This window comes from Myotis myotis, unplaced genomic scaffold, assembly GCF_014108235.1.
Source record: "Myotis myotis isolate mMyoMyo1 unplaced genomic scaffold, mMyoMyo1.p scaffold_m19_p_17, whole genome shotgun sequence".
NCBI lineage: Eukaryota > Metazoa > Chordata > Mammalia > Chiroptera > Vespertilionidae > Myotis > Myotis myotis.
This window is the reverse complement of record NW_023416321.1, coordinates 93587-327500: the sequence shown is the minus strand read 5'-3', so window position 1 is coordinate 327500 and position 233914 is coordinate 93587. Positions and strand designations below refer to the sequence as shown.

Sequence of the window (233914 nt, the reverse complement as noted above, 5' to 3'; positions counted from 1 at the left end):
TCCACAAGGAGGACCTGCAGGACGGCCTGCCCGTGCTCATCCCCAAGGAGGACAGCCTGCTGTACGCGGGCAGCGTGCGGAGCCTGCAGCCGCCCGACATGTGAGGCCGGGGTGTGGGCAGGGGGGACCCTGTGGCCCTGATGGTGGCCGTGACCCGCAGGCCTGCCTAACGCCCCCGTCTCCCTCAGCTACAGCATCGTCATCGAGGGCGAGAGAGGCAACCGGCAGAGGATCTACTCGCTGGAGCAGCTGCTGCAGGAGGCGGTGAGGGGACACCCGCCGGGAGGGGGCCTGCTGCTCCCCGCACCTCCCGGGTGCCCCGAAGCCACCCACCACTCACACGCCGGCCCCGGCTGTACTCCCAGGTTCTTGATGTCCGGCCGCAGTCCAGCCGGTTCCTCCCGCCCGGCACAAGGGTTTGCGCCTACTGGAGCCAGAAGTCCCGCTGCTTGTACCCGGGCAACGTGGTCCGAGGTGAGCCCAGCCAAGGCCCCGCCAGGCTGCCAGCCCCTCCCCTTGGGCAGAGCTGCAGGCAGGAGGCCCCTGGAGTGCCAGGGAGGGGACCCTGCTTCCCAGGCCCGCGTGGGGCCCAAAGAGCAGGCAGTGGGACCAGGCGAGGGGGTTCTGGGGAGTAAAGAGGGACTCCAGCTGCCCCAACGCCTGCAGAGGATGGGAGTGAGTCCTGGTCCCAGAGGTCGTGACCTGGCCACATGGGCAGCTCCCCTGGGGTGAATCCTGACTCCCCGGGTAGGGGACGCGGAGCCCTAGGGCCTGATAGGTGGACGGCAGGTGGGCAGGCGCAGCAGGCCTGGACCAGACGTGAATTTGCACTCGTGTGTGGAGAGGTGCCCACATGGGGGTGATGGATGGAGGCAATATTGCCACTCAGGCTGTGCGCGGGAGGCTGAGGGCTGCCGGCTGTCCTGGCCGCTCCGAGGTCGAATGCGTTCAGGGAGCAGAATGGTCCCAGTGTCGATGGTCAGGTGCCCGGGAGCCCATCCCCTGCTCCTCCCGCCCCCAGGCAACTCCAGCGCCGAAGAGGAGGACCTGGACTCCGTGGTGGTGGAATTTGACGACGGGGACACAGGCCACATCGCCGTCTCCAACATCAGGCTGCTGCCTCCGGACTTCAAGATTCAGTGTGAGCCGGGTGGGCCCTGCCGCGTGGCCAGTCCCAGGGCTGGACAGGCTCCATAGGTGGGGGGTGGGGGGGTGGGGGTGGGACGGTCACCCCGGTGGCCCGGCCCGGTGCTGAGGCCACGCGTCCACTCTGCAGGCACGGAGCCCTCGCCGGCCCTGCTGGTGTCCAGCGGCTGTCGCCGGACCAAGAAAGCGTCCTGTGAGGCCCCCCCGCCCAGTGAGCCCGCCGCCCCCAGCCTGTCCCCCAAGGTGCACGAAGGCCCCGAAGCCTCGAAGGCCCCCGGGAAGAAATCCGTCAGCAAAGACAGAGCTGGTATTTGGGGGGCTGCCCAGAACCCGGGTGGGGAAGCTCGTGGGAGTGTGGGGACCCGACGGTACCCCTGACTCTCCCTGCCCCCCCCGCAGGCAAAACGGAGCTCCTCACCTCGGGTGGCAAGCCCCCCCCCGGGGCCTCGGACCACTTCCTGGGCCGCCGGGCCAGCCCGCTGCTGAGCTGGTCAGCGGTGGCGCAGACCAAGCGGAAGGCGGCGGCCGCAACGGGGGGCAAGGGCCCAGGGCTGCTGCAGAATCTCTTCCAGATCAGCGGCAGCGCCAAGCGGCTGCGGGCGCGTGAGGCGCTGTTCCCGGTGCACAGCGTGGCCGCGCCCGTGTTCGGCAACGGCTTCCGCGCTGACTCCTTCAGCAGCCTGGCCAGCTCCTACGCGCCCTTCGTCGGCGGGGCCGGGCCGGGCCTGCCCGGGGGCGCCCACAGGCTGCTGCGGGCCAAGAGGGCCGAGCGGGTGGAGGCCGAGAAGGGCGGGCGGCGGAGGGCGGGCGGCGAGTTCCTGGTCAAGCTGGACCACGAGGGCGTGACCTCCCCCAAGAACAAGAACTGCAAAGCGTTGCTCATGGGCAACAAGGACCTGGGCCCCAAGCTGGGGCGGCCCCTGCCCAGCGCCAGCTACGCGCACCCAGCCCTCGCGGGCAAGGACAGGAAGGGCCGGGCGCCCGTGCACCCGCTGCCCATGGGGCTGGCGCTGCGCAAGTTCGCGGGCCAGGCCGAGTACCCGCTGCCCTGCGACAGCGACTGCCACAGCTCCTACTCGGACGAGGACGAGGACGGGCCCGGGCTGGCGCCCAGTGTGCCCTCCCGCTTCCTGGCCCGCCTGTCCGTGTCCTCGTCCTCCTCCGGCTCGTCCACCTCCTCCTCCTCCGGCTCCCTGTCCACCTCCAGCCTCTGCTCCTCCGATGACGAGGGCTCCTCCTTCAGCTCGGACGACGAGGACCCGGCCCTGCTGCTGCAGACCTGCCTCACCCACCCCGTGCCCGCCCTCCTGGCCCAGCCTGAGGCCCTGCGCTCCAAGGGGGGCGGTCCCCACGCCCACGCCCAGCGCTGCTTCCTGTCCAGGGCCGCCGTGGCGGGCGGGGGCGCGGGGCCCAGCGGCGGCAAATCCAAGCTCAAGCGCAAGGAGCCCCTGAGCTTCTCCAAAGCCAAAGAGGGATCGCGGAGGCAGCGGCTGCCGTCCGTGGAAAACCGGCCAAAGATCTCCGCCTTCCTGCCCGCCCGGCAGCTCTGGAAGTGGTCGGGGAGCCCCACGCAGGTAGCTGGGCCCCTGGGCGCGTCGCACCCCCTCGCCCTCTCCTTTCTCGTTGTTCAATTTCAACTAAAAACTGGGAAACTCGAGGGAAGAACCAAACACCCCCCATGATCCCCGTGGCCACCCGCCCGGCCCTCGCCTTTGCCAACATAACCGTGGACGCAGGCCCCCGAGATTCTGCCGTGGGGCTGGGAAAGCACCTGCGCCCACGCTTCCTCCCGAGCTGCAGGCGGACGCCTCGCCCCGTCCCGACCTTGTGTGTGTCTCACGGGTCCGGCCTCCCGGCGCTCAGACCAGGGTTCCTTGAGCGCACGGCCCTGACATCCTAACCGCGACCCCCCGTGGACCCGCCGGGGTCTGGGCTCTGGCTGCTGGGTGCCCGTCTTGTCCGGGAAGGTGCCCACACCCACACACCTGCACACAAGACAGCCCTGTCCCCCAACTCTCTGACTGTCTGTCTGTCTCGGGCCCGCAGCGCCGTGGCATGAAGGGCAAGGCCCGGAAGCTGTTCTACAAGGCGATCGTGCGGGGCAAGGAGACGCTGCGGGTGGGGGACTGCGCCGTGTTCCTGTCGGCCGGCCGCCCCAACCTGCCCTACATCGGCCGCATCGAGAGCCTGTGGGAGTCGTGGGGCAGCAACATGGTGGTGAAGGTCAAGTGGTTCTACCACCCGGAGGAGACCACGCTGGGCAAACGGCACAGCGACGGGAAGGTGGGCGGGGGCTGGGCCTGGGGGGCCCTGCGTGGGGGGTGCGCTGTGGGGGCCCTGCCGGGTGGGGGGGATCCTGCCAGGTGGGGGCCCTGCCGGGTGGGGGGCCAGGCCGCCCTGACACAGTGCTCCCCCAGAACGCGCTGTACCAGTCGTGCCACGAGGACGAGAACGACGTGCAGACCATCTCCCACAAGTGCCAGGTCGTGGGGCGCGAGCAGTACGAGCAGATGACGCGGAGCCGCAAGTGCCAGGACCGGCGGGACCTCTACTACCTGGCGGGCACCTACGACCCCGCCACCGGGCGCCTGGTGACGGCCGACGGTGTGCCCATCCTGTGCTGAGCCTGCAGCCACCCGGGGGTGCCCGCGTTCGGAGCTGGGGGGACTCGGACAGACGACGCCGGCCGCCCCTGCCGAGCGGGAGGCGGGCAAGTGAACAAATATGCAAACCAGCGAGGCAGGGTCCAGGCTCTATTTCCCAGGAGAGACGGGGGCTCGGCGCCCAGTCCCACCCGCCCCGCGGGCGCCGTGCCTGCCGGGACCGTGCCCGCCGGACCGCCCGGTCTCTGCTTCCCCCGCCCCCTCCCCGGCTCACGAGAGAGTAGAATCCAAGCCATATCTTCCCGAGTACCTCCGACTGTCCCACCAGGGAGAGCAGAATCAGGTGTCTGTCTATTTATTTCTCTGTAAATAGTGTGTTTCTGCGGGAAGTTTTATGAAAAAAGCACGTGGGAGAGGGTCTCTTCCCCGCGTGCGTGACGAGGATGTGTGTGTGCGCGTGCGTGTGTGCGGGTTTCGTGCTGGGGTTTTCTTTGAAAATGCACTGTTTCCTCAGCCTGGCTGAGGCCCACTGGGCGTCTGTGACCACAGAGGCGGCTGGGGGCCGGGCCGAGCTCTCGGGGGGGGGGGGGGGGGGGGGCTGGTCAGATGGAGGTCACACGTGAGTTTATTTCATGTGAATCCATCTCCTGGGCAGAACGTGTTGGGGTAGGCCCCTCGAGAGGGGGTTGCTGGAGCAGTACAGCCGAGCCCCCCACCCCCCCCAGTGTGGCCGCAGACACATGTATCTTACCTCTGTTTCAACGAAACAAAAATGAACAAATGTTTTAAAGTGTTGGTATGAGGCAGTGATGTTTTGATTTCAGTTCCTGAATATTCCAAGTCATTTCTGATTCCCGCTGGCCCGGCCTCTGCCCAGAGGAGGGAGACCAGCCCGCAGCCCTTGAGGGGGTTCCGGGCCTTTCCTGGAGCCGCTGGGCAGGGCCGATGGGGGGGAGGGGGGGGGGCTGGGCACTTGCTCCAGGCCGCACGGGGGGGGGGGGGGGAGGCACCCCAGGCCTCAGCAACAGGCCCCGTGGACTGGACACTTTGTCCCTGCTCCTGAGGCCGACAGGGCCGGGCATACCTGGCCCAGGGCCTTACCCCTGAGGTGCTCTGAGGGCCACGTGTCCCCACCAAGAGCTCCAGGGAAGCCCCCCAAGTTCACCCTGGCTCCTCAGGAGGCGCTCTCATGTGACCCACAGACACGGCCTAGGTTCCCGGGAAACGGGTATTGGCGGGTGCCTGCACCCCAGCCCCAGCCCCTCTGTCTTTCTGACCAGGAAACCCTCCTCCCCCTCCTGGCGGCTCCATGGGAAGCGCAGGGACCAGGAGGGGGTCCCCGCTCCCCCTCGCCTCCCACGAGTGCAATATTTCATTCCTGGTGGCCGCCTGGGTGGGTAGACGGCAGCCCAGAACCCGAGCCCGCAGCGCGGGGCCAGGCACCCTGTCCTTGCTGACCGCCCCTGCGGACACCCGCCCCTCGCACTCCCCCCTGCACCCCCGCCCCCGTCTGCGTGCGTGTGACGCCCGCCCGGCAGAAGCCCGGCTACTGTAAATGTGTAAACTAAGGGGTGGGTTTTTCAATGTAAACACTAAAAACAAACAAAAACAGAGGTTTTATGAGCAGCAGACTCTATGTAAATGCATTTTAGTATTAAATTTTTTATCGATAACTTGCTTAAGAATAAATATATGAACTATTGTTCCGGAATGGTCCGGAACCCTAACTGTGCCTCAGTGTCCCTGTGTGTCCCGCCGGGCCAGGCCGGCCCCGGGTGAGCCGCTGGCCGGCAGGAAGCCACTCGGGACGTGTGACCAGAACGGGCTTGCGGCGGCCTTGGCCTTCAAGACCGCCAGGACGAGGTCCCTCGCCTTGTCGGTCTCACCTGAGTGAGACAGGTGTGCGGCCTGGCCTGTCATGTGGGTGGCAGGCGCCCTGGAGTCGGGGGTTGGGGGGGCCAGTCCCCGGGGCACAGACACGGGAAGGGAGCCCCTCGCACGCTGTGGCTCAGGAGCAGGCAGAGGGGGCTCTGAAGGGAGAGTCCGGACAGGATGGTGGCACAGGACGGTGACACCCCTCGGGGGCAGCGGGGAGCTGCTTCTGCTGCCAGGTCTGGGGTCGTCCCCATTCAGCCAGCACAGCCGCCACAGCCTCCGACCCCGCAGCGCTCTGAGAGCGAGGGGGAGGGCGAGAACGGCCCCACAGCCGAGACCTGGAGGCTCTGGCACGGGCTCCCTGCTGTGGGCAGACTAACAGGGACATCCAAGGGGCCCACGTACAACTGCCCCAGGGGGTCGAGGTGGGCTCCCCAGAGGAGGTGGTGCCTGGCTGTCCTGGAGGAAATGGTGCAGGGCAGGCGGAGGGGCGGCGAGGAACACCAGGCAGCCAGGGAGTGCGGGGCCGACGCGGCAGCAGCGTGTGGCCGAGGCCCCGTCAGAACCCATGGAGGGTGGGGTCGTGGGGCCGGCCCGGCCTGTGGGACTGGGGCACGGAGGCTGGGGCAGGGGGTCGGCAGTCAGACTGAGGCCCTCACTCTGCAGCCCCGAGGCCCCTGGGGCACCCAGAGAAAGGTCTTAAGCACAAGGGTGGAGGCAGGGGCACAGGGCTGGGGGGGGGGGGAGGGAGCGGCTAACAGGCCCAGGAAGGTGGGCAGGTAGGGGAACCAGGGGGCAGGTGAGGCTCAGGACAGCAGGTGGAGCTAGCGCAGGGTTAGGTGAGTCCCCAGGGTCATTCCCACCAGCCCTGCCTCCTCCCTGCCCCTCCCTCCATCCAGTCACCTCCCTGCCCCCTCCCCAGCTCTCATCTTAACCCATCATGACCCTCGCCCTCCTCCGACTAGGGCCTGGATGGGGCGGGGCAGGGACGGAGGCTGCGAATCCACGGGTGAGACGTCCACACTTTGATCAAGACGAACGAGCCCTTCTGGGAAACGCTGAAGCAGGACAAGCGACGGCCCGGGAGCGAGATCGATAAAAGTGATGTTTCATCAGGTAGAGATGACAACCCGGCCGATCGCAATTCGCTTTTAATACCACAAACCAATTGGGGCCGAGGGCTTCATGGCCCAGGCCCCTGGCTGGGCGAGGAGGCTGGGCGGGATGGGGAGCAGACTCAGGCCCAGGGAAAGGGGGAGCTCTCTGGTCCAGCCGGCGAGAGGTCATCTGGGCACTCAGTGGCCGAAGCCAGTGGCCTGTCTGGCCCCTGGAGGCCGCCTGAGCCTGGGCGGCACTAGGCGACCTGGAAGGAGGGACCGCCTCTGAGGCCCGGGTGCCAACTGGGGAAGTGGGAGCCGCGGACGGGACACTGGGAGCTCCCTCCCCTCCTGCCAGGAACCTGGGTCTCAGCCTCCCCCCTGCCACCCGCTCCCCTCAAGCTGCTCTTCCTCTAAAAGTCAGGCTGCCCGGCTGGCAGGGCTCGGTGGTTGAGCGTCTAGGAACCAGGAGGTCAGGGTTCAATTCCCGGTCAGGGCACAGGCCCGGGTTGCGGGCTCCATCCCCAGGGTGGGGCTGCAGGAGCAGCTGGTCCAGGATTCTCTCATGGATGTTTCCCTCTCCCTTCCTCTCTGACACCAATAAGCATGTTTTTTTAAAAATCATGACAAAAAGCAGCCTGCGGCTGGCCTGTCCACCGCACCCCTCAGTGTGGCCCCAGGGTGGCAGGCGCTGTGGCTGAGAAGGGTGAACCGGGCTCCACTGAGGAAAAGCCTCCAAGTGCCGGGGTTGGGGGGCAGGGGGGACACCCAGAGCCCCCCTCCTGGGATACCTGCTGGAGGCAGCCAGACTCATGGACAGAGACGGGGGGGGGGGGGGGGCCACACACTATGGTCGCCGGACCCTGGCAGGGCCAAGCAGGCTGCCTGTGCCTTCTTCCTCACGGTGACGGGCTTTGGGGCGTGAGCACAGCCCCCCTAGTAGCCAGGTGAGGCTCCAGCACCCACGCCTGGCCACATGGCGCCTCCTGCAGCGGCACCTGGGCCCCAAGGACCGACCCGCCTCCTGGAGGAGCAGGGGGGTCACGGGGCGGTGGATCCGCTGTGTCAGTGTGGCCTGTGGTCCCACCATCGGGGTACCTCCCACCACACGTTCCCCGTTCCCCTGAAATGCACATTGAAGCCCACATCCTGTTTACTTGGGGGCAAGGGGTTGGTCTTGAAACCCAACTGTCCAACCGAACCGGGCTCCTCGCCCACCCGCCCGCCCGCCCGTGAGCAGTGCCAGCAGCTTATGTCCCTCACGCGGCAGAAGGCAGCACCAGAGAGGCCCGGCAGCCCCGGCACACGGCACACCCCGGACCTGCCAACGAGGGAGAAGCAGCGGGTTACAGACGGCTCTGTGCTGGCCCCGCTCCCCGGGGACCGGGGCAGCTACAGACAGAAGCCTGGGGGTCCGGGCCCTAGGTCCACAGCATCCTGGGCAGGGCCCGGCCATCTGGCCAGACACGAGGGACTTGGAAGGAGCCAGTGACAGATGCGCCGGGCGGGGCTGGAGGAGGCAGAGAGCGGACCTACGGCGTGGACTGTGCCCAGAGCTGAGCCTCTGCCGGCCGGGCAATGCCAGGAGAGCTCCCCACCCAAGAGCTCTTAGCCGCCCAGGGCCCGGGACCCCCGCGGGCGCCCGCCATCCCCCGCCCGCAGGCCTCGGGCTCAGGCACAGAGCAGCGGGCAGGCAGAAGGCCCAGGACCGCGCTGAGGAACACTCCGCTGTCAGCAGCAACCACGGGTCTCCTGTAGGTGGTGACCCCGTGCCGGGGCCCTCCCGCCCTGGTCCTGGCGGGGCAGCCTTTGCCCTCGCCTGGAGCAGACGCCCTTGCATTTGGATGCGCCGTGGGCCCAGGGAAGACCTGACGGCTCCGGGAACCCCACCGGCCCTGCAGCTCAGGGACGCCAGTCTGAGCACAGGGACGGCAGGAGCCATGTGGCGCCTTCCCGCACCCGCAGGCCAGGGGCCACACAGCCTGGGCAGCGGGGGGAGGGGCAGGCACAGGCCCCTCAGGGCTGCTCTCCCTCCACCCCAGGCCCGGAGCCAGCAGCCTCTCAGTGCCACCGGGGACCTGGGCTCTGCCTTCTGTGCTGCCCCAGGGTGGCTCCCAGGAGCGGGTACTGCTCCCCGAGGCCGGGACTGTGGCCACACCACCGAGTAAACAGGAACAAGAGGGTGTGGGGCGGCCGGCCTGGCTGGGGGACGTGAGTGGGACTGGGGACGTCAGGAGTGTCCCCCTGTGGCCAGCGGACATGTTCATGGGGACCTTTGCCGCCCCCGGAGAGCAGCTGGACTTGGGCATGAAGCTCGATCTGCCGCCAGGGAGAGAACTGCCCGTCAGAGGCGGCTCAATGGCAGCACAGTCAGCAGGGAGGGGCCGGGGCACTGGTTGGGGCTGTGAACTGTTGGGGGAGGGAGATGGCTCGCCAGGCCCAGCCATGCCCTCACTACCTCCTCCCACTTGCATTTATTGTGGATTCCCTTGTGCGCTTCCCACACACCCCTGCCCTCCCCACAGCCCCTCCTCTGCTCCCACAGCCCGTCCCCTCTCCTCCCGCTGTCCTGCCCCCCACCCGACCCCCAGCGCCCAGAGTCCCTCCCAGCCCCTCTGCTGCCGTCCCCACTCTGCAGCTCCGGCCCCAGGCCCTCCCAGCTCTCCACACCTGCCACCCACCTGCCACCGCTCAGCTGAGCTCTGGCTTCAGTCCCAGGGAAGAGCGGGGACTGGAACCCCGCGGCTGCCCTGCGCCGGCTGGCCCAGCGGCTTTGGTCCTGGGATGCTCCCTTTCCGCCGTGAGAATGGTGACCACACCCCCACACGGGAGCATTCTACCCACAGGCTCAGGGGTGGCGCAGGGTCCCCAGCCCCCAACGGCTGACGAGGAAGGCACAGGCCGCCCGGAGCTGGCACCACGCTGCGGGGAGGGTGGCGGGCACGTCTGCGGGGGTCCCGTCAACCGAAGCTCAGGTTCTGCCCCTTGTGCGCACGAGCACGCTCGGGGCCGCCCAGGCCTGGGGAACCTGCGGGTGCCCCACGTGCTCCTGAGCGAGAGGCGGGCGAACAGTCCGTGTGCACCCAGCCCTCAGCACGGCTCGCGGACACGAGCAGACTGCCGCCCACACCGCGGGCCGCAGAGCTTATGTTTTTGTTTTGGGGGGGGCAGTTTCTTGTTTGTTTTTTAAATAATTTTTTTTTTCTGGAGAGGAAAAGAGAGAGGGTCAGAGAGTGAAACATTCATGAAGAGAGAGAGTCATGGACCGGCTGCCTCCTGCACACCCCACACTGGGGATGGAGCCCACAACCTGGGCCTGTGCTCTGACCGGGAATCGAACCATGACCTCAGCCCAAGCCACATCTGCCCCCAGGACAGGCACCGCCACTGGCTCCCCTGGCCTTGGGTGGTGGCTATGCAGCAGGGCCGAGGGCACCTGCCGACACACCCCACGCCCTCTCCCCTCCTAAACCTACCCCCTCCACCTCCCCCCTGGGAAACGGGTCCGGTGGGGGTGCTTTGGGTTCACAGAGGCCAGGTCTGGAGCTGGCACTTCTGATTCCAGGCCACCAGGTCCCAGCTCCTGAGCTGGCCGAGTCGGGGTGCACACAGGGGCGCTCGTGTGCCAGCTGCAGCGGAGGAGGCCACCCCGCAGGGTGCGGAGGACAGAGGCCACCGCTGGGCCCTGCAGGGAAGAGTGGCTGGTGGTTAGTGACAACTGCCCATGTGATGGCGGAGGCAGGGCAGCCTTGCTGTCCCCGAGAGCCCCCTCACTCTGCCCCCTCCCCCACCAGGCTCCTCGAACCCCGCCAACCCCCCCACTACCTCCCTGACCATGATGAATGTGACACCACAGCTCACGTGTATGCACTGAGCCTGGGATTACCCGGGGCGAGACCGGACCAGCACGTCACTCACGATCTTTCACCCGCCCGGCGTGACAGGAAGGGTGGGGTGCCCAGCCTCTGACCACCCAGGGCCGCATCCTCGCACCCCACACTTCCACCTCAGGGCTCTTGCCTTTCTTCGCTGTTCCCGCTGCTCCAACTCCTACTGCCCCCAAAGCCACCAGGTCACCTCCTTCCCTGTCCCTGTCTGCAAGGAGCCGCTCCCTCCTGGACCCTCCAGCGCCCGCGGCTCAGGCTGCCTCACCCAGCTGTGCTGCTGAACTGTGAACTTCACCCTCGGAGCACAGCCCTTCCTCCTTAGGGCTCCCTGGGGCTGAGCCCCGGCGGGGAGAAAGCCCAACACGGCCCCGAGGGGAGATGCCTCTCCCAGGCCCAGCACACGGTCCACTCGTCCTCCAGGGATGCCTGCCCTGGCACTGCCCTGGGCCAAGGCTGATGAAAAGGGAGCATTCAGGAGGGCCTCCTGGAGGCGGCGGCGCCTGAACTTCGTCGGCCAGGTGCACTGACAGGCAGGCGGTTGGCGCCCTGCTCTGCCTCGTGCTGAGCCTTCACCTGCAGGACATCTCGTGGCTCCGAGAGGCTCTGAATGGCTCTGCAGAGTGAGGCCCCAGCCAAGCGCTGCCCCCACCCCCCCACAGGAGGCCTCTGCAAGGGATGCAATGGCTTCACTACCATCGTATGTCACTGCCTGCAAACAGCAAGGTCTCTAAGATGCTTTACTCACACGCAGGACAGGTGCTACTGCCCAGCCGCCCTGCCCCTGCCGAGGCCGACCTGTAAGCACAGGATCAAGGGGACCCCTTTGCCCTCAGCCAACGAGGAGCCCGCAGATGACTTGAGCAGGCGCGGAAGGCGAGGTCACGGCTCAGTCACAGGCCCCTTCCTGCCAGGTCGCTGTGTCCCGATCCCCAAGGTCACAGCTCCTGCTCACTGGGCCTCTCCTGCGGCTGCCACTGCCCTCCAGGCCTGGATGGCCACAGCCCCCCTTTGCTGCTGGCCCTGGGACCTGTCCCCTCCCTCCTTCTTTCATTCACCTTCCACTTACCCAACTCCCCTGACACCCTGACTGAGGCGCCACAACCCTGTAAGGCCATGTCCAAGGACATTCGTGTATGTCCCACTTGGAGGGGCGGTGAGATGACTCCTGGAGCGACTCCTGGGAACGAGGCCAGGCTGAGCCCCAGGCCCCCCCTGTTTGGACCCCCAGGACACAGTAGGAGAAAATGTCAATGCTCCAATCACAACGAATGACTGATCTCGCAGGAGAGCCTTCCTGGCCCCCTGGGCCCAGCCCCCGAGGGATGCGAAGAGGGTGGTGGCGGCGCCCTGCACCCAACCCCCCGGGGAGGAGACCCGGCCCCCAGCGGCCTCCACCGGAACAGGCCGGGCTGTGAGGCTGCACTTCACCTCCGCGTGCGCCCTGGAGGCAGCCACGACTCGGGCCCCAACACACACAGACCGAGGGGCGCAGCAAAGACCTTCCTGCGCAAAGGGACCCTCAGGGCCGGCGGGTCCCCGGGGTGGGGGTCCCGGGAGCCGCGAGGGAGCGCGCGTGGCCCTCTGGTCTCGGGGCGCCCGGGATGTAGGGGCCCCACCCGCCGCCGCCAGCGAACCGCCCCACGTGGGCTCGTGGCCCTGGTGCCCGATTGGCCGCAGCACAGCCAATCAGAGGGCGCCGTGGGCAGCGGCAGCGCCGATTGGCCGCAGCCGGGCCTCGGGAGGGGGCGGGGCTCCCTTTTGTTCTTTGCTCCTGGGCGCTGCGGGCGCCCCCACCCGGAGCCCGGAGTCGGGTCTGGGCCGCCAGGAGCCGGTGGGTGGCCGCTCGGACGGCCTTCTCGCACCTCCCCTCCGCGCTCCGCTCGCTCTCGGAGGAAGGCCGACCAGCCGTTCTGCTCCTGCCCTTGCCCCGGACCCTTGTTCCCTCCCGCCTCCGAGGACTGGGGGGGGCGGGGGGGGGAGAGAACCATGGAAGCGCCGGCTCCACACCAGCCAATGGGTGGCGGGAAGGCCCATCCCCCGAGGGGGGCGGGGGGGGGGCGCCGGGAGGGGCTGGGTCCGGATTCTGCTGACCTGAGTCAGATGCAGGTGGGGGCTGTGTCCCTGATGGGGGGGCGCAGAGCCTCAGCCGGGGCCACGCTCAACTCCCTCCCTCCTCAGCCCTCTTCTCGGTGGCCCCGCTGGGTGGAGAGTGGTGGCCACAGGAACCAGGCCCCTCAGAAGGACAGAGGGCTCAGGGCTGGCCTCCCTCCCAGCCCCCCAGCTTTCCCCTCTCCCCCCTCCCCTCCTGGAAGCATTGCCCAGTGAGCTCTGGCCGCACACACCCTCCCAGTGCTGCCCGACGGCGACACTAGGCTGGGGCCTGAGGTCCCTTCCCTGCTGGTCCCCAGGCTCAGCTCCTTCCCTGCCACCAGGTGGCCACCAAGGAGACACCCAAACAAAGCCACCCAGACCAGGGTGTCAGACCCCAGGGAACCCTCGGGGCCCCTCCCAGACCCCAGGGACCTAGAACCCCCAGCCAGCGCTGATGGAGAGGGTGCGGGTGGGGAGGGTGCCGGTGGGGAGGGTGCAGAGGGGGAAGGCGAGCCTGGACACTGGCTGGAGGACAGCAGCTGGACCAAGTCATCTCCAAGGTCACAGCCCGGCCTGGGGTCTGTAAAGACCAGTTCCCTGAGCGAGAGTCTAGTCTGATCGGCATTCCGCGTCTTCCACGTGGAGTCCGTGGAGCGGCCCCTCAGCCATGGGTGGCGCCCCGGCTCCCACACGCAGCCTGGCCCGCCCGCCCGGGGTCAGAGGCTCCCTGCAGTGGCCCTGGAAGGGCTCCCAGCCGCAGGTCCTTGGCAGGTGTCTGCCGGCTCCCTGGGGGTGGGGAGATGAAGGCGGACATCTGCGGAGTGTTTTTACTGTTGGACAAATTGAATCAATTAAACAGGCCCCATCGGGGTGGCTGGGAGCCCAGTGAACAGGAAGGAGGAGGGGAGCAGAGCCAAGGGGGTGTCTCCCCAGGAGGGTTCAGGGTGAAGAGGCACAGGACACACCCCTCTCCCTGCTGTTGGGGGCAGGGACCCCCTGTGCTGACCGCCCTGAGGGAGGAAGGGGAGCCGGGCCAGCTCCTGGGGTTGCCGTGGGGACACTGTGGGGCTGGTCCTGCGCCCCTTTGGCCACCGAAACCCTTTTCCTCCAAGATGCAGGCACCCAGGCTCCGGGACCGGGGCTCCCTGACACCAGCCTCCTTTCAAAGGCATTTTGTCGCTCCCACAGGAGCCAACGGAAGCCCGGAGGCTCCACCCAGGAGACGAGGCTGCCCAGGCAGCGGGGGAGGAAAGAGGTGAGAGCCAGGGCACTGGTCACCACCTGGGGCGGAAGCCTCCCCAGGCCAACCAGGGATGCAGGGGCCGGCTCTCTGGGACCCCGCAGACCCGGGGCGGCCACCTCTGAGGGGCCCAGCAGCCGCAGGACCGGGGGCTGCTGCAGGGTTTCGGGGAGTCCGGCCCGGCTCCCAGCCCAGCCACCACCCTGGCCAGGCACTCGCTAAAGTGCCCTGGCTCTTCCCGGCCACGCAGTGACCTTGGTGTCGCCCTGGACAGCCAGACCACGTCTGTCCCTGGGTGTCAGCTGACTGCCACCAGGCCCCCAAGGCAGAGGTCTCCTCAGCAAAGGCCCGTGGAGGACACAGTGGTCAGAGGGAGGCCTCCACCTGCCAGCACTTGGATCGCAGGACAGAGGCTGGGAAAGGCACCGGCCACACCTGGAGCTGGGATGGCGGAGGGTCCCGCCTCCAGACATTAGCCTGGGCGGCCACGGGAGGCCCGCTGGGGGTGGGGGGTGGAGAGAGAGCCACATGCTCTCCCCTTGTTCTTGCCGCCTGCCCTTGAGGCCCCGGATGCGTGAGGTCTTGGGTCCCCTCGTGCTGTGTCTTAAGGGACTGCGTGTTCAGGCCGGTGGCGGTCAGCGGTCAGCACTCGGGAGGCGGGGTCAGTCTAGGTGCGCTGAGCACCAAGCAGGTAGCAGGCGACCCAGGGCCCTGGAAGGAAGGGCGGCTACTCCGCCCGCTGAGCTCCTGATGCATGTTCGCCCGACGTCCTGAGCGGCGGTGCACGCAGCCTTGGGCGGGAAGTCGCCGCCCCTTGGCTCGGGGAACCAGATCTAAAGCCGCCTCTGCAACCTGGAGCACCCACCTGGGTCCCCCAGGACGCGTGAACCCCGAGATCAACCTTTGGCGCCACCACTGGCCCTCAGCGTGGAGCCGGCCGGCGGCAGAGGCGATGCAGGGGCGCCCTCCAGCGACCGCGGCTGGGAAGGCGGCCGACTTGCAGGACCCAGAAACGCAGGCCACGCCCCTCCCCGGCCCCATGGCCCTGATTGGATGGCAGGTAACTTGGGAACCACAAAGGGAGCCGCCCAGTGAGAGTAAAAAGCAAGATGCCGCCCTGGCTGGTGTGGCTCAGGGGATAGAGCGTCGGCCTGCGGACTGAAGGGTCCCAGGTTCGATTCTGTCAAGGGCACAGGCCCGGGTTGTGGGCTCGATCCCCGGTGGAGGGCGTGCAGGAGGCAGCCAGCCAATGATTCTCTCTCATCATTGATGTTTCCATCTCTCTCCCTCTCCCTTCCTCTCTGAAATCAATAAAAAAATTAATAAAAATATTTTTTAAAAAAGCTAAATGCCTTTTAGAGTGACTGCTGGGCTCCTGCCAGCCCCGAGGGGGCGGAGCTGGGGAGGAGTAGAGGGAGGGGCCTGGGATCAGGAGCTGTGTCTGCTTTTATCCCCCTGCAGGTCCAGGTCTCTCCTGGGCACAGCCTCCGGGCAGGACGCCTCCCAGCTCGCCGGGTGGGATGGAGGAGGCGGCGCCCTCAGGAGTAACCCACTGCCCAGAGCACCTTGGTGGGCGGCGCCCACACGGCCAGGGGTGAGCCTTGGGGCGGTGAAGGATGGAGAAAACAGACAAGAGAAGAAAGCTGGGGTTGGTGGGACGCTGCCCTCTGATAGCGCCACGGCCTGCAAGCCGAGTCTCTATTTTATAGCCAGATTCCAGGAGGCAAAGCAAGGGCGAGGTCAAGACGGTTACAACGTTCCCCGGGTTTCGAATCCACTCAATGACAGGCACCTGGTCAAGCTCTGTTTCCTTGCTGCACCTCCTGCTGCCCACATCACTCAGCCACGTGGGCCCACAGGTTCGGACCATAAGGTCAAGCTCACAGCCACGGCCTCTGGCTGTCATTGTGCAGGGACTTGCACGTGGCTTTGCCACGAGAGGACCGGGCCCTCTCATTAGTCCGAGGCTTGAACCTGTCCAAACGCTGTAGCCGCTCCCCACACCTTGGGAGCAGAGAGGACAGGCAGGTGCCATTTCCAACCTTTTGGCTTTAAATGCTTTAACAGCTTTTAAAACATACTTCACATACCATACAGGTACCCCATGTAAAGTGTACAATTCCATGGCAAAATATATACAACAAACTTTGCCAATTTTTCCTAATCCTCACGCGAGGACATTTTCATGAGAGAGAGAGAGAGAGAGAGCGAGAGAGAGAGCGAGAGAAACACCCAGGTGAGAAACACTGCAGGTTTGGTGTGTGCCCTCACCCGGAATCGAACCTGCAACCTTTTGGTGGACGGATGACGCTCCTACCAACTGAGGCCCACTGACCGGGGCAAAACCTGCCATTTTAAAACCATTTTCTATGCAGAGGTCAGTGGCACTGCGAACATTCACAATGTTCTGCCATCATCACCATCCACTTCCAGAACTTTTCACCCCAAACAGAAACCTTGTATCAAGCAACAATGCTGCATTCCTCTACCCCCCAGCTTAGCAATCTCTGGTCTACGTCTCTATCTATATATAGAAAGAGCCAGCGACCCGAACTCCATAACGAGCAGAAGAACCAGAAAGCAGGACACCAGGCCCCTCGGCCAGGCTGGCCCGCCCCCAGGGAGCGGGTAGGGGCGCCCCGAGGCGACACTATAGGGGGTGCGAGTTTCATGAGGGAAGTCGAAGAAACAGGGGGGAAGGCCTTAAGGGTCTGCGGGGTTGGGGTGCGCGGCCCAGAGTCGGTGTGGAGTGAGCTGGGGAAGGAAGAGGAAGATCCGATTGGAAACGGCCCAGCACAGTACCTTTCTCCTTGCGAACCAGGACGTGGACTGAGCGGGCGGCTGTTTCACGAATGCCCTTGGGCCCGACGTGTTCACGGCAGCGGCAGGACTCCCGAAACGTCACTGATTCCAAATAGCAAACAGCTATCAACGCCCAAGAACAGAAAAATCCCCCTACTAGCGGCCCTGGACGTTGCATCGCGACTGAAGGAAACATCACTTGTGGAGCTAGAAGAACCCGAAGTCTGCGCCCAGAGGACTGTGGGATTGAGGAGGCCACCTAGGCGCCCAGAGGACTGTGGGATTGAGGAGCCTGGGCGCCCAGAGGACTGTGGGATTGAGGAGCCTGGGCGCCCAGAGGACTGTGGGATTGAGGAGGCCACCTAGGCGCCGACCGCTAGCCCGTGAGCGTTACTGCGCATGTGCAGAGTCAGCCCATACGCCTCAGTCTCGCAGTATTTGGACGTGACCTCTGGCGGGAAATTATTTCTTTTTTTTTTTTATATATTTTATTGAGTTTTTACAGAGAGGAAAGGAGAGAGATAGAGAGTTAGAAACATTGATGAGAGAGAAACATCGACCAGCTGCCTCCTGCACACTCCCCACTGGGGATGTGCCCGCAACCCAGGTACATGCCCTTGACCGGAATCGAACCTGGGACCCTTCAGTCCGCAGGCCGACGCTCTATCCACTGAGCCAAACCGGTTTCGGCGGGAAATTATTTCCATTGAGGTTTGCCGTTCTCTTGCCGGGAGGAAGATCACAATGAAAGGTTTCGTTTGTCGCCTTGGTTGGAAGCGGAGGCAGATGGGACAGTGACGAGTAAGACACTTTGGTGGCAGTGAAGGGCAGTCTGTCCCGACAGTTGGGCGCTCAGAAGGAGAGTGTGATTGGGGTGGAAATCCTGGGAAGGGGCCTGAGGCCTGAAACCAGACTCTGCTCTTAGGGTCCCAGGCCCCGGGTTTGGAGGCTACCGGTAACACATCCGAGTGGAAGTGTTTGCACAGAAGCCCGTCAGTGCTGAGTATCTGCTGTGTTTACCAGCCTTAGCTCTCTGCAAGGAATACGGAATAACGTTAAATGCCTCATGTTCTCAAGAAGCTTGGCTTTTAAAATAAAAAATAAAGAAGAAATATAAATATTAAAAATTTTAAAAAAAGCTTTAGTTTTAGGGGTGAAATCAGGCAGGCAGGTGAGCGGTTAGGAGCCAGCGGTCCAGGTTGCGGGAGGGATGTCCACGGCCAGGTTAGGCCCGATCCCCTGGTCAGACACCCCCGAAAGGCCCTGGGGTTGCGGGAGGGTGCAGGCTGGACTAAGCCCCCCCCCCCATCATGAATTTCGGGCACACAGCCTCTTGTTTCCCGTAAGTGGGTCGTGGACTATGGGTCCTTCCGTGTCCATCTGTCACTCGGCATCCTGTCCTCTGGCCCCTGCGCCGCAGCAGGTGTCCACCTCCACCCTTTTCATGGCGAATGTCCCAGGTGTGGACAGGCCCGTGTGTTTACCGTCCTCTGGTGGACACGGGGTTCCCTGTGGACAAGGCTGCAGTGGACACTGGCTGTGGAGGCCCTGCCGATCGCCTCGGGTGTGCCCCTCGGAGGGGAGCCATTCCCTTTCGCTTTTGGAGCCGCGGGGGCCACCTTTCTGTGGGTGAAAGGGGCCACATGCTGACCTGACAGCTCAGGGGAGGCCTGCATGGCGGTCTTGCAGACTCAGACCTAAAGTCACCACAAAGGATGGTCTGAAATTAAACCTTAACTAAAGCAGTGATGGCGGGCAGTTACCTCCTGGGCCAGTATCTTCACTGACGAGGTCAACCTTTACCTTAACTGAGCCTCTGTCTTTTTGCATCTATGATAACATACCCTTGAAATGTCTGGGTAACTTGTGATTTCCCTGTACCTGGAGCCCCTGGGGCACAACCAGGTGTGCTGAGCCCAGGACAGAGACCACAGATTCCTTCACTATCATGTTTTTTTGTTTGTTTGTTTTTTAACTATCATGTTAATTGAATTTCATGTAACTCACCTATGTTCCTCCTTTGATTGAAATGTATAAATACAAATGTAACCCGCCATTCTCCGGAGCATTATCTCAATTTGTTGAGGTTCTGCTTCCCGGGATATGCCGACAGTTTGGCTCAAATAAACTCACAAAATTCTTTACAGGTTTCAATGGTTTTTACGTTAACATATCCATGATGGCGGCTCGCGCTGCATGAGGCGTCCATGTCTCTACACCCTCCCAGCTCCTGTCACTTCCATCACGATTATTATGTAACAACATTCATTTAAAAAGTCATATTTTCGTTGCAAACTACATGTTCGTTGAAAAGAACGTACAAACTACAGAGAAACGCCGCCACCTGCAGGGAGCCGACCCTCACTCGTTGGGTGAAGTTGGTTTTCACCGATGGGGGTGGGTTCGCGTCCCGAGGCCTTGTATTGGGAGGTGGGCGGGGGGGGGGGGCAGCCACGTGGGGTGCGGGTCCCCACAAAGGGCGGGCACCGCGTAGGGGGACTGCGGGTCGTGCACCGGGGCGACCAGGCTCGCCAGGAGCCGCGCACCCATTGGCCAGGAGCGCGGCCGCCCGGGCCAATCACGGAGGGCGGAGGCCCAGCGACCAATGGGAGCGAGGCAGGCGCGCGCGTGCGCACTGAGCCGCCCCCAGGGCAGCTGCGGGGGTCCCCCGGGTCCCCGCCTGCTGCGGGGGTGACCGGCGCTGCGAGTGAGGTGCGGCCGCGGCCCCCTCCCGGGGCCCCTTCAACCTCCCGGGAGGGACGCGGGGCCGAGCCGGGGACTCAGGCCGAGCGGGGACCGTCCTTGTGGGAGAGCAAACGCGCAGGACGAAGCGAGACGCGGGTTACGAGGCGGCCCCGGGCCCGGCGGCGGCGTCCGGCGGGCGGGTCCCTTCACCCGAGACAAAGGCGGCCGGGCCCGGGGCCGCAGCGGCGGGGTCCGGGGTCCCTGTCGGCCCTGCGGCGGCGCGGGGCGGGGCGCTCTGGACCGCGGGTCGCTTCTCCCCTCCCGCCCCCGCCCGCAGCCCCGCCGCGAGGTTGAGAGAAAAGGCTTCAGCCCCGCCCGTGTGGCGCAGTGGGTGGAGCGTCGGCCTGCGGACTGGAGGGTCCCGGTCGGGGCAGGTGCCTCGGTTGCGGCTCATCCCAGCGTGGGGCGCGGGAGGCGGCCGGTGGGTGGTTCCCTCTCTCCCTCTCCCTCCCCCGAAACCAGTAAAAATATTACGAAGAGGAAAGGCTCCGGGAGGGCGCTCCGCCCGCTCCGCCGCTCGGCTCGGAGGCGGCTGATGAACCGGCGCCTGCGCGGAGGTCGCACGGGGGTCACTAGGTCCGGGCGGGATCCTGCCTCTTCCCGGGAGGCCGGCCTCTCGCCAGTCAGGCCTCGCACAAAGGCCGCAGGGCCCGCGGCTCCTCCCCGGCTCCTCTCCGCGCCACTGGGCACCCAGCCTCGGGGGCCTGCGGCCGGAGCACAGGGAGCCTCCCGCCCAGCTGCCCTCCCCCAACCCCCCTCCCCCGCTCCCGGTGTCGGGGAAGCCCTCGCTCCCCAGGCCGCCTGGGTGTGGGTCAGACATGGGGGGGTCAGATCCGGGCCGGGCGCTGCCTCGCACCTGAGGTCGCGGGGCTCCCCGCCCAGTGCTGTCTGCCCATCGCCCACTCCTGGGGGAAGCAAAGTCCTCCGGCCCCGCAGGCTCGGCCACCTCCTGGCTCCAGACACGCTGGCCCCCGCGTGCTGTCACCCCAGGGCCTTTGTCCTGCCCGGCCCTCCGGGGACTGCTCCCCCACCTCCTCCTTAAAGCCCCTGCTCTGGTCCCCTCGCCTCCCACCCACCCCAGCGCCCCAGCTTTGTTTATTTCCTTGTTTTTCCGTGTTTCCCTCAACCAGGATGTGGGCTCGCTCTGCCCCCCGCTGCGTCCTGCTGGCACCCAGGAGGCCCCTCTCAGTGTCTGTTGACCATGAAGTCGCGACCATAACTCTGTGGGCGCCCCTTTAGAGCAGGGCCGACCTTCTAGTCCCGCACCAGAGCCCGGCGAGTGCTGCGGGCACGGAGCAGCACGGAGCTCCTGCGTCTCGTACACAAGGAAATGGTGCATTTGCCCCGATCGGCGAGGAGAACAGCCCTTGAGTGGGAAAGAAGAAGACAGCGATCGGACGCCCCGGGATGGGCCCAGCCCCCAGGTTTCCACACGTGCAGGTGTTGGCGGGAGGCAGGCCCCCCAGGCCCTGGCAGCTTCATGAGGAGTGGGAGGGTGGGGCCCTCGGCTGCAGCGCCTCAGCCACCCCAGAGAGCCCCACACTAGGGTGCAGGGGCGCCTCCCCACCAGGACGGACCCTCCTGCGCCCTTGCCCCTTCGTGGTCTCTCCCCGTGCAGTTTGCATCTGATGCTTCGGAAACAGCAGCGGGCCTGGCTGGCGGGTGCCCGGTTGGGGTGGCTCCACTCGGGCCCTCAGTGGCGGGCAGGGCCCAGGGGCACCCGGCAGTGGGAGGGAGGCAGCAGACACAGCCCTGAAATGCTTACCCAGGAGCCAGTGAATCACAGCTCCCCCTCCCCCACCCTCCGCACTGCCTGATGCCTTAATTTCTCTTTAAAAATGGGCAGGACCATGTGTGTGATCTCCACGGAGCCCGTGGAGCAGAGTGCGGAGGAAGTGCTCCCACGGAGGGTGATGCCCCCACCCCCGCCGCAGGCCCTGCCCAGGCCATGCCTGTGCGATGACGACAGATTGGAGGCTGTCCCTGGCGGCTGGCTTGTTGGCCCAGAGCCAGGGACACCCAGCAGTCCAGGCCCCAGCAGGTGACAGCCCTGGCCCCGGGCCCTTTGTCCATGCCTCCCAGGGACAGAGGGCTGGGCCAGGGCAGGGGTGGCGCTGAACTCCCCGTGGGGCAAGGCAGTGGGGACCATGAGGGTGATTCCTTTGCCTGAATTGCCTGTAAAGGCAAGTTCTGTGAGCCTCATGCAGAGACTTCTGTGCAGAAAAGGAGTCTTTTCAGCAAAATCAATGGGAGCCCTGGCCGGTTTGGCTCAGTGGATGGAACGTCGGCCTGTGGACTGAAGGGTCCAGGGTTCGATTCTGGTCAAGGGTATGGACCTCGGTTGCAGGCTCCTCCCAGCCTGAGCCCTGGTCGGGGCTCGTGCAGGAGGCAACCCATCGATGTGTCTCTCACATCAGTGTTTCTCTCTGTCTTTCCCTAAAATCGGGTGTTTATTTTATCAACAATAAAAAGGGACAGGAGAAGCAGCCGTGGGGATTGTGCCTGTGCTGGGTCTCGGAAGGAGAAACCCCAAGGCCGAAGTGGTGAGGGAGGGACTATGAATGTACGAGGTCATCTGGGGACCATACTGGCGCCAGCCCCCAGGGCGAGAGAATCAGAGGCGGCTTTTCCTGGCGGAGAATTCTCCCTGCAGGTCCGGATCCTGGGAAGGGCCGGAGCAGAGAGAAGGTCACAGCGGGTGGAATGCGGTCAACGCGGAAGAAAATGTCCTTGTGAAGGGGAGGGGCTCAGGCCCTGGAGTGTCCAGGAGCCCCAGCAAAACAGCCACGCCCCCAGGTGTGGCCGCACCTGCTCCGGGTGGACCGAGGTCCCAGGAACACACTGGTCACCAGCCTCTAAATGGACACAGCTGGGCAGTCGCACCACCGATGCTGTGGGCACCTCCGAGGCAGCCAGCGCCACCCCGTCCCGTGCTGGGACGCCTACGGGCAGTGGGGCCAATGCCATCGGGCAGAGCCATGGCACTTCGGAGATTAGGTTGTAAGAGCTGCGGCTCTCACTTCCTCACCCGCCTGGGAACCGAGGCCTCCTGAGCCGGCCCACCCAGGCTGGTCGTGCCCACAAGCAGCGCCCGGAGAGGAAGCAGCAGGCAGAGCAGGGCCCCTCCAGGAGACGGGCGTCATTGCCGATGTCACTGCCCAAGGCCGCACACCAGGCCCGCCAGTCAGCAGGGGAGGGGGTGCCGTTCCCTCTGCCCTTCGGGTTCCGGGCGGAGACGCCGAAATGAAGGACAGAGCAGCAGGAGCAAAAACAGCCTGGCAGGTTGCTCAGTGGCTAGAGCGTTGGCCCATGGACCCAAGGGTCCTGGGTTCCATTCCCTGTCAAGGGCACGTACCTCGGTTGCAGGCTTGATCCCCAGGCCTGGGTCAGGGCACATGTGGGAGGCAACCCATCGATGTGTATCTCTCACATCAATGTTTCTCTCTCCCTCCCCACTCCATGTTCTCTAAAAAAATCGTTAAGAATTAATGGAGCCCTAGCCGGCTTGGCTCAGTGGATAAAGCGTCAGCCTGCGGACCGGAAGGGTCCCGGGTTCGATTCTGGCCAAGGGCACTTGCCTGGGTTGCGGGCTCGATCCTCAGTGTGGGGCAAGCAGGAGGCAGCCGATCAATGATTCTCTCTCATCATTGATGTTTCTATCTCTCTCTCCCTTTCTCTCTGAAATCAATAAAGAAATATATATATATATATATATATATATATATATATATATATATATATATATATATAAAGAATTAATGGAGCCCTAGTTGGTTTGGCTCAGTGAACAGAACGTCAGCCTGAGGACTGAAGGGTCCTGGGTTCGATTCCCCGTCAGGGCACATGCCCGGGTTGGGGGCTCGATTCCCAATAGGGGGCGTGCTGGAGGCAGCCGGTCAATGATTCTCTCTCATCATTGATGCTTCTCTCTCTCTCTCTCTCTTCCTCTCCCTTCCTCTCTGAAATCAGTAACAAAATATTTTTAAAAAACCAATTGAAACATACCCTCAGATGAGGATTTTTTTAAAAAAAGCAAAAGCTAAGTAACAGGTACTCCTGCGGAGCTGGGAATAGCTGGAGGGACCCAGCCAACAGAAACTCGCCCAAATGGCTGAAGCCACCCCCTACACGCCAGCTTCCGCTGCAGAAGAGGGAGGTGCTGGGCCTGGGGAGGCCGCTATGGGGGCGGGCGGGCGGGGAGCGGAGGGGGAGACCCTGGAGAAGCACATCGATGGGCCAGGTCATCCTGCAGATTTCAGCCTTCCTTCCGCAGGAGAAGAGCTCGCAGGGTGAGGTCAGCCCTCTTCCTGCCCGGGCGGGGCCCCCGGCAGATGGCGCAGTGGTTGGCAAACCCATTAGTCAGCAGAGCCAAATACCAACAGGACGACGATTGAAATTCCTTTTGAGAGCCAAATTTTTTAAACTTAAACTATATAGGTAGGTACATTGTTATTAATTAGAGTGCTCCTAAGCTGGCCTTCGCTAAAAACGTCCTCATTTTATAATAAGCCACCAACACAAAATAATTACAATTCTTAAATTGATGACAAAAATACCTATAGGATTTGCAGCTGGTTGGAAAAATACAGGTAGCTTTATGCTTCCAGTAGGTATTTTTGTCACCCGCGCGCGATTTGCTGACGCGACTAGCACTAACCACTGCACATGAGACTGCTGACTGGCTGGCTCACTCAACTCGTGCATGAATCGCCCGCGCCTCCCCCGCGCTGCGTACCCCGCGGCCCGCCGGCCGACCGACACCCCCACTCCTTCTAACGCCACTTCTTCAAAACAGACTCGCCCAGGCCGAAAACCGGCTTCTGCGGTGGGCCACGCAGTTTCAGTCGCACTGTGTGCGCGCCCGCGCGTGGTATTTTGTGGAAGAGCCACACTCAAGGGGCCAAAGAGCCGCATGTGGCTCTTGAGCCGCGCTTGGCCGACCCGCAGCTTGCCGACCCCTGACCTACAGCCGTCCTTGTGCCAGAGATGCGTCTGGGTGTGTTTCCCCTTCGGTTCTGGGCCCCAACCTGGGCAGCCTGCGCTGTGCGGAGCCGGGAGATGGGAGGGTCCGCGTGAGGCATTTCTCACCGTCACACGTGACTACGGCTCACGTGGCGGTGATGTCACCAGGCGAGAAGCTTGCTTCAGCTTCATTACCATCTATGGACCCCCCACGTGTGTATGCGATTTGTCATTGACCCAAATATTATTCTGTGGCCCGTGATTGACTGTATTCACGTGGAAATATGTCACTAACATGTTGATTAAAAAAAACCTCAGATCAATCATATCCTTTACGTGTAAACGTGTGTCAACACAGGACAGAGGGACATCCGCTTCTGGCGATAAAGAGATGGAGTGGCCCGCCAGCCATAGCAACGGGAAACAGGAAGGAAAACACCAAGCCACTTGCTTAGACTGCGGACCACAGGCCGCCCGGCCCCCGCGGCCGGAGGGAAAGCCTCGGCCCTGAGCCCTGCGGGCACCCTGCTTCCTGTGGGGGGGCCCTTCCCCGACGGGGCACAGCACAGGGGCCTGAGCGGAGCCTAGCGGGTGGGGAGGCCGAGGCCCTGGGGGAGGCAGCCATGCAGAGGACAAGCCCAACCAGCCACAGAGAGGCCCCTGCAGGCTTTTGGTGAAATTTATTTAATATTTTTTAATCCTCACCCGAGGATATTTTTCCATTGATCTGTTTTTAGACAGAGTGGAAGAGAGAGGGAAAGACAGAGAGAAACATTAATGTGAGAGGAACACATCGATGGGTTGCCTCCTGCACTCGTCCCGACCAGGGCCCAGGCTGGGGAGGAGCCTGCAACCGAGGTGCGTGCCCTCGACCGGAATCAAACCCGGGACCCTTCGGTCCGCAAGCCGACGCTCCATCCACTGAGCCACCCTCTCCCTCCCTCTCTATCTAAAAATCAATAAAAACATATTTAGTAAAAATCAATTTAAAGAAAAGAAGAAACAGAAAAACACACATGATCTTCTCAATGATGCCGACAAAAATGTGACAAAATGTGACACCCATTTATGATTTTTTAAAAAACTCTCAGCAAAATAGAAACAGGACACTCTCTGACCCTGAGAAGGAGTCTGGAACCGCCACACCCGCCGCATCGCACGCCAGGCTGCAGGCCCGTCCAGCCGCGCCGAGACGCCGGTACCAGGCCAACCCGAGGCCGACGTTAAAGGCAAAGATACAGGAGAGAAAGCAACGCGTTTCCGATTCACAGGTGTGATCCTGCCTGTAGGACACCTGCTTCTAGAAACACCCCTGGGCCAGGTGACCGAGGGCACTTCACCAGGAGGCAGGCTAAGAGCATGACCCTTGACCTGACCGGTGAGCGGGGCACTTTGCCTTCCTGGTTTTCCTCCCCCAAACCCAGGAGGCCAGATAAGGAGAGAAACAAAGGCCACACAGACCCAGCAGAGGGCCAGTCTGCACACTCCCCGCCCAGCCCTCAGCACCGTCAAGGTCACCCCGGACCAGGGCAGGGAGAGGCGGCCACAGCCTAGGGGCCTGCGGAGACGGAGGCCACAGTCCTGGGAGACTCTGGAGCAGAAAAGGAACAAAGGTTAAAACTGCGGAAAGGAAGTGCGGGCGCGGCGGTCACAGGCGTCCACGTCGGCCCGGGAGCTGCAGCCGCGGCACCTGCTCTGGGGGTGGCGGGGAGGCCTGGGAGCCCCGCTTTATGGGACTCTGTGCACGCTCTTTGCAACTTTTCCAGAAACCTAGCGGTTCTGAAATAAGATTGAGAAGAGAAAGGAAGGCAGGGAGGGGGGAGGGAGGAAGAAGAAAGCTGTGTGAACTCCGGGGCACAGAGCGCAGGGAAAAGGAAGCGGTTACCTGACCTGGGTGGACACGATCCTCCTTCCTCCGTCTGCCTGTCTTCTCCGCGGCCCTTTGCCGCAGACGTGATGCGCTGTTTTTTTAGTTTTATGTTTTTAAATATTTTTACCGATTTCAGAGAGGAAGAGAGAGAGAGAAACATCGATGATGAGAGAGAACCATGGATGGACTGCCTCCTGCACACCTCCCACTGGGGCCCTGTGCCCTGCCCGGGAATCGACCCCTGACCTCCTGGCTCCTAGGTCACCAGCGGCCGGGTGGGGTTTCCCTCTTGCTCAGACCACATCTGCCCAGCCTGCACCGATGGCCCCTTGGGCCGCACCTGCCCAGCACCGATGGCCCCTCGGGCCGCACCTGCCCAGCCTGCACCGATGGCCCCTCGGGCCGCACCTGCCCAGCACCGATGGCCCCTCGGGCCGCACCTGCCCAGCACCGATGGCCCCTCGGGCCGCACCTGCCCAGCCTGCACCGATGGCCCCTTGGGCCGCACCTGCCCAGCCTGCACCGATGGCCCCTCGGGCCGCACCTGCCCAGCACCGATGGCCCCTCGGGCCGCACCTGCCCAGCACCGATGGCCCCTCGGGCCGCACCTGCCCAGCACCGATGGCCCCTCGGGCCGCACCTGCCCAGCACCGATGGCCCCTCGGGCCGCACCTGCCCAGCCTGCACCGATGGCCCCTCGGGCCGCACCTGCCCAGCACCGATGGCCCCTCGGGCCGCACCTGCCCAGCACCGATGGCCCCTTGGGCCGCACCTGCCCAGCCTGCACCGATGGCCCCTCGGGCCGCACCCGCCCAGCACCGATGGCCCCTCGGGCCGCACCTGCCCAGCACCGATGGCCCCTCGGGCCGCCGGCCGGAGGGCTGAGCCCGTCTTCAACAGTGTGGTCCCCTCCTACTTCATGGCCTAAACCCCGTCCCAGGGCCAACCCCCGTGCCCCATGGTGGTCTCCCTGGAGGGCCCCCGGGAGGGTCCCAGCAGGAGCTGAAAGGGAGAGAAGACCCCGGGAAAGGTGGGGGGACTCACTGAACACTGCCCCCCTCGCCTGGGGGCTCCAACTGCCTGTTGGTGGGCTGTTGGCCGAGCGTCCCTCACTCACCCCCACCATGGGGATGGCTGGTGGCCGTGGCGGAGGTAGAGACCCCAGGACCCAGGACCCGCACAGCTCAGCAGAGGCACGGCTTCCGGAAGCTTCCGTGGGCTAAGCTCAGGGGTATGTGTGACGCTGGCAGCCTCTGAGGTCTGGTCTGCGTTTGCTGTCGGTCTGCTTTCCTGTCACTTGGCCAGTTTCCCGTTTCTTGACCTTTGGTTCTTAGTCTGGGGCCCAAACCGCGTTTCCCGCGTGGCTGTGGGGGCTGCGCCCAGCAGAGCGGCCACAGGAGCCAGGTCGTGAGCAAGTTCAGTTTCCAAGTCACGGTGGCTCCGGCTGGTCTTTTTTTTCTTTTTTTTAAATGTTTTTGTTGATTTCAGAGAGGATGGGGGAGGGAGATAGAAACCTCCACGATGAGAATCGTGGATCAGCTGCCTCCTGCAAGCCCCACATTGGGGATCAGCCCGTAACCCAGCATGTGCCCTGACCCTGACGGAATTGAACTCTGACCTCCTGGTTCAGGGGTCACTACCCAACCCCCAAGCCACGCCCCATCTCCTGGTCCAGGCTCAGCTCTGAGACAGGGCTGAGCTGCTGGGATGGGTGAGGTTTCCTGCAGGGCTGGGCTCCAGGGGTCACTGCGGGGCCTTGTCCTGGCAGCAGAGCCTTTGGCGGCCACAAGCCCAGGGCCAGGTGAGGCCTGGAGCAGCGCCTGGCACGCCTGGCACCGCGCCCACGCAGGCGTCCGCCACGAGTGCCACAGTGATTGGCTGTGACATCTGCTGACTGTCCCAGGAGCCACAGGAAGGGCCAGTGTCTTCCTGCTACCACAGAAGTGGGGGGAGGGCTGTGTGACCCCTACATGTGCGGGCAGCAGGCGGCCTCACTGACTCAGAGTCCAAGGTCCCTGTGGATACACCCACCAGCCCCAACGCTGGGAAGGGTGGAGGAGGCCCTGCACACACCCTGGTTCAGTCCAGGGCAGAGGGAAGCCTGAGCCAGGCAGGGTCCGCTTTCTGCGCCAAGGACTCTCCACACTCCCCCCCCACCAGGGCAGGGGGGCGACTGGAAACCAGGCCAGCTGGGCAGTTCCCCACCCAGCCACCTTCACTAGAAATCTCCCAGTTCTCAGGCTTTCCCACCTCCCTGACCCAACACTGAGCCCAGCCTGCCAGCCACACCCACCCGCAGGCTGAGTCTATGGACTCAACCCCCTGGGCCTGAAGGCAGAACCTGCACCACCCCACCCCCGTGCAGACAGCACCCAGGACACAGGAAGCACCCAGCACTGGACAGACTGAGGCAGGGGGCACTTCTTACTGCAGCACTTTTATTTTCCTCACAATGACGTGTTGCTGGGGCCTAATGTTCTCACATGACAGTAGAAAACCAAAATTTGTCATTTCTGAAAGAATCGCGTACAAAAACCTTACATAAATTAAAAGGACGAAGATTTACAGGTGGAAATGCAGACCGTTTTCCAACTCAAGGCAAGTAACCGCCCAGGGGTTCTGGCAGGAACATCAACTAAGAAAGGAAAGTGGGCCCCACGCTCAGACCCCCCCACCCCACCCCACCCCGTGGACGGCAGGGCAGTGGTAACGAGCAGGGCGCGTGCCACACTCAGAGCTCCTGGAAAGGGCAGCTCCCACAGGCCAGTGCCCCGCACACACGAGGCCCCGCGGGCTCCCGGGGCCCCTGGGTTTTTCCTGCAGAAGAAACATGTTCTCATCTCGGCCATCAAGCGACCGAGGCGTGTACAGGGGTTTAAATGAAAGGTATGTACAGGGCGTTAAACATGTACCAAGGGAACAGGGAACTTGAATACAGGTCAACATCAGCAACCAGGCCTACAATCCAGTGCTGAGCTCAGGTACAGGCTTCAAGGACAAGTTCTTCTGGAAGGCGTGTTCCAGTTTCGGGGCCAGCACGAGGTGCCTTTGCCAGGGCAAACGGAGGCTCATCCACTCGTGCAGCAAATGCTACGCATCTGCCCGCAGTCCGCTTAGAAGCACTTGCGGTGGACGATGGAGGGGCCCGACTCGTCGTACTCCTGTTTGCTGATCCACATCTGCTGGAAGGTGGACAGCGAGGCCAGGATGGAGCCGCCGATCCACACCGAGTACTTGCGCTCCGGCGGCGCGATGATCTGCAAGAGGACGAGTGGCCTTAGCTCCTGCCACCATCTTCCCAGCAAAGCCTGCCCCGGCCCGGCCCAGGCCCAGCCCCGCGGGACTCACCTTGATCTTCATCGTGCTGGGCGCCAGGGCGGTGATCTCCTTCTGCATCCTGTCGGCGATGCCCGGGTACATGGTGGTGCCGCCAGACAGCACCGTGTTGGCGTAGAGGTCCTTCCGGATGTCCACGTCACACTTCATGATGGAGTTGAAGGTGGTCTCGTGGATGCCGCAGGACTCCATGCCTAAGGGACAAAGCTCGGTCAGCCCGGGCCTCCGGCTGGAGGTCAAGGGCCCCGCCTTCACCGGGCGGCAGCCACCTACCCAGGAAGGAGGGCTGGAAGAGGGCCTCCGGACACCGGAACCGCTCGTTGCCGATGGTGATCACCTGCCCGTCGGGCAGCTCGTAGCTCTTCTCCAGGGAGGAGGAGGAGGCGGCCGTGGCCATCTCCTGCTCGAAGTCCAGGGCGACGTAGCACAGCTTCTCCTTGATGTCGCGCACGATCTCCCGCTCGGCCGTGGTGGTGAAGCTGTAGCCCCGCTCGGTGAGGATCTTCATGAGGTAGTCGGTCAGGTCCCGGCCCGCCAGGTCCAGACGCAGGATGGCGTGGGGGAGGGCGTAGCCCTCGTAGATGGGCACCGTGTGCGTGACCCCGTCCCCAGAGTCCATGACGATGCCCGTGGTGCGGCCAGAGGCGTACAGGGACAGCACGGCCTGGATGGCCACGTACATGGCGGGAGTGTTGAAGGTCTCGAACATGATCTGGACGAGAGGCAAGGGCTCCCCTCAGAGGTGGGCTGGGGACCCCGGGCCCCCCCATGCTCACACCCGCATGCCAGCATGCCACAAATGTGATGTGTGGAGAAAGAAAAGAAAGCAGGCAAAAACACAACGAGAAACCTTGAGACTTCAGGGAGGAAATGCCAGGAGAGGAACAGAACCCTGGAAACATCGAAAGAAATACTTGAATTTCAGAAAACAAAGCTGAACAGAAAATGACTTGGGCGACGGCGGGAAGGGCGGAGGCCGGCACTCACCTGGGTCATCTTCTCACGGTTGGCCTTGGGGTTCAGGGGCGCCTCCGTCAGCAGCACCGGGTGCTCCTCGGGGGCCACGCGCAGCTCGTTGTAGAAGGTGTGATGCCAGATCTTCTCCATGTCGTCCCAGTTGGTGACGATGCCGTGCTCGATGGGGTACTTGAGGGTCAGGATGCCGCGCTTGCTCTGGGCCTCGTCGCCCACGTAGCTGTCCTTCTGCCCCATGCCCACCATGACGCCCTGGTGCCGGGGGCGCCCGACGATGGACGGGAACACGGCCCGGGGGGCGTCGTCCCCCGCGAAGCCGGCCTTGCACATGCCGGAGCCATTGTCGATGACCAGGGCGGCGATCTCTTCTTCCATGGCGACCTGCGTGCAGAGGCGACCGGCTCAGGCGGGCCCCGGAGCCCAGACAGGCCTCAGCGCCCAGTCCCGCCTGCCCCGGCGCCACCGGAGCAACCGCCTGGAACCCCGCCGGGCTCTGCAGTAACGACCCCCAGGGTCCCCCGCGGCAGCGCGGCCCGGGCTCCCCGCACTGCGGCCGGCCCCGCCCTGCTCCCCTCCCCCCACCTCGGCGCCGGCCCGGCCGCCCGACCGCCCTTTGTTCCGGGGACGCCGCGCCGGGGCTTCCCGAGCCGGGAGCGCCTCGGCCCGCAGGGAGGGCGCGGGGACGCGGAGCGGGGCCGGGGCGCGCAGAGTCCACCGTTTACCTGGGAGGGCGGCGGGGCGCAGAGAGCGAGAGCGAGAGCGAGAGCGAGAGCGAGCGGAGCGGAGAGGAGCGGGGAGCTGGCGGCTGCAGCGACTGAGGCCGAGCGCGGCCTCCCCCGCCGCTATTTAAGCGGAGCGGGGCGCGCGCGTGGGGCGGCGGCGCGCGCGGCCCCAGAACATGTCCATATATGGCGATCTTTCCGAACGCCGGGCGCCCATTGGCCGGCTCGGCCGGGGCACGTGGGGTCCCCGGCCGGGCCCCGCCCCCCGCCCGCACCGCCCCCAACGGCCCCGCCCGCGCCCGCTCGGCTCCGGGGACCCCGCGCCTGAAACCCCCTCGCCTCCCGCTCGGGTGGGGCTGGCGGGAGCCCCCGGGGCTGCCAGGGGTTTGGGGGGAGGGTCCCGAGAAGCCCACCGGCCGGCCCCGCCCCGGGACTGCCGCGCGTCGTGGAGGAGGGCCCGGCTGCACCCCGAAACTGCCTGGCCCGGGGCGGGGTCGCGCCCCAAGTCGTGGTGTGTCACCCTAGCCTGGCCCCGCGCCCCTGCGACCTCCCACGGAGGCTGGGCCGCGATGGCGGTTCCGGAGCCGGGGTCGGGCTGGGGAGGGGGGTCCCCAAAGGCCGCCCGCGGCCCGGGCACTTCGGGGAGCCGTGAGCTCGCCGCTGTCACCGTCCCATCGGCAGCTGGGGCCGCGCAGGTCCCTCCGCCCGAGGAGGGGCGCCCTGCAGGGCCCTGGGGTGCACGGCGCAGGCCGAGCCCGCGCTTCCCACACGACACATCCTCCCAAACCGCAGCCCTGATTGTCCCCAATCGCGGCTCCGCTCCGGATCTGCCCCCCGCGCCCGCTAGGGGGTGCGGGCTTTGTCTCCGCTCGGCCACCCGCGGGCATTACCGGGACACGCGCAGGGACGGGTGACCTCCCCGCTGGACCGAGGGGCACCTGTGCGCTGGGAGAGGCCCGGCCTGGGGGTCTGAGCGCCCCGCCCCGGGAGCCGGCGCCGGGAGGCCTGTGGGCCGGGCCGCACCTGCTGGTGCCCCGGCTCCGGGGGAGCGGCCCCGGCCTCCTCCCGGCTGATGTGTGGCTCCTGGAGCCGCCCGTGTGAGACCAGGCGTGAGGGCGCCCCTGGGAGGGAGGCAGGGCCGTGGTCCCCACACTCAGCCGGACGGGGGCAGGGGCCTGAGAGGGGGGCGCCCCAGGAGCCTGTTAGGGCAGCTGGTGACACAGCTGCGCTCGCCTGCGACTGCGGACCCCAGTGCTGAGGCCTGCCCCCACCCCAGGGCCTCGCTAGGTCACCCCCCAGGCTTCCCAGGTGCAGGAAGGCTGCTGTCCGTCAGGCACCTGCCCCCCGCGGGGTAACGGGGCGCCTGCATCCTCACTCACCCCGCGGGGAGCGGGTGGAGGCGGAGCAGGTGGACATTTCTAAGGCCCCTCACCCAGGCCCCCTGACTTGGGGGCCGCCTGCCACCCGCCCCTCCAGCCCTCCTTTGTCTGGCGTTGCGGGAGGGGGTGCACCCGGCTGCCCGGTGCGTTGGGGACGGACGGAGGGAGCCGGGGCGCCGGCCCGTCTGCGCCTCCCGCCTCCCTCCTCCACCTGGGCCGCCAGGTGCGCGGCCAGAGTCGCGGGGAGGTGGGGGGGCCGGGATTCCGGGGTCCCCCCTCGGTGGGTCGCGGATCCCCCACCCGCAGGGCTGGGATGCGGGGGGCAGGGGGCGGGTTCCTGCCCGAGGCTGTGCCCCCGGCGGCGGCGGGGCGGGGGTCCAGGTGCGGCCGCAGGTGGGCGGCGGGCGGGGCACCTGCGGGCGCGCGGCTCGGCCTTATTTGGCGATTTCGGCGCCGCCCGGGAAACCGCGTCCCGGCCGCCCCGTCCCCGCCCGCCGCCGCCGGCCTGAGTCACTGGCCGGGAGGGGACGGAAGTAACGGACGGGGCGCCGGGCGCGCTCCTCGCCTTATTTAGTCACGGAGGCCGCCCATTGGCCTGCGGACCGAGGGGCGGTGGGGGCGGGGCCGGGGAGCCCGCAGCTCCGGGGCCGGAGGGGGTGTCTGACCCCTGGGGTCCGGGGGCCACGGGTGGGGAGGTGCGGAGCCGGGGGGAGGGGACGCGGCGGGCCGGCCGGCGGAGCGAGGCCCTGGGAGCCGCGGGAGCACCGCCTTCGGCACCGAGATTGTTCGTTTCGCAGCCGCGAGGCCTCGCCCAAGACCGCGGAGCTTCGGGCCGGACGCGCAGGGCGCCCCCTCCTGGAGCTGGGGGGTGGGACGGCGGGGGGGGTCGCGGCTGCCCCAGGCGGCGTGGCCTTCGCGTCCGGAGGGCGGGTGCCTGGGCTCGAGCCCGCGGTGCCCCGGCTCGGGGCCGCCTCTGGCGGGTGTGATCTCGGGAGCCTCCTTCCGCCTCCATCCGTTCAAAGGCGGAGGAGCTGCGACCCAGGGAGGGGGCGCCCCTGGCGGGGCGGGGCGCCGAGGCCTGTCTGGGTCCTGGGGTCCTGGGCACCGCCGGCTACCCAGTCAGGGTCCTGCCCTTCTTCCTCCCTCGGACACCCCGCCCTCACCCCGCTCAGCCTCAGGGGTGCTCCCCGATCGGGGTCACCACCTCCGCACGCCCCTCCCTCCGGGAGGCCCCGCCTGGCCTGTAGTCCTTTCGTCCCCCTGGGTGGGTCCTGGGACAGAAGACAGGCCGAGAGTGGACGAGCAGGCCAAGGCTGGAGGTCGGTCCCCAGTGACCACCGCCCCCCGGATGGGGCTGCTGGGGGGTGTGGACGAAAGGGGCCACATGCTGACCTGACAGCTCAGGGGAGGCCTGCGTGGCCGTCCTGCAGACTCGGAGACCTAAAGTCACCACAAAGGATGGTCTGAATTTAAACCTTAACTAAAGCAGTGATGGCGGGCAGTTACGTCCTGGCCCAGTATCTTCACTGACAAGGTCAGCCTTTACCTTAACTGAGCCTCTGTCTTTTTGCATCTATGATAACAGACCCTTGAAATGTCTGGGTAACTTGTGACTTCCCTGTATCTGGAGCCCCTGGGGCACGGCCAGGTGTGCTTGGCGCCGGGACAGAGACCACAGATTCCTTCATCATCATGTTAATTGATCCTGCACCCACCTAAGCATGTGTCCATCATTTTACTTTTTATCCAATCTCAGGGGTTTCCCTGCTTTGCTTTATCCCTCCTGCCTTCTGCCCAGTTCACGGGGGGCTCAGGCCATTGGAGGTCAGGCCCTGTGGGAGTTTGTGAGGTTCCCATGTCCCAACTGTGGGGCAGCAGGCCCCAGGCCCCAGCCATCCGCCCCCACCCCCCCCCAGCTCAGTGAGGGCCTCGGCCCAGCAGAGGCTCCGAGGCTGGTGGCCCCGCACTGGACCCGAGGCCATGGGCTGGCCCAGCGACCCTTTCCTCCCGGCCTCACCCTGAGGGTTCCAGGCCTCTGGCCTCGCTCACCCAGCCCAGCTCTCGGGTCAGCTTCCTGGGAGGACTCCCAGGCCACACCCCCTGGCAGCATGACAGCCACTGCCTGGGGTTGGCCTTTCGTTCCCTCCCCTCAGTGGTTCTCATCCACAGTCCTGTGCCTCCACGCGTGGCCAAAGCCAGAGCCAGGGTGCCCACCAGGCCTCAGCCTGCCCGCACACCCCTGGCCTGCTGTGGGGTCCCCTCCTCGTCCACCCACCTCCTGTTTCCCCACAATTGCTCCTAGTATCACCCACGGCCTCGGCCTCGAATGGAGCCTGGGCCCCTTGCCTGGGGCTGTGGGTCTCTGGCCGGACCCTCCACCTCTGCAGCCTGTGGCCCTGCCTCCGGCCGCGGGCCAGCACCTGGCGGCCGTCTGCCTGGAAAGCTGCCTCCTCCGGGAAGGGTTCCAGAGCACCCTCTTCCCACCTGAGTACTGTCAGGCTCCCCAGCGTGATGGGGAAGCCCGGGTCCCCGGGGCAGCACCTGGGACCAACACCCCCAGAAAGCCCGAAGGGAGGTGGGGGGCGGAGAGGGGGGAGCGGCGCTGGGAGGCAGAAGGGGGACAGGGGAAAGGCTGTCCGCTGTCACCCATCCCTGACCCCAGCGTGCCCAGGGGGACAGGCCCTAGGGCCAGAGGAAAGGAGCCCCACTGCCCAGCGACCCTCTCCCCACCCAGCTCCGGGCGGGACAGGTAGGCCACCCCACCTGCGCCTCCCACTCTGGCCCAGACTGTGGGGCGGGCACGCAGCCAGCCGCGTTCCTGGGCTAGAGGAGGCCTGGGGCCTGTACCGCCACCGCGTCCAGTCCCACGCAGAGGGCAGGAGGCCAGAGAGGGGTACGGCCGGAGGCTGCTTCTCTGGCCTCTCTGTCCCCGGCCCCCTCGCCCTCCCTCGCCCCGTGGGGTCCTGACCTGCCATCCTGGCCTCATCCACCCCCCTATCCCCCGCGCAGACTCCGCGGGAAGGTGCCCCTCGGGGCGCGTCTGCACTCGGCTCCCCCCCTCCCTGCGGTTGGGCACGGAGTGAACCCCGCGGGGCACCCCTCCCAGGCCTGGCCCAGGGCCCCATTGAGTCCGTACACCCCGCGGCGCCCCCGCCCGCGGGAACCCGTCCCAGCGCCGGCTCGGCCTCCGGGAGGGATGGGGTCCCGGGAGACGGGGTGGGCCCCGGCTGGAAACCAGCTGGCGGCCCCCAAGCAGCACACCCTGGGGCCGGAGCCCGGGTCGCCCTGCCCCCCGCGGCCATTCTGCGCCCCTAATGTCAGCGGGTTTCAGACCCGGGGCCAGCGCCCCTGCGCCCACCGCACCCCCATCTCCTCTGCCCCGCCGGGCACGGCCAGGAGCCCGGGCAGCGACCTTGGAGGCCTGGCCGGGAGGTGGCGCCCTGCGCCCGGAGAGGCCGGTGCCGTGCCCAGGTGGGCCGCCAGGGGGTCGCGCTGCCACTGGGCCCAGCCGGGAGTCCGGCCGCACCTGCCTGCCCCCCACCCCCACCCCGACCTCGGGGGGGCCCCCCTGGGTCTGGGGAGGTGCCGGCCGCCGCCTCCGGTGAGTCACCGCCCCCCGAGGTGACGCAGAGCGGCCTGGGCGTGGCCGGTGACCTCGGCGGCGCTGACGCGGGGAGGGAAGGCGGGACCGTCCAGCCCGCACTCAGGGCCACGGGCGGGAGAGCCAGCCCACCCCACTGTGTGGAACCCCTTCTGTGCAGGGCGGACTGCACCCCAGGCTGGGGCTGCTCCGGGACTGGTGTGTGTCTGGCCAGGACCCGGCAGCGCCCAGTAATTCAGGGAAGGAAAGGGGGCTCAGCGAGGTCGGGGCGGGTCCCAGGTCGCAGAGCGGGAAGGTGCAGCAGAGGTGGGGGTGGGACTATGAGTGCCCCCCTCCCCCCCACCCCGGCTGTGCAGCCCCTCAGGCTGTGCGATGCAGGGTCGGGGACAGAGGGGCGTGGGCACGGTCAGGGTAGCCTCAGGGGTCTGCAGTCTTGCAGGGTCCTGGGGGCCTTGGGAGGCCCTGGGCGGCCGGGGAGAGGAGCAGAGGGCAGGAGGCAGGAGGCAGGAGGGAGCCAAGTGGGGCTGGGTCCTGCTGAGGAAGGACAGGAGACGCCCGTGGGCAGGTGGCCAGGCCGCACCTCCACTTGCCTGGGTGACAGGTGAGTCAACTCCACCCATGTGTCCACCAGGGACTGTGGGCGTGAATCAGCACAGGGAGGACCCCAGGAGCAGCCCCACCCACACCCGCCCGGCCCCTCAGCACCGCCCCCGGCCGGCTGGCGGGGGGCGGGGGGGGGGTGGGCATCCAGCCAGGAGGACAGGCTGGGCTGTCAGCAGGATTTTTAAATATATTTTTATTATTGATTTCTGGGAGGAAGGGAGAGAGAGAGAGAAACATCCATGATGAGAGAGAATCATGGATCGGCTGCCTCCTGCACGACCCCCACTGGGGATGGAGCCCACAACCTGGCCTGTGCCCTGAGGCATTCCCGTGTCCTGGGTATGTGCAAAGGTCCTGGGGTTTGGGTGTGAACGATCTTGGATTGCTCAGAGGCCTCAGGCTGGCCTCGTGTCTTTAGCGGAGCCTCTGGCCTCACTGTCACCTACAAGGTGCCCCTCCCCCACCAGACATCGCCCCCTGACGGTTTTACAGGAGACAAAGCCGGAGCCTGCCCAGCTTTCCACCCTGACGCCCCGGCCGCTTCCCGCCCGGCACAGCTCTGTCTGTGTTTAGGCAGGAGGATCCACAAAAGCCAGTATTTCAAGGGACCGCCCTGCCAAGTCCAGGGAAGGGGGTGGGACATAGGGTCCTAGGGGTGGGGGTGGGGGTGGACGGGCAAAGGGGGCAGAGGGTGGGGGAGGGGAGGGTCTTGGAGGTGGGGGTTGGGGTGGGTTTTCACGTGGAGCAGGCAGGAGGTGCAGGCTGGGCCGCCCCAGGGTTTGTGCCCACTGAGGCGTGGGGCCCCTCCCCACACAGCTCATCTCAGCACTGCCCCCCGCCCGCAGAGGGGAGCTGTTACCCTAAACCGCCTGCAGGCCTCCCGTAAACCAACCCCCCAGGCTGGAGTAAGAGAAGGCGCCCCGCCCGCGTGTAAGTGGAACTGGGTGGCGAGCTCACCATGAAAAAATCATGAGGTAACCCAGCAGGCCGCAGGAACATGCAGGAGGCGGGGCCTGGGCGCCCGCCAGGGGGGACCCCGGGAGCAGGCCATCGGCACAGGGGCCCGGCCTCGGGTTCAGAGGCACAGAGGTGCTGGCCTGGAGGCCTGAGCCTGGGGGGCAGAGTGCCGGGCAGGGCAGCACCCAAGTGCCCCGGAGCAGCAGGGGCCAGGGCCGGGGCCGGGTTCGAGGGGCTCTGGGAAGTGGGTGGGCGTTGGGCTTGTGCTGCTGGGGGCACCCAGAGCGGGGCCACGACCCGGGTCAGGGACGCTGTGACCGTGGAGGCCCCTCAGCCTGTGGCTGCCGGGGCTCTGCCCTGGGCCACTTCCCAGTTTCCAGGGCCCCGGGCCAGCCGAGGCGGGAACCCCCCCGCCCGCCCCCACCCACACACCCAGGCCTGTGCCAGCTCACACCACCGGCATCAGCGTTGCCCGGGCACCCAGCCTAGCACGTGCCGGTCGCCATGGCAGCAAGCAGCATGCTGGCAGGAGCCCAGGCTGGCGCTGGCGTCCAGGGCGGGTGGTCTAGACCGCCCAAGGCAGGGGTCCTTTCTCTAGTGGCCAGAGGGGCCTGCCTGGGGGGAGCGGGAGGGGGACCTTTTGGGGGGCCAGGCCTGCACATCCCCCAGCTTTCCGGGAAAGCAGTTGTCTCCCCAGCACGGCCCTGTCTGCTCCCGGCCCCACTGGCTGCTCCTAAGAGGGGCCAGCGCCGAGGGCCAGCCCGGCCTTGTCTGCTGGGGGCTCCCAACAGCTGAGAGAACCCCATGAGGGTCCCCCGGCCGTGTCCATCCACCGTGGTCACTCCCTGGGGCAGGGGCCAGGGTGCTGCTCACTAGATGGCCGCTCGGGGCCTCAGGGCCTGAGGTCTGGCCCAGCAGCTGAGGGGGGCAGCCCGGGCAGTGGGCACACGCCGGTTGCACGTCAGGCCCCGGGAGGGGGCTGTCAGTTCAGAGGTCAGCGGGGCTGGGTGGACGGACTCCCGGAGGGGCAGGTGGACAGGACGCAGCGGCATGTTTGTGTGCCCGAGGGAGCGGCTATGTGGGCTCCTGGGTCAGAGCCAGGGGTCCCAGAGGTCCCACGAGGGCACTGCACGTGGCCTCGGAGATATGAGGGGAGGGTGCGGCCCGGCCTGGGAAGCAGGTGCATCGGGGGCCCTGCAGCAGCCCCCCTAGTGCGGTGCACGGCCTGTGCGTGTGTACTCACACGGGCATGTACACACACGCACATGTACACACGGGTTCGCACACACGCACGCGCAGACGGCCATCCGTGGGGACCTGGGGGGCCCAGCCCATCATACAAGAGCCTCCACATCAAACATTCACAGGGACTTAGTAAGCACCTACCATGTGCCAGAACGTTGGAGGTCCCAGTAAGGGGTCCCAGGCAGCTGGGCAAGGGCCTCGGGTCCCGAGGGAGAGGCCCACCTCCCAGAGTCCCCAGGACCCGAACGGCCACCCCAGGAGCCGCCCGCCTCCGCCTGGGACGGGGGCCCAGGATGGAGAGGCCACAGCCACTTGGCTCTGCCGCCGAGAGGCTACCCGGAGCCAGGCCCGCTTAGCGCCTGGCGGCCGCTCCCTCCCAAGCACCTGCTGCCTCGGCACCTGCCAGCGCCAGTCACGCTAATGAGCCTCCGGCTCTCGGGTGCCCCTCCCGCGCCTGGCGGGGGTCAGGGTGCGAGGAGGGGCCGTGGGCACCGCTACCCCGCGGGCCCCGCGCACAGACTGGGGTCCGGACAGCACCACGGTCCAGGGGCCTCGCTCTGCACGAGGCCTGGCTGGGTCCCTGGTCTGCTCCTCAGTCTGCATGTGCCAGGCTTGATGGCTGCCCAGAGCTGGGAGATGGAGGGAGGACTCCTGACCGTGGTCCATTCCTGACGGTGCCCCCCTGTGCCACCTGCCCACCCCCCTGGGCTCACACATGCTCAGCCCAAGTCCATTTCAATCCACTGGACCCCTGCCAGGGGGCCCGTCATGGCCTGGGGAGGGGTGCAGGCCTCAGGCCCGAGATGGAGCGAGACTCCGGAGCCGTGGCTGGAAGTGCCCCTGGTCCGGGTTGGTCCTGGGGAGCCTGAGGGTCACACGCTGGGAAGGGGAAGAGGACGCGCTGGCCCAGGCCCAGGCCGGGCAGCTCTGGTTTCCCTTCTTGGCGCTCAGCCCCCGAGGCAGGTGCAGGAGACAGACAGGCGCAGCGGCCGGGCGTGCAGGCTCTGCAGGCCCCCCAGGACGCCCCGGGGCTCCACAGGGAGGGGTGCAGGGGACGCCCCCACCACTGGGACTGGGAGGTGCCGGGTGTGGGGTGCCCTCTTGTGGCTCATCCCGATATGGCCCCCTGCACCGGGCCCAGGAAGACCCCACAGTCAGGCCAGCTTCTCTGGCTGCAAGGATGGCTGCTCTGGGCCCCCAAGGCCGCCCCAGCAAGGCTGGCCTGAGCAGAGCTCCCCACGGAGGCGGGACGAGGGGGAGCCCGGGGCCCCTGGAGCGCTCGGGGCGCAGAGTCAGCTGGGTCCCCGCTGCCGCCTCCCGTGTCCTCTCCCCTGTGCAGCCTCTAGCAGGTGTCGCTGCCTCCATCACAGCTGCCATCGCCCGTGGCCCCTGGGACAGTGAGCAGCTGCCTGGGGTCTGGGTGCCTCCCGTGCCAGGACGGGTGCCCGGGCCGCTCACGGGCACCGACACCCCCGCCTGCCACTCTCCAGCCTGCCCCCCTTGGGAAGCACCAGGCCCAGGCCGCAGGCTGCAGGCCCCACTGAGGGGCGGCCCCGGGGCACCTGACCGACGCAGGCTGCCGAGCGGGGGCCTTGGGCTCCTGGTGGTGGGAATCAGAGAAGCGGTAACTGGATCTGCGGGCGCTGGCGGCGGCGAGGGTGGCGGCTCTGATCGGGTTGCCACTGCGCCGTTTTCCACCCGCGGCCTTTTCTACGCAGGGAACGGGCTGTGCTGGGCAGTGAGGCCGTGCTGGGGGTCTGGGGCCCGGGGTGGGGCCGGGAGGGGAGAGGCCACGAGGCGGGACACAGGGCCCGAGCCTGGGCCCCAGCAGCCCCGGGAAGAGGGGGGGCACGAAGGTGGTCAGGGCTTTGGCGGGGGCACCCCCAGCCCCGGGGCCCCGCTCCAGCCCGTGCAGCCCGGGAGTGGCTGAAATCCAAGCTGGGGTAGCGACAGGCAGCCGCTGTCCCTAAGCCGGCCCAGCTCTGATCCGCCTCCCACCCGCCCTCTGCTGCCCGCTGGCCATGTAAGAGCTGCCCGGGCCCACGGCCACTGGTCAGAGGCAGCACCCGGGTCCATGACGCTGGCAGGGCCTGAGGGCCGCGGGCCAGCCCAGCCGTGCCAGGCACCTGGGGGCCATCGGGGTTCGTGAACGCAGAGCGCGCCGCCCAGGCTCCTGGCCGGCTGTCCCCGTCCGAGATGCCCACCAACGGCCTCCACCAGGTGCTGAAGATCCAGTTTGGCCTCGTCAACGACACCGACCGCTACCTGACAGCCGAGAGCTTCGGCTTCAAGGTCAACGCCTCGGCGCCCAGCCTCAAGCGGAAGCAGATATGGGTGCTGGAGCCGGACCCCGGCCAGGGCCCCGCCGTGCTGTTCCGCAGCAGCCACCTGGGCCGCTACCTGTCGGCCGAGGAGGATGGGCGTGTGGCCTGCGAGGCGGAGCGGCCGGGCCGCGACTGCCGCTTCCTGGTCCTGCCACAGCCCGACGGGCGCTGGGCGCTGCAGTCGGAGCCACACGGCCGCTTCTTCGGCGGCACCGAGGACCGGCTGTCCTGCTTCGCCACCGCCGTCTCCCCGGCCGAGCTGTGGACCGTGCACCTGGCCATCCACCCCCAGGCCCACCTGCTGAGCGTGAGCCGGCGGCGCTACGTGCACCTGTGCCCGCAGGAGGACGAGATGGCGGCCGACAGCAACACGCCGTGGGGCGTGGACGCGCTCGTCACCCTCGTCTTCCAGAACCGGCGGTACTGCCTCCGGGCCTGTGACAGCCGCTACCTGCGCAGCGACGGCCGCCTGGTCTGGGAGCCCGAGGCCCGCGCCCGCTACACGCTGGAGTTCAAGGCGGGCAAGCTGGCCTTCAAGGACTGCGACGGCCGCTACCTGGCGCCCGTGGGGCCCACGGGCATGCTCAGGGCCGGGCGAAACACGCGGCCGGGCAAGGACGAGCTGTTCGACCTGGAGGAGAGTCACCCGCAGGTGGTGCTGGTGGCTGCCAACCGCCGCTACGTGTCGGTGCGGCAAGGTGAGGCGCCTCCGCGAGAGGGTCACACGGGGGGGGGGGGGGGGGGGCTCGTGTCTGGTGGTGAACACGTGTGTGGTGGTGCACGGGCTGTGGGCCACGTGTGGGGCCCCGTGGAGGGCTGCTGGCTTTGGGGTCAGAAGGAAGGGTCTCTGGCCGGGCCGGCGGGGCTCAGGGGCTGAGCGTCCACCTATGAACCAGGAGGTCAGGGTTCGATTCCCGGTCGGGGCACAGGCCCGGGTTGTGGGCTCCATCCCCAGTGGGGGGCGTGCAGGAGGCAGCCGGTCCATGATTCTCTCTCATCACGGATGTTTCTCTCTCTCCCTCTCCCTTCCTCTCTGAATCAATAAAAATATAGAAAATATATATTTAAAAAACAAGCAAGGGGCTCTGTCTCAAGACAGCTGGGCAGCTGCTGAGAGCCACATGGCAGTGCCCAGCGGGGTGTGGGCAAGGCCCCCTGCCCACTCACCACCCCACTTTCTGAACTTTAAAGGAGGCTGGGGCGGGGCCGCGGCCAGGGCAGGGAGCCAGCAGGACCCGAGTGAGGCAGAGCAGCAGTTCCCATGCCCCCGTGCAGCTGACCTGGGGTCCTTGTCCAGCCCCAGGAGTGGGGAGGAGAGGGAGCCTGGGGTCCTTCCCGTCTGGGGGACGCAGGGAGCAGATGGCCCCTCCCGGCCTGTGCTGGGGGAAGGCACTGTCTGCCTGGTTGGTGCGGCCGGGCCCCAGGCCAGCGGTCTCAGTTGCCCCCCTGGGTTGGGCTCCTGGCTCTGTACACCCAGGAGTGGCTGACACACCCTGACCTGGCACAGTGCCACCCTGTCCAGAGGGCAGAGGCCCAGCATGAGCGCCGGGGAGGGTGCCCACTCTGGCTTTAGGGGCCCTGCCTGTAGTCAGGGCCCTCAGCCCATCCAGTGTGGGGGGCGGGGATCCCGCAAACACCCTAGCACTGGTCCTGGCTCCAGCGGAGGGTGCACAGCCCTGTCCCGCCCACCACAGGCCTGTAGTCCAGCTACCCCGGCATCCGGCCCGGGCCAGGCCCAGGTGCTTGGTTTGTCAGCGAAATGCAGGTTAGAATGCGAAAAAGCTGCTTCTGGGTCAAAGGAGATGGTGGGCACAGCACCTGCGCGTGTCCAGCTGTGAGCAGCCTCGTGGGGCGTGGGAGACGAGGTGGCTGTGCTGGTGGTGAGGGGGCCGAAGTGACAGAGATGGTGCTGGGGGTCCTACCAGCAATTCTGGTGGTGTTGGTGTTAATAGTGATGGTGGCGTTGGTGGTGGGGGGTTGGTAGTGATGGTGGCGTTGGTGGTGGTGGTGATGTTGGTGTTGATGAGGTTGGCAGTGGTGTTGGTTTGGAGATGGTGAGGATGATGGTGGTGAGGAGTGGGCTGTATGGACCATTTTCATTCACTCGCCACCCTTGATCTGAACCCCAGGCAGTGCTGTGGGTAGCCTTGCCCTCCCCTGGGACTCCTGGGAGACCCCACATGTGAGTGGGAGGCTGGGGAGGTGACACAGGTTCAGCCCCTGCCCAGTGGACCCCAGGCCTTGGCTGTGGCACTGGGAAGGGCAGGGACCTCACGGGCCCACATAGCAGCTTAGGGCCGAGATGTAAATAGAGGCCGAGGGGGATGCAGATTACCTGCTGATTAGCCAGGGCCTGGCTCCTGGGCTGTGGTCGGAGGTGTGTGGGCTCCACTTCCCATGTGGCCCTGGGGCAGAGCTCCCAGACCCTGGAGAGGTGCCTTCTAAACCCTCTCAGGTTCTTGATGAGCCGCTCTGGCTTCGGGGTTGCCCCAGGAGCACGCTTCCCCACGTCTGCTCCCCACCCGCCCAGGGAGAGGCGTGAGGGGCTTCCCATCTCCTCCCTGCAGGGGTCAACGTCTCAGCCAACCAAGACGAAGAGCTGGACCACGAGACCTTCCTGATGCAAACTGACCGGGAGACAAAGAAGTGCACCTTCTATTCCAGCACCGGAGGCTACTGGACCCTGGTCACCCACGGGGGCATCCAGGCCACAGCCACGCAAGTGTGAGGGCACCATCCCCACGTCCACCACCACCTTCACTTCCACCTCCTCCACCTCCATCACCACCTCCCCCACTTCTTCCTCCACCTCCATCACCACCACCTCCATCACCACCTCCCCCATCACCACCTCCCCCACTTCCTCCTCCACCTCCATCACCACCTCCCCCATCACCACCTCCCCCACTTCCTCCTCCACCTCCATCACCACCACCTCCATCACCACCTCCTCCATCACTAGGATATTGTAGCAGCCCAGCCAGGGAGAAATGCCTATTGGGGTGGGGGACAGCTCTTAATGGAATGGGGTGGGCATATCAGTGGAAGGCAAGTGCCTGTCCCTCCCCCTGGGACGCGGTACTGGACTTGAGGGGGCTGGGAGCCCTGGCCCTGAGCCCCGCGTCCTGCCCCTCAGTTCGGCCAGCACCATGTTCGAGGTGGAGTGGCGGGGCCGGCGGGTGGCCCTCAAGGCCAGCAATGGGCGCTACGTGTGCATGAAGAAGAACGGACAGCTGGCGGCCATCAGCGACTTCGTGGGTGAGCGCTCCCCCCTGCTGGGATGCCGGGCTGGGCCCTCTGCCCGGGACAACGCCTGCCCAGGGGCCCTGTGTCCACCATGAGCCCGCCTCCCCTCCCCGAGGGCGGGCGCTGTCCCTGGCACCTGCCACCCCTGCTGGCCCACATCATGGCACCTGTGGGAAGCCCAGGGCGCAGGCCCCTCGCCAGGGCACGTGGGACAGCAGGTCTGGGCCCACGAATCGGAGCGGAGTCTGCTGGGGGAGCCCTTCCACCCGAGCGGCCAGGCCAGGACGGGACGGCTCCCCGCAGGCCAGGACGAGGAGTTCGTCCTCAAGCTCATCAACCGGCCCATCCTGGTGCTGCGCGGCCTGGACGGCTTCGTGTGCCACCGGCGCGGCTCCAACCAGCTGGACACCAACCGCTCCGTCTACGACGTCTTCCACCTGAGCTTCAGCGACGGCGCCTACCAGATCCGAGGTGTGGGCCCGGGCGGGCGGGGCGGGGGCGCGAGGCGGGGCCGAGAGCGCGCGAGGCTGGATTCGGGGAGCCCGAAGGGCGTGGGGGCGCGCGGCCCTGGAGCGCCCCGCCCACGCGCGCTCGCCCGCAGGCCGCGGCGGGTTCTGGCGCACCGGCAGCCACGGCAGCGTGTGCAGCGACGGCGAGCGGCCCGAGGACTTCCTCTTCGAGCTCCGCGAGCGCGGCCGCCTGGCCATCCGCGCCCGGAGCGGCAAGTACCTGCGCGGCGGCGCCTCGGGGCTGCTGCGCGCGGACGCGGACGCGCCTGCGGGGTTCGCACTCTGGGAGTACTGAGCCCTGGGAGTGCTGAGCACGCCCGTGTCCCCATTAAACCGTCTGTCCAGAGGCTGGTGGCTCGAGGCAGCGGCGCGGATGGGCGGGAGGGTCTGCCCTGGGCCCCGCCCTCCTGGTTGCCGTGCGCCGGGCCCTCTCCACCCCTCTCCGGAGCGCAGGGTCTGGGCCTCCTCCGTCCAGGATAAGGGTCCAGCCGGCACCCACCCCATCCTGCACAACCACAGCTCGGGGTCTCCTCTTGTCCCCAAACCCCGGGAAGAAGACGCCCTCGGGTCTGAGGCCACTGGGTGGCCAAGACAGGCAGGCCAGTGAGGGGTCGGGGGTGAGTGTGTCCCCAGCATCACTGCACCCAGGCTGCGCAGGGTCTTGGGGATCCTGGAAACATCTGATGGACAAGTGACACCCACCCTCGCTCAGTTCCGGAAGCTCCCTCATTGCCACCCAGTCACCCCCAACCCAGGAAAGGGGCTCTGGGGCCAAGCCCATCCCACCTGTGCAGAAACCCCCACCTGCCTCGCCCCGCACCTGGCTGCCCTGTGGCCCAGGGGTGTGACCACGCCCACCTGTGTGCCCCCCACAGCAACTGCTGCCCAGAGCCCCCAGCTCACAAGGACACCCCCCCCCCCCCTCAGCCTTTGCCTGGGTGACCTGGGACTTCCGAGGTGGGTGCAGGTGGGAGGCTTGCCCCTGGGGTTGGTCAGGACCTTAAGGATGGGCGATGGGGGGTTGGGGGGGCAGCCTGAGCCAAGGCCCAGAGCCCAGAGGGAGGACGAGACCCCAGACAGGTGTCTTCACCTGGCAGATGCTCTCGCTGCCCTTCCCCTGGGGCACGGGGTGCAGAGTGGGTGCCGGGAAGTCAGACACATGGCCAGGGAGAAGGGAAGGACAGGGCGGGCTGGGAGGAGTCCTGGGACAGAGGACCTGCTATGTCACCCCCAGGCCCTACCCAAGGACCCCCTGGCCCACTTCCCATTAGGCCCGTTAACTGAGGGAGGGACAGACTGTGCCCAGCTGCAGCCTGTGCTGCCCCCTGGTGGTGCTGGGAGGAGGCTGGGAAGGTGGTGCTAGGCCCGGGATCCCTGTGCCACCCGCCTCGGCCGTGGACACCATAGAGGGGGCCGACGGCCTGGCTCCCCTGGGAGGAGGCTGGGGCAGGGCCTCACAGCCACTCGAGTGGAGGCCACAGTGGCCCAGGCCGGGGAGGGCTCGGTGCAGGTGGCTCCGGAGCAGCGTCACGCTGTACTTCCTGGCTGTGCGGCCGCACCCACCCTGCACCTGCGCCTGCCCGGGTGGTCCTGAGCGCAGGTCGTGTTCACGAGCTCACACGTCACAGCCGGGCTGAGCCCGCCCTGTGGCTTGTGCCCATTTGTCCCGAGTGTCCTGCCTCTTCTCAGACGTGTTTTCTCCCCTTTATCCCACGTGTAGCTTGATCTCAACCCCAGGGCACAAAGAGGCCAGGGCCGGGCTCACCGGGTGCGGGACGAGGGGTGCCAGGACCCGGGTCAGAGCCCCACCCAACGTGGGGGGGGGGGGGTAACAAAGGGGCGGAGTCGAGGGCTCACAGGAAGGCGTGTTGTGGCAGCAGCGGGGCCCTTGGCCCCACAGAGAAGCACCAAGTGACATCCGGAGTCACCTCCCCACGGAGCATGCCCGCACCCGCCGGGCACCCCCACAGCCTGGGAGTCACCTCCCCACGGAGCATGCCCGCACCCGCCGGGCCCCCCCACAGCCCGGGAGTACAGAGCAGGGCACTGGGCGGCCCCAGCCACAGGCGCCGGGTGACGGGTGTCCAGGCGACTGGCCACCTAGGAGCACCCCCAGTCTTTGTGCTTTGGTCACAGGGAGCCCCCCGGGGACTCCAGCGGTGCCGGAGCAGGGCCAAGGCTCCCGGGTGGGCGACGAGGCAGGTGGACGGGCAGTGCCCCCAGGAACAGCGACAGCCAGGCGGTCCCGCCCAGCCTGGTCCCGAGCCGGCTCCGTGGCTTCCGATAGCCGCCCAGGCAACGCCGCTCCTGCGCTGGGCCGGCCCTCGTCCTGTGCTGGACGTGAGTGGAGGGGACGGCGCTGACCCAGCCCCCGCGTCTGGGGAGGCTGCCAGCAGAGAAGGCTGAGGGCGAGCCCACGGCAGCTGTGGAGGGAGAGGATGGATGGGCCGAGGCCCTGAACCCAGGACAGGACAGGACAGGCTTGGGGGGGGGGGGGGGGGGCGGCCAGCAGAGGCAGGGCAAGCGTCCAGCTCGGCTACCCTGAGAAGGCGCTCTCTGACCCCTTCTCCGAGCACGTCCAGAGGCCAGGTGGCCATCGGGCAGGTGTCTGCGCCCTGCTGTCGGCAGCCAAGCCCGCCCTGGCCTTCCACAGCCACACGCAGCCGGCACCTGCGCCAGCTCAGGAGCGGGAAGCAGCCTTGGGGGGGGGGGCGGGGCGAGGGGCGGGGCCCACCTCTCACAGCAGGAGGAGGCGGGGGCTGCGGAGCTGCTGGTACACCTGCAGGAGACGCTCGGCGGTGGCCTGGGAGCTGGCCTCGTCCTCTGTGCACAGCCGGTCCCGCAGGGCCTGCACCTCCCGCAGCAGCGTCTGCAATGGGGGGGGGGCGGTGAGTGACAACAGCTAGGCCCCCACGCTCCTGCCTGCCTGCCCCCCGGTCACCCACAAACCCCACTGGAGACGTGGGGGGCAGCCCAGGAAAACTCCTCTGTGGCCTCTAAGTGTGGGACAAGCTGCCTCAGGACAGGAGGGCACAGCTGGGCTGGAGGGGGACCAGCCCCCAGGTGACAGGTCGGAGCCGGGCAGGGCAGGAGGCCCGAGCCCACTCTGCCTCTGCGGGTCCTGAGGGCTGGGAGGCCCTGCAGGTCACACACTCGCCTGCCCAGAGTCCTCTGGGGCTGGACTGGGGCTCACCTCGTGGTTGGCCTGGATCTGGTGGAGATACTGCACGCGGAGGTCGGGGGGGCTGGAGCCCCGGGCGGCCTGCTCCACCACCATCCTCTGGGGGACACGGGCAGTAAAGAAACCAGCTGCCTCACAGGTGGCAAGAGGGGCGTCTTCCCTTAACTTCCTGGCCAGGCGGGTCCTGGGTGCCCACCAGGGGCCGCCGGAGGGTCAGCAGCAGGCTCCCCACACCCCCCAACCCCCGGCTCACCTGCAAGACACGTGCGCTTGGAGGCAGAGAGGAGGTGGGGACTGGCCTGCCACCCCATCAGGGCGCCCCAGACCCCGGGCGCGTCCCCCAGAGCGGACGCACCTGCATGCGCCCGATGACAGCGTGGTGGGCCCTGCACATGTTGGCCAGCGACGAGCTCTCCACCTGGATCTCCACGGCCTGGACGGGCCCCGCCGGGCACAGGTCGGCCACCGCCACCTGCAGCACAGGAGAGGCCTCGTGCCAGCTCTGGGCCGGTGGGCCCCCACCCTCCTGGGCAAAGCTGGTCTCTGCCCACTGGCAACTCCCCTCAAGAACCGGCCAGCGACCAACAGCGTCTGCTCCCCGCTGGGGAAGAACCTGCTCCTGGGGCACTCGCTCTAGAACGAGGTGACGGCCGTGGCCTTGCCTGACACCCGCACGGCCCACACGGGACAACCCAGGCCACCAGGGCACCCAGCGAGGCGGCTTCCCCGGAGACAGGAGGGCCGGCTCTGCTTGCCTCGTGGACGATGAGGCGGATCTCGGTGCCGTCCGGGGCCACGGCCTGGACAGAGGTCAGGGCTCGGGCCCGCACAGCGTCCACGGCGGCGTTCTGGGCCAGCAGCCACTGCAGGGTGGCACAGCACAGGGACACGCCTGAGGGACAGAGGTGCCGGCCGTGAGTGTGGACGTGCCCTGGGGCAGTGAGGAGCCCACGTCCACAGCCTGTGTCCACGGGGCCCCGAGGCCAGAGCCAAGTCCCCAGCGCCACCAACCTGAGTAGCTGTCCCCCAGGGCCGCTCTGAGCAGCTCTGCCGACGCCCGGATGGCGGCCACGGACGGCGGCAGGTACTTGGCGCGCAGGGACTCGGGTCGCACTGGCTCGCTGCCCGGCCGCCAGCAGGTTTCCAGGAAGGTGCCCACGGGGTCGCCGGGAGGGTGGCAGGGTGCGGGGGCCTGCACGGGGGGCGCAGCCAGGCCCGGGAAGCGCAGGCCCTGCAGCATGTCCACTGTGTGCTCGCTCAGGGGCAGGCAGATACCCCCCTGCTCCGGCAGGACATCGGGGGGGCACCCGTCCAAGGAGGGGTCCTTGAAAGGGTCCGTGGGGGCCAGGGCCCCGCCCACGACCTCCCTGAGGCTGAGGAAGAGCGCACAGGACACGGTCACGGGCAGGTCTAGCGCGCCGTCCGCCCCGGGGCCCAGGAGCAGCGTCACCTCCCGCCGATCGCCGGGGCCCAGCTGGTCCACGGGGACGGTGTAGGTCACGGCCGAGCCCGAGTCCGAGCCGTGGGAGCCGGGCAGCACCTGGACGCACAAGGCCCAGCCGCGGTCCAGGCGGAAGCCGCTGCTGTTTTCCAACAGGCAGGTGGCGGTCAGCACGTCCTGCAGCTCCCGGCGGCTCCAGGCCGTGGTCGTGGTGCATGAGACGGGCCGGGCGCCCTCCCGGCTGGCCAGCAGGGCACAGCTCACGTTCATGGCCTCGTTCAGGCACGTCAGGGCCCTGTTGCGCTGGTCCACGGCCTTCTTCAGGGAGGACACTCTGGGGAGGGCCGATGGGCACCAGGGAGGAGCGGGGAGCGGGGTGCAGGGTCAGAAGGGACCAGGACTCTGTTCCGACAACCAATCGCCGAGCCCCCGCCTCCTCAGGAAGCAACTTGCTTGTCCCACCCACGCTGTCCCGTCGTCTGGGCCTTGCCCACCAGGCCAGGGAGCCTGCCACCCCCCTAGGGAGGCCCAGCACTATGGACGGGCCCTGGTCCACAAGGGTCCGCAGCCTAGGGACGCGCTGGGGGGCACAGGAGGGCAGGTGAGGGCTCAGCCAGAGGAAGGCTGCTGGTGGCCTCACTGAGCACGGAGTGGAGGGGTCTCCCACATCCCCTCCAGGGAAGAGGGGGGCAGTCTGAGAACACGGTGGGGGAGGAAGCCCCCTTTTCAGGTAGCTCTACATCTGGGGCTCTCGCTGGGACCACTGGCCACACGAGGCCGCCTCCCACGGATACAAGCCTCTGCTCACCTCTCAGAGACGGTGCTGATCCCACAGAGCAGGTCCTTGATCTTCCGGCCCGTGTCCGCCGCGGTCACCCGGGTGGGCTGAGCGGGCTCACGGCTCAGGTCCAAGCAGCAGGTCATCAGGCGGCCTTTGGCCGACAGGGCCAGGAGCTCGGTGCCCCCTGCAGATGGACACGGGCCGGGCTCAGTCAGCAGGAGAGGGCGGCTGCTGGGGCAGCTCCCCCAGACCCCAGACAAGCGCCGGCAGGAAGCCAGCACCAAATGAGGACCCAGGACGACTGGAGAGCCGGGCACGCGCCAGGGCCTGACAGAGCTGCCCGTGTTCACGTGCACACATTGCACAGGGCCCGCCCCAGGAGGGAGGTTGGCACCACGGAGGTGGCAGCGCGGGGGCACAGGGCATGTGGACCGGACTACACGGGGCCAAACCAGGACCCTCCTGGTCACCATGTCTGTCGGGCTCCCCTGTGGCCCGCTTTCCCTGCGTGGACAGTGGCCTTTCCCTGTCAAAGCGTCTCTTTCACGTTAGAACGCTGCGTGCCAGGCCTCAGGCCCACACGTGGGCCACCAAACAGGAACACGCCAGGGCAGACCGCTGTCCCCCAACACGGGACAGAACCCGTGCAGAGCGGGCTCACCGGCGGCCACTCGGTGAGCGGAGGGGAAACGTCAAGGCCAACTCGCCCCTGACTGCCCGCAAGGCTGGACCTGGTCACCAGGCAGAGCGGCACCTCCCACTCCTAACCCCCGGACGCACGGGCAGCCGCTGACGCCGAGAAAGGACCGTTCCCACGAGGCTGCCTGGCAGGAGGAGCCGCCTGCAGGGTCCCAGCAGCCGGGGGCGGGCAGGGAGGGAAGGGCCGGCTCCCGGGGAGAAGCCTGCCACGGGGGGCCCATCCCCCAGGCTCCGGTGTTCGGGTCCCCACAGTGCTCATACCTGCAGGCGACCTAGATGACACGGAGAGGGTGACGACGCTGCAGACACCCAGGCTGGTGGGACACAGCAGAGGGGGCAGGCCTCCCGGGCCGTCGGACTGCACGGGGTCCTCGGGGGGGCCCCCTCGAGCCAGGTCCACCACGCAGAGGCCGGAGGGGGTGCTGTGGTAGACGTGGCTGTCCCCGCTGCAGGCTGCACAGAGCACGGGCCCCGGCAGGCAGTACTCACGCAGCTCTGGCACCAGACTCCCTGCCTCGTCCCAGCTGGCCTTGATGGCCAGGGTCCGGCCGTGGTGACCGAGCGCCACCAGGCAGTCCAAGTCCGCGTCCTCTGGGCCCTCAGCCGAGGGCTCCGTCCTCAAGGCCCCGATGAAGGCGACGGGCTCTTCCAGGTGATGGAGGATCCTGACAAGGGCCTTGGGGTCCCCAGGGGCCGACCGGGAGGTGACCAGGGTCTTCAGGACCACAGAGCAGAGCTGGCCGTCGGGGAGACCACAGAGGATCACGGGCGATTCCAGGACGGCGGCGTCGGCTCCAAAGAGGAGCCCGAAGAGGGGCCCCTCCAGTGTGAAGGCCCTGGGGCCCTGTGGGGGGCTGTGCCGAGCCCTGGAGCTGGGTAGGGACACACAGCACAGCACCGGGCGGAAGTGGGGGGCTTGGGATTTCCCCGGGCTCCCCGCTGGGGGCGTGTGGGTAGACAGCTCCACCTCCCCGATCTGGCCTCTGGGCCCGGGGTCCGCCCCCGGACTCGGACACTCAAACAGCTGCACCTTCCACTGGGCGGGGCCCTGCGCCAGGGCGATGAGCAGGTCGCCCAGCACCGTGAACGCGCACAGCGTGGCGTCGGGGAGCACACAGGTGTCTGGGTCCACGGGGGTCACGGGGGAGGCGGCCTCGCTGTCCTCGTCCCCATCACTCTGGCTCACAGACCTTGGGGAACACAGGGAAGCGTCACCGCCGAGATGCACGTGTTGTCTCCATGGCAACCTGCCACAGCGACCCCTCCTTACCTGCGGGCCTGGTCCAGAGACAAGCAATAGATGCCCCTCCGCGCGCACAGGACGAGGAGCGCCCGGCGAAGGGCCAGCGCCTCCAGGTGCCACACCTGCCCCGGGAACCTGTACACCGCCTGGCCGGCGGGGCGGGAGGGCGGAGGCTCCAGCTCCGAACCAGCTCCTCGGGCGCGCCCCCCGCCCCCGCCCCCGCCGACCCGGGACCCCGCCCCCGCGGCTCACGGTCAGCTGCCGCGCCTCCCGGTCGTAGACGTAGACCAGCTCCCTCCCGGCGGCCAGGAAGACCTCCGCGCCGAGGTGCAGCACGCGGGGCCCGCCCGCCGTCAGGCCCCCGGCCGGGCAGCTGAAGCCCGCCAGGTAGTGCACGCGCGGCGCCAGGCCGGCCATAGTGCGGGCCCGCCGCCCGGGAGGCGCGGGAGCGCGGGGGAGGCCGGCGGAGGCGGCGGCGGGGGCGCTGTACGGCCGCCCACGTTGCGGCGCGGCCTCCGCCGTAAAACGGCGCGGCGGGGGCGTGGCCAAGCGGGGCGGGGGCGTGGCCAATACAGGGGCGGGTCCGGGTCCAGGGGACACCGAGCAGCTTGGCAAACGCGGGAAACCTCGCGGCCTGTCCTCGCCCGCCCCGCCGGTCCTCTGCGCAGCCGGAGGCGCTTCTTGGGGTGCCCTGCGGGCCCGCCGCACTCCCCTCGCCCGCGCAGGGCCACGCGGTCTGGCACCAAGCCCGCCCCCCTCGCGCGCCCTGGAGCCAGGCCAGCGCCCTCCCGGGCTCCACTCCTCCAGCCATTTGCTGGGGTTTGGGAGCGCCTGGATGCTGCGGAGCGGGAGCGGGCGGGCCGTGCCGCTCCTGCTGCTTCCACAGCCAGAGGCCCTGGGCCTAGGGGTGGGTCCCATCCCTCTGACCTGCTGAGCCAGACGTGGACAGACGTGCCCCCTCCGTGCCTGGACACGAACCGGGTGTGGGTGTGTTGGTTTGCATGGACAGTGGGGTAAGCCAGAGGAATTCTGGGCTGGGGGCAGGGCCGTAGAGAAAATGAGGGGGGTCACCAGCCATCATGCCGGGGGTGAGTGGAGGGAGGGCAGGCAGCTCTGCCCCCACAGGGCTGCCCTCATCCTCCAGGGCTGGGGAGAAGTGGAGACCGGAGCACCCCTGAAGGTGCCTGCAGGCTACACCCCTCTCCTCTAAGCCAGTGGGCCCAGCCAGCCTGGCTCAGTGGTTGAGTGTTGACCTATGAACCAGGAGGTCACAGTTTGATCCCCGCTCAGGGCACAGGCCCAGGTTGCGGGCTCGATCCCCAGTGTGGGGCGTGCAAGAGGCAGCCGACCCATGATTCTCTCATGATTGATGTTTCTATCCCTCTCCCCCTTTCTCTCTAAAATAAAACTATATATTTTTTAAAAAGCCAATGGGACAGTCTCCAAGGCCACCCCTGAGGGGCATGCGGGGCCATGGCAGGCATGGCATGCTGAAGGGGCCAGCTGCCAGGTGTTCTCTGGCTTGGCGTTAAGCTGGCACCAGGGAGGCTGGTGATCCTGCCAAGACAGAACCAGCAGCAGCAAACGTTCTCACTGCCCTTGAGGTGGAGGCGGGCACTCAACCCCGGGCAGCAGCCAGCCACTGTCCTCCTCTCTGGTGCTGGGTGGACAGTGGGAGCGTGGCATTGGCAGTGCTTGCCCCCTTGTATGCTGGATGCTGGGAGGCGGCCACCAGGCACAAGGAAGACCTTCCCATTGTGCCATGCTCCTTTCTAGCCACGTCCCATTCTAAAGCCTCCCCCCCCCACCCCCCCCCCCCCACGTGTTCTGAGCTGCCCTGCTCAGCAAACTTGCAAGTTTTCCCACAGTTAAGTGGGCGGCCCCGGCCCACTACCTTCTGCTCGGCTAGCTGGCTCCTGGCCCCGGCCCGGGCTGGCTGCACCTGTGACCGAGGACTGATGAGCATCACCTGCCCGTCCAAACGCCGAGGGGGCCTGGAGTGCTGATCGTGGAGGCCGGGCACGAGCAAAGGGCTATGGTCGGCTCAGACCCGAGGAGGGCAGAGGGGCCTCCCTGATCCCGGCCGGAAGCCTGGCAGCCAGTGGTCTGTGCCAAATCTGGAGGCAGGGTCACCTTCCTAAGGACAGATCACGGCCCCAGACGCGGGGGGGCTTCAGGCTGTGCCAGGCGCTGCTCAGAGGCAGCACAGCCGTGATGGGGTGCACGTGCAGGGTAGGAGAGCGGCCCTGAGATTGTTGCCAAGTAGTGCACTCCACCTGCTGGATCACTTGGGAGAGGTCCGAGAACCTTCCTCCTTCCAGAACCAAGCTCAGCGGCCACACCTGGGCGTGGGAGCTGGTGCGAGCCATGCTGGTGATAGCCTGCCTCAGGGAGGGGGTCTGGTGTCTATGTGCCTGTTCCAGGAGCAGTCACCGAGTGTGCGGTGCACGAAGGCTGCCACCAAACCCAGAGGGCAGGTCGCTCAGGCCAGCAGCGTGTCCCTCTGGCCTTGTTCCCTGCAGCTGAGGGGCTCCTGGGCTGCCCCCTTCACCTGCTGCCTGGCCACACGCACCTGTCCCAGCACGCAGGCCCAGGAGTGACACCTGGGTGACGGTCAGGAAGGGCACCCAGGGAGGCCAGGCTCCCCTCTCCCTCCCCCACCTCCCACCTGCTGGGAGCAGAGCCCTGGAGCCTGGCAGGGCAGAGGTCCCTACCCTCCAGTGGTGCCCACCTGACACGGCTAGTGAGCTGGCCCTGCGGACAGGGAAAGCGCGTGGCAGGGCTGTGGGAGCACCGAGGGGGAGGCGGGCCGGCAGCCGGCGGAGTTCACTCCGTCACCCTCCGCTGTGGGGCCTGGTAGCAGAGAGGGTTGTGCTCACACGAGGGCAGGTGGACGCTGGGGGCTGGGCCCTCCCTGTGCAGGAGGAGGTGGCTGAGCTGCCTGAGCTCTGACTCTTTGGACAATAAAAGAAAGTGCATTCCTGAACAAAGAGCGACTCAAAACCAGGAGAGAATCACAACGCTTTTTCTTTCGCTAAAAGACACAGAACAGGTGGATTCCGGATGCCAGGCTGAGTGAGAATGCTGGTGAGACGCTAGCTGGGCAGGCGGAGGCCCTGGGGCGGCGAGGTCTGAGCGCGGGCGGGCGTGGGCCCACCTGCAGCCTCCATCTGGCCACAGGGACCACAGGCCAGGGCTGCTGGGAGGGCGACCGACGGTCTGTGCAGGTGGCTGTGCTCTGGGCGGCTACTCTGCCCCTCCTGCCCCCGGACCAGCCCTCTGCCCCGGCCGGACCCCTGATCAGCCCCCGCCAGACGAGCAGATGAGTCTGTGCGGTGCACCTGGAGGTGCCAGACAGGGCTGTTCCCACCGCAGCCAACATCGAGCGCCTTCCTTGCACTGGGAGGTGGGGAGGGCCCCCAGGCTGGCCCCCCAGGGCAGATGTGGGGTTCCTAAGCAGCTGTGCCTGGGCTGGCCTCCCCAGTGGGTGCAGAGCAGCTCAGTCAGCAGCTCTTATTAAGGCAAAGAGGCATCAGTGCCCGCAGGATCCTGGGCAGGGCCCGGCCACAGCCCAGCCAGAGGATGTGCGGGGACCCCACAGCACACGTGGGATGGCCAGACCTCGCACCATCGGCAGCCTTCCAGTGCCCTTGGCAGACCCACGTGGTTTCACAACAGGCCAGGCCCCTCCCTCCCCCAGGCCTGTCTCAATGGCCAGAGCCGGGCGAGGGCCCAGGAAGGAACTGTATGTGGGCAAAGGGGACCAGAGCTTCCAGTCCTGGGCAACCTAGTCAGCTGTCTCACTGATGCCCGGCTGTGCCCCTGCTCAGAGGGCCGGGTCTCCGCTGCCGCAGCCGGGCACCCACCAGAAGTCTCAGGCACTAAGGTTTACTTCCAAGAACTGACTGTGGGTCCCCGTCCGCACTCACCACCCTGCACACTCCCACAGGGACTCCCTGGAGGGAAGGAAGTGGAAACTAGTCTCTCTCACTCCCCTTTTATGCAGTTTTTATCTTTAAAAAAATAAATAAAAGTCTTCTGGGCAGGAATTGCTGATAACTGTTATTACGACCAATGCCAACTTTCAATCCCACCTGGAGGTTGGGTGAGAGCGGGAGAAGGGGTGGGCAGCAAAGTGACCTGCGGACCAAGCAGAAGGGAGGCCGCGAGCCCGTGGCCACTTGCGTTTCCACCAGACAATGGCTCCCGGGCGGGGGAGAAGTGGCCCCCACACCAGGGTCTGCCCAGAGAACAGGCTACAGAGGCCAGCAAGAGCCCAGCCACGACCGGGGGAAGGGGGGGCAAGAGCAAACAGCGTCCAGAGAGGACGGGGGAGGCTGGCAGCAAGCACGCCCTCCCCTGCAGGCGGCGCTGTCGGGGCGCCGGTCTTCCCGCGGAGAGGCGTCCGAGGCACCTGCCCCTCTGCTGGGAGGGGCTCCATCTTCCAGGAAAGCTGGTGCCGAGGCTTCGTGGGGGAGACCCCGGGGCAGTCCCCCGCCCTCCATGAAGAGTGGCCGTCTCCACGTCCAGCTTCAGAGCGGGCGGGGGCCCAGTCCTGCCAGCAGGGCCGAAGCCCTAGGTCCTGGGGAGGCTGCACATCTCGCAGTGGCCGGTGCCCGGCTGGTTCATGAAGGTGCAGTGCTCACAGGCCCACATGGCGGCTGCGGCAGCATGCGAGGAGCCGCCGACGGCTCCGTACTCCTGGAGGCCCGGAAGCTGCACCCCAACAGTGCCTGCAGAGGGGAGAAGCGGCTTGTCATTCTCACAGGGAGGACGTCCCACCGGCTAAGCTCGACCTCACTGCCCATCGGAGTCCATGTGGACCCCGAGCAGCTGCTCCAGAGTCTGGAAAGCTGAGCAGCTCACCACGCGCACTCACAGCCCGAGAGCCGTGCGCCCAGCAGAGGCCCCTGCGCCCGGTGGCCGCCACACAGTCAGCACGTGTCTGCGGCCAGGCTGCGGGGGCCTCAGGAGCTGGGAGCGCTGGTCCCGGGAGCCTGAGGGGTGTCCTGGGATGAAGAGAGGGAGCACTTACTGCAGAGCTGCTCAATGGTGGCCCACTGCTCCGACTTCTTCCAGGTCTGGGCGAGCTCCTCGTTCCGGGTCCGCACGGCCTCCAGCAGCAAGCTGATGCTGTCCTGCAAAGCCAACAGGAGGGTCCATGCGCGGCCTGCGGTGGACGGCTCCTACCTGTCGGCTTCTCCCCCAGCATCACACGCTTGGGAAGGGATGCGGAACCCTCACAGGCCGTCACTTTGAAACACACTGCCACACACTCCCGTGTAGGCACAAGTGCCAAACTGAGCCAGCACTTACATTCCTCCCATGCGCCGTGCTGCCACTGAGCCATCTGTCAGCACCCAGATGACAGGCTCCTGGGCTGAGGTGGACAGGCAGGAGTCAAGGTCCTGCGTCCACCCCCCTCCTCAGGTCCCTTACCTTCTCAATCCCGCCTTCCAATACACACCACAGCCCAGGCCCCCAGGGCCAAAGGGCAGAGAATTAAACTGCTTTATAGGAGAGAGCGGGGCGCGGTCCCTGCAGAAAGTGATGCCTGGCAGTGACGCAGACGGTCCCTGCTGCCCCGCAGGAGCCCTGACGGGGAGGGCCCGGCCCGGCCCTGCACCACCCCTCCCACCGGATGGCGGCAGCTGATCCTGGGCCCGGAGCTGCACCTCTCTGGGTGTCTCGGTGCCTGGTGTGAAATGGCAGACAAAGCCAGTAAAATACAAGAGCAGCCACAGGCCAGCCGACAGAAAAGCCTGGGCTTCTTGGGGGGCCCCTCTGCTGCATCCGTTTCCTGGGGGAACACGCTGAGTCAGCATCAGAGGCTGGAGAAACCGCCCCTTCTCTCGTGCTTCCTGGGGCCTTGGGCAGAAAGGCCACCCACACCCGGTGCCGCGGGGGCTCCTGGCGGGACGCTGCCCGCACCCAGGCCCGCCCGGCTGAGTGCCTGCGCGGGGCACTCGCCCTCTCCTCGCCATCCATGTCCCACAGGTGCCAAATGCAGCTGTGTGGGGCCTGGGTGCCCGCCCAACGCCCGCTGACGGCCAGAGCAGCTGGCTCGGGAGGGAAGACGGGGAAGGAGGGCTGTGGCTCTGGAGCTGCCAGGACAGGGCTCACCCGGGGACCGAGCTAACCGCCCTCCGTCCCTCGTGGCTCGCTCACACCAAGCGGACAGCCCCACCTGGACGCCTCTGTAGGCAGACACCGAGGGCGAGTCACCTCTCCATCAACAAGCACAGGGCGCAGGGGTCTGGCCCGCCTGCTCCAGCGGTAGAGGAAGAGGAAGAGGAAGAGGGTGCCCTGTGCCCAGCCCCCAGCTCACGGCACACTCGCTCCCCACCTGCAGAGGCATGACTTCATTGGTGACCAGGAAGAGCAGGAGGTGGAAATCCGAGATGGTGTCCAAGAACATGGCGGAGGTATTCTGCGACAGGTAGGTGGCCAAACTGTGGAAGTCCTGGACCGGAGGGCGGAGGGGAGACAGGAACATGCATCGTTCCGGCCCGGAAGCCCTCCCTCCTGAGGCCTCCTGAGGGCTTCCAGGCTGACAGACGTCCCTCTCCCCCTGCCTGTCCACTGCCGGACCAGGACGCTGGCCCTACACAAACGGGCAGCAGGTACTTCAAATTCGGTTTCTAAAGTCAAGAGCTTACCTGTGTTTCCCCTAACACGTCCCGGTTTTCAATAGGAAATGGATTTTGTGAAATAGAAAAAGTATAAACTGGATCCTTGGGGAAAGTTGTCGTGATCTAAGGAACAGAAAGACAAACCCGCGTCAGTGAACTGTGTGAACGGTGTGGGCGCCCCTCTGGACAAAGCAGCCCGAGCCTCAAGCACTCACAGAGCCAGAGGCCTCCCTGCCCACGAGGACGGGCACCACTGGGCCACCCTGAGCGGAACTCCGAACCTGACCCTGGGAAGCGCGCTGAGAACCGTTTCCAGGAGCTTCCAAGACGGCCCCGCCCCCAGGCAGCTGCTGTCTGCCGCCTTGGATACAACGCAGCCCCCCTGGGTCAGCCGGGGGCGGCTTCCATCCGATGAGCCTCCCGCCCCCCGATGCTCTCCGTGGCCCTGGACGACCTCAAGGGTGAACCACGGGCACAGCCCGGAGGCCGAGGAGGCACCTCAGGAGCAGACTCTGTTCCATCTCTGGGTCTGAGGGCCTGCAGAGCAGCCTGAGGGTCGGAGAGCCGCGCGAGCCCTGAAGTCCATGGGCTGCTCCAGAGTCAGGGCGGGAAGGGAATCGGGGCCTGAGATGGGGCACAGCTCCCTGTTGTCCCCCCAGAACAGCTGGAGTCAAGAGCCTGTGTCCAAAGGGAGCCACGCCCTCGTTCGGCTCAGACGTGCTCTGGTGATGACGAGGGCACGTGAAACCCAGCGGTGGTGCCCACGGGAGCCGCGTGGCCATGCCTGCCTGTCCCTTCCGGTGGCCACAGCATTCCCTCCACAGTTCAGCACCAGCGGCAGCAGCCTGTGGGCCAGACTCAGGGCAGCTCTTCTGGGTCCTCGGGCTGTTTCTAAAAGGTCAGGGGGGGGGGGGGGGGCAGCAATGGGCTGTGCTGTGCCTCGCTGACCAGACGGGCGGGTCACGGCGGAGGGCGTGGACCCGAGCCACTGGTCCGTCCCAGCGGTGTGGCTTGTGGGCCACACAACCTCAGCCTCTCTGCTCATCTGTCAAATGAGGCTGACCCGGCGCCTGCACCTAAGATTGCTCAGAGGATTAAATGCTCAGACACGTCAAGCCCTCAGGATGGCCACACACATACACGGGACTCAGTTTTAGCCGCTGTCACGGTTCGAAAGACGATGGCAGGGCAGCCCATGCTGCTGAGACAAAGCCCGTGGACAGCTCGGTCCCTCCCTTTGGGAAGCAGAGCACCTGCTAGTGAGTGAGAGTGGAGCGAAGGGAAGTGCTTGTTTGACGTGCACTTGCCCTGGAGAGCCCAGGACTAATCAGGGTGCCCAGGGGGCGGGCACAGGCCCCAGGTACCGGGTCCTCTGCTTCAACCCTCTCCCTCCCGGCCCTTCTCGGGGCCGACTGCCCGATGCGTGGGCCCCTCCGACAACCTCCACAGGAGCCTGGAACATCGGCCCAGTCACAAGGTTTCAGACACCAGATGGCCCTCGTCAGGCCTGGACCTGGGGGGCGAGGAGCTAGTACTTGTCTGGCACCTGCTGCCTGGGAACTTCTTCCACAGGAACTGGGGTGTCACAGGGACCGTGCTCCCTCCTCTACCAAACACAACCGGAACCATGCACGAGGCAAGAACTCAGGGCAGGCGGGCAGGTGGGCGGCCTCTGGGGGAGACCTTAGGAAGCTGCTTCACAGCGCCGACTCCGCCTGAGAGTGTATCCGCGATCTGTCTGCCTCTGCGTCACACCCAGGTGGTCTGAACCCAGATGCCTGTGGCCTGAGTAATCGCTATGTTCTTGGGAGCTGTCGACTGGATGCAGCACTGACGGGTGAGCTCCTGGGCCCGCCCTCCAACGCCAGGCCTGCCTCACATGCCATCCCAAGCCCAGCACAGCCCCACAGGTCCCAGCAGTCAGAGCACTGCCTGCTGCTGTCGGGCTATCGTCAGGTCAGTCACCGCCTTGGTCTGTGGCCTCATCTGTGACCTGAGCCTGAGGCCAGAGCAGAGCTGAGACCCTGGGCAGATGCACGGGAGCAGGTGCCCTCTCGGCTCCTGGAGTTCCACCCAGGAAACCCCACTGCCCCCCACTGGAGGCCATGACGGCTGGTCCCTGAGGACCGGCCGTGGGAGCAGCTGTGACCAGGGCAGCACCTGCACCCGCATGCGCGGACCGGTTGGTGGTCCTTTGTTGCACTTCAGTTTGGGAGAAGTTAACACCTAGTTGTTTTTAAGGGGAAAAAACTAAAAGAAAAAGCCCTTAAAATTGAGGGCTCCTCAGGGAAGCCAGGAGCCCTCCCGGGCCTTGGCCTGCGCCAGCCGCCTTCCCCCCGCAGCCCTGGCTCCAGCGCGCTCCTGGGGCCGGGGGCACACACTTACATCTATGATCAGATACTCCACGGGCAGCGGGCGGGCCAGCTGGGTGATCTCGTTGCCAAACTTGTCTATGTCCTGAAAGGGAAACAACGGTGAGTGGAGGTTTGCTGACCAGCGACCTTTCTCCCCTCGCGAGCTGTCTCCCCTGGTCCATGGTGACAGTTCTTGCTGAGGTGTGTGAAAAGCAGGAAGGAAAGTGAGCCTTTTCCTGCAGGGCCCCGCCTTCCATCCCTAGGAGCTCTTTGTGCCGCCTCCACGGGAACTCGCTGGGCAGAAGGACCCCCGGGGCCACCCCCACGCTCTCACAGCTCAGAAACCCCACTTGATGGAACTGAATACTTACGTGTCTCTAAGAAAATGCGCACATGAGCCACATGCACACAAGGACACAGACACGGAAACCCACCGCCAATCTGTCAGACTCCACACAGTTTTGCTTTGTCAGATGCGGAACATAAAGTTTAATTATGGGGGAAACAGCTAGCATATGGTCATTAATCATAAAATGACAAGTAAACCTGATTTATGTCAAACATGCTGTGTTCAAATGGCTTTGGAAATGAACTCCTGAGACCGAGGCTTCTCACGAGAGGTTGAGGGGCACCACTTGCATGGTGTAGTCACTCACGGAGTCGGAGCAGTTAGACACCGTGCTTCCCACGACGGGGCTTACGGAAAAGTCTCTCTGTCTTAACGCTCTTGGACCCACCTGGGTGCGGGCACGGCCACCCTCCCAGGACGCAGAGCCCTCGGTCAGACCAAGCCCGCTGCCCCCTCCGGCCTCGCTCCTTTTGTTTAGAAACTGAAATTCCTGCTGCAGCTCATCTCGCCTGTATCCACACCTTCCTCATCTTCTCTGTTCACAACCGACAGAGCTGCCAACAAGCACTTGTCCCCCTGAGCTCCACCTAACCAGCTACCTCCACGGAGTATCAGCCCCCGTCAGAGGACACCTTCCTAGAGACCACACACAGCTGTCTGTCTGTGCAGCCCGTGAAGCCGAATGACTCCCCCTCGGCCTGGAGGGGAGGAGGGAGTGCCCTGCGTTGGTTTCCTCGGCGGCCAAGCTGGCCCAGCTCACCGGCTTCCACCGGCAGCCAGAGGAGGGAGCCTGCTGAGGCCCGGGCGCCCCAGAAGCGGCAATTTCTCGATGGAGGAGACCAGGAGGCAGGAGTCAAATCCAATCCAACCAAACCACCGCTTCCAACAATGCACGCTCGCCCTACAAGCCCTAACCTGCAGCGACTCACACGTAACGCGCCCATCGGAACTCATCTTCATATTGAATGAAGCTCCGACCGCAGAAGCAGTCGCAGCACCTGCTCGCTGTGACCCCTCCCGGGGCTCTTGTTAAAGCTGCTCTGTCTAGCTGTTCTCTCTCAAATTCCACTACCCAACCACACCTCTCTGCTCCCCCAGAAGATAGAGGTGCTGCAGGCCCCTCTTCCCTGGGGGAAGAGCAGGCAACGTCCCCCCCGCCCCACCATCTCACAGGCAATCACTTCCACAAGCGTCAGCAATGCCAGTGCAGGAGCTGGAGGAGACGCCTTCGTTCTACGTTAGGCAGCTGCCAAAGTGTCAGCAGTTTTAGCTCCTCCTGAGCAAGACACTAAGTCAAAGATCGTGGTTCCTCCTGCCTCCCTCCCTACCACGGCCACATCTGGACCCAGCGCACCAGCACGGAGAAGCCCAGGGCTCCTGCCTGCATGAGCGTTTAGGACGCCGGGCCTGGTGCTGGGACAGCGGCAAACCCCGCCCATCGGGCACCACCTGCTCTGGAAAAGGCAGGTGAAACCCTGAATGCACTGTTTTTCCCTAAGAACAGCCAAGAGGCAGCACACGGCGTGAGCAGCCTCACCTGCGACCTCACAGGCTGCAGTGGGAAGAAGTTCTCACCAGGGCTCCTCAGACCAACGCTGCAGCACGGCTGCTCACAAGCATGCGTTAAACCTGACCCAGCGCCCAGGACAGTGGCTTCCACGCCCGCCTTCAGTCTCCACCCTCCGGGGCTACAAACACGCAGCTAACAACCCACGGAAACAGCGTGAGACCAAGGCAGGAGCACAGGCCTGCGGGCACATGCCAGCAGCACACAGCGCGACCGGGAAAGCACACTGCCCACCTGGCAGAGTTAAACCACCCACAGCCACCTCAGGGTAATGACGAAATCCCGAAAGCACGTTCTGGACGGTGAAACAGGACAAGGGCGTGGGCTCTGGTGCTGCCCGGAAGCCTGGCCGCACGAGGACGGGCGGGGGTGGGGGGTACGGGGTGCGGTCCTGGAAACCCCACAGGACCCTCGTGTGAATTAAGGGGCAGAAACAGCAAAGGTGCTCGATACAGAAGTGTACCAGCTTCCAACAGCAGCGGTTTGGAAACTTGCTCTTAGAAGGTGTTCTTTAGAACATGTGGGAGTTACAATACGTACATGTAGAAGCCCACAAGACAGGGCTGTGCAGGTGTAACGAAGGTTACTACCCAGCTGACCTGAATATCGGGAGATGACCTGGGTCACCTGGACGCCCAGTGGAACGACAGGAGCCCCTCAAGGCCGTGCTGGCCTGAGACAGATGCTCCTGTGGGCCAGGCTGGGAGCCGCCCGGGGGGGACCGGGAGCCAGTGCTCCCACCTCAGGTGAAACAGGCCAGACCCGCACCACTGTGGCCGGGATGGCCTGGAGCAGGTGCACGAAGCGGTCAGGGGAGTCACATGTGGTGTGTCACAACCACCCAGCTGCAGCCGTGTTAGGGCAGCAACAGAAATTAACACAAGGGCCCAAAACGACACCATCCACCCACAGACCCAGCAGCTCAACAAACCCGACAGGACACACGTGCCAGGGCCCGGGCACATCCCGATGAGACGGCAAAAACCCTGACACGGGAGGACGGCTCAGCAGCGGGAAGAGCCGCGCTATGGACAGAGGGACCCGCGAGGGTGACAGCGACCTCCTGGGGAAACCTGTGGGTCAGGTGACTGTGGCGCAAACCTTCAGCCCTGTCTACCCAGTGAAACGGCCTTGAAAAATGAAGACAAAGTACTTTCAGACATAAAGGCGGCCCCGCGCTCCGAGAAAGACAAAGTCCTGCGGCCGCAGGCGGTGCCAGGTGAGCCCTAGGCGGCCCGGAGTGGGGGCAGGCAGGGGCCTCAGTCACGACCAGGGACAAGTCCGAGCTGAGCATGAGATGGGGTCTCTGGTCCCACCAGGAAGCACAGGACTCGTCATGGTCGACGCGGACAGCGCTTCTCAATGAGAACAGTTTTTACAGCTTCCACGAGAAACCAAGACTTAGAAGGGACAGTCACTTGTCTGAAGCGTCAGCGGAAACCTCGGCAGCTTCCGCAGAGCCCGTCACTGACCTCAGCTCCGTCTTTACTCCTGGGGAGGCCCTGACACGCACGTCTCCTTGTTTTTAGAGAGCGAGTGATTTGGTGTCTAAACGCCAGATCCAGCGAAGCCACGCCCACTTCCGGTTACAGGCCCTACCGAGCCCCGGAACGCCTTCATCCACAGCTGAGACTGAACCACTGCAGCGGACCACTGGCCCAGGTGGCCAGAAAGCACCAGAACCAGGCGGGCCCGGCAGGCCAGGGTCCACACGGCCTCCGTCCACTGGAAGCCCACCGTGTGTTTACCTTATAAAACACATCAGGCACGTACTGCTCACTGCTGGACTCCTTGACGTAGCCGAGCTCGGGCGCGTCCTTGCAGGGCAGCAGGCAGTCGTCCCGCACCAGCGCCATGCACTGGTTGGACACCTGGTACCCTTCAAAGTGGACCTGGTTGTCCGGACCGCCTGCAAGAGAGACCTTCCGTGAGCATCCATAGGACATGCAGACAAGCCCGCATCTGCTCCTCTTTAGACCAACAGAGCAGACAAGCCGACAGGAGCCTGTTGTAGCTAAGATTTCAAAAACATCCAACAGCATCTTTCCAAGTGGCTTGAGCACCAGGCCTTGAACACAGGCATGGAGCCGCCACAGCCGCACCTCAAGCAGCCCCACCCAGGGCACCCTCTCTCGGAATCCGGGAAACAAGATGGTAAACATTCTCCAATATCCGCACAAACTCAGCTCAGAGTCAAGTCCTGGGCTACTGGTTTGGAGCCTGCCTGCCAGCAAGCTTTCGTTCCAGTGAGGGGGATGCATCTGGAGGCAGGAGGTGGGAGTGGGCGAGAGGAGCAGGACAGAGCCATGGCAGCGAGAGCAACGACAGCACCGGCGTCACCCCACGCAGCCTCTGCCTTGGAGAAACCTGCTGGGCCAGCGGCGCTGCAGCGTGGCCGCCCAGGGCGCCGCTCTCCCTGCACCTGCATGGCCCCCACACGTCACTTTATGTCCCTCAATCCCCACCCGGAAACCTCCAGTGACAGTTACAGTGACAGCTGAGGCCGAGTGTCAGAGCTGCTGAGTGGGGTGTGGGGCCAGGGAGACCAAGAGGAGCCCGTCATCCTGAAGACATGCCTTTGGCCACCGAGTCACTCCCTACAGAAACAGTAATTAAAGGGGCAGGTTGCCCCGAGCCTGTGAGAGCCGAGAACAGCAGATGGGGGGAGGGGTCTTAAAATCCGGAAGGTGCTGGTTGCTCAGCAGTGGGGAAGGGTTAGCGGCTGTAGCCGAATGTCCTCAAAGACAGCAGACATTGCTGAGCTCAGGCAAGTCCCACACAACCAACAGCTATTCACAGCCCAATGGCCTGGAATGGACCCGCACACCCAGGTAGATAAAAGCCATTTTGTTGTTAACCCTCACCCAAGGATGTTTTTCCATTGATTTTTAGAGAAAGTTGAAGGGAGGGGAAAGAGGGAGAGAGGGAGGGGGAGAGGGAGAGGGAGAGAGAGGCATCGATGTGAGAGAGACACATCAATTAGTTGCCTCCCCGACGGGCCCTGATCAGGACCCAGGGATTGATCCTGCAACTGAGGTACGTGCCCTTGACAGAATCGAACCCGAGACCCTTCAGTCCGCGGGCCGACGTTCTATCCACTGAGCCACACCAGCCAGGTGACACCCCCATTTTGATGACGGGATTCAGGTCGAGAGGGTCTCTGTGTAGCTGCAAAAGCAAGCATGCAGCCTCCATCCCGGACAAGGTCCCAGGAGGACGACGTGTGACCTGAGGGAGCGTCTCAGCTCAGAGCTTCAGTCACTTCGCGTCTCAGGAAACTAAGTGAAGGACGACAAGTGAACAAGCGACGTTCACAACGAAACGGTCTTGACGATACCTGTGGCCACGGCAGTAACGAACTTGGACCCGAAGTGCCCGTCCGGGGAGAGCCGGCACATGTTGGGGTGCTTATTCTGGAAGTCCCCCGCGGTGATGCACTCCTCTGCGCTCAGGAAGTAGGTGTCCTGAGGAGAGAGCACGTCATGGTAGCCTCCACGCCCCAGGAGACACTGCGGCCCGAACTGCAGCTCGTCGGGAAGTGGGGCGAAACCAACGCCCACAGCCTCCTATGAACCAGCCGCCCAGCCGAGAGCCCCTCACCTTGTTCCGACTGTATCGGACGGTGCCCTTGCGCGTGTCTTCAGAGACGAGGTCTGTGAATATCCAGCCGACCTGCGGACCACGGGCAGAGCCTGAGCCTCCCCCAGCAGCCAGGCCACACCTGGGCCCCAACCTGCTCAGCTCAAGGCGGCCACCCTCCTGGTGCAAACAAGCCAAACGCACTGACCCGCCAGCCAAGTTCACGCCCAGCCCTGTGCCAGGTGCAGGGACCCCACGGTCAACAAAAGGAACAGACTGTCCATGGGAACGGCACCTGCGCCGCCGAGAGGAAGCACATGGCCGTGTCCAGGTGCTGTAAGAGCCCCGGCCTGGAGGGGGCAGCACGGACAGCACCTTGGGGACTGCGGGGAAGGGAGCGCCTGAGGTGCGGGGCGAGAACCTCCGGCGCCAAGGCACCCCAGCCCGTCCTCGAGTCCCCACAGGGGTGGCCTCCGAGGTGCGTCCTGCTGCCGTGACGGTCTGCGCGCTCCGTGCCGCTGGCCCTCCCCTGCCCGCGAGCCTCCAGCCTTCCTGAAGCCGATGGGCTGGGAGGCCACGGGCTGGATCGAGGCTCACACCCACTCCCGTGCCCTGGGGGAGCGAGCTGGTGCCCAGCTGCTCGCCTGCACAACCCTGACACAGAACTCTTCAAATCCGGCTGCTGCACACACGACCAGGCAAATTCGGAGACAGTCATTTTCCTCTAAAATGCCCAGATGGCCCTGGCCGGCTTGGCTCAGTGGATAGAGCATCGGCCTGTGGACTGAAGGGTCCCAGGTTCGATTCTGGCCAAGGGCACATGCCCGGGTTGCGGGCTCAATCCCCAGTGGGGGTGTGTAGGAGGCAGCCGATCAATGATTCTCTCTCATCATTGATGTTTCTATCTCTCTTTCCGTCTCCCTTCCTCTCTGAAACCAATAAAGAAATATATTTTTTAAAAAATAAAAATAAATAAATAAATAAATAAAATGCCCAGATGAATGAAGAAAATGAGACTTAGAGGACAGGTGTGAGTAAGCAGTGGCGAGGACACAGCCACAACCAGCCTGAGCTGCATAGGCTGGGGAGACTGTCGGGAGAAAGGCACTTAGGTAACTTCAAATCCTCCGTGGTAGTCACGGTTACCAGGAACTACACGCGTGTAACAAATACAGGTCAGAAAATTATATCGAGGAAAACGTCCAGGACTAAAACAGAAACATGACCCTGAACGGAGATGCTGACCCGTCAGAAACGAAGGGACATCCTGCTTACGACAGCGAAGTGCCTTCGCCGACACTCCCGCCTGGAAAGCACGTTTCCCGTTGTTCCGTTGCCGCCAGAGGGAATGTGCTCACTGTCTACACGGGTCTGGCAGGAAAGGGACTGACAGCGAGCTGCTAAGCTGTGCTCCGACCCACAGGTAGCTATGGACCCACCTTCAAGGTCCCAGCAACCTCAGAAGGATGTGATGAGACAAACTAGGTCCACAGGCTCAGCAGGCAGCTCCCGCCTCCCAAGTGCTTCCCGCCCACACTGACCAGGGAGCTCAGTGCCCACGGAAGAGGACACACCTGCACCAGCCCCATGTGGAACATGAGCACGTGGCGGGCCGTGCCAAAGGCAGCCACAGTGCAGGGGGGAAGAACTCCCGCCTGAGGTGTACGCAGCAGGGCAGGAGGACACAGCCTGGCAGGAGGACGGGGTCCCCCCCATGAAGCCGTCCCCAAGAAGTGTGGCTGGCGGATTTCAGTGTCACAGCCCTGCGCTGGGGTCGTACATTCTATGCTCAGGGACATGTTTGCATTGAGCGCTGAATCAGAGAAACCCAGTCAACACCGCGAGGCTGCAGACAGGCTGCCTGCACCGACGGCGTACTGCTGGCGTGAGCAGCTGAGGGCTCCGTCCGGCCTGGGCCTGGCCACGCTCCCTCCCGATGACCCCACCGAGCCCGGCTCCACGGTACCTTCCTCAGGCCGAGTTTGGCAGCGATTTCATCCACCACCTCGGCTTTTGGGTCTTCAAGAAGCTCCAAGCTGTTCTGTGTCCCGATCTGTCGGCATTGAAGGGAGAGGGGTCAGAGGAGGCTCAGAAGAGCGCGGGCCCCCACCTCCACCCTGGCTTCACTGTCACAAAGGAGCGCTGGGTGCCCCGGCCTAGAGGGGGTGACAGCAGCGGAGAGGACGCCAGGCCGCCAGAGAACGCACACAGCCCAAGCCGCTTCCACGCGTCCCTCGGCTGCATGTGCTTCCGAACACGGAGACCTGATGCCGCAGCTGAGCCGCCAGGAGGGCTGTCGGGGCTCAGGAGGGCGCTCCACGGGGTAAGGTCCTCTGCGGGGAAGAGGCTGGTTTCAAAGCGCTCCTGATAAACAGGTTCACTCTGGCTGCCTCCTGCCCAGCCTGCTGGCCCAGCCCCAGCTGCCTGCAGGAGGCGATGCTCGGGGGCCTTGAACCTGCCCTGGAAGGCAGCTGTGGGTCAGCAGGAGGAAGCGTTGTGCTGAGCAGAGGCACAGGCCGCAGAGCCAGGACAGCGCGCAAGCCCGGCCCGAGCTCCCTGCCGGCACCTGCCCACCAGCCACACCTGGAGAGCCACAGAGCTGCCTGCTGCTGGCACCCCCGTCTGGGACCATTAATCCTTCGGAGCAGAGACCAAGTCACACGCAGGACAAACCTGAGGACCCTGCTCGCACCATGTGCAGCATGAGCTTCAACGCCTAACGAGCTGGAGGTGCAGGGTCCGCGGGGCACCCCCAGGACCCAGGGGCTGAGGATGCTGGAGCCGTCTGGGCGCCAGAGGGTTCTGTCCTGATCTCCTGCTTGGTCTCACTCTAAAGGAACGTGGGGATCCTCCGCAATCAGACTCCCTCACACCGAGCCGGGCCCAGTGCCGGGGGGGGGGGGGGGGGCACCAGGCTCTTCTAGAGGGGTCTCTGCTGCCACCTCGTCAGGGAACCACACAAAGGCGTGGCCACGCACCTCATGGCAGCTCTCAGTAAACGGGAGGGAGGGAGACTGCACTCAAACCTACTCACAGGCACAGCCACGGAGGCACTGGCACTGTGGGCAGCCCAGGCCTGCACACCAGCCACGGCCACGCGCCTGCGTCAGACCCTGGTTCATGCAGAAAGGAGGCGGTCCTGGTGCACTCTCCAGGGCAGGTGTGCCCAGTGCGAGCAGACCCACAGGACCGAAGGCTGGGGACAGTGAGTGCCGTGTGTGTCTGCTTACATTAAAACAGTCAGACTTCGGCAACCTAGACTAGAAACTGTTACAGGTGGCACTACCTGCAGGGGAGGGAGGGCACAGAAGAAGGAAATGCCTGTTTGCAGGTCTGACGTTAGAAATGTGCAATTCCCCCCCCCCCCCAAATATATAGCAAAGTCACCAGAATGTTACACAGCGCACCGTGTACCAGCACCCCGCTCAGCTGCCAATGTCTGCTGTGCTCCACCATCCCGCGCCCTAGCCACCCCCAGTCCATCTTATTTCTGTTACAGCTCATGATCCAGTGCAGACACGAGTACACTGCCTCCGCGTCAGGGGGCACTGCTCCCTGGAACTCATGTCCACTTATATGGAAAAGCAACCCTTCGCTACTCAAACTAGAACACAGCCAATGAGCATGAGCCATAACTGACTGGTAGCATTGTTGTACGGAAGGATCTTCCCAGTAACTTTACTTTTCTTTTTTAACTTCAATTATTACTTATTTTTTAAACCTTCACCCGAAGACATGCTTACTGACTTTAGAGCGGGGAAGGGAGAGAAACATCCACGTGAGAGAGAAAGACCGATCAGTTTCCTTCCCACACGCACCTTGACCAGGGATCAAACCACAACCTAGGTACGTGGCCTGACCGGGAATCAAACCTCTCGGTGTATGGGACGACACTCCAACGAACTCAGCCACACGGCCAGGGCCCAAGTAACTTTAAGGCAGAGTGACAGCCCCGGCCGGGGTGGCTCAGTTAGCTGGGCATCATCCCTGCACTAATAGATTGCTCGTTCGATTCCCGGTCAGGGCACATGCCTGGAGTGGGGCTCCATCCCCAACAGGGCGTGCAGGAGGCACCAACTGAGGTTTCTCTCTCACATCAATACTTTCGCTCTCCAAAAATCAAAACCTTAAAAAACTCACACACGTAGTAACAGGGGTTCCCTGGGGACCCTCCTCTCCCACCAAAAAAGCCTGATCCTGTTTCCAGGCCACACCAGCGGCCATGCCGGGGCCGTGTTCTGAGCCGTGGGGGGGCAGGGTGAAGACCGCATGACTGTTTCCGCTGTGCCCGGAAGAGCTGAGCCAGGGGAGGACACACGGGGTAAGAGGAGAGGGAAGGACTGCGGACACTCTGGGCGCAGCTGATGGCAATGGACTGCAGCTGGCAGGTGAGACACGAATACAGTGTCGACGTCCAATGTACTTATGTTGACAAACGTACTTGTCACGGAAGAGAATGTCCTGATACTCTCTATGTCCATCGGGGAAACACACACTGAAGTATTTAGGAGCCACGATCTTCCTCTCCAGTAATTCAGAGAGTAAGTATCGTGTGTGTGTGTACGTGTGTACGTGTGTGCGTGTGCGTGTGCGTGTGTGTGCGCGCGCAGAAACAGACACAGGGCAAAGGAGCTGCCATCTGAGAGCCCACACAGCCTCACGAGGAAACGCAGACCCACCTGAGGAGGCTCGTAAATGGCGGCCACCTCGGCCCGGATGCCCAGGGGAATGTCCTTGTGCTCCGTGTACCGCCCGTACAAGTACCCGAAGTGCTGGTTCCCCGTCTTCCTCCAGAAGTCCAGGAAGCGGTCAGCAACCGTGTGATTCTCAAACATGATATTGTCCACATGTCTGTATTTCTGTAGAGTTAACAACATGCGGCTAAGTAAAGACATCCCTAAGAAATAAGTAGCCTTTTTAATTGTTTTTTAATATATTTTATTGATTATTTACAGAGAGGAAGGGAGAGGGATAGAGAGTTAGAAACATCCGTGAGAGAGAAACATGGATCAGCTGCCTCCTGCACATCCCCCACTAGGGATGTGCCCGCAACCGCGGTACATGCCCTTGACCAGAATCGAACCCGGGACCCCTGAGTCCACAGGCCAATGCTCTATCCACTGAGCCAAACCAGTCAGGGCAAGTAGCCTTTTTAAAATTAAATTCATTGGGGTGACAATGGTTAATAAAATTACATAGGTAAAAATAAATAGCTTTTACCTGGCTCTACACACAAACACACACACACACACACACGTGCGCGCACGCTTTAGAACAGCGGCTGCCAACCTTTCGGACCTCGTGGACCTCTGGCTGGCGACCACTGCTTTAGAATGTGCTCTGCCCTTAGGACCACTTCAGATTGCAGTGCAGTGGTTCTCAACCTTCTGGCCCTTTAAATACAGTTCCTCATGTTGTGACCCAACCATAAAATTATGTTCGTTGCTACTTCATAGCTGTCATGTTGCTACTGTGATGAATCGTCATGTAAATACCTGATACGCAGGATGGTCTTAGGCGACCCCTGTGAAAGGGCCGTTCGACCGCCAAAGGGGTTGCGACCCACAGGTTGAGAACCGCTGTTCTAGTGGGTACGTGGGGGAGAGGGGTTCCTAGCTAAGTTAACTCAAATGAACCTTGCTGGGATTTCACCTAAAAGGGAGGTGTTCAAAGTCTCTAGAGCAGCGGTTCTCAACCTGTGGGTCGCGACCATCGGAAAACACATACAGCACATCAGATATTTACATGACGATTCATAACAGTAGCAACATTACAGTTATGAAGTAGCAACGAAAATAATGTTATGGCCGAAACCGGTTTGGCTCAATGGCTAAAGCGCCGGCCTGCGGACTGAAAGGTCCCAGGTTCGATTCCGGTCAAGGGCATGTACCTGGGTTGCGGGCATATCCCCGGTAGGAGATGTGCAGGAGGCAGCTGATCAATGTTTCTCTCTCATCGATGTTTCTAACTCTCTATCTCTCTCCCTTCCTCTCTGTAAAAAATCAATAAAATATATTTAAAAAAAAAAAAAAAGAAAATAATGTTATGGTTGGGGGTCACCACCACATGAGGAGCTGTATTAAAGGTTTGCGGTGTGAGGAAGGTTGAGAACCACTGGGATAGAGGAAAGAGTCGTTCTCAAAAAGAAAGAGAACGAGAAGACAGCGGGAAGGACAGGAGGAGGAGGAGGAACGGTTTCCAGACGGACGGGGGTTCCCTGAGGAGCAAGCGCGGCCGCAGCGGCAGGGAACACGGTGGGCTGTTCTCGGGGCAGGCAGGGCCCCAGTGGCAAAGGCCAGAAGAACCCCAGTTGTCCTGGTTGTTTCCCTCCTGCTTCAGCCCCGGGCAGGCGCCCCGAGAGGGTCCAGGACCCGCTTCCCGAGGCCCCAGAGACGCGAGGGCCACGAGGCCGAGCCACAAGCACGGAGTGTCGGGACGGCCACGGGGAAGTTTCGCCTCCACACAAGCTGACAAACAGGAAACCGACGCCACCCCTGCTGGCACGAGCTTCAGGGTGCGATTCCACCAGGGGCCCCTCCTCGGCCAGCTCCCCTCCAGGGCAGTGTCCACTCTCAGCCCCGGAGCCCGCCCCGCGCTGTCACTCACCTGTCTGTTGAGCGTGATGGCGCTGGGCTGGCACTTGGTGCAGATCCCGTTGGGCCACGGGAGGTGGCCCTCACACCCCGATTTAATCTTGCAGCTGATGTTCTCCAGGGCAACAAACTTCCCCCTGAACAAGAGCCAACGTCATCAGCCGTGACAACAGGAAACGCTCGCGGAGACTGGCAACAACACTCAAATACCATCTACTCTGAACAGTTCCGCGGGGCGGGGCGAGCCATAGAGGAGCAGCAGGGAGTGGCGGCTGGCTCCTGTGCACTGGACTCCAGGCCCGCCTCGCCGTTCCCACTAAACCCTTTGATTGTCCCCGTCCCGCTCTAATTCCCACGATGGCTGTCAAGAACACTGGTGAGCCCTGGCCGGCGCAGCTCAGCTGGCGGAGCCTCATCGCCTGCACAGGAAGTTCAGGCTCGATCCCAGTGCGGGGCGTGCAGGAGGCAGCCGGTCAGTGGCTCTCTCATCACTGATGTTTCTATTTCTCTTTCCCTCTCCCTTCCTCTCTGAAATCAATAAAAAAAAATTTTTTTAATAAAAAATATTTTTTAAAAAAGAATACTGTTGAATATCCTTTGATCTAACCTGTATCCCTGAAGGGAAATGCAGTGCTTTTTAAGTTTCATTAATTTATCAGCGACATTCACTGTGAGACACATACCTAGAGGTTTGTAAAAATTGCTTTTTCTCAGGAAAGACTGATTAGGATACACAACAAAGACATCTTCACTCTGCTTTTGGCCAAAACAAAAACTGTGGCTACAAGCCTGCCAGCGAGGAAGCACGGGCCCTGCTCAGAACATTGGGGCGAACCCTCTGCCCGTGTCCTGCCCACAGAACGGCCCCAGCACTCGGCCTCGTCTCACAGCCCCGGCCTCTGCTCAGAGGGCGAGTGGAGCGCTTGGCGCTCGCAGGTTGGTGACAGGAACAAACGTGCCCCCGGATCCCAAGGTCCTGGACCCAGACGAAGAAAGGCTGGCAAATTCACGCCCCTGGTCCATAAACTTCCACAGCTTATCCCACTGACAGGCAAGAATGGGTGTCTGGTGGGAGTTTTTTCTCCTGGCCAAACATTTTTAAAAGTCATTTTAGGATGTCAGCGGCTGTCAGAGCAAAACGACAATCAGGCCCCACGATCTGCTGACTCGGGCGGGAGTGAGAAATCACAGCAGGATGTGGTCGACAGAAGGTTCACACAGGCAAGGACTTGACATGGTTGAAAAGACATCAAAATGGTCTGTCTCCAGCCACCATCACGGCCTGCACTCACGGGAAGAGCCGCCCGTGCCCGCCTGGCTGACCCTGCAGACATGGCCAGCCCGTGCCAGCGCCACCGCTCCAGACCCACAGGGCTGCTACACACCAGGCTCCGGGCGGGGGGGCTGACGGAGGCGGTCCGACGTGACCACGGGTGGTTTTGTTTTTCCAGAAAGCAGAGCAAAACTCAGACGCCAGCCACGACTGGCCACCATCACGCCTCATCTCATCCACCTTCAGCACCAAGTGGCCAGGGCACTGTCTACCCAGGAAAGTTTGGGAAGTCCCTGGGGCCTCCACAGTGGCATCACCAGCCTGGCATCTGCCCCACACGCCAGGCTCTGGGCATCAGTTTCCACCCACCTGTTTCTTTTCTACAATCAGGCAAACCCATGAGTCCAAGTGCGTTGGGCCCAGATGCCATCTTTGCTTTTCTTATTTATCTGCCCGGTGGCTTCAGCCACCACCTACCAACACACAGCAAACTGTGCCGCCGCCCGCAGGTCACTTACTTGTCGGCGCCCCCGGTCAGCTTCCGGATGTAGGCGTGGAAGGACATGTGCTTCACGGGCGGCTCCAGGTGGTTCAGGTAGTCCTCGTCGAATGGCTGCCGAGACAGAGCGGTCACACACCCGCGGTCCCACCTGCTGGGGCTGCAGGCTGGCGCGGGCGGATCAGTGTGGCAGAAAGGGCCAGGCCCACGGGCAAGGGCGGGCTGGGCTGGCTCTCTCTGCCACTCTAGGTCAGAACCCACCTTTTCTTTGGGTGCCTATCTTTTCAAGATGGAAATGGAAATGGGTCTCCATTAAATATAAAATGCCCTAAGGCAAGTAAGATTGGGACAATATTTCCCCAGAAAGTCACAAGATGAAACAAGAAAGAGAAGCCTCGTGGCGACGGGGCTGCCTCTGCCGTAACTCAGCCTAGCCGGGTGCCGTCAGCACTATCACGGTGACTCTCACTCTCACCAGACAGATCAGCGGGCGTGGGACTCAGGGCGAAGCAAATCTAAAAGACGACGAGCACAGAAGTGCCTGGCGCAGCTGTGTGTCAGGGTGAAAGGATGGCCCAGGAGCCCCGGTAAGCACGGCCCTTCATCACAGCAACACAAATGCTGAGCCATCCACAATGCACCCCGAAGGCCGCCGCCATAAATAAGGGCTCGCCTCTGTGCCTCTGTGCGGCGGGCCCTGGCGGGATAACGAGGCCCAGGGCAGTAAAGAGGCAGGTCCTCTAGCCCCGAGGCAGTGCAGGGCTCCGGGAGAGCAGGAACCGCTGCAGACTCACCTCCAGAGGAACACAGTGCACGCACTTGCCCAGCGGCCCATGGCGGCACCTGCGAAGAGCGCAGGGCAAAGAAACACAGTGGTTAGCACGCCTGTTGCCTCCTGCCGCCTCCCGGTGCTTCTGACACTAACAAAATCACAGGGAATGGGTATAAAGTCATTTAAATAAGTAAAAATCTTAAGCAAATACTAGAAACGGGTCCATGGATACGGCAGACCCCGACAGAGGTAGGTAAACAACTCTAGTTTGGAAAAAGCCCGTAGAGGATGCCTGGCTCGGGTGCAGTCACTTCGGGCAGAGAAACCTGGGAGCTGTGCCCAAGCCACAGTGGATGTGCACCCGGGCACGAGGAGGACGGGCTGGGTGAAAGCCCAGTGGTCCCTCCCGGCTCAAATAATCCTTTTTTTTTTGTAAATCCTTACCTGAGGGTATTTTCCATTGCCTTTTCAGAGACAATGGAAGGGAGGGAGAGGGGAAGGGAGAAACGATGTGAGAGACACATCGATTGCTTGGGCCTGTACGCCCCAGGCAGGGTGCCCTGAAAGCTAAACACGAGGTTTCCACTTCCAAGAGACAGAACCCTCTTCTCCAGTCTCTCCCGCTCCAGCTGAGAGGTCAGCAGCAGGGTTTCTGCAATGGCGCTTTCCTTCCCACTGACTGGTGCCGGCTGGCGCTCTGAGCGCTGAGCCACGGGGCCAGGCTCAGTCAGAGCCCTTTTCAAATGGGGTCATGCTCTTGGGTGCCGTGAGCTCGACATTTCTGAGCAGAGGGCTGGTCTCTAACAGGCAGGCTCTATGGCTAGACGAGAGGTCAGCTTGCACATGCACACGCGGCTCATGAAGCCTCAAGGCACCGACGGGGGAGCGGGCAGCGGCCGCCAGGAGGAAAGGACGTGGGAGAGGCTCTGTGCCGACAGCAGCAGAGCACCACTCGGGCTCTTGGATCCGAGACCGACAAGCTGCAAAGGCAGCGTCTGGAGCCCCCGAGTCTGGGTGTTGGCACCTCCACGCCCAGGGAGGATGAAGTTAACAAGACTCCGCTGTGGGCAGGCACCTTCCCTCAGGCAGCTCTGCGCCCCAAGCGCAGACACAGGTGTTTCTAACTGCTTTCCTTAAAAGGAATTGAAAAATCTAAAGGAAAGCACACGTCACAGGCATTTATATGGTCCCAGGAGAAAAGCGAACGTTCGGAGGGGCACTGTCTTCCGCAAACAAGGTGTTCACTGAAGAACAGAAGCCAGTCCGGGCGTGTGATGCTGGAACGGCTCCACCTTCACTACACGGGGTGGCAGGGCGAGCCCCCTGCAGGTGCGCGCCCAGGTGTCACCCCTCCCCCCTCCGCACGGAGCACTCAGGTCTCTCTGGGCACATGAGGGTCAACCTGGGTTCCTCCTGGACCCTCGCGACCAGCAGACGCGTTACAAACAGTCCCGGCCGCACTCACAGCTGCGGGTCGCGGCCCCGGTAGATCTTCCCGTCCTGCCGGCTCAGGTACTGGTCGATCTCGTCTTCCACCACGTTGGGAGCCCCAAGAGCCTTCAGCGCCACCGTGGCGGACGTCTCCATTTCCGACGAGGGTCCGGCCAGGCTCGAGGGGAACAGGAACAACAAATCGCCGTGCCTGTTCAACGACAAACAGTCCAGGCCCATCTGCCTTCGGGCCCCTGAGCTGCACAGACACCACCTGGATGTGAGGGTCTGACCTCTGCCAAAGCCCAGGCCGACCAGGCTGAAAGCTCAACACGAGGCGGCCACTCTCAACAGAGACCAGACGGCTCTTCTCCCGTCTCCCCTCTGCTTCCAGCTTAGAAAGATCAGCAGCAGGGTCTCTGCAACGGTGCTTTCCTGCCAACTGCATGTGAGCACTGATGACACACGGCCACATGCCTCTCTAGCTTCACACAGAGGGACACCCTGCTGACCCGGGAACGCGGCGTTAGGGCCACCCCCATATACGACGGCTCTGACCCTCGGTTTCCAGCTGCGGACTGAAAATACTGTGTTTACTGGGAAACATCTGCGTAGGAGTGGACCTGCGCAGCTCAGACCCTCATGGGTCAAGGGCCAGCTGGAGTCACCACACAGCCTGGGGGGCAGGCAGCTTCTCCCCCCATCTCATTCTCTGCTTGGCCCCCACGTCCCTTCATTCGCTCCTTAGCCCCCTATCCAGCCCCCCATCCTATCTGCTTTGGACACATCCTTCCATTTCTTTCTCCTTGTTCCTGCCCATGCGCGGGCACGCACACACGGCACTGCTGAAGACGAGTCTCAGAGACATGCTGTCTGCATTTGCTTTTTTAAAAATCCTCACGCACGGATATTTTTCCATTGCTTTTTAGAGAGAAGGGAAGAAAGTGGGGAAAACGGAGAGAAATATCTGTGAGAGAAACACATCGATTGGTTTCCTCCTGCATGAGCCCCCACCAGGGCCCAGGAGGGGGAGGAGCCTGCAACCAAGGTATGTGCCCGACTGGACTCAAACCCGGGACCCTTTGGTTGCAAGTCAACACTCTATCCCCTGAGCCAAACGGGACAGGCATGCTTTTTTTTTTGTCAGGAATTTCTGTCTAGGCCCCAGGTTATTTTTCTTTTTTTAAATATATTTTCATTGATTTCAGAGAGAGGAAGGGAAAGGGAGAGAGACATCAATGAGAAAGAATCATCGATCAGCTGTCTCCTGCACACCCCTGACCAAGAATCAAACCCTGACGTCCTGGTCCATAGGTCGATGCTCAACCACTGAGCCACACGGCTGGGCTGCACTTGCTGTTCTCATGTGACCACACTTCGCCAAATCCACCCAAACACAGTCTTGTCTCACCAGACGCTCCCAGTGAAGCGCCTCAGGACGCATCTGCGGCGCCCACGCTGTCGGCGTGCCGCTGTGGCCCCCGCCACCCGGACGCCAGAGGAAAATGCTCGACAAGCAGCCCCCAGGGCCTCCCCCGCGTCTCCTCACAGTGGTACCCACTTGATCTTCAGCAGGTTGAGGGACTTGTTGGATGATGCTGTTATCTCTCCGGTCTTGTTTCTATTGATGTAAACTGAGAAGCCATTATTCTGGAAGCCAAACTCCTTTGCGACCTGAAAGAGCCAACAACAGATTTCATGAAACAGCTGTGTCAGTGCTGACTGCGCGCACGCCAGGCGAGACGGGACCCTCACTCAATTCAGAAGCTGCTCCTTGGTAACCGAATCTCTCGCTACTTTCGCTCTCGTGAGGAAATCAGTTCTGCTTACACAGATGTCCAGCAAAATGAGAAAAGTGGCCAAAAAGAAGCACAGCTCCACGTAACACTCAGACTGAGGGCACATTTCAGAGCCATGACTGTGTCTGGGGGCAACTTCTGTTGAAGTCAAGTGTAAAAACCCAATTCCAATGCTGACCCTAAGAGAAGGACGAAGCAGCGAAAGACGCCTGCGCATCAGCGCTGAACGCCCGCTGGGCCGGGTGTGGGCCACGCACGAGGGCACCCAGCACGCGGCAAGCAGTCCTCGTGCTGGCTCCGCTCCGGTACCCAGAACAGTGAGTGCAACAGGCCAGGCTCCTGCCATCGAGGGTCTGAACACCAACAAGGGAGACAAAGTCACCAAGGACGGAGACCACAGGCAGGAAGGGAAGAGTGAGGCGCGAGGACAGGGCGGCCTCTCTGAGGAGCCTGGGCAGAGGCCTGAGCAGAGCCACAGAGCAGACTGGGGAAGGGCAGGAGGACCTCGTCCACATGGATGTGCAGCAGCTGACATGGAAATTCACTGGATGCTTCCGCAGAAGGGAGACGACAGAAGGAGCCGATTAACATAGAAATAGGCTAATAGAAACTACAGGAGAGAGATGAACAGGCCGAGGAGCCCGGGGACGACGTCAGATGATCCTCCCGAAAGAGTAAGAGCAGAGCTGAGAAACCCCTTAAAGAAAACGGCTGAAGCTCCACTTGGATGAAACCACAGAATAACAGCCCGGGAGCCCAGCAAGCCTCAAGGAGGAATAAGAAGGAAGCCGTCCCGGGACATGGGCCCACGCCGACGGGCGTCCCGGGGGCGCGGGGTCAGGTCTGTCAGCCCTGCGCCTGCAGCTGCAAACACCCTCCCACACGGGTCGGAGGAGACCGTTCCCATCAGCCACAGGCAGGGGCTGTGCCACAGGCTCACGGAGGAAGAGCTCGTGGGCGCGCTGCAGGCTGCAGAGCCACGGACCCGGCAGAACCCAGACCTGAGGAGCCTGAGTGACACACGGGAAACTCACACCACTGCCCCGCGAGCCCGAGGGAGACGAGGCAGGTCCCCAGGAGACCCGCACGCGCGCTCTTCTCCCTGGTTCTTTTACCTACGAGTGACGTCTCCGCTCACGTGGAGTTACTGATAGAGCTCGCATGGATTTACTATCAGGAAAGAGTTGACTTAATGATTAACTTTATGTACTAACCTATTTTCCACTGATTTTTAAAAAAGGATTAAAACTAACTCCAAATCACCTTGTCATTCTGAAATTCTAAAAGTGATCAAAATGATCTTTAAGACAAAGTTACGATTTTATATCGATACACTGAAGTAAGCATTTGATACCACGTAGTTTTCCCCAAGCTAAAAGTGGCATTATAAAATTAAGCATCAGGAAATTAAGACTGAAATTTTGTGTCCCCAAGTACAAAAAAATTAGGACTCAAGACTAAAAATAATAGCTTTGACTCTTCTCTGAAACGGCTTCAATATAAACTGAAATTAACTGTGGTATTTCACCAATTCTGCAAAAACCATGCTTCCTGCAGACGAAGCACTGCAGCTGCCCCCAGGAATGAGCCCTCCTCCGCAGGATGTTGGCTGCAGGGACGGTAAATACTCCCAGACGTAACACTCGCAGGGGAGCTGCGAGACCAGCCCTCGGAGCGAAGGTGGCTGCAGACGGACGAGCACACCACGGGCGTCCTGGTCCTGTCAGCACGGACGGCGATGCCCAAGCGGACAGCGGAGGCCGCCCCGCCCATGAGCTGGCCCGGGGGCGGGCGGAGTCCCGGTGTGGTCACAGGGCTCCCATGGAGCCACTGCCCCAGGAGAGTCTGAGCTCTGCACCTGAAGATGCCGGCCGACACCTAACGTGAGGCTGGCCTTTGGGCACAAGCTCCGCAGAGCCTCACAGCGCCTCCCGCCTCCTCCACCCCAGCCCTCGGGGCAGGAGAGGGTGCCGGGGTGGAGGAGGCGGAGGGCTGCCCCGTGGCTGCCGGAACGCTGGCAACACCGCCACTGTGACCTGGGCCTTTGCTTCATCGTTTTTCAAGCCTCTCTCAGTACATATCTTACTTCACGGTTTTAAAAAAAGTTTCCAAGTGTTAAAAGAAGGGACTGTGTCACATGCCGCTGAAAGGCCAATTATGACCAGACTAGGAGCTGCCCCGAGAAAGAACAGGTCGGACCTGGGGTGACTCAACAGGGGCCACAATGGCAGACAGGACGTGGGCCTGGCGAGTGTGGCCTGAGGAACTGCCCTGGGGTTCGGCTGAGACGCAGAGAGGGGCCTGAGAGGGAGCTGAGGGAGGAGCAGGAGCCAAGGCCTGAGATTCTGTGAGGCACTTGCAACGCACATGATGTCAGCGCACCTGCCAACCTCCATTCCAGCGGTTCTCCACCTTCTGGCCCTTTAAACACAGCTCCTCATGCTGTGACCCAACCACAACATTATTTCCGTGGCTACTTCATCACTGTCATGTTGCTACTGTGATGAATCGTCATGTAAATATCTGATCTGCAGGATGGCCTTAGGCGACCCCTGTGAAAGGGTCGTTCGACCGCCACAGGGGTCGGACCCACAGGTTGAGAACTGCTTTCCATTCCCTTACAGGCATACGCCACATGTCAACAAGGACCAAGGCCACCAATTGTGGGGACAGCAAGATGGAGCCAGCAGTGCCACAGTGGACGACACACACTCTACAGGCAAGTTTGTGAGGGCAGAAGGCCATTTCAATGCCCCCTATAGGACACCTGTGTACAGCCCAATTATTCCCTGTGCCTGGCCAGTGTGCTCAGTGGTTGGAGCACTGGCCTGTGTACCAAATGGTCTCGGGTTCGATTTCTGGTCAAGGGCAAATACCTGGGCTGCAGGTTCAATCCAGGCCCTGGTTGGGACATGTTTCTGGGGGCAACCAACCAATGTGTCTCTCTCACATCAATGTCTCTCCCTCTCTCTCTCTCTCTCTGTCTCTCTAAATCCCTTGGGACTTTGGTCCTACAACTGTCCGCTGTGCCCGCTGTGCCCCAATCTGATCCTGTATCGATCCAACCAGTCACAACAGGAAAAGCAGAGCAGGAGACTGACCCGGGAGTGGGAGGGACCAGGAGTGAGGAGGAGAGAAGGCAGTCACAGTGGAGGACCAAGCACCTGAGGCCGACAGCAAAGCACAGGTACCTTTTTCAGAAACGCGGCCGCTGTCTCCCTCTTCGTCGCTGTGATCCGCTTCACCCCGTCCGGGGACTGAACGCGGATTATCTGTTGTAAATGAAACGAGACGGTCACTACCCGCTAGGAACAGGCTTTATGCCCAGGGACGTGTGCAGTCTCTCGGCGCCCCCTCCCCCTGGCAGTGCCCACCAATGTGCCCAGGTGAAGCACAGGGCGAAGTCCGCCGATTCTCAGCTTACTGTTTCACTCAGAAACACACCGCTTCAATTCTTGGCCGTCACTCATAAAGGGTGTATCTGAAACACTGACATTTTTATCCTCAGATTCCAAAAAAGGGAAGGAAAAAAGCCCACCATGAATCATGAATGACTGGGTTCCTCAAAAAGACCAAGCTCTGTTTCAGGATCTACACACACACACACTGGACTGATTTAAAAGCACCAGCCCTGGCTGGTGTGGCTCAGTGGATAGAGCGTTGGCCTGTGGACTGAAGGGTCCCTGGTTCGATTCCCGGTCAGGGCACCTGCCTGGGCTGCGGGCTTGATCCCCAGCGGGGGGGTGTGCAGGAGGCAGCCAATCAATAATTCTCTCTCACCACTGATGTTTCTCTCTCCCTCTCCCCTCTGCTCTGAAATCAATAAAAACATGTATTTTTAAAAAAGCACCACAGGAAATCTAGCTTGTCATTTACCTTCCCCGCCTCCTTGGAGTGCTGGGGCAGGGCTGTCATTTACTTGTAGTAAAGATGAAAAGAAATGTGTGTAATACGGTGATCACACTTAGCAGGATTTTAAGAAAATGTAAAACGGCATCATTTCCAGGACTTGATTTCATGCTGATCAAAGCCTTCGGAAGGTGAGTGGCTACCTGGCAACTGCGGGGGCAGAAGACAGCAACGCCTGCCGCCAGACAGGTGACGCTCCAACCACCTGGGGGGGGGGTTGTCCTCGTATTCTATCCGCTTCCACCGCCTGAAGGGGCTCTGCCCCATGTTCCCCTCCATTTTTAGGGCTGTTTTCTATGCTCCCTGTGACACCCGTTGTCGGGAGCATGAATATCGTCTTCCTTCTTGCTGCCTGGCTGTCTGTGTAGCTTCCTCCCTCATCCGTGGGCAGCAAACAGAGGCTTTGGCTTTGGCTTCCAGCTGCCCGCACACCTGGGAGCCCCTCTGCTGGGGCAGCGCCTCCCTGTGACCCTCCCGGGTGAGGAGCCCAAGGCCGGGCTCAGGGGCGTGGGGACAGCGCGGAGCCTAAGAGTCACTCCACTGCAGGGCGACCGGCTACCGCAGGGCGAGCGCCTGGCCCCAGAGGAGCCCTGGCCCCGCCTCTACCGCGGCCACAGAGACAGCCCACACCCAGGGCGGCCCTGCAAGGGGACACAGCCCGCCCGGGGCCGGGCTTCCCTGCTTCTGAGCAAATGGCTGGGAGCTCCTCGGGGAAGTCTCAGAGCTGCCGAGAGGACCAGGGGCGATGCCCACACAAGTTCCGAGAAGGCCGCTCTCAGCTTTAACCACCTCCACCTGCCCGGCCGCGGGGCTCCGGGCTGAGCGTCCACCTAGGAACCGGGAGGTCCGGTTCCATTCCGGCCAGGGCACAGGCGGGGGGCTGCGGGCTCCATCCCAGGGCGGGGCGTGCGGGAGGCGGCGGGTCCATGACTCTCTCTCTCTCATCATGGATGTTCCTCTCTCTCTCTCTTCCTCTCTGAGATCAATAAAAATATTAAAAAACAAAAAAGCCTTGGCATCGGTTTCAGAAGAAGGAAGAGGACCCCTGTCGTCCCCCACAACCGGGGGAGCTGGCCCACACGCGGGCAGGAGCACGGGCCGCCCCTGCGGGAAGGGCAGAGCTGCGGGAGGCCGCGGGGGGCAGGTCGGGAGCCCCGGGAGCCTGCTTCCCAGGAGTCGGGTGCGCGGGCCTCCGGGCTGGGCCCCGCTGGGCCCGGGAAGGGAAGGAGGCGGCGCAGGGGCCCGGGGCCCGCAGACCAGGCCGCTCCCCCCGCCCCGCGCGGCCCGGCCGCGGGGACCCCCACGTCCCTGAAGGCCCGGGTCCCTCGGTCCACCTGCCATGTTGACTTTGGGGGGAAACTTTCCCCGAGTGAACGCGGGGCGGTTTCTGATTGTCAGTGGCTTTCTTGGTCCTTTAAGGGGTAGAACCAGAGGGTGCGGAGCCCCAACTTCAGGAAACCGGCTCCCACACGGCCCTGCGCCGACGGGCTCCCGGGAAGGGTCGGCCAGGCCCCGCGGGGAGGCAGCGCCTGCCTCGGTGAGTCGTGACACGGCCCCGGCTGGGCGGGTGCGGGGCGGGACGGGGCGACGAGAGGTGAGCGAAGGGCAGCGCCCCGCCTGGCCCGCCCGGCAGCCCCGCCGCGGGGAGACCCCGGCCTTCCCAGGCCCGCGGGTGAGGGCGAGAGTCGGGGGCCCGGAGGGGCCGAGGGGGAGGCCGGGCCCGCCCCGCAGCCAGCCCGGCGCGGAGGGCGGGCGGGCCGCGGGGGCCTCCGGCAGGCCGCGCCGGCAAATCTGCTGCCTCATCCCGGCGCCCGCTCCCGCCCGGCGCCCGACTCACGATGCTCTCGGCCATGGCGGCCGCTCCCGCCTCCGGGCTCGACGCCCGGGCCGCCGCCGCCTGCCGCCCCGCGGGCCTCGCAGCCCCAGCCCCGGCCTCAGCCCCGGCCCCGGCCTCCCGCCGCCGCCGCCACCGCCGCTCCAGCTTCGCCGCCGCCGGGCAGCCACCGCCGCGACGTCCGGTGCCTCGCGGAACGCGCTCCCCGGACCGCGCAGCCCCGAAGCCGGGTTCCGGGTGCACCAACGGCCGCGCATGCGCACGGCGGCCCTGCGCAGCCCCGCCCCTCGCGGCGCCCCACCCCCTGGTCCCGCCCCTCGCGGCGCCCCACCCCTGGTCCCGCCCCTCGCGGCGCCCCGCCCCGCCCCCTGGCCCGGCCCCGGCCCTGGCCGCGGGGAAAGCGCTCGCTCGGAGAGGCGGGTTCTATACACCGGGAGCTGACGTCAAGTCCTGTTGCATGTGCGCCGCAACTGAACAAAAATTTATATATTTTTTCTTAATTTCAGGGAGGAAGGGAGAGGAAGAGGGAAACATGATGATGAGAGTCGCTGCTGGGCTTCGCCCCCACTGGGGAGGGAGCCCACCACCCAGGCGTGGGCCCTGACCCCCGGGGTGGAAGCCGGGAGCCTTCGTCTGCGGCCGGCGCTCCAGCCTCCGAGCCTCACCGGCCAGGGCTTGGCTGCGTTTTAGAGCAATGTCCCTCCTGCAGGCCTGTCCGGCCGCGTCCCCACTCCGGCCACAGAGGCCCCCGCTCAGCGCCCCGTCTTGAAATTTAGTAATTTTGCACACGGAGCTCCGCGTTTTCAGGTTGCGCAGGTCCCTGCAGGTTTTGTAGCTGACCTTACCCTTGATTGCAAAACAGTTACTGAACATCCAAGCGGCGAAAAGCTGTGCTTTTAACCCTGTGGTTCACTGTCAGATGGTATTCATGTCACTGCTGTGCTGGAGACAGTCGGGACCTGTTCCTCTCGGCCCTGCCCTCTCCACCTGGTTTTGTTGTGACTGTTACAGTGTCAGTGTTTGGGACACATGCTGTTCCACTGACTTATTTCATCACCAATCCTTTTATTTTTAAGGATTGGTTCCATCTCTCACATGTTTGTATTGATTTCAGAGAGAAAGGGAGAGGGAGAAGGAGAGAGAGAGAGAAGCATTGATGTGAGGGAAACATTGATCAGCTGCCTCCGTAAGCGCCCCAACCAGGGATCAAACCCACAACCTGGACATGTGTCCTGACCGGGAATTGAACCCATGAACCTTCAGTTTATGGGACAACAATCCAACCAACTGAGCCACGCCGCCCAGGGCTACACTGATTTTCCTTAGGGCGTATTAGGCACTAGGCCCAATGGTCACCATGACAAAGTCCTACCCCTTTGTGGTTTTTTGATTTTTTAAAGAGAGGAAGGGAGAGAGACAGAGAGTTAGAAACATCGATCAGCTGCCTCCTGCACATCTCCCACTGGGGATGTGCCCGCAACCCAGGTACATGCCCTTGACCGGAATCGAACCCGGGACCTTGCAGTCCGCAGGCCGACGCTCTATCCACTGAGCCACACCGTGTTTTGTTTTTTTGTTTGTTTGTTTGTTTTGTTTTGTTTTGTTTTTTAGTATGTACTAGGTGTACCGGTTAATAATGCGGATGTTTTTCGCTAGATGGAGTTACACACATGTTGATATGTATGCGATTGGATATGTATGCTGTTGTATTGCTCCCTCAGATGACCATTTGTTCTGATCGACGGCACATGACTTTCTGAGCAGCACTTCAAAACGTATGAAGAAGTGGAAATTTGGGTCTCTGAATGGCTTGCCTCAAAACAAGAAAAGTTCTATTGGGACGGTCTCCACAGATTACCTGAAAGATGGAGAAAATGTGTAGCTAGTGATGCACATTATTTTGAATAAAGCACTTTTGATGTTTCTCTTGAAATTATTGTATTTTCTTTGAATTACAAAATCTGCGCTATTAACCGGTTAATAGTCAATCCACATTATTGATTAATAGTTAATCTGCACTACTAACCGGTTAATTATTAACCTGCATTTTTAACCAGTTACTAGTTAATCTGTATTATTAACCAGTTACTAGTTAATCCACATTATTAATGGTTACTAGTTAATATGCATTATTAACCGGTTAATAGTCAACCCCCATTAACTGGTTAGTAGTTAATCTGCATTATTAACTGGTTAATAGTTAATCCGCACTATTAACCGGATAATAATTAATCCACAGTATAACTGGTTAATAGTTAATCCACATTATTGACCAGTTAATAATGCAGATTTTATAATCAAAGAAAACAATAATTTCAAAAGAAACATCAGAAGTGCTTTATTCAAAGTAATGTCCATCGCTAGCTACACATTTCCCCCATCTTTCAGGTAATTTGTGGATACCGTCCCAATAGAACTTTTCTTGTTTTGAGGCAGACCATTCAGAGACTCAATTTTCTACTTCATACGTTTTGAAGTGCTGCTCAGAAAGTGCATCTGCCGTCGATCAGAACAAGTGGTCATCTGAAGGAGCAATACAACAGCATACATATCCAATCGCATACATATCAACATGTGTGTAACTTCAGCTATCGAAAAAATCCGCATTATTAACCGGTATACCTAGTATTTCTTTATTTTCTTTATTGATTTCAGAGAGGAAGAGAGAGAGAGAGAGAAACATCAATGATGAGAGAGAATCATTGGATTCTCTCCTGCACGCCCTCCACTGGGGATCGAGCCCACAACCTAGGCATGTGCCCTTGGCCAGAATCGAACCTGGGACCCTTCAGTCCACAGGCTGACTCTCTGTCCCCTGAGCCACACCGTCCCGGGCAGTCCTACCCCTTGGAAGCTCAGATCCCATGTACCTCGTAGCCAGGAAGGACGTGGCCTGGCTCATTTTTACAGGGAATGAATGGGGATGAACTGGCATTTAGCCGTGGGCGAGTGGCCCGAGACGGTCACTGTGCCAGGTCACAGGGCTCCATGTCCCTGGGGGAGCAGCCGTGGACACTGCCAGGCTGAGGCCCACACTGGGGCCCCACAGTGATGGCCATGGGGCAACCCACCCCTTGGTGCCCACAGAGCAAGGCCGAGAACTGGCTCAGGAAGAAAGGCGTCTGGACAAGCAGGGGCGGTCCTGAGCCCTAAAATGTGATTCCTCACATGATCCCATCGTGACGCACATCCCGGGGGGGCTCCCGGCTCACCCGGCCCTGAGCTCCCGGCTCCCAGAGTGGTGGGCACAGGACAGCACCGGCCCCAGTGTCTGTGTCCCCGCCAGAGAGGCCGCGGAGACCAGCGCACCTGTCCTGGGGGGAGGGGCGAATGGAGGAGGGCGAGAAGAGCCCCCTGCTGTCCCAGGTGAGTCAGTGCCCTGGCGGCCTCCCCTGGTTGGAGATGTCCCCAGGCCCAGGGCCCGTAGGAGCTGCTAGGATTGGGGTGGGCTGTTCACCTCACCCTGCACCCTGTTTGGACTCTGGGGTGTGGCCCAGCCTTGCCCTTGCATTTGACCCAGCACGGGGTGCATCCATGCCCCCAGGAAAGCACAGGCCCAGGAGATGGTGCCCATGGGGGCCTTGGGCCTCCCTTACGTCCTCTCCACCCCCTCCAACACCCGACTCCTCAGCCCCCTCACCTCCCCGGCGCCCTTTCCCCATGCCCATGTCCCTGGCTGTCTAGGGTCTCCGAACTGCCCCCTCCACTGACCGCTCCCTCGCCCTGCAGGCTCTGACCCCTGGCCCTCCTCCCTCTGCAGGATGCTGGGGGCCAGGAGCCACCCCTCCCTGCCAGCTGCCTGGGCCCAGAGCTCCAGGAGGGACGGGCCTGGAGGGCAGGCCTGGGGCGAGGGCAGGCCTGGGGCGAGGCCGGGCCCCCTCCCTGCCCTCCCTCCCACTGAGAAGCAGCTGCCTGCAGTGCCTGATCTTTCTGTCCAACTTCCTCTTCTCTCTGCTCGGCCTGCTGGCCCTGGCCATCGGGCTCTGGGGCCTGGCCGTCAAGGGCTCTCTGGGGAGCAGCTGGGGGGGCCCCCTGCCTGCAGACCCCATGCTGGGGCTGGTGCTGGGGGGGCTGGCGGTCAGCGCCGTGAGCCTGGCGGGCTGCCTGGGTGCCCTCTGTGAGAACGCCTGCCTGCTGCGCTGCTTCTCCGGGGGCCTCTTGGCCTTCCTGGTGCTGGAAGCCCTGGCAGGGGCCCTGGTGGTGGCCCTCTGGGGCCCCCTGCAGGACGGCCTGGAGCGCGCCCTGCACGTGGCCATCACCCACTACCAGGATGACCCTGACCTGTGCTTCCTCATGGACCAAGTCCAGCTCGGGCTGCAGTGCTGTGGGGCGGCCTCCTACCAGGACTGGCAGCAGAACCTGTGAGTCCTCATGCCCAGAGGGGGCACACCCACCCACGTGGACTCACTCCCACACACGCCCACGTGGACACACTCCCGCACACGCCCACGTGGACACACTCCCACACATGCCCACGTGGACACACTCCCACAGACGCCCACGTGGACACACTCCCGCACACGCCCACGTGGACACACTCCTGCACACGCCCACGTGGACACACTCCTGCACACGCCCACGTGGACTCACTCCTACACATGCCCAAGTGCATAGTCAGGTGGCCATGCAGAAGCTCAGCCAGCACCTAGGAAGTCACTTTTGGGAGTTTTTTAATAAGGACGGCACATGAACCATCTCAGTGTCAAATGAAAATAGCTTTTAGGTTAATTCAGGATGCTCTCCTGCCACGGTGTGTGCGTGTCTGTGTCTGTGTGCACAATTGTGTGTGTGTGTGGACTCACGCCTGTGTGCCTCATGCGTGTGCATTCAGGCCTGTGTGTGGCCCTGGAAAGGTGTGGAGGTGGGAGGAGGTGTCCCGTGCAGCGTGTGGTCCCCGAACCCTGGGCCCCGCCCTGCACACTGACGCGCCCCCCTCCCCCCGCAGGTACTTTAATTGCAGCGCCCCGGGCGTCCAGGCCTGCAGCCTGCCGGCCTCCTGCTGCCTTGACCCCCGCGAGGACGGAGCCTCCGTCAACGAACAGTGCGGCTTCGGGGCGCTGGGCCTGGAGGAGGACGCGGCCCGGCGGCTGGTGCACGTGCAGGGCTGCGGCGCGCCGCTCCGCCGGTGGCTGCGCGGGACGGTGCGGGCGGCGGGCGGCCTGGCGATCGCGGCGGCGCTGGTGCAGGGCGCGGAGCTGCTGGTGGCCGCGCACCTGCTGCGGGCCCTGGCCGGCCGCAAGGGGGCGGCGGGGCGCTGCGGACCCCGCGCCGGGGCCCTGTCCGCGCCAGTGTCCGGCTGACCCGGGCTGTGGACGCGCCTCGGACACCCGCCGCGCCCCGCCCCGCCCCCCGCTCCCGAGGTGCCCACCGCCGCCTGCCGGTCCTGCTCGTCCCCGAAGCCCGGCCGCCGCCGGATTCCTTTCTTAGAGGCTTTTGCCCGTGGGACCACCCACTGGCAGTGCCCCCGCCCTGTAACCTGCTCTGGTCGGAGTACAGCCTGGCCACCACGGAAGGTGCCCACGAGGCCACCCAGCCCCAGGGGTAGGGTGCCCAGCCCCCAACACCGCCAGCTGTGACCCCTGAGCGCCCCCCCCCCCAGGCCTCTCCCTCTAGCTCAGTGGTTCTCAGCCTTCCTAATGCCTTTAATACAGTTCCTCATGTTGTGGTGACCCCCAATTTCATTGTTACAAATTGAACATAATTAAAGCACAGTGATTCATCACAAAAACAGTATGTAATTATAGATGTGTTTTCCGATGGTCTTAGGCGACCCCTGTGAAAGGGTCGTTCGACCCCCAAAGGGGTCGGGACCCACAGGTTGAGAACCGCTGCTCTAGAGCTTGTTTGGGGAGGGAGTACATTCTCAATAGGCGTCATTCACACAGTAAATTGCACTGATCTCAATGGGCAGTGAGTTCTTACCATCTAGACTCCTGCGGACCCGCCTTCAGGCCCAGCCCCAGCCCCAGCGGCTCCCTGGACTCCCCCCACCTCCCTACCCCCGCCATCCCTGTGTGGGCTCCTCCCCTTTCTTTGGGGTGGTCTTTTCTGGCTCTTACATCTGGCCACTGCACCTGGCCACGTGGACATGCACTTGCCGTTGGCACAGGTCCCCGTGGGGCGCCTGCTTCTCCTGGGGGTGGCGTCAGGAGCGGAATTGCCGGGTCCCAGGGGCCAGCCTGTCCAGCTCTAGGGGACACGGAGGCCGGGCGGGCTGGGCCACTGGTGGGTCGCCCACCGTCTCTGCACCTGCTTCCCGCCCTGGGAGGTGGGGATAGGAGTTCCCTCCTGCAAGCTGCTGCTGGGCCGCGTCCAGGCCACCTCCTGCTCTGGCCGCCGGGAGCGCGTTCGGCCACCCGCCCTGCCCTGGCCACACGTGCCCAGCCACCACAGGCCTAGGCTCAGCGCCCAGTGGGTTTTCTTCCTTCTCAGCCTGGGCAGGCCGCTGCTGCCCCACCGCCCTTGCCTTCCTCCATACCCTCCTGCAGAGGCGACCCACACCCTCCCAACGCCCCAGACGAGCGAGCGACGGAGGCATGATCGTTTTATTTTGAAACAGGGACAGTGCGCATGGCCGCCCGCCACGCTGACCCAGAACCAGCCACGAGTGGCTATGGGCGGAGCTCCTCCTGCCCTGGTTTTCCAGCTGCAGGAGGGGATGTGGGCCAGCCTCCCGGGAGGTCAGGCAGGGCCTGGCCGGCCTGCTAGGGCATCCTGAGGGGAGGCGGGGGCTCCTGATGTTGCTGCCCTTTGAGGTCTCCAGACACGACCTCGCAATCCTGACGCCCTGGCTGGGGTGGGGGGGCCGCAGGGGGTCGGACGGCAGGTGCGGCTAGATGATGCCATACTGGGCCAGCTCGTGCAGCTCCAGGTGGTTGAAGGCCTCCCACGGGCAGATGACCGTGATGTCTGCGGAGAAGGGGGCCGCTGTCCACACCTCCAGTGGGGAAGACCCGCCTCCCAGGACACACCAGCTTTGGGGGTGTCGAGTGGACACCCCGCCCAGGGAGATGGTGGGTGCAGCAGGCCCCAGGGAGGGGCAGCAAGGGCTCCTCCTCCTCTCCCAGCCCCTCCAAGCACCCGGTGAAGCCACTTGTGGGAACGACCCCACTTCAGGGGGACCTCACCTTTGATGCTGGGGAGAAAATGAAGGACAGGCTGGGGGCGTCCCTAAGTGAGCCTTGGCCGGGGGAAGCCAGAGGCGGCTGGGACCCTGCCTGCTGTGGCAGGTGAGTGGGGAGAACTGGGCGGGACCCGGCATTGTCATACCTGTCCCCAGGCCTTCCATTCCAGGGATGTCGTCCCCAAACCTGCAAGCACAGCGGTCAGGACGGTGGCCATGAAGAGAGTGGAATGGGGTGGGGGTGTCTGCCCTTGAATGCAGGTGTCTGAGTGTGGAGTGTACGGTGTGCAGGTGCCTGAGTGTAGAGTGTAGGGCAGGGGTCCTCAAACTTTTTAAACAGGGCGCCAGTTCACTGTCCCTCAGACCATTGGAGGGCCGGACTATAGTTTTAAAAAAAACTATGGCCAAAACCGGTTTGGCTCAGTGGATAGAGCGTCAGCCTGCGGACTGAAAGGTCCCAGGTTCGATTCCGGTCAAGGGCATGTACCTGGGTTGCGGGCACATCCCCAGTAGGAGATGTGCAGGAGGCGGCTGATCGATGTTTCTCTCTCATCGATGTTTCTAACTCTCTATCTCTCTCCCTTCCTCTCTGTAAAAAATCAATAAAATATATTTAAAAAAATAAAATAAATAAAAAAAATAAAATAAACTATGAACAAATTCCTATGCACACTGCACATATCTTATTTTGAAGTAAGAAAACAAAACGGGAACAAATACAATATTTTATTTGCATGTAGCCCGCGGGCCATAGTTTGAGGACCCCCTGGTGTAGGGTGTGCCTTGGGTGTGCACCTGTGGGCTGTGCGTGTGTGCAGGGACCATGCTGGTGGCTGTGATGGAGTCAAGATGACAGTGAGCTCGCTTTCCGAGCCTGTTTGGCAATGACTGGAGACAGTGACAGGAGCCCCCCATCCCCCGCTCCTCTCCCCTCCTGGCGGGCCTGGGGGGGGGGGGCCCTGAGACAGGCCCTGCTCGGGCTCCCCAGACCCCGTTAGAGGACAATGGGACCACCTCCACCAGCAAAGGATGGCTGAGCCCCCCCCCCCCCCGGCCTCCCTGCTGGGCCCCTCCAGCCCCTTGAGAGGCGCCCCTTCCCCAGCTCTGCTTACCCTTGGACACCTTTCTTGGGGGGCTTGCTCTTGAACTGCCTGGTTTGCCGCTGCTTAAATTTGGGGGGCCCTTTCCTGGGAGTGACGGGGCCCCCCGTCACCCTGGTGGCCGAGCGGATCTCGGCCTTGGGCGGCTCCAGGTTCATGGTCAGGCTGGCAGAGACCCTGTGGCGACCTTGGGCTTCTGGACTCCCTCACGCTGGGCGCTGGGGGCAGACCAGGTGGGGATCCCAGTCAGCCTCCTGCTTCCAACCCATCAGAGGGAACCCCAAAGTGTGAGACCTAGGGGCTCTCAGCATGGCCGACGGCAGCCCCTGCCACCCGCACGCAGGGCTGCACTGGGGCCACACGGGAATGCAGTGCCGGAGGCCCCGAGTGCACTCCTCCACCCTGAGGCTGGGACATGCTTAGTCACCCGGCAGCGCCAATGAGGGGGGACCCGGGAGAAGGCGGGATGCTGGCAGGGAAGGGGCCGGTCTCACAGGAGACGCTGCGCTGAGCTGTGGTAGTGTCTTCCCAGCCGCTCAGTGCTTGGAGCTCCTTTGGGCGCCAGTGTCACCTGTTGGTGTCCGTGCAACACCGACCAGATGACCTCCTCTCCTCTCCCCGGAGCCACTCCCGATGCCCTCAGCCCAGTGACCTTGGCCCAGAACAAGGGCAGCTCAGCTTCCTCTAAGCCTATTAGCAGCAGAGGGAGGCTAATCCCTCGGCCACTGGGGCCCAGACGGTTCAGGGCCTAAGCAGGTGACAGACAGGAGTGCTATGCCCACAGCGCAGGCCCAGGCGCCGTCCCTTGGTCCCTTTTTTGCCCCCAGTCTGATGGGCTGCAAGGCTGGGGTCCAGCCTTGGGCTGCCAACAGCCGCCTGCTGGCTGAGACCAAGTGAGAGGCAAGGACAGGTCGTCCCGCTGGGAAGGAAGGCTCAGTGGTGGGTGCTGGGTGCCTGGGATTGGGGTGGCCCTGCCATGGACCTTCCCTCCCTAAGATTCAGCCTCTGTGCTGAGACCAGAACCAGCCCAGGAGGGTCCCAGGAGGACAGCAGCAGGCCTGGCCGGGTCCTTTCCTCAGTCCTGGGCCCCGGGCCTGGCGTGGACAGCTCTGTGCCCTGAGGGAGCTCCAGGAGCAGATGCTGTTCCCATGGAAACTGCTGCCTGAGCTGCCCCTCAAGTTGGCTGGGCACGTGAGACCCAGAGCGTCACTGGCCTAGGGACGGCCTGCACCTCGCTTGACTTGGGGGAGCAGAGGAGGTGACTGGCTGCGCATCCTCTGACCCAGGCTCAGCGTGGTGGTGAAACGCCCGCCCGCTCCCCACCCTCTGCGCAGCCGCCCACGAACACCCTTGGGTGAGGGGCTGCCAGGAAAGGCAACGGGAGGTCACGACTCACCAGGCACCAGGCAGATCTCAGGGGGCCATCGGTGTGAGGGCGGCCTCCCTCACCAGGGTCAGTGGGCATTTATCCTGCTGCCGGGTAAGCCGATTAGCACTGTCCCTGATGCCACACTAAGGAGCTTGCCGGGGCCGCTGGGGCGGGCACCAGGGGACGGGAAGGGGCTCAGGTGCGGTCAGGGGCCTGAAGGGAGGGCGAGCTAGGGAGCTAGGGACGGGCCAGGACAGGGGGGAAGTGTGATCAGGACAGTGAGCAGGGCAGGACTCTCTCCTGAAGCAGCTCTTCTTTGAGACAAAGACGAAGCACAGCACTGCTGCTGTCCTGGCCTCCCCACCTCAGCCCAGTCCGACTTCCAGAAAAACGCCTTCATGCCCCGGCGTGCTGCCGCCTGCAGGTGGCCCACACAGCAGAGTCAGACCTGGGGACGCTACGGGCTCTGCGCTGGGAGGTGGACCCGCGTTCCCTGCTGGTGCCCACACAGCACCTTACAAGACCCCATCGGATCCCAGGAGGAATTAGCATTCCCCTTCTTTGGTTTCACATCAAAGAGGCCTGTTTGTCAGCTCAAATCCCTTGTGAAGTCGTGTTACCATCTGAGCTTTTCCCTTCAAGGAGGCAATAAACCGGCATAAATTCTTTTAATCCTTGCCCTGCCCAGGCCACTAGCATCGGAGCTTGCGATTGCTGAGGTGGGGGATGAGGTGGGAAATTTCCATGGACGCGGATGAGGAAAGATAGGGATGGGCAGCGAGGGCCCTAAGATAAAGTCCCACTTGGGCCGATGGTCCCAGGGCCAGGTCTGCAGCCAAGGACCAGGCCGGTGTCAGGATGCTGGTTCTCGGGTTAATGCCTGAGGCCTCCTAGTCCTTCCCTGGCCACCTGCCCGGGAGGCTGGGCCTAAGTGAGCTGGAAGGACCGGTGGTTCCATGCTCAGGCCCCTGCAGGCTGACTGGCAGCCGGCTACTTGGCTGGCAGACGGGTGTCTCCTCAAGGACAAACGGGGAACGTTCTGGGCTGCCAAGGGCACCTTCCTGGGAGCAGACAGTCCTCCCTCTGACCACAGCTGACCTTCCGGCAGGACTCCTGGGAGGCGGGACACGGAAAGGGGCTCTGGGGTCAGTGTCATCTGAATATTCAAGGAGGAGTCTTATTTCACCCACAGGCTGGTGCGGCTGCAGGTGCTCGGGGACCATCTGAGGGCACCTGCTCTCTGCCGAGGCCACAACAGCCTCTCAGACCACAAAGCCTCTCGTCTCAGTGGCAGGGAGCTTATTTATTTCCAGGCGAAGTCGATTCCCACCCGACGCAAGCCCCACGAAGCCGCCCCGGACAGAGGGGCCGCGTGCTGCTGGGCAGGGGCTCGGGCTCCCGTGGGTGAGCTGTCGGCGGGCCGCTCAGCCTCTGCTTCTCATGCGGAGCTGGATCTCCGTCCTGAGGAAGGCCTTGAGGTTCTCGTCGGCCACGTGCTCCTGCAGGGCGGCCAGGGCCCGCTCCCCGCCGTCCTGGTAGTGCTGCAGCAGCGCATCTGCGTAGTCCACCCACACGCAGTTGGGGCAGCCGCTCATGCAGCAGTTTGTGGGGGGCTGCAGCTCAGGTGGCGGGGGGTACGGGGCCTCCGAGGTGCTCCCGCCGGGCAGGGAGGACTTAGGATGCCTGGTGCCCTCGGCACCTGCTTGGGAGCCCTCCTCCCCATGGTCCTTCCCGAACTCTCTACGGCCTTCGCAGACCAGGATCCAGGCACGGTACCTGTGCAGAGTGCTGCCGCCTCCAGGAAGCCCGCGGCACCGCTCCCAGCTGGCGAGTCGGCCTGGCCCCTAAGAACGCAAATAAGCCTATGAGTGTCCAGAGAGCTGGTCAGGCCTGGCCCGCCCCCAGCTCCAGAGGAATCTCGGCCTCTGGGCCGTGGCCGAAGGATCCGCAGTCTTCTCCGCTTCCTCCCTTCCCATGTGACCTTAGACAAGTCTAGACTCGGTTTCCACCTGTAACCGGATGTGATGGTTGGCATGACGACATGATGCGACTGAAGAGAAGTGCTGGTTTCAGGGCCTGTCACCGGAATGCGTTCCAGCAGATGGAGGGTGGGGGGAAGCTCGGCACCTCCAGCCAAGCCACCTCTCCCTCCACCCAGCACAGAGGGCCCGTGCCCTCTGACCTTCTCACTCACCGCATCACCCCTTCGTCCTGTTTCTCCTCACAGGAGAAGCCCTGGCGGCCCGGGTCACCGCATAGCCCGTGGGCAGCCTCCCTGCCTCCTCCAGCCCCGGGGCCCCCTCCCCGCTCCACGTGTCTCCAGGGCACGGAGAACCGACAGACTCAGCTCGAACTATGTCTCCAGCTCCTGCGAGGACCATGAGCTCCCTGTTCACGGCGGCCTCCCCAAAGGCGCGCATGCAGCAGGCGCTCCTAGATATGGCCGAGCGGGTGGACGAGCCAGAACCCGCTGGCCCAATCCCGGGGCTCGGCCCAGAAGCAAAGCAGCCCTCCTCGCCGATAGGGAGCGGGCCTAGCAGGAGCAGCACGACGGGCCGCGTCCAAGGCTGACCTGCCCGCGGGCGGCGCGGGCTGCAGCGCGGTCCCTGGGAAACGGGGAGGCCGGGATTTCTCCGGTCCGTGCCGCCCCGGCCCCGCGCCCAACCCCACAACGCCCTCCCCGCCAGGTACTCACCGAGCACAGGGAAGCTGAGGCCGCCGCCCGGCCGCCAGCCGCTACACACCGCAGCAGCATCGCCCGCGGCCCGACCCATTGCGCACGCGCGCTCCAGTCTCCGCCCCTTCCGGGCCGTGAGCGGCAACCACCTTAGCCAATCGCCAGTCCGCTAGGTGCTGCACCGCCCCAATGAGCATGGGGCTGGTGCAGGAAGTGGAAGTGGCTGTCGTGAGGCAGAACCGCCCGCGAGAGAGGAAGTGGCTTCTCCCCGACCCCGGCGCGTGCAGATGGGGGGAGCCAGGCTCCGAGCAGCGGGCCCCCCGAGGACAGGGAGGCCTGGGGGCCCGGAACGGCCGCAGGGGCGGCGGCAGCAGCAGCTGCTGGGGAAGCAGTCGGCGCCGTGGCCCAGGCCGCGGAGGTGGGTCTCTCCCCCTGCCGGGCCCCTCGCGTTCTGCCTTGTCCGTGCCGCGAGTGGAGGCGCGAAGGAGGGGACACTGCCACCGGCCAGGGTGCCGTCTTGCCATCCTGGGCGAGGCCAGTGCGCGGCGGCCCCTGGGGCGCTCGGAGCGTTCTGCGGGGGAGGATGCTGCCTCGGCCCGCGTGCCCACAGCAGCGGGGCGGCCTGCGAAGCTTCGTTTTCTCTGACTCTGTTTCTGCTGGACGTAGGACACGTCTCACCCCCGTGTTCTCCTTCTTAGCCAAGAGAAGAAGAGAGTGAATTGCAAGCCCAAGAACCAGGATGAGCAGGAAATCCCTTTCCGTCTCCGGGAGATTATGAGGAGCCGCCAGGAAATGAAAAACCCCGTCAGTAACAAGAGGAGGAAGAAAGAGGGTAATGGGCGGGCCCGTGTGGGTGGCAATAGAGCGTCACTGCCCAAATAGCCACGGCCTGCCGGGGCCCGAGGGGGCGGGGCGAGGGCTGACCCGAGGCCGGCGTCTCCAGGGCCACCGCCGCCTCTGGTTTCAGAAGAGGCTGCAGGGGAGCCCTGGGCCTGGGGTGAGCAGCATTCACTTCCCCCAAGAGCAGGGGACCCGTCGGACGGAGGTCGGTGCAGATGTACTTTGAGGGAGGGAGGGTGGACAGGGCCAGCCAGTGAGTCTCTTGTGAGGGAGAATGGGGGGAGCAGCGGGGGTGCGGGGGGTAAGGAGGGCAGTGATGAGGCTCCCTCGGACAAACTGGCCCATCACACCCCCCCCAGGCCAGGCAGTGCCCTCCATCAGCTTCTGCCAGAGGTGAGCCTTCGCACGTGTGGGGGAATGGAGTTTCTGTTTTGTGTAGACGTGTTTGTTCTCCCAAATGTAGGAGTGATTTTGCAGCACTGCTGCTGGGTAATTTAACCTAAATCCCAGGCTTTTTGAAGGATAAATTCACATATGTGGTAAAATCAGGCCGTTCTGAGGGGTATGAGGCACAGCCTCCTCTCACTGCTCCTGCTTCGTACCTTCTAGAAGCCTGCACGTGCCTCCTCGTCCGTGTGACACGAGGGCGTGCTGCCCTCGACACATTCCGCGTGCAGTGGGCTTTATGGCCTGTCCACACCCCTGTGCGGAGCTCCCCTGTGCTCTCCCCTGAGCACAGGGACTCACTCAGGACCACCTACTGATGGACATCAGGTGGCTTCCTGTTTCCTTTCTCAGCTGACCTCTCCGACATGTGCCAGTGGCCTGGGCGACCCCGTCCCTGTAGGTGCCCCAGGACGGGCATCGTACTTCCCCGTCGGCCACAGTTGTTGGGCTGCCCCCTCCTGAGCCTGGTGTTCCCTTCCTGTGGCCTTGGGAGGGGGGTGACCATGGCAGCCGGACTGGGACCACCACTCCTCCCGGCCCCTCATGCCTCATCTCCCTTTACCCGCAGCCCAGGCGGCCTTCAGAAAGACGCTGGAGAAGGAGGCGAGGGGAGTGGACCCAGACATCGCGGTCCCCAAGTTCAAGCAGAAGAAGTGGGAGTCCGACGGCGCCTACATCCAGCGCATGGAGCAGGAGGCCCAGCACGTGCTGTTCCTCAGCAAAAACCAGGCGGACCAGCAGCCTGAGGTGCAGGTGGCTCCCAAGAAGAAGTCCGAGGGGAAGAAAGCGTGAGTGGGGGCTGGAGGGGCTTGGGGTCCCATGATGGTTTTCTGTTGAGAACCCTGGTCACCTCCGGGTCAGGGAGGCTATGGCCCAGGAGCTCTGAGGGCCCAGCGTTGTCTCTGTGTTTCTCTGGAAAGTCATCAGGGGGACCACGAGCCAGCACAGGTCAGGCCCGCTGTCCGGCCAGGCTGGTTGCTGTCGGGAGCTGGAGAAAGGATGAGGCTCAGTGTCCTCCCAGGAGGGCTTGCTGGCTGCCAAGGACCATGCCTACCCCGTGGGAATCGGCTGTGGATGGGGGTCTGGGTGAGGCTGACACGCAGCCCTGGGGTTCCCTCTGGTCAGCAGGTGCCACCGTCTGTCCCTGGACCAGGACTGGGGTTCTGTTCCCAATGTCACCTTTCCTGTCCAGAGGACATTTGAGAGCCCTTAGCAGTGACCCTTATTAGCCTAGAATCGTTTGTACAGAGGAGGTGCCGGCGTCTCCGTCTTTCAGGTTGGCTGGCGGGGTGCAGGGCCCTCTCTGGTGGACAGCTGTGGGTGGTGAAGGATTGGGGACTCGGGCAGCTGCTGGGCTGTGCCTCAGGCCCCCTCGAGGGCAGGGTGGCCTCACCGCCTCCCGACTCTGGGCGATGAGTCGGGAACCTGTCGCTTTGTGCTTCTTCCCCAGGTTCCAGAAGCGGCGGCGGGATCGAGTCCGGGAGAAGAGACAGGAGAAGGCAGCGGAGAGGCTGGAGCGGGAGCTGCTCCGAGGTGGCTCGTCCTGAGGGGACTGTCAGCCGGGGTGGGGGTGGGGGTGGGGCCGGCGGCACCAGTGTGCCCCCCAGGTCGGTGGGTGGGCACCCAGCAGCTCAGGTGGCAGCAGGCCTCAGGCGTGCTCCTCTGCCCCCTAGACACCGTGAAGTTCGGTGAGGTCGCCCTGCAGCCCCCTGAGCTGACCGCCAAGCCCAGGAAGAGCGTGAGCACCGGCCAGGTGAGGAGGGCGGGGGGCGTCCCTGGCTGCCACGGGGAGTGCGGTTCCCACGGGGCCTAACAGCTCCAGGCCAGACTCTGTCACCTCCTTCCTGACCCTGTGCCCGCTCCTGTCTGGTCCTCAGCCTGGCAGGAAATCCCTGATGCTGGCGATGCTTTTGCGCCCTGGCGGTGTGTCCCAGCCCCCACCCACCTCCATGGCCCGACAGCGGATTGTGGCAGAGGAGAGAGAGCGGGCTGTGCAGGCCTACAGGGCGATAAAGAAGCGGCAGCAGCAGGGGCCTCAGTCAGCCCATCTCCCTCCCAGGAAGAAGCCAGAGACCTGCCTTTGAGAGACGAGGGTTCCTGCACAGGGTGGGGGGGAGGGGCAGGGGGTCCCCAAATCAGTCCTTTCCCTGGATGCCCCCCTGGGACACAGCCTGGTGCACCAGCTCCTGAGTTCGGGAAAGGGCTCCACCCTCTGCTCTCATTTTTCCTCCCTGAAGACCACTCTTTCCCATGAGATCATCCGCCAGGCCCGTGTTCCAGGGGACATGACCTGTGCCGAGTTCCCATAGAAGGGGCCAGTGCCTGGATGAGTCCCAGCCAGTCACACCCGACACCGTTCCCGAGCCTAGCGTCACCCTCAACTGTTCTGTACACACAGGTCCAGGCCGAGACAACCACGGGCCAACCCCATAACCATAATCCCAACCCCAGGTGCCAAGTGACTGTAGATGCTGTGGACTCAGGTCAACCAAATCCATCGCAGGCTCCCGGGGTTCGCCAGTGCAGGGGGGCAGGGGCAGGACCATGAGGGTTGGTCGGCATCTACACCGCCGGCTCCCGGTGCCAGTTTAGTCCCCACAGAGGCAGCTGGAGTCCGCCCAGGCCTTGGTTCTGATGTGGAGCCCAATGACAGCTCCGCCCCAAGGGGCATGGCAACAGGGAGTCTTTCTCACCGGAGCCACCAGGCAGCTGTCAGTCCTCCAGAGACCTGGTACCTTTCGACACTGACCTGGCCTGGGCTCCCGGCTCAGGTGCAAAGTGCCCTCTCCCTGCCTGTGGTAGGAGTGGTTTCTATCGGAGACCACTGTTCCCTCTGGTGGGGGTGGTACTTAGAGACCAACGTCTGGGTTCTAGGAATGCGGATGCTGAGATATCGTTTCTAGACCATTTTTGCAGACAGGCCTTAGGAATATACTTTTAAAAATGTATATATGTAACTTAAAAGTTCTGAGTTTATAGATATTTACTATTAAATTTTAATATTTTAAGTTTTACTTGTCTTTGTATCTTTTACACTGAAATGTTTCACAGGTACCTTATCCTCCAATAAACATAAAATAGCCCAATATGAACAGCACTAACGTAAATGGACAGAACGAGGTTTAAGATGTCAGTTTTTGTTCTCATCCAACTAGACAGGCCAATGGTGTTGGAATGTTGCCTTAAGAGGTTCTTTTCTCTGGTTGTGGCACAATTTGATATACAGTTAAGATCTTTTGTGTTTTCAGGCTTTAAGCTGTCATTTTTGCTTTGCTGTTTTAATTCATTTTTTGAGTACAGAGAACACGGTTTACATAATTCCCGATTTTACAGTGAAAGGGGGAGCCTCCTGCCCTGCAGGCAGGCCCTAGCGCTCACCTGGTGCTGCCCTGAGAGTCACACACTCTTAGCTGAAGAACTGACTTACGGCCCAGAGTCTTCTAACACTTCACGCTTTTCACCAGGCTTTGCTCAAGTCCTCTGAAACTGGGGGGTGTCCGAAAGCCCTTTGGGTCTCAAGTTGCCTGTGAAATCTACGAGGACCCCAATGAGGAGTGGAGATGGCCTGCATCCAGGCTGCTCAGTGGCGTCTGGGGAGGTGGTGCCCAGCAGTGGCACGGGCCGTGCACACCTGCAAGGCCTAAGGTGTCACCACACTCAGGCAGACAGCTCCTTACCAATCACAGGGGGCTGAACAGTGGCCCAAAAAAGGTACGTTCAAGCATGGCCCCCAGGACGTGCCAACGTGAACTTACTTGGAGAAAGGGTCTTCACCGATGCAACCATGAGCTCAGTGGCACCCGCGCTCCACCAGACCTCTCCCTGCCGCCCTCCCTGCCTGCATGCCGCTTGGGGCACTGAGGTCTGCAGGCCGGTGCTGCTCTCCTAGCCCTGGGCAGTCTTCATTCCAACGTCAGCTGTCAGGACTTCCACCCTGGGTGCCTCAGTTTACCCATCACTGCAGCTCGGCACTGAAGCCCGCCTTCTACGTTTACGCTGGGTCCTTATCGGCCTCCGGAGGCCAAGCAGGGCTGCCCTCCCCTCCCCTCCTCCCCACAGAGCGGTCCAGCCACGCCCCCACCCGATAGTCGTCAGCCGGCTCCGTGGGTGTCCTGGAGCCAGCGCAGCACCTGGGTCAAGCCCGTGCCCGTGCGGGCACTGATGTCTGCCACGGTGATGTTCTGCTTGGCACAAGCAATGATGTCTGGGAGCCTGATTAACGATTTCATCTCCTCTACGGTCATATAACAGGACAGGTCACTGGAGCGAAAGGGGCGCCTTGTCAAAGTGGGCCCCACAAGCCCGCCCCAACCCCCACCGCACCCCTCCCTAAGGGGCCACCCCCCGGCTACATTCCAAGGGACCCCTCCTCCGGGAACCCTCTGAGCTCCCTCTCGCTCGCGGGCCGTACGTTTTATTGAAGAGGATCAGGACCTGTGCCTCTGCCAGCGGTTCTGCAGAGAGCAGGCCCAGGAGCTGCGCGCAGGCTGCGGAGAGCTGGGTGGGGTTGGAGGCATCGATCATGAACTGGGAAGAAGGGAAAAGCTCAGGGCCACTGTGATGGAGGCAGCCCTGCCCAATCTCCTCCCCCGGGCACCACAGACCTGGCTTTGAGACGAGAAAAATGACTGAAACAGAGGCTGCGGGGAGGGCTGTGCAGAGCAAGAACACCCCCAGCTTCGACACGAGCTGCCGGCGGGACCACCAGGCTCAGGCCGAGTTCCCAGAGGGACACGGCAGCGTGGGCCCTGTCCCCTCCACTCGCACATCCCGACCTCCCCCCCCCCCCCCCAAGTCAGGTCGGGGACACACTTCCCTGAAAGAGTTCAAAGACTTGACCCACCAGGAGGGAGCGGCAGTTTCCATAGTAACTGGGCCAGATGGGGCCCATGCACCCGCCCAGCTCCCGGATGGTGATCCGTCTGGGGGCCACGATGTCGGTCAGGTTGGTGCCCACCTGCGGGGAAAAGCAGGATGCGGCGGCCGCACAGCTCTCCCACCGGCCCCGCAGAGCACCGCGCCCTCCTCACACCGCGACCCCAATTCACAGGCCCTTCCTCCTCGAGGCCTCGGGCCTGGAGCGGAACCACAGGAAGAGGGGCTTCCAGGGCTGGGCCCCCTCCCCCTCCCGCGGGCTGTGGCCGGAGGCGGCGCCCGCCGGGGGATGCGCTCCGCGGGCGGCCCGCGCCGTCCGGCCGCCTCCGCAGCGCTGTCCTCGCGGGCCCAGCGCCTCTCTGACACCCACTCGCTTCCCGGGGGTGAATTTAACTCGCCGCCCGGCTGGGGCCCAGCTTCCACTTCAGAAGCCACAGCGCTTGGCAGAACGCAAGGGGCACCGTTTCCACTGAACGTGCTGGCGGGCGACGCCTACCGTGGGCCGCGTCGACGGAGGATCGCCCAGGTCGCCCTTCCCATCCTGAGAGCTCAGCTGTGCGAGGCGGTCAAGGACCCAAGCGGGGCAGCGGGGGCAGCGGGGGCAGCGGGGACGGGACGCCGCCCGGGCCGCCCCGACCCCCCGGGCTCCCGCTCCAGCCCCCGACCGCCTCCGGAGAGTCCCGCGTCGCCCGCCCCGGCCACCCCCGGCGTCCCCCACCACCGCGCCCCCGCCAGGCGCCCCCGCCTCCCCGGTGCCCCTCGCCCGGCCGGAAGGATAGTCTGCAGTCGTTTCACCAACAGCGACTTGCCCGCGCCCGCGGCCCCCAACAGGAGACACATCCCCACCGCTCGCGCCGCTCGGCCTCCGTAGCTCCGCCCCGCGGGGACGCAAGGCCCGCCCCCGGCTCCGCTTTCGTTGGACAAGCCTCGCCTCCCGGGCTGCTCATTGGTCTTCCAGCAGTCGCGGCCCAATCGGCGCGCAGAGTCTAGGGAGAGCGGAGAGACCGCCCCCTCGCGGATGGAGGAGGGCGACGTGTGCGTGCGCGCGCCCGCGGGGAAGGCGGAAGCGGAAGTCGGGGACGCGCTGGCTCGCAGCAAAGGAGGCCTCGGCGTCGGGTCGGGTCCGGGTCGCCATGGGGCGCGGCAGCGGCACCTTCGAGCGTCTCCTAGGTAACGCGGCCCCTGCTCCTCCCCGCCGGCCCGCGGCCCCGAGCGGATCCGAGCGGAGCGGCCGGCCTCCGCGCGGCCCGGGCCCTGGGTGGGCGCGCCACGAGCGGGGGTTGGCCGTGCCAGGCGCGGGCGCTGGCCGGGCGGTGAGGGTCCGCGGAGGAGCCGGGCCCGGAGCCGGCAGGTCTCCGGGCGCCGACCGCGGGCGCCTGACCGAGCGATCTCGAGATTCTGAGTCACCAAGATGGGCGACTCGACCGCATAGCCCATCTCGGTGGACGTCCGCCCCGCAAAAAGCCGAAGTCGCGTGGGGTTGGGGCTTCTGACCCAAACACGAGCACCCCTACAAGAGGACGCCTTCCCGGGACCTGCAGGCTTCCCTGCGGCCCGGCCAGCCCCGCTGTCCCCACGGGCCCGGGCGCTTCGGGGAGGTGGCCCGTCTGTCGGGCTGTGGATCATCCTCCCTGAGCTCCGGGAAGTCACACCTGTCAGGAAGGAGGAATGTTCCCGGGAAAGCCCCCTCCCTCCCACGGAACGGCGTGTGCCGGCGGGACAGGCGCCCTGGGCCCCCCCTGGTCAGCCCGAGCCCACCCTCAGGCCCGGCGTCATTCCTGCTCTTGGGGGGAGCAGGCGAGGGACCCCGTTAGGGGGTGGCTCAGCCTCTCGAGGACCAACCCAGGAGTTCCCAGCAGATCAGCGCGAAGGGGCTAGGCCTTGCTGGGTGGTTGGCGTCTCCGGGCAGGAGGGTGCCAGCAGGGCTGGAGCCTCGCACGTGATGGGGAGGGAGGGATTCTGGAGAATCCTCGAGGTCAGTCCCCGAAGCAGAGGACGGAGTCCAGGTGCTGCTCCGGAGTCTGGCCCCCGCGGGAATCTCACCAGCGAGGCCCAACCTCCCAAAACCAGGGCTCGGGTCCCCGTCGGCAGTCAGCCGGCCCGGGGTCGGGTCCTGGCTGTGTCCCCAGCAAGCTGTGTGACCCCTGGCAGCGCCCTCCCCGCTCCGCCGCGGTTTGTCTGGTTTACCCGTAAGGGGGCGGAAGTGGGACCCAGCCCCTGAGGCTGTGCAAGAAGCGGGTTCGTGGAGAGCGCTGGCAGGGGCTGGTCACAGGCACACAACAGGGTTTCTCTGTTGTTGTATTTTTTTAAAGTATTTTTATTGTCTTCAGAGAGGAAGGGAAAGGGGAGAGAGAGAAACATCCGTGATGAGAGAAAAATCATTGAGCCCACAACCCGGGCATGTGCCCCGACCTCCTGGTTCATAGGTCGACGCTGAACCAGGGACCATGCGGGCCGGGGTCTCTGTTGTTATTTTCCAAGCCGTTTGCCTCGTTGGGCCAGGCCAGCGCTCCCACGGCTCTCACTGCGCCCGGAGGATTTCCACGGGGTTTTCCATTGTGTCCAAGCGTTTGAAACGGGGTGGAGGCAGCTCCTCCCTGTGGCTGAGATGGGGGCCCCGAGGGACCCCCAGCAGGATGAGCCCCCATGATGGTGCGTTTCCGTCTTAGACAAAGCGACCAGCCAGCTTCTGCTGGAGACCGACTGGGAGTCCATCCTGCAGATCTGTGACCTGATCCGCCAGGGCGACACGCAGTAAGTGAGAGGCGCTTGTGCGCACTGCCCTCGGGGCCCCGCACCAGGGCGGAGCCGCAGCCGGAGGCCTCCCTGTACAGCGTGGGGGTCTCGAGGGCCAGGCGGACTGGGCTTCTCTGTCTAGTTGCTGAGACAGTTTCTTTCTCCCATCTCTTTGCGCTTCTACCAACGCCCTTTCCTTTCAGGGCAAAATATGCTGTGAGTTCCATCAAGAAGAAAGTCAGCGACAAGAACCCCCACGTGGCCCTGTATGCCCTAGAGGTGACTGGACGCCTGCACCCCACCCTCGCAGGGCCCGTCCCAAGCGGTCAGGGTGGCAGAGGAGGGGCCCACGGCCTCCCCACCGCCCGGGCAGCGCCCGCACAGTGCAGGCGTCGGGCGGGAGGCAGATGGAGCAGCCTGCAGAGCCGGGGCGGCCGGGCCTCACCTGCCCCACCTGACACTGACGTCGGGCAGGGAGGGTGGCGCTAGCCTCCGGTGGAGAGGGCACGTGGAGTTAGGTGGAGCCTGGGTAGCGCAGGCTCCCAGGGGCTCTCCTGACGCGCTGGGAGCCTGAGAGCCTGTGGGGGGCAGCGTTCTGCGGGGCGGTGGGCCGGTGGGAGGGGTCCCTGCACTGGCCAGCAGCCCGTCCCTTCCCCTCCTTGGGGTCTGCAGGTCATGGAGTCCGTGGTGAAGAACTGTGGCCAGACTGTCCACGACGAGGTGGCCAACAAGCAGACCATGGAGGAGCTGAAGGAGCTGCTGAAGGTGGGCGCTCCTCAGGGCCCGCGGGGGAGGGGTGTCGCCTGCTGCCAGGCCTGGGCCATTCCGGGTGTTTGCTGGCACCTGTGGCAGGAGCAGCAGAGGCCGCGAGGCAAGTGTGGGTGGTCCCTGCACCAGGCCAGCCTCAGCCCGTGGTGCCTGGGCGCCGAGGCTCCTCTGCCTCCAGGTGGACGCGGCGTCTGGGGGCGGGGCCAGGCTCACCTGCCCACCTGACACTGACACACGGGACACTCACTGAGGAGAGGAAGGTGGAGGGAGGAGCTGCGTGTGTGTGTGTGTGTGTGTGTGTGTGTGAGAGAGAGAGAGAGAGAGAGAGAGAGAGAGAGAGAGAGCGAGAGAGCGCAGAGGCCCAGGGAGCCCTCAGGGCAGGGCCGGAGCCCAGCCGTGAAGGCAGGACACTCACTGAGAGGAGGAAGGAGCTGCGTGTGTGTGAGCAGAGGGGGGAGGGGGGAGGGGAGGGGAGAGGAGGGATGAGGGCAGCTGGGCGCCCGCACGCCAAGCAGGGTGCAGTGGTCTGATGTGTGCTGGAGGGAGAGGGGCGATGCCCTCCTTGGGCAGAGGAGGGAAAGTCCTGCTGAGCCCGGGCCGGCTCTGCCCCTGCAGGGATTGTGACCTGGGCAGTGACCCCGAGGCTGTGTGATGCAGAGCGGGGTGGGGCAGACATTCTTGGGGTGCAAGGGCCCCTCGGAGTTGCGGCTGCCTGGGTGCTCTGAGGAGCGCAGCCCCGGCTCCGGCGGTCTCCTGGTCTTGCCGGTGCCTTGGGCCCACGGGCCAGAGCCCATCTGGGCCTGAGCTGACGGCTGGCTCCTCAGAGGCCATTGGGAAGAGGGGGAGGAGTTCCGCAGATCATGGCCAACGGCCGTTAGTCCCCCTTGGCGATAAGAGGCCTCCACCGGTGGCACACAGATCCCAGTAAAGGCCCAGCAGCCGGCGCTGGGCTGTGGCTGCCCCTCCGAAGCCGCCTGCTCTGCCCGCATCCTCCTGGGCCACCTGGGTGGGTGGCCCCGAGGCGCTAGAAGTGTAGCTGGTGCTCCAGGTGGTGGAGAGGGTGCTGGGTGTGGGCCTGGCTGTGACTGGAAGGAGGGCCCAGCGTCAGGCAGGTTACAGGCGAGGGGTTCCCAGTCCGGTCTTGTTACAGGACCTGGGGTTACCGTGCAGGCCCCATGGGCAGACAGATGCCAGGGGTTCTCCTCAGGGTCAGGGTTCCATGGAGGGGGCTGGGCCTGGGGAGAGGGTGGCCCCTGCGCCCCACAGGGACCTGCCCACCTCTGCCCGAGCAGTGGGTCCTCCAGCCACGTGGTCACGCTGACATCCCTTTGCACCTGCGTCTCCGTGTCCCTCCTCACGTCTTCCTCCCTCCTCTGCAGAGGCAGGTGGAAGTCAACGTCCGAAACAAGATCCTGTACCTGATCCAGGCCTGGGCACACGCCTTCCGGAACGAGCCCAAGTACAAGGTGGTCCAGGACACCTACCAGATCATGAAGGTGGAGGGTGAGTCAGCGGGACAGTGTCCGCATTGGGTGGCCCGGGCGGTGCTCACTCTGGGCGGGCGAGGACGGCACCCACCAGCCAACCAGCAGTGGCACACGGAGCGGGCACCCCCAAGGAGCGTGGGTCAGCCCAGCTCCAGGCAGCCAGCCCCGGCCTTTCCAGACCTCAACCCCACTGGGGCCGGGTGGGGCCAAGCAGCACACATCGAGCTGGGGAACAGAGCAGGGGCGGCCCAGTGGTGCTCTCGGAGGTCTCTCTCCATAGAGACCGAGGTGCTGAGCCTGGTCGCCTGGTCGCGGTCCTCAGGGGACAGGGGAGCCTGGCGCCTCGTGCACCTGGCGGCCCGCGGTGACTGCAGCCTTCTCTCTCCAGGACACGTCTTCCCGGAGTTCAAGGAGAGCGATGCCATGTTCGCTGCGGAGAGAGTGAGGCTCTGGTGCCGGGCGAGGGGGCTGCTCTGGGGCGGAGGGAGCCGGGGACAGGCCTGCTGGGACCTGGGCCGCAGGGAGCTGCTGTCTGCGTGGAAAGTGCGGCGCCCAGCGTGGCCCAGCGGAGTGAGCGGGCTGTGGCTGGCGGGCTCGCGGTTACGTGGCACCGGCCTGTCCTCGGGAGAGGACTCCTCCCGCCCGGCCTCCGGGAGCGGAAGCAGGGAGGGCGGGGCGGGGCCTGACTCCGTGGGGGCGGGGCATGAGGGCAGGGGCGGGGCCTGACTGCGGGGCCGGGGCATGAGGGACGGGGCGGGGCCTGGCTCTATGGGGGGCGGGGCATGAGGGATGGGGCGGGGCCTGACTCTGCCGCCCGCAGGCCCCCGACTGGGTGGACGCGGAGGAGTGCCACCGCTGCAGGGTGCAGTTCGGGGTGGTGACCCGCAAGGTGAGTGCCGCGTCGGGAGGGCCTGCCTCCACCGCCCTTGGCCAGCCCCGGGGAGGCCAGCCTGGCAGCTTTCGGTGGGCGCTGTGGGTGGAGTGGCGAGTGGGGTCAGTGGCCCGTCCTGCAGCCGCCACCGCCCTGTGTCGCAGCACCACTGCCGGGCCTGCGGCCAGATCTTCTGCGGAAAGTGCTCCTCCCGGTACTCCACCATCCCCAAGTTCGGCATCGAGAAGGAGGTGCGTGTGTGCGAGCCCTGCTACGAACAGCTCAACAAGTGAGTCCCTGGCGCCGGCCGGCTCCCGGCTCCCCGCTCCCCGCTCCCTGCAGCCCGGCTTCTGTCCCCCGAAGCGAGGCCTGGCAGAGGCCAGCCCTGCCCCCTGTCCAGCCTCAGTTGCCCCAGACTCAGGGCGGAGCCAGGTGGGCACCCAGAGCCTGGGGCTTGTTGGAGTTTGTTGCCTCTTAACTTTTTAGTCTGGAAGTCAAACTTCCAGGAAAGACACGGGCGTGACAAGGTGAGGGCTGCCCTCTGCCTGGTCCCTTGGTGTTGACATTGACGGTGGCTCCTCCTGCATGTGTGTTCACACACGTGTGTGGTCCTGGACCTTCGTGCGTGCCCAGAAGAGGAACCCTCTGTTCCACAGCCCACGCATGGCGCTGCCGTGTCCTCTGCACCTTGTTCTGGTCCACGAGTCCCAGTGATGTCAGGGCCTGTTCGTCTCAGCCCCCGGGGTCCCCTCCTCTGTCTTTCCGGATGGGTCCAGGCCTTTGCTGTGTGGCCCTCGGTTTGGGCTTGAGGTCCCTCGTGGTTTGGGTCAGGCCTGTGCTCCTGGTGGGACCAGGAGGGAGGCCGTGTCCCCGGTGTGTAAGCGCAGAGGCCCGTGCTGTCCGTCTGTCTGTCCCAGGCAGTGTCCCAGCCTCACTTACTGGAGACGGGCTGTGGTCAGGCCAGTGACTCACCAGGGTCCCCCGCCTGGAAGCACCCGCTAGTCCAGGGGTGGGCAAACTTTTTGACTCGAGGGCCACAATGGGTTCTTAAACTGGATCGGAGGCCGGAACAAAAGCATGGATGGAGTGTTTGTGTGAACTAATGTAAATTCAAAGTAAACATCATTACATAAAAGGGTACGGTCTTTTTTTTTTTTTTTTTAGTTTTATTCATTTCAAACAGCTGGATCCGGCCCGCGGGCCGTAGTTTGCCCACGGCTGAGCTAGTCTGAGGGTCAGTTTTTCTCTGGGGTGCGGGTGTGACCACGGTGATCACGGTGACGCTAGGGAATCCTTGGGGATCGGGTACGGTGCCCGGTCCCCCACAGCACCCTATTGTCCAGGAAAGCGGACGGCAAGGCCCCCCCCACGACGGAGCTGCCCCCGGAGTACCTGACCAGCCCCCTGTCGCAGCAGTCCCAGGTACGCCCCGCACGGCCCGCCCCTGGCCCTTCTCCCTGGGCCCCGCTCACCAGCCTGTCTGCCCCCAGCTGCCCCCCAAGCGGGACGAGACGGCCCTGCAGGAGGAGGAGGAGCTGCAGCTGGCCCTGGCGCTGTCCCAGTCGGAGGCCGAGGAGAAGGAGAGGATGGTGAGTGGGGAGGAGGAACCCGAGGGGGGAGCTAGGGGAGCACCCCTGGATGTTTGGGGAGGGCTGAGTGTGGAGGCTGGGCCTGCTATGCCTGTGCTCCCTGCGGGACACACTTCCTGGTTCTCCCACAGAGACACAAGTCGGGGTACACAGCATACCCCAAGGCGGAGCCCACACCCGTGGCCTCGTCTGCGCCCCCCGCCAGCAGCCTGTATGCGTCACCCGTGGTGAGTCCCCCTGCGCCCCACGTGGCCCACACGCTGGCTGGACCGCTCCCCGTGGGAGGGAGCGGGAGGGCTGCCCAGAAAGGACGGCCCCTGCCCCCTGGTCTCCCTCCCCTCCCCACTCCCATCCCCGCTCTCGGCTCCCGGCCAGGGGTCCCCACTGGTGAGAGCCCAGGCTCTCCCGCGCCTCTCAGTTTGGGCTTGAAGCTCCTGGTGGGACCAGGAGGGAGGCCCCATCCCCCGTGTGCAGGTGCAGAGGCCTGTGCTGTCCGTCTGTCTGTCCCAGGCGGGAGCAGGTGGGAGCCCTAGGCCAAGGTGGCTGCCCTTTCTAGCCTCACCTTGGCCGGGACAGGACTGCCTTTCTGTGGGGGGCTGGGGCCAGCCAGGCCCAGGCTGAGAGCAGCCCTGCCCCTGCCCCTGCCCCTGCCCCTGCCCCTGCCCATCGGGGACCATTTGTACGGTTGGTGGGCAGGTGCCACCTTGCATCTCGTCAGCCGTATGGAGCCCCTTGGGCTCCCTCACACCAGCGTGGCCATGGGGCCCCTGAGTGACGGCTGTGGGGGAGCTGTGCTGTGGCCTGTGACCCTCGGCCGCTCCCCTGTCTCCCCAGAACTCGTCGGCGCCTCTGGCTGAGGACATGGACCCTGAGGTGAGTGTCCTGTGCGCGGGGCTCCCCTCCTGCGCCCTGGCCCTTGGATGACCTCCCGTTGCCCCGCAGCTTGCCCGGTACCTCAACCGGAACTACTGGGAGAAGAAGCAGGAGGAGGCTCGGAAGAGCCCCACGCCCTCCGCCCCCGCGCCCCTGGCAGAGCCCACCGCCCAGCCCGTGGAGGCGCACGCGGCCCCTGCGGCCGCGGTGGAGGTGAGGCCGCTCTCGGTGCCCCTGGGAGGGCCCCAGGGACTGGCCGGCCACTCACCCTCTGTGTCTTCCAGGCTTCCCTTCCCGAGACGGACCCTCAGCCCGTAACCTCCTCCGGGGGCCTCTTCAGCGAGGTAAGCGCCCTCCTCGGCCACGGACACAGCCTCTGGGTGCAGCGCAGGCCCCGCCGCCCACAGCGACCGGAGGCGGCTGGGCCTGGCTGCCTACCGAGCGGACCAGCGCCCAGAGCCACCCGCTGTCCGTCCTGGGGCTCCGGGCCTTGTTGCCACTGGAGTAGATGCCAGGCCTTTGCAGGGGAGGCCGGTCCGTATCACCCGTGGGGGGGGGTGCTTGTGGGTGGCCACGGGGGCTGCAGCCGGCTCTGTCCTCATTGAAAGACTGGAGCCTGAGGTGCTGGCCTTGGTCCAGGTCCGGGGCTGGTGCAGGCGCAGCTGCTGAGGCCCCGGGCAGAGGCCCTGCCCACGGAGGCAGATCCTGACCCGGGAGCCGGGGGACCCCACAGTGTGCCCGTCCCCAGCAGCAGTTCCAGAACGGGGAGTCGGAGGAGAGCCACGCGCAGTTCCTGAAGGCCCTGCAGAACGCCGTCAGCACCTTCGTCAACCGCATGAAGAGCAACCACGTGCGAGGCCGCAGCATCACCAACGACTCGGCCGTGCTGTCCCTCTTCCAGTCCATCAACGGCATGCACCCCCAGCTGCTGGAGCTGCTCAACCAGCTGGACGAGCGCAGGCGTGCGTCCCTCGGGCCTCCGCGCTGCTGGGCTGTGGGCTGGGCAGGCTCCTGGGGCAGGGCGGCCCCTGGGCTCCAGCGGGGGGGAGGGGGGGTCCCAATGACGGGCAATAGCCCACCAAGCATGGGACCGGCACCTGAAGGAGGCGTCCCCTGGCCACGGCCGCTCTGCCCCCTGCAGTGTACTACGAGGGGCTGCAGGACAAGCTGGCGCAGATCCGAGACGCGCGGGGGGCGCTGAGCGCCTTGCGGGAGGAGCACCGGGAGAAGCTGCGCCGGGCGGCGGAGGAGGCGGAGCGCCAGCGCCAGATCCAGCTGGCCCAGAAGCTGGAGATCATGCGGCAGAAGAAGCAGGTGCGCTGGGCGGCCTGGCGGCCGGGTGGCGGGCACCGGCATAGCTGGTGCTGATGGCTGCCTGTGCCCGCAGGAGTACCTGGAGGTGCAGAGGCAGCTGGCCATCCAGCGCCTGCAGGAGCAGGAGAAGGAGCGGCAGCTGCGCCTGGAGCAGCAGAAGCAGACCATCCAGATGCGCGCCCAGATGCCCGCCTTCTCCCTGCCCTACGCCCAGGCAGGCGCCCGCCCCTCAAGCTCCCGCTGCCCTGCAGCCGCCGGGAGCCCCCTGACAGCCGTCTCTCTCCCCAGCTCCAGGCCATGCCCGCGGCGGGCGGCGTGCTGTACCAGCCCTCCGGCCCCACAAGCTTCCCGGGGACCTACAGCCCGGCAGGCTCCGTGGAGGGCTCCCCCATGCACACCGTGTACATGAGCCAGCCGGCCGCGGCCACCGGCAGCCCCTACCCCAGTGTGCCCGGGGCCGGAGCAGGTAACCGGGTGGGCGGACGCGTCAACCAGCCAACATGAGCCCCAGACCGTTATTTTTGTGTTTTATTTTTACGTTGGCTTGTTTTATAGAATAGCTAAGAGAATGAATGGTGTAAAGAATTTCCTAGATTCCCCAAATGTTAACATTCTTCCACATTTGCTCTCTACACGCACACGCCTCTACTGCGCACACTAATGTGCGTTCACTCCGACACCTTCCGGCTGGAGGCTCTGGCTTCCTCCCCTTTCACCCCCCACCCCCACCCCGTCCCGTGTGGACTGACTTGGGTCCTGGGATTCGGAAAGGAGTTTCAGGATCCAGCCCAGGCCTGACAGGTGCTCGCTGTCCCGATCCCCGTTCTGGGTTCAGGAGGTGCAGGCAACGCTGCCCGCCCTGCAGTGTCCTGACTCGGCTGGAATACAGTTGGGTTCGTTCGACTTCACTCATCGCTGGGGGCCCCTCCCATCTGTGCTGATGTCCTTATTTCCCTTGGGTGAGAAGGTGAAACATGAACTTGGTTCCAAGTCTCACAACAAAAAATGAAAACTCAGAGAAATGCTCCCCAACTCCGGGGTCTCCCCCTCACTCCTCTTCCTTCAGATCCCAGCGTGGTGAGCACCTACATGTACCCAGCAGGGGTCCCTGGCGCACAGACAGCCCCCCAGGGCCCAGCCGGACCCGCCGCCAGCCCAGCCTACTCCTCCTACCAGCCCACCCCCACCCAGGGCTATCAGGTAGGATCAGCCTGCGCCCCTCCCCCAGAGGCCCCTGTGAGGTGCCCGCCCAGCCCTTCTCCCAGCTCCTCACACTCCTCACAGGCCTTCCCTCCACAGACGGTGCCCTCCCAGCCCCCGCAGCCCACCGGCGTGGGCTACATGGGGAGCCAGGCGGTGTCCATGGGCTACCAGCCCTACAGCATGCAGGTGAGACCACACGGGGCATCCGACAGGCAGGTCCTTCTGATCCCCCTCCCCCCAACTGGGCTCCCCAGCTGCTCTTCCAAGTCAGAAACTCCCCCACTTGTCTGGTTACAGGGCTGCTTTCTCAATGTTGGGGTTCCTTTCATTCTCCACAGAATCTCATGACTGCCCTCCCCAGCCAGGACGCATCTCTGCAGCCCCCGCCGCAGCCCTACATCTCGGGGCAGCAGCCCATGTACCAGCAGGTGAGCCCCTCCCAGGCCACCACCTGGGCCCTGGCCGTCTGTGGGGGGCTGTCCTGGGAAGAGTCCCGCGGGAAGGCCACTCGGCCCGCAGACCCTGGGTGCACGCAGCGTCCTGGGGGGGGGGGGGGGGGGTGGAGCAAACCACGTTGACTTCAAGCTCAGCTCTGTAGGCGCTGTCGGGATTCCGGGGTGGGCCCTGCTGGGGCGTGAAGCTCAGAGCCCAGACAAGTGGGGGGGGCGCACCCTGGGCTGGAGGAGACCAGGGACAAGGCTGGGGTGGGGTGTTCTAGAGCAGCCAGTAGAGGGGGAGCTGGGCCTGGGGAGGAGCACCAATGGCCTCTTGTCCCCCAGATGGCACCTGCTGGCGGCCCCCCCCAGCAGCCTCCGCCCGTGGCCCAGCAGCCGCCCGCACAGGGGCTGCAGGTGCAGGGCAGTGAAGCCCAGCTCATCTCCTTCGACTGACCAGGCCAGCGCGCTGCCCAGAGTAACACTACGTTCCCCGAGACCGCCGCCTCCATCTGACTAGCGTCCTGTCCCCTCCTCTGCTCTCCTCGCTCTCCCCTCCTCCATGTAGGGCCCCTGCCCCCAGCCCGCCTTTCTGTCCTCACCTGTGCTCACCCTTCAGGCTCCACCTCCTGTCCCTGAGTTGGCCTCCGACCTCCTTCCCCACGGCCGGGCCTGGGGTGGGAGGTGGGGGTGAGCCCCAGCCTGGATGTCAGGTCCCTTTGCCCCCCACTCCCGCAGGGGCCTATGGATGACTAGTGTGTGCCCCAGAGCCCTCTAGGCCCCCCCCCAGCTGTCAGCGGGGCTCCTGGCCCCACAGGAAGGGGGGTTAGTCTCCAGCTTCTCTGCTTCTGAGCTGTCATGTCGCCCAGTGCCGCCAGTCAGACAGAATGGATCGGCCGAATAAAGTCTCTTCAACAAGTACCACGCGTCTGCTCAGGGGAAAGGTGCTGGGCATCCCCGCAGGCCAGCCTGGCCCCAGTCCTGGGACGGGCTCGCAGGGCCCGCGGCTCTGGTCCCACTGCAAGGCCAGTAGCTGTAGTTGGAGGAAAATGTTCAAAGTTAGAGTCCGTCGCTTGCATCCAGAACTCAAGGCCTGAGACGCCCAGACCTCCTAGGTGACGGCGGCCTTGGCTCCTCCATGCGGGGCCGGACTAGTGAACAGGCCCAGAGGCCCTTGGAGCGCAGGGCAAAGGCAGGGCCAGGACGCGGAGGTGCGGGGCGGAGGGGCAGCGCCTTGTCGTTTGATATCAAGTCCGCTCAGCGCTGGCTCCAGGCATCACCGTGGCAGCGGCAGAGGATCCCGCCTGTGCCTCTGGCTGCATCTGAAGAGCAGAGCCCAGGCCCTCGGGGCAGGCGCTGCGGCCGGTGTTGGGAGCTGGGCCAGGAGGCGGGCACGGCGCGCGGGGTCCGGGGTCTGGAGACAGAACCAGGGCTGATGCATCCTCTTCTCCTGGGACCCGCTAGCCCGCCGCCCCGGTTCCCTCTCGGGCTATCACAGCCCCAGCACACGCTGCCCGGGAGGCGCGCTCGGTCCCGCGAAGGGAGGCGTCCTCGCTCCCGGGGCGGCTGCACCCACGGACAAAACATGCTCCTTCCCTCCCGCGCCGGCGGGAGAGGCAGCCGTGCCGGCCAGAGCGCAGCGAGCACTCCGCGCATGGTGACCACGGATGCCGAGCCAACGGCAGGAGCCAAAAGCCGCGACCGGCTGACGCGAGGCTCCGCAGGGGCCACTGCGCTGCTCCACACGGACGGGCCCGCCCCCGATTCAGACGGAGCCCGCCCTCAGCTTCGGCCTCCACTGGCCTCCCTTGGCCCGGTCCCTTGTGGGTAATCTCCGCGAGCGAGAGGAAGCCAGCGCGAGGTGCGGCTAGAGCGTCCGTCCCAACTCGTATGCTCGGCGGCCTTGGCAGCTAGAGCGTCCTCCCCAACTCGTATGCTTGGCGGCCCGGACAGCTAGAGCGTCCCTCTCAGCTCGTATGCTCGGCGGCCCTGGCGGCTAGAGCGTCCTCCCCCAGCGCGTATGCTCGGCGGCCCTGGCGGCTAGAGCGTCCTCCCCAGCGCGTGTACTCGGCTGCTCTGGCAGCTAGAGCGTCCCTCCTCCGGGGAGCCTCGTGTGACCTTCCCGCCGGTGGAGCGATGCTGCCGGCGGCTGCTCGCCCCCTATGGGGGCCGTGTCTAGTGCTTAGGGGCGCCGCGCTCCGTTTCGCCAGGTACCGCGGGCTGCCGAGGGCCGGGCGGGCAGAGGGTAGTCCTCAGCCGGCCACCGATGGTTCAGGTCGGGGCAGCAGGCGGGATGTGGAGACACCCCCCCCCCCCTCCCGTGTGGGCCGCGGAGAGTGCCGGGGTGGCCTCAGATCACACGAGACGGGGTCCGCCTTTGCCCGGGCCTCAGTTTCCCCCGCAGCCCAGTGACGTGTAGGACCCCCACCAGTGCATCCGGCGCTCCGGGTTCTGAAAGGCTTTGTGCAGCAAAGTGCATTTACGTGATTGCGTTACCCCGTGAGCTGCTACGGTTCATTCAAACCAGGAAGTTGTTAAGGGCAACATCCTGCAATAATAATGATGATGATAATAATAATAACGAGGGTTTCTAAGGCTTGTAAAGAATATAAAATACAAAGTAGCGGGGAAACCCCCTTGCTCTCGACGTGGAGCCTGGAGGCTGAGAACCCTGGGTTGGGACCACGGGGCTAGACCTGAGCTCGTGGCACCCACCTGCCTGGACTGCCCGTCACCCGCCTGTGCCGGCTGACCGTTCTGTTTGCATGGGGTCTAGGCAACAGGTGCCGCGCGTCAGCACCGTGCGGCTGATGCGATGCAGCAGCCATCGGAGGGGAGAGGCCCTCGCCGGCGCACCCCTAGATAACGCCCCCAAGGAGTACCCCCCCAAGATCCAGCAGCTGGTCCAGGACATTGCCAGCCTCACGCTCCTGGAGATCTCAGACCTCAATGAGCTCCTGAAGGTATTGCCGGCCGGGCCTGGGCAGTGGGGTCGCTCCTGGTGCATTTGGGGGGAGGGTTTGGTCAGTTGTGGAAAGTGTGCTCCCTGGGTGCAGGGGTGTGCCGGGCTCGTCCCTGCGCGTGTGTGGGTGTGACCGCCAGCTTCTGAGACTGTCTCCTCTGTCCCTGCAGAAAACGCTCAAGATCCAGGAGGTGGGGCTCATGCCCATGGGGGGCGCAATGCCCGCTGCTGCCCCTGCCGCCGCAGCCCCCGAGGTGAGCCAGGCGCTGGCCTCCGCAGAGACCTGTTTCTCTGGTGCCCGGTTCCCCGCTTCCCTCACGTCCTGAATTCTCTCTTTGTCCCTCATCTCTGTCCTGCGCCAGTCAACACGCCCCGCACATCCGTGTGCTTCCAGCTGAGGCTCTGGTCAGCCTCCCTGGGGCCGAGGACGGGCAGGGCCCTGCCCACTGGGGACCTGTGTCCAGTGGGGACTGTTTCCAGGGGAGGGAAACAATGAGCTGATGGAAGGGAAAGGACAGGAAGAGGTTGTGTTGAGTAGTAGGACTTGCGAAGTTTGGGGGGTGGGGGGGGAGCTGGGGGGAGGGGAGGGGGACAGGCCAGAGGAAGGCCCTGAGGAGAGGAGCCTGAGGAGTTGCGGGGGACGGCAAGGCGTTCCCGGCTCGCGGGCCATGAGCATGTCCAGGGCTGGAGAGGAGCGGGCGGTGGGGGCAGCTCCACGGGCTGGGGTCTGCGAGGAAACCAGCAGGCTTGAAGCTGCACACTGATTTGCAGGGTCTTGTTGTTGCTTTTGTGTGTGTGTGTTTTTCCATATTTGTTATTTTTTAAAATCTCCAATTACCCACAAGTAGAAATAATCGCACCCTCACCGGCCTTAGAAATAACGAAGGTTTTGCCTCATGTGTGTCTCCTTCCCTGAAGCTGAAGGCAGGTTTCCGGCCTGTCCTCTCTCCTGGGGCCCTGCACACCCCTCTCTGACAGCACCGGTAGCCTGGCGCCATTTGCACAGCAGAGGGCATTGGCCTTGACTCCGACCCCAACTCTTCCCACCTCAGGGGCTCTGCCACCCCCGCGGCCGCTTGGCGAAGGCGGGGGCTGAGCTGGTGGCACTGGTGCTGAGACACGGCGCTGGCTTGGCCGGGGCTGGCATGGCGCTGCTTCTCTATCATGTCGTTTCACCCACAGAGCCCTTCTGGGGTTGCTCTTCCCTGTCTCACAAGTTACAGTTTTAAAAGGATGAGTTTTGGGGGCCGGGGAGGGAGGCAGTCATCACAGCCTCTGGAGAGCTGGGAAGGGTTCTGGGTGGTGGAACCCAGTCTGACCGAGGAGTGGACGAGGTGGGGGAGGGGCGGCCGGCCGGGCATCTCTCCTGCCAGAATCGCGGGGACCCACAGCCCAGGAGCAAAGGTGCCTGCTCCCCTCGTCCCCCCTCACCCAGCCCCCTCCCTCCCGCCCTCCCCAGGCGGTGGAGGAAGAAGACATCCCCAAGCAAAAGGAGCAGACACACTTCACCGTCCGCCTGACCGAGGCGAAGCCGGTGGACAAAGTGAAGCTGATCAAGGAGATCAAGAACTACGTCCAGGGCATTAACCTTGTGCAGGTGGGTGCGGGGGCCCCTGCGGGCAGGCTGGGTGCGGGAGCCTGGGCGGCGTCTGAGTCTGACTCGGCTCTCGCAGGCGAAGAAGCTGGTGGAGTCGCTGCCCCAGGAAATCAAAGCCAACGTCGCCAAGGCCGAGGCGGAGAAGATCAAGGCTGCGCTGGAGGCGGTGGGCGGCACCGTGGTCCTGGAGTAGGCTCCCTGAGAACTGTGGACTGGGGTCCCTGGGACCCGGGAGAGGCCCGGCCGCCCCGCCCAGCACCCAGGCTCAGCTGACCGGCACCTCAGAGCAGAAGGGCACACCCACCCGCCACTGCGCGCAGCCGGGCCCTGGATCAGGCATGGACCTACCGAACGGGCAGGGGGCAGCGCTGCCTGTGGGCACCGGGCCACACTCTGGACCGCCCACGGGTTTACCACGCGCCCCCTGGTGGCCGCTGAGAAAATACATGGTTTGGGCCATGCACGCTGCTTCTGTGTCCTCGGCAGCGGGAGGGGCTCTGCAGGTGATCAGCAGCGTTGGTTAACCGTCCTGGCCTGGTGGCAGCATGGCTGATGCCAGACCTTTACCCAGGAGCTGGGTGTGCGGCTCCCGCCCCGGCCGGCAGGGGTGAGGCTGTGCCCCAGGGCCTTGGGCCAGAGCAGGAAGGAGGGAGCGGGAGGGGGGCTGCAGTGTGCCGGGGAACACCCCCAGCTTTGCCTGTTGGAAGGATGACCTGCAAGTTGTGTGGGACCACAGGGGGCGCTGTGTCCAGGAGTCGGCCTCTGGTGGGGCAGCTCCTGGGTGGGCGAGCCCAGTGGTTCCCAAGCCCGGGGGCTGGCCCCCCACCTCCACCTCCCGTGTGTGCTCCCCCTGGACCTCGTCGGTCTAAGGAGGCGGGAAGGCTGCCCCCTGACCCACAGAGCTTCCCCACCCACCCCAGGGTTAATGATTCTCCATCAGCAGATCTCTGGGTGCGCCTTCCCCCAGAAGTGGCTGCTGGGGCCGGGCATGGCCTGCTGAGCTGCCTGCCTGGGGGGGAAGGAGGGGGAGGAAGTGGGCTGAGCTCAGACCCTCGTCCGCTTTCCCAAGGAGCCAGGGGCACAGCTGGGGTGATGGGGCCTCTGCCTCATCCTGTGGTCGCTGCTCAGAGGGAGTGACCCTGCCTCCGGGCCCTCGAGCCAAATGCCTTCTGTGCGCCAGGCGCAGCCGGCACCCAGTCTGCTTGGTGCTCTGCACCCACTCACAGTCAGGGCCCTGGGGTCCTGCCCCTCCACTCCTGGCTCCCCCCGGATGTGCTGCAGCCTGCAGGTGGCCCAGACAGTGTCAGACCTGGGGACCCCGGTGGCCTGTGCCCCAGGGATGGCCCTGGCCCTGGGAGGGGGATCTGTGGGTCCCAAGTTCCCCACTGGTGCCCACACAGCACCTGACAAGACCCCATCGGATCCCAGGAGGAATTAGCATTCCTGCTCTCTGCCCAGCCTGATGAGAAGGTCACGGGACACGGCTGAGAGGGAGCTGGAGCCGACTCGTGCCTCCTGCCTCCACCGACCTCCCGTTCCAGGGAGCCTGGTGTCTGCCAGGCCACCCACGTGGCTCCGTCCTCCCTGCTGGGCTTCAGGCTCCAGGAGAAAGTGCAGACGCCCCAGAACAGACCCCGGGCCCCACCCGAGAGCCCGGCCTGGCTGGCAGCCCTGGCCTCAGACGTGCCTGTCTGCCCGGCAGCCCCGGGCGTGTGGCCAGGCTGGGCTCCATCTGACCCCACTCGGCGTCCTCTGTCCCTGACCCGCAGTGTCCCTGCATTTCCCACCTCCCGGGTTCTGACCTGGCTTTGCCAGGAACCACATTTCAGACGCTGCTCTTTGCATTTTTATTTTTAAAAGTGTCCAGGCTGCTGAGCCTCCCGCCAGCCCCTCCCAATTTGAGGACGGTCCCCAGTGTGAGTGCTGGGGGTTCAGAGACCCCTGCTCAGCAGCTTCCCCCTGGGGCTGATCCCAACACCAATGAGGCAGGTGTGGGGGGCAGGGAGTGGACTCGGGGGCACCTCACCTCCCTGGGACACCTGCCAAGGAGCACGCCTCCTGCCTCCTGGCCGCTGGGCTGTTCGTTCTGGTTTTCTGTTCGCTAGAAATTGATTTAGAGAGAAACACGGACTTCCGCCCACCTGTGCATTCACTGGCTGGTCCTGTAGGTGCCCTGGCGGGTCGAACCACAGCCCTGGTGCTCGGGGAGGACACTAACCACGCACCCAGGCCAGGGCAGCTCTGGCTGTGACCTCAGAGCCTGTGCATCACCAAGAGCCACTCCGCTTCCTGGTGGGACCCCCCCCCCCTTTCCTCCCGGGAATTCCTGCCACCCTCCTCCCCCCGGCGAGCCCCTGGGTGGTGTTTTTGCCTAGTTTGCATCTGACATCTTTTAAAAAAAGATCCACACCCCAGGACATGCTTAGCGAGAGGAGGGGAAAGGGAAGCACCGATGTGAGAAACCTGGATGCGCTGCCTTCCACATGCGCCCTGGCCCTGACCGGAAATCAAACCAGCAACCCTCTGGGCACAGGAACCGGCTCGGCCAGCTGACATCAATCCCTCCCCCTTCAGATCAGCCAGCTGCCCCGGTGCCAACGGCCCCTGCCCCCTGGATCCCAGCATTTCCGGGCAGGACACCATCTGCTCTTCACTGCCCAGCGATGACCTCAGGGTCAGAGGCCGGGTGGGGGGGTCCGGAAGACCTGGCTCCTGAGTCTCCAAGTGGCCGCTCCAGTTAAAGGGATGAATAGATGGCGGGTTTGCTCACATCCGGGAGACCGGCTGGTGCCGAGGCCATGAGGCCAGGCTCTGCGGGTTCAGGGGACCAGGAGCGGTTTCCCCGGTGCTCCTCCCCCTTCTCCCTTGGGCTGGGGGCTGCAGTGGCCGAGCCGCAGGTCCTGCCCTGGGGGAGGGGTCTGGCTGTGCCCCCCTGAGATCGGAGGCTGCCCGGCAGAGAACGTCTGGGCCCCCAAGATCCTGCCTGGAAGTGGCCCTGGGGACGCGGCTCCCCTCTGGGCTGGGGGCCCGCCAGCACTTCCTGCCGCCGGCTGCGGGCGGAGGAGCGAGGAGCGTGGGAGCCGACGGGCAGGGGCAGACGCCCCGCTGAAGGTCGCCCGGGTCGGTTCCCAGGACTCCAGCCCGGGGCGGCCTGGTCGGAGGGAGGCCTGAGGCCGGACGTGGCTGGGAAGTCCGGGCTGAGGCGGTGTCTGGGCTCGGACTTGCCTTTCGCCCCTAGTTTTACTGTAACCGCAGGCCGGTCCCCTCCCCGGGGATTCGCTGCTTCTGGCAACTGCACGTGTCCGGGGAGGACCCCACCCTGCGGGGCGGGTGCTCGCGGAGGTGGGGGCTGGCAGAGCCGCGTGCCCCAGGCGTGGGGGGGTCCTGGGGGTATCGGGGCGGCCCGCGCAGCAGGCTCCGAAGTCGGCGCGGCCTGCAGAGCCGGGCAGTGGAATCCGCGGCTCCGCCTCCCGTCCGTGCGACCGCGGCCCCTTTAAGGCAGGAGGGGCGTGGTCTCGTCGGCCCCGCCCCGGATGCGGTCCCGCCCCGCGCCGCGCGGGCGTATTGGCTGCGCCGGGCGCGGGTGGCGGACGCGCTTTGAACCCGGCGCTGGGGCGGCGCAGCCGGTCCGGGTCGGGCTTGGGGTCCGGGCTGGGTCGGGTCGGGCCGGGCAGCCGGCGCAGCGACGGGCATGGCGGCCGAGTCGCGCGTGTCGCGCTGGTACTTCGGGGGCCTGGCCTCGTCCGGGGCCGCCTGCTGCACGCACCCGCTGGACCTGCTCAAGGTGAGGGCGGCGGGCCGGGCTCCGCGCCACCCGGGCTCCCGCACCCGCGGACACCGGCCGGCTGGCCTGGCCCCGAGGACCGCGGCCCACGGGCTCGCTGCCCCGCCCGCAGACGCCGCCGGGAGCGGGAGGGAGGGCGGCCCCAGGCCTGGCCCGGGGGGGTGGGCGCCCGGTGCCCGGCTCCTGGAGGCCTCTCTCTCCCGGCCCGGCGCTTCGCTACCTGTGCCCTCGGGCAGCCACCTGGCCTCGCCGCCCGTGCCCCCCGCTCCTCCGAGGACGTCGTCCAGCCCGACGACAGTTTAGGGGCGGTTCCCGCGGACCCAGCTGCCCCCCGCGCGGCGGGGCCGGCACAGCGGAGGGCGGGGGAGGAGGGAGGTGGCCTGGCGAGTGGCACGGGCGCCCCCGCTCGGGCCGCTCCCCCCTGGCCTGGTGGGTGCCTGGCAGCCTCGGGCCCCGCGCACACGGGTCCTGCCCGCTGATGGGGCCGAACAAGATAGAACTTCCTTGTCTCCAGGGCCGGCCAAGCCCTGTCTCACCACAAGGAACAGAGGAGAAAGGGCCGCCCGGGGAGCTGGCACTGTGTCACGTGGGGCCCGTGGGCAAGGGGCAGCCACCGCCCCCCCCCAGCTGTCTGTGCCCACGTGGCCTGTGCCGGCTGACCAGGCGCCCCGGGCGCCCCTGCCTGTGGGCATGCTTGCAGCAGTCCTTCTCCTGAAGGGAGGGCATTGCCTCTCTAATGAGTAAAAATGCCACCTGATGCATCCCAAGGGCAAGAGCCAGGGGAGCAGGGCCGGGGGGCTGCCCTGCTGTTAGAAGCTGAAGCTGGTAGTCCGGCTGCCGGGCCTGAGGCCTGGCTGGGCTTGGAGGGTGCGCTGACCAGCAGAGGGCACGGCAGTGAGCGGGAGGTGCACCTGGCTTCCCTCCCTCACCTCTGCTGGTTTGCTCTCTGGGTGCCCTCGCAGGTCCCCAGCCCCACCTCAGGGTCAGGCTCTGACCAGGAGCAGGCACAGCCTCCAGGGGCTGCAGAGCCCTCCCAGCCTGGGCTGGCCTAGCCCCCTGCCCATTGTCCCAGGCCCCTTTGGGCGTCACTGCCCCTTGCCCTGCCCCCCGTCCCCGGGTGCTGTTTTGCTGCCAGGACGAGTCAGGGGAGGCAGGTGGCCACAGGAGCCCAGCTCCCCTCTGCCCGGGAGTGTGGCCTTGTGCCGGGGGTGGGGGCCGCCGTGGAAGAGGCCCAGCGGGGTTTTACCTCTCAGCATGGTCATTGGGGAAATTATTTTAAAGCTCCTGGATCTTTCTCTGTCTCATGTCCTGACTTGATCCTCAGCCTCTTCTTGCCTGGGCGGGAGCTGCTGCCCGCGTGGCTGCCCTGACCGCAGGCCCAGTGCCCACTGTCCTGCCCAGCTTGGCTCGGGCAGCAGGAGGACGCGGCTTGTGTCCCTGAGCTGGGCACAAGCCCTCCATCCCCACCTGTGCTGCTCCCCAACCGGAGGCCCCGGGAAGAGCCTGAAGGGGGTGGGGGGAGGGTGTATCCGCTGAGTTCCTTCATCCTCACAGCACAACGAGAGAAACTGAGGCCCGGGCCAGTGACCTGCCCACCCCGCCCGAGGGTGTGACCGCCTGAGGCGGCCATTCCCTTCTGCCCTGCCCAGGCCCCCCCTGCCTCTCCCGTCCCCATGCTTCTGAGTCCCCATAATTTTGTCCCCTGCGAAGTGAGTGAGGCTGAACAGTGGGGCTCTGGAGCCACCCTGCTGGGTCCTGCCTCCGTTTCCTCATCTGTAAAATGGGGCGGCCCATCCCCACCCACAGCAGGTGCCCAGAGGACTCTCTCGCGGGCCTGGTGGGTGCGCCCGTCCCCTGGTATTGTCACTTGTAAACAGTAGGTTGGTGGCTGGCATGGCATGTGTTCCAGCGCCACCCCCTGGCTGGGTGCCCTCAGGAGGCCCTTTGCTGCCCTGAGCCTGTTTCCTGTCTCTAAAGGGGGAGGTGGCAGCACTTGGCCACAGGGGCGTGGGGGAGGGTAGTGACTCCGTGTCTGCCAGGCGGCAGCCGCTCAGCAGGTGTGTCCCTGCCCCCCAGGTGCACCTGCAGACGCAGCAGGAGGTGAGGATGCGCATGACGGGCATGGCGCTGCAGGTGGTGCGCTCCGACGGCGTGCTGGCGCTCTACAATGGCCTGAGCGCCTCGCTGTGCCGACAGGTGCCTCCCGCGGTCCCGGTCCCAGCGCCCCCGTGCCGAGCAGCCCACGCGGGCAGAGGGGAGGGCTGGCTCCGACGTGGCTGTGCCCCCTACCTACCGTGGGTGCCCATGCCCATCGAGGCCACTCTCTCCCTTTTGAGGCTGCTCAGGAGGAAGGAACCCCAGGGCTGGGAGCTGGCGCGCCTGGGTGGGCGCAGGGCGGGGCGGTGTGGGGTGTGCTGCTCCCACCCTCACAGCTGGAGACGGCCACTTACAGATGGGGAAACCGAGGCTTGGGCTCAGCCACCTGTTGGCCGTGCGGCCTTGGGAGGGCTTCTCATCCCTGTGGTCCGGGTGATGCCCGTGCACCCAGCCAGCCGAGGGGGGGTGGGGGGGGGAGGCAGGGGTCCATGTCGTGCTGCCCTGTCCTGCCCCTCCCCCTGCACGCTCTGAGCCGGCCCCTCCCCCCAGATGACCTACTCCCTGACTCGGTTCGCCATCTACGAGACCGTGCGGGACCGAGTGGCCAAGGGCAGCGAGGGGCCCCTGCCCTTCTACAAGAAGGTGCTGCTGGGCGCCGTCAGTGGTGAGTGGGGGCGGGGCTGAGAGGGGCCGCGGGGCAGCAGGGACACGGCCGGGTCACGTGCTGGGTCTGGTCTGTTGCCAGGTTGCGTCGGAGGCTTCGTGGGGACTCCCGCCGACATGGTCAACGTCAGGTCAGTGGCCCCCAAGGTCAGGGTCTGCTGTCCCCCGACGGGCCGGCCGAGCCTGTGGGGCGAGCCGGGGAGCCGCCCCCTGAGCCGCGTCCTTGTTTCAGGATGCAGAACGACGTGAAGCTGCCCCCCAGCCAGCGCCGGAAGTGAGTCGGGTGCTCTGCCCTCGGGGTGTGGCTGGTGGGCGCTGTGCGGGGCGCCGGCGGCTTTGGGAACCGGGCCTGAGGCTTCCCTGGGGAGGGTGTGGGACCAGGGCGGGTGGCGGGCGGCCGGTCACGTTTCCTCGGAGGGTGGCCTAGAAGTCCGAATTGGGCTTTTCACGGGTTGGGAGCTGGGGTTTTTAATGATGAAAGCACCGTTTTCCGTGATGTCTAAGGCGCTGTCACTGTTTGTGGACAGACGCCCCGGTGAACCCGTCACGGGTGTCAGTTCAGGGGGACGGTGGCTCCGTGCCAGCCCGCTGTGCACCCTCCGACCGGGTGACGGGGCAGGAAGGGGCGGGCAGGGCGCCCCGTCCTCCTGTCCTGGTATCAGCCGGGGCCTGTGCCCAGGTGTGCTCCTGTGGGTCTCTGGGATCTTAGGGCCGAGGTCCCCGAGGGGGCAGGCTGCTCTGAGCTCCGGAACAGCCCCGGCCTTGGCTTCTGCGAGGGGCGGGGGGCTTGTCCTGGGGAACCCCCTCCTCACCCCCCAGGGAGCCTCACGTGGGCCCGTTCTGTGTCCCGGCAGCTACGCCCACGCCCTGGACGGCCTGTACCGCGTGGCCCGTGAAGGTGAGGAGCAGGCCCTGGCGGGGCAGGAGCCGGGCAGGAGCGGGGGCAGGGACCAGGCAGGGGCCGGGCAGGGGCCAGGCAGCCCCAGCTGGGAGCCCAGAGCCCGAGGAGGCAGAGGGGAAGGAGCATCGTCCAGAGCTGGGGGCAGCCTGGTGGATGTGGCCGGTGCCCCCCTTCTCCTGCCTCCGCAGAGGGTCTGAGGAAGCTGTTCTCGGGTGCAACCATGGCCTCCAGTCGGGGGATGCTGGTCACTGTGGGTCAGGTAGGCCTTCTACGGGGGAAGGGGCTCAGGGGAGCCTCCGGGAGTCCCTGCCCTGCGTACCCCCCCCAGAGACCACAGAGGAAGGTGGTGGCCACAGGTGGGCACTGGGAAGTGGGCACAGGCAGGTCGGGTGTATGGCCTTGGGCAGGCCCCTCCCTGCCTGGTCTCACCTGTCCAGCAGCCCCAGTACATGAGGTGACTGCCAGCAGGCGCTAGTTGATCCGGGTGGTGTCCCTCTGGGCCCCGTCGGCGCTCCCAGGAGCCGGGGCGGCCGGGCCCTGACCTCCCTGCACCCACAGCTGTCCTGCTACGATCAGGCCAAGCAGCTGGTCCTGGGCACGGGGTACCTATCGGACGGCATCTTCACACACTTCATCGCCAGCTTCATCGCCGTGAGTGCCAGGCGGGGCGGGGGTGCTGGATGCCCCCCTCAGAATGGAGGTGCCAGGCCGGGAGAGGGGCACCCCGACCCAGGCTAGAGTGGTCAGTGCCCCCTGCAGCCCTGGGTCGCCTCCCAGGCCTGGGCAGGCCTGCGGGGGTTGAGGGACTCCCAGGCGTCGTACGTGGCAGGCCCGTTGGTGACGTGCCCCCGCCCCCCCCCCCGGGCGGGTGTGCCACGGTCCTGTGCCAGCCCCTGGACGTGCTGAAGACCCGCCTGATGAATTCCAAGGGCGAATACCAGGTGAGCGGGGCCTGGGGGTCCCTGCCCTGCAGCTGCGAGGCTCTGGCCCTGGGGTGGCCAAGAGCTGTTCTCTCCCCCCGATGGGTCCCTCCCAGCTGCCTCCAAGCAGCCCTGGCCCCGTGTGTCCCGTCAGAGTCTGATATACTAACTGGCAGGTGCCCAGTGCCCACCCAGTGAGCACGACCTGGGCGCCACGGTGCCCTGATGGTGCCCACGGCGCCTTCTGTGTCTTCACGCGCCTGCGGCCCTGCCCCTGTGCTCCCCACCCCACTCGGTGCCCGACAGCCAGACTGCTGCTGGCACCCTGGGCCACCCCCCCCCCCGCCCGCCCTCAGGGCTCTGGTTCTGCCGCATCAGCAGTCGGCTGGGCAGCGGCCGGGCGGCCATGACCTTTTGGCTCACACGTCCCATGTCTGAATGTCGGCCGCGCTGTGCACTGGCCTGCAGCCCGGCTGTGGGAGGGGGTTGTGCTCCGTGGGGGGGGCGCGGCTCCATCTGCCTCACTCGTTCCTGCAGGGCGTGCTGCACTGCACCATGGAGACGGCGAAGCTGGGGCCGCTGGCCTTCTACAAGGTTCGGGGGGGGGGGGGGGAGTGCGTGGGTGGCACGGTGGGGGGGGGGTGCCGGGGGTCAGGGGCGCACAGTGGGTGGGGGCTGGGGTCCCCCAGCTTTCACTTCGCCCTCCCCCCCCCCAGGGCCTCGTGCCTGCCGGCATCCGCCTCATGCCGCACACCGTGCTCACGTTCGTCTTCCTGGAGCAGCTTCGCAAGCACTTCGGCGTCAAAGTGCCGTCCTGACGGGGCGTGGAGCGGCCGGCCTGCCCGCTCCTTCCCGAGGCCACGCGGCCGGCGCCGCCCTGAGCCCGCACCGGCCACAGAGCTCGGCCGCCCCCTCCCCGGCTGGACCGCCTGGCCTCCTGCCCGGTCAGAGCTCCTTCCAGCAGCGTGGCCCCCACCCCGGTGGCCCCGTAGCTTCGCCTCCCCTCACCCGCCCCCACTCCCTGCCCTGCACACGGACCACACGCCGAGGGAGGCGTCCGGGCCCCGCTCCCTCCCCCAGCAGTTGGCACCGGAGGTGGGCGCGCTGGGCTGTCCAGTTTTCTGGGGTTCCTGCCCCTCTTCTGGCCCCGAGGGTTCTTTCATGGAGCAGCTCCTGGGCCCTCAGCACCGTCCGCAGCTCCCTCAGGGCAGTGGCTGCTGCACCTTTGTGGGGGGCGGGGGGGGGGGCGGCCTCCATGATGCTCACAGGTAGCTGAGCCCAGCGGACCACAGAGCCAGGTGCGAGGCGGGCACCACGGGCGCGAGTGCGGGGCCCTTGCCTTCGCACACCAGCCGACCCCAGCTGCTCCAACAGTTAGTTTGCCAAAACTCAGCGCCCAGAGGCCACTGCTGTCCCTGGGCTGAGCCGTGTCCCTCACTGGCCGCGCCAAGCCTCCCCCTCCCGCGCCCCAGGCAGAGGCGGGCTGTGGGGTCCTCGGGGCCTCCCTGCAGAATGTGCCCCAAGACCCCAGCAGCTGATCAGCCAGAACCCGCCGGCTCTGCTGCCAGCGCAGCCTGTTCTCCCCAAATGGGCCGGCTTCGTCACTGCTCCCGCCTCAGGGCTGTGCCCCCAGCAGGGGCTTGGCAATAAAGGACAGTGAGCTGCCCCTGGTTTGTGGGTCCCTGTGTCCAGGCCGCCCGCTGGTCTGTGGCCACCTTGCTGTCCGAGGGCAGGAGGGCTCCCTGCACCCTCCCAGGAGGGCTGGGCTCACGGGGGGTCAGAGTGGAAGCCCAGCCCTGCCTGGTGCCTTGAGGCCTGTGGGGTGAGGGGTTGGGGTGTGGGTGAGGGATTGGGGTGTGGGTGAGGGGTTGGGGGTGTGGGTGAGGGGTTGGGGTGTGGGTGAGGGGTTGGGGTGTGGGTGAGGGGTTGGGGTGTGGGATGGCAGCCCTAAACCAGCATGGGGCGTGGGTATGTGTGCGAGCTGAGAGTTCTGGTTGGTGCTGCGCTCCCAGGTCCCGCTCACCTGGACCCCACAGGACCCTGCCCAGCGGCACCTGGAACGAGAGACCCCTTAGCTGAGCTGATGGCCCTCCCCTTCGTTGTGGGAGGTGCCCGAGTCCGAGCCGGGCTCCTGGACACTGGGTGCTGGTCCAGCAAGCCCAGGGCTGGGGAGAGCCTGGACCGGAGGCCCTCACACGGGCGGGGCGGGGGAGCTGGGCACTGCCCGGGATAGAGCCCCGCAGGCCAGGAGGTCCGGGCGCCCAGCCCGCTCAGACCTCAGGGCCCCAACCCCGTCGGAGCATCGAGCAGATAAGTCGGATTGTACAAGGTGGCGATGGTTGCACAGCTGTGACCACGTTGAAAACCGCGGAACCTCAATGAACCAGCCGCCCGCACCCACCTCCCACCCCGCTCCCGTGGTGAGCACCCAGGCCCTCCGCACCCCTGGAGTGTTTGGGAGCAAACCCTGAAGTCACGTCAGTTTTTGGTGGTGGTTTCTTTTGTTTTTGGCTAATCCTCAACCGAGGATATTTTTCCATTGATTTTTAGGGCGAGTGGAAGAGAGGGAAAGACAGAAGCATTGATGTGAGAGAAACATCTATTGGTTGCCTCCTGCCCGGGCCCCCACCAGCCCAGGGAGGAGCCTGCAACCGAGATCCATGCCCTTGACCAGAATTGAACCCGGGATCCTTTGGCCTGCAGGCCGGCACTTCATCCACTGAGCCACACTGGCTGGGGCTGGAAGTCAGGTCATTTATAGGGAAATACTTCATGTCTGTGAAAGCCTGAGGGATGCGACCACAGCAGCCTCCGGTCAGTCCTCCGGCCTCAGGACCGCCTGGGTCTCCTTCAGCTGCTTCGACTTGGAGCACCAGCCTGGCACCGACTCACCTGCGTGCCGGTGTGCCCTGGGCAGCGGGCAGTTGGCATCTCACCAGCCTCCTCCCAGCCTGACCCCCATGATGCCACGCCTGCTGGGCCAGGACAGAGGGAGAAAGTGCCCCGTCTGGTTGGGTGGTTTGGCAGGGACGGGCCTGGCCTGGGCCCAGTGCAGGGCAGAGAGCAGAGGGTGGGGTAGATGGGACAAGGTTTCCAGGGCACAGAGGCGGGCGTGGGCAGAGCTCCCCGGGGCCTCCTGGCACAGAGCACCCAGCACAGCAAAAAGGCTGGGAGCAGGGCTGGGCGCCTCCCCCTCCCCCCCGGGAGGTTTTGGTTCAGGGCCCACAGCTGGCATTGCTGGGGTCAGCACCAGTCTGGAGTGTGAGGGAGCCTGGGCCACCCCGCCCTCGGTGGGTCCCGCTGTGCCCGCCTTGGGTCCTCTGGCCCCCGGAGGGCGGGGGGCGGGAGGGAAGCAAAAAAATGCACACTCAGGAGAGCAAGCCCCGCCTTTCCAGTCAGCCAGGCCTTTTCCTTAAAGAAGGACTTTGTCTGGTTTACAAAAAGCTGCACAAAGGGCCCTGGCTGGTGTGGCTCAGGATAGAGCGTCGGCCTGCGGACTGAAGGGTCCCGGGTTCAATTCCAGTAAAGGGCACAGGCCCAGGTTGCAGGCTTGATCCCCAGTGGGGGGTGTGCAGGAGGCAGCCGATCCATGATTCTCATCATTGATGTTTCTCTCTCTCCCTCTCCCTTCCTCTCTGAAATCAATGAAAATATATTTTTTTTAAATGTCAGCGAGGGCACCAGGCAGATTCAGCGGAAAAGCCAGGCTTTGCTTATTTTTAAAATATATTTTATTGCCGAAACCGGTTTGGCTCAGTGGATAGAGCGTCGGCCTGCGGACTGAAAGGTCCCAGGTTCGATTCCGGTCAAGGGCATGTGCCTGGGTTGCGGGCATATCCCCGGTAGGAGATGTGCAGGAGGCAGCTGATCGATGATTCTCTCTCATCGATGTTTCTAACTCTCTATCTCTCTCCCTTCCTCTCTGTAAAAAATCAATAAAATATATTTTTTAAAAAAAAAAAATATATATATATATATATATTATTGATGTCAGAGAGGAGGGGAGAGAGAGAGAAACATCAATGATGAGAGGGAGTCACCGTTTGGCTGCCTCTTGCGGGCCCCACATTGGGGACCGGGAATCGAACCGAACCCTGACCTCCTGGCTCACAGGTCACCGCTCAGCCACGGAGCCACCACCCGGCCGGACACAGGGTTAACAACAACAGGCGCCGGAGGCCGAGCAGCCACATGCACAGGACTTTGGACCCTTCCCGCCCTCGGACGTTAACACCAAGCGATCCCAGAGCCAAAGGGCAGAGCTCACAACACACGTAGACGCGGGCGGGAGGAACAAGCAGAGGCCCTGCCCTCAGAATTCGGGAGGAGGGAGCGCGCCCTGGTCCGTCCTGTCCTCACACTCGCCCCGTTCCCACGCCAGGGTCCCCGTCCCGTCCTCACACTCGCCCCGTTCCCACGCCAGGGTCCAGTCCCTGTCCGGGGTGCGAGGCATCTGGAGGGAGGCACGGGCTCTGCTTGTCCTGTTTGTGAGGTCACCCCGCCTCCCACGGGTGGAGGGGCCCCTGGGAGGAGCTGCTCTGCTCCCCAGTCTCCAGGCTTCCTGCCTGCCTGGTGTCCCACAGGAAGTGGGGTTCCACAGGAAGTGCCTCGGCGAGGGGGGCCCTCACCGGCAGGCCCTGCGCGAGTCGGACCAGGCCTGGGGTTCCAGGGCGAGGCTGGTGTTTGCGGGCCGTCAGCGCTGCGGCCACAGGAACGTCCCGGGCCAATGCCCGAAGTAATGCCTCCCCCGGGTGAACCCTCAAGGAGGTCGTAGCCCGGAATCGGACCCTGGCCTCCTCGCGCTTCCGTACCCCTTACACCTCTGCTGCTGCTCTTTTTTCCTTGGCTAATCCTCACCCCAGGACGCTTTTCCATTGATGTTTCCAGAGTGGAAGGGGGGGGAGAGAGACTTCCACGTAAGGGAGACGCCGATTGGTGCCTCACCAGGGCCAGGGGTGGCACCTGCAACCCGGCATGTGCCCTCGGCCGGAATCGGACCCAGGACCCTTCAGTCTGCAGGGCAACACTGTCCCCTGAGCCAAACCAGCCGGGCTAGACATGCATTTTTAAAAAGAAGAAAAAGTCACTCCTGCCCTGGTCAGTGGCTCACTGGGTTGAGCGCCATCCCGTGCACCAAGAGGTTGCCAGTCGGGGCACAGGCCCGGGTTGTGGGCTCGATCCCCAGAAGGGGGCACACAGCAAACCAATGGTGTTCTCCCACTGATGTCTCTCTCTCCCTCTCCCTTCCACTCTGAAATCAATAAAAATATTTTTTAAATAAGGCGAAATCCTAACAACAACCATGAGCGCCACCGCTCACCATCTATGGCCCCTAACCCTGACCCACCCCAACCCCAGCATGAACCCTGACCCCAGCACTGACCCCAAGGGTGGCGCCCCCGCCCCCGGGGTCCATCCTACCGCCTCTCACAGGGCGTGTCTTCCCGGCTCCTCCTCCGTCTCCCAAACCCAGGAACTGACCCTCCCCCCCAGACCCAGTTGAGGATGGAGAGGCCTGGGTGGGGGTGACCACCTGGGGCCCGCAGACACAGCAGAGCCTGTCACTCCCCGCGCGGCCGCTGGGGGGCAGCCGGGCGACGCTGACCGCGGAGCGGGTGGGCGTGGCCGGCGGGGCGGGGCTTGGGGCGGAGCCCGGGGAGGGGGCGTGGCCGGGCGGCGGCCGGGCCCGGACGCGGAGTGGAAGGCGCGGCAGAGGGGGAGCTGGCGGCCCGTTTTCCGGGGTTTGGCCGCGACAATTCGAACTGGACAACTCAGGCCCAGATCCGGTCCGAGCCGCCCTCCCGGCGAGGAGGCAGCAGGGCCCGAGGGAGGGGGGCCGCCGGGCGGGACCAGGGCGCAGGCTTCGGCCGGCGGGGCCCCCACCCTGAGGGCTCCCCGAACTGGAGGCGCCCGGCCGACCTCGACCTGCCCTGCGCTCCTGGGAGCGGGGCGCTCAGGGGTGATGCGCGTTGGAGCCGCGGCTGGGAAGGAGGAAGGGCGAGTCCCGGCCGCGACCAGCCTGTCCAGCCAGGAGTGTCTGTCCCGCGGCCCCGCTGGGGCGCCAGGGAGACCCCGCAGACCGCAGCGTGCGGAGCGAGCCCCTGTGGGCGGCCGCGGTGCAGGTGGGACATGGCGGCTGGAGGGAGCGGGCTCTGCAGGGGAAGCCGGCCTGATGGGGGCGCTGGACGCAGGGTGCAGCGTGTGTCCCCCAAGGGCTCTGCACCCCCACCTCCTACTCTGACCCCGGTGCCCCTGCATGTGACCGAGTCCTTCCTCACCCTCCAGAGGCCACTGGGTGCAGCCTCCTCTCCCAGGCGACAGCTCCAGACCCCGCGGGGGTGTCCTCTCCCCCGCACCCCGACACTGAGTTCCGTTCCGGGCGGGATTGAGGAGCAGCACCACCAGGCAGAGCCGGCAGCAGGGAAGAGGGGCGGCTAGTTCTGGGGGCACCCACCTCCCACCACAGGTCCCCTCGCCCAGGCTGGGCCCAGGCCCCCGTGTCCCTCAAGGCCTGGCCGCTGTGGGCCCTGAGGCCGCCCCCTGGGAGACGCACCCTCAGGTGGGCCTGCACCCCCCGCCCCCCGCCCCGCTCCCATCCACCGCCCTCAGCCGCTCGGAGCTGGGATTCTGAGGCCTCGCGGCCAGAAGCAGCCCCACGATGGGACACGTTCCAGACCTGGACGCGCTGGCCCCGCGCCCACAGCCGCCCGCCCATGACTCTCACCATTGAAGTTTCTCTCTCTCAATCTCCCTTCCTCTCTCTGAAATCAATAAAAATATAGTTTAAAAAAATGGTTTTGCCGTAACCGGTGTGGCTCAGTGGATAGAGCGTCGGCCTGCGGACTGAAGGGTCCCGGGTTCGATTCCGGTCAAGGGCATGTGCCTGGGTTGCGGGCACAGCCCCGGTAGGAGGTGCGCAGGAGGCAGCTGATCGATGTTTCCCTCTCGTCGATGTTTCTAGCTCTCTACCCCTCTCCCTTCCTCTCTGTAGAAAATCAATAAAATATATTTTTTTTAAAAAATGGTTTTATTGCCCTGGCCCAGTGGTCGGCAAACTCATTAGTCAACAGAGCCAAATATCAACAGTACGATTGAAATTTCTTTTGAGAGACAAATTTTTTAAACTATACAGGTAGGTACATTGTTATTAACCTAATCAGGGTCCTCCTGAGCCTTAGGAAGAGCCACACTCAAGGGGCCAAAGAGCCGCATGTGGCTCGGGAGCCGCAATTTGCTGACCACGGCCCTGGCCGGTGTGGCTCAGCGGATAGAGTGTTGGCCTGCGGACTGAAGGGTCCTGGGTTCAGTTCCAGCCAAGGGCACAGGCCTGGGTTGCAGGCTCTACTCGCAGTAGGGGGCGTGCAGGAGGCAGCCGATCAATGATTCTCATCATTGATGTTTCTATCTCTCTCTCCCTTCCTCTCTAAAATCAATAAAAGTATATTTTTAAAAATGGTTTTATTGTGGTAAAATGTAATAATCATATAACGATATTAATACATCATGAATCTGAGTGCAGGCACTTCAGACCCTGAGTGTGCATCGAGGTCGGCCGACCCGACCCTCAGGAAGGCGGACCCGAGGGCGAGGCGTTCCCGCAGGTGCGCGGGCCGGTGCGCTGCTCGCGGGCGGCAGCAGGTGTCAGGCAGCTGGGCCGTGGCTGGGAGCCCGCGTGCCCGCCCTCAGCTCAGCGGCGTGAAGCCCATTCACACTGTTGTGCAGCCGTCACCCACATCATCTCCAGCACTCCTCCCTTCCTTCCTATTTTTTAAATAGTGAGGGTTTTGCTCTAGTCTAGCTCCTTTGGCTCAGTGGATAGAGCATCGGCCTGCCGAGCGAAGGGTCCCGGGTTCGATTCCGGTCAAGGGCGCGGACCTCAGTTGGGTTGCAGGCTCCTCCCTGGCCTGGGCTCTGGTCGGGGCACGTGCAGGAGGCAACCAATCCATGTGTTTCTCTCACATCGATGTACCTGTCTCTCTCCCTTCCACTCTAAAAAGTCAGTGGAAAATATCCTCGGGTGAGGATAAAAAAATAAATAGTGAGGTTTTTTTGTTTATTTAAAAATTGATTTTAGAGAGAGAGGAAGGGAGAGGGAGACAGAAATATCAATGATGAGAGAGAACTATGGGCCGGCTGCCTCCTGCACGCCCCACACTGGAGATGGAGCCCACAACCCGGGCCTGTGCCCTGACCAGGAATCGAGCCGTGGCCTCCAGGTTCATAGGTCTATGCTCAACCCCTGAGCCACACCGGCCGGTGAGAACTTCCTCATTTTCTTCAACTGAAGCTCTGTCCCGTGCGACACTGACCCCCGCCCTGGCACTCCCGCCTGCAGCGTCGACCGGACAGAGGGAGTGCCTCTGACGCACGGGCCGGCCGAGGCGAAGTTTCCGAGATCAGGCTCGGGGAGGACGGTGGCCGCCATCCTGCTCGGCCCGAGGAAGCAGCCAGCGGCCAGCAGGGACGAGGCCTGGGACACCCAGGGCTGAGCCGGGCAGGGCCCTCCAGGGGCCTCGAGATGCTGCAGCCCCAGCTCACACCTGACCCAGATTCCTGACCGCAGGAGCCACAGGAGCCTGAGGGGATAAGTGCTGGCTGCTGGGAGCGGACACATTTGGGGTAATTTGCTCTGCAGCCGTGGGTGGCTGATGCCCTCGGCGAGGACACCGTGTCCAGCTCCTGCCGTTAGGGCTCCCCGAGGCCATCGGTGCCTGCCCCGCGAGCACCCCACCTTAGCATCACCCTACAGACAGGCAGGGACCTCGGCTCTGCAGGACCTGCCCTGAGGGAGATGATCTTCCTATGGACGCCACCCACTGTGCCCCCCCCCCCCCGGCCCTGCGCCCACAGGGAGCTGGTCAGCAGCCGGTTCTCTGATCCCACAGGAGAGACGTCCAGCCCTGCCAGCACCCCCCCACCCCCAGCCCCTGGGCCTGTCATCTCCTCCCCCCACACTATTATTATTATTGTTATTTTAATTGATTTCAGAGAGGAAGGGGGGGAGAGAGAGAGAGAAACGTCAATGATGAGAGAAGATCATGGACCAGCTGCCTCCTGCACGGCCCACACTGGGGATCGAGCCTGCAACCCGGGCCTGTGCCCTGACCGGGAATCGACCTGTGACCTCCTGGCTCATAGGTGGACGCTCAGCCCCTGAGCCCTGCTGGCCGGGCCGTGGCCTCATGTCACCTTAAGCCCCTCGGGAGAGACCCTCCTGAGCTGCTGGGGGTGGGGCTTCATCGCGAATTTGGGGACACAGTCCAGCCGGAACAGGGACCTTCCGTGTCTCCTCTCTCCCCCCAAGTGGCCCCCCGTCCCCTGGGAAGGGCGCTGGGCCCTGGCCTGGTCTCGCCGGCGCCTCTCGCCCCGAGCCACCAGCAAGGTGGTTAGGCTCTGGGGAGCCGTTCAGGCCGACTGAATCAGGCCACTTAGAGGGACCGCGGCGGAGAGAGGGCCCCGGGGCGGCAGCTGTGGATGGTACCGGGCTCAGGTCAATGACAGACATGGGGGCTGGGGGTGGACAGCACTGGCCTGGGCCAGGTGGGCAGGGGCCGGAGGAGGGAGCAGGGCGGGAGGCCCCGAATCCCGGAGGGAGCAGGCGAGCCAAGGCCCATCCGCGTGGTCAGGGCTTGGGCGGGAGCAGAACTAGCCAGGCCCGGGGGCGGGGGGCGGGGGGCGCGATCGAGCCCTGACCGGGAATCAAACTGTGACCTCCTGGTTCCTAGGTCGACACTCAACCCTGAGCCACGCCAAGTGGGTGAGGCCCTCTTATCAGTAGAAGGAAATGCTTGTGTTCTAAGCCAAGAAAAGCTGGAGAAACTCACCAAAAGGAATGAGTGGGCGCTGCAAGGAGCCATGGCGGGACCAGCCGGGTGCCCCCCCGCACGGTGTGTGGGCACCGGCTCTGCGGCCTCCTCTCCCGCTGCCCCGACCGGCCCTCCCCACCAGGTCCCTCCCCCTGGGTCTGCCCGGCCGCCCGGTCTGGCCCCCTCTCTCTACTACTTACTGTCGTCTGGGCCCCCCAAGAGCACGAGGTGGGGGTGTGGTCCTCCTGGTGGCGGGCAGTACCAGCTGCAGGCAGGCCGCACAGGGACTGGGCAGACGCAGGCAGAGGCAGCTACCCCCTCGCCCCCGCTGGCTCCCGGCATGGGTGCCCGCAGCTCCGAGGCCGCCCCACAGGACCCTCGGGCTCCCGGCGGGCGGGCGCCTTCCTCCCCAGGCCCCCGGACAGCTCTGGGAAGGCCCAGCCCCTCCGTTCCCATCCCCGCTCTGTTTATGTCTTATGAATTCAGTTATGTAAATAGAGGTGGCCCAGCCCAGGGGGGAACCCCCCCCATCTGTCCCCTCTCGGGCCACCCAGTCCCTGCCCAGGCTGCTGGGCCTGTGCCTGGCCAGAGACTCCCGGGAATAAGGGCCAGGGAGGCCGGTCACCTCTGAGGGTCACACGGGAGGGGGCACCCCACCTCTGACATCACAGCCGCCTGGGGGTGTCCAGACCTGTGTCTTAGGGAGAGGGGCAGAGAGAGGAGGGGCCACGAGGGAGGAAGGCAGGTCTGGGCACAGGCGGAGGCCCCTCCCCGCCCGCCCCTGCGTTTGCACAGGCCCTTCTGCGGGCTGAGCCGTTCTCTGACCTTTGCCTCTGACCTTTGCCGCTGACCTCTGCCTTCTGGCCGGCACCTGAACTGAAACAGAAAGGCCGCCCTGGGGGCAGGGCTCGGGTGCACTGGTAAGAAGGGGGGTCTGGCGGGCACCCCCAGAGCGCCCCTCACCTGGGCTCCAGGCCTGGCTGGCACAGGTGGGCTAAGACCCCTGCCAGCATCTGTGGGGCTGGAGGCGGGGCCCCGGGGGAGACTATGGCTTCCAGTGCCCCCAAAACTGAAGTCGAGAAGGGCCCAGGGACCCTGGGGACCAAGGACGGGGGAGCCGCCCAGGTGACGGGAGGCGGTTGACAGAGAGGCCAGGGGATCCCAGGAAACAGGCGGGTGGGAGGCGGCCTGGGCTGAGCCGGGTGTCCCCAGGAGGGGTGCGGCGGGGGGGGGGGGGGGGGGGGGGCGCGAGCAGCCCGGGTGGGGTCTGGGCACTGGGGGCGCCTGGGGAGCAGGTGGACAGTGAGGGCAGTGGTGGGAGCGGCCCCTGGAAGCCATGGCGGTGGGAGAACTTTCTAGAAGGAGCGGCCACGTCCGGTCCTGAATGCTGACAGCCCAGGAAAGATGGGGCCCCACAGTGTGTGTGTGGGGGGGCCCTGAGGTGATGGCGCTGGGGGGCCTGGGGGAGGAGAGGGGGTGCCTGAGGGTCTGCAGGCACAAGGCTGGGGGTGCAGCTGTAGGGCCCCCAGTGTGCGGGGGACTTGGCGCAGCCGGGGGAGGGGGGGCAGTGGCGCTGGAGGGGTTAACGGAGGGGACCTGGGCCCTGAGACGGGTTAAGGGGCACCCGGGCCCCCCTTCCTGCCTGGACAGCCCCCACCCATCCGCCTGCTCTGCGCCCAGGAGCCGCGGGGGTAAGTGGCCGCGGGGGTAAGTGGGGAGCCGGTCCTTCCAGCAAATCAGCCCACACCCCGCACCCCACACCCCGCACCCCACACCGCACCCCCACCCCCACCCGTCCTTCCGGGCGACCGCCTCTGCCTGGGAGGGACCCGCCTCTAGGAGCCCGCGAGGCCGGGGCCGGGGTCCGGGGGGCAGGACCGGGGTGTCGCTGGGAGGAGCGGGGCGCGGACCCTCGGCTGCCCCCCCCCCCCCCCCCCCCGCGCCACCGCCGCCGCCGCCGCCGCCGCCACCGCCTCCCAGCGTCGCCGCCGGAAAGTTTGCGCGCGGCTGGCGCGGGGCGCGGGGCGCGGGCGCGGAGCCGGCGGCGGGGCGCGGGGAGCGCGGACCCGGACCGGACCGAGCGCGGTGAGCAGGGGGCCCGAGGGGACGTCCGGGGGCGGCAGAATCGGGGCTCGGAACCGGCCCACGGGGACCCGGGCTGCGCCCTCACCCCGCCCGGCGCTGCGCCCTCCTCTCCGGGAAGCGCGGGGCGGGCGGGGGGTGCGCGCCGCCAGGTGCCCGTCCGGCCCCCCCTGGGCTCGGCTACTCCCTCCGCTCCCTCCCCCAGGGCAGCCCCGTGAGACCCCCCGGGCCGCGTCCTCGGCCCGGCCTACCCCCTCCGGGCCCTGCCCCCCAGGAAGGTCCCAGCAGCACCCCAGCTCCGGGAGGGGGTGTCTCCGGGATGGGGGGCGAGGGGCCAGCACCCCGGAAGCCCACGCTGTCACTGTGACCCGCTCCCCCCTCCCCGCCCGCCCCCCTGCCCCCAGCCCAGCCCACTGACCCCGCAGGTCTGGGCGCCCGCATCCACCGCAGGCTGAGGCCGGCCAGGGCTGGGGGTGAGGGTGGAGGGGACGAGGGTGCAGGGGTGAGGGTGCAGGGGGAGCTGTGCCTGCCCGCCCTCAGGGCCGGGGTGAAGGACAGGGAACCAGGCTTTGTCAACAGGCCTGGCCCCTGGTGCACCTCGGCCACCACCTCCGGCCACTTGATCCGGTTTCACAAACACCCCCCCCCCCCCCACCTCTGCACCTCAGAGGCTGGGAGGCCTCAACCCCACCCTCCATCCTGGGGGACCTGCCCATCTCATAATGGCCACCCACCCACCTGGGGTCCCTCCCCCGGGCCTGGGAGTCCCTCCGGCCGCCCCCCCCACCCCTGCCCTGAAACTGGTGGGACGCTGGCCAAGCCGTGCTTGTTGGGGGGTGAGTGGTGCCTTCTGCAGGGCGCGTGCCAGCTGGCAGGTGGGGGAACCCAGGGTGGGGCTGAGAAAGAGGGGAGAGCCCCTATCTCTGTCCGCTCGAGCCGCACCCGTCCTGAGCTGACATTTATGGGGCACAGTCCTGGTCCCTGGCTGGTCACCTCCACCCCCTGATCAGCTGGGGGGTCAATAGTAGAAGCAGGGGGCCCTGAGCACCTCTACTGCAGCCCCCCCTTCCGGGCTCAGGCCTCATTCATTCCACAGCCCCGACCTGTGCTGGGGGGGTCGGGGGACGGGGGGGGGGACGGGGGGCCTGTGCTGGGGGGATGGGGGGCAGGGGGGGCCTGGCCAGGATGCTCCACCAGCCCTCAGGTAGCAGAGCTCACTGACTCCTGAGGAGGCGGCACCCCATCCACAAGTGGGGAACCTGGGGCTCCGAGGAGTTAAGTCCTTCGTCCTCGGTCCCGGGACCAGCCCTGGGTGCCTCCCGTGGAGCCAGCCTCCCACCGGGTGCCCAGCAGGGACCCCGGGGCCTCAGCTCTGTGCAGGGGAAGGGGCTCCCGCCCCACCTAATCAGACGAGGGTCTGGACTCGCCTTGCCCGCCCCCCACCCCCCGCCCCGTCAGGCACCGCGGGGTCCCCCGCAGCCTCTGGGACCTGAGCCGAGGCCTGTGACCTGGGGGTCCGGTCCCTGAGCCCCTGCCAGGCCGGGGGTGGGAGTGGGGGCGTGGAGAGCCGCATGGAGAAGAGCCCAGGCAGCCCCCCCTCCCCTCCCCCGAGTCCTGCCTCTCTCTGGGGCCGGGATAAGTTAGCACCTGCAGGTCGGCCACCACCCGCCCGGGTGCCCCAGGCCCCGCCCACCTCCCCCAGGGCCCGGGCGGCCAGCAGGAGCACTGTCACCCCCCCCAAAGCCGGCTCTCGGGGCTGTGCTTCCTGGGAGCTCCTCGCTGGCTGCCCCCCCCCCCCCCGGGGCAGGGCCGCTGGACGGAACAGCTTATCGGGCAGTGTCCTTCCTCCGGGGCCCAGCATCTCGCCGTGCACTTCGCCCGCCGGGGGGCCTCTAGCTGCTCAGGACACCCCTGCACCCCAGCCCTCCTCGCCTGCAGCCGGTAGGACAGGGAGAGGCTGCTCCTAGGGGCGCCCCCCCACCCCCCCACTCCCACCCAACCCCCAGCTCAGAGCTGGGGCAGCGAGGGGCAGGGCAGCGAGGGGCTGGCCAGATCAGGAGAGAAGGAACATTTGTGACCTCGTGACCTCGGGGCTGAGGACACGGGTCTGCCTCCTTCTCTGCCAAGGGGCACCCCTCAGACTGTGGCTCCCCCACCCGAAGCCCTGAGTGCGGAGCCTCACCTGCGCAGGGACGGGGACCAGCCGCCCTGGGAGGCCTCCCCAGGCCTGGCCGGCAGCCGGGGCCACGCTGGGTCAGGAGCCCCAAGCAGGCTGGGAGCCGGTGCCCGCCCAGGTCACTCCGCTCTCCCCTCACGGTGGCATCTCAGGGCCCCATTAGGGGGCGGGGGGCGCGTCCCAGAGAGGCCCCTGGTGAAATGGTCCCACGGGACCAGCTGGACTAGTGGGCGGGGCTGCGGGCCCTGCACCCATGGAGGGAGGCGCCCCGGCTGCCCCGTGGGAGTTGCCGGCTCTGGAAGCCTGAGGGGAGGATTTATGGGGCTGCGGCTGCCACAGAACTCTGCTCAGACGGCTGCAGCCCGCGACCAGGCCCCGAGGCGCCCCCGCCCGCAGGCCCCACAGGGCAGGGGTCCTGCGTCTGGGCCCAGCAGCCGGCAGCGCGTGGACAGCGACCACCCTGAGAATGTGCCTGTGCTCCTGGCCCTGGCGCGGCTGGGCGCTGGCCAGTCGCCTGCTGCTCCCGCGCTGGGGGTGTCATGGCCCGCACCCTGCCCGCCGGCCTTTCCCAGGAGCTAAGAATAGGCAGGAGGCGGTGGGGCAGGGGGGCTGCCTGGGCGCCGCTCCCCCTCCCCCCTCAGCTTCAGGCCGGCAGGCTGATGGCTGCCACCCGCGGGAGGGGAGGGCGGGCGCTGGGGCCACCGGAACCCCGTCCCCCTGGAGGCGGCCGGCCCCCAGGACCCGGCAGGACCTATTGGCCAAGAGCGCTGCTTCCCCCCAGCTCCCGCCTCATCAGTGGGCCCCGGAGGCTCAGGGGGGGCCTTCAGGGGAGCAGGACACCCCGTGGCCAAGACAGGACCCAGCTGAGCCTCCTCGCTGCGGGCCTCTCCCCAGGCCCCGCTGCCTGACCCCCGCAGCCCCGGAGCCCACGCCTAAAGGACCCTCTGCCCCCACTTTGCAGCCCCAGGCAGATGTGGGGGGCGGCAGCCCGGAGGCATGCCCCCCACCCGGCCACGCCCACCCCCCTTCCTGCTGCTGCTGCTGCTGGCCTGCCAGGTGAGCGCCGCTGCCCTCGGCTCCCACGTCCCGGCTGGCCCTCCCCTCGCTGACCCAGCCGCTCCGCCCACCCTCCCTGCCCAGCTGCAGGCCCCCTGTGCGCAGATGATGGACTCCGTGTTCGAGAAGTGGAAGCTCTATGGGGACCAGTGTCTGCACAACCTGAGCCTGCTGCCGCCCCCCACGGGTGAGCCCCACGGGTGGGCCCCTCGGGTGAACCCCACGGGTGGGCCCCTCGGGTGAGCCCCACGGTGGGCCCCTGCCTTCCTCCCGGGCGGCATTTCCTGGGCTCTTCTTATGGGGAGGATCGGCACAGGTGAGACTGAGTCACGGAGAGGCCGCAGGAGCAGGAAAAAGAGGTGGTGGACTTGCCTCCGCACTGGGGTGCTCCGTGCCCCCTGCTGCTGGGCGTCCCCATGGGGGCCTGGGGACAGTGAATCTGCTCCCATGGCTTAGAGGCCACAGGAGGCGGCTGAGACAGGTGGGCAGACCTCACAGGCCCGGGGGTGGGGGGCCAGGCCAGGATGGGGTCAGTCCTGGACGGTCCTGGAGGCCCCGGGGTGCAGAGGGGCAGGAGCAGGAGGGCTGGCCTGGGAGGCCCAGCACTGTCCTGGCAGGGAAGGGGCCCGCACAGGGCAGGGGGCCAGGGACTGCCCACAGGGTTGGTGCTGGGCCCAGGAAGAGAGCCAACAAAATTGGGGTTCAGTCCCCAGAGCGGGAGGCACTTTTAAGAAGGGAACTGGGAAGAGGGGGGGCCCCAGGTAGGTTGGGGGCAAGTTGGGGGAAATGCAGTGTCCCAGGGGAGGCGGGCGGTCAGAGGCCTGGGAGGCGGGAGCAGAGGACGGTTCTCAGCGGATCCCGAGAGGGGACGAGAGGGCCGGCCTGCTGAGCCCCGCCCGCCCCTGCAGAGCTGGTCTGCAACAGAACCTTCGACAAGTACTCCTGCTGGCCCGACACGCCCCCCAACACCACGGCCAGCATCGCCTGCCCCTGGTACCTGCCCTGGCACCACAAAGGTAACTGCAGAGGCAGGGGGGGGGGCCGGCCTCAGGGCGTGCGCTGACCATCGCCCCCCCCCCGCAGTTCAGCACCGGTTCGTCTACAAGGCGTGCGGGCCGGACGGGCAGTGGGTGAGGGGGCCGCAGGGGCAGCCGCTGAGGAACGCCTCCCAGTGCCGGATGGACAAGGAGGAGCTTGAGGCGCAGGTCAGCGGCGGCCGGCGAAGCGGGCACGGGCCGGGCGCGCCCGCCTCTGCCTGAGCAGCCCTGTGATCTGCAGGAGGCGGAAGCCAAGCTGCTGGGCGGGTCCAAGGCGATGTACACGGCGGGGTACTGCCTCTCGCTGGGGGCGCTGCTCCTGGCCCTGGCCATCCTGCTGGGCCTCAGGTACGGACGCCAGGCGGGCGGGAGGGGCGCGGCGGGCGGGGTGCGGGCGGGCGCCGACTCCCGTCCCCACAGGAAGCTGCACTGCACCCGCAACTACATCCACGTGAACCTGTTCGCCTCCTTCGTGCTCAAGGCCGGCTCCGTGCTGGTCACCGACCTGCTGCTCAAGACCCGCTACAGCCAGGAGTTCGGGGACGACCTCCGCGTGCGGGGCTGGATGAGCGACGAGGTGAGCGCCCCCCCCCCCCGTGCCCGGCGGGCGGCAGGCCGGGGGGCCCGCTCACGCCCTGCGCTGCCCCAGGCGCTGGCCGGCTGCCGGGTGGCCGCGGTGTTCATGCAGTACGGCATCGTGGCCAACGCCTGCTGGCTGCTGGTGGAGGGCCTGTACCTGCACCGCCTGCTGCGCCTCTCCGCCGGCCCCGAGAGGAGCGTCTTCGCCTTCTACCTGGGCATCGGCTGGGGTGAGTGGGCCGCGGCGGGAGGTGGGGGGTGGGGGGGCGGGCGGCGGGAGCTTGGACCACAGCTGCCGCCCCCTGCAGGCGCCCCCATGCTGTTCGTCATCCCCTGGGCTGTGGTGAAGTGTGTGTTCGAGAACATCCAGTGAGTAGGAGCTGCTCTGTGAGGACAGCGGCTGGGCTCCCCTCTCCGGGTGCTGGCAGTGCCCGGGGGCGGCAGCCAGTTCTGGGGGGCGGGGGGAGGGTATCGCTGGCCTGAGGCCATTGGGGGTGAGCACACCTGGAGCCTGGGATGGGGGGTCATGCGTGATCATCTCCTTTCTTTCCCGAGTCACTGATCAGATCCACGGGGAATGGGGGGGCGGGACGGGGGGGCGGGGGGCTGACAGGTGTGAGCGGCCGCCCTGCAGGTGCTGGACCAGCCACGGCAACATGGGCTTCTGGTGGATCCTGCGCTTCCCCGTCTTCCTGGCCACCTTGGTGAGGAGATGGCATGCCTGCAGCTCCTCAGGGAGGGGGCCGTGGGGTTGGCCTCAGCCCCCCTCCCCGTGGGCCTGTGGGGCCGGCGGCCAGGAAGGCAGACAGCATCCTGCCTGGGCGGACCGGGAGGGAGGCCCGGCACTCAGCCAGGGCACTGGCCGGCGCCCTGGCCTGGGGCTGGGCTGCCCGTCTTGGCCAGGTGCCCTCCAGCCCCAGGGCCGCCCTGAGCCATGCCCTCCACGTGCAGATCAACTGCTGCATTTTCATCCGAATCCTGCACATCCTCGTGGCCAAGCTGCGGGCCCATCAGATGCACCACACCGACTACAAATTCCGGTGGGTGCGGGCGGGCGGGCAGGCGGGGAGGGGCGGGGACGCCCAGTGCCCGTGCTCAGGCCCCGCCCCCACAGGCTGGCCAAGTCCACGCTGACCCTCATCCCTCTGCTGGGGGTCCACGAGGTGGTGTTCGCCTTCGTGACGGACGAGAACGCCCAAGGCACCCTGCGCTTCGTCAAGCTCTTCTTCGACCTCTTCCTCAGCTCCTTCCAGGTGCGCGCCCCCCCAGCTGCCCGCCCTCCTCCCCGGGGCCGCGCTGACCACCCCCTCTCTGCAGGGCCTGCTGGTGGCTGTCCTCTACTGTTTCCTCAACAAGGAGGTGGGTGAGGGTCTGGGACCGGCCTGGGGTGCGGGGAGAGAGCCCGGGCGCCCAGCCTTCATGCCCACCTGCATTTGCCCTGTGGCAGCCACAGCCCGGGTGCCAGCCGTCCCCAGCCCCTGCGTCCAGGTGGCACAGCCCATCCTGCTCGCAGCCGGGTGCCAGGTGGCCTTCAGGGCCAGAGGCGGGAAGCCGGGTGGGACTGGCAGTGCCGGGCCCGGCCCACCTGTCGGCTGCCCCAGGTGCAGACGGAGCTGCTGCGGAGCTGGCACCGCTGGCGCCTGGGCGAGCTGCTGCGGGAGGAGCGCCAGGTCAGCGGCCACCCGGCCCTGGCCCGGTCCACCAGCGGGGCCCCCACGGAGAAGCTGCTGCTGTCCGGGGGCTGCGACAGCAACGGGGGCAGCCACGGCCCCTCCCCCTCCGGGGAGCCCCCCGCGGCCGGCCGCCCCCCGGGGTGGGCCCAGAGCGCCCTGTGAGGCCCGAGCCCCCGGGGCTGGACTCGGGAGTGAGAGGCCACCCGAACAATTCAGACCAAGACCCAGAGTGGCCTGGGGTGTAGCCAGAGCGGCCCCCTGTCCCCGGGGCCCACTGCAGTGGCCTGAGGGCGGGCCTCCCCTGCCCTCCCCTGCCCTCCCCACACCTGCTCTGTGCCCAGCGGGCCCGAGGGGGGAGCGGGGGGACGGGTGGGGAGCTCTCGTGAGTGCATGTCTGTGTCTGTGAGTCTGAGGAGGAATGTGTGTCCTCCAACAATAAAGAGCTTGTGCAGTGGTCCTCTTCCGCCCCCTGGGCTGGCGCTGCCCTCTGGGACCCCATTTTACAGATGGACTGGATGGAGCTGGACCCTGATGGGACCGAGTGTGGTGGTGGCTGGCAGCGCCTCGGCTGCCCCATGGAGCAGGTCCCGGCTGCCACCTCTAGCCAGCGCAGGCGGCCTCAGCCGCCCCAGGCCGAAGGGATAGTCCCCCATTAGCTTTGGCCCCCAGAGGTCACCATTTGCCAGGAGAGGGACATGATGGGGGGCGATGGCCCAGGGAGGCCACTGACATCCCACCCCTCCTGCCCCATGGACATGTGGCCGGGGCTGCACTCAGGTCAGTGGGGACGTTGCCGCACAACCTGGGCCTGGAGTCCTCCGCTCGCCTCTGCCTCATCCAGGCTCCGGCCACCTGAGCAGCGTGCAGGGCACGCAGCAGGTGAAGTGGGGGGACAGGGGACCCCAACTGAACTGGTCCGAGTGAGGTGACAGCACAGTGTCCCCGGCCTCTGCAAGGTCACCGGGACTTCCCCATCAGGAGCTGCCGACGGTGGGCGGGCACCTGCTGGGCAGGCGGGGGACTGACCCCAGGACGGAGCTGAGTGCTGGCGGACGACCAGGCGCCCGGGGTGGGCAGGGCCACGGCACCTGAGGTCCAAGAGCGCCTGGGCACAGCGTCTGATGGAGAGGCTGGAGGCGAGGGCAGGAGGGGCCACCGGGGCTGTGATCACCCCTCGGGGAGCAGAGCTGAGAGCCTGGTGGGACGTGTGTCGGGAGGGCGGCGCCATCAGAGGAGGGGGGGCTGGAGCAGAGCATGCAGCCAGGCCGCCAGCCAGGTGGCCCTGCTCTTGGAGCCACTGGGCGGCTCGCTGGGCAGGGGGAGGGGTGCCACCGCGGGCGGGCGGGCGGGCGGGCGGCCACGTGGGCTGGAGCTGCTCAGGCACAGCCGCTAATGGGAGCAAATGAGAGGACAGGAGGCTCTCAGGAAAGGTAAATAGAATTACTGCCGCCAGGCACGGGGCCTCCTAGGGGCTGCACCCCAGCCGCCCACGCCTGAGACCCGGAGGGGGGGCGGTTAGAGGCTCATTAGCGGAGAGTCCTGTGTCCCGTGCTTAGAGGGGCTGCACCTCGCAGGACCCGAGGCCGTGCCAGCCCAGCAGCGGAGGCTGGAGGCACCTGACCTTAGGCATCAGGCCCCCGAGGCCCCGAGTCTCTTGGAGACCCTGCCCACGGGGCACCCGCCAGCCCTTGGCGCCCGGAAGCCCGTGTGGCCCCAGCTGGCACAGGGAAGGCACAGCCTCCTTCACGGCGGCTGAGCTCAGGGTCAGTGACCGCCTGGGGGTGCGTACTCACCCAGGGGCCTCCTGCTGCCCCCCCATCCCGAGTCCCTCTGCCCTTGTCCTCCTTTACCCCGTCCCGTCCCCAGGGGAACCAGAGCGGCCAGAGGAGTCGGGCGGAGTGGAGGCCTGGCCGGGCTGGGCCTGCCCAGCCAGTAAACCCTGGTTCTGAGTGGGCAGCCCTGCAGGCGGGGGGAGGGGGCCGGGGAGGGCCCCCATTTCTCACTCAGGGCCCCGCGCACCACAGCATCACTCCAGCGGGAGATAAAGGCCCAGGCCCTCTGCCCCTTCCTCCACCACCTGCACCCAGTCCTTCCCTCGGCGCCCAAAGAGCAGGGGTCCCTCCCAGCCTGTGCACGTGTGCGTGTGTGTGTGTGCGCATACGTGTGTTACAAAGAGTGTGGAGACCAGGAAGAGGAAAACGTGGACTTCGATAAACAGAGATCGCACCAGGAGCGTCAGGGCCCATCCCCAGGAGCTGTGCCCGGCCGGGGGCGGGGGCGGGGGTCCCTGGGCCCCGAGCAGGGCAGAGGCTCCGGGGAGGCGCCCTCGAAGGCCCCAGGGACTGACGCACTGGGAGGAGACGGGGATGAGGGGGAGAACGCGGCCTCCCTGCTGTTAGTACGTAGGAAACAGCAAATGAAAAAGAAGGCAATTGATAATGAAGGAAAACAAAAAGTTGGGCAGGAAAGAAAAAATAATCACACTTCACCACGTCTCGGCGCTGAGTACAAACACAGACATCGTGGTGTAAATACTCGCCGCCCTGGGAGTCATGGGAGAACAGAGCACCGCTACGCGGGCGGGCGGGGGAGGGGCCGGTGCCGTGGGGGGAGGGGCGCACGGACGGACGGGAACACCCAGAAACGGTGGCTCATGTCTGCCCCTTGGGGTGGGGGGTGGAGGCTGAGGCGGCAGGTCCGCTGGGAGCTCCTGGGCCGCAGACACCTGGGCAGCCCTCGCCCGCCCTCCCCCCTGCTCTCCAGGGCTCAATCCCTTTTCCTGCTCCCTCCTCCTCCTCTCCGGGGTGCCCAATAGTCAGGCCCAACTCTCCTCCCTTCTTGTCAGTCTTTAAAAATCAATATTCAAAAAATAAGAATCAATACCCAGATGCCTCCACCTGCAGCCTGGACCCTCCTGAACCCCACCGGCCACCTCCACGCCCCACACGCTGTTCACATGAGCTCCTTCTCCCCACGGTTTGCTGGACGCCCTCCTAGCAGGTCCCTGCTTCTCCCCGACCCGCGGCCCGCTCAGCACAGGGTAGAGCGGATATCTGACCTCAAGTCTCCTACGAACCCCACGCCCACCCCACGGAGCCTCACATCCCACCCGTTACAGAAACGTCGGAGAGGGGGTGGCCTGTTACCACCACACGCGGGGACCCGCCAAATCCAGACGTGGGAAATGCCACCAAGTGCCGAGGGGGGGGGTGGCCGGCGGGGGGGTTAGTCCATGAAGGAGGGAAAGAAAGACAACATGGACGGACGCCGGGGACGCAGACTGGGTGGGTGCCCACAGCTTGGGGGCAGTGTCCACTCCATGAACAGCTGATGGAGGCAAAGCCAAGTCCGAATAAGGCTGGGCACTCACAGGCCACATCCTCTAGTGAGACTGACTGGGTAGGCATCTGCTGGGGGTGCCAGGCGGCCAGAGCAGCCACTGGGGGAGGACCAGGAAGTGGCAGTGCTCGCCCATTAGGGGAACCCCCAGACGGGATGTCTGGGCCCCACATGGGAAGGAGGGCCCTGGAGGACAGGTCTGCTATAAGCGGGGCTCCAGGCCCAGTGATTGGGCCTCCATGGGTTGGGCCCCCTCCCCTCCCAGTGCCCCCTCCCCTGCCCCAGAGCCCAGCTCTGCCTCCAGGGCCACAGAGCTCCCAGCCGCCAGCGCGTGGCCTGAGACCCGCTCCCAGCTCCCAGGTGTTGGTGGAGACACCAGCCCGCGGACCTCCAGCTCACCGAGATGCGAGTTGGGGCAGCGGCAGTGAGGCCTGGAGGGGTGTCCCGTGGCCACCCACACGGGGGGGGGGGGTGCAAAGGCCCAGCGGAAGCACCACTAGTGAGTGAGGCCACGGCCAGTGCTGTGGGCAGGAGGCCGAAGCCAGGGCCCAGTGTGGCCGAGGGAGCTGGGGTCGGTGTCCCCCCCTCCCAGCCCCACAGGCGGATGACCCAGAGGCACCTGGAGTCAAAATCTGGTGGATGTTTACCAAACAGCCAGATGCTAGCCACTCCCATGTGCTGCTGGGCCTCCCACCCCTGGGGAGAGGGCTTTGGACCCTGACAGCCCACCCCGCACTTCACAGAGGACACAAGCGGGAGGCGGTGACAGCCAGGGCTCACAGCCAGGCCGTGGCCGCCGCCGCCACCAGCTGCTGCCCAGGAGCCCTCGCCTCTGGGTTGTGCCGCTGTCCGAAGGTGACCCGCACTGGGCAGCCCTGGGGGGTGGGCACCACTTTCCACCAGAGGAGACCCAGCACCTCCTCAGGGGTGACCTGAGCAAAGGCTGCTGGGCTCCCGCCCGCCCCCTCCCCAGCAGGACCCCTGCTGGCCATCCAGGGCGGCTGGGGCAGGGCCTGGTTCCCGTCCCGGGTCCAGGTCTTGCAGGGTGCAGGATGTGATGTGTGTCCGGTGCTCTCAGCCTCTGGCTGCAGCCCCCTGGACCCCGCCCACCCCTGGCACACACACACACACACACACACACACACACACACACACACACACGCTTCCGGCCCCAGACAGCGGGGCAGCTCAGCGGCCCAGCCCCAGGCATCACAACCCTCCCAGGCCGGGAGCAGAGGCCCCGGGGTGACAGGAGCTCGGCTCAGCACCCTCGGTGGCTGTTTATTGCATGGACCGTCCTTCCTGCAGTCTGGCGCTGGGGAACCACCCCCAGAGCCACCTGTGGGGCCACTCGTGCCCCCAAATGCTCTCTGGGAAGAGATGTTCCCAAAGTAAACCCTGGTGTGGCCTGTCCGGCGCGGGCTGCAGGCTCTCGGGTCTCGGTGGGTCCAGGCTGCAGAGGGTGCCCCAAGGGGATGGCCAGAGCTCACAGCACTTCCCACCTGGCCTCCAGGCCCCCTTCACGGCCCCCAAGAGGCCTGAGCCCCCAGTAGAGCCCGAGATCAGACGAAATTTCGGGGCTCAGGGGCCTTGACCTTGGCCTCAGGTTTCCTGCGTGTGTGGGCTGCAGGGACAGACTGCCAAGAGACCACCAGCATTGCCACTTTTATTCACGGTCCCCGGCTCAGCACAGGAAAAGGGCCCTGGCGACCCAGCACAGCACAGGCCGGACCCCAGCGCCCTGCCCCTGCCGAGGGGCTGCTATGGCCGCAGGGCACAGACACCAGGGCCAGAACCCTGCGAGGCACCGGGGGTCCCAGGCCTGGAGGAAGGGGCCAGGCTGGGCAGTGAGGGGTGCAGGGTCGGGGTTATTTGCTCCCATGTGTCCAATGTGGGGGACCCAGGCTGGGTGTGGGTGGGGCCGCCCTTGTCTTGCCTTCTGGCCACCTCAGAGTCAAACCTGGACGAGTCCCCAGGCCCTGGAGGTGGCCAGGGGTTGGGACCGGGGCAGTGGGGGAGACAGGAAGGGAGGAGACAGGGTCAAGATCCTGGGGGCAGGCCCGGGAGTGCGCGGGGCTGGAGGGTGACCCTCCGGGGACAGAGACGGCCCAGAGGAAAGGAGGGGCTGGGGGGCAGGCTGGCCTTCAGTCTCGCTGTCTGGGTCCTGGGGTTTGCCGCCCACAGGGAGCGCAGCCCCGGCTCCCCTCCCCCTCCCAGGGCTGGGCCCAGGGGAGAGCGGACGCCCCCTGGCGGCACGGGTCTCCCAGAGGCCAGGCCCCGCGGGCTTTACGACTTCTTGGCATCCTGCGAGCTGCGGCGCTTCAGGTCGCTCAGGTCGATGGGCTTGAAGGCTGTGCGGGGCAGCTCGGTCAGTGGGGGCGCAGGAGGCGGCTCCTGCCCGGAAGCCCTGGGACCCGCCCACCCCACCAGCTTCTCCAGTCAGGAAACAGGAAGAGGTGGGCTTTCCTGCCCCGCCCCTCACTCTTCAGCTGCTTAGGGACCTTCTCCGCCAGGCCCCGCCCCTGGGCCCTGCCCACTCTTCTGGCTGGTTAGGGACCTTCTCCACTGGCCCCGCCCACTCTTCTGGCTGGTTAGGGACCTTCTCCACTGGCCCCGCCCACTCTTCTGGCTGCTTAGGGACCTTCTCCACTGGCCCCGCCCACTCTTCTGGCTGCTTAGGGACCTTCTCCACTGGCCCCGCCCACTCTTCTGGCTGCTTAGGGACCTTCTCCACTGGCCCCGCCCACTCTTCTGGCTGCTTAGGGACCTTCTCCACTGGCCCCGCCCACTCTTCTGGCTGGTTAGGGACCTTCTCCACTGGCCCCGCACACTCTTCTGGCTGCTTAGGGACCTTCTCCACTGGCCCCGCCCCTGTGCCCTACTCACTCTTCAGGCTGGGGTTAGGGACCTTCTCCACATACTCCTCCACCAGGCCCCTCTCGTTGCCGGAGATCTGGCTGCGAAGGTCCCGCTCCACGCCCTGCCAGGCTAAGGATGGCGATGCAGTCAGAGCTCCAGCCCACTGGGCAATGTCCCACCAGCATCCCACCAGGAGAGCACCCCCTCCCCCTCAGGGCGTCCTCACAGCCTCTCCCCACTCACAGCATGTGGCTCCCAGACTGGCCGGCTCTGGACCTGAAGTCATCCCCAGGGCACCCCACTCCCTCAGGGAGACCCGCCTGGACCACCCCCTCGGCCTCCTGCCTGGCTCCTCGGGCGGCCTGTCCCCTCATCCTGTGATGCATGCCCAGGGCTGCGGTCCCAGAGGCTCAGCGCTCACCCCTCCAGGCACACAGCCCCACTTCTGGGACACCACTGGGTTCCCGAGAGTGCACATCTGTCTTCCACAGCCCTCCCCCCACCGCCACCCCCACAAATAACCCAACCAGCTACAAACACTGCCTCCTCTGAGGGCAGTGCCCACTAGGAACCCCAAGTGCCGACCGCCCTCATTACAAGAACCTGTTCTCCCAGACAGGCCCCATCACCCGCCTGCCTGGGCCCCGAAGGCCGGGGGCGTGGGGGGGCCAGGGGGCACCTGTACCTTCGTAAATGAAGCGCACATTCTCCTCGTGGGCCGGGGTGAAGATCTCGCTGCTGTTGGGGGGAGAGCGGGGGCTGCTGTTCCTCTTGCCGTTGTAGACGACTCTGGAGACGGGGGAACTGGGGGAACCCGGCACATGAGGAGAGTCGGGGGACCAGGGCGGGGTCCCACGCCCCTTGCCCCCAGGACGGACGGAGGCTGCTCTGAGGCCTAAAACCCACCTGGTCATCGCTGGGTCTGGTCCTCACGCTCGGCTGCCGGACCCCTCAGCCTCTGAAGGGAAACCGGACACGGGGCAGGTCACTTCTCCAGGGGCCTCCGAGAGGGGAGGGTGTGGGGTGCCGCTCCCTCCCTCTAAGCTGATGACAAACTGCTCTGGCCTCACTACTGGGGGGACCCCGAGGGTGGGTCGGCCACAATCTGGGCTGGGGATGCAGCAGGCCCCACTGGTGGGAGCGGCAGGCATGACCTGGAGCACCTGAGTCCCAGCACCCGGAAAAGCTGCCCGGGAGCCCCTCCCCAGAGTGGGGTGGTACGAAGGTGCCGGCGGCGGACACCCATTTCCAGAACCACAGAGCGCCTCTCAGGTGAACCCCACCTGCCCACACCTGCCGGGCCTGGCATGCTGCTTCCGCGAGCCTCAGTTTCCCATCAGGGGTGCCTCCAGGGGTGAGGGGCCCAATGGCTGCACAGAATCTGCCCAGGACCCGCCCAGCTTCCTGGTCCTGGAGGCTGGGGTGAGCGAGCTGGTGCTGGGGACGCAGCCAGCAGGGCGAGGGCAGGGGAGGGGTGTGAGCCAGGAGGAAGCGCCAGCCCGAGGCCTGACCCAGTGACCAGGACCCGGGAGCCCGGCCTGTTTCTCCCGCGCTCTGCCCAGGGGATTTTACAGCCCTGGGTGCGAATCTATTTTTAGGCTCACTCTCAACCTTGCCAGCTGGACACACTGCAGGGTGAGGGCACTGGCTGCACAGGGCTGGTCCCAGGCCGGTCCTCGTCCCAGAGCAGGGCAACCCCAGGTGCTGGGGTGGGGAGCCCTGGGAGGGGGCTTTGAGCACAAGAGCCTCCCCACTCACCCTGGAACCCAGGGGCCCTCAGACTGCCCAGAGCATGAGCCACAGCCCCTCCTGGAGGGCCAGGAGGGTGGGTCAGTGGGTGTGTCCTCCCCGGCTCATGCAGCCATGTTTAAACACGTGTGCAGGTAAGCAGGCACCCACAGGCCAAGTCCAGAACAAAAATGCACAAAACCAGCCTCCAGGAGGCACCGGAGCCCTGGCCCTCCAGGCAGGGGCCTCCAGCCAGGGCACAGGGGGGCGCCCAGGGCCACTCCCCAAGGGGCTGTGGCCATGAGCAGAGGGGAAGCTCCAATTATGCAATAGGATGGAGGTGACAGCAAGATGACCACCCCTGCCGGCCCTGGGCCAGGCCCTCCCTCCTCTCATCCTGGGCCCTCGGCTCCCTGCAGTCTGTGCCCTTCGACCTGGCCAGCCACTTGTCCAGAGCCTTGCCAGCCTCCACCTCTCCTCCCAGTGCAGCTCAGCCTCGGCCTCTGGTCACAGCCAGGCTCCCCCTGCTCCCCTTCGTCTCTGCCGTCCCAGGCCTGGCTGGGCCCCGAGCTGGGCCCCAGGCCCCCAGATGCTTGGTCTTCGCGCTGGGGGCCCAGCACATGCCACCCCTTGGGCTGGGCTTCCTGCCCAGACCAGGACCTCGTTGAGATGGCACCAGCTCCCGGGCCGGGCTGTGCCCTTGTCACCGAGCGCCCCCACCGTCCGAGGGGTCTGGTCAGAGCACCTGGGAAGCACTCAGCAGGTTCTCTCACCTCCAGAGTGAAGACAAATAACACAACATTTTCAAAGGAGCCACTGCCTGCCTCCTCTCAAGGGTGGGGCACCCCACTGGGCCTGATGGCTTCCCAGCCAGGAACCTCCAGGCCTCCCACGCCCTCAGCTCAGCTCCCTCCCGCCTTTCTCACCAGGACCTTGTGCTGGCCCTGCCCTGCCGAGAGCCTCACTCACAGGATCATCGAGCACAACTACTTCAAGCCGTGAGCTCAGAGCGCCACGTGCCTCCCCCAGGGACTGGCAGCTCCGGCTGGGCGTGGGGCAGCGCCAGCAGATCCCCGTCTGCCTGCTCTTTCCATCGCGTGCAGCCGCCCCCAGGCGCTCACAAGCCCTGGAGTCTCAGAGCTGAAGACAGTCTCCCCTCGGCCCACAGGGACCTCCCTCCCAGAGCCACCGTCTGGGTGCTCATCTCTTCTCCCCAATCCCGGGGGCCCCCTGCGAGGACCACCCCAATGGGGACAGCCTCCTGCACCACCTCCCTCGTCCCCCAACACGCGCTGCCAGCAGGATCTTCCCACGCCGTTTCTCATCCGGACACCACCCAGGTCTCTGCTGCCACCTCGCCCTCGGTCTGGCCCAATCCATTCACCAGGTGTCCGGCTGCTAGGCCCCTGGCCCACCCCCAGCCTCTGCCACAGAGCCACCTCTGCCGGCTGCCATCGGCACGAGAACCACGCATCCCCACCCCCACTCTGTAGGCCTTGACTAGCCCGAGCGCCTGGTGGGCGGAGTCCAGACCCACTCGGCGGCAGAAGGTCACCCATCCAGCTGCCCCGGGGCCAGTCCCTTCTCTCTCGGCCTCAGCGTCCTCATCTGAGCCACAGCGGCCCCCAAGGTGCTCACCGGGCCCTCCTGCTCGACAGGGATCCAGGCACAGCCGCGTGAAGCCACCACCTCAAAGGAGCTCTCCAGGGCTGCTTATCCGCTAAGACGACGGACAGGGCATCATCGGAGGAACGTACCGCCAAACGGGGCACTTCTGAGAGTGAGAGGGATGCTGCTGATTGCGAAGCGAGAACCGGGGCAGTTCTGGGCAACCCGACAGTCCCCACCCACTCAGAGGAGGCGGAGACCCAGAAAAACACAGGGTGCTGTGGAGAACAGCAGAGCCCCTGTCCACGGCAGACACTGTCCAGGGCAGACACCTGTTCACGGCAGACACCTGGCCAGGGCAGACACCTGTCCACGGCTGACACCTGGCCAGGGTTAGTTGCGGGTGTGGCTGCACTGGGAGCTTTACAAGCAGCTCACATCCCACACTGGGCCGGGAAGAGGCGCCTGACAACCCCCTTTTTGGAGGCTTGGTGGGTAAAGCAGCCTGCTACCCAGCAGAGTAGGGTCTGCACCCCAACCGCTGGGCCTCCAGGGCCACGGCAGCTAGGGCCGCCCGGATGGTTCAGCTGGGCTCAATGCCCCGTGCCCGGGCCGCCTCCCCGAAGGTGCCTGGGCGCCCTGACATCGACGCGGCCCTGCTCAGGCAGTGGAGGGCGCCTTCACATGCAGTACCTGGCTCTCCCATGGGAACCAAGGGCTCCGGGGACCGCCTGGGAGAGGCCAGGGGCCCACAGCCTGGCCTCTGACCCCCGTCTCAAGCCCCGTTCCCACACACAGCACCCGCCGGGGGGGGGAGAAGGCATGTGCGGTCCAGACAGTGGCGGCGGGAATTCGGGAGTAGAACCCATGACGCAGCTGCTGCTCGCTGTGTCCCTTCGGAATTCCCAGCAGCGGGTTTCCTTAGATTCCACTTTCCCGCCATTGCCGTGGGGGGCTCTCCCGGCAGGTCCAGCCAGTGAGACAGTGGTCCGCCCCGGCAGCCTGCAGGTCACTGCGGCGCTGGACCCCCGCGGGCCGCCTGTCCATCACGGGGCAAGGCCCCTTCCTGAGTGACCACAGCAGCCGCCCTCCCCGGAAACGACTGGGGCGTGTGCATCCCCTTCGACGTCACCTGGAAACCCCGCCGCCCCTTCAACTCCCCGCCCCCCCAATAAAGTCCTCGCCGGCCCCTCCTCCCGTCCCGCCCCGCGCTCAGCCCTCTGCCCCCTTGGGCAGCCCACCGGCCTCTCGGGCCTCTGCTCGGCTGTGCCCTCGCCCGCTCCTGTCCCGCCTGGGGTCCAGGGAAAGGCCACCCGCCGGGCGCGGAGCCTCCCTCGGGGCCGGGCGGCGCTGCCTGGGCACCTGTGTGGCCTGGAGGCTTTCCAGCCCCAACCTGGGCTGTGGCTCCGGGACCACAAGGGCGATGCCCAGGCCCCCACCCCTGCGCCTCCGCTCCGGCCCCGCGAGCCCCGAGGGCGGGGCGGGCCACGTCGCACCCCGGGGCGCCCGCACCGGCCCCGCAGCCGGGGTGGGGCCGGCGGACACCGGGCAGGGAGGCTGCGGAGGGGCCGCCCTCGGGAGGGTCCCTTTCGAGGGGAGACGGGACCTCGGTCCCGCTCGGCGGCGGCAGCTGCGAGGCCGGAAGGCGGCCCCGGGCGCCACGTCCCCACGCCCCCTCCTCCCGCGCCCGGGCCGGGCCGGGGCGCCCCCAGCGGGGCGGGTGGGTGGGGCGCACGGGCCTCCGCGACCCGCCCGGGCCCTGCCCAGCCCTCGCGGCCGCCGCGCCGGGGCGGGTCCCGGCCGCGCCCGCTCCGCCCCCGCCGCCGCCTCACCTCGCCGCCGCCGCCGCCGCCGCCTGGGCCCGGCCGGAAGTGACGCCCGCGCACGCGCCGCGCAGCAGCCGGGCCACGTGACCCCGCGGGGCGCGCCGAGTCTCGGGGAAGGAAAGCAGCGCCGCGGCTCAGCTCATGTTTATTGAAAAAAGTACAAAGTGTCACCGTACAAAAGGCACCGGAGAGGAGGCGGCCAGGGGCGCGGGGCGGGGGGTGTCCCAGGAGCGGGGGCCTGGCCGGCCCCGCGGGCGGGAGGTGCGCGCAAGGGCGGGCGCGCGTGGATGGGGCGCGTGGATATGGCGCGCGTGGATGGTCGCGGAGCGGCCGGCTCAGCCCAGCCCGGGGCCCTGGAAGAGCTCCACCAAGTCCTTGGCGTCGGGGTCGATGAGGTCGGCGGGCAGGTCGCCGTCGTCGTTGGCCGCCCCCCTGTCCGCTCCCCGGGAGAGGAGGTACCTGTGCACAGGGCGGCCTGGTTGCAGCGGGAGAGGTTGGGGGACCTGCCCAGCCCCGGGGCCCAGGCTGCAGCCGAGTCCCGTCTGTTTCCTGTTCCGGGTGGGCTGAGGGGAAACCCGCCCCTTTGCTCTGGGAGGGCACAGGGCAGAGGCGATGCCAGCGCCCGAGGTCCTGGCTACGCCGCCAGGGCAGCTTGGGGGACACCTCCTGGAGGCCGGGAGTAGCGGGGGGGCGGGAAGCTCTGGTCCCCCTCACCTGGCGATGTCGGGGTACCCGTCGCTGCAGGCGATGTGCAGGGGCGTCCAGCCCGTCTCGTCGCGCTGGTGGATGTCTGCCCCGTATTTGACCAGCAGCTTCACACACTCCAGGTTCCCGGACAGGACTGCTTCGTGCAGGGCGGCCAGGCCTGGGCGGGACAGGACAGGACAGAGGGGGTCAAGGCGGAGGCCCCCCTGCCGCCCACACACCTCGGCCGGCCCTGCGGGCGCTCACCTGAGGGGTACAGGGTGTCCAGGGCCACCTTCCGGGCCCGGATGAAGCGCCCCACCTGCTCCAGGTCGCCCTGGCGGACGTGGTCCAGGAACAGGACGTCGTTGGGGAAGCGCACGCTGCGCTGGGCCAGCATCCGCCGGCGCCGCTGCCGGGGGCTGTAGCCCTCATAGCGGACCGTCCTGCTGGGCATCCTGGGGGCAGCGGGGTGGCCGCCCCGGGGCCGCTGCTGCTCAGGGGAGGGGCCGCCCAGCCGGACAGCGACGATGCTCCCTCCACAAGGGCGCCTCCTGCTTTTATGGGCCCGCGGAGCTATATAAAGCCGCGCGGTCATGCTCGCCCCGTGAGAGCTGAAACCGAGCCGCTGGCCACCCCGCGCACAGATCGAGTTCACGGGCTCGTCTTTCAGCCCACCTGTCGCCGTGCCGGCCAACGGGGTCAGATCCTTCCTGGCCCTCGCACCCAGCCCCACGCGGGGCCTGGAAGGTGCCTTCCAGAGGGCACCACAAGGACGGCCTGGGGGCAGGTCCCAGGGCATCAGGACCCCGTCCTGGACTCTGGGGGAAGGGAGGACGGCTCACCTCCCACAGAGCTGGGGGCTGCCCATGTCTGAGGAAGCGCCGCCCCACCCGGGAAGGCCCAGCCCGACCCGCTCCCTCCCCGTCCCCTCGCGTCACCTTCCATGGTGGCCGTGTCACTCTTGGCACTTTTACCAAAACATGGGCCTCGATGGCACTGCCCTCTTGCCTGGGAGCCTCCCGGGTTAGAACCTAAAGGCCAGCCCGGCTGGCGTGGCTCAGTGGCTGAGCGTCGACCTATGAATCAGGAGGACACGGTTTGATTCCCGGTCAGGGCACATGCCCAGGTTGCGGGCTCCATTCCCAATAAAAACACTTTTAAAAATAAAAGACGACCCAGCGGCGGGGCCAGGGCACCTGCCTTTACTGCAGCAGCCGTGGCCTGAGGGGGACAGAGGCTTGGGACGCGGAGGACACAGCAGCAGCTCACGCAGAGAGGGCAGGAGCGGGCCTGTGGGATCAGGGCAGCCTGCACACCTGACGCTGGCTATGTTGTTCTTTTCTTTAAAAACGACCGGCTGCCTCCTGCACGCCCCACACTGGGGATCGAGCCCACAACCCAGGCCTGTGCCCTGACTGGGAGTTAAACCTGAGACCCTTCAGTTCGCAGGCTGACGCTCTATCCACTGAGCCGCACCGGCTGGGGCTGAGTTGTCTTGTTAGCATTACCTCATACCCTTACTTAGGATTTACCTTGTACGAGATGACAGTTTAACCTGCTGGCAATTTAACCTGCTGTTGCCGCCTGTGGATTTAACACCCTCTATGTGCAAAGCCTTGCGCCAAACACGCTGCAGAGAAACAGCGCTGGACCGCCTTCCTGGCGGTCCCCCACCCCCACCCCCGCCCTCCCTGCAGGGCCTGACTGAGGGTGAAGCCCGGTGTCCCTGTTCCTGCGCCTCGGGGCTCCGAGGGCCGCCGGGTGGTCTCACCCTGGTTGCTGGGGAGGAAGCAGGTACAGTTTCTTCTGGCTTCTTTACATGAAGCCTGGAGATGAGAACTTTCCTTTGATGTGAAGATACCTTTTCTGATGTGGAAAGTTCTGTCCACCGTCCCCGCTCGGAGGATCAGGTGAAAGATCAGGGTGAAGCTGCCACCAGGCACAGCCCGCCCCGGAGGGACCAGGCCCCGGGCCAGGGCAGGTGAGCCAGCCGGTGGCTGTGTTGGTGACGCCTCCTGTCTGTCCCTGTCTGTTGGTCTGTCTGCTGACGATCATCTGAGAGCTGGGGCAGGGGTCTCCTATTAGGACCAGGGAAGGGACTGGTGCCAAAGCCTCCCCAGTCACAACAGCCCCCCAAACGATAGTCATGGGCAGGGGCCACGGGCGCGGCCTGAGCTGGCCCCTTGGAGCCCGGTCGGGAGCTGCCTGAGCAGTCTACCTGCCCCTGGGGCTCAGCCTGCGTGTCCCACAGCCGCGCCAGGGCCAAGCCTGTGTTTAGGCGGCTCTGCCCAGTCCTTCCACGCCCCTGGGACTTGTGCAGTGACCGGCTTGGCATGACTTCAGGTTTCTGCCCCCAGAGGACTGACACTGAGGAAAACACGTCATGCGAAGAGCTTGATCTGAAAAGTGTAAGAGCACCCTCCCTGCCCCTCCGCTCCCCGCCCCGCCCCTCCCCGCTGCTGTGGGCGCCGCCCCCTCGCGGCCTCTGAGGCCAGAGGGCCTGCTGCCCACCCAGCAGCTGCCGGTTCGGGTTCCAGGCCAGTGGCTGCTGCTTTTTTAAAATAACAGTATTATTCATTTTTCTTTTTTTTTTAAAAAAAAAAATCTATGTTTATTGATTTGAGAGAGGGAGAGGAGAAATAGAAACATCAAAGGTGAGAGAGAATCATGGATCACCACCTCCTGCACACCCCCTACTGGGGATCGAGCCCACAATCCGGGCATGTGCCCTGACGGGGAAACAACCATGACCTCCTGGTTCCTAGGTTGACGCTCAACCACTGAGCCACACCGGCCAGTGGCTTCTTACCACCTGGAGAAAGGAGATGAGGAGAGAGGGAGAGAAGGTGGAGGAAGGGAGGAGAGAGACTGGGGCATCCGGGCTGTTAATCCTGTTTTGGGGAGTCACCTGCTAATCCACGGGCCCTGCCAGGCCTTGGACTCCACTCACCACCTCCCAGCAACGCAGGCAGCGGCGCTCTCACCAGCTGTGTCTGCAGAGGGGATGGGTCGGGTCGGTGACCCCTCACGGAGCACGAGATGGTGATGGCAGGGCACCTGCCCCTGGGCTGGTCCCCAGGGGCACGGCAGGAGCGCAGGACTGAGCACAGCTCACCTGTGCCTGTGAGCCCAGAGCCCTCTGTGCTGCGGAATCGCTCAGGTTCTGGGTGGCAGAGCTGCCTTCACAGCGACGTCCCCCAGGGTGCTGAGCCCCACCAGGACGGTCTGGCTGTGTTGGCAGGACTGGGGTGCCACATGCGAACACTGAGCGGACTGGCTGGACAGCAGCCCTGGCACAGGCCACCTGGAACAGGACGCCTGGCCGCTGAGCTGGACGGAGGAGAGGGGCCCAGACCCTGGGTGCAGGGACAGGATGGCCGCCCGGTGCCGCCAGAACTCACCCCGTCACGCTACCCTGCACACACTGGCTCTGGTCGGAGGCAGGAGCAGCCCGGGGTGTCAGGGCCGGCACAGGGCCTCCTGCCGGGAGTGAGATGGAAATGACCGCAGACTCCCCACGCGCGACCGGGAGAACCACGTTCACAGCAAGTCCCATCACATCTGCGGCTGTGACGCCGGCACCTGGAGGCCCCACCAGCCAGAGTCTGGAGCAGGGACCGGGGGTCGGAATGTGCATTTCCCACTCGGAGCCAGTGGAGGCGGGGCCTTGGGTGGACCCCATGGGCGCCACGTGCTGTCCTGGACCTGCATTCCTCCTGCCAGGAGTGGGGGGCCCTTTGCCGCGCTCTGTTCAGGGTCAGGGATGTCCAGCTGAACCTAGGCAGGCACTGCAGGCCTGAGGTCCCCCTGATCCCAGCTCAGGAGTGCCCTCAGCCCAAGGCAGCGGACGGCTTCCCCATCTCTGCAAACTGCAAGCTGAGCTCCTGGAAGCCAGTGGCATTTTAACAGCTGGGCACTGGCTGTGGCTGGCACTGTCATTTGGGCTCTTCTGAGGCCCACACTCCTCCTCACCGACCTGCAGCGGCTGCAGACCCACCACGTGTCCTGTCCTGGCCCAGACAACAGATGCCCAGGGAGGTAGCGCTGGCCACACCCCACCCTCCACCCGGAGACCTGCGGACATGAGGCTGTGCACTGGGAGACGAACTCGAGGACAGGGACGCCGTGTGCTATGCCTGCATGAGCTCCGAGAGGCAGCCATGCACCCCCAGCCCACCTCCTCTCCAGTCGGGGTCCAACCCCCATCCCATGGCCTGGAGGTCGCGAGCAGAGGCAGGCAGTAAAATTTCAACTTTATTTGGCCAATGTGTTCAACTCCAATGTTGTGGTAGAAACGCCTGAAGAGCGGGACAGCTGATGGGCTCCAGCTTCCGTGCTGTCCCCATGGGAACGGAAGCCAGGCTGTGGGTGGTGCGGGCCAGGCCACGCTCTCAGACCAGCTGGGTGCTGCTCTGGGGGGGGGGGGGGGGGGGGTGTCTGTGCTGGCCCAGGGTGCCCACCGCCCTCTGTCCTGGGGAGCCCCTGCGGAGACCTGACGTCTCATTGACCAGGCAGTGTGGGAACCTCGAGTCCTGGCAACACTGCCAGGTGAGTGACCGTCAGCCTGGCCCGCCGCCCCCACAGGGGACACCTGTCTCCAGGGCGGCCCGGCCAGGGTGGGACCGAACCCGATGTCCCAAAATGCCTAAAAATCTCACAGACAACGATGCTAGTGATCGCATAGCAACCTAACAGGCAGCTGACATCGCCAGCGTGAGATTCCAAAACATTTTAGCAAGCGCCCAGGTCAAAACCGTGTACGAAAAAGGACGTCACAGATTAAAAAGGCCCCGCAGGGGGCTGGCCTGGAGACAAGCCCTTTCCCAGACGACGGAGAAGACGGGCTTCAATGTACACGAGTGTCAGCGTGAAGTGTGGCTTCAGAAGTTCCCTGCATTTCCGATGGGTGCTCGGTCCTCCCGGGAGGGTGTGCAGCCTGGAGGCTGGCTGCTGGGGAGCAGCCTGAGGGGCGTCGGGGTGCCGGGCTGCTCCCACCTCACAGCTCGTCCTTCACAGCTTTCTGGTCATCGTCTTCCTCCAGGTCCGGCTCCTCTGCCTCCTCCAGATCTTCCAGATCCTGGGCGAGGGTGGAGGGAAGCCTGGAAGGTCAAGGTTCAAGCAGGGCCAGCCACCTGCCCTCTGGGGAGCTGGGTCCCAGCCCCCGACGACCCAGCATGGCCGCTGGGCGCAGTGCCCACCCTCCAGCCTCAGGGTTTGCAGGGCAGTGAGCCTACAACCGCAGCAGCATGAGCTGCTGGCTCGCCTGCCCCTTTCCCTGGCCTGACCACACCCCCTCACCCTGCCAGTCAGCAGCCTCCAGCCCGCCACACCCTCTTGGCCTGGGACCAACCCTGGCGTCCCCTCTGCACGCTGAGCACGGCTGACAGGGCCCTCGGCCAACGGCCGGGGAAGCCCTTTGGAGTCCCCATCAGCAGGGACCATACGGGACAAGCGGGCAGACTTCCTAAGCAAGCCCGGCATCAGCGCGTCCACACTGCTGCCCGGCCAGTGCTGGCCGCGAGGGAAGCCCGTGGGAGGCGGGGCTTGCCCGCAGCCGGCCCGGCTCGGCCTCACACACACGCCTCCAGCACCAACCAGGAAGCACATGTCCAGCAGACCACAGGCCGAGGCCCCAGAGCCCCGCGGGCGACCACTTACGTCATCGTCCCCTGCCCCGTCCTGGCCGCCGCTCTCTAAGAACTTCTTAAAACCGTCCAGCGTCCGCTCCCCGTTGTAATCAATGACCTGTAATGGGGGTGAGGGTGCGGGGTGAGCAGCAGACCCGGGTAGGCGGGGTCCCCCCAGAGGCTGAGCTTTCCCAGGGGCCCCGCCGCCTGCCTGCCCAGCATACCGTCCGGTCCGCACTGGCGGGGAAGAACTTGAGCGTCGGGAAGCTGTGCACTTTGACCGCCTCCACCTCGTTGGCCGTCGAGTCCATCTTGGCGATGACGATGTTCTCATGGTCCTTGTACATCTCCCCCAGCTTGTCCCAGATGGGAGCCAGCTGCTTGCAGTGCCCACACCACGGGGCGTCTGGAAGCAAGCAGCGCTGAGTCCCGCTGGGCCGGAGCCATGCCCTCCCTGCCCCCCGCCCCCGGCTCCAGGGAACCCGCAAGCCCAGGAGGCTTCACTCACAGAACTCCACAAACACGTTCTTTTTCTCGTCGAAAGCCACCTCCTCGAAGTTCTTCCCCACCAGCACCTTCACCGGCTGCTTGTCCCAGTCCTCGGGCAGCTCCTGGCTCATCAGGTGAGGCTGGAGGGCGGGCGGGCAGGTCAGGGTCTCCGCGCCCAAGGCCCCCACCCGACCCCAGCGGGCCACGCCAGGAGGGCTGCTCCCCACAAGGGGGACAAGAACGGCCACTCTCACATCATCCGGGGGCCTGCCCTCAGGACCCCAGGCTCACGGTTCAGACCCGGGAAGACACAGCCGCACCAGAAGCTCGAGGACGCCAGCCGCACAGCCCACCTTGATCTTGCCCTCCAGGAAGCGGTGGCAGAAATCGGTGATCTTCTCCGCCGTCAGCTCGTCCGACTCGGGCTTGTACTTGGTCATCTCCTCCTCCAGCGTGATGAGGCGCACGGCCGGGCACTCCTCCTTCTTGAGGCCGAAGAACTCGAGGATGCGCTGGTTGTCGGTGTGGTCGCTGTCGATGAATATAAACAGGATCTTGGGGGAGAAAAGGCACGGTGAGCGAGGCAGGGACTCGGGTGCGGCTTCCCCTCCCCGGGGCCGACCCCCGCCAGGCGGGCCGCAGACGCACCTTGCCCTTGAAACCCTGGGCGGCTTTCTTGAAGTTGCTCAGTTTGCCCTCGTAGTCGGCCACGCTCTTGGGCAGGAACAGCAGGATGTGTGTCTTGATCTCGCCCCCAAAGATCTTCGGGGCCGTCTGTCACAAACACAGTCACCGGGCTCAGTCCCGAGCTCAGCGACGCCTGGGCGGCAGCGGGGGACTCCTCGTGGGGTCCGGGGGCACCCCCACCCACGCAGCCGCCCCAGTGGGAGCCGCACCTGCTCGGTGAACTCGATGACCAGGGGCAGCTGGTTGTGCTTGATGAAGTCCAGCAGCTTCTCCTTGGTGACCTCCCCATCGAAGTCGTTCCGGCCTTCGTCGAACTGTGGACAGAGGAGGCCTGAGCACCGAGGGCTCCACGCGCACCGCATCCCAGGCCGGCAGGGACCAGCTGCCCAGACCCGCCATGGGCTCCCAGGAAGCCAGCACAGCCTGGAGCCTTGCTCATCCCAAGTTAAGGCAGCCGCTCAGCCTGCGGCCATACCCGAGGGCGACTTCCTCATCACAGTCAGGTGTCAGCAGGTGTCAGGTGCCTGCTGTTTGGCAGGACCTATGACACCGCAGCCCCTGAAGGCAAACCAGCCCCACTCAGGCAGGTGTGAAAGGGACCGCAAACCTAAGACATCGCTCTCTCCACTAAAATGCTGCGAAAATTAACGTTCAGGCAAGTCCCGGCGCCCCCTGACCTGGTGCCCTGTGCCCGCGTCCAGCTAGCAGCTGTGTGTGTGTGGGGCCATCACTGTCCTGAGCCTCAAGGGACTTGGGGGGAGCTCCAGGCCTCCCCGCTGCTCCTGTCCCTCTTCCTCCAAGTGCCTCAGAAAAGCAGACGGCACTCCCACCCGCCAAGGCCCAGCCCTGCTCCCCCTCCCCCAAAACTGCACACGTGGAGGACAAAAGGGGCAGGAAGTAAACGACGCAGGAAACCATGGCCAGGACTCTGCACAGAGGAGCAGCTCTGGCCCATCAGGCACACAGCAGGCCAGTCCTCGCCCCGGGCAGTGCGAGGCCCAATTAGAGGCAAACAGGCCCCCCTCCTGGCCGCTCTGGGCAGTGAGCATTGTCTGCCCAATCCCATGCTGGGCGGCCACAGCCAGGGGCCACCTGGCACAATCTTGAGCCGCAATCTTTCTGGTAATGTGGCCACATTACACTCCGTTCACCATCTACTTCAGTAACAGCCCTCGTTTGGTTGGGGCCAGCTGCAGGAGGCCGCACCACAAAAAGGCCAGACACCACAGGTGGTGGAGAGGTGGCCCTACCAACTCCAATGCCCCAGCTTCCACAAATAAAAGGACGGACAGAGCAAACGTCAGGAAGAACAAAGGCTCAGGACGCTCAGCTCAGACCCTCGGTCCGCGCTGTGACAGTGACCCACCGGGACACACGCTGAGTGTCACCGGCGCCACTGTGCCCCCGTCATCCCGGCCAGTCCTGCTGGGGAAGCAGCTGGCTCAGCCAGGTGGTCCCGGGGGGACAGGAGGACCTGGGGTGAGCTAAAGGCCAAGACAGCGGGGCCGAGGGGCTGGGAGAGACCTGTGGGGCTCAGGCTTCATCTGGCTGCAGCCGAGACCCCCCCGACCCATCAGCCAGGCTGCCTGACACAACCGGGCCGAGAGCAGACCCTGCGGCCACCACCCCTCGCTGGCACTGGACCCCAGGGTGTGGCTGTGCCCACCCACGTGGACACCAACATCAGCTGGCACCAACTCTTGCAGAACAAAAATGGCAGCTCTAACCTTCAAGGACACAGAATTGCCCACACCCAGGACCTGGTGTGAGAAAGACGCCCTGAGGTCAAGAGGGATGGCAAAGAGCCCTCGCTGGTGTAGCGCAGTGGGTAGAGCGCCAGCCTGCGGACCAATGTGTCTTGGGTTCAATTCTGGTCAAGCGCCCGTACCTCAGTTGCAGGCTCCTCCCCAGCCCGGGCCCTGGTCAGGGCTCATGCAAGAGGCAACCAATCGATGTGCTTCTCTCACATCGATGTTTCTGTCTTTCCCGCTCTCTTCCGCTCTCTCTAAAATCAACGGGAAAATACCCTTGAGTAAGAATTTTATAAAATTAAAAAAAAAAAGGATGGAAAAGTATGACTGGGGCTGGTCTCCAAGCCTCACAGCAACTCACAGCAACTCTCAACCTAAACCAGCGATGGCGAACCTATGACACGCGTGACAGAGGTGACACGCGAACTCATTTTTTGGGTTGATTTTTTCTTTGTTAAATGGCATTTAAATATATAAAATATTTATCAAAAATATAAGTCTTTGTTTTACTATGGTTGCAAATATCAAAAAGTTTCTATATGTGACACGGCACCAGAGTTAAGTTAGGGTTTTTCAAAATGCTGACACGCCGAGCTCAAAGGTTCGCCATCTCTGACCTAAACTCTAGGACAGACGCAAGGCTCTCGCGTTAACACCCACTCAGCCTCACCCAACCCTGAGTTTTCCTAATCAGATGCTAATCACATCCTGGCAGGTTTGCGATGACAACAGCCAATCTACTCCCTTCAGGAGACACTGTGGGTCCCCAGGAAAGACAGAGCTGTAAGGACCCGAGGTCTGCCCAGGACGGAGCCACAGAAACCCCCAAAGCCTTGCCCCGCGTCTTCTCTGACAAACTGGACAGCAGTCCTGCCTCTGCCCTGAAGACGCGAACTGCTCTCCGGCTCATCACAGCCTCCCGCCTCATGTGCTCTCCGCCCCCAGTCCAGGCCCAGTGCCGTACAGCAGCAGGGGTGCTCAGCCGGCCCCGCCCCACCGTCCATGGCTGAGATGAAAGGCAAAGACCGCCTTGCCACGTGGGTCACATGCAGACACGGATCCCGCTGTGTCCCAGCAGTGGTGGGCAGTGGCCATGACACCAGCAGCCCCTTTCCCAACCGGAGGGACAGCAGGACGAGGGCCACGGGAGCCGTGGGAACAGGCTATGCCCACAGGTTGGGAACACGCTCCCCAAAAGCTAATACCAGGAGTCCCTGTCCAAGGAAGAGGTTTTAGAAGCGGAAACATGTTGCACCAGGGAAAGTGCAATCAACTCAGCTACTCCGGGATGGTTACAGCCCAGCCTGTTACTATGTCGCCCCACAGGAACACAGCTCACACCTCACGCAGCTCCGCCCCCTAAGACAGCAGGGCTGTCACAGAGGCCCAACATCGGGCTGAAGGCCAGGCCAGTGGCGCTTAGGGCCTGACATTGCAAAACGGGCCTGATAACAGCCAGGCTGGCACCCAGCAGGCCAGCGGCTCCGGGCAAGGTTCTCGGGGAGCAGCAACTGAGCCCCCCCCACCCCCCCAGCACAGCACCTCACCACCAGGCAGAGCTGCGCAGGCCACTCACCTTCTTAAAGAGGACGACCCCGTCCTTGTCCAGCTTGTACTTGGAAAACACATCACTGTTGGACGTGATCCCGAAGGGAATGTCGTCGACGGCCTCTGCTGCCAGCAGGAACTGCTTGGCAAAGTCCGACTCCACGTCCTGGAGACAAGAACCAGAGGTGGCCCCATGCCCCACGCCAGGCCGCCGTGCCCAGGCCCCGGGGCCCCCTCCAGCAACAGGGGCTGAGGTGAACCCCAGTCTCCACCTTGAAGAAGCCGATGACGGCCACCTCGCTGGACTCCACCAGGGCCTCCGCGGCAGCTCCGTCGGGCAACGTGGTGGCCGCAGGGCCCGTGCGCTTCTTCAGCCAGTTCACGATGTCGTCGGCTTCTCTGCCAGCTGCACCAATAAAACACACACACATGCAGGGTTCCCGAGGCGGGGCGGCCGCCAGCCGCGCTCTCCACCAGAGCCCGAGCGAGACAGCCTCTCGCCCAGAAAGGCCTCGCGCCGCACACCTGGGCTCCAGGGCGGCCGGGTCGCGCTCCACGGGCAGTGGCTGCCTCCCTTTGCGTTTTCTAAGTGTTAACTGACGTTTGCATTCATTAGACACACACTTTCCCCTCCGCGTCCTCACACTAGGCTTTGTCTTAATTAGAGACGTACTAGGATTTTTCTTAAAGTCACACGATGCCCGTTTTCCCTGTAAAAACGGGCTGAACCCCACCCTGGCTCCCTGACCCAGGCCGGTCGGGCGTCCTTGCCCCTCACAGCCCCTGGACCAGCAGGATGGCTGTCACTTGGGGGGCACAGAGCAGAGAATGAAAAGGAAGATGCCTGGTCCTAAGTCCCCTCACAGGCTCTGGCCACCTGGCCCAACGTGGACTCTCACATTTAAAGGATTCTGCCCGGGGCGGGTGGAGGTCAATGAGGAAAATACGGGACGTCGGTAACACTTTCAACAACATGGATAAATTTAATAAAAAGTTCTGCCTGCCAGCGGTAGCAAAGCCGAGTCCCAGTCACAGGAGGGAAGGGAGCAGCCTCACCCACAAATCCCAGGGTTAGGAGGGAGCAGGGTAGCTGGACCAGGCACTTCCTGCTCCAGAAGTGAACAGGGGACTAAGCAAGCAGCAGCCCGGCCAGCAGCTGGGCCACGGAACCGGTTCTGTAGGCGAGAGCCTCCCCTCGTCACAGGCCCAGCCCGTTCGTGCAGCCCGAGCCAGCAAGCAGCGGCCGAGGCGGGCGGAGCTGGGCGTGGATTCGCGTGCTGCCCTGACAGCCGTGCCTCGGCGCTCAGCACAGGCACAGTGGACGCCAACGCTGCCCTGCCTGGTCCCGCTCCCCCTTCCCTGCCGTCCAGCCCCCAGGACGCCCGTCCCCTTGGGAGGTTCTTCCAGGACGAGAGTTCCTGAACTAGAACCGGACCGAGAGCTCGGTCCAAGGCCAGGCTCCCCCCGGGTTTCTGAACATGCCCCCCTCCCCGCCTCAGCGATCTCCCAGGGCGGCCGGCCCACCTGTGTACTCTCTGGGCGCAGCCGTGTCTCCATTCTTGAAGAACTTGATGGTGGGGTAGCCGCGGACACCGTACTGCTGGGCCAGGTCTGACTCCTCCGTGGCGTCGACCTTTGCCAGTCTGATCTCAGAGCCTTCAGCCTTCAGCTTCCCGGCCGCTTTGGCATACTCGGGGGCCAGAGCCTTGCAGTGGCCACACCAGGGGGCATCTGGAAGGAAAGCCAGAGGCTGAAAAGCAGGGACCGGGCTCCCTGCCTCCCTCCTCTTGGGCACTCCCCTCCCTGCATATCTTATCAGCTCACCACGATAACCCTCTGAACGTACAAGGCTGGGCTGATAGCGTGGTCCTCTTGGGCAATATGGGGACAGAGGCCACAAGTGACAAACCACCGCCCCCCCACTCTGCTTTGTCACCGTTGGGCACGGGAAGACCAACTGTTTCAACGACCAGTGACTTCCTACCACCTGCAGGTGGGCAGCGGGGCGGCCTGCCCTGGAGCTTCCCTCTGGGAAGGCGGAGAAGCGCAGAAGCCAGGGCCGCCCGCCTCAGGACCTAGTCACACGTAGGTGATGTGACACACATCTGGCACACATCTGGCCTCAGATCCACACCCGGGTCTGTATGCAGCGGTGGGAACCAGCTGTGCCTGCGCCCAGGTTAGCAGCTGTGCGGGGCCTAAAGTCTCCAGCCCAGACAGTCGGGGCGTGAACACGTCTAAACACCAGGTTTGGGTCCCGGTGAGAGCTGTCACCCGCTGGAGGGGGTGTGGGCAGGGCCGGGGCTGGAATCCCTGGGCATTTTCTAGAATTCTGGGGAGCAGCTATGTGGGGGGGGGGGGGGGGGGCTGGACCCTGGTGAGTTGCTTTGTATTTGGGGCACCTCCCACGCCCACCCTGTTTTTCTTAAAATAAGAGAGGGATCCTGCCATGGAGATAGGTGTCAGATACGCAGGCAGTCCTGGCTCTCAGCCCGCGTCCAGCCGGGGCAGGAGCGAGTCCCCAGGGCACCGGCGCACAGGGACCGCTTCAGTCCAGGCTGAGCCTCCCGAGGGGCTGGGAGTCGGCGTCCACAACGCTAAGAGCCCCGAGGACCCAACCGGCGGCGAGGCGGAGGGAGGCAGGCAGGGAGGGAGGTTGGGGACGGGTGCCCGGCCCTCTCCCCGCCTCCCCCCGCTGCGAGCCACCAGCTCCCGGCCCCCGTCCCCACCCCGCGGGGCGGCAGGCCCGGGAGGCACTCACAGAACTCCACCAGCAGATACTTGTGGGCCGCCAGCGCCTCCTCGAAGTTGCCCTTGTTGAGCACCAGGACGTGGTCCTCCTCCTCGGGCGCAGCGCCCGCGCGGGCCAGCACGGCCAGGGCCAGGGCCAGGCGGAGCAGAGCGCGGCGCAGCATGTCGGCAGCAGGGACAGTGCTTCGGTTGGCGCCGCCGGACAGCGAGGCCACGAGAGCGCGCGCCGCCCGCCTCATCCTTATAAACCCGGTCGCCGCGCGCGTGCCCGCCCGCGCCCACCCCCTATTGGCCGATGGACTCCGGGGCCCGCCCCCGCCGCGCTCGGATTGGACGCCGACACCACCTCCGGCCCCGGATTCGGAAGAGTTCCAGAGGGCTCCTTCGCCGTCGCCCGGGATTGGCCGAGGAGCTCGCGCTCGCACTCTGCCCCGGTCTCTCATTGGCTCCCGGAGGAGAACTTTCTCCCCCTCGACTCGTGACTGGTGGCTTTCCCCACCACTTTCCACGGTTCTGGAAAGGCTGCCACCTGCGGAGGCCCGGGATCTACGGCTTCTGATTGGCCAGAAGATGCGCGCACCCTGCGCGATCCTCCGTCGAACGTGGCAGTGGGTGGAGTCCCCCGCCCGCCGAGGGGCGGAGCTGCGCCCGGGCCTCCGAAATCCCTCGTGTTGCTTTCTTACTGGATCGCGTGTCCGTAACTGGCCCCGCCCCGCGGCTCGACGGGCCGGAAGCGGGATGACGCAACTTCCGGCGCGCGTGCGCCCCGTGCGGCACCTGCTCGGGGAGTCTGGGCTCGGCGGCGAGTGGCGCGGGGTGGGCTGCCGGATCTGGTCCCGGGAGCCGAGCGCCTCAGGCACCAGCGCGGAGCCTGCGCGGAGCGGGCGGAGGAAGGGGAGGCCGGGCGGGTGCACCTAAAGGTGCAGAAACGAGGGAACGGGCGCAGGGCCCCGCGCAGATGGTGCGCCAGCCCTGGAGCCGGCCTCGGGTGCCAGGCCCCCCGGAGCTGCCCCACGCATCTCGGACGCTGCGGAGCAGCCGCAAAACCCGGCCCCACGCAGCTCCCCTCAGACCCGCGGTTCCAACAGGTGGGCGCCGCTGCCCCGAGCTGCCCGCCTGCGACGGCCCGAGTGTAGCGCACACCAGACCCGAGACTGATGCGGGAACGGGTGCGCGCTATCCCCTTCGTACTGTTTCTACTGACGTGCTGGGTGTTTTGGGCCAAACACAAACGTTTAAGTTGACTTTTATTGGTGCCGAACGTGGCTCCTAAGAAACCCAAAGTAGCCCAAGGCTGGGGGTAGCGGGATCGGCCGCCGCCCCCAGCCCCCACCCTCACCCCCTTCTCCCGGAAGCGTTCCCCTTTATTTGTAGTCACTTCCTTATTTGTGAACCACCGCCACCACTGGGCTTTAAGACTCATCATCAATTTAATAAGTTGGCAAGGAAAGGGGAAACACTCCCACATTCAATGGACACGTCGACTAACCTCCTGATCTCAGAAATGGGGAAGCCAAAGGAGACTCACGCTTCTCGCGAGTTTGCATTTGTTAATGCGTTGCCACCCGCCTCCCCCCGCCGGCATGTTTTCTCATTGAGTGGGACTCCCTCCCCTAGAGGGAGAGCAGTTCCTGAAGGTCAGGGCCGGTCCTCTCCGCACCTCCCCCGCTTCCAGTGGAGCAAGGGTCAGGCGAGGTGGCTGTGCCACTGGGATCCCGTCTGCTTCACGGGGTGACTTACAGGAGCTGGAACTTCCTGCAGAGAGCACGTGCCTCCCCGGCGCCGTCCCCACCCCAGGCCAGTGCTCTCTGCTCTCTGGGCCCAGGTGGGACCGCGCCCTAACTCCCAGGTGTCCTGTGATTGCTGTGACCCTGTTTTACAGACCGCATTTGGGGGCCTGAGACGAGGGACCTTTGTACTACATGTAGACTCAAGCCCCAGTATTTAAGCAGCTAAATGCTTTGCACGTTGGAGCTTAGATGCTTAAATACCGGGGCTTGAGTCCTTTCAGCTGATGGGGACGGAGTGGAGGCATTTGCAACACCACCTTCTGTGATGGTGTGAGGTAGTGTAGTCCAGAGCATCCAGCGAAGCATTTCCAGAGGAGATATTGGGACCAACGGGGAGCAGACCAGAGGAGGATCAGGCCACTGGCTGCGGTCGAACCCACTCCAGTCGAGTCTGAGCCTCCATGGCTGGAGCTGAGGAGCCCGCCTTGGTGCGGGTGGTGGCAGGGCCACTGCTCTGTAGTCCAGGTGGCCACAGCCGAGTCCCGGTCCTGGGGGAAGAGCCTGACTCGGGCTCTGGCGTGGATGGGTCATGGTGGTTTTGTGTTTGCTTGCTTAATATATTTGTACTTATTTCAGAGATGAAGGGAGAGGGAGAAATAGAAACATCAACCTCAATGGTGAGAGAGAATCACTGATGGGCTGCCTCCTGCACGCCCCACACTGGGGATCGAACCGTGACCTTCTGGTTCATAGGTGGACAACGCCAGCCAGGCTGGGTCAGGGTGTTTTGATGCCTTCTCCTCAAGGCATCTCTACCTATCTCTGATTGCCCACTACTGACAGGTGGGAGCAGCGAAGTGGGGTTTTCAGAGGGTTGGGGGAGGCCTGTGATCCCCTGTCTCTGGCCGGTCAGGAGCTGGGTGAAGGGCTGTGAGGCTGCCCCCAGCCCCCACACAGCCAGGTTCACTGAACGCCTCTGCCGGCCTCGCCCTAGGGGAGGGCTGGTGTTCCCCTTGTGCCCTGGCCTGGAGCTGGAGGTGCCCTTGGAGGTCAAGGCTGCCTGCCCTGTGGCTGTGGCATCTCTCGACCGGCACAGCTGCTCAGAACATCCTCCAGAGGAAGTGCCCCTCAAATATGGTTGGACTCTTGAGTGGTTCAATGTTGTGACAAAGGCCACTCTCCACAAGTCTCCAGAATAACGTCCCCCTGCCCCCCTGCAGCCGGTTTGGGGTGCCGAGGGGAGAGAGGTGAACAGGCTGGCGGACACTCAGGAGGTGCTCGCTGGGCACGGAAGGACATCTCCTGGCCGCAGGGTCTCTGCTGAGCAGCAGAGGGGACGCAGGGCTGTGCCACGCCGAGGGGACGCAGGGCTGTGCCACGCCGAGTGGCACAGGTGGGAGCGGAGCTGGGAAGCAGGTGCTGTGGTCAGCGTGGCCTGGTGGACTGACGGCCACGACAGCAGGGTGGACAGTGCTGGGCCTGGAGGAGACTCTCATCACAGTGACTGGTGACTAGGGGTCACACCCAGGGTCCTGCTCCGGTGACTGTGGTCGCTGACCTGTGGGGCAGGACGGCACCCCCTAGTGGAAGGAGGGTCCACCTCGGTGGGAGAGGAGGCAGAGCTTGGAGGGTGGCTGGGGGATGAGGCGGGCGGGCGGGGGGGCGGGGGACCAGAGGCTGGCTGGGGCGGTGAGGCTGGGCCAGGAGCATCAGGTTGGACAGGGGTTCAGGGTGCACCCAGAAAGATCAGGTTAGACTTGGGACCCGAGAGACACGTCATGCAGGTTCTGTAGGTGCCATCTCGTATGACCCTTTGCCAGGGGGAGGAGCCAGAACAAAGTCCTGGCTGCTGGCGGTGTGCCTGTACAACTTGGCACTCGGGGTCCGAGGTCACATGTGCAACCGGGAAAATCCAAGCACGAAAATAGGCCTCTGGGCCGGAGGAAGCCTCGCTAGGCCCGCGCCCACAAGCAGCTGCCGCCTGACGGGCCGCCCCTGGTGTCACCGCCGCCCCGCCCGCCTCTCCAGGGCAGCCTCCTGGTTCCCAGGTGCCTGCGTCTGACCTTACAGGGAAAGGCCTGAGCTGTACCATCTCCCTGCCTCCCCCCTGCAAGCCTGTCCCCTGGGCTGGGGGCGGCCGGTGCTGGGAGAGGACACGGAGGGTCGTTGCCCCCATGGAACTGAGAGCCGGGGGCAGGCTGCTTCCTGGACTGCTCTGGTGCTGTGTCTGAGTCGGGCAATGCGGCCAGCGCCCTTTGGTCACCCAGCATGGGGCCCAGACCCCAGGATCCCACAGGGGTCCTGGTGGGGAGGGGAGGTGTCCAGCCCTCGGGAGCCGTCCTGGCAAGGACCTGTGGTCACTGACCTGTGGGGCAGGAGGCCATTTCCTGGCCACCCCAGCTGGCAGGGCTCCTGCCGATAAGCACTGGGAAGGGACGGGGGCGGAGCAGGCGGGAGGGCATGGCCAGGAGACAGCAGCCCTGCCCCTGCCTGGGACACACAACCACTTAAAAAAAGGTTTTTATTGCCTTCAGAGAGGGAGGGGAAGATGGAAACATCAATGAGAATCATTGATCAGCTGCCTCCTGCACGCCCCCTACTGGGGATCGAGCCTGCAACCTGGGCCTGTGCCCTGATCTGGAATTGAACCATGACCTCCTGGGTCATAGGTCCATGCTCAACCACTGAGCCGCACCGGCCAGGCCCTAACCACTTTAACAGGCTCAGAGAGGGCAGGTTTCAAAACCCAAGTCAGTCCAGCAAAAGGGGTCTGGCAATGACCCCATCTGGAGCTTAGGTCACCAACCTGCCCTTTCCCACCCCAGGGCTGGGGGGCGGGGGTACAGTTACCGGTGGCCCTGAGGGCTCCCCTGGGACAGTCTGCAGCCGGGGACAGTCTCCACCCTCCCAATCCACCTCTGGGCCCCTGGCCCTGCCTTCCTGTCTACCCTGGCAGCCTGGCCTCAGGCCGCCTATGGCCCCTGGGCCCAGCCACCCCCGGGTTCCTGTATTGCCCCTGGGGAGCTGTCTCCCAGGAGGTCCCTTCCTCTTCTCTGGGGTTGGGGCGTTTCCTGAGGCCAGGATGGCGGCCAGGGGCTCAAGGACAGGCCAACTGAACCACAACCTGGCTGCCCCACCCAGAGCCTTGGTACTTTTGGGAATTTCCGGGTCTGAACAGCCCACAGGGCACCTCTGCCAGAAGGGCGAGGCAGGCTGTCAGCCCTTCAATCAGGGCAGGGCAGTGGCCACACCTGGCTCTTGGGGACCGCAGAGGAATGGGCCCCGCCCTCCTTCCGCCCAGAGCCAAGCAGCAGACAACCAGGTTCCTTAGGGGGAGTTTATTTCCCAGTCGGAATAGAAGCAGGGACAGGCTCCTGTGCGTTCCAGCTGGGCCTGCCCTGGGGGGTGGGGGCGGGGGGGGGGGCACAGGGGACAGCTCCAACTGTGCACGCTTGGTCCCACAGTGGTCCTGGCTGCGTCCGGGGGGCCTGGGGATGATGGCATGGAGCCTGGGGGCAAAGGCGGCAGGCCAGCAGGCCCAGAGGACGGCACATACAGAGGCAATAAATACTGACAGGCCAGGCATGCCATCCAGGCGGCGGGCCCCGGTGGGACAAGTAAGGCTCGGCCGCTGGCTTTGTCCGAGGGCTCTATGGGGCCGTGGACTCTGGTCTGCTGCTGCCCACTGGGGCAGAAGGAAGAGGCGTGAGGACACCCGGCCTCTCAGATGGTGCTGGAGGCGACTTCAGTTTTGGCAATTGGCTTTCTCCAGGCCCCGGAGCTGCCCCTCAGCCCTAGCAGGGAAGGGGGGGGGGGGGGCTGGCCCGGCCCTGGCTGGGGGAGCAGTGGCGTGTCCACGCCTCCCGGCCACGGGGACTGCAGAAGGGGTGGCAGGCCTGGGAGACCACATGCTCATGCAGACACAGGGTTAGAGGTTAGTGACGGCCCCACAGCACACGTCCCACATGTTAAGGCATCATGGTTAGACGGTCACAGACAGCAATGGATGGACTGACCAGGGAGGAGCGGGAGCTGGAAGGATGGCTGGCCCCAAGGCCCTGCATCGTGCACCCCACCCACCCTCACCCCAGAGGGGAGACAGACAACCGAAAAGGCCCAGGGGACCTGAGCTCCCACTCCCTTGGGAAAGCCATGGCCTCCGGTTGGGTGAGGACAGGTGGGGACCCTGGAGGGACCCGAGGGGAGGGGGCCTGAGCTGCGGTCCCCACCCGCAGCACAGGTGGAAGCAGTGGGACACTAGACTATCCAGGAGGCGGGGCGAGGCTGGGCAGGAGGCAGACGGGATGCTGGCAGCCTGGGCAGGGGCCCTGTCAGCACTTTGGTATGGGGTCGGGGTGGGGTGGGGTGGGGTGGGGCGCGCACATCCCTCCGTCGTCCGCCCTGCCCGTCTCCCAGGCCAGGCTCAGTCCTTCCACTCCTTTTTGATGGTGAGGTTCCATTCCCAGGACAGGTGGTCAGTTTTGTCATCGTCTGTGAAGCGGGACTTGATGTTGTAGCTGCCGCGCGCCAGCATGCCCTTGGGCGCCTCCTCCATGGGCGTCAGGAACTCATACTCCTCGGCCCTGGGCCCGTAGCTGCCCACCATGTAGTCAGTCTTGTCAACTGCGGTGCAGGGGAGCGCGGTCAGGGCAGAGCGGGCGCAGGCGCACACGGCCTCTCCTCGCTCCCTCCACAGCCCAGACCCCGGGGGCCACCTGTGCTCTGCCCCTCCCCACAGCCGGGGCCTGGCGCCCCCCCTCACTCACTCTTGACGCCTTTCCGGTATGTGTGTTGGATGTACTTCATGCCAGACACGATCTCGCGGTTCACCTGCAGGGAGGGATCCAAGTGGGGCTTAGCCGGGCTCTCCGGCCCCAGCCTGGCCGGTCCCTGCGGAGCCGCCGCCTTACCCGGAAAGAGATCTTTATCCGATATTCCACACCCTCCTTCAGCACAAAGGACTGCTTCTTGAAGCTCTCCAGGTCACCTGTTGGGGAGGACATGGCTCTAGGAGGCTCAGCTAGGGGCAGCCGCTGCCCTCAGCCCCGCCCATCTGTGACTGCCCGCCCACTCCCCCAGAGGGACCCAGGCCCCTCAAAGCCAAAGCCTTCAAAGACCACTTGGCCGCACTTCCTGTGTTCCCCACCAGAGGGCGCCAGGTCCCCAGAAAACATGGAAAGGAGGCACCCTCGGCCAGGAGCCGAGGTCCCACCCACCTGTCAGGTCCAGCTCCAAGGGGCCTGGGGCCGTGCTGCACACCAGCGTCAGGCGGGTCACCACGACGTTGGGAACGTTGGGGTCTGCGGACACGGCCACGCGGCCCAGCAGGGCCTCCTTGTACTTGCGCAGGCTCTCGTCGTCCTTGTCCAGCTCCTGGATCTCCTGGATGCTCTTCTGGGCCGGGGGCTTGTAGTTGACCGAGTGCTCGTCCTCCTCGTTCTCGGCCGCAATCTGCGCCAGCTGCTCGGCGGTGGGCTCCTGCTCGGCCATGCTCACCTCTAGCTGGATCTGGGGCACCTGTGGGCGGGGGCACTCCGGCAGCCTGCAGGCACCCACCATGTCCCCCTCCTGCCCCTCCGCAGGCCCCACAGCCAACAAGGGTGGGCTCTGCAGGCCAGGCCCCACCTGTGTCCGAGGGGAAGGGGCACCTTCTGGAGCAGGAGGGCAGCTGCAGCCAGAGCTTGTCAAAGGGCCCAACGCAGGCTCCCGAGGCCCAGAGGGGACACTCTGAGGGGGCCCCACCCCAGGTGGGCCACCCGGGACTAAACGGGACCTGCCGCCGGCTCCCCGCCCGCCGGGACCAGCAGCCATAACTCCAGTTCCACGGCCAGGCCCCGGAGAGTCACCTCAAGTCCTGCTGCTCTTTCTAAGCTGCCCCGGCCCTCACCGCAAGGGACCCCTCCTGCTGGTCTGGGAGCTTCCCGGGACCAGGAGTGTCCCTTGGGCCCGCCCTAGCCCGGAGCAAGGCCGTTAAGCAAGACGCAGGCAACAGGGCCAGGTGAGCCCCACAGGTTGGTCTCTAAGGGGCAGGGGAGCCCCAGGTGTCCGCCCCGGCTCTCCCGTGGGCGGGGTTGCGCCCTGGAGCTGGGGCCGCGCTGCAGCAGGAGCAGTGCGTGAGGCTGGGCCCCTCCGCCCTTCCCCATCACCCGTGGGCATCGGAAAGCCCGAGCCCCGGGGCCCCGACGGGCGCCAGGGAAGGTAACCGACCTGCCGGCGCTACCAGGGCCCACAAAGGGCTGCCTGGCGCCCGGGGCGAGCGCGTCTGCGGGGGCAGGCGTGATGGGCCCGCGCCCTCCTCCCGGGCTCCCGGCCGCTTCCGCGATCCCTCTACGCGGCTCACGCCCTAAGGCCACCGAAGCGGACGCCGGCGACAGGATCCTGCGGACGCGCCGCCGCCCGCACTTCCGCAGGCAGGGCCCGCAATCTGGGCCGCGCGGGTGGGGTCGGAGCTTCCCAGGGGAGGGGCGTCAGGCCGGGTCCCCGCCCGCGCGCACCGGCGGGGCGGGGGCGCCGCGGGGCACGAGCGGCGGCCACAAAAGACGCCAGCGCCAGCCGGGCCGCGGACCCGCGCCCCCCGCCCGCACGTGGAGTCCCCTGCGCCCGGGGACCCGCCCTGCGCCCGGGCGCCGCCCGCTGTCACCACCGCCCCCGCCCCGCGCGGACCCCACGGCGGGCGGGACCGGCCAAGGCGCGGCCCCCGCCCCGCCGCCGCCCCGCCGCCCCGCCACCGCCCCTGGCGCTCACCGGAGGCTCGACCGCGCCGCGCTCGCGCTCCCTCCCGCACGAAATGACGAACGTCCGCGCCCCGCCCGCGCGCGCTCGGCTGGCCACTTCCGGGGTCACGCGACTTCCGCTCGCGCCGGGCGGGTCGGCAGAGGGCGCACGCGCGGGGCCGCGGGGGCTGCCGGGAGCGCGCGGCCGCCATCTTGCGGCGCCTGGCTCGTGAGGGCGCCCGGCGCGGGCGCGGCTGGGGCCTGAGCCCTTTGCTGCGGACATTGCCGGCCGCCGGCGCCCCCACGGCGCAGCCCGCGAACTCGGGGGACGGGCCGGTGTCGCGGCCCTTGGTGTCCCCCGCCCGGACGTCGTGGCTTTCCCGCCCGCGAGGTGCAGCTGGGAAGCCCGGAACCGGCGGGAGGAGCTGACCGTGCAGCCACGTGCTCCGCCCAGTCCACCGAGCCCAGCGCGGCCCGCGACGGCCGCGACGGCCGGTGACCCGCCTGGAAGTGCACAGTGGACGGCCCCTGAGTTCGCGCCGACCACCCGCCGCGGCCGCCTGCTCAGGCCCCTGGGCCTCCGCGGGGTGCGGCCGGGCTTTCCTCAGGGGCTCAGCGTGTGCCAACGACCGGAAACGACCCGGCGACGCCCCGAGCGCCCGAAGGAGAAGAGAGCTCAGGGCTCTGCTAGTGAAGCGCGATCTTGGGCAGAATCAGCCGCAGGCTCAGCCTCTGTTGGTGCGGGCGGTCCGCCTGGCCCCGGGGGTGATGATGGCGGCACCAGCGGCCTGACTTGGAATGAACCTTCTTTCCCAAGGGCTTTTGAGGCTTGTCCATAGGATGGACCCTATCTCATTGCTGTGCACCTGGAAAGTGCAAACCTTTTTAAAAAATATATGTTTTTACTGATTTCAGAGAGGAAGAGAGAGAGAAAGAAACATCAATGATGAGGATCATTGATTTGTCACCTCCTGCACGCCCGCTGCTGGGGATGGAGCCCAAAACCTGGGCATGTGCCCTTGACTGGAATTGAACCCAGGACCCTTCAGTCCGCAGGCTGACGCTCTAGCCACTGAGCCAAACCAGCCAGCGTGAATATTGAAAACTTTCAAGTCCTGGCCCTGGCCGTGTCACCTCCCCAGGCTGGTCGATCCCTGGTCAGGACATACGCAAGATGCCACCAGTGAATGCAGGAATAAGTGGAACAACAAATGGATGCTTCTCTCTCCTGTTCTGTGGGCCCCGCGAACTCTGCGGGGCTCTCGGGAGTGGTGGGCAGATTGGCGTCCTGCAGCCACCCGAAGGCTGGCCATCAGCGTTCTGCCAGGTCTGTCTGCCCGAGGACGGCCCACAGGCTGCCCCTACCTCACACCAGCCACAAGAGGAGTACCCAGGCTACCCACATCTTTGCCAGCAAACTACACATTTGAGGATTCCCAAGACCTTCCCACGCCGGGTTAGAAAATTCCATGAAATAACTCACACAACTCAGTGAAGCTCTTTACTTACGATCATTGGTCGATTATAAAGGTCACAACTTGCAAGAAATGCACAGGGCGCCCAGCTGGTGTGGCTCAGTGCACAAGGCCCCTTCCCCAAGTTGCAGGCTCATCCCCAGTAGGAGGCATGCAGGAGGCAGCCCGTTGATTATTATTGTTGACTAGAGGCCTGGTGCACTGGAGGGGGGTTTCCCTCAGCCTGGCCTGTCCCCCCTCACAGTCCGGGATTCCTCAGGGGATTTCCGCCTGCCAACTTAGGCCCGCTCCCGGCAGTAGGACATCTCCCAAGGGGTCCTTAGCGCTGCCATGGAGGCAGGAGAGTCTCTCGCCATCGCTGCTGCGTTCACCATCCATGAGCCCAGTTTCTGGCTGAGCAGCGCTCCCCCTGTGGTAGTTCACTGACCACCAGGGGGCAGCTCCTACGTTGAGCGCCTGCCCCTTGGTGGTCAGTGCATGTCATAGCACGGGTTCTGCCATTCAGTCAATTTGCATATTAGCCTTTTATTATATAGGACTAGAGGCCTGGTGCATGAAAATTTGTGCACAGTGATGGGGGGGGGGGAGTCCCTCAGCCTGGCCTACTCCCTCTCACAGTCCAGGAGCCCTCAGGGGATATCCTAAGCTGCAGTCTGGCCTCTCTCTGCGGGAGGTGACCTGGCTGATCAGGGGAAGGCAATGCCCCCATTACACTGCCAGCCACCACGGCTTGCCTGAGCCTTAGCCCGGCCCTGGCAGCAGCAGCCACTGCAGCTTTGTCCAGAAGGACGTCTGGAAGACATCTTATCTAATTAGCATAGTACCCTTTCATTAGTATAGATGTTTCTGTCTATCTTCCTCTCTGGAATCAATTTAAATATATACATATATATATATTTTTTTAAAGAAATGCACAAGGGAAGGAAGGGAGGGTGTATTGGGGCTTCATGCCCTCTTTGGGCCCACTACCCTCCCAGCACCTCCTCTTGTGTTCACTGACCTGGAACCTCTTCAAACCCATGGTTTAGGGGCTTTTATGGAATCTTCATCAAAAGGCAAGGTTGATTAAATCATCAGTCCTTGGTGATTGGCTCACTCGCTAGCCTTGGCCCCTTCCCAGAGGTCAGGGTACCAGCAGCCGTCCTCACACTATCCAGGAGCCCACCCAGAGCCATCGCATCACCGTAAACCCGAGTGTGAAAGGGATCAGCTCTGAATAAAGAGACACTCCTACCAGGAGATCCCAAGGGCTGTTGGAGCTGTGCCGGGAACCGGGGACAAAGACCAAATCTTTATGGCTACCCCACAGTCGCTCTTCTGTGCTGTGGCCCTCAGGTTCGGAGGAAACCAGGATATGGGTGGCTGAGCATTTCCCAGGCACTTCTGGGTTTGCCTGACCCAGTCCTCCTCTGTGCTGTGGGTGCTCCTGTCCCCTCATAGCTCAGGCTGGAGAAGCCCCCAGTAAACTTTCAAAGGTGCCGTGGGCTCCGGCCGGCCAGCAGCCTCTCAAGCCCATGGCATCAGAGGCCATGGGTATTGTTTTCAACAGGCATTATTTTATTAGGTGTAGGGAGTGGCTCTAGGGTCAAGCTTCAGGCCGACCTGTGGCAGGGCCACAAACAAGTCCCAGCCTGGAGGGCAGAGCCCTCCTAGCACAATTAAGCCTGACCTTGTAGCCCTCCCTAATTCCTTCCTAAGTAGCTAATGGGCTGTGGGAGGTGCAGCAAGTGTTGTGAAAACAACATTTGTATACATGTTCATCTTGTTTTAATCAGACTACAAAATAAAGCACCGCTTGCAGGCTGGGTCTTTTGTGTCCTCATCCAAGCACGGGAGATCCACCAAGCCCCAGCTGTATTCTCTTGTCTGCCTTTTCTTCAATCCTTCACCGCCCCTCCTCAGGTTCACCCTTGACCGTGCTGGCGCAGCACAATTACGCATCGAAAAATGGTTATTTTCTAATCCACTGGCATTTCTTAACAGGAATTTTTTTTTAATATTTTTATTGATTTTAGGGAGGAAGGGAGAGGGAGAGACAGAAACACCAGTGATGAGAGAGATGCCCTTTTTGGGATCAAGCCTGAAATCTGGGCATGTGCTCTTGACCAGAATCAAACTCAGGACCCTTCGGTCTGCAGGCTGATGCTCTATCCAGAGTCAAACCAGCTAGGGCTGGAATTCTTTTATTTTAAAAAACTTCATCAGTTTTTAATCCCTTCAAAATACAGTTGAGAAAAATAAAACCAGATAAATGTTTGACATTCTGTTATTTGTCAGTATTTAGAATGAATTCGTGCCCAAGAGCCCTCCAGAGGTGAACATTGGATGTTCTTTACTGTTGTTATGAAATCTTGAGTGTTTATTCAACAAGGACAAAAAAAGATAATATTAACACATTAACGGTAACTTGAATGGTGTCTTTATGATGGATTTGTACCTTTAAAAACTGGTATGCTTAATTTTTATTAGATATTAATTTACTATTCTGCTAAAACATTTTACAACTGTTTCTGCAACCTGCATACATAACAAAAATTAACTCTGTCCTAGCTGGGCTAAATGATCACCTACAAGTTGATGTATTTAAAATTAACGAGATTACCTTCTGGTTTTCTTTTTATATGAAAATCTTTAATGATGCATATTTATTGCTATTCCCCCCCCCCCAAATAGTCAGTTGATCCCAGGGTGACTTGTTAATAATAACAGCTCATTAAAGTAAACCATGTAAACATTTATGAAAAATATAGCCATCTTTAATTCCGTAACATAAAAATGTGTGAATAATGCTCATAGCAGCATTATTCCAATAACCAAAAAGTGGAAGCACCCCAAACGTCCAGCAGCTGACGAGTGGAGAAACAAAACGTGAGGCATCCATCACAGGGGATTCGGCAAAAGGACTGAGGTATTGATTCATGCTATAAAGCGGACAAACCCAGAAATCCTTAGGAGCCCTGGCCGGGGGTCAGGTCAGGTGGCTAGTGTGGTGCGCGAACTTAAAGCCAGATGAAAAGGTCCCACGGCGAACAATTCCCATGTATGAAATGCCCAGAACAGGGAAACCCAGAGGCTGAGCAGCCCAGTGCCCACCTGGGGAGAGGGGAAGGGGCTGAGCGGTGATGAGAAGATTCTGGAATTGGAATGTGGTGGTGGGTGTGTGACTGAATACAGTAACATCACTGAGATGTACAGAGGGAAGACATAATGGCATGACCACACTACCTTATCAAAGCTCTCGTTTCAAAAGCCTGTAGGAACGAGGATTTCACCCAACTAGTGCTGGGAAAACGATTGTGTGTATTATCAGCCTTTTGTGCCCATTGAATGTTTTATTTTTTTAAATCTTATTGTTGCAAGTATTACATATGTGCCCCCTCCCTCCACCAGTCCCCTCCCCCCACAATGTTTTCTTTCAATTGAGAATCTTTTTCTAAAACAAGCATTCCACATTCTATGCATTGAAAGCCCACTCCACATCTACTTTGGGGCACCGTCTATGGATGCCACCCTTGGGAGGCCCCGAAAGCTGGCCGCAGCCTGTACCAGGCCCCTTCCTTCGACACCAGCCCCTCCAACCAGCCACACCAGGGCCCGGCTTGTCCCAGCTTCCAGTGTCCTCACCTCAGGGCCTTTCCGCTGCCTGTAAAGCTTCCCTCCAAATGTCCACAGCCTCCCACTGTCTGGCAGTTCTTGTTCCCAGTTGTTTCCCAGCACCTGAAGATGGGGCCTAGCCCTGCTCCCCCAGGGCCTGAGGAACCACCCCAGCTCCCCACCCCAGTGGCGGGCACTTGCAGCACTTATGGCCTCTGGCCTGGGGGACCTCACCCCTCCATCAGGTGCTGACTTTAGCTTCTGGACAGCAGGGAGCAAGATGACCCCACCTCTCCTGTCAACACTCCCAGCACAGCCTCCTACCTGGCCTGTGCCCGCCTCTGCCTGGATGACCCGACCTCTGTTACATCCACCCCTTGGGCCACAGCAGCTCAAGCCAGGCTCGGCTGTTCCCCGGGCCCTTCAGTGCCCAGCATAACACAGGCTGCGGCGTGGCAGCCGCTGGCTCTGTAGGGACAGCACTGGAGCTGACAGTGACAGGGCCACCCTTAGTCACACTGTGGCCCCATGGGGACTGGGAGCAGCCTGAACTGCAGGCTGCCTCCAGGAGGGGCCTGCCGAGCATGCTTGGGGTCCCCCTGACCTGCATCCACTGTGCTCTCAGCCCGCTCTGTCCTGTTGGAGGGTGGTGAGAGGGGCATGTGTGTCTGCCGGCTCCTGGCTCTGCAGGTCACACTTGCCAGTCTCCACCAGCACCATCAGCGCAGGCAGAGGACCCCCATGCCCTGCTCCACCCTGGCCAACAGGAAGGACACTAGGAAGGGAGGACGTGGCAGTCAGAGCTGCCAACGCCAGGCTCCTGAGCAGCGGAGGAAGGGGACAAGCGAGCAGCCACCTGCAATCTGGCAGCAGCACAGGTGGCCACCCCACCTCATGCAGCAGGCAGGTGACAAGAGGCCACAGGAGCAGGGACCACTGCCCCGCGTTCCCCTACCGCCCAGGTCAGCGGGAGCGCCAGGAACCCTGGAACGTCAGAGGCAGCCACCACCTCCCCAGCACCAGCACCAGCCTGCCAGGACACCAGATGCCAGCTCGGCTGCTCCCCACCTGCCCCGGGTCCCTCCCTCCCTCCCTCCCTCCCTCCCTCCCTCCCCGTCAGCACCAAGTGTGGCCCAGGCGAGGGCTCCGACGATGAACGAGAGCTCCGGTTCTACACACGTTTCTGTTTATTATGGCCAAGGTGAAAACGCCACCTCCTCCACAACAGCAACCAGTAAAATTTATCCCCAATATGACTAGGTACAAAACAGGTCTTTTTCAGAATTTTTTAATGAAATAAAAGTTAAAGAAAAATCTTTACATGAGTTCTAAATCCTATTTTAAAACAGAAGAAACAACTCCACAATTGGCCACAGGTCCCCTCCAGCCCGCCCTCGGGAAGCAGCGCGAGACAACGTCCAGGCGCCCAGCTCCACGCAAGCACTGACTGACTTGCTGGTGCTTTAGCTGGTGTCCATCTGAAACAGGAGAAAAAAGAGGTCAGAGAAGGTCCCACCCCCAAAAAAGAGGGGGCTCCCCACCCTCATGCTAGGCCAGCCCCCAGGCCCCCGGCCCGGGACTCACCCTCGCGTTGTAAGCGTCCAGCTGGGCATCCAGCTCCTCCGCAGAGATCTGCTGCTTTGAACTCCGGCCGGTGCCCCTGCCTCTGCCCCGGCTGCCTCCACGGGCGCCTCTCCGAGTGCCGCCGCCGAAGCCTCCAGACCCTCGGGTTCTGGTCATCCCGCCTCTGTTCACACTCTGTACCGGCCTGCGCTGCGTGTCTATCTGTGAGGTGACCAGCTGGATGTTCATGGGGCGGCCTGTGGCGGGAACACAAAAGGGCACACTCCCATCGGAGCCTGAAACCCACTGGGCGACCCCAACGCTCCCACCAAGACAAACAGCCTGGACCCACTGGGAGGAGCAGCAGCACCGAGGATAGCCTGCCAAAGCCTCACTGCTCAGCCCGGCTAGGGCGGGCGTCGCTCACAGGTGGAAAGGTGGGGGCCCCTGACACCCTCAGCCCACCCGCAGAGCAAGCACTATGGTGCTTCTGGAAGGCGAGGCTTCGGGAAGGCAGGAGCTGAAGGGGAGGAAAGTAGCTTGCTGGATGGGGATCACAAGAGGTGGGTCCAGATGTGGGGGCAGCAGAGAGTGGCAGAATGGGAGACAAGGAGGTGACGGCAAAGTGTCAACGGGGAGGGGGAGGGTGTAAGCATACAGGTGCCAGCCCTCAGCTCCCTGGGTCCAACCCCAAACGCACCATCCAAAGGGACGCCGTTGTACTGTTTCATGGCTTTCAGGGCGTCTGCCTTCCGCTCAAAGTGCACGTCGGCTGTTCCCAGGCTGCGGCCAGAGCGGTCGTAGTGCACGGCGGCCTTCTTCAGAGTCCCGAACTCCGCAAACAGCTCCTGGAGTCAGGAAGAGCATCATCAGCCACACTTGTCCCCTCCGGCGGCTGGGGGACAGCCCCGGGAATGTCAGCTACTTTGAGGGCACTTCCCTGGGTGGCAGACATACAGGTGGGGGCAGGACAGTGGGAGTGGGAGGTGGGGAAGGACGGGGCAGGCGAGACAGCAACTTCCAGGAACAGCTGGGCCTGAGGGCTCCTGCCAGCCTGGGGGCCTGACATCTACCACAAGCCCCCGTGAGGGGCACCCATGAAGTCGCTGTCTTCTTTGACAAAGGAGTTGACAACACACCCGAGAACAGTGCCAACCATCAGCAAAGGCCGAGATCACAGAGCCAGGGACACCACCTGCCATGTGCCCCAGCTCCAGGGCCCCTGGTTTGGGAGTCCTGCCCAGCCCCCCGGGGCAGGTTCTGGCTCACCTTTCCCTCTCCTCCTACTCAAGCCTGCCGCAAAGTCTCAAGTCAAGCGCTGCCATGGGAACTGCCCTGGCCTCAGGCAGGCTGGGAGTTGGAGAGGGAACCCAGGGTGTGGGGCTACTCCGGCCGCAGGCACAGCGGGAAGAGGAGGTCACCAAAAGCGGTTTCCAGTGGATGCCAGAAACCACCTTGAAAAGAGTGTTGAGACACTGTGAGTGCTCACCGGCCTCGCTCTGTCCTCCCACAGCTGAGCTCGGGGACACGGAGCCCAGGACGGCCCAGCACCCTGACCCGGCCATCTCTACGCCTGACCCCCGCAGTGCCATCACTGAGCCACAGGACAAGTTTACATCCCCGTGGGACTCAACCCATAATAGTAACTGAAAACGATAACAAACCAAGAGGCTTCGACCAAAGGGGGTCTGAAATGCGGGCGAGACTGGAGGGTGGTGGGAAGGGAGACAACAGGTAGAGACACAGGGCTCAGGCCAACACCAGGGACACGCGCCATCCCGCCTCCGCAGACCGCGGAGACGGACGAGTACAGCGAGCAAGCGGCCTCGCTCCACGCAACGCGGCTGGAGTCGGGCCCGCCCGCCTGTCGGAGGCTCAGCTCCTGCACGACCTCTGCACCGCAGCCCGCAGCCCCGCAGGGGGGCACCTCCCGAGACAGAACGGGGGCTGCTGACCGCGACGCCGCTCGCTCACCTGGATGTCCGCGTCGGACACTCCGAAGTCCAGGTTGGACACCAGCAGCTTCCCCCCCGTCTCCACGCCGGCGCCCCTGCCGAAGCCGCTGTCGAAAAGGTCGTGTTGCCACTTGTCGGGAAGCTGTTTCGGCTGAAAAGGGGAAAAACACGGAAATTGAGAAGCGTGAGCCCCGCCGCAGGACCCTCCCCGCCGGGGCCCCGAGGAAGGTGCGAGGGGGGCCCGGCGCCCGCCCCGCCCGGCCCGCAATTTTCCGTCCCTTCGACTAACTTCCCGCCGCCGCGGCGGCCGCGCCCAGCGCCCCCGCGAGCCCCCGCCATGAGGCCGGCGGCCCAGCCCAGACAAAGGCGGAGGGTCCCCGCCTCCCGGGCCCGGCCCGCGCGCGACCTTCCCGCCGGCCCGGCGCCCGCGCCCACCGGCCCGCCCCCGCCCCCCGCCCGCCCCGCCCCGCGCCGCCCCGCTCGCCACCGCCCCGCCGCGGGCCGCCGCACTCACTCGGCTGTAGGGCGCCGGCCGGTTCCTGCCTCGGCCACCCGCCGCGCCGCGGACGAGGGCCGCCCGGTTCCGGATGGGCCCGCAGCCCCCGCTCACGGGAGCTGTGGCCTGCGCTCCGCCAATGCGGCCTCCCTGGAAGCCGGCCCGGCCTCCGTCCCGGCCTAGATCCCTGCCCCCGCCGCGGCCGCCCCGCTGGCTCTGGTTCAGCCTAATGATGTCGTCCAGAGACATGTTGATTTTGTCGGCCATGGCGGGCGCGGAATCGGCCTCGGCTTGAGCCCGCGCGTCAGCACGCCGGCCCGTCACTTCCGGCGCGGCGTCCCCGGCGCGGCCGGCGATTGGATGCGGGCGCGGCGCGTGCGCGCTGGGGTCGGGGCTGGGCGGGCGGCGCGGCGAGGTGCCGGCTGCGGTCGCGGTCGTTTCGGACCCTCCCGCGCGGCGCTGGGGCTGCAACTGTAGGCAGGCGGCGCCGCGCGCGGCTAAATACGCCGGGGCGGGCGGGCGGGCGGGCGGGCGGGGCTTCCTCCCGGGCGACCCCGCCCTCGGCCTGTTTCCCGGGTGAACTCCCTGCGGGAAGGGGTGGGTCTTCCGTTCGTTTGGGCTCCGACGGCCGCTGCTGGGGTCCGAGTGCGCGCCGAGCTCTGCGGCGCCCGGGTCCCTCGGCGCCCCCGGCCCCGGCGTCCCCGCCCCGCAGCCTCGGCCGCAGCGGTCTCGTCCTCGCCCGCAGGCCCCGCCGCCATGAGGGTGAAGATTAAGTGCTGGAACGGCGTGGCCACTTGGCTCTGGGTGGCCAACGACGAGAACTGCGGCATCTGCCGGATGGCCTTCAACGGCTGCTGCCCGGACTGTGAGCGCCCCGCGCCCCGCACACGCCCCGCGTCTCCCCGGAAGCACCGGCGCCGAGGGCCTGGGTCCGGGCTCCCTCCCCTCGAGAGGAGTTGGCGGGAGAAAGGGAGGAGGTTGGGTCCGAACGTGGATCCAGACGCCGTCAGGGGCCGCGCTGGGCTGGGACTCGCGTGGGGCCGGGAGAGGGGTGGACCTAATTGGGAAATAACGGGACCAAAAGGAGTTTCGTGAGGAGACGCGCCCATCGGGACGGGAGGCGCCGGAGGAGCGGCGGGGGGAGCTGGAAAGTCACCGGGAACCGGCCCCGCGCCCTCGCCTACCCCGCGTCTCTAACCGGCGGACTTTCCGCCGTCGCTCCCCGTTCCCGCTCCCGTCCCCGGCGCCCGGGCGCCCTATTCCTGGCGGCCGAGCGGGGCTGCTGGCCCTGCCCGTCACCTGTTTGATCTTTTTGGGGGTTTTTAGCTGCTTGATCTTAGCAGCCCTCCTCCCCCTCCCCCCGCCTCTCTCTCAGGCCCCGCCCCCTTTAGGAAGCTGATGCCTGTATCTGTGTGTTTGTCAGTATCTGTGTGTGTCTGTGTGTGTCTGTGTGTGTGTATCTGTGTACGTGTCTGTATCTGTGTGTGTGTCTGTGTGTGTGTATCTGTGTACGTGTCTGTATCTCTGTGTGTGTCTGTGTGTGAGATCTTGCGGACCATCGGGTTTCACTGGATTTCTCCTTTGTGGTGCCTTTGTCCCGGGCCTGTTCTGCAAAGTAGAAATATTTTGCTGTCTGTTTAGGTCAGAAGCAGACGTTTGCTGCAGGGGGTTGAGTTTTTCGTCAGACCCGAGGGAACACAGCAGAAGCAAGGGGAGGACTCGGTGGGGGCGGGGCGAGGGGGGGTGGCGAAGGAAAAGTGGGGACTGAGGCTCCCCACTGCCCTGTGATGACCAGGCCTTGTTTGTGGGCTGAGTGCCCAGAATAGCGACAGGGCTTTGCTGCTGCTTCTTTTTTTAAAATATATTTTTATTGATTTTTTTACAGAGAGGAAGGGAGAGGGAGAGCCAGAAACATCGATGAGAGAGAAACATCAGCTGCCTCCTACACACCTCCCACTGGGGATGTGCCCATAAGCAAGGTACATGCCCTTTACCGGAATCGAACCCGGGACCCCCCAGCCCCCAGGCCCACCCTCTATCCACTGAGCCAAACAGGCCAGGGCGGGACCGGGCTTTGCTTCTTGCGTGAAATGCGGACGTCCTGGAATTCTAGGCTTAATCTCATCACCTGGAGCTAACCCATCCTGATCCAGTCCCACCGGTGGGCGGGGCCTGAGGTAGCCATTGATTGGCTCTGCTTGATCTGCTTCTTTTAACCTATTTTAAATTGTTTCCCAAGGGTACACGGAGGCCAGGGAGCCTGAGGGGGGGCGTTCTTACAACTTCCTAAGCAACAGATTGTACCTTCTGAAAAGAAAAAAGTCTCCAAGTGCCCTGGGGTGATGGGTGTGGGTGGGTGAGCCTGTGTTCAAGATGGCACCAGGGGCCTGCACAGCCCAGCTGGGCCCGTGGCTGGGTGTCCTCGTGTGCCGGCCCTGCCAGCTGCGGAGAGTGGTGGGTTTAGAGTCTGATCTGTGGACCTGCTGGTGGTGGTTGAGGGAGCCAGTTGTGATGTGCAAGGTGTTTGACAAGCTCAGGTGCTTGCTGTGCAGACTAAGTGGCACTGGCTTCTCTTGCCAAGTGAGCGTCCTTGGGCAAACCCAGAGGGCCCGCGGCTGTAGTAAGGCTGCTCCATGCTCCACGGCCCAGCAGGCTCTGGAGTGAAAGTCTCGGTGAGCCGAGTTCTAACTGAAGGGACTTCCATCCGGACACTGGCAGGCCCGTGAGTCACCCCTGTCCCAGCAGGCAGGGCTCAGGGCGGCCTGGTGCCCTGTCGGTGGGCTCGCGGGACCCCGGCTGTGGGCTGGCTGCTCCTGCTCCCCTCGCCTTCCTGTTTGTAAGGGACCTGATTTGATAGGGTGATTCCAAGCGGAGTTTTGCTAAGGCTGTAAAGGCCCTGGGCGTGGGGGTGTCACATGGTGTGGGCTCCTGGCACAGGCAGGGGAGTGAGGTCTATAATTTTGTATTTTCTAAGTGTATAGTTTTCTGGTTATGTCATAAACGCTTCAGAAAGCAAGTGACATTTCTGTTAGAGAAAATATGTTTTAAAAGGTTGCCTGGCCGGCGTGGCTCAGTGATTGAACCTCGACCTATGAACCAGGAGGTCTTGGTTTGATTAGCAGTCGGGGCACAGGCCCAGGTTGCAGGCTCGATCCCCAGTGTGGGGCCTGCAGGAGGCAGCGATCAGTGATTCTGTCTCATCATTGATGTCTCTCTCTCCTTTCCTTCCTCTCTGAAGTCAATAAAAAAACATTTTTTTTAAAAGAAAGAGGACTAGCCCTGCTGCACTGAGACAGTCACATTGCAGCCCTGGCATCGCAGGTCAGGTGGCTGCAGTGTCTGCTGATAGGCCCAGGCCGGAGGCGGGTGGTGGGGGCTGTGGGCCAGGCCAGGGCCCTTCCTGCCACTGCTGCCCCTCCCCCCAGCTGCTCTCACTGGGTGGGGCTCACACGGGGGTGGCGTCCCACAGAATCTGGGGTGACTCCTGCAATTGCCTTCTCCGAGAGGCCCTGGCCACCCTGGGCCCCGACATCTAACGTCCTGGGGTCCCGGCCTCGGCCCCGCCTGCTGCCACGTGCCCTGTGCGACCGCACCTCTTCTGTCCCTGCAGGCAAGGTGCCCGGCGACGACTGCCCGCTGGTGTGGGGCCAGTGCTCCCACTGCTTCCACATGCACTGCATCCTCAAGTGGCTGAACGCGCAGCAGGTGCAGCAGCACTGCCCCATGTGCCGCCAGGAGTGGAAGTTCAAGGAGTGAGGGCCGCTGGAGCCCCCCCCCTGCCCCCCCCTCCCCCCGGGGCGGACTGAGGACTGGCGCTGTGCTGTTTTCTGTCACAAAGTTGACACTTTTATCCAATGAGTAAAACTCATTAAACTGCCTGAGCCTTGCTGGAGGCCTCTGCTTGCCTGTTTTTTCTTGGCCGCTGACGTGGCCTTGACGCCTGTGGATATGAAAACTCTCATGAATAAACATCTCTGACTGGCTTATTTCACTTAGCATAATGCTCTCCAGTTCCATCCATGCTGTTGCAAAAGGCAAGAGTTCCTTTTTTTTTACCGCAGCATAGTATTCCATTGTGTAGATGTACCAGTTTTCTAATCCACTCATCTGCTGATGGGCACTTAGGCTGTTTCCAAATCTTAGCTATGGTGAATTGTGCTGCTATGAACATAGGGGTGCATATATCCTTTCTGATTGGCGTTTCTGGTTTCTTGGGATATATTCCTAGTAGTGGGATCACTGGGTCATGATCTCACTCATTTGTGGATTATAGAGAACAACATAGACTGATGAAAAGGGACAGACTCAAAGACTGAGAAACAGCAATCAGGCTATCAATCCCCAGAAGGAAAGTAGGGGAGGGCGGGGGTAAGGGGAAGAGATCAACCGAAGGACTTGTATACATGTATATAAGCCATACCAATGGACATGGACAACAGGGGGATGGTAGCATGAGTGTGTGTGTGGGGGAGGTTGGGGGTTAATGGGGGGGATGAGGACACATTTGTAATACCTTAACTAATAATAAAGAAGAAAAAAAAATTGGAAAAAAAAAAAAAACATCTCTGGGTGCCGCTGAGCCCAGTCACTCCCCGGGAGGCAAAGGAGCCCAGCAGCAGCCGGAAGAGCCGGGCAGGAGGGGGCTCCGCCTGGAAGGCCCGGAGGCGCAAAGGCCCTGGGGTCTGTTCCTGCCAATGGGGAAGCGAAGGAGGCGGGGTGCAGAGGCCCAGGCCCACCAGCCAGCTTCTCACTGAGGAAGCCGAGCTGGTTTGCGGGCCCTGGCTGGGCAGTTGGGCCACTGCCACGGTCCCTCTGCCGGGGGTCCCCGAGCAGGTGCTGAGGCTGTTACGAGCTGTGGGGGCGATGCAGGTGCTGGGTGGTCTGTCTCCATCTCGTCTCCCCCTCCTCCTCCTCCTCCTCCAGGCCAACATCAGGCTGTGACCTCAGGGGTCAGGGCCTCTCACCTGGGGGGCAACAGCCCATGGGAGGCTCCTGGGGGCGCAGCTCCTGGGGGGCAGCGGCTTCTGGTGGAGCCTGGGGTGCCCAGGGCCTGTGGGGAGCCTTTGACACCGACTCCTCCCCTTGTTCTCAGTGCCCCTCGGGGTGCTGCCCTGGGTCCCTGAGGTGAAGCCCCTCTTGCCTAGTGGTAATGGCTGCTGTTGGTCTGTCCTCAGTCCCGGGGGTGAGAAGACAGGGCAGGTTACTTGGGGGGCCTCCTGGTCGCCTGTGTGGCACCCACTTCTTGCCCGATGTGCCCACGGGAAAGGAACCCTAAGATGATGGTCTTCACTGAACTCGGAGCCCAGCTGCCGGCCTCCGCGTGGTTGCTGTCCTGGGACACATGGGGGGGGGGGGGGACACCTGTGAGGGACGTCTGGGGAGTGGGCGTGGGAGGAGGGGCTCCTGACAGCCTGAGGCGGATGTCAGCTGTCCGGCCAGAGCTGGTGCCCCGCCTGGTCCCCCTCAGGCCTGCTTCCCCTCTCCCTGCCGTGGGCCTGGATCTGGGAGTCAGGACCTCAGGGGCAGGGCCTGGCCACCACCGGGAGGGCCTGCAGCTCCCAGGCTTCCCGCCTCCGTCCTGGCTGCCCCCTGGACTCCGCCTTCCTGGGGAGCCACTCCTGTGCCCCCAGGCTTCCCACCCTCGCCCCCCGTCGGGGCACCCACACTCCCTGCACTGAGGCTCCTTAGCCTGGTTCTCCCAGGCCTTTGGTCCCCTCAGGCCGGACCCAGCTGCCCACCAGCCCCTGCACACACCAGAGTCCAGTCACTGCCTCCTCCTGGGAGGGAGGCCCAGGACCCCATCCCTCCCCCAGAGGCAGGGGCCACCCCCGCCCTGCAGACCGCCCCTGGTCACTCCGCACCCCCCGCCCCCCGCCCCCCCGGGGGCCATCCTGCTGCCCCTGCCACCAGCTGGTCCCCGGCTGTGGCTCCAGTCAGGGTCTGCGTCCAATCCTTCTCCCAGACGCTGGCACCTGGTAGGTGTGCGCCCGTGAGCCTCGCGGGGCAGTGACGTCTCCTACCCCAGGACGTGGACGTTTCCAGAGCTGGGGCCTGGCCGCTCTGCGGCCCCTCCTCCCGGACCCCCGCCCCCCGAGCTGCCCTGTTGGTGGAACCTCCCGCGGTGTGAGAGGGGCGTGGTCTCTGGCCAGTTGCCCTTCAGACACTGTCCTGGGCAGTGTGGTCAGTGGCTCTCTCCTGCCTCTTGAGCGCTGGGGACTCGGTGACAGGGCTGGGCGCCCTCAGATGACTTGGGGGTTCAGCGCAGCCCCCCTCGCCCCTATCCTGTGACCCCCCCTGGAGATCAGACCATGGGCAGCGGGAGCGGCCTGGGCGCCCCTCCCAGCAGAGGCGGGCAGGAGTGGAAACAGGGGACGTCGGTCTGGGCGGGAGGATGGGGCGCCGGCCCCCCAGCGCCTCCAGCCTGGGCCGCCTCTGCACTCGCACCGCCCGAGGCCCGAAAGGCCCTCTGCGCCGCCCCCGCCCCGCCCCGCCCGCCCCGCCCCGCGCGGGTATAAGGCGCCCGCCCGCCCGGCCGCCGCGGCTCCAGCCCCGACGCGCTCCGCTCAGTCCCCATGGCCCGGCCGGTGACGCTGGCGGCCGCCGCCCTGGCGTGGTGCCTGCTGCTGGCGCCCCCCGGCCTCGCCTGGTACAAGCAGGTGGAGGGGCCCGGCTCCTACTCGGTGGGCCGCGCCGCGGGGCTGCTGTCCGGCCTCCGGGGGTCCCCGTACGCGCGGCGCTCCCAGCTCCCGGTGGGCGCGCGACCCCAGGGCCGGGCTGCGGCCTTCCCAGAGCTGCGCTCCAGCCCACGGAGCCCCGTGAGTGCCGCGGGGGGCGAGGGTGGGGGGCGCGGGCCCTGGAGAGGGGCGCGGAGAGGCCGGGGCGGGGGGCGGCGAGGGGCGCAGGGCGCCCCCACAGCAATCTCCTGCCCGCAGGCCATTTGCATCAAGGACGTCACCCCGAACCTGCGGAGCTGCGAACGCGTCCCCGACGGCGGCGCCACCTTCCAGTGCCGAGCGGACGTCTCCCTGTCGCTCCGCGCCGCCGACTGTGGCCGCGCCTGAGCCCAGCGCGGGACCCCCAGACCCCCCGGAGATGGCGCCCGGCTCTGCCCGCCCATAGTAGGCGGTTAAGTGAATAAATGACCAGCCCAGCCCGCTCCCGTGTGTGTGTGTGTGTGTGGGGGGGGGCTGCTGGGGGTCGGGCCGTGGTCAGTCCCTAAGCCAGACCCGCTCCCCAGGTCTCAGAACCGCCCGCAGGGGCAGCCCCAGCCTCGCCGTGCCTTGGGGCCCCCACTGCTCACGTCAGACCTGAGCCCCGCCCCCGGGAGACCCCTCAGCAGCTCCAGGGCCCGCAGACGAGCCTCCTGCTGGGATCCTGGGTGTCTCCAGGCAAAGCTCCCTCCAAGGGGCAGCCTCTGGGTCACCCGGTCTCGGAGCCCCGATCGCTCAGAGCCATGAGTCGGTGCAGGTCCGCGGGAGGGGCGGGCAGCGCGGGGCAGCGGGCTGCGCAGGACACCTCCGATACCTGGAGGGCCTGCGGGCCTGGGGCGGGGGATCCCGCAGGCGGCTTCCGGCCCCACCCCGCCCCCGGCTGGCTGAGTTCCCTTCAGAGCGTGAGGGGAGCATGAGCTGGGGCCTGAGTCCTGGTTCCGGAGGCCTGGACCTGCCTCAGGGGTGTCCCCCCCTCGCTCCCCCAGCAACTGGCCCCTGGGCCTCAGGGAGGCGTGGGTGGAACTCAGGTTCCCATTGCACTTGGTGGTCTCCAGGGGCGGACCTCCAGGGCCCACCAGGCTCTGCACCCGGCTGGGTCCCAGGCTGGCCTGTGGCTACTCCTCAAGCCTCCAGGAGCCCACCGGCCACTCCCCCGTCTCCCTGCTCAGCGGGTCCCTGTTCCCCAAAGGCCTGCGTGTGGGGAGATCTGGCATCATGGGGCTCTGAAGTTGGGGTACCCAGAGGGGATGGAGCTGCAGGGAAGGCCCCCATCTTGGGGAGGGAGGGCAGTGGTGGGGCCTGCCCAGCTGGGGGTGTGTGTGGACCGCGGTCACCTGGCTGCAGCTCCTGTCGGGTTCGGAGCTAGAGCCTGGCTGGTGGCTCAGCTGGTTGGAGCGAAGCTCCTGCACGGAAAGGTTGCTGGCTGATTCCGGGTTGGGGTGGGGATGGGAGGCATCGATGTTTCTCACGTCAATGTGTTTTCTCTCCTCCCTCTTTAAAAATCAATAAAAAATACCCTCAGGTTAGGATTTGTTAAAAAATGAGAGAATAAAATAGAAAGGAGAAGACAGGCCCACCTCCTGCTGGCAGGGGGTGGGGGGGAGGGGGGGCCAGACGACAGGCGCACCCCCACTGAAGCTGAAGGGCCGAGTGTTCTGAGGGACGGGGCGGTGGCTGAGGATACGCCTTCACACCCCTCTGTGGACAGAAACCAGCCGACCCACTGCTCGCCCTGCCAGAGGTGACCAGGTCAGCGCCTGCAGCCAGGCCGCTCCCGTGGGCCAGCGGGTGGGCAGGAGACCCTGAGGTCCGGCCCCATCCTTCCTGCACGTGGGACTTGGCCTCTCACCGTCCTGGTGACCGACTCTGGGCCCAAGGGAACCTGCGGGTGCTCTGCTTCCCTCCTGCTCGTTCCTGCCTGCCTCCGAGGGGGCCTGGATCTGGGGGCGCCCTCGCTGCCAGGCTGCCTGCTGCTGCCCTCCGTGGGCAGTGGTGGGAGCAGGGCCAACAGCTGACACAGAGCACCTCCCACCAGGTTTATTCGGTTGCACATCAGCCAATTATGCACAAAGTGGAGGAGTCGGGGGAGCAGAAGGCGGCCTGGGAGCAGGCGTGGGTCCAGGAGCCGCTCAGGACACCAGGACAGTGCAGGCGGAGGCGCCGTGCAGGAGGCAGCCTGGCTGCACGAGGACAGGCGCGGCCCCTCGGGTCACTGTCCCTCAAGTGGACTCTCACCGAGCTGGGCGCCTCCTGCGGGTGCGATGGGGGCCCAGCAGTGCAGCAGGCGGAGGGAAGCGGCCTCCTCAGGCACGCAGGGCGGTGGCCCCTGGGGGGAGGTGCCCTCCACAAAGCTGGCCCCTCTGTGCAGCCTAGCGGGAGTGCAGGGCCTGCTGTAAAGGGGCGCCGTGCAGGGAGGGGGAGGCAGGAACGCCCTCTCCAGCCCTTCCAGGGCCGCCTGGTCTGGGGCTGCAGCTCTCAGAACCATGTGAGCCGCGGGGGGCGCAGGAAGCCGGGCTTCCAGACGTCCTCCCTCAGGCGCTGTGGCCCCCCCGCGCGGGCGGCTCCTCCTGCTGCCTCATGGCCTCCAGGAGGGCCAGCTCCTTGGCCGCTTTCTTCTGGTTCCGAGCCTCATACTCCAGCCTGGGGGCGGGGGCGGGGGCGGGGGTGAGTGTGCGAGCCCAGGCTGCGGGTTCCGCTTCCCACCAGCCCTCGGCCGCACCTGTTCTTGATGATGCGCTGCACGATGAGGTCCGTGGTGAGGTCGCTCCCGCTGTCGATCTGACGGAAGATGCCCCTTTTCTTGGGCTCCTGAAGGTGGGGACGGGGGGGAGATGAGGGCCTCCTCTGGACCCCGGGAGGCTGCCCGCCGCCCCAGGGTGGTGGGACACTTGCTCCTGTGAGGCCCTGGGGGAGCAGTGGTCCCACCGAGCCCCAGCAGCACGGGCCCGGCCTGCATGCCCACCTGGTACGGGTCGGAGCCGTCCTTGTCAGGCATAATTTCCGTCTTCCCGTGACACACCAGGTCCACCTGCAGAGAGACCGGGGTCAGGGAGCCCTCCCAGGACCATCCACAGGGCCCCCTGCCCCAGGGAGGCAGCCGGAGCCACTGCCTGGCTCCTGCCCCAGCCCAGCCCTCCTCGGACCCCCACTGGGGGCCGCACCTTGAAGTGGTCCAGGAGTTCTGCGGTGACCGCGTAGGGGGCCCCGATCACCACCTCCGACACATACTGTGGGGACAGGCATAGCTGTTAGCAAGGACCCCACAGGCTGAAGGGGGGTGGGGATGGCCCCACGCGCTGGCCGAGGCGGCCGCTGGGGATGCAGGGACACAGCATGGTGGGCTGGCTGTCCGGGGTCCCTGCCGGGCCCTCCCGCTGTCAGGCTCACCCGGCATGCCAGCACGCTCAGGGTCCGCTCGTGCAGGTTCATGATGGGGTAGTTCTTGCCCTTGTAGTGGTTGACCTCCTACGGGCAGAGTGGGGACGGTCAGCAGGCACCCTGCCAGCGACCCTGGTGGGGCACCTGCCAGCGGGGGGAAGGCTGAGAGGACAACCCTGCCCAGGAAGAGGCCCCAGCTCAGCTCGTCTCTGCCTCCGTCAGCAGCCGGGTCCTCGCTCCCCATGGCTCCCAAGCCCACCTCCAGGGTCCCCAAGACCAGCTCCCCGGGGCAGAGACCTGGTCAAAGTGCAGGCCGGCGATGACGTAGGGCCTCTCCACCAGGCCATGCACCTTCGCCAGGAAGTCCACGTGCCCGATGTCTGTGCCGGGTTCAGGAACAAGTAGCAGGACAGGGGCAGCCGCCCTCCCACCTCCCTCAGTGCCTGAGCCACCCCCCAGGGCCGCGAGATCAGTGAGGCCTCCCTGGGGCAGGTGTGGGCACGCAGAGCCCCTGCCCAGGCCAGAGGATACGGAATAGGTCGAAGGCACCCGCCACATAGATGACCGTGTCCCCCGGCTGCGGCTCCTTCCCAGAGGCAAACTGGATGATCTTCCGGGACGTCTGCAGAAACTGGGACACCCCGGTCCAGGGGTTCCGCCCCCCTGGGCACTATAAGCCGAGAGGAGTCCCCGGTCAGCCATAGAGGCCTCGCAGATGGGTCCCTCGCCTGTCCCCTCCGCTGAGTCTGGGGTTGCTGCGCACGCCTGCTTGGGAGGCACGGGGGTGGGATGGAGGCAGCAGGTGTGGGGGCCACAGGTCAGGACTAAACCCCAGCCCAGCCTGCCAGCTGTTCACTGGCTCAGGTGTTGTTTCCCGGCAGGTGTCTCAGGCAGGGACACGGAGGGCTGGCCATAGTGCCCAGTACACATCCAGGCTACGCTGGGCAGGGGCCCCATGGCCACAGAGGGCTTTGCAGCCGCCACCACCTAGGTCTAGGAGGGAGGCCGTGGACACAGCACTCCTGCGGACCCCGCACCCTGAGGCCACCGCTGGTCACCTGGGAGGAACCTTCTGAGAAAAGCATCTCCCTGGCAGGTGTCAGGTGAGGGGGCTAGAAAGGGAGAGAGGGCCAGGCCGCCTGGTTAGAGGCCGCCTGTCTGTGGGCCGTCCTTGCTCCTCCTCCAGGCAGTGCTGGTCAGTCCCTGGTCAGCGCCCGGAGGCAGGGAGCCGGGGGCAGGCGAGGCTCCAGCAGCACTCACCTTGCCGAAGCTGTCTGCGTACGCCCGGTACTCCGAGGACATCTCCTGCAAGGAAGGGTGAGGGTTGGGCCTCCCCCTCTAGGTGTGGCCACGCCCAGGACACGGACCGCAGCCTGGAGCTCCTCCCCTCCAGCCACGTCCTGGGTGAGGGGACCTCGGCGGTTCTGCGCCCCCACCCAGCCTCACCTGGCTGCTGTGATGGGCCTTGGTCATCAGCAGCATGCGGCCCACGAGGTCCGTGGTGGACACGCCCTGGGTGCGCTTGCACTCTCTGGGGACAGAGGTGACAACAGGGGTGGGGTCGGAGCTCTCCGGTCACCTGCCTCCTGGGGGTGCTGTGCACAGACAGCATCTCCTTGAGGCTCTGGGCATGAGCGGAAACTGGGCCGCTCTGCGGTGCAGCACCCATCCCGGCAGGACCGAGAGCAACACAGGCCATAGCCACACATCCCCCCACCCCCCGGAAAGGGAGGGTGGTCGGCTCACCTGTACCTCCCCGCCTGCTTCACTTCCTCGTAGGTATCCCGGCCGTCCACAGTCAGGGTGATGTCATCTGAGAGGTGACAGGCACATGGAGCAGGACTGTCAGTCCAACGCCAAGACCTTCAGGCTCACAGCCCCGCCCCGGCCTGCCCTGTGGCCTGCGCTCATTTCCGGGGAGGGACCCCGAGGGCTCAGGCTGCCCCGACTTAAGGAGGCCCAGCACTTCCTGTGACACTCCCCCACCCCACCCCACCCCCGCCTGTGCCCGCCCACTCACTGCCATGGACACAGAAGTCGCAGCTGTACTTGTCCAGCGTCTCCAGCGTGGTGACGTAGGGCGCCGCCGGCACCACCTCGTCCACCCACTTGATGGCCTGCACCATCTTGTACCTCTCCTCCTGCGTGAACACTGGGGGCCCCTTGTGCTTGGAGATCTCCTCTGGGCCAGAGAGGAGAGGAGGCAGGGTGGTGACCACGGAGGTCGCGTCCACACCGACGCGCCCTCCACGCCCAAGTGGCCACCACCACGCAGGTGGCCCCTCCCCTTCCAGCATCCCAGGGGATGGTGGGGGCCCCCTGGCGAGTGGGCAACCCCAGGCGGGCATGGGGTGGAGGTGGGCGCAGCCCCACTTACCGTCGGTGTGCACGCCCACGATGAGGTAGTCCCCCATGGCCCGTGCCTGGCGCAGCTGGTTCGAGTGGCCATAATGTACCATGTCATAGCTGTGGAGAGGGCAGGGCGGTCAGTCCCGGGTGGCCTGTGGGCGGCCAGGAGCACAGGCTGGCTCCTCTGAGAAGCCGCCACTGGGAACTGCTCCCAGGGTCTGGCGAGTCTGGGCTTTTGGAGGGGAGGGTGCTCAGCTCTGCACAGCCGGTCCCGGGGTCCAGGGCCAGACTCAGCAGGGCCACGGCCTGCGGGTCCTGAGGACTGAGAGCACACAGCACAGCTCCGGCCCCCACCCGGGGCCTGCGTGGCCCCCGGGCCCCCGGGCCCCCTCCTAAACTCACAGCACCATGGGTGGTCCCTTTAAGCTGCAGCATGAGAGGGGAGCTGAACTCGACCACCCTGAGACGGGGGCCAGTCTCTGGGGCCAACAGGAAGCAAAGTCTAACCAATGAACAAGGCCAGCCGCTGGCTCTGGGAACCCTGCGAGCTCCCAGGACCTCGGGAGGCCAACCACCACCTCCCTGTCACCTGATCCCAGAGCTCTTAGCCTCAGATCCGGCCCGGTTCCGAGTGAACTCAGCTGACGGCCGCAGACAGCAGCCGCTGTCCCGCTGGGTCCCACCTGCCCCGTGTGCTGGGGAGACCACACCGCGGAGCGGTGCCCTCAAGCTCCTCCTACTCCTTCCAGCCTCCCGTGGCCTCGGAGCAGAAGAAGCTGTCCCTGCTTCCGCTCAGTGCCACCTGTCAGCTCCGCCTCCCCACACCCACCGGGGGCACAGGGCTCTGGCCCTGGGGTAAGGGAAGAGGGAAGTCCAAATCCAGGGCCCTGGGGCCCGTGACCCCTGTGCCCACTGGACAGGCTGGGCCGGGGGTGCACCGAGTGCAGGTGCCCTGGGTCCAGGCTGCGTCCTGTCACTGCAGCCCTGTGGCTGTGACCTGCCGGGGCCAACACCTGGCCTGGCCAGGCCCAAGGTCAGAGTCCACGGACACGCAGCCACGCTCCCTCTCCCCACGGTGATGCAGGTGCCAGGGCAGGGGCCCCGCCCCCAGGGTGTGTTTCCCCCTCTGCTTCCATCGCAAAGGCGGCGTTACCCACTGACAGCCCCGAACATCACCCAACTCCGCTGTCTGGCTCGCCGGCGGGCGGATGGGCACCCACGGGCGGCACGGGGGTCCCGGGGCCACGCTGTTCCCCTGCTGACGCTGCCCAGACCCCCGGGAGAGCCGGTCTGGTGCTGGGCCGGGCACGTCGGGGAGCCTGACACAGACCCCAGGGAGGGCGGCCCCGGTGAAACCCCTCCAATCGGACGCACGCGAGTGGCGCCACCACGGTCCCGAGCTGGGCCGGCGGCCGGGATCGGGGTGCAGCTCCCGCTAATCGCGGGGAAGGGCGCTTCTCCGAGCCCAGTCCCCGGGCTGGGCCAGCGCCCGCCTGCGGCGCGGACCCTCTCGCCCCGCTGCCGTGCGGGGGCGGCCCGGGCCCCAGGCGTCCTCCATCCCGGAGCCCGCAGCCCGAGTCCGCCGCCTGCCGCCCTCCCCCGCCGGAGAAGGCCGACCGAGGCCCGGACGAAGGCCCCCGGGCGAAAGCGGCTCAAGACGCGCCTCGGGCGGCAGCGCAGCGGCCCCCGCGGCCCCGCCCGCCAACGCCCGGCGCCGCGCTCACCAGCCGTCACACCACACCCGCACGGCGGGCCTGCTCCCCGGGCCCGGCTGCTCGGCGCCGCCCGCCAACCCGTGCCCGTTTCGGATCATGTCACCACGGCAGTGGCGCGGCACGGACGGACCCCTAACTCCGAGCGGCCGCCGCCGCCCTGCCCCGCGCACGCGCCGTCACACGGGACTCACCCGCCACGGGCGGCCAATCGAGAGCGCGGCCCCGCCCCGGGGCCCCGCCCCCTCCCGCCCCACCTGTCTCACGCGGCCAATGGCGTGCGCGAGCGGCCTTCCATTAACCGAGCCCTGCCCCTCCGCTCGCGGCCAATAGTGTGCGCCGCCAGAACCTGGCCACGCCCCTCCCCTCTGCCTGCAGCCAATGGCGTACGCGCGCCGTCCCTCGGCCCGCACCTGGCGGAGGGCGCGGGGCAGAACCACCCGAGTACCTCCCGCCCCGGCGAGGAGCCCAGCGGGGCCCGGGCTCCCACAGCGACAGGCGGGCAGTCACGCAGTGATGCGGGAGACAGCGCAGAGATGTTTATTAGCAACACAAAGGTCTGCTGAGGCCGCATACCAACACAGGAAAAAGTCTGCTACAAAGTGAGCATTTTTACAGGAAGTAGAAATAGAGTTGAGGCCCCTGAGACTGGCCTGGAGGAGGAGGCAAGGCAGCCAGTGCTTCCTCTTGGCTGGCCAGGTGTGATGTACCCCGAGTTCTGTTCCCACAGGACGGCGTGGCTGCCACCTCTAGGACAGACTGGATGGGCCACTGGTCAGCACCCAGGCCCACCGGTGGGGGAGGCAGGCGGGGAAGCACAGCAGTGCAAGGGGGCTCCCCACCCAGACAAATGGCTAAGCGTGTCACCGTGACAATGTCACCCCCAGAGCATTCTCACTGGACCTGCGGGGCATTCCCGGCGTGCTGGGTGCCACCAGCCCCTGGATCCGAGGTCCAGCCATCTGCAAAGTGCCAACTGCTGTTCTCACTCGAGCACCAGGTTATGTCACTCTCTTCCTTTTTGTGCCTTTGGCGCAGCCCCTGCCAAACCAGCCACCTAGGATGGGGGCTGAGCTGAGTGGTGCGCCCTGGTCTCCAGGTGAGGGCTCCTCTCGACTTCTGCGCAGCGACTTCCGACTGTGGCTGCCTTCTTCACCAGCCCGCAGGGGGGTTGCCAGGGAGAAGATGGGGTCCTGCCACCTGCCGAGAGGGAGAGCCGGGTCAGTGTGACCGGAAGCCGCCATCACCGCCTGCCCAGGACAGGAACGCTGACTGAGGTGACCCTGCTCCCGCCCTGTCTGAGCCGTGGCGGGCTTTGCATGGAGGTAGCCCCACTGTCCTGAGCTGCAAGAGGGGGAAGCTCCCCCCTTGCTCCGCCTTGGCAGAGCGTGTCCTCGGCGGCTACGGCGGCATGCGCAGGTGGAGGCAGTCGTCCCAGCAGGGATGAGGCACTAGCAGCTCTGGGCCCCACCTCTCACTCGCACGGCCAGGGGCAGGGGGACCGGACCCTCTCCCCCTTCCCAGACTGTGAGGCTTGGCAGGTGGGAAGGCCAGCTGACTAGGGAGGTGTGGCCTACGGGCTCCCGGGTGAGGTCATGTGTCTGAGATGTAGAACCACATATTATAAACTTAAGATACAGATAAGCACTGATAAGGAAAATGAGCTAAGTTAATGTAAAAAAAAAAGTACAGTACACAATAGGCCCACATTACAGAACACCACAAACATAACATACAAGAATTGCCAGGCCCAGAAGGTGAAGGGATCCTTAATTCTTGAACCCTTTGATTAAAAGAAGTTACTGATTTCCCCTATAAGACCCTGAAAATTCACAGAGAAAGAAAGTGTAAACTTTTTACTCAACACACACACCATGTCTAAATTATCACAAGTTCTGCATTAAGGAACAGTTTCTTTAAGCTTCCCCAAGTCTGCCAGCTCCCCAAACCGAGTGCACGAGTCTGTTGGACTAGGATTGCCGAGAGCATGTCCCTTTAGGGGCCTCCCCTCCGGGCTGTCTGAGGTAAAGGGGGAACGTCCAGACACACGGAGACTCCCTCTCCCGCAGGGAGTCCCATCAGCCAGGGACCTTGGCTGGCCCCTGCAGGCCACCACTTGCAATCACGCCTCAGATACTGCGTGCAACACCTCAGAACTTTCTTTAGGCTTAGCTCGAGAGCAGACAGACACGTCCCATCCACACAGGGGCAGGAGGGGGGCATGCGCCTGCACCCCCTTACCTGCTGTAGGGGGGGATCTCCAGGCCCAGCTCGTCCATCAGGAGCTGCATGACATCATCACACTTCCCGTGGAGCTTCAGGGCAGCCCAGTCATCCTTTGGGGTCCACTGGGGACAGGGGAAGGCCAGTGAGGTCAGCAGCTCAGTCCTCCAATGCCCGCAGCCTGGGTCCTACTCGGCTAGCCCCCCACGGTGCGCGAGTGCTGGACGGGGCATCCCAGGGGTGAAGGAGGGGCCTCTCGGCAGCACGTTACCTGCAAGTTCACAATGTAGAGCTTGGGCCGCCGGCTGGGGGGCTTAGTCATGCACCAGAGGCGTGGGTACTTCTTTAGAACCTGTGCGGACGGACGGAGGGACAGACAGACGACACACACACCAGGGAACAAGCTACAGGAAGCTGGGCTCCATGCCACGCTGGCCAGCTGCCAGCAGTTCCGCCCCCTGCCCACCCGCAGTGCCGTCTGTGTACCTTTAAGCTGGAGCCTAAACACAGGATCGTGTCTGCTTTGCTGGCAGCCTGGGTGGCTGCCTCCCAGTTCAGAGGCTGCCCCAGGGTCCCCCTCTCCCCAAAGTGCACAATGGTGTCGCGGAGCGCCGCCCCGCACCTGTGGCAGGCCCGGCCGGTCTGGTGCCGGTGCAGGGCGGTGCGCTCCGTCACGTCGAACACCCGCACGTACTCCCTGTTGGGAGTGCAGGCCGTGCAGACCTGAGGAGGGAGGGCACGGTGAGTGTGGGCGCTGGCCCCCCGGCGCCCCGGCCCGGGGACTGCTCACCTCGATGTACATGTTCCCGTGGAGCTCCGAGATGGCCGAGCGCGGCAGCCCGCTCCGCAGGTGGAGCCCGTCGCAGTTCTGAGACACCACGTGCTGCACCTGAGGGGACAGGGCGGGGCAGCAGCAGGCAGCGGGACAACCGTCCTGTGCCAGAGCCCCCAAACCAGTGGCAAGTCCAACCTGCACGGAGCCTCTAAGGCAAAACCTGAGAAGCAGGCTGGTCCCAGCAGGACTCAGGGCCCCCCGCCCCCCACAGCTCTGAGATACGTGGAGCAGCCTGGAGGGTCAACGTCTGCACCGCCCACCCTGCTCTTGAGAGGAAGTGGGGGGATTAGAGGGAGGCTTAAGCCAGGAGGCTACACCACTGGGTGGGCTGACAGGCAAGGAGGTGGCCCAGGCCCGCGCTGTGGGCACGCGAGCACACAGCTAGCCACGCGGGGCTCTTACCAGCTTCTGCTCGTGTAAGCGGGCGATGCTCATGTGGGTGAGGGTGGGCTCCGCCTCACTCAGGTCGGCGGCACTGCCAGGTGGAAGGGAAGCGGACGTCAGGCCCCTGCGGCCCCTGCTCTGCTCGGGGAAGGCTGTGCGGGCCGCTTACCTCACGCGCCTCCCCTTCTGAAGCAGCGTCCACACTCCGTTCGGGCCCCGGTAGTCTGGGATGGAGGCTGCCTGCAGGCTCGGGAGAAGATCAGCCCGTGAGTAGGCGCCACCACGGGCACCGCCGGCCCCAAGAGCAGGAGCAAACGTTGCTCCCAACACGTTCAGGCCGGCCCTGCACTGGCCTCTCCTCCTCCCACAGGGGACGGAGCGTTTCCTAGTCTACACGCCGGAGCCCAGGTGGAATGGACCTCACGCCGTCCTTCCCTCTGCCTGGGCCCTGCTCCCACCTGGTCCAGCTCCTCCCTCCAGACTCCAGTGAGCCCTGCTTCCTCTGGGGGCTCCTCCAGCCCGCTCTGCACACTGTCCTCCACACTGAGGGGGCAGCTGGTCAGGCCCACCGGGCCCCAGGTTCTAGCCAGTGCAGAAGAAAGGTGACCGCTAAGCGGGGTCCCTCCTCTGTCCCCTCCTGGCGAGATAAGTACTTTCTGCTCCTCCTCCACAAAGACTGCCAACCTCTCAGGTGAGATAAACACCTATCGAATTTCCCACGTTCCCAGGCCAGTGAAACGGAGCCACGGGACAGGCAGGCCGAGCAGGTGCGCCAGGATCAAGGGGCCCTGGACTGGACGGCTCAGGCTGAATGATCTCCCTTCTGGGGAGCCCCGTCTCCTTCCTGCTCAAGTTCAATCGGCAGCTCTGACTCCCATGGAAAAGTGGAACGCTCACAAACGGTGCTGCTCAGAGCACGTGGACGAGCAGCCCCTATGGCTCTTTAAGGAGGGACGTCCCGACGGGAGTTGACAGGGACTGTGGAGGGAGGCGGCCAGCCCGCCCGGCACCGCCGGCTGTTGGTACGTTGGTGCAGTCAACGCAGCAGACTCCTTTCTGCGGGCCCTGCACTCATCCCTGTTGGAAGTGTCCTACTCGCCTCTTCGCCCGTAAAATCTCACCCTCTTTCAGGGCTGGGACCCGGTGCTGCCTCCTACAAGAGCTGGGTCGTGACTGCACTTCTAGTGACCTAACACGGCTGGCTTCGGGGACAGGCATTCGCTTCTCCGCCGCATTATTGTCACCTGCGGGTTTTCCAGGCCGGGTGTTCCCTCTGCTGGGCCTCCAGGTAGCTCACACGCAGCTCACCCCATCAATTAGGCAAATGATGTGCGGCCCGCCCTACAAAGCTCGCTCATCATGCACATTCCGTCATGCACGTTCAGTAAAACTGCTCAAAACCCAGCGTCTCTGCCTCACGGGGAGGGGAGGGGGGCGGGGGGGGGCGCTCCCTGACTCCCACTGCCCTGCTTTCCACGCCCCTCCCTGGACACGCAGGGAAACAGCGACTGGGAGCCAGGACACAGACTTGGCTGGGCCCTGCCCTCGGGACCTGGGGACGGACACTGACCTCAACTCCAAATGAGGGGGTGCCCGCAGGCACTAAAGCCATTGTGTCCGCGTTTACATTCCTTCCTCACCTCTAACTGGGCACAAAACGGGGCTCAGCCTTCAGACACGCTCCCCTACCGGGAAGTCTCAAATGGGGTCATTTCGAGCTTCTCGAGGCCAAGAAAGAACCTCAGAGCCGCTTTCAAAGAGAATTTTCAGCGAATCGGCAGCTTTACTCAGCTTCTCGAGTACAGCGCTCGGTCCGTGGGTCCGACACCCAAAGGGGCCCCGGCCCCGCCCCGCCCCGCCCCAGCCGCGCGGCGCCCACCGCGCGCGCCTACCGTGCTGATCCCCGCGCCCGTGTAGACCACCAGGTGCTTGGCGCTCCGCACGGCGCCCGCCAGCTCCCGCACCTTCCTCCGCAGCTCCTCGGGGTCGTCGCACACCTGCCGGGACCCCGCGCAGGTCGTCAGCCCGGCCCGCCCCCCCGCCTCCCCACCCCCCGAGGGGCCCGGCAGGACTCGCCTCCTCCTGCCGCCGCTTCAGGCCTTCGCGCCGCCGGCTCCGGCCCTGCAGCTCGGTCACCAGGTCCTCGCTCTCGGCCAGCAGCCGGCCCTCCTCCGCGCTGCGCTCGGCCGCCGCCTTCCTCAGGATGCGCGACACCTGCGGGCGGGCGGTGAGGGCGCGGGGCGGGCGGTGAGGGCACGGGGCGCCGGGCGCGGGGCGGGGAAGGCGGGCGGGGAGGGCGCGGGCGCCGGGCGCGGGGCGCGGGGCGGGCGGTGAGGGCGCGGGGCACCGGGCGCGGGGCGGGCGGTGAGGGCGCCGGGCACCGGGCGCGGCGGAGGGGCACGGGGCGGGGAGGGCGCACCTGGCGGAGGCGCTCCCGTTGCTGCTCCTCCCGCAGCCGGCGCACCCGCTCCGCTGCTTTGCGCTCCGAGCGGCTCGGGCCTCCGGCTGCCATCGCTCCGGGCAGACGCGCGCTTCCGCTTCCGCTTCCGCCTCCCGGCAGGCGCTGCGCCGACGCATGCGCGCGAGACCCGCCCTCCCGGCCCCGCCCCCCGCGCGCGGCCCCAAGAAAGCACCTGCTCGTCTTTTTAAAAGGTGTTTATTGATCATATACAAAATAAAGAAAACCTTATATGTCACAAACATACACTATGTACAGCAATAAATACCTGGGCCCGGCCGCGCCGCCCCGGACAATAACTTAGCAATAAATACTGCGCGGGGCGGGGCGCCCAGGCCCGGCACCCCTCCCGGCGGCACCCCTCCCGCCGCAGCCTCCCGGGCGGCCGCGGTGACCCAGGACCCACCCTTTCGGCGCCGGGAGAGCGGGGCCCACCGGGCAGCCCTTGTCCTGTGGCCCTAAGATCCAGGAGGCGGCGCTGCGCCCGCTCGTTTGGTTAAAGGCTTCGGGGACTCGCAGGGCGAGGGGTGGGAGGGAGGGGCTGGACCGAGGCTGCTGCTCCGGGGCGGGGGCAGCACAGGCCCAGGACCCAGGCCAGGCCATCTGCCCCAAGGGCACACCCGTCTCCCCATCTGTTCCCAAACCAGACGGCCAACAGGAAGGCAAAAACGCGCCAAAAAGAAATAGTCAGTGGCTTCTGAGGGGAAAAAATCGTTAATGTGTTGGTTCCTTTCACTAAACCACAGCCTAAAAAAGTAACTTACAGGGTCCCAGGCGGAAATGGTGCTGTAGGTTGTGGTTCAGGCTTCCCAGCTGTGGAGGGAGCTCTGACCAGCCAGCCACCTCGGAGCCGGAGGCCGCCGAGACCAACGGGCTGGACCACCGGGCCCGGAGCTACGGCAGCCCGGGCTGCGGGCTGGGCACTGACCACGGAGGCTGAGCCAGCACACCTCGTAGCTGCCGCACGGAGCAGCCGTGTCTTCCCACCGGTACAAAGGGCAGTGCCAGCAGCAGCAGCCAGGCCCGGGGGGTCTCCTTGGGGCCGGGCTCGGGGCAGGAGCTGACCGTGCCCACAGGTTCTGCTCTGAAATCTGAGTCCATGTTGGGGTGAGGGAGGAGTCGGGTGAGGGCAGGGCGGGAGGGGAGCACAGCATGGTTTACTTAGTGGACACGTTTGGGATTCTTGGCTCTGGCCAAAGCCCTCGATTCACTGTGTCAGAAAAGTGGAGAGAAAGAGGGAACACAACACACTCACAGCGGGAAAACCTAACCAAGGACCAGAGACACACCAGTCACAGGCGGACACAGCCTGCTGTGAAGAGACCGAGGTGAAGGGGAGGGGAGGGGCCCGCGGGCTGGCCTGGCGAGAACTGGATGCTCCCCCAGACCCAGGGGCAGCTGCTTCAAGCCCAAAACCCTGCCGGGGACATGGCCTCGCCAACTCCAGAAGCTTCTGTAAACCAAACCATGACCTGCAATTTCTGCTCAGCACCACCCACTCTCAACCCCCCCTCCTCTCACCTTCCTCACACACCTCCACCCTCCGCCCTCCAGTCCACGGCCCGGCAGATGTGCACAGAGACGGACCCGGCTCCGGGCAGGACAGCAGTGGGAGCAGCCCATGGACATGGATGCTGTCCCTCCCACCCCAGGACGGGCAGGACCTCTCTCTAGGGACTGACTGTTACCATGCGATTCCAACACGCTGCCGCCACCACCACCGCCACCACCTGTCGCCTGGATCCTACCCGTCAGAGGCAGCCTGGAGAGGAGGCCACTAAGCCATCTGGAGTCAACAGTCAAAACCTCCACGACAGGCTGACCCGGCACAGCCAGGACCGCCTCTGAGCAGCCGGGACGCGGGGCAGCCCATCGGGAGGGAGGGCAGAAGCCTCCAGCACACCCGGCTCCACCCCACAGGCACGCGGGATGAGAACCCCTGCCCACCAGGTGAGGCCCTGCCAGGCCGCACGGTTGCACGTCTGTGCTTTTCAGGGATTCTAGGCCCCCAAGCAGCCAACAGTAACCCCAAGAACAGGCCAAGGCCCAGAGACGGCAGGAGCCTCTTGGGGCAGACACCACAGGCAGCCCTGTCACGGGCCCACAAGGAGCTCTCCCAGCCAAACCTGGGAGACTGCTGCCTCCACTGAGCGGCCAGGAGCGGGAGGGGGCTCAGCCCGAGAGAGGGACCTCCACAGCCGAGCATCGGATCCCTGGAAGACACAGATCCCGAAGGAGGCGGAAGACAGCCCGAGGCCGAGCTGCCAGCATGTTCTGGGGAGAGGAGGGACAGCCCTGGCCCTGGAGGCTAGCCCTTGTCTGACACTGTGGAGACCCCCAGGCCCTGAGGCAGGCAGGAGCCACCCCAGGTGGGCTCCCAAACCACCTGGGCCTGCCTAGGAAGCACCGCCCCGCAGCACACACAGTTCTAGGAAAAGGGGGCCCTGGGTTGCCCCAGCCGAGGCTGGTGGGCAGCCTAGAGGAACAAAGCTGGGGTCAGCGGCCGGAGCCGAGCAGGCTGACTGGACACCAGAAGGAAGACGGCAGGGGGCAGGCAGTGTGGCCGTGGCCCCGTGGGCACCGACACTGATGCCTTGGTCTGCAAAACCCCACCCAGGGCCAGGGTGGGGGCAGGGAAGCAGCGTGGGGGGCCCCAGGATAACTCCGTTTCACCTGACCCGCGGCTGGACCAGCCCAAACCTGACACACACATGCGAGAGCAAGGGCAGCAGGGGTGGGACCCCCTGGAAGCCTGGGGCCGGCGGGGGGGTGGGGGGTGGGCGGGGGAGGCCAGGCTGGTAGGCACAGACCCTCCCAAACTGCTGGAGCAGGTCCCGCCCGGCACCCCAGCCCCCGCCCAGCAAGCCAGCAGAAGCAAAAGACAACCAAATCCAAAAACAAACACAGGAAAACAGACACAAGTGACACCCACAGGTCAAAGGTCACCAGAAGCACCAGCACAGACGCTGCACAAGACCTCACCAGGCACGGACGACGCGGCCCCGCCGGAAGCGGAGGGGGGATAAGTCACTTTCGGTACAACTGCAAGTCAGCAAGGAGGACGTCGGGACGCGCCTGTGGTCGCTCGCGGCTTGGCTTTTTTTTTTTTTTCTTTTTTAAACTAAGTTTTATAAATAACATCTGATAACTCTGTGTATATAAAAACTAAACTTCAACAGCCACAAAGACTTGTCTGTAAGTTTACAAGAAAGGGCTTTTTTTTTTTTTTCTTTTTTTAAACTAGCAAAGTTTCTATTATACTTTCTTCCCTTTTCCATTTATAGGGTCAACTGTTCTTGCTTTGTTTTTTTTCTTATTTTTTTGTAAAAAGACAGTTTTATAAATACTCTGCAGCTCTTTTTTTTTTCCTTTAGCTTTTAAACATATAATTTAATAACTTCGTAAAAGGAACTTCTCTCTTTTAAATAAAGGGCTAGTAACCACACAAATAGGTCATGTAAACAGTGACACGGACCATCGCAGGACACTGACACACCCTCACGTACGCTCACAACCAGTGATTTGGTCTTGTTCAGTGCAAGGCGCCAGGCAAGCGTGCCCAGGCCCCTGGCCCACAGCCACACGGTGCCCCATGCCCGGCACCCAGGCTGGTGGCCCACCTGTCCAGGGCCCTCAGGACACCTGCTCCCAGGAGCAGAGTCCATCTGTGAGTGAACTGCCCAGCCCCCTGCCAGCCCGGCAGCCTTCAGGGCCTGGAGGCCACTCAGGACAGCGAGCAGCCCCTGCCCTGGAGCCCTCCCTGCTCAGGGACACGCGAGTCCCACAGCTCGCTCGCTCCTTCTCTCTGCTCCCCAAGGGCCACCTCTGGGCTCCAAGCCATGTGGCCTTGGTACAAAGGGGGCAGGGGCGACCCCAGTCACCGCTGAACTGACCAATCCCAACGTACAAAACACACGATGACAACGACGACGAGATCAAGGGCTCAGCCCGGCGCCCCTGGGGTGCAGGTTGTGCTTTGAGGGGAGGGAGGAGGTAGGACAGGGAGAGGAGGAGGAAGAGGACAGGGCTGCCGGATGCGCCGCGTGCCTAACGGCCCCTCCCAGACCCGCCTGGGCCAGCGTGCGTCCCTACGACCGGGCGTCCGTCTTGGACTTTACTATTGTGATGACGCTGGTGGCAGCCACTTTGCCAGGGACCAGGGGCCCCAGGCTGGCGGCCAGGGGGCCCCGAGCAGGTGCCACGGGGCCGCGGGCCACGGTCCTGGCGAAGGTCTGCAGGGCCTCGTACTTGGAGCGCAGCGCGTCGAGCTCCAGCTTCATGCTGGCATTCTCCGAGGCCAGCTTCTCCACCTCTTGCTGCAGCTCCGCCTTCTGCTTCTCCAGCTCCTCCTTCTGCGTCACCCGCTTCACTCGGCAGCTGGCGGCGTAGCCTCGGTTCTTGAGCGTGCGCCGGCGCTGCTTCAGCTGCACGATCTCCTCCTTGGACAGGCCCCGCAGGTGCTGGTTCAGCTCCCGCACCGACATGGTCACCAGCTCCTCGTCCGTCAGGCTGGTGCCATTCTCGCCAGGCTCCCGCTTCACCTGGGGGCACGGGGCACAGGTCACGGCCCGGCAGCCCCCATCCTGGTGCCACCCCAGCCGGGAGGCGCCCACCCTGCCTGCTTACCTTCAAGGCCTTGCTTCCTTTATTGGGGGTCGTCATAACCCGGGGGCACAGCAAGCAGGCACTCTGCGAGACAGGGGGCAGAGGTCAGGACCCTGGACACCGCCATCCTTGCCCCCACCTGCCCAGTCCCCGACACCCGGCCTGAGGACCGACCTTTGCCCCTGCCTCTCCTGAGCTGGGCTATCTGCCCCGAGCAAACCCGGGGGAGCGCAGGAGGGTCCAAGGGGAAAGGGGGATTGAAGGGCAGTGAGGGAGGCAGAGGCAAGGAAAGGGGCCGGGGGAGAGGTCAGAGGGTCGAGGGGCCAGCCTAGAAGGAAGCCCTGAGCTTTAAAAATAACCCTGTGTGCACCCCAGAGCGGCTGTTCCTGGCGAGTCATGCTGACTCAGCGCTTCCCTTGCTCCCTCACCGCCTGGCACTCCCCAGGCCGCCAGCCAACACTGCCCCAGGGGGCCAGCAGCCAGAGCAGAGAGCTGTTGGGGCCAGAAAGGCCAGCCTGGCCGACAGCAGGTGAGGGCCTTCGGGCCGGAGCCAGCAGCCCTGCACGTGTGTGCCCAGGGCCCAGCCTCCTATAGCCACTGACCCAAGTCGGCCTGGGTCACAGCCCTGCTCTCACGAAGGCTCAGGGGGTCATCCCCAACAGGGACTCGGCAGAGGGGAGGACGAGCGGGGTCCCGAGTCTCTCAGACGCCTCACTCTGAAGTGTGGTAAGTGGGCTGTCCGAAGCTTTGGGGGAGCTCCCCACCCTGCAGGTGGCAGGCGGGGCGCCCCGTTGCTGATGGAGTAACCATCCTGTGGCTTTGGGTTGCAGCATCTCGTGCCCCTGCCCCCCTGTCCAGGGTGTTTCACAAGAGTGCCCGCAGCGAGCCGTTCAGGGGGCCGGCTCAGCCCCTTGGGCCACTGACTGCTCTCAGGCCCCCTGTCCAGAGTCAGCACCCACCTTTCCCCCACACCCCACCTCCCTTTCTGCTTCCCAAAGCCCTGCCAAGAACAATCCTGCTCGCCTCGTCCTGCGCCTCCTGGCTCAGCCGGCCGCCACCAGATTGGCTGCCCCCCCCCCCCCCCCCCACTTTGCGCTCCACTTTCCGGGTTCGATGCAGGGAGGTAACTGGCTGCATGGCTGAGACTGACCACAGTCTCCCTCCTGGAAGGAGCCACAAGCTCTTCAGGCAGGTGGCCTGGGGGGCAGGGGGTGCACGTCTTACTCTCCCTGGAAGCTGAAGTGCGGGCTGGGGAAGTGAAGGCACAAGTGGGCTCCATGGCAGGCCCCACCCACCCAGCCTGGCACCAGGAGGCCCCAGGCGAGAAGGTCCTCAGGGCCAGGCCCTCCCAGCAGCAGGAGTTGGAGGGCAGGGACGCTGCCCCGGGTCCTGTCCCAAAGGAAAAGCCTTGGCACCAGCCTGTCCCACCCCGGTGCCCCCTCCACCCCCAATGCTGAGCGCAGCGGTGACTTCCTGGAGAGATCACACACAAAAGTGCCTCCTCGACAGATTTCACCTCCGCAGAAGCCTGGACTCAGCACAAGTGCAGCCAGCGGCCTCCTAATCAAAGGTGTGCGTGAGCGCGGGGGGAGGGGTGAGCGGGGGGGGGGGGGGGGGGGGGGGCAGGCCGCGGAGCCAGGGCTGCAGGCCTCGGGGCCTGGCCTCCACCCACCTGAGGACACACACTGACAGGACAGAACAGCCTTGAGATGGACAGGAGCCAGGCAGAGGGGACCCCAAAGGCTGGGCCAAGAGGAGGCTGCTCCATCCCTCTGGCTCATTCAAGCTGGGGCTCAGCCACCCTCCTTCCCTCACTCCCCAGGGCAGAGTCCGCTTTGTGGAGCAGGCCGAGATGGCCCTGAGCTCTCCCACAGCCCAGATCCCGTCAGGAAGGGTAGAGGTGCAGGGAGCTCTACGCCTTTCCCCTGGGCCCAAACTCCAGGCCGTGGACACGCGGCGGGAGGCAGGACAGCCGCTCCCGCTCCTTCTCCAGGCCTGCAAACCCACGGCCAAGCCTCCCCGGCAGGCCTGGTCCTGAGCGCTCTGTACCCCAAGCCAGTCCAGCCTCACTCCCTCCTCCCTCCGACCACCTCCTCCAGAAGCCCTCAGCCACCAAAAGCCACTCGGAGAAAAGTCTAAAACTTAATTTCCACTGAAGCAAAAGTAACGGAGAACCCCTCCAGCCCAGCTGGTGTGGCTCAGTGGTTGAACGTTGACCTACAAACCAAGAAGTCACCTTTTTGATTCCTGATCAGGGGACATGCCCGGGTTGTGGGCTCGATCCCCAGTAGGGGGCATGCAGGAGGCAGCCAATGATGATGTTTCTCTTTATCCCTCTCCCTTTCTCTTTCTCTAAAAACAAAAATCAATAAAAACATTAACAAAACAAAACAAAAAAGAAAAGAAAAGAAAGAAAGTCCCCTCCAGGAATCTGTACTTTCCTAGGGCATAAAATGACAGCCAAACCATCAGCTGAAGTGTTTGAAAACATCTGACATCTCTAAGCCTGGACTCTGTGTGTGTGTGTGTGTGTGTGTGTGTGTGTACAGGGTGGGGCAAAAGTCGGTTTACAGTTGTTCGTCTGGAAAACAAGACAATTAATAAACAGTACAAGAATAAACTCCATGTTCCATACACTCAACACTGTAAACCCACTTTTGCCCCGCCCTGTAAGTGTGTGCTGGTGGGGAGCCAACCTCTGCAGACATGAGCCCCTGGGCAAGAGGGGTCCTCGGAGCTGGTCTAGACAAAACACTCCCGCACCCCTAGAGGCCAGGAACTGCCCACACCCGGGAAAGGCGTCCGGCACACACCACCCTCAAGCGGTCACTCCCCACCTGTCCCCATCATCTGGCCGAACGCCCACCAGGGCCACAGTCTCTGCTCACCTGCACAGCGCTGAGCCCCAACCTCCAGGGGGACAGCTCTGGGGTGATGGGGAACCGAATCCTTCCACCCCAGCCCACCCGCTGTGCCCTGAAGCTCCCACCAGCTGCAGCCTGCACTCACACCCCCAGGCCCGGCTGCAATGGGGGCAGGACCTGCTCACCAAGCACCTTGGTCCCCAATGGCTCAGGCCTGCCGCTTCCTCTCATTGGCAATTTCCTGGTAGAGCTGCACCTGCTTGCCAACTGTCCTGTCCACGGTCACCAGGCCTCAGGACAGGGTGTACTCTGCCCGGCTCTTTCACGGAGCCCTGGGCTCCCCACCGGACCCCACCCTTTCCTGCTCCCGCCACCACGGCGGCCCCTCCCGCCAGGCCGCCCCGGCCTCTTTCTCCCTCTCTGGTCGGTGTTGCCCTCTCTTCCCCGCCCCTGGGCGCGCGGCCTGGCCGACCAGACCACTCAGGGAAAGCCCGCCCGCCCCCAGCTCGGCCCCTCTAGGCTCCTCCCCTTCGCTCGCTGGAGGGAACTATTTCCCAGTTTGGGGAACTGTCCCAGACGCGGGTCCCGGCCGGCTGCCAGGGCAGAGCACGCCCGCGAGGGGTGCACCGGCCGGGGGCTGCCCGTCCTCCCGCCGCGGCCCCTCCGCTGCCTGCTCACCACCCGGCCTTGGACTTGAACCTCAGGCCAAACTTAAACGGCGCCCCGACCCGTGGGCCTAGCACCACCCGCGCGGCCCCGCGGCCCCGCGGCCCCGCCACCTCGTGTGCCCTGGCCTTGGAGGCCCCGGGCCCCGGCTCGGATCCCCCGGGCACCGGGAGGAGCCGAGTGACCTCATGCTGATGACTCAGCAAGTCTCCCTCGGGCTCCGGCTCGCGGGCGACGGAGCCGAGCCGGCGCGACCAGGGGCGTCCTAGCGCCCCCCGTGCCGCCCCCCCGCCCCGGCCCGCCGAGGCCCGCGGCGCCCGGGAAGGCGCGGTGCAGACACCTGATGAATCAGCAGCTCTGACCGAGGCCGCCCGGCTGCTCCGCGGAGCCCTGGGCGCCCCACTCGACCCCACCCTTTCCTCCCGCCACCCTGGCCGCCCCTCCCTCCAGGGCACCCCAGCCTCCGTGGAGCAAGCCGCGCGCCCGCCCCGCCCGCCGCCCTCGCCGGCCCCGCGGCCCACCCCCCGCACCCCGCGCGCACGGGCCAGCAGCGCCCTGCCCGGTAGGGAAATCGAGGCACGGTCGCCATCGGGGAGCAGGGCAGACCCGGAGCCAGGGACGCCCGGCCCGCGCCGCTCAGGTCCGCTGGGAGGAGCCGCGGCCCCGCCGGCTGCACCCCGGCCCGGAGCCCCCGGGCGCCCACGGCCCCCGCCCCCCGTCCGGCCGGGCCCGCAGCCGCACTCACCCACCACACTGCGGGCCGGGCGGGCCGAGGCCGGGGCGGGGGGCGGCGAGCGCTCCGAGGCTGCGCGGGGAGGGACCGCGCGGGGCTCCGCGCCCGGGATGGGGGCTCGCCGCCTGCGCGGGCCGGGCCAAGCGCGCTGGGAAGGCTGGGCCGGACCAGGCTGGGGATCCGCCGCCGCCGCCGCCGCCGCCGCCGCCGCCGCCGCTCCACAGACGTCACATGATGTTTGGTCACGTGGGCTCCATTCATGAAGCGGCGTCGCGACCGGCCGGGGCTTAAAGGGGAAGGCGCGGTGGCGGCGGCGGCGGGGCGTGGTTGCAATGCGCCTGCGCACTCGGGCGCCGTCGCCCGGGCAACGCGCGCCCTGCCCGAGCGGGGTCTCGCGGTTCTAGTCGGGAACGCGCTCTCCTGAGGCCACGCCCCTTTCCCGGCCCTGGAGGCGGGGCCTAGTGGCCGGTGCGCTGACAATTTCAAAGGCCACGTGTCCAAGGGCCGCTCCGCTTCACCTGCGCGGGGCCGGGGTGGGGGTGGGGGGTCTGCGCTTGGGCCACGCCCGAGGCGGGCCGCGCGGGGACACACTCCCACACGCGCGCCAGCCCTGCACAGGCCTCTCGAGGCCACCCTGGCAGACTGGGAGCGGGCGCAGTCATGCTCCTTGTGTTTTCTGTTGTGCATTTTCTTCCGTTTTTCTGGTTTCTCGTCTCTCCCCTTGTCCCCTAAGTGCCTCGTCCGCCCACCCACGTGCGCTGGGCCTTGGTTCTAAGTGGGCCCAGGGGCAGGAGCGAACTGGAGAGGACAGGCATGCGGCTCTGCGATTGGCAGCGCCCCCAATCACCCCCCCCCCCCCCCCCGCCCGGGACAGCACCACCTACAGAGCGCTCCTGCAGGGTGTGTGTGTGTGTGTGTGCGCGCGCGCGTCAGCCCCTGAGGCCCAGGCCTCCTCTTGTCTCTATGCTCTGTAACTGTTTGTTATTGTGATCAAAGGGTGAGCCCTCCTGACCCCATAAGGGTTCTGACCCTCAGCAGCTTGGGGGCCTCCCCTGGGAGTTAATTTTATGTGTCAACTTGCCTGGGACCCGGGATGCCCAAATAGCTGGTCCAAGATACTGCCTGTTTCTGTGAGGGTGTTTTTGCCCGAGATTAACGTTAGGTCGTAGACTTGGACAGATCACCCTCTGTGATGTGGGTGGGCCTCCTCCAAGCAACAGAAGGCCAAAGAGCCTGACCGGCCCTGGAGAATTCTGCCTTCAGACTCACCAGCAACATGGGCGCTCCCTGCCTGAGGGCCTGTGAACTGGCACGTCAGCTGTCTGGTATCCAGCCTCCGGCCACCCTGCAGGGTGGACTTGCTAGCCACTTCCTTATAACCACCTCTATATATGTTCTAACATCTATTTTTTCTGCTTTTCTGGAGAAACCCTAATGCAGCTAGCTCCCTAAGGGCCATCTGCCCCACCTGCCTTTGCCTGGGTAATCTGGGGAGACTAAGTCAGGAGGCATGGAGGATGCAGAAGCTGGGGCCGCTCCACCCGCCCCCCCCCACCCCCCAGCCAACGGTACCAACTTCCATCACACTTCTAGTGACGGCAGCCTGAGGGGCTGACCCTTCCTCTGCTCCCTGGGAGCCTCCCTCCCCCCACCCACAGCCGGGCTACCTGGGGAGCAAGGGCTCTCGGCCATGGGCTACTACTGGCTCAGCCTCTGACATCACACCCGGTCGCCATGACGCTCTGGGCAGCTGGGGCAACCCTCCACACGTAGTGACAAAGTTAGAAGTTAGGGCTGGAAACCAGTTTATTGAACCTAAAAGGCCAGGAGGGGGAGACAGTGGCCTGAGTGCTCCGCGGACCTGGAAGGCCACCTGCCCGAGGAGCCCTTCTCAAGTGTCAAGTGGGAGCAAGGGGCAGCTGGCAGCCGGCCAAGAACCGAGGTCCCTCCTCTGAGGTCAGGATGCTGGTCCCCCGACACCGAGGGAGGTGTCCCTGCGCAAGGAGGTTGGGGAAGTGGCAGGCGTGGGAGGGGGCTCTCCTCTTGGCTGGACCTTCAGGGCAGGGAACCTTGACCTCTGTGCTTAGGAAGGGGCCAAGCCCCAGGGCAGCTGACACTGGGAGCTGAACCCCTTCTGAGCTGGGAGCAGAGGAAGGAGGAGGTTGCACTCAGAGAGTCCACCCCTCTTCTGGGCCAGGAAGCGCTCAGGGAGGCTCCCACTGGGAAGTGATGTATCCCCCCCGGCTATGACCCTGCTAGGCCCAAGTTGACCAGAGCCATGGGCAGGCCACCATGCGGACAGGACACCCTGTGTGGCTTGGGCCTCAAGACGCCCAGCGCAGGAGCTCCAAGCCCAGGAGAGGGAAGGCAGAGGGCAGCCCGGTGCGCAGGCGGGACCCTCAGTCCTTCTTGCCCGCTGGGGCCACACTGCGGGGGAGCAGCTTGGAGTGGCCCGAAGCGGCCGGCGCGGCCCCTGGAGGAGAGTCCAGCTTCACCTTGTCCAGGACGGTCTTCTTAATGGCAGCGGGCGAGACCTTCTCTTGGTCGGCCATGGACTGCAGCTCCCTGGAGGGGCAGAGAGGGGGGTTGAGTACCGGGACCCGCCTCCTCCGAGCCCAGGTGTCCACGAGGGAGGAGGGAGCAAGGCCCACAGCCCAGGGACAGCGATGCTGAGCCTAGACTCCAGACTCCATGCCGCTCTGGCTTCCTGTCAGCGGTCACGGCCTCTCGTCAAGCCGGTGCCGGCGCCAGGTCCTGCATTCTAACCTGCTAATCTCCCCAGCCAGGCCCGGAGGAGGGTTATCACCAGTCCACAGAGGCTCCCCGGCAGGACAACGGGGAGGGCACGGTAAACCGCACCCCAGAGAACCTCGGGGCTCCCTGTGCCCTGCCCACCACCAGGCCAGAGCTCGATACACATCTGCTGAGTGAGGGGCTGAGCAGACTCGAATGTTAGCGGCTGAGCCAGCAGCCCGTGGCCAAGAGCTTCCCAGATAGGCAGGCTGTGGGTGTGAGGTGGAGGGGAGGGCTCGGTATGCGGGCTGGGAGTGGGGGGCGGGCGGCGGGGCCCACCGGGTGCGGATGCAGGAGGCCTCCACAGCGTTGATGAGCAGGGAGCGGAAGCCCCCGCTCTCCAGCACATGCAGGGCGTGGATGGTGGCGCCTCCGGGGGAGCAGACGTTGTCCTTGAGCTGCCCTGGGTGCTGCTCCGAGTCCAGCAGCATCTTGGCAGCACCCTGCGTGGGGGAGACGAGAGAGGATGTTGGCTGTGGGGCGCTCACCCACATCCGCACGACACGGCGCCCAGCCCCGCCACTGAGGCACACGCTGACAGCCGGCCCCTCCGTTCCAGGGCACTAGCCTCACGCCCAGCAAGGAGTGGCCCCACTAGAGGGTCAGGGACAATACTGACCAGCAGAGCCTGGGCCCCGAGGCGGACTGCCAGGCGCCTGGGAAGCCCCATCTTCACGCCCCCGTCAGCCAGGGCATCGAGGGCTGTGAATGCCTGTGGGGAGAGGGCGCCTAAGCCAGGGTCCCCTGGTGAATTCTCCGGGCAATGGTTGTCCAGCAGCTCTGCCCGAAGCGGCCAGAGCAGGGAGGAGGGGAAGGACCGGAGCAGGGAGCAGGGAGGAGGGGGAAGGACTGACGAAGGCACCTGGAGGTCCTCCCACACGCCCAGCTGCCCCCTGCCAGGCCCCAGCCACCACCCGCCTGCACCCGGTCCAGTCCTCACGTAGGCGGGCCCGCTGCCACTGAGTCCCGTGACGGCGTCGATCAGGTCCTCCTCCACCTCCGCGCAGAAGCCCACACTCCCCAGCAGCTGCTCCAGGAGCCGGCCGTCCTCCACGTGGGCGTGGGTGCCCGTGGCGAACACGGTGGCCCCCTCCCGCACCACCACCGGCGTGTTGGTCATGCAGCGGATGACCTTGGGGGCCGGCTGGAACGCCCTGAGCTTCTGTAGGAGAAGCCAGCGGGGTGTCCCTCCCAGCCCCGGCCAGCAGGGGTGCTGGGTGAGGGTGAGAACGGGCTCATCCACCTGAGCATTTCCTGAGTTCTCACTGGGGGCGGGGCCCACACGCCCATTTCACAGATGGAGACCCGGGCAAATCGAGGGCCGGAGGCCCGGCCTCTCTGCACACACTCCCACCCGCTCTCCACACCCGGGGCCGCAGCCCCACCTTCTCGATGCTGCTGATGGTGACGCCGGCCGCGCAGGACACGACGATGTGCCGGCTCTCGATGTGGGCGCCAACCTCGTCCAGGATGAAGGGGATGATGTGCGGCTTTACTGCCAGGAAGAGCACGTCGCTGTGCTGCACCGTCTCCTTGTTGTGGGGCGTCAGGTTCACCCCCATTTTCTGTGGGGAATGCCGGGGCGGGCTCAGCCTGCCCTCGTAGCTGGCCGGACCCCCAGCATCTCTCTCAGCCAAGAGCCATCATGTGGACCAGCACAGAGGCTGCTGGGGTGTGGGCATGGCCAGACCTGGGGCTCAGGGAAAGGGGCTGTGACACCCCAACTGCCCCTCCCACCCAAAAGTAGAGGAAGCGCCTGGCCGGCGTGGCTCAGTGGTTGAGCATTGACCTGTGACCAGGAGATCAGGGCTCGATCCTGGTCAGGGCACAGGCCCGGGTTGCAGGCTCAATCCCCAGTGTGGGGTGTGCAGGAGGCAGCTGATCAATGTTTCTTTCTCATCACTGATGTTGCTCTCTCTCTCTCCTTCCTCTCTGTCCCAGCCTCAGCCCCTCCCCACCCCCCTCTGCTCTGTGGGGTGAGTGGTGGCCCCAAGCTGGGCACTTGCCCACCCTTGGGTCTGGATGTCTAATCAGCTACAGTGAACCCAAACTATATCAGCCCCCAGAAGTGTCTGGCCTGGCCCCACACTGTGGCCCCATCTGTCTGGCCCCCCAGCACCCCTTTCCTAACCATCACCCCCTCTCCACCGGCTGCACATCACCCAGGTCCCAGAGCAGAGCAGGGTCTCATGGTGTCCCCCTGGGGCCACTACTCCTGGCCCTCCAGGGTCAGGCTGTCCCCCCCCCCCCCCCATGTCAGATCCGCTGACTGGCCCCGTCGCCCAGCACTTACCCTGAGGGCGGAGACCGTGGCCAGGTCCATGTCTGGAGAGCTGGCCATGATCTTGTGGGCGGCCAGGACGCCTGCAGGAACAGTTCCTCCCTCAAGGCCGTTCCCAGGAGGGAGAGCAGAACCCCCACCACCCAGGGTGAGAGCAACCCCGCCCCCCAAACATCTTGGGGCTGCCATGTCCCACAGGCATATTATGGAGACCCCCCTCTTCCCGCCCCCCCTGCAGAAGGGGGGCGCCCTCCTGGCCGCAGGACCTACCTGCCGCCGTGAAGCCCTTGGCCAGGGCAAAGGCCAGCTGGCCCGCCCCGATGAAGCCCACGCTCATGGCGTCTGACGCGCCCACGGCCCTCGGAGCTGCCCCTTGCGCGGTGGGAACTGCGGGGGAGACGGGGCAGGATCCGGCGCCAGAAGTTAGGGGGGCAGTGCCAGGCCCGGCCACTCCACCGCCTGCGGGCGCCACCCCCTCCCCCAAACCCGTCTAACTTCCCCCTGGGCTGCCCGACAGTCCCGGAGCCCCGGGAACTGCCCCGACTCCCACCTACAGCGGGGACCCGGACCCCGATTCCCAGCTACAGCGGGGTCCCCGGATTAGCTCCCCGAGGTCCCGCGCACGTGGAGCAGGAAGGAGCGCGCGGGCCTGCAAAGGGGTCGCGGGGCGGCGGGCGCCTGAAGGCCCCCAGAGGCGAGCGCCTCCCGCCCCGGCTCCCCCCGCCCGGGCCGGGACCCAGACGCGCCGCCCCCGCCCGGCAGCGCTCTCGGCCGCAGGAGCCGACCCCGCGGGGCGCCCAGGTACCGGGTTCTCCAGCGCAGGTCGCCCCCCACCCACCGAGCGGCGCCAGCCACGCGGCATCTCCGCCCCGCGGCCCCGCCTCCGACGCCCCAGCCAATCCGCAGCGCGGCCATTCGGACGCCGACCAATCAGAGGGCGCGGGTGGCGGTGGGGGGGTTGCATCATCCACTCGCTGTGGCCCCCGCCCCCGCCGGCCCGGCTCGGTCGCCCCGCCGCCCACCCCCCCCCCCGCCCAGGTGATCCGGGACCCCCCGCACCTCCGGATCCGCGCCTGTTGGGACCCTGCACCCCGGACCCTGGCGACGAGAACCCTGCACCCTGGAAACCCCACCCCGCACCCGCGCCCCCCAGCAGCGGGTCTCCTGGAACCGCCCGGCCAGTGCGTCCCGTGGGACCCCAGCCCCTTGGGCGCTCGCCCCCCGAGATCCGGGCCCGCAGGCCCATACGTGGGGACTGAGCGCGGGGGTAAGGGGCGGCGGGAGTGGGGTCCCCACTGCGGGGGGCGCTGGCCGTGATCCCAGACCTGCTGCTAGCAGGACCACCGTGTGGAGGAGCCCTGCTGAGCAGAGCTTTGCTGGCGCGCTCGGTGCGAGGTGTGTGTGTGAGAACAGTTTGCCGGAGGGAAACATTTAACATGGATCGCTAGTGTGATACTGTTTCTTGCCGCTTTCAAGTTCTGTGTGTGCTTCTGTTTCTAGCTTGTCTGGGTTTTATTCAGTTGTACCAGGAGGCTGCTCAGGCGCCCCGGGAAGTCTAGGTCCTGGCCCCCGAGACCCTGCTCCTTCCACCCGGAGCTTCTCCCCGCCAGTCTCTCTGGGCCAGAGGAAGGTGACCCCAGCGCCCCCCAGCTTCATGGAGCACCCCAGTCTCTCCTGACGTCGTGTCTGCAGGGCCCCTGGAAGCCCTTGGCCCTGGGTCTTAGGGAGCACATGGGCGCAGGGCCCTCCCCGCACCGGGACGCGCTCAGGGCTCATCTGAGCTGAGTCTGAGTCGGCGTTGGGTTTGGGAAGGTCCGGGGTCCCAGGCAGCAGCAGGATTCAGGCCAAGGAGGAAGGGATCCTTGTGAACAGCTCGCTGCCCACAGGAGAAGGGGTGAGCCACCCTGCTTGATCAGTTCTGCAAATTAAATGACAAGTTGTCCCAGAACCTATTCTCAGAATCACTCCGGCGCTGGTGCCCAGAGGCAGGCTGGGCCTTTTCTTTGACGCGGCGACCAGAGCCCTGTGCAGCGGGCGATCTCCTCCCTCCACAGGAGGGCCCAGCCCTTCTGACTGTCCGTCACCAGAGAATGGAACCCTCTTCTTTAAAAAGTAGTTTTTCTTTCTTTTAAAAAAATGTTTTTATTGCTTTTTAGAGAGAGAGGAAGAGGGAGAGAGAGAAACATCGATGAGAGAGAAATATCATCCATTGGCTGCCTCCTGCACGCCCCCTACTGGGGGTCGAACCTGCAACCGCGGCATCTGCCCTGGCCTGAATCCAACCAGGGACTTCTTGCTTCATAGGTGGACGCTCGACCGCTGAGCCACACCGGCTGGACACAAAGTGCTGTTTTCCAAGTAATAACGGCCAGTAACTCCCTGGAGCCGAGGGAGTCCTCCGGTCCAGGGGCAGTGTCGGCAGGAGCACCCCCTCTGTCCCCCATCGGACCTGCGACAATTGGGAGGGGCACTGGGGCCGCGGCCGCTGGACGGTGCCCCCTGGACGGTGCGGGGACTGGGAAGCCGGAGGCAGAGAACGCGTTCCGGAAGTTTGGCTGGAAAAGGAAGGACAACTGTGGTCCCGGCCTCCCTGTGAGCTGGAAGGGGTGTGGCCCGTAGGCTCCTTGTCACCTGGAAATGTCCCCCCAACCCCAACCCTCCCTCAGACACGGGCTGCTGCCCTCTTCGGGGATCTGCTGTGGAGCCTGCCCCACTGCCCCCTGGGTAAAGGGCCCCTCGAGTGCCCTCCCCACGGCGGGGCCCATTGTCTCCCACTCCGCTGGGTGCCTGCGCCTGAAACCTGCTTGGGTCCCGCCACCCACAGTGGGCAGCACCCCTCTGTCCCTCGCTGGGGCCCCGGCACCCCTGCTGGGGTGTGGGTGACGGGCAGTGCTGAGTGCCACGGGGGGGGGGTCGGAGCTTGGTGTCATCCCATCTCCCCCCCACGCTGGCTCTCACCGAGGGAGAGGACCGAGGCTGCTCTCACCCTGATACCCTGGGCCCCCGGCCGCCTCCTCCCCTGCCAGGCAGGGTCAGGCTCTTCTCCGCTGAGGAGGGGGTGAGGGGGGCCCAGGAGGTGCAGATCGCTGGCCAGAGCCGGGTGCAGGTCAGCGCTGGCCTTTATTTCCTGCCCAGGACCCTGGGCGAGAGGCCAGGCTGAGGGGCCCTGTGCTGGGCCGGCCCCCGCCGGGCTCTCAATGGAGGAAGCTGGCTGGACGACGGCCCCAGTGGGCCCTGGTGGTCAGCGGCCAGGTGAACAGACACTTGAGCAGATGGAGGTCGTGGGCCGTGAGCACCAGGGAGGTGCCGGGCCCAGCTCCGTGTCCCGTGGCTGCCCTGGGCCAGCCTCCCCTGGGCCACAGCAGGTCCTGGTGGGGCCGGTGGTGGGGCCGGCCTGGTGGGAACCAGCTTCTCCTCGGCTGGCCCCGGCGACTCCACCGTCCTGGCTCCGTTCCCCTCTCTGTGGCCAGTGGAGGCCGGTGGGTGAGCTGGGGTCATGGTTCCGGCTCCTTCCCCTTGAGCTGCACGCGGGCCTGGCTGCCTGCTCCGGAGCTGCCCCCTGAAGGCAGGAGGCCGGCCCCCAGGCCCTGCCCCAGCCCAGCTCTGTCCACACGCCCTGTCCACACGCCCGGCTCCTTTCCAGCCCCTCCCCACAGCCCTGGGAATTGTCTCTGTTCAGCTTCACTTAGGTTCTGCCTGAATGTAGGCTCCTGACGGCAATAGACACGGGGCTGTCCAAACCCTCCCCCAGGGAACCCATGTGCAGAGAGTCCAGCAGGCCTGCCTCCCGAGCTCCTCCTAAGCGACAGGGGCCATCCCCGAGTCAGAGGCCAAGCCCTGGAGAGACAGAGAGGGAGAGAGACAGGGAGAGAGACAGAGACAGGGAGAGAGACAGAGATAGGGAGAGACAGGGAGAGACAGAGACAGGGAGAGACAGAGATAGGGAGAGACAGAGATAGGGAGAGACAGGGAGAGACAGAGATAGGGAGAGACAGGGAGAGACAGAGACAGGGAGAGACAGAGATAGGGAGAGACAGGGAGAGAGACAGAGATAGGGAGAGAGACAGAGATAGGGAGAGACAGAGACAGGGAGAGACAGAGATAGGGAGAGACAGAGATAGGGAGAGACAGGGAGAGAGACAGAGACAGGGAGAGACAGAGACAGGGAGAGACAAAGACAGGGAGAGACAGGGAGAGAGACAGAGACAGAGAGGGAGAGAGAGATAGAGACAAGGAGAGAAACAGGGAGGGGCTGGGAGTGCCTGGTGGAGGTCCTCTGGGGTCCTGCTCAGGCCCCGCCCCCCGAAGCTGCCTTCGCTGCCAGGAGTCCTCTGAATGGCTGTGCGGGGCCTCCCCTGGCCGCTCCCCCGCGGGCCCGGCACCCAGAGCAGAGGCGGGGGGCCTGGGCTACGGGCTGGGCACGAAGCGGATCCTCTGCGAGTAGGCCAGGTCGGCCACGTAGAGCAGCAGGTTGACGTAGGTGAAGACGGCCACCACCAGCTGGCTGTCCCAGGCGCAGCGGCCCCGGGGGCAGTCGGGGGGCCGCCTGGGCTCACCGTACTTGGGGTCGAAGCAGAAGACGGGCCAGATGACGGCGGCGCTGAGGTAGAGGAGCACGGCCAGGAAGGTGTACACGGCCACGAAGCGCTCGAAGGGGCCGCCCGGGCCGCCCGTGTGGCCCAGGACGCTCAGCGCCACCACGGCCACGGTGGCCAGGAAGCACAGGCTGTAGACGGCCACGCACCACTGGGTGGCCGCGTAGCGCCGGTAGCCGCTGTCCTGGACCAGCGCCCCGAAGATGATGCAGGCCACGAAGGCCTGGACGATCTTCAGGAGCCCGGACACCGTGGCCATGTAGCTGGCCACCTGGCCGGGCCGGGCCCGGGTCAGGGCCACCTCGGCCGCGTAGGCCAGGAACAGCAGCCCTGCGAAGACGCTGGCGGCCAGACGGAAGTCCCGGGCGGTGCAGCCCGCGGGCTCGGGCGGGCACTGCAGACGGGCGAAGTACAGCGGGTAGAGGACGGCCGCTGTGGCCGACAGCAGCGTGGCCAGCATGGCGAAGGCGGCCGTGAAGTTGCCCCAGGAGAGGCGCAGGCAGCCGTGCAGCCGGGTGACCTCGCAGGCCACCACCAGGCCCGAGAGGGCGAAGCAGAAGCCCCAGGCGGCCATGCAGAAGGTGCCCTGCACGCCCGCGAAGCCGCCGCGGTGCGCCACCAGGCTGAAGGTGGCGCACCCGAAGGCCAGCTGCAGCACGCGGGCCGTGCCCACGGGGGACGCCACAGCGCCCAGGTGCAGGTACCCGCCCCCGGGAGGCTCCATGGTGCTGCCCATCGGACAGGCCGCCTCCTGGCCTCACACCGCGCCTGGCGGCCGGGGTTCCTGCCGGGGCGGTGGCCGCTCTGCCTCCTTCAGCGCGGAGGTGCCGGTGCCGGTGCTGGTGCCAGTGGCTGCAGTGGCAGTGACATTGCAGGGAGCAGCCGCTCTGCCTGGTGTGGGGGGGCCGGCCCAGCGCTATAAATAGGCGGAGTGTCAGAGCCTGGGAATAGCAGCCGGTCCCCATTCCAGGGGGACATCTGACCCCTGTGCCCCAGGCCAAGCCCCTGCCAGGACCATTAACCCCTTGGCTGCTGGCTCCGCCTCCTTCACAGCACCTGCCTCTGTCTGTCACTCCTCTTCCTGCAGGGGAGGAGGAGGGAGGGGAGCAGAGAGTGACCCGGTCACTGTCCCTTCAGCTCAGCAGCCTCCATGGCGGGCCAGGAGGGGGAGGGGCAGGGGTGGGGGTGGCTTGGTCCAGACCCAAATGGTTTGCAGGACCTGCTGTCATGGCCCCTGGGGCCCTGGGTCAGCTCTGTTCCGGGCGGGGGCCTCTGGGGAAGGGAGGGGGCTCCTGGGGGTCGTGCCCCCTTTCTCCTCACAGCCCCCAGCCTGCCCTGGGTGGAGGTGTAGTTGTTATTTGGCGGGGGGCATTATGGAGCTCTTGACCTGTCCCTACTAGACATGCGAACACCTAGAAGAAACTCAACTCCCCTATTTTCAGGCTAAAATATTAATATGTACGAAAGGCTTGTGAAAATGAAAACATTTCTTTCTGAAGGTAGGAGTTGGAACACCCATCAATGCCGGAAACGAGACAGGAACATCGCCCGTGATCCTGTCCCTGGATGGATCACTATGAACATCTCGTGCGTGTATGTGTGTGTGCGTGTGTGTGTGTGTGTGTGTGTGTGCGTGTGTGTGTGTGTGTATGTGTGTGCGCGTGTGTGCGTGTGTGTGCGTGTGTGTGCGTGTGTGCGTGTGTGTGTGTGTGCGTGTGTGTGTGTGTGGGGGGGGTAATTACATAAATGTATCTGTTTCCCCGACTTCATTTAGAAAAGTTTCACACTCACCGAAGAGTTTCGAAATAGCACCGTGAACATACTTCCCCCTTGCATCAAGAATCAGTCCCGCCCTGGCCGGTGTGGCTCAGTGGATAGAGCGTCGGCCTGCGGACTGAGGGGTCCCGGGTTCAGTTCCGGTCAGGGGCATGTGCCTGGGTTGCAGGCACATCCCCGGTGGGAGATGTGCAGGAGGCAGCCGATCGATGTTTCTCTCTCGTCGATGTTTCTGGCTCTCTGTCTCTTTCCCTTCCTCTCTGTAAAAAATCAATAAAATATATTAAAAAAAAAAAAAAGAATCAGTCCCGCCCTGGCCGGTGTGGCTCAGTGGATAGAGCGTCGGCCTGCGGACTGAGGGGTCCCGGGTTCGGTTCCGGTCAGGGGCATGTGCCTGGGTTGCGGGCACATCCCCGGTGGGAGATGTGCAGGAGGCAGCTGATCGATGTTTCTCTCTCGTCGATGTTTCTGGCTGTCTGTCTCTCTCCCTTCCTCTCTGTAAAAAATCAATAAAATATATTAAAAAAAAAAAAGAATCAGTCCCGCCCTGGCCGGTGTGGCTCAGTGGATAGAGTGCCAGCCTGTGGATTAAAGGGTCCAGGTTCGATTCCGGTCAAAGGCACATGCCTGAGGTTGCGAGCTTGATCCCCAGTAGGGGCGTGCAGAAGGCAGCCGAGCAATCCTTCTCTCTCATCACTGATGTTTTATCTCTCCCTTCCTCTCTAGAATCAATATATATATATATATAAAGAATCAGTCCTATTTTGCCATTTGTTCTCTCTCCCTCCTGCTCGTTGATAGTTAATCATCAATAATAACGTTACCCTAGCCGGTTTGGCTCAGTGGATAGAGCGTCAGCCTGTGATTCCGGTCAAGGGCACGTACCTCGGTGGCGCGCTCAATCCCCAGCCCTGGTCAGGGTGCGCGCGGGAGGCAGCCAATCGATATGTCTCTTTCCGTCCCTTCCACTCTCTCTAAAAATCAATGGAAAAATATCCTCAGGTGAGGATTAACAAACAACAAAGAATAATAATGTTAATTCTGTGGATACGACAATCCGCCCGAGGTCCCTCCACGACGCCTGCTGGGAAAGGACTGAGCAGGAGGCTCATGCCGGGACACTTGAGTAGCGCGGGTCCTTATTCCGTTTCCCCCCTCCCGGAAGCACACGCAGCACCAGGACCTGATGGGGAGGATGCATTTGGCCGCTGTGCCTCCGTTCCCCGTATTCTAGAGCAGTCTCTCTCTTTGTTGCCATTTCCTCATGCCTCTTTTTGGAGAGTCTGAGCAGGTGGCTTTGCAGACTGTCTCTCCGTGAGTGCGATCGGCCTGTTTCCTCACCATTAGGTTCTGGACAGGTGTCTTCTTGGCTGGAAACCCACGGGGGGCGGGGGGGATGCCTCGGCCCACCGTGGGAGCTGTGACGTCGGAATGTTCTAGCACCAACAGCCTGGCCACTTGGTTGACCAGTGTCCCTGATTTACGTCCACCCTGGGGGGGGGGGTGGTCCTAGCTCCTGTGGGCAGCCACTCTATGAACCACCTCCCTTTAAAAGGGGAGTCACACTGGCTATCTGAATTAACATGCTTTTAAAAATATATAGAGACTAGAGGCCTGGTGCACAAAATTCATGCACTTGGGGGTGTGTGTGGGGGGGCGCCCTTAGCCTGGCCTGCGCCCTCTCGCAGTCCAGGAGCCCTCAGGGGATGTCCGACTGATGGCTTAGGCCCACACCCCTTAGCGTTGCCATGGAGGCAGGAGAGGCTCCCACCACCACCGCTGCACTCGCCAGCCATCAGCCAGGCTTGTGGCTGAGCTGCGCTCCCCCTTTGGGTGTGCACTGACCACCAGGGGGCAGCTCCTGTGTTGAATGCCTGCCCCCTGTGGTCGGTGAGCATCATATTGACCGGTCGTTCTACCGTTTGGTTCAGTCGATTTGCATATTAGCCTTTTATTATATAGGATATTATATAGGATTTATATTTCTTTCAGAGAAGAAGGGAGAGGGAGAGAGAAATAGAAACATCGGAGAGACAGAACCTAGGCACAGAACCTACACAGAACGTTCTCTAGAGACAGAAGAACTTCGCTGGAGAGAACATGGCAAAAGATCCTGGACAGAAACTGGCCTCAGAACCTAGAGACAGAACCTAGCGAGAGAACATGGCAAAAGATCCTGGACTGAACCTGACTACAGAAATTGGCAAGAGAACCTGGCTGGAGAACCTGGACAGAACCTGGCTGGAGAACCTAGCGAGGGAACTTGGCTACTGAACCTGGCTGGAGAACCGGGAGAACCTAGCAAGAGAACATGGACACGGAACCTAGCTGGAGATCCTAAGCAGAACCTCTCTGGAGATCCTGACCAGAACTTGGCTAGAGAACCTCGCTATGATGATAATCTGAACGCCCTCTTCGTGTCATTCCTTCTTCGCTGACTCTGTCCACACCTTTGGGGACCCCTGGACCTGCTGGGGCTGGACCCCGGCACGCACCTAACTGGCAGGTTAAACCTTTTAGTAAAACGGGTGAGGGTGAATATATCTGTGTGTGAATATATCTGTGTATAAGTGGGTATGGGTATTGAACTTAATACGTGTCACCCTTTGAAGCCCAGTCATGTTAAATCTACATATGTTCTTCTTTTGGTAATTTAGGAAAATTCATGGGAAGCTAAGTAGATCATTGAATTAAAAATACTAGATAAGAAAAAAAAAAAAAGAAAAAAGAAAGAAATAGAAACATCAATGAGTCATTGACCAGCTGCCTCCTGCATGCCCCCTACTATAGCTCGAGCCCACAACTGTGATCATGTGCCAGGAATTGAACCCAGGACCTTTCAGTCTTCAGGCCAATGCTCTACCCACTGAGCCAAACTGACTAGGGCAGAAGAGGTGACATCTTCATTGTGAGAATGAGGGGCCCAGGGAGGCGCTGGGCACAGGTGTCCAGGCTGAAGGAGAGACAGGATCTGGTGGAGGCTCGGTGGCCAGTGCTCAGGGAGCGAGGGCGGCTGGCCGGAGTCTGCGGGGTCAGGGCAGCTGAGCGGGGCCCGGCAGTCGAAGTTGCTCTGGGAGCAAAGGGAAGGGGGACAGGAAGCCAGGGGCGCATCCTGCCTGGGCCTTCAGATCCTTTGAGGTCGCTGTAAACACAGTTGAAATTTGGAGTCAATGTTGACACTGAGTTAAAGTTCCATCTCCAGGTCCCAGGGCAGCGAAGGTCGCGCTCCACCAGTCGGTGGGGGAAGCAGGGCCACAGGGGTTGGCTGAGTGCCTGCACACTTGTTATTTTATTTTTTAAACTAGGGGCCCAGTGCACGAATTCATGCACCTTAAAAGGAACTGTGGGCCAAGAGGTGCGGTGGGCACAGGGGCGGGTCTCAGCCCATCCTCTGCGCCCCCACTGGGCTCGTCCCATCACAGCCCCAGTCCCCTGTGTGCCAGCAGCCCTACTCCCACCACTGCCGCTCCCATGTGCTGATGGTGCCAGCCCCGCTCACACACGCTGACACGCAGAGCAATTCGGGCCGGTGCCGTCAGTGGGTGCGAGCAGCAGCTGCTGTCCTGATCGCCCCTCAGGAGCAGGGGGAGGTGGAGAAGCCCCCAGGGGCAATCAGGGCTGGCAGCCACTGCTTGCACCTGCTGACAATGCCCACCATGTTCCGCACACTGCTGCCTGCTGCCGATGCCTGCCATGTTCCATGTGCGCCCCCTGGTGGTCAGTGCACATCATAGCGACCGGTTGTTTGGTAGTTGGGTTGTTCTGCCATTCATTCTATTTGCATATTATGGTATATATATATATATATATATATATATATACATACTAGAGGCCCGGTGCACAAAAATTTGTGCACTCGGGGGGGAGGGCGGGTCCCTCAGCCCGGCCTGTGCCCTCTCACAGTCTGGGACCCCTCGGAGGATAACGACCTGCTGGCTTAGGCCTGCTCCCAGGTGGCAGAGGGCAGGCCCAATCCCTAGGTGGAGCCCCTGGTCGGGCTCAGAGCAGGGCCGATTGGGGAGTTGGGGCACCGCCCCCTGTCACACACAGAGCAGGGCGGATCAGGGGGTTGGGGCGCCGCCCTCTATCACCCACAGAGCAGGGCCGATCAGGGGGTTGGGGCGCCACCACTGTCACACTCAGGGCAGGGCCGATGGGGAGGTTATGGCTCTACCCCATCACACATAGAGCAGGGCCCGTGGAGGGGGGGGTTGGGGCGCTGCCCTCTATCACACACAGAGCTGGGCTGATCAGGGGGTTGGGGCGCCTTCCCGTCACACACAGAGCCGCAGGGCGATCAGGGGGTTGGGGAGCTCCCCCCTATCAGGCATAGAGCGGGGCTGATCAGGGGGTTGGGGCACCTTCCCCTGTCACAAACAGAGCAGGGCGGATAGGGAGGTTGTGGCCCCGCCCCCTGTCACACTGATCCCGGTGCCTGGAGGCCTCGCAGCTCCGCTGATCCCGGTGCTGGGAGGCATATTACCCTTTTACTATATAGGATAGAGGCCTGGTGCATGGGTGGGGGCCGGCTGGTTTGCCCTGAAGGGTGTCCTGGATCAGGGTGGGGGTCCTCACTGGGGTGCCTGGCCAGCCTGGGTGAGGGGATGATGGCTGTTTGCAGCTGGTCACACACCCTTCAGGGTGGGGGTCCCCACTGGGGTGCCTGGCCAGTCTGGGTGAGGGGCTGAGGGCTGTTTTCAGGCTGGCGGGTGACTGAAGCTCCCAACTGCTCCTTTTTTTCTTTTTATTCTGGGCCAGCTTTAGCTCTGGCTCCAGCTTTGAGGCCTCTGCTGCTGAAAGCAGGTATCTGGTTTGTTTGGGGTCTATAATCGAAACACTGTATCAACTCCAGCTCTGAGATCCCGACTGGCTGAAAGCAGGTTTCTGGGGTTTTGTTTAGCTTCTATATTTGTAACAATGTTTCAAACTGCAAGCT

The 233914-nt window shown here is 64.7% G+C and overlaps 26 protein-coding genes and 2 long non-coding RNA genes across 62 annotated transcripts in view; 12 read left to right on the top strand and 16 right to left on the bottom strand.

Moving 5' to 3' along the window:
• Nucleotides 1-4333, top strand: part of BAHCC1 (BAH domain and coiled-coil containing 1) — a 45125-nt gene extending 40792 nt beyond the window's left edge. For all 3 annotated transcript variants that reach the window (XM_036342169.1, XM_036342166.1, XM_036342167.1), the window contains 8 exons: nucleotides 1-100; nucleotides 189-264; nucleotides 366-474; nucleotides 1022-1141; nucleotides 1277-1453; nucleotides 1546-2720; nucleotides 3193-3429; nucleotides 3564-4333. The exon at nucleotides 1-100 is cut by the window's left edge and continues 15 nt beyond it. In XM_036342169.1, the coding sequence (XP_036198062.1) occupies nucleotides 1-100; nucleotides 189-264; nucleotides 366-474; nucleotides 1022-1141; nucleotides 1277-1453; nucleotides 1546-2720; nucleotides 3193-3429; nucleotides 3564-3770 (2201 nt within the window). In that variant the 3' untranslated portion in view covers nucleotides 3771-4333. The remainder of the gene's footprint in view (nucleotides 101-188; nucleotides 265-365; nucleotides 475-1021; nucleotides 1142-1276; nucleotides 1454-1545; nucleotides 2721-3192; nucleotides 3430-3563) is intronic.
• Nucleotides 4334-28739: 24406 nt separating this feature from the next.
• Nucleotides 28740-31508, bottom strand: ACTG1 (actin gamma 1). Its single transcript, XM_036339565.1, has 5 exons — nucleotides 31352-31508; nucleotides 30642-31010; nucleotides 29928-30366; nucleotides 29667-29848; nucleotides 28740-29575 (listed from the first exon to the last, which is right to left on the bottom strand). The coding sequence occupies exons 2-5, from the start codon at nucleotides 31002-31004 to the stop codon at nucleotides 29432-29434; spliced, it is 1128 nt and encodes a 375-aa protein (XP_036195458.1). The 5' UTR covers nucleotides 31005-31010; nucleotides 31352-31508; the 3' UTR covers nucleotides 28740-29431.
• Nucleotides 31509-41305: 9797 nt separating this feature from the next.
• FSCN2 (fascin actin-bundling protein 2, retinal) lies at nucleotides 41306-45510 on the top strand. 2 transcript variants are annotated; one of them, XM_036341388.1, is made up of 5 exons: nucleotides 41306-42158; nucleotides 44028-44184; nucleotides 44597-44718; nucleotides 45010-45177; nucleotides 45308-45510. In XM_036341388.1, the coding sequence occupies exons 1-5, from the start codon at nucleotides 41333-41335 to the stop codon at nucleotides 45508-45510; spliced, it is 1476 nt and encodes a 491-aa protein (XP_036197281.1). In that variant the 5' UTR covers nucleotides 41306-41332. The 2 variants fall into 2 exon arrangements, with proteins under 2 accessions (XP_036197281.1, XP_036197280.1); XM_036341387.1 differs by having other exon boundaries at nucleotides 44597-44752; nucleotides 44978-45177.
• A 1558-nt stretch (nucleotides 45511-47068) lies between these two features.
• On the bottom strand, nucleotides 47069-53069 carry FAAP100 (FA core complex associated protein 100). Its single transcript, XM_036341386.1, has 10 exons — nucleotides 52813-53069; nucleotides 52588-52706; nucleotides 51579-52507; nucleotides 50646-50802; nucleotides 49408-50171; nucleotides 49152-49288; nucleotides 48752-48868; nucleotides 48409-48495; nucleotides 47950-48084; nucleotides 47069-47638 (listed from the first exon to the last, which is right to left on the bottom strand). Exons 1-9 carry the CDS (start codon nucleotides 52975-52977, stop codon nucleotides 47953-47955), a joined length of 2607 nt encoding a protein of 868 aa, XP_036197279.1. The 5' UTR covers nucleotides 52978-53069; the 3' UTR covers nucleotides 47069-47638; nucleotides 47950-47952.
• Nucleotides 53070-55569: 2500 nt separating this feature from the next.
• On the bottom strand, nucleotides 55570-85277 carry NPLOC4 (NPL4 homolog, ubiquitin recognition factor). Of its 3 annotated transcripts, none has more exons than XM_036338998.1 (17): nucleotides 85155-85277; nucleotides 82600-82680; nucleotides 79171-79283; nucleotides 77644-77820; nucleotides 76201-76249; nucleotides 75426-75520; nucleotides 73648-73771; nucleotides 71721-71900; nucleotides 69008-69094; nucleotides 67063-67134; nucleotides 66800-66926; nucleotides 65211-65371; nucleotides 61578-61649; nucleotides 59220-59315; nucleotides 58907-59023; nucleotides 57596-57698; nucleotides 55570-57293 (listed from the first exon to the last, which is right to left on the bottom strand). In XM_036338998.1, exons 1-17 carry the CDS (start codon nucleotides 85167-85169, stop codon nucleotides 57136-57138), a joined length of 1827 nt encoding a protein of 608 aa, XP_036194891.1. In that variant the 5' UTR covers nucleotides 85170-85277; the 3' UTR covers nucleotides 55570-57135. The 3 variants fall into 3 exon arrangements, with proteins under 3 accessions (XP_036194891.1, XP_036194890.1, XP_036194892.1); XM_036338997.1 differs by lacking the exon at nucleotides 85155-85277 and adding an exon at nucleotides 83285-83338; XM_036338999.1 differs by lacking the exon at nucleotides 85155-85277 and adding an exon at nucleotides 82783-83016.
• Nucleotides 85278-88074: 2797 nt separating this feature from the next.
• TSPAN10 (tetraspanin 10) lies at nucleotides 88075-90852 on the top strand. The gene is made up of 4 exons (XM_036339433.1): nucleotides 88075-88126; nucleotides 88299-88517; nucleotides 88912-89512; nucleotides 90097-90852. The coding sequence occupies exons 1-4, from the start codon at nucleotides 88075-88077 to the stop codon at nucleotides 90449-90451; spliced, it is 1227 nt and encodes a 408-aa protein (XP_036195326.1). The 3' UTR covers nucleotides 90452-90852.
• An 826-nt stretch (nucleotides 90853-91678) lies between these two features.
• Nucleotides 91679-97503, bottom strand: PDE6G (phosphodiesterase 6G). Of its 2 annotated transcripts, XM_036342163.1 has the most exons (5): nucleotides 97439-97503; nucleotides 96520-96587; nucleotides 93387-93592; nucleotides 92421-92461; nucleotides 91679-92060 (listed from the first exon to the last, which is right to left on the bottom strand). In XM_036342163.1, the coding sequence occupies exons 3-5, from the start codon at nucleotides 93530-93532 to the stop codon at nucleotides 91984-91986; spliced, it is 264 nt and encodes an 87-aa protein (XP_036198056.1). In that variant the 5' UTR covers nucleotides 93533-93592; nucleotides 96520-96587; nucleotides 97439-97503; the 3' UTR covers nucleotides 91679-91983. The 2 variants fall into 2 exon arrangements, with proteins under 2 accessions (XP_036198056.1, XP_036198057.1); XM_036342164.1 differs by lacking the exons at nucleotides 96520-96587; nucleotides 97439-97503 and adding an exon at nucleotides 94771-95262.
• Nucleotides 96028-97547, bottom strand: OXLD1 (oxidoreductase like domain containing 1). The gene is made up of 2 exons (XM_036342162.1): nucleotides 97439-97547; nucleotides 96028-96587 (listed from the first exon to the last, which is right to left on the bottom strand). Exons 1-2 carry the CDS (start codon nucleotides 97496-97498, stop codon nucleotides 96168-96170), a joined length of 480 nt encoding a protein of 159 aa, XP_036198055.1. The 5' UTR covers nucleotides 97499-97547; the 3' UTR covers nucleotides 96028-96167.
• Nucleotides 97548-97670: 123 nt separating this feature from the next.
• On the top strand, nucleotides 97671-101721 carry CCDC137 (coiled-coil domain containing 137). Its single transcript, XM_036342160.1, has 6 exons — nucleotides 97671-97838; nucleotides 98119-98252; nucleotides 99276-99495; nucleotides 100158-100240; nucleotides 100381-100460; nucleotides 100585-101721. The coding sequence occupies exons 1-6, from the start codon at nucleotides 97708-97710 to the stop codon at nucleotides 100789-100791; spliced, it is 855 nt and encodes a 284-aa protein (XP_036198053.1). The 5' UTR covers nucleotides 97671-97707; the 3' UTR covers nucleotides 100792-101721.
• A 220-nt stretch (nucleotides 101722-101941) lies between these two features.
• On the bottom strand, nucleotides 101942-105815 carry ARL16 (ADP ribosylation factor like GTPase 16). 3 transcript variants are annotated; one of them, XM_036342158.1, is made up of 6 exons: nucleotides 104362-105815; nucleotides 104079-104137; nucleotides 103551-103664; nucleotides 103312-103396; nucleotides 103119-103204; nucleotides 102913-102967 (listed from the first exon to the last, which is right to left on the bottom strand). In XM_036342158.1, exons 1-5 carry the CDS (start codon nucleotides 105206-105208, stop codon nucleotides 103122-103124), a joined length of 1188 nt encoding a protein of 395 aa, XP_036198051.1. In that variant the 5' UTR covers nucleotides 105209-105815; the 3' UTR covers nucleotides 102913-102967; nucleotides 103119-103121. The 3 variants fall into 3 exon arrangements, with proteins under 3 accessions (XP_036198050.1, XP_036198049.1, XP_036198051.1); XM_036342157.1 differs by lacking the exon at nucleotides 103312-103396 and having other exon boundaries at nucleotides 101942-102967; nucleotides 104362-105762; XM_036342156.1 differs by lacking the exon at nucleotides 103312-103396 and having other exon boundaries at nucleotides 101942-102967; nucleotides 103119-103234; nucleotides 104362-105749.
• On the top strand, nucleotides 104621-115778 carry HGS (hepatocyte growth factor-regulated tyrosine kinase substrate). 9 transcript variants are annotated; one of them, XM_036342152.1, is made up of 22 exons: nucleotides 104621-104752; nucleotides 106252-106336; nucleotides 106522-106597; nucleotides 106991-107083; nucleotides 108466-108589; nucleotides 108962-109014; nucleotides 109394-109462; nucleotides 109609-109733; nucleotides 110788-110866; nucleotides 110935-111033; nucleotides 111165-111260; nucleotides 111868-111906; nucleotides 111976-112119; nucleotides 112191-112250; nucleotides 112658-112868; nucleotides 113048-113220; nucleotides 113294-113434; nucleotides 113509-113686; nucleotides 114287-114420; nucleotides 114505-114609; nucleotides 114762-114851; nucleotides 115203-115778. In XM_036342152.1, the coding sequence occupies exons 1-22, from the start codon at nucleotides 104716-104718 to the stop codon at nucleotides 115311-115313; spliced, it is 2322 nt and encodes a 773-aa protein (XP_036198045.1). In that variant the 5' UTR covers nucleotides 104621-104715; the 3' UTR covers nucleotides 115314-115778. The 9 variants fall into 9 exon arrangements, 6 of the variants coding, with proteins under 6 accessions (XP_036198045.1, XP_036198044.1, XP_036198047.1 ...); XM_036342151.1 differs by having other exon boundaries at nucleotides 112655-112868; XM_036342154.1 differs by having other exon boundaries at nucleotides 112640-112868; nucleotides 114323-114420; nucleotides 114520-114609.
• An 814-nt stretch (nucleotides 115779-116592) lies between these two features.
• Nucleotides 116593-119879, top strand: MRPL12 (mitochondrial ribosomal protein L12). The gene is made up of 5 exons (XM_036342161.1): nucleotides 116593-117067; nucleotides 117634-117820; nucleotides 117990-118073; nucleotides 119279-119416; nucleotides 119493-119879. The coding sequence occupies exons 1-5, from the start codon at nucleotides 116994-116996 to the stop codon at nucleotides 119607-119609; spliced, it is 600 nt and encodes a 199-aa protein (XP_036198054.1). The 5' UTR covers nucleotides 116593-116993; the 3' UTR covers nucleotides 119610-119879.
• A 3095-nt stretch (nucleotides 119880-122974) lies between these two features.
• SLC25A10 (solute carrier family 25 member 10) lies at nucleotides 122975-129447 on the top strand. The gene is made up of 11 exons (XM_036342159.1): nucleotides 122975-123200; nucleotides 125277-125396; nucleotides 125847-125961; nucleotides 126043-126091; nucleotides 126193-126234; nucleotides 126815-126858; nucleotides 127050-127120; nucleotides 127420-127512; nucleotides 127725-127802; nucleotides 128319-128375; nucleotides 128498-129447. Exons 1-11 carry the CDS (start codon nucleotides 123108-123110, stop codon nucleotides 128597-128599), a joined length of 864 nt encoding a protein of 287 aa, XP_036198052.1. The 5' UTR covers nucleotides 122975-123107; the 3' UTR covers nucleotides 128600-129447.
• A 4004-nt stretch (nucleotides 129448-133451) lies between these two features.
• On the top strand, nucleotides 133452-134566 carry LOC118671748. The gene is made up of 2 exons (XR_004972841.1): nucleotides 133452-133903; nucleotides 134067-134566. It is a non-coding gene; the product is annotated as an uncharacterized LOC118671748 (long non-coding RNA).
• A 3842-nt stretch (nucleotides 134567-138408) lies between these two features.
• Nucleotides 138409-146662, top strand: GCGR (glucagon receptor). Of its 4 annotated transcripts, none has more exons than XM_036342092.1 (14): nucleotides 138409-138507; nucleotides 142807-142901; nucleotides 142986-143088; nucleotides 143810-143917; nucleotides 143985-144106; nucleotides 144180-144286; nucleotides 144359-144515; nucleotides 144588-144747; nucleotides 144826-144886; nucleotides 145152-145221; nucleotides 145469-145557; nucleotides 145632-145770; nucleotides 145835-145876; nucleotides 146119-146662. In XM_036342092.1, exons 2-14 carry the CDS (start codon nucleotides 142842-142844, stop codon nucleotides 146350-146352), a joined length of 1452 nt encoding a protein of 483 aa, XP_036197985.1. In that variant the 5' UTR covers nucleotides 138409-138507; nucleotides 142807-142841; the 3' UTR covers nucleotides 146353-146662. The 4 variants fall into 4 exon arrangements, with proteins under 4 accessions (XP_036197985.1, XP_036197989.1, XP_036197987.1 ...); XM_036342096.1 differs by lacking the exon at nucleotides 138409-138507 and adding an exon at nucleotides 139263-139278; XM_036342094.1 differs by lacking the exon at nucleotides 138409-138507 and adding an exon at nucleotides 139573-139672.
• A 4508-nt stretch (nucleotides 146663-151170) lies between these two features.
• MCRIP1 (MAPK regulated corepressor interacting protein 1) lies at nucleotides 151171-157625 on the bottom strand. Of its 2 annotated transcripts, none has more exons than XM_036341093.1 (5): nucleotides 157557-157625; nucleotides 153295-153346; nucleotides 153074-153192; nucleotides 152416-152517; nucleotides 151171-151880 (listed from the first exon to the last, which is right to left on the bottom strand). In XM_036341093.1, the coding sequence occupies exons 2-5, from the start codon at nucleotides 153300-153302 to the stop codon at nucleotides 151816-151818; spliced, it is 294 nt and encodes a 97-aa protein (XP_036196986.1). In that variant the 5' UTR covers nucleotides 153303-153346; nucleotides 157557-157625; the 3' UTR covers nucleotides 151171-151815. The 2 variants fall into 2 exon arrangements, with proteins under 2 accessions (XP_036196986.1, XP_036196985.1); XM_036341092.1 differs by lacking the exon at nucleotides 157557-157625 and adding an exon at nucleotides 155755-156879.
• A 53-nt stretch (nucleotides 157626-157678) lies between these two features.
• Nucleotides 157679-160651, bottom strand: PPP1R27 (protein phosphatase 1 regulatory subunit 27). The gene is made up of 3 exons (XM_036341091.1): nucleotides 158502-160651; nucleotides 158265-158415; nucleotides 157679-158009 (listed from the first exon to the last, which is right to left on the bottom strand). Exons 1-3 carry the CDS (start codon nucleotides 159034-159036, stop codon nucleotides 157886-157888), a joined length of 810 nt encoding a protein of 269 aa, XP_036196984.1. The 5' UTR covers nucleotides 159037-160651; the 3' UTR covers nucleotides 157679-157885.
• A 1827-nt stretch (nucleotides 160652-162478) lies between these two features.
• On the bottom strand, nucleotides 162479-171326 carry P4HB (prolyl 4-hydroxylase subunit beta). Its single transcript, XM_036339881.1, has 11 exons — nucleotides 171101-171326; nucleotides 169864-170070; nucleotides 168612-168745; nucleotides 168368-168505; nucleotides 165250-165354; nucleotides 165002-165127; nucleotides 164707-164907; nucleotides 164373-164493; nucleotides 164089-164270; nucleotides 163896-163982; nucleotides 162479-163314 (listed from the first exon to the last, which is right to left on the bottom strand). The coding sequence occupies exons 1-11, from the start codon at nucleotides 171252-171254 to the stop codon at nucleotides 163234-163236; spliced, it is 1536 nt and encodes a 511-aa protein (XP_036195774.1). The 5' UTR covers nucleotides 171255-171326; the 3' UTR covers nucleotides 162479-163233.
• A 5761-nt stretch (nucleotides 171327-177087) lies between these two features.
• Nucleotides 177088-179668, bottom strand: ARHGDIA (Rho GDP dissociation inhibitor alpha). 2 transcript variants are annotated; one of them, XM_036340250.1, is made up of 5 exons: nucleotides 179565-179668; nucleotides 178037-178337; nucleotides 177731-177807; nucleotides 177587-177650; nucleotides 177088-177443 (listed from the first exon to the last, which is right to left on the bottom strand). In XM_036340250.1, exons 2-5 carry the CDS (start codon nucleotides 178308-178310, stop codon nucleotides 177244-177246), a joined length of 615 nt encoding a protein of 204 aa, XP_036196143.1. In that variant the 5' UTR covers nucleotides 178311-178337; nucleotides 179565-179668; the 3' UTR covers nucleotides 177088-177243. The 2 variants fall into 2 exon arrangements, with proteins under 2 accessions (XP_036196143.1, XP_036196144.1); XM_036340251.1 differs by lacking the exon at nucleotides 179565-179668 and adding an exon at nucleotides 179028-179444.
• Nucleotides 179669-186048: 6380 nt separating this feature from the next.
• Nucleotides 186049-188892, bottom strand: ALYREF (Aly/REF export factor). The gene is made up of 5 exons (XM_036340670.1): nucleotides 188635-188892; nucleotides 188140-188271; nucleotides 186866-187013; nucleotides 186187-186422; nucleotides 186049-186080 (listed from the first exon to the last, which is right to left on the bottom strand). The coding sequence occupies exons 1-5, from the start codon at nucleotides 188881-188883 to the stop codon at nucleotides 186066-186068; spliced, it is 780 nt and encodes a 259-aa protein (XP_036196563.1). The 5' UTR covers nucleotides 188884-188892; the 3' UTR covers nucleotides 186049-186065.
• A 98-nt stretch (nucleotides 188893-188990) lies between these two features.
• Nucleotides 188991-192601, top strand: ANAPC11 (anaphase promoting complex subunit 11). Its single transcript, XM_036340671.1, has 3 exons — nucleotides 188991-189089; nucleotides 189362-189481; nucleotides 192227-192601. Exons 2-3 carry the CDS (start codon nucleotides 189373-189375, stop codon nucleotides 192370-192372), a joined length of 255 nt encoding a protein of 84 aa, XP_036196564.1. The 5' UTR covers nucleotides 188991-189089; nucleotides 189362-189372; the 3' UTR covers nucleotides 192373-192601.
• Nucleotides 192602-195147: 2546 nt separating this feature from the next.
• NPB (neuropeptide B) lies at nucleotides 195148-195764 on the top strand. Its single transcript, XM_036341798.1, has 2 exons — nucleotides 195148-195431; nucleotides 195549-195764. The coding sequence occupies exons 1-2, from the start codon at nucleotides 195189-195191 to the stop codon at nucleotides 195675-195677; spliced, it is 372 nt and encodes a 123-aa protein (XP_036197691.1). The 5' UTR covers nucleotides 195148-195188; the 3' UTR covers nucleotides 195678-195764.
• A 1584-nt stretch (nucleotides 195765-197348) lies between these two features.
• PCYT2 (phosphate cytidylyltransferase 2, ethanolamine) lies at nucleotides 197349-202948 on the bottom strand. Of its 2 annotated transcripts, XM_036341796.1 has the most exons (14): nucleotides 202778-202948; nucleotides 201082-201170; nucleotides 200725-200886; nucleotides 200451-200517; nucleotides 200151-200235; nucleotides 199965-200009; nucleotides 199763-199816; nucleotides 199236-199374; nucleotides 199002-199084; nucleotides 198714-198791; nucleotides 198488-198553; nucleotides 198289-198354; nucleotides 198046-198134; nucleotides 197349-197966 (listed from the first exon to the last, which is right to left on the bottom strand). In XM_036341796.1, the coding sequence occupies exons 1-14, from the start codon at nucleotides 202864-202866 to the stop codon at nucleotides 197858-197860; spliced, it is 1221 nt and encodes a 406-aa protein (XP_036197689.1). In that variant the 5' UTR covers nucleotides 202867-202948; the 3' UTR covers nucleotides 197349-197857. The 2 variants fall into 2 exon arrangements, with proteins under 2 accessions (XP_036197689.1, XP_036197690.1); XM_036341797.1 differs by lacking the exon at nucleotides 199763-199816.
• A 341-nt stretch (nucleotides 202949-203289) lies between these two features.
• SIRT7 (sirtuin 7) lies at nucleotides 203290-208782 on the bottom strand. Of its 4 annotated transcripts, XR_004972710.1 has the most exons (11): nucleotides 208627-208782; nucleotides 208284-208421; nucleotides 208100-208204; nucleotides 206377-206447; nucleotides 206226-206298; nucleotides 205779-205922; nucleotides 205475-205711; nucleotides 205260-205340; nucleotides 205007-205113; nucleotides 204502-204587; nucleotides 203826-203965 (listed from the first exon to the last, which is right to left on the bottom strand). XR_004972710.1 is itself a non-coding variant. In XM_036339272.1 (10 exons), exons 1-10 carry the CDS (start codon nucleotides 208717-208719, stop codon nucleotides 203767-203769), a joined length of 1248 nt encoding a protein of 415 aa, XP_036195165.1. In that variant the 5' UTR covers nucleotides 208720-208782; the 3' UTR covers nucleotides 203290-203766. The 4 variants fall into 4 exon arrangements, 2 of the variants coding, with proteins under 2 accessions (XP_036195165.1, XP_036195166.1); XM_036339272.1 differs by lacking the exon at nucleotides 204502-204587 and having other exon boundaries at nucleotides 203290-203965; XM_036339273.1 differs by lacking the exon at nucleotides 204502-204587 and having other exon boundaries at nucleotides 203290-203965; nucleotides 205779-205877.
• A 2980-nt stretch (nucleotides 208783-211762) lies between these two features.
• On the bottom strand, nucleotides 211763-217766 carry MAFG (MAF bZIP transcription factor G). Of its 5 annotated transcripts, none has more exons than XM_036339274.1 (3): nucleotides 217546-217766; nucleotides 213292-213354; nucleotides 211763-213206 (listed from the first exon to the last, which is right to left on the bottom strand). In XM_036339274.1, the coding sequence occupies exons 2-3, from the start codon at nucleotides 213325-213327 to the stop codon at nucleotides 212754-212756; spliced, it is 489 nt and encodes a 162-aa protein (XP_036195167.1). In that variant the 5' UTR covers nucleotides 213328-213354; nucleotides 217546-217766; the 3' UTR covers nucleotides 211763-212753. The 5 variants fall into 5 exon arrangements, with proteins under 5 accessions (XP_036195167.1, XP_036195171.1, XP_036195168.1 ...); XM_036339278.1 differs by having other exon boundaries at nucleotides 217550-217568; XM_036339275.1 differs by lacking the exon at nucleotides 217546-217766 and adding an exon at nucleotides 216327-216586.
• LOC118671278 lies at nucleotides 213748-215705 on the top strand. Its single transcript, XR_004972712.1, has 3 exons — nucleotides 213748-213996; nucleotides 214780-214840; nucleotides 215093-215705. It is a non-coding gene; the product is annotated as an uncharacterized LOC118671278 (long non-coding RNA).
• Nucleotides 217767-219321: 1555 nt separating the features above from the next.
• PYCR1 (pyrroline-5-carboxylate reductase 1) lies at nucleotides 219322-223487 on the bottom strand. Of its 6 annotated transcripts, none has more exons than XM_036341996.1 (8): nucleotides 223446-223487; nucleotides 222878-222994; nucleotides 222620-222690; nucleotides 221712-221891; nucleotides 221267-221539; nucleotides 220946-221038; nucleotides 220606-220769; nucleotides 219322-220098 (listed from the first exon to the last, which is right to left on the bottom strand). In XM_036341996.1, the coding sequence occupies exons 2-8, from the start codon at nucleotides 222942-222944 to the stop codon at nucleotides 219933-219935; spliced, it is 1014 nt and encodes a 337-aa protein (XP_036197889.1). In that variant the 5' UTR covers nucleotides 222945-222994; nucleotides 223446-223487; the 3' UTR covers nucleotides 219322-219932. The 6 variants fall into 6 exon arrangements, with proteins under 6 accessions (XP_036197889.1, XP_036197888.1, XP_036197892.1 ...); XM_036341995.1 differs by having other exon boundaries at nucleotides 223413-223477; XM_036341999.1 differs by having other exon boundaries at nucleotides 221267-221488; nucleotides 223413-223477.
• A 3260-nt stretch (nucleotides 223488-226747) lies between these two features.
• Nucleotides 226748-228113, bottom strand: MYADML2 (myeloid associated differentiation marker like 2). The gene has a single exon (XM_036342205.1). The coding sequence runs from the start codon at nucleotides 227936-227938 to the stop codon at nucleotides 227015-227017; it is 924 nt and encodes a 307-aa protein (XP_036198098.1). The 5' UTR covers nucleotides 227939-228113; the 3' UTR covers nucleotides 226748-227014.
• Between the last annotated feature and the right edge of the window lie 5801 nt (nucleotides 228114-233914).

What these genes read in the sequence shown, in the direction of transcription:
- PDE6G (XM_036342163.1), bottom strand. Translation starts at nt 93,532, where the DNA reads ATGAACCTGGAGCCGCCCAAGGCCGAGATCCGCTCGGCCACCAGGGTG. An exon ending in CCCAAGAAAGGTGTCCAAGG is followed by an intron (nt 92,462 to 93,386) that starts GTAAGCAGAGCT and finishes CTGTGCTTGCAG; the next exon opens with GTTTGGGGACGACATCCCTG. An exon ending in AATGGAAGGCCTGGGGACAG is followed by an intron (nt 92,061 to 92,420) that starts GTATGACAATGC and finishes CCTTCTCCGCAG; the next exon opens with ACATCACGGTCATCTGCCCG.
- PYCR1 (XM_036341996.1), bottom strand. Translation starts at nt 222,944, where the DNA reads ATGAGCGTGGGCTTCATCGGGGCGGGCCAGCTGGCCTTTGCCCTGGCC. An exon ending in CCACGGTCTCCGCCCTCAGG is followed by an intron (nt 221,892 to 222,619) that starts GTAAGTGCTGGG and finishes CATTCCCCACAG; the next exon opens with AAAATGGGGGTGAACCTGAC. An exon ending in GTGGCAGCGGGCCCGCCTAC is followed by an intron (nt 221,039 to 221,266) that starts GTGAGGACTGGA and finishes CTCTCCCCACAG; the next exon opens with GCATTCACAGCCCTCGATGC.
- PPP1R27 (XM_036341091.1), bottom strand. Translation starts at nt 159,036, where the DNA reads ATGCCCTGGGACCTGCCCCCAGGCCGTCCTTGTGGTGCCCTCTGGAAG. An exon ending in GGACACCCTGTACCCCTCAG is followed by an intron (nt 158,416 to 158,501) that starts GTGAGCGCCCGC and finishes TGTCCCGCCCAG; the next exon opens with GCCTGGCCGCCCTGCACGAA. An exon ending in GGGTACCCCGACATCGCCAG is followed by an intron (nt 158,010 to 158,264) that starts GTGAGGGGGACC and finishes CCCTGTGCACAG; the next exon opens with GTACCTCCTCTCCCGGGGAG.
- P4HB (XM_036339881.1), bottom strand. Translation starts at nt 171,254, where the DNA reads ATGCTGCGCCGCGCTCTGCTCCGCCTGGCCCTGGCCCTGGCCGTGCTG. An exon ending in TCCTGGAGGGCAAGATCAAG is followed by an intron (nt 164,494 to 164,706) that starts GTGGGCTGTGCG and finishes CCCGCCCTCCAG; the next exon opens with CCTCACCTGATGAGCCAGGA. An exon ending in CCGCCAGTGCGGACCGGACG is followed by an intron (nt 163,983 to 164,088) that starts GTATGCTGGGCA and finishes CCCCCATTACAG; the next exon opens with GTCATTGATTACAACGGGGA.
- SIRT7 (XM_036339272.1), bottom strand. Translation starts at nt 208,719, where the DNA reads ATGGCAGCCGGAGGCCCGAGCCGCTCGGAGCGCAAAGCAGCGGAGCGG. An exon ending in TGAAGCGGCGGCAGGAGGAG is followed by an intron (nt 208,205 to 208,283) that starts GCGAGTCCTGCC and finishes GGGTCCCGGCAG; the next exon opens with GTGTGCGACGACCCCGAGGA. An exon ending in CGGGCGCGGGGATCAGCACG is followed by an intron (nt 206,448 to 208,099) that starts GTAGGCGCGCGC and finishes CCGAGCCTGCAG; the next exon opens with GCAGCCTCCATCCCAGACTA.
- NPLOC4 (XM_036338997.1), bottom strand. Translation starts at nt 83,323, where the DNA reads ATGACAGCCCTGCCCCAGCACTCCAAGGAGGCGGGGAAG. An exon ending in CGGCCGCGTTTCTGAAAAAG is followed by an intron (nt 79,284 to 82,599) that starts GTACCTGTGCTT and finishes TGGCTCTTTCAG; the next exon opens with GTCGCAAAGGAGTTTGGCTT. An exon ending in CCATTTACGAGCCTCCTCAG is followed by an intron (nt 69,095 to 71,720) that starts GTGGGTCTGCGT and finishes CAATGCCGACAG; the next exon opens with ATCGGGACACAGAACAGCTT.
- MAFG (XM_036339275.1), bottom strand. Translation starts at nt 216,365, where the DNA reads ATGAGAGGAAGCGGCAGGCCTGAGCCATTGGGGACCAAG. An exon ending in CTGAGCCATTGGGGACCAAG is followed by an intron (nt 213,355 to 216,326) that starts GTGCTTGGTGAG and finishes CCTGTCTCGCAG; the next exon opens with AGTGCCTGCTTGCTGTGCCC. An exon ending in AAGGAAGCAAGGCCTTGAAG is followed by an intron (nt 213,207 to 213,291) that starts GTAAGCAGGCAG and finishes CCGTGCCCCCAG; the next exon opens with GTGAAGCGGGAGCCTGGCGA.
- MYADML2 (XM_036342205.1), bottom strand. Translation starts at nt 227,938, where the DNA reads ATGGGCAGCACCATGGAGCCTCCCGGGGGCGGGTACCTGCACCTGGGC.
- CCDC137 (XM_036342160.1), top strand. Translation starts at nt 97,708, where the DNA reads ATGGGGGGAGCCAGGCTCCGAGCAGCGGGCCCCCCGAGGACAGGGAGG. An exon ending in CCGTGGCCCAGGCCGCGGAG is followed by an intron (nt 97,839 to 98,118) that starts GTGGGTCTCTCC and finishes TCTCCTTCTTAG; the next exon opens with CCAAGAGAAGAAGAGAGTGA. An exon ending in AGAGCGTGAGCACCGGCCAG is followed by an intron (nt 100,461 to 100,584) that starts GTGAGGAGGGCG and finishes TCTGGTCCTCAG; the next exon opens with CCTGGCAGGAAATCCCTGAT.
- MCRIP1 (XM_036341093.1), bottom strand. An exon ending in TGTGCGCTTCATTTACGAAG is followed by an intron (nt 152,518 to 153,073) that starts GTACAGGTGCCC and finishes CGCCATCCTTAG; the next exon opens with CCTGGCAGGGCGTGGAGCGG. An exon ending in CCCTAACCCCAGCCTGAAGA is followed by an intron (nt 151,881 to 152,415) that starts GTGAGTAGGGCA and finishes TGCCCCGCACAG; the next exon opens with CCTTCAAGCCCATCGACCTG.
- NPB (XM_036341798.1), top strand. Translation starts at nt 195,189, where the DNA reads ATGGCCCGGCCGGTGACGCTGGCGGCCGCCGCCCTGGCGTGGTGCCTG. An exon ending in GCTCCAGCCCACGGAGCCCC is followed by an intron (nt 195,432 to 195,548) that starts GTGAGTGCCGCG and finishes TCCTGCCCGCAG; the next exon opens with GCCATTTGCATCAAGGACGT.
- ANAPC11 (XM_036340671.1), top strand. Translation starts at nt 189,373, where the DNA reads ATGAGGGTGAAGATTAAGTGCTGGAACGGCGTGGCCACTTGGCTCTGG. An exon ending in CAACGGCTGCTGCCCGGACT is followed by an intron (nt 189,482 to 192,226) that starts GTGAGCGCCCCG and finishes CTGTCCCTGCAG; the next exon opens with GCAAGGTGCCCGGCGACGAC.
- GCGR (XM_036342092.1), top strand. Translation starts at nt 142,842, where the DNA reads ATGCCCCCCACCCGGCCACGCCCACCCCCCTTCCTGCTGCTGCTGCTG. An exon ending in TGCTGCTGCTGGCCTGCCAG is followed by an intron (nt 142,902 to 142,985) that starts GTGAGCGCCGCT and finishes CTCCCTGCCCAG; the next exon opens with CTGCAGGCCCCCTGTGCGCA. An exon ending in CCGTCTTCCTGGCCACCTTG is followed by an intron (nt 145,222 to 145,468) that starts GTGAGGAGATGG and finishes CTCCACGTGCAG; the next exon opens with ATCAACTGCTGCATTTTCAT.
- ACTG1 (XM_036339565.1), bottom strand. Translation starts at nt 31,004, where the DNA reads ATGGAAGAAGAGATCGCCGCCCTGGTCATCGACAATGGCTCCGGCATG. An exon ending in CTTCCAGCCCTCCTTCCTGG is followed by an intron (nt 29,849 to 29,927) that starts GTAGGTGGCTGC and finishes TTTGTCCCTTAG; the next exon opens with GCATGGAGTCCTGCGGCATC. An exon ending in CCAGCACGATGAAGATCAAG is followed by an intron (nt 29,576 to 29,666) that starts GTGAGTCCCGCG and finishes GTCCTCTTGCAG; the next exon opens with ATCATCGCGCCGCCGGAGCG.
- ARHGDIA (XM_036340250.1), bottom strand. Translation starts at nt 178,310, where the DNA reads ATGGCCGAGCAGGAGCCCACCGCCGAGCAGCTGGCGCAGATTGCGGCC. An exon ending in CTTGGAGCTGGACCTGACAG is followed by an intron (nt 177,808 to 178,036) that starts GTGGGTGGGACC and finishes CCTCCCCAACAG; the next exon opens with GTGACCTGGAGAGCTTCAAG. An exon ending in ATACCGGAAAGGCGTCAAGA is followed by an intron (nt 177,444 to 177,586) that starts GTGAGTGAGGGG and finishes CCTGCACCGCAG; the next exon opens with TTGACAAGACTGACTACATG.
- ARL16 (XM_036342156.1), bottom strand. Translation starts at nt 105,208, where the DNA reads ATGATCCACAGCCCGACAGACGGGCCACCTCCCCGAAGCGCCCGGGCC. An exon ending in GAAACTGCCGCTCCCTCCTG is followed by an intron (nt 103,235 to 103,550) that starts GTGGGTCAAGTC and finishes CCTTCTTCCCAG; the next exon opens with TTCATGATCGATGCCTCCAA. An exon ending in CTGATCCTCTTCAATAAAAC is followed by an intron (nt 102,968 to 103,118) that starts GTACGGCCCGCG and finishes CTTTCGCTCCAG; the next exon opens with TGACCTGTCCTGTTATATGA.
- FAAP100 (XM_036341386.1), bottom strand. Translation starts at nt 52,977, where the DNA reads ATGGCCGGCCTGGCGCCGCGCGTGCACTACCTGGCGGGCTTCAGCTGC. An exon ending in TCTCTGGACCAGGCCCGCAG is followed by an intron (nt 52,508 to 52,587) that starts GTAAGGAGGGGT and finishes GTGTTCCCCAAG; the next exon opens with GTCTGTGAGCCAGAGTGATG. An exon ending in GTCATCTAGGTCGCCTGCAG is followed by an intron (nt 50,803 to 51,578) that starts GTATGAGCACTG and finishes GTCCATCTGCAG; the next exon opens with GGGGCACCGAGCTCCTGGCC.
- SLC25A10 (XM_036342159.1), top strand. Translation starts at nt 123,108, where the DNA reads ATGGCGGCCGAGTCGCGCGTGTCGCGCTGGTACTTCGGGGGCCTGGCC. An exon ending in TCATCGCCAGCTTCATCGCC is followed by an intron (nt 127,513 to 127,724) that starts GTGAGTGCCAGG and finishes CCCCCCCCCCCG; the next exon opens with GGCGGGTGTGCCACGGTCCT. An exon ending in GGCCGCTGGCCTTCTACAAG is followed by an intron (nt 128,376 to 128,497) that starts GTTCGGGGGGGG and finishes CCCCCCCCCCAG; the next exon opens with GGCCTCGTGCCTGCCGGCAT.
- FSCN2 (XM_036341387.1), top strand. Translation starts at nt 41,333, where the DNA reads ATGCCCACCAACGGCCTCCACCAGGTGCTGAAGATCCAGTTTGGCCTC. An exon ending in CAGGCCACAGCCACGCAAGT is followed by an intron (nt 44,185 to 44,596) that starts GTGAGGGCACCA and finishes CCTGCCCCTCAG; the next exon opens with TTCGGCCAGCACCATGTTCG. An exon ending in CGGCGCCTACCAGATCCGAG is followed by an intron (nt 45,178 to 45,307) that starts GTGTGGGCCCGG and finishes GCTCGCCCGCAG; the next exon opens with GCCGCGGCGGGTTCTGGCGC.
- ALYREF (XM_036340670.1), bottom strand. Translation starts at nt 188,883, where the DNA reads ATGGCCGACAAAATCAACATGTCTCTGGACGACATCATTAGGCTGAAC. An exon ending in TGTCCGACGCGGACATCCAG is followed by an intron (nt 187,014 to 188,139) that starts GTGAGCGAGCGG and finishes TCCTGACTCCAG; the next exon opens with GAGCTGTTTGCGGAGTTCGG. An exon ending in CAACGGCGTCCCTTTGGATG is followed by an intron (nt 186,423 to 186,865) that starts GTGCGTTTGGGG and finishes TTCCCGCCACAG; the next exon opens with GCCGCCCCATGAACATCCAG.
- HGS (XM_036342149.1), top strand. Translation starts at nt 104,716, where the DNA reads ATGGGGCGCGGCAGCGGCACCTTCGAGCGTCTCCTAG. An exon ending in CCATGTTCGCTGCGGAGAGA is followed by an intron (nt 109,015 to 109,393) that starts GTGAGGCTCTGG and finishes TGCCGCCCGCAG; the next exon opens with GCCCCCGACTGGGTGGACGC. An exon ending in GCCTGTATGCGTCACCCGTG is followed by an intron (nt 111,261 to 111,867) that starts GTGAGTCCCCCT and finishes CTGTCTCCCCAG; the next exon opens with AACTCGTCGGCGCCTCTGGC.
- OXLD1 (XM_036342162.1), bottom strand. Translation starts at nt 97,498, where the DNA reads ATGCTGCTGCGGTGTGTAGCGGCTGGCGGCCGGGCGGCGGCCTCAGCT. An exon ending in CCTCAGCTTCCCTGTGCTCG is followed by an intron (nt 96,588 to 97,438) that starts GTGAGTACCTGG and finishes TTGCGTTCTTAG; the next exon opens with GGGCCAGGCCGACTCGCCAG.
- PCYT2 (XM_036341796.1), bottom strand. Translation starts at nt 202,866, where the DNA reads ATGATCCGAAACGGGCACGGGTTGGCGGGCGGCGCCGAGCAGCCGGGC. An exon ending in TCTCAGAAGGTTCCTCCCAG is followed by an intron (nt 199,375 to 199,762) that starts GTGACCAGCGGT and finishes CTCGGCTTATAG; the next exon opens with TGCCCAGGGGGGCGGAACCC. An exon ending in GGGTGCCTTCGACCTATTCC is followed by an intron (nt 199,085 to 199,235) that starts GTATCCTCTGGC and finishes AACCCGGCACAG; the next exon opens with ACATCGGGCACGTGGACTTC.
- MRPL12 (XM_036342161.1), top strand. Translation starts at nt 116,994, where the DNA reads ATGCTGCCGGCGGCTGCTCGCCCCCTATGGGGGCCGTGTCTAGTGCTT. An exon ending in ACCTCAATGAGCTCCTGAAG is followed by an intron (nt 117,821 to 117,989) that starts GTATTGCCGGCC and finishes CTGTCCCTGCAG; the next exon opens with AAAACGCTCAAGATCCAGGA. An exon ending in CTGCCGCCGCAGCCCCCGAG is followed by an intron (nt 118,074 to 119,278) that starts GTGAGCCAGGCG and finishes CGCCCTCCCCAG; the next exon opens with GCGGTGGAGGAAGAAGACAT.
- TSPAN10 (XM_036339433.1), top strand. Translation starts at nt 88,075, where the DNA reads ATGAACTGGCATTTAGCCGTGGGCGAGTGGCCCGAGACGGTCACTGTG. An exon ending in AGAGCCCCCTGCTGTCCCAG is followed by an intron (nt 88,518 to 88,911) that starts GTGAGTCAGTGC and finishes CTCCCTCTGCAG; the next exon opens with GATGCTGGGGGCCAGGAGCC. An exon ending in CAGGACTGGCAGCAGAACCT is followed by an intron (nt 89,513 to 90,096) that starts GTGAGTCCTCAT and finishes CTCCCCCCGCAG; the next exon opens with GTACTTTAATTGCAGCGCCC.